We start from the raw sequence: 287608 nt of genomic DNA, 5'->3' as shown, positions 1-287608 counted from the left end.
ATGTTTGTGTCTCTTTCCAGTCCTTGAATTCACTTGCTTTCTGTGTAAAGTGCTCTTAGATGACTTTTACTGTGAAGGTCCATGTAAATAAACAAACTAATTGAAATATCATGAACTTATTTGCATATATATTCTAAACAAAAAAAAAATACATCCTTAAATGTGTACATGAGACATGGAAAAATTGTGTTTTTTCTTGATAAATACATATACTATACTTTCAAGGACAGATATATTACGGTAGGTTGCTTTCACGTGACGTCACATTGCTGCATCGCGCGAGCGGGAAATTCAGATGAAGGACAGGAAGTGAACTGAGGGGCTGGCGTCTGAAAAAATGCCAATGTTTTATTTGGTCTATGATTGCTCTAATCGTTCTAACCGACAAAAGGAAAAGGTTTTTTTAAGAGTACCGAAGACAGTTCACACAGTTGAGAAATGTAAAAAACGCCGTAAAAAGTGGATTTTAAACCGACATCTTCGGTCGGGAGGAGCAGAGAATGCTAATGCCTGTCTGGAGCGACCACTTCGTCAGAGGTATGTTTGCTCACTAACTTGGTTTTTGTGGCTGTGTTTATACTGCATTAGTTTGTCGTCAAATACTTATTTTATTAGTAATGATTATGAAGTTACTGGTAGTCTAAAAATCATAAAGAGCTGTCAGGCTAATGATGTTTGTTGACATTATAGCCACTAGCTAAAAAAATAAGAACAAACACCCAAAAATATTATATGCCTCCAGACTTTTATATGCTTTCATCTGCTGTTTGGTGTAGTAGGATGTCTGAAAGACCAGATAGTTTTTGACACATGTCAACAGGCAAATATTTAGGTCCTGTCGAAAAGGGTTACATGCTGCCATTCCGACATTCCGACACACTTATTTTTTTATCAAACGTCCCGTCATTCCGACACTTTTTTTCCTCCTATGGTCGGAATGGCGGTATGTTTTTTTGTTTGTTTGTTTTTTAACATACCGACATTCCGACAGTTCCTTTTAATAGCCTATTTTTTACCCAAAACATTTTGCACTAATGATATGCCGGCGCAAATACGCCCTAAAGTTTGGCGCACAAACTCTGCACATACAGAGGCCACAGCTTCGCAAACAAACTTTAATAATCTATTATCAAAACCCCCTGAAATTTAAAATATAAAAATACAGATATTAATGTAACTCTGGCGAGACTGAAACTGATTAAGCAGAAATACAGTGTCAGTGAGCTGTCAGCAGCCAGCTGGAGCGGAGCTCTCCACGGAGCCCATGCTTCTTTTGCTCGCTGTCATCATATGCAAAAGTAATAATTGCAATTACAGATATCACGGCTACTGCACAGGACACAGTTGCGAGCACTCTGCCTTGCCTTGCCAATAGGAGAGGAGAGAAATGACAGCATAGAACGTATAAAACACAACAAAAGGCAGTAAAAACGTTTATTCATGTTATTCACGTGATTTATGAGAACTCGCTCCAATTTTGGAAAGCGCGGATGGGCTTTGCGCATTTGGCACAAACACACCGCCGTTGCGCAAGTCTTTATACAGCCTGTTGATATCTTAAGGACTTAACTGGTCACACCTGGGAGTAAATGTCATGTAGAGATTGTTTTTACATGACATTACAGCTGAACATATAGCTTTCATCCACAAACCAACGTGGGAGAGCCCGAAGACGCATGTGCCAGACTCACATAGGAATGCGTAAAACCGATTTTAACCACTTCGTGATGTTTATTTGCTTTCTTTTAGTTAACTTTCGTTTCTTTTGGATCCTTATGCGTATTATGGAGCCGTTTCGGTCCATGTTTGTAAGCCTTTTTTTCCTGGATTAAATTTTCGGAAGTTGAAACAAGTGGCATTGGTGTGTGTGATTAAAAACAACGGTCTGCTTCTCCTTCTCCAGTTGCCAAGACTTTTTGTTTTTAATAACGCTTATCTGTAAACATGTGTTAAACATATAAATTGCATGAACAGAAAGAAGGGGCTCAACTGTTGAGTAACTCACATTTCCATATACGGAAAGCCTTGTCGGAATGGTGGGACGTTTGAATGTCGGAATAGCGGGATTTCGGAATGGGTGTAGCCACCCGTCGAAAAGTCACTCATCTTCCTGAGATACGGGTCACGTCCAACATATTTGTTGATTAATTGTTTGTGTCTTTGTCTCGAAACAACTGGCTCTAAATCTGTACTATACGGACTCTCTGCTATGGTTTCCTCCATAGAGTATTCTCCATTTTTACTTCCTGCCCTCCACCCGAACTCGCGCCGCCATCGCGCGTCATCACCATAATCACGTGACTGAAACCCAGCTGTTGTAGTGATGGAATTGGTCTGTGCGTTTTACCACATTTATAGAACAGCACGCGATCTACATGAACAAACTGGGAAACCCAGTGGTTTGTTTAAAATGCTACAAAAGCGATTAACCTCAGGGCTCCTGACCTCAAATCCCAAATCTGCAGAAATCTATCACAACCAAGAAATGTTGCTCCACTCCTGTGCTGTAGATATTTGCTCTTCTTTCCCACTCCCACTTTCTGTCTTAAGTTTATAAGCAAGTTTGAAAATGAATTTCTGAGAGAAACACATCTAATATAAAGCCAAATATACGGTTATTGTATATTTGTTTCACACTACCCCTCAAACCTCCATCTCCTCTCGCTGTTATTCAGGGTCCACGAGTCACGACTTTAACTTTGTGAATACAAAACAGCGTTGCCTACAGACTTCGTCTCTCTCTGACACTCTTAACACACACACACACACAGTTTCTGGGATCCAATTACTGAGAGACATGAAGCATCTCACCTGTTCAAATCAGGCTACATGTATGATAAACAGATTCAGTGAACAGTGACCTTCTCAACCTTGACGGGGAATAAATCTGTGGAGCAGATGGTTGGACACTGAAGTTAATTGGGGAATGTTTCCTATTAAGTATCTATTTCCGCCCAAATGTGGCATTTGGAAATGAGCAATATCTATTCTATGAGAAAGCTTTTGTGACTATTCCCCCAAATACCCTAATACTGGGAGTCTTCATTGAGCTCATTTATCTTCATATGCTTGTGACTGATCTGCTGTATCTCCATCCTCTCACAGCACTTAAATTGAATGAGAAACACACATCGTCGTCTCTCGTCAGCTACTGTCAAGCAGTCCTTTAAAAGCCAGCTGAAAAAAAGCGAGTGAAGTTGCTTTGGTGACATAAACAGACTACATGATATATATGAAGCATGTAAGCTGCTAAAAAAGGGTGTGCGCTCTCTGATTTTTGATAGGAAAGCTCAAGAAACAACACAATGACCTGCTGGCTGGGCTCCTCTGAGTCTTCAAGTAAGCAGACAACTCCTCTTGTCCAGTTTTTAAACCGTTAAGTAACATTTTGCTCACTCAGCAGGGAAGGAGAAGAAACAAGGATCAGTACCATAGTCTTAGGGATTAATTATGGGTCAAACAGTGTGCTGTGTAAAGTATCTACCAGCAGCCCTACCAAAACAAACAGATTTAGCTTGATCACCTTGACATGCTGTGTTGGAGAATGGCAGCTGTCACTCAGCTGATAGTCAGCCCAGGCCTCCCCTCTGCTGGCCCTGTGTGTCATGGACCAGCTGTGACTGCCCTCAAGTCTTAATGAACTCATCAGAGATATCCCAAATGTATTTGTACCACCACACCACTCAGCCGGAGCAAAACAAACCACACATTTAGACGCGACAGATGCTTCAGGGGCCTCTGTGTCGAATACAACTGGAGATGCTCTGTGAAATCATAGAACTGCACTGCCACCGTGTGGAAAATCAATAACCCAGACAAACCTTGCCTGTACACAACGTGTTTGTGAGCTTCTGTTAGGCACTGCAACAACAAAAAAATAACCATTAACGTTTCATATTGTGTGATGCAGCTATGACAGCTGGATCGGTGTCACTGCATGTGTTTATATACATAAACTTAACACAGGAGTCAATAAAAAGGACTTTCTGGGACTATATCGAAAAGGTGGTTTGTAAATTTTGATCCATATGTTTTATTTACTCGTCTTTATTAGGTAATTCATTAATTTCACGAGTGGTATGATTAACATCTTTATGCTCAATGTAAGCATCTCTTAAGTGTCATTATGTGACAGTGTTTCCTTTTTTCGACGATATTCAGTAAATACAAAATTAAAGCGCTACCGCCCTCTACTGGCAACGCTTAAAAGCGTTGTTAAACATAAATTACATCATGGTTTTAGATCATTTCCACTAATAGGAAATATCAGGCCATGGTGACTGGCACCAATCAAAGACTAAGAGAGTCCCTCTGTTGTTTTACTCAAACTGAGTGAGGTGGCAGTGATGCCATGAATGATTCATTAAGTGGGCTGTGAAGTGAAAAAGATGTGGGCTCACACCATATGTGAAACATTTATTATTAGCCGTGTTAAATGGGCAAAATGCCAGCAAGTGCACATAGCCTGGAAGTAGCTTGCGGCTACAACAATTACAGTCCCAATATTGCACTGAATGTGGGGCGATGTGCTGCTGGCGTCCATGAACATCAACAGGATTAATGTTGACCTTGAATTTTAGGAGTCTATTGTTATGTCAGGGAGATGTGAACGTGGTCCTTGCGACTTGAGCTCAGTTTTCCATGTGGAAGACGAGACTAAATGTTTTGCCTTCTGCTAAGTATGCCCAGTCATTTCTTTCTTTCTTTCTTTTTTTGGCACGCTGGGTATTCCAGGGGTTTTCTGGAGAATGTGACAACAGCACTGGCCTGTGACAAGTAGAGTTGCCTGCATAGACCAGACTACAGACATTTCGTCGGACTTGATAAAGCCCGAACACAGTACGACGAAGGACACATGGGCAGAACATTTAGCTGGAACTCGCGGTAAATACTTTGCGAGGGCTGATATTAGGAATTTAAGCCCTGACCCTTTTTCGTCAGGCACGAGCGACGTTACGTCGGAAGAGTAGCCGGAGCCGGTGTTGCAGCGACTTTATTAGCCAGCAACCCCACTATTATTCAGCTCGAAATAGAAAATAATAACGCGAGAGTTTGCAAGTTGCCTGAAGACTGTAGTTGCAACTGTCAAAGGTGGAGTGGATACGCGCATGACCCAACACACATTACTGTAATACTGTACACGGCCGCCGAGATAATATCCGTATAAAAAAGCGAAATAATCCCGAGGTAAGGAGCCGAGGAGTCAACCCAAACCGACCGAGGTTCGGCGTTTCTGCTGGTTTTCCTTCGCTTCGTTTTCTTTTACTCTACCCGACAGTGTCGAAGCCGTCGACATTACTGCACTAAACATATTTTTGTGCCTCCCTTTCGCTCCAGCCAGCGCAAGGATTTTTTTTCTCCTCCTTCGCAATAAAGTCGCCATTTTGCTTCACTGCCTATATAAACCATCCCGTATTCTAATATTTTTCATCAAGGAGTTGGGGACCTACCCGTCTTTCCTGGCTATTTCTGATATTTCTGGAGTGTCTAAGGAGAAGACAGAGGTTGGAGAAGAGAAGTGCCTCGTGGTATACATATTAATACAGGAAAGGAGGGGGCAAGGCATTTGGAAACTGGAAATAAGGTGAAAGTCTCCTGGACTTCGTTTAATGAACTGACAGAATTGTGATTTGTGCTCTCCTGCCTTGCTCTTTTTTTGCCGTCCACCGGGTGATCGTCAGCGGAGTGGGAGTACAGGACAACGGTGACGACTGTCCGCTTCCTTCCAGGCCCCCCAACCTCAGTCTGACCGGCCCTTGACGCACAGCAGGTGTGATTGCCATGTAACATAACATTGGTGGAAAAACGCCCACTTCGGTGCCTGTCTCCTGACCCCTTCCTCCCTCACGTGGGTGACCCGGGGCCACCGGCTCCTGGTGCTGGGTGACTGCTTCAGTTCAGGTAGGTGTGGCCGGCCAAGAAGAAAAAGAAGAAGAAAGTGGAGCACTCGTTTTTGTTTTTTTTCTGTATTCACTTAGATATGAAAATATAACCTTGTTGTAGTTGACAAACACAGCATGGCAGCGTGCCACGTGCACTGTAAAATACTTGTTTCCAGGTTTGTTTGGCAGCAGATTGTGTGGGTGTCACCGGGTTCATTGTGTCTGTGGTTAAAATTGTAGAATCCCAACTGTGAAAAACAGCGTTGGATTAGAGCAAAAAACCAAACATTTGTATCTGGATACGATCTTGTACTTTTCTCGTGATGCCACTTTCACTCTGCTACACTTTTTTTTTCATAACATCTTCTTTGATTGCTTGAATTACCAGTTACTTAAAAAGAAATAACTTCTGGGATTTGTATCATTTTGAAGATTGAGCTACTCTAAAAGCAGTCGGTTCATCAGTTGACAAGGAAATTGGCAGCTGTAGCTATGCTGATCATCCCTTTAGAGCACATGCATGTCTCTGTTCTCAGTGTATTGACAAACTGATCAATTGTTTGACAGAGAAAATACACAAAAATGCTCCCAAGCAAACTTCTGCTGTGAGGGCTTTTGCTTTTAATTGGTTCAGGTGGCTGCACCACCATTTTTCCTGACTGCGTTTGCATAGTTTTAGCAATGAAAATGCTAAGCTAAGCTGCAGGTTTTTTGTTTTTGTTAAATCTCCCCTTTTTTAACCGAAGGATGCCAAACAAACAGTTTTCTTATCAGGAAACGCACAGTGCTGTACAGAGGTGACTCGCAGAAGAGTTTAACGCAGAAACAGCGGCTCTGAAACAAGTTCCTGTGTTAGCGTGAGTTCCTGTTTGTGTTTGTCTACATTTCAACAGCCCGGATCCTCCAGCAGGTTCAACAAGTCCTTAAATTCGCACTGAGATTGATGAGCCGATAATGGCCAAAAAATAGCCAATGCACGGCGTGCAGTTGGACACTGATTGGCCCCCACTGCACGCCTTTGTGTGTTGTTGTAATTTATTGGAAGAGTGACATAAATGTGTGCTAAGAGAAAGCATGTTGGATCGTAATCACTACCACTTAGCATAATTAGCTATTGTCGGCCTCCGTTCATTAGACTGTTGCAAGGTTCAGAACAGAAAGCCTGAATTTGACATGCACGGATGATGACAACACAGACTCTATAGGTGCTTCGTGGACTTTGATATGAAATACATCTTGTAGTCAGCAAATGAGGGTAAGCTCTCCGCTTTTTTGCTGCTGAACTGCTTCAGTGGACCTGGTATCTAAAGAAAGGAGGAAAAGCTGCTTCTATTCCACGTCCTCTCTTTGACTCACCTTTTGTCTAATGGGCAGAGCATGAAGTTGGTGTGTAAGTGAGAGTATTGATTTTTAAATGAAACATGGAAGGTCACACCCTCATTACCGCTGCAGATGATGCATGTGCCTCCACTCAGATAACCTTCAGTCCAACAGCATGATGGCGGACATGAAGAAACTGCATTATAGAACAAGGAGGCAGCATTATCACAGTCTATTGATGGAATGGAGTGCTAATAATGTGTTGACCAACAACGAAGGCAGATTAATGAGCAGCAGAAAACATCCGGGCATCGCCTGTAGATATTAATGTCTCCCGTGTGTTTCAACCCTCTCGTCTACTTTTGCAGGCATGGAGATCCCAAGTGGCCCCAGACTTGGGAAGCTGTCCTCATCAGGGCTGCCAAGGGCCCGAACCACCAAGCACGGACATCCCCAGGAGTTCGTTAGGACTGCGTCAGGCCCTGAAAACAACAACAAGCATCGTGAGTGAATAATATTATCAGTGAGTTGAGCTTTTGTTGGAAAGACCCAGGTTTGTTCCTAAGTTGATTCGAAGATTTATTCCACGTAGTGAATAGCTACAACAAGATGACACACGGACACAAACGGCGTGTTATGGTTGCACGAGTGCACATAAAAACTTACGCTCTGCAGCACTGGCTGATGTGTGATCATCGCAGGTTAGCTGTTTTCCATACAATACATCGTCATCCTTTTATTTTTTAATAGGTTATATTATGTTTAGCATCAATGCTTCCAGGCTCAACGTAACTCTACCCCTCTCGCCACAGAAGGGCCTGGAAACTACAACATTTTTCCAGGGACAGCCTTACAGTTAGGAAAAGAAAAAAAAAAACAAATCAACAAGTATTGCCAAGCACTGACTTGAGTGAAACTCCAAGCCATCTGGATGGAGATGGAAGATTTTGGAGAGTGGAAGTCGGACTGGGGAATTATTTTTCAATCCAATAACCAGCGGATCATCATGACTTTGTTAATAGCATCAGGCAGCCTTGGAAACTGGGGCCTGTTCTAATATGACCCAGTTGTTTTGGTTGCTGCAAAAAGCCCGTCATGCCCAGACACACGGAGCACCAACCCTCGCCGAGGTCTTTGGGTTTGTTGTCATTCTGTGTTATTTATTTATCTTTTCAGTGGGCTCGTGCGTGCGACCTTGTTTGTGCTTAGTTCTTATGCACATTTAATATGAAGCTGATTTTGCAAGACAGAACTGAGTGTGCAGCAAAACCCAGGACGCACAGCGTTTCAAAGCCCTAATTTAAATGTGCGCTATATCAGTTTATGATTACCGGCCTCATCTGGTCTGTGGCAGTATAGCACCGGTTCAAAATCTGCTCTCTGACCTCACGCTGCATGCAGGCTGCCAGCTAATGTGCGGTTCTGCTCTTCAAGTTTTTATTTCGGTAGAAGATGGCGAGTCGATTTGAATGGCAGCTTCTTCCCTGCAGGCCCTCAAAGTCTCGTGTTTTTATAGATTTTTCTCACATTTTATTACTAAATAAACAGGATGAGTTTATAAATCAATCAGTGGATGGTTAGTGGTGTTTCTGCCCTGGTCGTTCTGAGACTAGAAGTTCAACAAATACTCTAAACTTGGCTTCTTTGGTGAGTCAAGCTGATGATTGTGACTCAGTGTATGTGTGTTAAAATAATGTTGCTGCAGGTGATGGATTTATGGGACTTTTTCAGGTAACTTCATACTTAACTGTCTCTGCGTGTGTTTCACTTTCTTTTTCCACGGTTGAGCTGCTTTAATTCACCTGTATAGCTTCTCAGAGACTCTGATGCTGTAATGATGTCCGTGTTTTTAATACTGCAAGTGGTTTATTTGTTTTAAGGACAGCCTCCAGCATGATTAGACTTCACAAGATATGAATCTGCATTCTGCTCTGTTATAGTTGAAGACTTGTCTTGTTGGGTTTGGAAAGGTTATCTTGGGTATTACCTGAGGTTTCTCTTGCCATGAAGGAGACTTAAGTTGTTAACGTTGGCAGTGGAGTCGTATGATTCTCTAAACACCTGCAGCAACCCTAAGGGCAAACGTGTGACTGCTGCTTCTCTCTCAGAATGTACATGTTGTTTTACACACAAAGTGACTCGTAGGACATGCTTATTAGATGTGTTAGAACCGGTGTGGTATATGATTCACTCATCTTCAGCTAAGGCTTAAGAAATAAGGTTATTTATTGACTGACCTGAATTTCTTGTTCAATCAGCAGAACACCAACTGTTTTACAATAAAATTATCTGTCAGTGAGCTATCTTTTTTTTTTTTTTTATCTTGCTCGCTTAAATCTCAACAGCTTTGGAGAGTTAGGAAATTGTGTATCGCTGATAGTAATGGGCTTTGTGCTAACCGGTCTACCCCTTTGAAACAAAGGCATCAATGTCTAGGCAGGCTGGAGGCTTTTCAGTTCTCAGTCTAGGTCAGTTGTGCACAGTGTGTGCTTTCAGTGCGCTCCTCATTATCTGCCCTCATCCCGCTGGTTAGTTTTCACTCTCCACCCCATGTCCAATGATACTTTAGGCTGTTACATGTTATTGTGATATCAGTTCTCGTGTTCATGTGTAAATCTTGCAGACGGGTACTTGAATCCCTGTCTGACTGGATGCATGTGGCACCAGCAGTTTCCTGAAATCCTTCCTGCGTACACATGAAAAGAAAACCTGAAAATTGAGTTGTGTGCTTTTCTAGAGTTGTGTTGTGGTTGAGTGGTAACCGTGCCGCACAATAGAAAACCATCTCTGGGGAGGATATGTGGTTTATGCAGGCGACCTGGCCTCTGAGCGTTTGTCTATTTCTCTGTGTCTCGCTATGAAAATACATATTAATATACATTTCTTTTTACTGATGACATCCTGTTTGAACTCTGTGATGTCTTCTTTTTTTAAATGGAAATAAAGTTGCTTTATTGAATGCTGTTGACAAGCCCTGAGATTGGGCCTGAGATGAGGGCTCTGCAAACATTAATGGAAATGTGAAATGCAGCCTTTGATGCTGAGTTGTGCATCTACACTCTTCATGAATACAGGCTGCTTACCACTTATTGAGTGTATTTTTTACGTGTTCGTCTGTGTGGACGGGGTGATGTTAGCTTACTGTCCTCTGCCTCTCGGTGGAAGACGCTGCAGTCAGGTCTCCCAACACGTCTGCGTGGTCAGCCTGGCTAACGCTACATTGAGTTTGCACCAATATTCTGATCCTTTCAACGCCGTGTCGTCTTTCTTTGTTCCTGCAGCACAGACGGTCACATTCAGAACTTTCTTCCTCACAGAAAAGGTGTTTTTTTCACAAGGTTGTTAGATTTTTCAGTAGGTTGCTTTTTTTTTTTTTATTAAAAAAAAGAAAGAAGCCGTAGAAGAAAATATTTGATGAATTTTTGATTCAGTATGAGCATGAGGAGGGATGGCCAATGCTGTCCGTGTGGGAGTTAAAGGAGTGGGACTGAGTCAGTGGGTCGTATGCGGCTTTACAGTGAAATGAGATTTCACCATTTCGGATTGTTTTAGAAAAAAGGAAAAAGACATATAGGGTACATATGCGTTACCAGATATATTTGGGTGCCCTTTAAAATCGCTGAGTGGCCTACCTCAGTGTAATTTATGTGTGGGAAATGACTCTTAGCTGAACTGTATTTCCTCACAGGACTTGGCTAACTGAACAGTAGCATTGAACCCAGTTGTGAACGTGTTGTGAATTGGGTAAAGATTTTCTCCAATGCTTACACATGCACTCGAAAGCAGAGTATTCTTCTGGAAATGCGTTCTCGCAACTATAAATACCGCAGAGCGGCTCCAGCATACAGCACACAGAGGGTAGGATGTAATGCAGAAGACATGCTGGGGAAATGGTGGCGTTTAGTTCACAGCACTTACAACATGTCAGATGAGCCTGTGTTGATATCAGGAACAAATGTAGTGCTGTACAGCTGCAGCATTGATGAGCATGTAGACAGCATGGTACATTACAGCAGAAGATCAAATCAGCATGTAAGTTTACTCATTGGAATATTACTGGCAAGCACACACATGGTCTAACTCGCTGGTTGAATCATGTCAGTAAGGCCACAGAAAAAGACACGAACATTCACATCCGGCCCATCCAGAACACGTCTGGAAAACTTGAGGCATGCTGTGCAAAAGTGGGAATAGCTTTGTTAGCTGCAACACATTTCTTTGTAGCTTGAGCCAGCGCTGTCACATAATCCTCTGTGAGTCTATCTTTACGCTCATGCACGGTGTATTTCATTTAACTTTTACTACCTCGCTTCAGTTAGTGAACTGTTTCTTTTTCACAGCTGTCCAGGTCCAGTCTGACCAACTTCCTTTTCTTTATTGTTACCTGGAACATATCTGCAACCTTTTTATTTGCCTCTTTGTCTCCTATCATTTTCAGTGATTAAAACCTCGGTCATGAATTTTAGGCTGTCTGATATGTTATTGGTTGATTCATTTGGCACATTTCCCAACAGATAGCAGCTTAACGTCAGTATTCTGACAGTTTGTGCTACCTGCTCAACATGAACTGTGAGTAGCTTATCACTAAGTCATCCTGTTAGGCTGCTTTAATGAACTAAGTCTCTTCCTCTTAATGACCAACCTTTGCTGTGGAAGTTAAACAGAAAAAGCACTTGAGAGGCAGATGTAATACCTCTATAACTCTATCTGATAATGGAATAGATTATTTTGTCAGGTAGGAAACATTAGTCACAGTTGAACTGACCTCTGCCTCTGGGTGTTTTTCTCTCTCTCTGTAGACGAAGCTCTTAAAAGAAGCACAATTCACAATATTTTCTCTAAAGCTATTTGCACCCAAATTATAAGGAATCTTTGTTTCTTAACTTTTCTTTAGGAAATGGTTTATCCACCATTGAAAATTCGAGGTACTTCCAAACTTTGGACGTGTCTTGTGAAATGTGTTCTTTTGACACTTAACAGTACTGCACACGTGCACATTGTGTTGACCCGAGTGTGTCTTTGCTAACGGTGACAACGAGACAACATTTTTTTTTTCCTCTTTGCCTCTCGTGTAATGTTGACCCACCGCCTCGACCCGTCACTTTGCTCAGCTCAGCCGCCGTTCCTTCAGTGCACACTGAGCCCTGGTAGCACATGGCGTGCGGTGCACTGCAGTATATCAACTCAATTATTTTTTGCTGGTATTGCAAATCATACCTTTGGGATTTCTGGATACCTTAGCCATGTGACCAAGTGTGCAAACACGTGTGTTCTCAAATGAGACTTCTGTAGGACCTTCCTTTCAAGCCCACAATTTGCTGAACCTGCATATTTGTCTATATTTTCATCAGTCGCTTGCTTTTCCACTCATATACTCACACATCCTCTCACTTATTTTCTTCATGCATAGTTATTCCTTTCTACGTGCTCCTCCTCCTGTTTTACTCTTCAAGCGTTATTATCAGCCTCAGTATTCTTCTTTCCAACGTTTACTTTCACTAGTTATAGAGTGAAGAGTTGACACTTGATTCTGGGTTCTCAGCGAGGTGCTACATGTTGTTTAGAGCAGCGTCCTTTGAGATACTTTTTTATTTGGCAGGCTTTAGGATGGCAGATGACACGGAGCACAGAGAGACTGAGTCGGTGAGTCATTGTCCATAAGGAAGACGCACAAACAGTCTCGAGCAGACAATGTCCGTCTGGCTCTCATACACGGGACTGTATGCCCTGTTGCATAAACACAGGCTGTTTTTTTCATTTGAATATGTATATTTGATATATTTGTTGCCACTTGCCGTAAACTCCAGCATAATCTGCATATGCAGTAATCTTCTCCAGTCAGCCTTGCATTTGAAAACATTTCGCTTGCTCTGCTGTCAGCTTCGCTTCCCCAACAACATCATCATCATCCTCTTGGAGCTGCACATACGTGGTCAGCCATCTGAAGATGTTGGGAAGTGTCTATAAACACTGTTGTCTGGGGGCCCAATACACAAGATTTATAATATCATGAAGCAGAGAGTTGATGTGGAAAGCTGTAAAATCAATACAGGTACTGTGAGTCACCAGATTATGTGCCAGAAATATCAGGCATGTCCTCACTTCTTTGATTTGTCTGCCTTACTTGTGGTTTAGTGGTGGTTGTAAACTAAAAGCCTACCTCGGTTCTGTGCAGTGAGCCCTGGCCTTTTATACAAAGTTAATTCCCTACACAGTGGTTTAGACCACTGAGAACTGTGAAAGTAGTTTTTCATTAGGGCGACGCTCACTGTCTGACATTAGCGACTCATTTTAAAACTTCTGTGGGGAGAAAACCTGCCAGTCTGAGTCTGTTTATGGCTTCCACACAAAGTAGTGCAAACCCAGAAATAAAGGGAAGGATGTATAGAACAGAATGGAGTAATCCTTCAGGCGTCTCTTAATGGGGAAAATTATATTGTTGCAGCAGCACAGAGAAAGACCGAATACTTAAATTAAATTATTGGAAAATTAGAAATAAGCATACAAGATAACACACAACAAGAGATAACAAAATATAAGTAAATAAGTAGCAGGTCTGAACCCAAAGTGACCGAAGAGGAAGTTTTAATATTAAGTGCAAAAAACCCGATGAAAGTCTACAGCAAAGCCATCAGATCTATTACCATTTATTACCATTTACTCATCAAACACTGCATCAGAAGAGACCCATTAGAAGGGCTAACAGCAGATCTGTGCCAGAACGCACGATATTTACACCCCCGGTTCAAAAACAGTGGGGATGCTGCGTAAAAGTGTGAATAACAGAATGCAATGATTTGAAAATCTTTGATGGCGGCACATCTCAAAAGAGTTGGAACGGCCGTTTTAACCACTATGTAGGATTTAACAGTCTGTAACCTTCTGGGAACTGAGCAGACCAGTTGCCTGACGTTAGGGAGAGGAATGTTGTCTGATACAGGGTTCTAGCTGATAGATGGATTGATCGATACTTTTTTGATCCCGAAGGAAATTCAAGCATCCAGTCGTGAAAAAGTAACATAACATACATTCAACATACATTAGGATCTATACAAAAGCTATTAAAAAAACTAAGAAGTAACTGTAGAAATAAAGTGTTTTTTACAACTATAAATTATTTACAATATAAAGTGACCGTAGAACTAGCAGAAGTACCATCACTGAGAGCCTGATGGCCAGAGGGACAAAAGAGTTCTTGAGTCTGTTGGTGGAGCAGGACTGAGACTCCTCTGCCTGATGAAGGTGTTGTGCAGAGGGTGCAGAGCTGCTCCACAGTGTAGGTTCTCGTTTTCTGATGCTTCAGATGTTCCCAGCTGGTGAAAGGTGTGGACTGCAGGCAGGCAGGCCGGCCAGGACTCTTGTACTACGAGGACGGGCTTCTGTAATAAACGCAGTGTGTAGTTTAGTATAGTCTAACTTAAATATACAAGGTCTTCTCTGGAAGCACATTGTTGCTTTGAAAGCGTTGCGTTCCTTTCAGCGTTGATGGTGCCCAGATAGGATGGCAGTGTTTCTGGAAGACGTTCCCGTGTCTTCCTCTTCATATCACAGAGCTTTAAGCTGCATTTGACGGTGACTCGGTGAACTGTGCTCACAGACAATGATCTCTGGGACTATTCCCGAGCCCGTGCAGCCTTTTAATCCAGTGCTGCCTGAGGGCCAGAAGATCATCCAATAAATCCATGAAATACAGACTTCTCTTTTTGGGCTGTGTCTAGTGCACACAGAGATGTCTCCAGGTTTTCACAATCTTTTGTTAATGCTTTATATGCTTTGCTCATTGCTGAACTGCCCATCTTTGCTACTGGAATCTGCGTTTCTGGGGTGCTCTTTTTTTTCTATCCAGTTATGTTTCTGACCCATTTCCAATGAACCTAATTAGTTGCAACATGTCCTTCCAGCTGTTCTTCTTTTCCAATCTTTCCGTCCCAACCTTCATGAGATTTATTGCTACCATCAAATTCAAGATTTTTATTCTATATGTTTTCAGTGTTCCATTGCGAATAAAGTACTGCTTTATGAGATCTGCAAATCATTGCTTTCTGATTTTACTTAGGTTTCATACACGGTCACAACTCTTTTGGAACTGAGGTTGGATCTTATTATAAGGCTGCTGTGGCAGGAGCTCCAGCACGTAGCGAGCTTTACAGCAGTGATGGAGCCAATAAATGAAGTTGGGAAGAAGATTAAAGCAGGACTTTAACTGCAATTTTGAAGCTGGCTGAGCGTCAAATCTGGACAATTTTCTCTTGTGGCGGACATGTTTTTGACATTTAATGGAAGACATGAGATGACACAAAATCAGCAGAACTATTCTGTGAACGCTCACACTGTGCAGGAGTGATCGGCAATGATCAGAAGTCCAGGGGGAGCAGGGGGTGTGGAGTTTGGGCCGGAGCGGTCCCTCAATGCTTTAACGTGTAGCTGTGACTATCTTTTGCACTGTATGTCCTATAGGGGTTCATCTCAAAGTTTGAGCCAGAGCGAGACCGATTTAAAGGAGTTAAGTCTTCTGTTTTCTTTAATAGATTCCACCTACATGTTGCATGCATCACTGCAGTATGTTTCGGTTATATTTACAAGGGAAAACGGTGGGGGTCATTGTTCATTTGAGTGATGCATTTCACAAGCTGCATAGCAACTTACACAAGCTTTGTTGTGCACACATCTGCTCTGCTGATCAAACAGAGGAATGGCACCAGATGCAAATCGCATGGAGCAACTCTTTCTGCCGTATGTTGTATAAAGAAAGTTTTTGTTTCAATTCATATCACACAACATATATGCTGATAGCATGTTCATGAGGGGCCTTTTAGCCACCGGTTGATATTTGGGTTGTGCTTTCATGGGGATGCACTGTGATAACAGCACATCCAGCAAATAAAAGAGCATTTTTAGGTTATTTTTGCAGCTGTTAGTGGGTCATCACACTTATTTGATTCCACCACAGGAAGCCTTGGATGTTTCCTGCAGTTCGGTGGAAGAAGACACGAGTTTAACAGCGATGGCAATTAGTCAAAATGAATGGAAAATATTGACGTGTCCTATATCAGCAGCAGTCGCATAACGTGGTACCTTGAAATAGCACAATTTAGCTGAAACTTGTTTGTGTTTTACACATTAGCAACAGTTGTGCAGAGGCAGAAAGAAAAGAGATGGGGAGGGCAGCAAGTTGAAGAGAAAAAAAACAAAGGCAGAGTGTGAGAGCCAGACTCACTGAGAGAGTCTGGTTTTCTTTCAGTGAGTCCGTGTCCGGCTGTAACACTCCTCTGGTGCTGCTCCACCTCATTTCTCCGTTTTACTCTCTGTCTGGAATCAGGCCTGACGGGGAGGGAATATGGGGACTTCTTCAAAAGGAGGTGTGTATATGATGGGAAAAATGGTACAGAGTGTGTGTGAAACAGAGAAAGAGGGGGAGAGGCGGGAGGAAATGGCAGTACGTGCTGAAAAATAGCATGCAGAATGATAGGAAGTACTAAAAAAACACGAGTGTATGAAAGTGGCAAAGTGCTGACATGCTGCCTCACAGTAGAGGTGAGACAGAAACAAAAATGTCTGAGCAGCAGTTACTATCTGTGTGATTGTTTTGCAAACAGTCCAGGTGTGTTACTTTCTCCAGGAAATAGTGATTCTATGTCCTTAGTCCACGAAGTCAGTGGTAAACAGTGGTTATTTTATGTTTGTTGTCCGTATAAGCTACAGTTGGTCTGAAACCTACTGTGCAGACACAGACAAAGGCTTCTGTGTGAGTATTTGTCAAGGAAAACAAATGACTGTTGTGTGTGTGTGTGCATGTTTGTGTGTTTGTGGGTAATGTGTGAACCCATGCACTCGGGGAGAGCAGTTGCAGGCGTAGCTAGGAGAACTCAGAGGTTATTTGAGATCATTAGACAGCTGCCAGCACTCCTGGGTCCTGACTCTTCTCTTCTCTTCTCTTCTCTTCTCTGACTTGGTTACCACTTTTAGTGTAAACCACTGTGGAGCAACAGTTGCAGACAGCTGGGAGCGACTCACAGTCCGACATTAGCTGAACAGCTGTTTTATCCCTATAGCCTGGACACAATGGACTTGCTTTGTTTCATACCAAGACAATGCTTGTGATTGCTGGAAGGTTTTAGCGTCGGTGTGCTGCTCATATTCATGCACGCAAAGCAAAGTAAAACCCATCTACACACAGTAATGTGTTGGCACAGTTAACCCCAGAAGAGTAAAGTCTGCTGCCTCGGCTTTGCCTGTTTGCATTGTGGTCCACTGTACTGTATGTGAGCTTAATTGTTTTGCATTCTGTAAAGTGGTAACTAAGACAAGTGGATCTTATTCCCATAGCAACAAGATCATATCTTTCCCAAGAGCAGAATTAATTAATTATGCCTTTTTTTTTTTTTACAAGACCTTTATTTTCTAAGACATGAATTATAATGCATGCTCAAATTTTATTCTCCGCACAAGAGCTTCACTGCCGACTGCATCACCTCTCCAGCTGCTACCCAGACAGCTAATAGAGAAAAGCTCTGTCGCCTGGAGAATATTAATACACTCATATACATGCACAGACATCACACTTGCACTCTGTGGTAATGGCTTTGTGAATTTGTTTGTGCAACAGTGTATGCTTTTATGTGTGTGTTTACACCCCATGTCACAAACTAACTGCCAGCAATAATGTGTTACTTCTCATTCCATCCTACTCCGTCTTGCCTAGCTTTGCTTTTTACTTTCTTTTTAGAGATTATAACCCACCAGAATGTGTTTGTGCTTCTGAGTGGGAACGAGGTCAAAAACAAATGAGGAGAGAGTGGAAAGTTGAGGTCACGGTAGGTTAGTCGTGAGCTGTTTCTTAGACACATTAACTTTTACTCACAGAAAGAGATGGGTTTTGGTTTGCCTTTTTACCAACATGATCTCTCGTCTGAGCTACACTTAAAGGAGGAAAGTGATTTTTTTAGAGTGGCTTTGATTCAGTTTTGGATGCAGCATGCTTGTGTGCGTCCTGTGTCTTCTTATCGGTACGTTTGCAGGAGAGGTGAGCGGTCGGTGGACACAGTGTCATGTTTCTCAACATGAAGCGGTGAAATAGATTTAGAGGAAAGTCTAAAGAAGAGCTGTGCTGCATTCCACCCCAGAACCAACTGTCTGAAGTAGTTTCCCTTATGATATGACTGTGTACTCTCCACAGCGTCTGCCTTGTTTCTGCTGCTGCCAGATCAATGCATGAGAGCTGAGAGCTTACTGTATGTAAAGATGTATAATTCTGCAGAGCTACCTGCAACACTGTCATTCAGCATTATGCTTGGTCAGAGTCTCCCGCCTTCGCAGTTCCCCTCTCTCCCCCCTCAACATCCTTTCCTTTCCTCCCCCTCCTTTGTCACCTTCTCCCACATGCATACACTCTCAGACACTCTCCATCTTTCTTTTCCCCTTCACTCAAGCGGCAGTGTGTAAAGGAAATGGATTGCAGAGGTCTAATTGTAGGAGAGAAACAGTAATGAGCTGGTGGAACCAATGAGAAAGATTCGGAAGGGTGAGGGCAGAGAAGTGAGAAAGCTCGTCATGGGGTGAGGAAGGAGGAAGGCAGCAACATGAAAGACAGAGGGAGGGAGAAACGGAGAGCACAGAGAGAGCTGAGGCTGTCGGTCTGCAGTCTGCTGTGTCAGAGGTTCACACAGGCTCCAGCGATTTATATCATTTGCCCACTCTGCTTTCTCTTTCACTCCTTTACACACACACACAAAACCTCAGGCTGAAAATATGGAATCAGCCCTCTTGACAAATGGGAAATTAGTTGTTTTTATTCTGTAAAACAAATCAAAGTTATGATGAATAACTGTGGTTTTCCAGCTGAATATTCTGGCTCTATAAAACACAGAAAGAAAGATGCAGTTTCTTGTCATTTTTTGCTTTTATTTTCGGGATAAAGCATCCTCCTTAAATGGTGATTCAATCCTTTTTGCCACAAACTCATAAATGAGCATGCGCACGAGTGTCTGACATCTGACCTATACACATGCAAGCGAACTAGAAGATTTCCTGTGACTTTTATTGTGGATTGCTGTGCCAAAAGCAAGCTTACAGGCTGACAAACTGCTCCTTTAGCTTTAAATTGTCAAAGTGATAGCTACCTTACTGATACATTTTCTCAAAGCAGTATTTATCTTGCTGGTGTTGAATTGATTGATGGCTGTGTGAGGAGCAGAGTGTATGCCTCATGGTTTGTGCATGATTTAGAAAACATTTCACATAAATGATGATCGAACTTTTAAGTGCATTAAAGCTCTATATCCACAGTCCATAGAAACTGACATTGATGAAATTAGCCTCGTTCTTATGACTGAAGTGAAGTTTCAGAAATCAAATCTGGAAAGTAAAGTAAAGAAATGCATTTCCTTCTGCTGAACACCGGGGGTGTAACCTGTATATTACAGACACTATACAAAGCTGTGTGGAAATCAGACATGAGCAACAGTAACTATGCGACCTATTTACTTTGGCAGTTACTGACGTGCATGTGTGGTTGGACTATGTGACCATACTCAACCAATCGATTAGCTGAAAAGACTTTACAGTTGGATATGTGAGACTTTGTTAATGTGTCAGGAGCATGTAAGTCGTTACGTTCTTAGAGCGTTAACGACCTAAATCGAACTTAATCCCAACTTCTATGAAAAGGGAAACTTTGCATGTGATGAATGTGAAGTCTTAGCAGCCGTGTCTTTCTAACTCAAACATGGTTTTGGTTCTCGTTTTGGTAGGTTTGGTGTGTGATGAGTCAGCAGAGGGGAAGAGGAAAGGTCGCCCTAAAGCCGAGGTGCAAGAACTGAGAAGCATCCCTGTGAGTATTTGTCTTCTAAATAAGCAGGCTTCATTATTCACACATTGTGGGCGGCTCCCCATGAGCATGATACAGCACGATAAAGCAGTGAAACTTGCACGTATTCAACTCTTTCTTTGTCAGGCTCACATGATAGTACAATGGAAGGAAGAGTTTAAGCGCCGCTCCAGAGTTAAGTGTCCATGTCCGGGCTGTTGGTTAGAGTTTCCCAGCATCTATGGCGTCAAGTACCACTATCAACGCTGCCAGGGGGTGAGTCACTTGCCTCTGCGATTAGTCAATTATTTAGGCTGTGTTTTAAAGAAGTGAACATGTATTTATATTTATATATACCCACTATTGTCATCAGATATTGTGTAGGGACCGTAGATCCCCTCTCATCATGTCTATATTCAGCCCACTGTAGCTGAGAAGCTGAGTCATGGATGTCCCTACTGTGAGGCAGTGTTTGCCACAAAGGTGCGCCTGCAGAAGCACAAGCTGTGGAACCACCCAGACAGAGTTAATAAAGAGGCCAAGGAAGAGCAATCTAAGCTTCAAAAGGCTCACGTCAAGTCCAACACTAAGAAAAGGTGACTGGAGTTATGGAGCTCATATCATCTGCTCTGATCCAAGTAGTGTCAGCAGTGTTATGATGGTGACATCCTTAAACTGTTGTCTCTGTGAACTCAGGCCCATGGAGAACAGTCACCACTCGTCGGTGTTCTTCAAAGTGAAAAAGACCCATGAGGTCTCCACACCATCTCAGAATGGAGAGCTGGCCCATCAGAAGGGTGAGAGGAAACAGCACAGCCACAACCAGCCTTCGCAACAGATTCACCAGTCCCAGCCAGTCCAGCCTGAGTCTCAGTCCCAAAGCACATCATCAGATGCAGGAGGGAGTGAAAGTGAGGGTGGCAGTCTCCCCCCTCCCTTCCCCGACGAAGACCCTGAGCGAATGAGGCACAGTAAGATTACAGCAAAACTTCTGCAACAGGCCTCAGAGTCTCATTATATGCTTCCACTGTAAATGATCATCGTACATCATAGAACTCATCAGCAGCTTGAAGATCGCTGCATATAATCACCAATCCCTTCCTCTGTTTTTCTCTTGAGCCAGGACGGAAGCAGAAAACTCCTAAGAAATTCACTGGAGAACAGCCCTCTATATCAGGAACATTTGGATTGAAAGGTAAGCACCTGCCAATGAGAGCAGCCCGGTTTATTTTTTCATGAAATTACGACCTTTAAAAACGACATTGTGTTTTAACCTCATGTGAAACTTTTAAAACTTCATGCTGGCTGAGTCAGCACTAATTACAGCAGGTGATTTACTTGATAATTGAATTGAAGAGTGACTAACGAACCATTGCTGGTTTCTGTGCAGTGTTGTGATTTCTGGAGCACTGTGTGATGGGTTATGTATGCATGTATGTCTTTAAAAAGTGCTAAATGTGGCAACTGCAGAGACGCTTCATGTCTGGCTTAATGAATCTGTGACTCACACACTAAATACATATCACAAGCTTTACCAAGCCCTTTATTTCTATGTCTCATTCATATGCTGATGCTCAGTGACTCATACACCATACTCAGGGCTGAGAAGTGCACACCATCACATGTCACTGCGTTCTGCTGCTCTCAGTCTGCCTGTCATCGATCCATTATAGCTTAAAGCAATTTCTTTTCTTTATTTTCTGTCTCCCTATTTTATTTGATGTATATGTTATTTCAACTATATCAACTGTCTCTTTTTATTATCTCGTTGTTCAGCATTGTCCTACATATACCCTCCGTTGCTTCCATCTCTCACTTAAACTTGAATATATTTTTGGTGTGTATTAATTTCTACAATAAATGAGTCTCTAATCATTTCTGAATGTGTTGCAGGTATGACTAAGGTGGAGGAGAAGCTGAAGGCGGGTCGTGTGAAGAGACCAGAGGGGAGTGGGTTCAGTGAGGAGCCTCAGAGAAGACCTACATCCAGTCAGGCCTTCAAGAAGGAATCAGCTGCCGCAAGCTCTGGTGAACAGTGGCTTCGTCTGAATGAATCTGTCATAGGAAGCATTTTGCTTGTGATGAACTCTGCAGATCCTTCGGTTACGAATGACGTCCTTATGCTATGAGAATTTCGCTGTTATTTGTTTTAGAAAAGAGTCTAAGTCTTCTGATTGTTGTTGTTCCTAAAGATGGAACATGAGCGCGTGGCTCTGCAGCGTCTCCTCAGTAACTTGGTCGTCAAATCAGACCAGTGGTGCTTCGTTTTAGCCACTGGACATGTTGCAGTCATTCAGAGTGATTCAAAGTGATTCTGTAGTGTCTAACTGGCTGCCCGCCCTTTACCCCCAGAGCTCCTGCAGTGCATTTCTACACCTTGTGCTTTATGGTGTTTTCCTTCATTAAAGTATCTCTGGTGTCCTAATCGTTTAATTTTCAGCTGCTAAGCCTTAAACGATCCCCATGGTGAAAATATTAATCACACTTAAGAGTGTGAACTGGGTGTTTTATTTTAGGAATTGCTCAAATTCTCTGTGCTCATTTCCGACTTCCTGTCCAGCTCGTCTGCTTCGTACAGGACAGAGCAGCCGCTTCTGAGATGTTTCTTAAACACTGAACATCTGATAAACTGACAAACATTGTCCAGCGTGGCTGTGATCAGTTCCAGCACAGTGGTCGATCACCTCTGTGGTAAAGAACCAAAGAACCAGGAAGATTAGCACGTTTTAGTCAACTGGTGATTGCCAAGAGCAACTATTCATGCTCTACTTTCACCTGATCGCCTGATCAGGGCCGGTGCCTCGCTCTCTACACTTTAGCGCTTGCTAACACAAGCACATATTTAGACAGACATAATTCAGTTAGCTGAATAACAGTTCTACTGTGTCCTGGATGTTACTCAGGTGCTGTTTCTGACACCCAGTGGCAGCGAACCATCTCAGAGCGAGGTGAAGTGGTGTGTCCAACCTGCTCCATCGTCACTAGGAAAACAATCCACGGCCTCAAGAAACATATGGAGATCTGCCAGAAGGTCAGTGAGGCGTGCAGGTGTCCGTCAGCCTGGGAGTGGGTTGGACACTGTGTTGCTTTATCTTTTCTTTCCGTCTCAGAAACCACATGAAGGCAAGCGCTGGAGTAGAGCTTTTCTTTCCCTGAATGCTCCTCAGAAGGAGTCTGCCTGCTGAAATACTGAATTTAACTCGCATGCTCTTTGTTTGATATTGTCATTTACTGCTGAATGCCGCTGAACTGTGTGCAGTTCAGATGGAGAAACATCTTAAGTCTGAGCTTTTTAAAAAATGTGTCAAAGAACAACAGCATTTCTCATTTATCAAGATGTCTTTGTGTTGTTTTCATTTAGATATGATGTTTAAATCAGCTATAAATCATTTAATTGTGTCCTTATTTTGTCCCAGTTTTGGAGATCTGGTGATAAAGTTCTTTTAACCCAAAGCTGTTGTTTCTGCGCTGGATTTGAACTGTGACTGTAGCATCTCCTGGAGTCCTTCCAGTGAATATATTGACTGGAAGGCTGTAGAGATCGCTTTGGCCTGTATCTATCACTTACAGTCATTACAACCAGTTTTTGGAGTCATATTGTCATTCATTGCTTGTGACCTGAAAGCCAATACTGATTGAAATTGATTGTGGGAAGGGACACTGGACACCTCTGAAATTGTTTCAGAAGCACTCGATTGTGGTCAGTTGTTGTTATGAATGAAGTAGTGGTTAATTATAGAAAAAGGGTATCCAACTCCATTAAGTTGAGCTTTTCCAGTGGATGAACCAGATCCAGTGGTTCAGTAGCCTGGTCCTCAGAGAAACGCCTTCCTGCTGCTAACATAATGGCTCCTTTGCCCAGTGCCTGCCTGACTCTATTAAAGTGACAGTCTGCTGTTAAGCAATTACAGAATTACCACATTGCTGCTGGGTCACTCCCCATCATAGCACCTCCTTTTCCAAATCAATACTGAGACAAGAGGTGAAGTCTGCATGAAGGAACACAGAGATAACTTGGCTTTTTCGTGCTTTTTTTGTGTTTTATTTTGACCTGAAATGTTAGCCGTTAGCTTAAGAGCATCGTTCTCCAATTAAGAGCAAAGTCAGCAGCGAGTGCTTGCTTTCTTTCATAGAGAAATGTAATTTGATGCTCTGTTTGGCTCTCTACCCTGCAGCTCCAGGATGCCCTGAAGTGCCAGCAGTGCCACAAACAGTTCAGGTCCAAGGCTGGCCTCAACTACCACACAATGGCTGAACACAGCACCAAGGTACGCCTGGAAATCTTGTCATTTCGAAAACCTGCTTAAACATTTTAAACATGTCCTCGTATATGCTGATATTTAAACAAATTTCTCACCGCCCAGCTTGACACCAGATGAGTTGTTTTTTTATTGGCTCACTACATTTACGAGCTTCCCAAACTTTCACATGCAACCCTGCATATGGAAGTTTTTCATTCTCTGCTGCTAATGCTTTCACAGAGCCTGTCGATGTGTGAGTGTCTGTCTAATCAAAGTTTTTTTTAAAAAAGCCTTTCTTCTTCGATATGAATCATCTTTTGTATGTTTGTCCTCAGCTGCTTTGGCCTTTGTCATAGTTGTGATCCACGAGTTCGTAAAAGATGATATATTTCAGATAGTGATGGTATTGTGGTTGAGGTGCTCACATTTCTTTCTGTTGCTGCATTAACTCTTGACAGCAGGGATCTTCATGAAGTTATTATCATCGCTCTCCTGCATTAGAGCAATGCTACTGCATTGAAGTTTGCTGAATAATTCAACAGTGTCTGGTTCTAAAGCTACTATAAAAGATTGATGAATCTACAGCCAGTAAACTTTGCGGCTTGTGGCATGCTTATTTGTGTTTTCCTACGAGTGCATGTGTGCAAAGCAGATGATATACAGAACAGTAAGTGCTCATGCCTGTGTATGTTAGGGATGTTGCCAGTTTAGTGGAGATGATGGATTACTGTGCCACCAGTGTCGGCATAGTTAATCTGTTTGATGCCGCCATTTGTCTTCAGATTGGACCTGTTCAGCCCTGACCCTATTGGCAGTGTTGCAGTCTAGCAGTGCCAAATACATCAGAGCGTTAAGTGTGTGTTAAAAGTAAGATGCTCAGAGGCTTAATTGGACTGTCTTCCTCAACAACTACTCAACTTTTCCACAATTTAAGATGATATAAAAACAAAAACTCAGTGTTACTGCTGGAAAGCCACTAATTCTGTGTATTTTAGGTAAAAATTTTGATTTACTGTTTCTGTGAATAGCTAAACGAGTAAAAAAGGAATAAATGTCTAGAGGAAGTTACACGTGATGTGTTCCTTTAATACTTAAGAGACATTCAGAAAAGGCTGCAGCAGAAATGATTTTGGACCTCAGAAAAGATGTCTGCTGTGTCGTCCAGCAACATTTACTTTAAAGGGAAAGTTCGGTTTGTTAAACCTGGATCTTATTTCTGGTATAAAATGCGTTCATCTACTCACCGATAACAGTTTGGTGAAAGCCGCCGTCCTTCCGACGCTGTTTAGATCACTCGAGATCTGCGTATATCCATATAAGCGGAGAAAACGGGGCATAGAGAATACAGCCTCTAAATAAGGCATCATCTGTCTTTATTTCACCAATACTTTAAGACGAATGAATGAATGAACGCGTATTATTGCTCTGTTAGTTCAGAGCAGTTGGAGTTGTGTTCTTTTATTTGCATTTCCTCTGTTTATGTTGCAACTACATCAGGTTTACTTGGATGAAACCTGACAAACCTCTGAAGCTGAATTCTGTGGTGAGGACGCAGGAAAGGTTTTCTTCAGGTGTTGCTTCATCGAATGTCATATTTATACAGGACCCAATCACCCTCGATGGTCATGCAGTAACAGAGTTCCTGAAACTTCTGTGCTCCCGTCTCGTAGCGGTCTCCTACTTCACAGACATCAGTTATTCAATGTTTGACAAAGAGTCTTTGGCAGCTTCTTAGAGGAGTCTGTGGCTGCTGATTGTTGTGAACATGTTTGACCGGTCGGAGTATTTGCAAAGCTTTGCTGTTGTAATCGCTTTTTAATGACCGTGAACAAGCTGGCAGAGGTCGTAGAGCCTGGTAGAAGTAAGCTGAGAAGTCAAGCTTTCGCGTGGTGCTCCAGTCTAATAGTCTGGTACCTCTGCTTCTGTGAAACTAGATTTTTGTAAGGTTTGGAGGTTGCTGAAACTCGATTGAGTGTGACTGTCAATGACAGTGGCTGGTCGATAGTAGTACTGTAACAGTCCTGACTCTGTCTCATAGAGGAATTATTAAATGCATGCAGATGTGGTTTCTTTCCCTGTTGGTGTAAATCACAGGCTGAGTCTGTATCTGTTATCCTGCCTGCGGGCGCGCTTTATTGTACCTTACCTTTACAGATAGCATCTCAAGGCTTGTGTGTCAATTATCTCTGCGTGCTACTCCACAGGGATCCCGCTGGAAGTCCAGACTCTCGCCAGTTCTTTGCACTTTTTTCTTTCTTCCTGGCAGCCCCACCATCTGTTGTTGTGGTCTTGTTGGGATTTGGCACCAGCTGACACCCAAGTGAAAACACGGGTTTGACAGTTGTCATAAACATGCCTGGAGTAAAAGCCACACCATGAAATCATTTAATGGTCCTGGCACAGTGTGAACACCCGAGATGGGAAACACATTTTCATCGCATTTTTTAAAGTTGCAAGGATTGTAATGTGTGGCTGTGGGACTCACTCATGTGACGGTGTGTTTGTTCCACTCAGCCCTCAGGGAGCGAAGGCCAGACGGGCAACGAGCACGAAGAGAGAGAAAGGCTGCGCCGAGTGCTCAAACAGATGGGACGAATCAAGTGTCCTAGTGAGGTATGTGCTTCTATCTTAACTTGTCCTTTTCTCTTTTCCTGTCTCTCATTCCGAACTACTCCTGCTCCCTGCATCAGCAGTTGCCATTTTCCCATCTTTCATGTCACATTCATCTCTCTCCCCATCTGCCTGTTTCCACTTGTTTTTTCCGTTTTCCTCAGGTTCTTCTTTTGTCTCTTCCTCATTTCATCTTTCTCCTTTTTTCCCTTCATGCCTTGTTCTTGACTTGTTGCCCAAAACCACATCAACACTTGTTCCCATGACTCACAGCAGAGTGCAAAAGGCAGAGACAGACAAAGAGCTGTGAAAAATGAGCATCTTCCTCCTGCTTTTCCTGTCTTGACTAAATTCACTTGTGTTGTTCTATTAGACTTTGCTCCACTTACCCAGTTACTTGCATAATGGATGTTTTCATTCTGTCCACTGATGTCACACAACCAAACTAAAACTTTCTGCACACACGCACATACATATGCAGGGTTGTTCAGCCCACTTTTGCAGTCTGATGGGCTACCAGTATCACCAGCAGCGTTGTGGAAGAGAGCTTTCCGATGACGAGAAGCCTGTGTTTCTGTGCCAGCACTGTGGAAAAACCTACCGCTCCAAGGCAGGTAGAGATTACCACGTACGCACCGAACACCCCCCGACCATCACCACCATCATTACAGCCACAACCACCAATGACACTGATACCAACAACAATACTGGCAAGGAGAGGGTAAGATCATCTTCACAAGCAATAGCAGTCATTATGAAAAGATATGCTAATAGACTGATGATATAAGATCCAGATTTTCATTGCATTTTCCTCTTTCTGTATCTCAAGGTGGTCTCTGAGGAGTTTCCACCTGGAGGCAAGAAGAAAGAGCAAATCCAGTCTGAGAGGAAAGACTGGCAGGAGAAAGCACCATCCAGCCATCCCAGGGAGAAGGTGAGGGAAAAGGAAAAGCAGGGAGGGCGAGACAAAGAAAAAGCAGCACAAATTCAAAGCCACGGGGAGGACTTTGAAAGGACCCCCAGTGGCAGAGTCAGGCGGCGGTCAGCTCAGGTGGCAGTGTTCCACCTGCAGGAGATAGCAGAGGATGAGCTGGCCAAAGACTGGGGCACCAAGCGGCGCATCAAGGATGACCTGGTGCCCGACAGCAAGAGGGTGAGGACAGAGTGGCTGCAGTAAGCGCACAACACATTTACATTTATCAGCCTGTAGAAGTAAAAACAGTAAAGTAAAAACATGAGCGACCTCCTCACATACAGGCAGAGGTACTCAGTTCTGAATCCTACAAGAACTCAGACGTACAAACAGGCTTCCGCAGTGACTCGCATCCTGGTCGAATCTGGAAAATAAGTGAAGTTGTAATGCCATCAGTCATGCTTATGAAACTGATATCTTTTGTGCAGTTAAACTACACTCGTCCTGGCCTCCCCAACTTCAGCCCGGAGCTATTAGAGGCCTGGAAGAACCAAGTCAAGGAGAAGGGATTCATCTGCTGCACAAATGCAGTAAGAGCATTCACAAGTTTAACACATCATTATGTACACAATATGAATCTCCATGTCTGGTTAAAGCAACTCAGGAATCTGGCTTTACACAGTAACTAGGTTTATGATAACATTCTGAGTTTGTTAGATCACTCGCTTTTTATTTTGCTTTGTCCCAGGCCTGTGAAGCGATCTATTCCAGTGTGTCCGGACTAAAGGCCCACCTCGCCAACTGCAGCCAGGTACAAACCCACATCTGCAGCATATCCGTTTAACTCTAATGGTATCACATGAGTTCTCTGGGCATAAACGTCATGCTCGTGAAGCTGTTTGCCTCTGCAGTCTGCATGTACTGCAGTGGAATACATCACAGCAAAACACAAAAAGAGTGAGAAAAGAGACGATTCAAAATGAAATTGTCCTGAAATAAAGAATAGATGAGGAAGAACCATTGTGCCTGTTTATATTTGTTTGTGTTTTAAAACTTATTCATATAAAAGAGTCTTTTCTCATGTGATTTGAAAGGAATATACGTGCACACCTTTTGTACCTGTCTGTGTTTGCAGGGTGGTGGTGAAATGGGAAAGTACACCTGTCTGATCTGCCAGAAGGAGTTCAGCTCAGAGAGTGGTGTCAAGTACCACATTAGTAAGACACACTCGCAGGTGGGTTACACTCCGAGAAAATGTCACAAATAGCCATCAAACAGCCCCTGATATTACCGAAGCCCCTTTCATACGTGCACTGCTCCCACTTGATCTGAGAGCAGCTGAACGTGTCATCATGCCTGAATGAGTAAAATGTGCATATCACTTCTACCACAGCTCAAGTTTGCACCACATGCAGTCACAGTCGAAGCTAACGGTGGAGACACTGAACCCTGGTGACATGAAAAAATGTCAGCACAATCATGTTTTAACCTGCCACAGCGCATGCAGTGACCCACGGCAATCCAGACATGTTCTCTGTTGGGGAAAATAATTACAAAGCAAATAACTTTGATGCAAAAAAAGCTCTGTGCAAAGTTTGAGTTATTTTAGATGTTGAAAATGAGCTTTTTTGTGGTCCCGCTCCGAGTAGCTCTGAGCTCGGTACTCCATACTGGAAGTGCTGTGGAGGAAGGCAGGACACTGAGTAATCATGAGAACAAGCCCACTTTAAAAAGTAAGTGAATAAATAAAAGCTAAGTGTGGAGAAACATGATGCCTGTGGTGTGCAAACATCATTAAGTCTGGGAACAAGTTGATAAAGATCTTGCCTGTACATTATGCTACTCTATTTCCTTCAGATGTGTGTAAAACACTCAGTTATGATTTAACACTCTGGGTTATGGGTCTTATATTGTCCCTGTAAAGATTACTATCTTCAATAACTCATCATTTTCAGGGGCTCCGTTGGACTACGCATTGGTACGATATATGCCCTAAAGTCTCCTTTCTCTGATGATTGTCATTTTTTTTCAACAAACTTTATTATCATATTTGAAACATCATACAAACATGACATTTGCAAAGATTACAGCGGGCTTGTGATCTGTCTTTTATCATCATCATTACTGCGCTGTGACTGCAGCACCGACGTGTTTGAAAGGGACGTTGATTCAAGTTTCAAAAACTTTATTGTCCGTGGCCTGGGTTCCACATTTCCTGATGACCTGGGTGCCATTTCTAAATGTTTTGAGGGAGAGTTACTGCCTTTTATTTGCACTATTTTGACTGTTTATTGGAGTTATTTATATATATGAATGTTTGAGGCAGCATTACTGCCTTCATTTGCATTACTTTGGCTGTAAATTACTAAATCTCATAGATTTATGTGAATGTTTGAGGCAGCATTACTGCCTTTATTTGCAGTATACTTGAAAAGTAATTTAAGTTAAGTTGTTGTGCCCAGTATTTGTGTCTCAAATTATCTTGGTTTGTCCTGATTAAACATGGATTTTTGATACTCAGTAAACTGTATTCAGTAAAGAAGTTACTAAATAGATCGGATCGGTGATCCTGATCATGCACAGCCTACCATGCATGCTCCTGCACCCTGTTCATATCCTGGGTTGATTGCTGTGTGTGTGTTTTGTTGTTTTTTTTCCCCCCAGAACTGGTTTCGTGCAGCAGCCAGTCAAGTGGCCTCAAGTAACAAGAGTAAAGTGCTGGAGAACAATGGGATCAAATCTGAGGTGAGGAACGGTGCCACCACCGGTAAGAAGAGGGGCCGCAAACCAAAAGAGCGCCCCTCTGCAGACGTGGCTCTTCAAGCAAAAACTGAATTACTTGTTAGCAGTCAAAACTCAGCCCCCAGCATCACCCCCCCCTCTGGCCCAGCACAGTCCCCCACCTTGATCCCCGACCGGACGGACAGTGATAATCCAGGCCAGAACAGACAGCCCATCCCCGCCGCCAGCAGACGAAACAAACCCAAGAGGCTCTCGTTTTCAGAGTAGCACTGCTTCTGTCGACCCCGGAGCAGGAGAGGAAGAAGCTAAATGACCTTTCTGACTCCAGGACGACTCGGCACTGAGAAGAAAGCCAAATCAACCATTAAGAAGTAAAAGATTGAATACGGTCTTTAAATCCCAGAGTTTATGCCTGCACTGGTGTTAACAATAATCAGAACTGTAATGCTATATTTCTCCATTCCACTTTTTCCTCCTTTTTAAGGCACACATTTCAGTTCCTGTACTCGCAGCAAAGATAAAATCCAGACCTTAACTTGGAGAACATTTTTTTAAACAGAGGTAGTATTCCAAATGAATGAGAGTGACTTTCTCTGCAAGTTTCATGTCGTGTTTGAGAGGTTTTAAAAAGGAAAATCTATTAGCATGGTGAAGTCGTTTAATGAAAGCTAATGTTTTTACATTTTTTTCACTGAAATACTGTACGGTGTACATAAACAGTATCTATATCTATCTATCTATATACTCAAAGCAATGATGCCGTCTGTCATTTTCAAGCCTGACGCGTCCAACTGGATCCTAATAAGTCAGGATCTTTTTGCAGTGTGCTGTAGTGCAATGGTGTTTTTTTTTTAATTTTAATTTGCTTTTAGTTTAACTCTTGTTTTGTTACTGTTCATGTTTTCTGTAGGCAAATGTCACATAAGCTACAATGTCGGTCAGTTGTTAGTCCCATTCCACACCATCCCACACAGAACAAGAAGAAGAAGAAGAAGAAAGGTACCTGCTTCGACGGCCATAACCCAGTGTTCAGTCAAATTCACGAGCAGAGTACCCCAAAAACCTCAATTTGAAATGGTAAAACACATATTTAATATTTAAAGTGACATTGTTTAACTGATTTTAAACAGAAGAAACCTTGAAGCGTTCTCAGATGAGTCTAAACGTTTGCCAGAAGGAAGCATTTTATTTTGTGAAGCTTGTTGCGCCATTACAGCACAATCAAATGATGCGACATGGTTTCAAAGGAGGCCACGCTTTGGCTGCCGCTTTACCTTCAGTCTAAGCTGAGGAGAGAGTCAAGCTGCAATCTTGTATAGAGAGGTTGATTTATTAAGCAGGAAAATTGCTAATTCAGATTTACAGAAAATAATTTATATGAACGAACTCCTAGAAGCTTAAAGTTATTGCCTTGCACTTTAACCCCTGACCTTCTTAATCCTCTCTTGTCTTTTTGCACTCCAGGTGTATTCAACCATACCTATGTACAGGATTTGAAATACTTTAATCTGATGAAAAGCTATTCAAAAGTAGCATCATTAACTTTATCTGTAAAGTATCTAACTCGACAGTATAATTATGATTCACCCCAGAAAGCCATAACTGGTCTTGTAGAAGTGTCCTCTGTCACTTACTGTTAGATTAGCTTCAGATTTGTAAACTGATTAAATGACTTAATTACTTAAGAGGAGAGCATATTTTCACTTTAACGTGTTTAAAGTAGATACTTGAATCCACAGTTGTATTAACAATTTGAGCCAATGAAAACTCCAGAAATATTTGATTTATGTGTGCAGTTTATGTCCTTAAAATAATGACTTGCTTGCATAGAAAAAAAACAAAAAAATAACAAAAAAAAAACCAGATCATGAATCTATTTTGTATTCTATTGTGTATTGCCTAGATAGCAATCTGATAGCTTTGTATAAAATTGTGATGTGAGATAATAAGGGTGCTTTATTTGCCACTTTACCTTAAGGACCTGATAGAGCTCACTCAAGTCTACTAATCCATCCGCCATGTTCTCCTTACTGGCAAGTTGTCCGAATTTTGCACCAAAATGTCAAAGTCATCTTTAAAAATCAAGCACTGATGTCAGCAGAACATTTTCAAGAAACATTGGATTTAAGATGCGTGCGTGTTTTCGTTCCTACGCTGTGACTTTTTATAACGTAAAGCAAAGATTCAATCTGAATTTCTTCATTACTAATCAGACGATGGAGTCTATTCAGGTGGGGATGATTATGCAGTTAGTTGGAACTTTCACCTTCAAACGAGGTTCGGCTGACAAAGGGCATAAGTTAGATGAGCACTGATTGGTCCGTGGACCTTTTCAATGAGTTGTCCAGACCTGTGTGTGTGTGTGTGTGTGTGTGTGTATGAAACAGCGAGCACCTTTGTAATGACTGGATGTTAGAAATGTTGAGTGTAATGCTGTGGCACAGAATCAGTTCATCAGCTGCTTGTTTCTTGTTTCATTGATGACGTCACATTGACTGTGTTTACCTGACAAGCTTTGGTGTTGCAATATGATAGTTTAGCACTGCTTTTAACAGTGGGTATTTTATATTTTATCACACCCTTTACTATCTGTCTTCCTATGACGGGGAAACACATATCTATCCCGCAGTGTGAGCTAACTGCAACATGTTAGAGAGTACAGCAATACACCATATTTAGCTGATTTTGTTAGCTTGCTGATATTTTGATATAGATGTGTCTTTTCACAACTGTATGGCTTTTTTCACCCCCCCCCCCTTTTTTTTTCTTTTTTTTTGTTGTTTGCTTTGAAAATGCTTTTTGCAAATTATGAATTCTACACAAAAAAGTTGAAAAAAATTTGTAGACCTCAAAGAAACCTTTTAGGCCTGTGTGTTGGCATACACTATTATTTTATCCATTATGATGATGCACATACAGTAAATTGAGCTTTTTTTTCAGTACATAATGGCAAACCAATTGAGAGAGTCCTTTATTATTATCTATTGAATATGGGGCAACAATGCATATGTATGTGTGTTTGTTTCTGTATTTAGTGCACTTACTATAACATGAAATAGGCTTGAAATAGGAGTGTTGTTGGAGCTTTCTAGTTACCTGGACTGTGTGTGGTGTGACTTTTGTACCTGGGGAAACAGGAGGCTCAAGTGTCTTCCCTTTGTCAGCAATGTTATTTCCAAAACCAAGGTTAATCCCTAGCTATCCCCTTAGACGGGCTGAAGATTTTACCCTTTTATTTTGACAACAGTGGTTTGTTTTGTATTCTACCTACTTGAAAAGGAGGATATGGCATCCAGCTGTTGGTCTGGGCCATTGTGATGAAACTATTAAGAATTTTATGAGATAATGTTGCAGCTTATGACTGTTTATGATACATAGGTAACCGATAAAAAGATTTCCATATCTGAAATGAAGCTGTGTAGTACCTATCGTCGAAGGAACCAACGCGTCCTTTGCATCTGAACTGTTACAACTTTTCTCCCAAACTTGTTGTATTACTTGTGCATTAGTATCCCTCAACTAATTAATAAAAGTTTGTTGACAAAACGTGTGTGATTCATGTCAGCTGATTATAGGTTACTGTGGATACAGTGTCTGGATGCCCTTTGATTTTGGAGTTTTGACTTGACAAACATGACAAATAATCAGAGCGACTTTTCAGACTCGCAAAGGAAAAGAAGGAAGAGGAGGACTTACCAGGAGAATAACTCTTAGATGTATCTGGGGACAAGGCTTTGAAGGAAAGAGGTAAGATTTTAAAATCGATTCAAAATCTAACGGAGACGAGAACAGGAGTGATGTGTTCATGCTTTTCAGCAGCATATGTTGCTCTAAAACCTGTAAATATCTTTCAGCATCGATGTCAGCTTCATAGGCACCAATGCCGGCCCTTATACCATCAGAGATGCAGGCTTTGGAACGAGGGATGGACCAAAGTAAACAGATGGTCCCTCTCCTCTGTGGTTGGGAGGATGTAGCGTCCACTATTTGTTTCATATAACCACGCCTTGGTCCATTTTTGAGTCCATTTTGGATGGGCTTTGGCCCAGAGAGGGTGGTGGCATTTCTTCACACGTGGCTTTTCTTTGCATGATGTGGCTTTGACCTGCGCTTGGGGATGGCAGAGAGTTCTCAGCCGATGCTTTCTGGAAGTATTCCCGAGCCCATGCAGTGATTTTGATGACACTGTCACATCTGTCATGAATGCATGCTGCATCTGAATCTTATGATGAGCAGACTCTGCTTCTCTAAGATGCTCTTTTTTTCTTTGAAAACCGATTATGTCATTAACATGTTGCCAAGTGTCCCACTGAGTTGCAACATGCTCCTTCGGCTGTATCTTCGTAGTTCTGCTAATAATAAGAAATGCCCTTGTTAATCATTAGATGTTGCATTCTCTGCACAAGTCAGTTTCTTCTTCAATAAGGTCCATATCTTCTCTTTTTCTTTCCCGTTTCCATCCTTAGCCTTCTCTACCACATCTGACCCCAAACCGAAAAGGTTATGAGCAACAAAGATGCTGGTCTGTTCCAACATTTAACATGGTACGATGTGTGATTGTGCCTGGCCTCTCATTATGGGCAACATTGTTGAAAACTTAAGCTACTCAATTGCAACTAATGACAGGGCACAGTTTTGTGGCAGTTCTGCAGCCACTGGTTAGTGTTGTGGTGTGTGAACGCGAAAGAACGGGTTTTTCAGGCTTTCATTCCCGTTATTGTTATTCTAACGTCATTAGAATTTACACTTTTAGCTACAGTGGGAACCATCAGCAGATGATGAAAATGTTTAATAATCTTAGAAGAAGAAAAAAGTAGTATATACTGTACTGATTACGTAATAACAGTCAGTTATCAGATCTGCACGTGGCCCGTTGAACGTCAGCCATAGCCAAATTTGGGGACAGGGCGTTTATGATCATCACACTGTACTTTACAAGTTATAGACTGTAAAGGGAAAGACGGAGAGCGGTGCATTCTGGGGCTTGAAGTCCATCTGTAAGCAGATGCAGGTACAGCCTTCAAACAGTGAACCGTGATACGACTACATGTCCCATGATGTCTCGGAGCCAACTTCCAGCGCAGTACCTGGTTGTCAACAGATATGATATGTCTGCTGTTAGCATAGAAGAAAGGCTTTCTAAGATGGACAGCGACGAGAGAACCTCCTCTGCTTTGAACAGGTATTACGCTTAAAGGTTGGAGTTCAATCAGAAACGATTGTGTTGTGTTAATTTTTTGCGAGTGCTTTTTGAACATTTTCTACTGGCAGTTAAGCATCTTTACGGGAACGCGAACAGTCACACTGTATGTTCAGAGGTACAGTAAGTGTGCCTGTTTTAAACTAACATATCGATATGTCCGCGGTGTAACCGTTTATCGATGACAGCTGGCACGCAAGCTTACTGATAAAGTCACCCGTCGTGTGTTCCGCTGCTCTCTCTGGGCTTTCCAGCTGTCTTTCCTACACGAGGTGGCCTCCTGACATCATTAAAGCCAGGAAATAAGACACGGCCCCGCACTTTTACGGACAAGTGGCGTCTCCTTAAATCACATGCACGAAAGCAGAATGGATGGACATTTGATTTTCGTGGCTGATACTACAGCCGAGCACACACCCGCACACACACACGTGCTATTCGGTCATATCGACCCGATGAGCCCTGCATCACACCAATCTGCAACTCGGTACCTTGGTGAACCACAAGGGGGCGTTGCTGCACTGGTCTGATGGTCTATGTGCCGAGAGAACTGCTCGTTCCCGTTCCCTGAAGTCACAGTGACAAGCACTAAGCCAAAACTCATGGCAGGGCCATTTACCGTGGGATACTCTGTCAGTATCTGAATAAACCACACATCCCTCTCACAGTCTGACCATGATTTAACACAAAAGCATCACAACATATGATGTGAAGAATGCCATCATATTTGAGGGATGTGTACTGTATGATATTCCCCAGGGAAAATAAAGTGTTTGTTATGAAGGAAACGAAGACTGCTTCGGTGGGAAATATTCCCTGCTGTCCGTAGTGTTGATGCATCATTTCCAATGGCCACTTAATAGCAGACAAATGATGACTGTCCGATCCATACTGCGCGTTTTTACTTCCATTACTGTGGACTTGCAGCTTGGTTTATGAACAACAGTTTCTTTAATCACGCCAGTCAAAAGGCGCTGCAGACAAATGCTTTTTTCTCGTCTCATTTTTCAGTTCTAGTTTGTTTGTGTTGCCCAACCTCAGGCTCTGCAGTGCCTCTCTGTAGCCAAAGCGGTGGTTGGATGCCTGGCATAGCAACGAGCTCTGGCTTCTTGTTTCGATGTGGCTTTCTTGTATTGCAGCTGTCTTCTGACCGCATTTTAAAGCTACAGCGACAGACCCCAAACTAGTTAAGATTAGAGGGATTAGCATGTTTCTTTCCTCTGTGGTTTTACAAAGGAACACAACACACTTGGGGTCATGTCACTTCCAAACTGGAAACACGTTGAAATAGGTTTAAAACAAGCAGCATTGATTAAGCTGGGGTTTGTTTTTACACTCACTTCTCTCCTCTGAACTCAAAGAATATGGATTATTTTGGTTGCATGTACAGGTTGTGGCTCAGGCGGAGTGTGAGGGTGTGTCTAAGTGTGTGTGCGCATTGCCTCGGGCTGTTTGTCAGACTTTCAGCTGATGGAGCAGTAAGTGTTGGGTTTCATCACGCTGCTTGTTCCCTTTTACTCTCTGTGGGTGAGGTCTGGGAGGGGGCATCGCTCTGTGTGTGTGTGTGTGTGTGTTTGTTTGTGTGCTTTTTGTGTGGTGCTGACGCCTTCAGACTTGATGTAAGGCACACAGAGACATAGCAAGTCCCTGCAGGGTACAAACACATCACGTCCCTCATGCCCTTCCCCTCTGCCGTCCTCTCCCTCTCTCCCCTCCCCGTTTCTCCCTCATGTCACCTCCCATCGCAGTCTGAGGCATCTCCCTGGTGAACGTCAACATCGGAGGAAAGTATTAGCTGGTCGTTTCTTTGTTCGTGGGCGTTCTTTTCTTTGGGTCTCTGTCGCTCTCTCCTGGTCCCCCTCTCACCTCCAGCCACATATTGCAACACTGGCTGTCAAAGACAGACGACCCGAGCTTGGCATGCGCGTGTGTGCCAGTAGTGGGGAGGTCTGGCTCTGAGCTGATGCTATTAATACCAGCTAATGAACATAATCTGGAGGGTAGGTTATCCTCTTACGTTTGTTGGCTGGACTACTAAGGGGAGGAGCAGGGAGCTGGTGAAAGAGGAGGGAAAAGCTGTGCTGTAGTTTCACACTGAGTTGTTTTCTCCACCAAGGTGCAGTTCTTTTACTCCCCCTCTGCTGAGAGAATGGGAGAAACAGAAAGCTAAACACTTTTTTAGGTTTCGTTTCTCGTCCCAGTTGATATCACTCCATATCTCACACTCTCTCTCACCCAGTATATCTCTGGGTGTGTTGCACCAGAGGGCAGTACAGTTAAATGCTTAACTGAGCTCAGGTGCACAATAATACAGAGCACACCTGTTGCCACAGGTGTAGCATTAAAACACAACTTGTGGAGTGCACACACTGGAAGAATCTCAGCATTTTCTCAGTTATGAACTCTCTACCAGCTTACTCCGGAGCCAGAATATCTGGCTGTTGGACTCTAAGATCTGACGGCAGGTAAGTGGCTATGATTTATTTCTGTATTCTCCTCAGGTGTAACAGATATCTGGGTTTTTGTTTTTTAACTCTGTGATGAATAAGAAGTTTAAGCCTTTAAGGTGTTTGTTGACATGCGGTGCTTTGGGACATTTAGCATCTGTCTCTCAGAAGAGACTGGGATTGGTTTTATATGTGTGTTCTTACACTGAAGAGTCTCAGTAGAATCCTATTTTTAAAAATCTGACCTAGTTTTAGAGTTATGAAATGCTAATTATAATGACAAACGGGAGTAAGTGTTTTTGCATGGTTGGCTTGCGTTTGTGTGAAGAAGTGGTGCTGCACATTTGTCCCATCACTGAGACTTGTACGTTTTTGCATAAGAAGCAACGCGTAACATAAGATATTGAACTGTATCTCTTGCTGGAACTGTGACCTTTCACACCTGCTGAGCTTTGTTTGTACCTGTGTCTGGTGCACAGGAGTTTTGCACTCTGACCTTTTGTTAGCTTTATCTACTTTCTCAACGGTACATTTACAGTGTGCGTTTAATGTTTAGGAGCTCTAGTCAATAAGGCGTAAGTGTAACCCGTGAACAAGGGCATGATTCAGCACAGTCGACTGGGCTAATCTTTTATGGCACCCTGGTTTGTTTTTTACTGATAACTCGGTGAGTGAGCTGTGTCTCGTACAGGCTCCCTGTGCTGGCCCAGCCCACTCCATAGCTCCATCCAAGCCCAGGTGACCCTGATGCGATAAGATAAATCTTCACTCTCCCTTGTTTGCTACACTTCTGTACTTTTGACTCTCCACCTGGAGAAGTATATGGCCTGTTTAAAGACCTGGGGGCCGACAGTTGGCTGGAGAGCAGAAAACATCTCTTCCACAGACTGCTGCGGCTATGGCGTCTGGCTGGATACTGTCGCCTCAGGAGGAGGTCTGGATATCTAGGATATTGCAGTAAGTGTTGCAAGCGACTGGTGAATAGTTCAACTTCTCACTCATAGATTTTGAGCTGAGTTGTACAGCAACAAAAGCAGTGTTCGTTTTGGAGAAGAGACTGGGTAGTTATATGAGCCACTGCTGATATCCACCTTCACATGATCAGAATTTCTTTACCAACGCCTATGTCGAGTCATAGGTCTGGTAAAAGCAGTCAGACTGGTTTAGTACTGACTGGTTGAATGTCTCAAGGGCTTGATTTGAGATGGGTTGATGTAATTAGTTTACTGGGGCCTTTTTTATCTTGTTCACCGTGACGACACATTGGGCCTCATGCAAGAACATTTTCCTATTTTTATTCTAAATTTCTCTCGCTTTTTTCGTAGAAAGGTCTCGTACGAACACGCCACGTCAGACTGAACAAACGCTGTTAACTTCGGAAAAAGAGTGTAAATGATGAATGCGTATTTAAGTGCAGGAAGTGTTGAGTCCTGAGAATGACACCAAGGCGCAAAAAAACCCCAACTTTACGGGCTCTGAGACTGAAGTTCTGCTTTCAGAGATCCAAACAGGAACATCTGTCATTTTTAGCAGTGGAATTATGGGTCCTGCTAAAGCGAAGAAACCAATTACAAGTGCTGTTAATTCTATGTTTATGTTTATGCATTTAGCAGACACTTTTATCCAAAGTGACTTACAGGTAGGCAGATAGGGTGGGGTCTTCCCTAAGGACCCCTACCAGAGGTAGTACCTTTCATGCGGGGGATTTAAACCCTGGTCTCCCACACGAAAGGTGGAAATCATACCACTACACTATCCAGTCCCTCTACTGGATACAGCAGTTTGCCCCCAGCTGTATCGAGACACATCCACCTGGCCCGGCTGCTCTGAATGATGCGTATATGTGTGCAGTCTGTTGCTCCGAATATGTTTGGCAGTCCAGCCGTGGCATGAAAGTCCCTCTTAATTTGTATTTGTATGGGAATTTGATGTACCATGGGTGGTAAACTGATGAGAGCTTTGATGACCAAGGGGAGCCAATCTCCCTCTGAAAGGTTCCAAAAATCCAAGGACCTGGAGGTGTGGTGGAGTTGGCTTTGATCGGCGTGTTTCTCTCTGGAGTTGTGGCTCCAACATATTTGCAGCAACACAGTCCTTGGCAATCTAAATCGCAATGTCAGCCTTTCATCCGTCTCCACAAGGATATCTAGACGGTCTCAGAACACACGCTCTCTTCCAAGAGAGCTTTAAGGCATCCAAAAGTAGCAAGTCAGCCGCTGGTTACACTTCCCATTGACAGTATTATAACCAGAGTCAAATTAACCTTCAATTAGTGCATAATTTAAGTCAAACAGAAAAATGTCAGCATAATTATGGGCTATAATGTATATATTTATTCACGATTGCTTCAAAGTAATTAAATATACAATCCATTAGTCTTAAAATACAAAAATTGGTTAATGCACAAATTCTCCTAAATCACTCATGATTGAAGTAGGATGGTTGTTGCATGAGGCCCATTGTATTCAGTGGCACAGCTGATTGCAGGACTATAGTCGTGAGACTGAGTCAGCATTTTTCCACAGAGGCAACATGAGGGTCTTTTTCACAACATGACCTGATCTGAGCGAGGGTGGCTACTTATCACATGGCTTGTTCATCAAATCTCAACCCCAACAAAACGGGACAGCGGTAGTTGTCTCGCTTCTTTGTGTATCTCGCCAAGTAAACCATAAAACTTTTAATTAGGTAGAACAATAGATGTGCATTGTGGACACATTCTGTTCTTGTGACATCCTTGTGTTAGCTTTTTAATTGCATACAGTTCTGCACAGAAGTCTTGAGCAACCCCTCACTTCCTAATGCACTGAGAAGCTGTTTATTGAAACATGTCACAACACTGGTTCATCTCTTGAGTTGGGAGCCTATTCAATGATTCAATGATTCATAGGTCAGTGTAAAGTTGCTTCACTTCACAACCCCCCCCCCCCACCAAAAAAAAGAATTTTCCTCTGGTAGAATATATATTCAGGTACAAGGACTGGACTGAAAATGAGTGAAGAAGTAGCCAGTTGAATGGAAAGAAAACAGAAGTGGCTTTGGAGTGTAGTTTGCATCATTTTGTGCTTCTGATGCCTTTTCAGGATCACGTGTCTGATCTTTTCTGTGATAGTAGTGAGCTTATGTGGCAATAACCCTCAACAGTCCAGCAGAAAAACAGCAAAAGTCTGCTGATAAAAGCCCAGTCAAGCACAATTAGATGGAGCTGTCTCTGTTACTCTGCTCACATGCTGCAAACATGGTTATTCCTGAGCCTTGCAGTTCTTTCACAGGAACAGAGGCGCTCTGCATGCATGCTTTCTTGCTGTGAACGGTGAGGGATCTTTCTTTGCTTCTTTACTTCCCAGTCACCTACGTAGGGCTGCTGGAAGCCCCCCCGAAAAACACACCAGTGCAAAGCATTCTGGTAAAGATGATCATTCGGTTCCCATTGTGTGAAAGGAGCTATAAACTGTATGTGTACTTTGTTACGTGGAGCAATTAGACTACACAAGTTTGTACAAAGTTCACCTGGTGAAGATGCGACAAAGTAAATATTAACCCAAAGCGCTTCAGTGTTGTTTGCTGTGGGTTAATTGGATCACCTTTCTTCAGTTACCTGTGTGTCTATTCCATTGTTGCACATTTAATAATGAAAGCCTGATGCCACCACGCATTGGATATAAAAAGGACCGTGTTAAAGACTTTTTATGGTCACGAGTGTTTAGTTGAGTGAGAACCGATGCTACAGAAATGAAACACGATGCAACGCATCACGTTACTGCAGCTGAGAGGATGTGACTGTGCAGAATGATGGAGAATTTGATTTAATGCTCCCAGACACTGATGCGCTGTTCTGTTGTGTGTGTTAACCAACAGTGGAGGTGGGGAGGGATCACTGGACCGGCTCCTTCCCTCGGTAAGCACAGGCCTCTCTCCCAGGAAAAGGACGACCAGCCAGTGTAAGTCTGAGCCTCCGCTGCTGCGCACCTCCAAGCGAACCATCTACACAGCCGGTCGCCCCCCCTGGTACAATGAACATGGAACACAGTCCAAAGAGGCCTTCGTCATTGGTAGGAAACTCCATCTTTTCCTTTGATTTTGCAACATAAAGAAGGTTTGAGGGCAGTGACATTTTCAAGCAAAGTTCTCTAAACTGATAAAAAAAAAGCAACCTCTAGTTTAGATTTGGCACTGAATCTGAAGCCTTTGTCTAAAGAACTGAGTTCAAAAAGCTGCATAAGCATCTCTCAAATGGTTGTCATTAATAGCCAAGCAGAGGCATCTTTTTCACAGCTTTTACCCCAAATTATGTGCCGCTTTGCTCGTTCAATGCCACTTTTAATGTTCAAACTAATTAAAGGTGGCTCTGCGGGGCCAGCTGGAAGCATTGGGCATAAAGCTTCATCTGTTCAGTGGAATGTTTACCTAGAAGACGGTTTCTATGGAAAAATACAGTAGCTTGCTTCCAAACTGACCTATTTTCTGTTTTCTCGCACATGAAGTTCAAAGTCATAAAAGCAAGTCTTTCTCGTGGTGTTCACGTCCAAAATGATTACGACTGTGTTCACATTCCTACGCAGAGCTGCCTTGAGGCCTTACGTCTGCTTCTGAGCTGCTTTTCTAAGCTAATGCAGCGGCACGAATATTTCCCAGTGGTCCAGTCTTGGGTCTGTTCACACGCTGGACACAGTGAAAATGTGATGCTTACCTGGTTTCTTTTCCTTGTCTGTTTGATTCGGGGGATCAGTAGTCGGATGATGTTTACTCGCAGTGCTCATAGAAGAAGATCGGTGTGGGGGGGCGCTGCTTCGTCCCCTTTCAGCCAGAGCTGCTCTTCCTTGTTGCTCACTAAAACATCGCTGCTGGAGCAGTTTAATTTTTCCCGATTTGATGGTGCATAGGAGCCACAGTTTCGAGTCTCTACAATCGTCAGACAGTTTTCTCCCATGACGGTTCGCGGGGGGAGAATGTTTACATGTGGATTTTTAAAATGACTGATTTTTTCAACATATATTCATATCAGAGATGTTGCTGGAAAGAAGCTACTGACTGTGCTTTTGCCTCTCTGTGTGAAAATGATTGAAACAAGCCCTCAAGCCTGATTAGATAGTAGGTAACCATTTCTGACATGTTTTTATTGAGAGATTGTATTCTGCAATGGGGCTTTTTCTAGTGTAAAGAAGCATTGCCTGATGTCTTTCTGTCCTGTTTATCCTCACAGGTCTGTGTGGTGGCAGCGCTTCAGGAAAGACGACTGTTGCCAGGAAAATCATCGAAGCTTTAGATGTTCCATGGGTTGTGTTACTCTCTATGGACTCTTTTTACAAGGTTCGTATGCTCCTGCAGTGTGTGACGTGTACTGATGGTGTGTGTGCATTTGCATTATGTGGCACATGTGCAAAATGAATCCTTGGAGGACAGAGAGAGGAGATAGAACCAGGCTCGTGTGGTGAAAGAGAGGTACAGTGAGTGAGAAAAGAGTGCTCGAGCAATCATTGTTGCCCCTCTGTACCTCCACCCACTCTGGTTGTGCAATCATGTCAAAAACTGACAGCAGCAAGGGGGTCAAATCGTGCAGAGTATGAGGGATTCATGAATGGCCAGTGCTCCTGTCGCCCTGAGCTGGAGCCAGTTTCCAGCGGTCAGCGTTCGCTTACATTTCCTTTAGATTGTGTGTTTTCACATTGATATCTGCTTTTCTGCTGTTTGAGAAGCCCACACAGAGCATGTAGCATTGCTTTATAATATTGAGTGTGTAATCAGCTCTTTTGAGACGGGGGTGTTGCTGTTCATAAACTGCCAAATACCAGGTCTGGGGCTTTAACGCTCAGCTACCCTGAGGGCACACGCACAGCACCTGGTACAGGCGTCACGGTGGCGCATGATTCTCCTAAATTTAGGTCCCCCAACTTCAACTGCTCTTCAACAGGGATCTGCGTTTTCATGCGTGCTTATAGACATCATGCTTTCGTATCTGAGGATGTATATGTGATGCATTTCAGGAACTTTGCTTGATTTGTGCATTTATTCATTGTAAGACTTTGAAGTATGTGCTCTGAGGATCCTGTTGTATTGAAAACACCGTGGTGATCTTTCAGGTCCTGACCCCAGATCAGCAGACCCGGGCGGCCAGCAATGATTATAACTTTGACCACCCTGACGCCTTTGACTTTGATTTGCTGACACACACCCTGCGCAAACTCAAACAGGGCAAGAGCGTAAAGATCCCTGTGTATGACTTCACAACACACGGGAGGCAGAAGGACTGGGTAAGGATGGACGTGCACACATGCAGCACTGCATTTGTAAGCTAATGGGTTGCACGTCAGAGTTGGTTCATGCAGCATAATCTCAGTTTCTCGATGTCTGAGAGGGTTTTAATCTCCATCTCTGGCGTTTTAGTCACAGTGCAAAGCTCCATGACTCCAGATGGTCTCTGTTAATATAGTACTGCGGTGCTATCCCTTGAACTTTTTTAATAAATTGTACCAGGTTATTTGTTCATTGATGGCACCTGTTGCCATAAACATAGATGTTTACTGATGCTTGTTAAGACATTTCTGTCTAATCTTGACTGTTTGTTCATGACAGAAAACCGTATATGGGGCCAGTGTTATCATCTTTGAGGGAATCATGTCCTTTGCAGACAAACAGCTCTTGCAGGTAAAGTGATTATCCTCTAACATGCTCTGCAGGATACTGGAGTCAGTTGAGGTCCAACTGGCAACATAAACTCGCATATGTGCACATGCGAGTTGAGTTTAGAGAAACGGAAACACAAAAATGATTTAGAAGCAGTGTCTGTATCACGAAAGTTTGTTCGAGTCTGAGTTTGAGAACAGACTTGAACAAATGGACTGTCCTTGCAAAGCACTTTTCCAGTCGAGTTGACCACTCAAAGTGCTTTCACACCACAAGCCACAGTCACTCTTTCACACACACCCTCTCATACAGCACTTCTTTGTCTAAACAGTGGCAGCACAGCTCTGTTTTCTCTGTCCCACGCCATGGCAGCATCAGCACAGCTTTATGCTACACAGTTAAAGACGACCGTGAACAGAAATGTTCTTCTGATGCTTAGGTATTGACACACAAAGATAAAAGAATAGAACGGGGTCTGTTTCACTTTCTCCTTTAGTTGCTGGACATGAAGATCTTCGTGGAAACGGACTCTGACATTCGTTTGGTGCGCCGACTGAGGAGAGACATTACAGAACGAGGCCGAGATATCGAGGGTGTCATCAAACAGTACAACAAGTTTGTGAAGCCAGCTTTCGAGCAGTACATTGAGCCGACCATGCGCCTGGCTGACATCGTGGTGCCACGGGGTGCGTGCACACTGATATATTTGCATATGCAGATGATGCAAGCTCGTGATGACATAACACCAGGAATATGAAAAAGAGTTCCACCCATCATTTCAGTTTTGTTATGCAGCAGCAGACTTAAATAAGTCACACGTCTCCAAACTCCACAGATGGAAAACTAAACATCTGTTTCTCTGATTTTCATCCTGTAAGGTGGTGGCAACATGGTAGCCATTGATTTGATTGTGCAGCATGTTCACAGTCAGCTGGAGGAGGTAAGAGAGGACACTAACATGCAAGTACAGCCACTGGTTTTAATCTAGCATGCACCTTTCAGCCCTTCGCTCTCACTTCCTTGTTTTACTGTTTTTATTAGTCTCTGCCTCAGTACATGTACTAACTACATGCACTCATAAGGGGGTTTACTGATAAGCAGCACTTCCTTTTTGGCCCAGAAGCTGCATCACTCCCTCTAGTGGATGAAAATGACATTGCACAGGTTTTGACAGGGCTGATTGGGTTTGATTGCTTTGGCCTTGTTTGTTAACCTCAATGGTTGCAATTTGGATTATTCCTGTTTGCCTCCTGGTTAATGTGAATATGAATGCATTCAGGAAAGAGTCAAGCGATTTGTATGCCTGTCGTAATGTAAAGCTCATTGATATTGATAAAGAGTTTCTGGAGTTCTAATTCGACTATACCATACCAAATAATGAAACCATGTTACAACAGTGTTAACCCCTTGTTGGGTTTTTGGTTTGCATTGTTCTTTATCAAACTAATTTTCATTTTGATTGAGTTTGCAAGTGACTTTGATTGTTGTGGAAGCATTTACATCCAAATCCACATCCAAAGACTGTATTTTAAAGACGGGGAAGCAAGTGTCCGACTCCAGAGTTGTTGGCAGATATTAGGCTCACCTGAGCTCTGATTTTTTCTGTTTTTCATTCTTAATTCATGTTGTCTATGGAGTGCTAATTGTCTCCTCACTTCTGCACAAAGCCTTTATGGCGCCTTGTAGACATTCTGTTAAGATGTGGAACCATTAAGATCAAAGCTTTATTTGTTAAAAAAATGTTGACGTCGGAGTCTGATGAGGGTCTGTTCTGCAAATGCATCAAGTACAACCACCGTTTCAGTCATATTACACAAAGAACAAGTCAGCTGTAACTGTAACTGCGTTCTTAGCTGACAACTGGCATTGTAATAGTTGTTGTAAATCAAAAGAATGCTTGGAGTGCCACGAACTCGAGTTCAGACAGTTTGTTAGTCACCCCCACGGGATACATGGTTACCTTGCCCAAAACATTCCTCTGTATGAGGCCTGTAGCCTGTTTAATGATGGGATTATTGCCAATATAACCTCCAGTGCAGCCTGCAGTTCCTCAGCTGTCTGCTACACAATTTTGGGTTTTGATCGATGTAAAACCTTTCGGCATACTGTGGTACAATCAATAGAGGCAAGCTGCTGAGAAGAGTCCCGAAAATCCAGTACAGTGACATGTTTAGCCCCCCCCAAAAAAGTTTCTTTGATTACACACCTGGAGATTGTCGTTGCATCATCATGAAGATGTAGTTTCAGAAAGGATGAGACTTATACGTCCAGTTTGTCTTGAGTTATGAGCTTGTGCCCGTTCAAGCCTTCAGAAAAAGCTGAATAAAACCTGAATGTTACGTGCTGCTGTTACTAATAAAGCCACAACTGCAGTCTGGACAGATGTTTCTGTAGGACAAAAACTACGGAAACATCTGGAACTCAGTCCCAGTAATACTGAGAGTGGTTGTGACACTTTACAAAGTTGCTTTTCAAAAGAGACCAAACTCTAGTGTACTCTCCATACTGTTCCAAACAGCTCTAAATCTCCTTTGAATTTGCCATGGACAGGCATTTTAGGCAATTTCCTCCAGGAATAGGAAGGGATTAGTAATTCATCTTTTGAATGAGAGTCTTTTTTTTTTTTGCAGCCCTCAATGGGGCTTCACTTGAAAACCACATCAAACTGGCTTCATTTTTCTGGCACAGTTGCTTCCTCTGTCTTTAATACACAGTCTCTGATCCTAATACTCAAACATCCAATTATGCATTGAGTGTTGGTTTGTGAAAACACAACACGTCAAATTCACATTTGGGTTTGTTATACCTGCAGCACTACCAACCAGTCACCGAATGCACATTTGTGTCTGTGGGGAGCACTCTGTGTGACGGTGTTGTTTGCTACATGTCCTCACCACCACACAAAAACACACATGCTTCTGACGGACTACTCTCTCACTCTCCCCCTCCCCTCCACCCCCCACCCTCCATTGCTCACAGCGCGAGCTCAGCGTCAGGTAGAGTGGCCGTTATCCTACTTATCATTCTCTCCTCTACAACTTCCCATTTCCCCAAGTGCTCCAGCTTCTTGCTGGAAGGGAGAGAAAAGAGTAAAACCAACCTCTTTCTTCCGCCTTTTGTGCTGGCTGCCGTGACACATCACCAGGCGGCACTATTGCATCTTTTAACCACATCTGGCGGCAGAACTCTGGATCCACTTAAATGCAAAAACAAGAACTGTATGAAAAGTTTGCAAGTGATGTGATGCAGCCAGTATTTAATGTAAAGGCGTTGGTTTTCCCTCTCTTAATGTTTTATAGAAATTTCATCTCACACGCTTCCTGCCTTCTGTGTCTAAAAATACACCCGTGATGCAAGTCACTGACCCCTCTTTGACTACAGCAGAAAGCACAAGAGAGGAAGCTCTTGCTAGCTATTGTTGATTATCGCGCACCTCAGCCACAGAGAAAGTTTCCAATACCCTACTACAAAGCGCTGAGTTTTTCCATTGAATGTCGGCCACAGTAACTGAGACAGACCGAGAGAGGAAGTGAGCTTGGTGTCTCTCTTTAGACACAGGATGTGCTGGGGCCTGTGAGCTGAAATACCAACCTTTACTGTTCGGCACGGTGAAAGAGTGACAGCCACACGATAGCTGGCGCGCCTCCCACGCACAAAACATGCACTTGTATCTATACCAAAATCTGATTCAAAAAGTCGTTCTATTTCTTGCTTCAGCATCTTTTAAAGCATGGTTCTTGTCAGTAGTGTGAGTGATAACCCATAAAACTTGAGATGTCAGTTTACCTCAGCAGCATCTTCTGAAGCATTTCCAAATCTCAGCTGTCACACTTTGCACTGTGTCTGATAATCCGCCATCTCTTCATCCACCTGATCTTGTGTCTCTTCTCATTTTCCCTCCTCTTATCTGTTGTCTTTTTCTGTGTCCCCTCTGTTGTGATTGTTTGTTTCGTCAAAATGTTCTCCCCGTAGAGGAAGCTTCGCTGGGATATGTGAGCAGATTTGCTATGATTTTTCTTTTCTTTGGATTGGGCTTATCTGTATCACAGTGACATTCTAGATACTGTAGTGTCAGTGCGATTGCATCACTGTGCATTTTGTATCTGTTTGTCTGGAGTCTTCGGTAGACCTACTAGATATTCAGAACTAATGTTTTTTTTGTGAAAACGCAGAGACCTATCATGGAAAAAATGGATATTGAAATTCTCCTTTAATTCCAACACGTATGATCATTTTGAGCTTGATCAGTTTTGTTTTTGATCTTCTTTTCCATCATCATGGTCTCTGTGCCATCCTAATTTTCCTCTGAGATACTCAACACTCGGCCCTGTGTGCTCTGCAGATTCCTGTTAGCTTGGTTACACTATCATACCCAACTTTGCTCTAACTGATTCTGAAAAATGAGTCTTTGTCCTCTTTTTTTTTTTTTCTGCATGTACATTCACGTTAGTGTGTGTGTGTGTGTGTGTGTGTGTGTGTGTGTGTGTGTGTGTGTGTGCTTGTTTCTCAGTGTGAATGCAGAACATATGTGCACGCCTCTGTGTTAATTGCTCTTGCATTCATGTCTCCGTCCATCTTTCTTTCTTTTCACTGCTCTCACCCTTTGCCACCCCCGCATTACTATTTGTTGCCGTGGTTACAGGGCAGCCCTGGCTTCTGCACACCAGGCCCAACCCCTCCCCCAAACCCTCAGCGTTCTGGACAGCACACCCCAGGTCAGGGGCATGCACACCATCATCAGGTAAACGCTAAGAAGCCTTCACTTCTTCCAGTGCCATCGGGATGTTTCCATGAAAGCCTTTGCAGCGTGAAGCTGCTGCCATTAAATAAATCCCGTCTCCCTCCCTCTCTTTTACTTGTCACGTAGAAACAAGGAAACCAGTCGCGATGAGTTCATCTTCTACTCCAAGAGGTTGATGCGTCTGTTGATTGAGCGAGCGCTCTCCTTCCTCCCCTCACAGGTCCTAAATACTAGAATACCCTGAAAATCAATTTGCAGCAGTGCATTAGATTCTGTGAATGTATTAAGACAATACTATTAGATAGCTGTGTGCAGATAGAGAGCGATGGAAAGATGAGGGCTTGAGATAACCGGTGCTCACAAGAGACGGCAAAAGATGGGCACACATGTGACCTCAATTTTAAACTTGGTATGGAAAGATGGAGACGAATGGAAATTTATTGCATTTTGTCAAATATACACATACTGTAATGGCTTGCAACACGAACATGGAAACTTATCAGGTCACCACAATGGAAAGTTTTCATGCCTTGTTCAAAAGCTTCAGTGTGCATTACACAAACCTACGACTGATGGGTGGTAGTTCTCTGGAGCTGGACACGGTGAATCTTCAGTCTGCAGCGAGGTGATCAGCTCTGTGCTCACACTTATGGTTTTAATGATTATCTCAGGTCCACGTGGTCCAGACCCCCCAAGGAGAGGATTATGAAGGCAGAACTTTCCACGGGAAGAGGGTGAGTGACTCCATTTACTGTTTTTTCTCTGCCTTAAATGATGCAATTAACCTCTGTTCACTTATCTTTTTTTTATTTTCTCTAGATCACAGGCGTGTCCATCCTGCGAGCTGGGGAGACCATGGAGCCGGCTCTGAGGGCCGTCTGCAAAGACGTCCGCATCGGGAAGATCCTCATCCAGACCAACCAGGACACGGGAGAACCAGAGGTACAGACCTGCACTAACCCCACGACTTGTAGAACTTAAAACTGATTATTGTTCGAAGCTTATTTTCTCTATTTTTTCAAGCATTTATCTGTAATTTATTTAGGCTCCTCTGAATGTGGTCCAGATGCAAATTTAGTGGGTTGTCAAATCAATAAGAAGTCTGTGTTTCCACACTTTCAGCTTCATTATCTTCGTCTCCCCAAAGACATCAGCGAAGATCACGTTATTCTGATGGACTGCACTGTGTCCACAGGGGCTGCCGCCATGATGGCAGTGCGAGTTCTGCTGGTGGGTGTGTCTCGCTGTTCACAAAATCCACTTTGAATGCATTCAGCATGTCGCCTGTTTTCATTGGGCTGGTTTCACTCTCAGGATCACGACGTTCAGGAAGACAAGATCCTGCTGGTTTCTTTGCTCATGGCTGAAATGGGAGTCCACTCGGTTGCCTATGCATTCCCACAGGTCAAAATCATCACCACAGCTGTGGACAAGAAGGTCAATGACCTCTTTCACATCATACCCGGCATAGGTGGGTGATGCTATGGAGACAAGTGTTTTGCTTTTTGATCTTTTCACAGTGTCAACAAAGTTGTTCTCTTTTTCTTTGGCATTACGTCCTGTTTTTGATGGCTGCAGGAAACTTTGGGGATCGATACTTTGGAACCGATGCGCCGCCTGACTGGAGCGACGAGGACATGGATGAACCCAGTTACTGATATCTCTGTGAACGATCTGAAGACGTACTCTTTGCCTCTGTTTGGCCACAGCGTGAATCCTTCGGGGGCTGAGAAATAAACTTAAAACAGGGCGACGGATGTTGATAATGTACAGTTTAAATTTTAAATTCTATTATTTAATCATTTGAAAATGATGGGAAGGAATGTTACTGGCATTTTCAAAGCTGTAATATTTTATTTGAATGTTTGAACTGTGACAATCGCCTTGAAAACACGTCAGACTTAAGCAGCCTTAAGTCATGCACTGTGGACGACACGACTGAATGTGAACCTGCACACGTCGGAAAAGAACAACAGTCGGGCTTTTAAGGTTATTTTTTCACCACATGCCTCCTTCCTCTAAACTTTTGCAAAGTAAAATCAGAACATGAACTTGAGAGGCTCGACTTCCATCGCCACGAGCACTTTTTGAAGGACCATTCAATCGGAAAATGTGTGGGTGTATCTGTCTTTTTTTTTTCTCTCTCGTTCAGCCTTTTCCTTCTCTGTGGATGCTGACCTAACCAGCTTAAAAGGATGTTGAAAACCACTTTTCATTACACAGCTTTAAGTATGTACTTGTGGTGTATGTTTACGCTGAATATTCTTCATTTACATGTTTTTTTGCCATGGAGAGACCTGACCAGTCAGCAGGCACGTCATGCATCTTCCTGCTGCTGTTAGCAAACACACAATAAGTCTTTACTTCAGTCTGTTCCGCGCAGCGCGTGGGATTGGTTGTTTAAAAAGAGCTTTTGAGCTTTGGACTCATGAAATTGAAATATCTACAGGGCAGAAAGCCTCCAGATCGTGCCTGAACTTTTACTTGGTAGCTACATTGAGAAGAATGAGGTCCATCGGTTCAAGTTGGAGGCTCATTAATATTTTCTATTACTTATCGTTGGAAGATGTCAACAGTTTGCCAGACATGAGGTTGCATTCATAGAGTTCATTATTGTGATTTTCATCTCGACAGTATTTTTTTTTTAATTCATGGACTTTTAATGTTTTACATTTTTAATAAAAGGAACTTAGTGCATCCGGTCATATTAGTGACAAATCGTCATTGCTTTTCCATTTAACCACCTGTAACTGTACTCTTCTCACTGCTGATTGCAGCTGTCTTTCTGTGCTGAGATCAGCTGATCGTGTGTCCAGCCTCAGTGTTAGATTTGTGCCGTTTTGGATTCACCCTGTTTTTGTTTTGTATTTTAAAAGAAATATATATTTAATAAAAGTGCAATACAGATTTTAATTGGTTCTAATTGTTTTATTTATGTCAATTATGAATGTTATAACCCAGTATCCAGCCATCAAAAAAAAAAAAACCCTCAAAGCACATGAAGAGAACTTCTCTTCATTTCTCCATAATGTGCACAGGTTACATTTATCAGACATTTCGACACAGACGCGTCGCCTTCACTCTGAGAATGAACAGGAAGGATATTGTGTTTGTCCTCTTCTCATGGAAAATAACCTTGATATCTTCCATCACTTTCCATAATTATCACCCTGACAGCTGTCGAGATGTCGGTCACGTGAAAGAATGATTGACACGCATCTCATGAGGCCAACAACGGACGATTACAAACCAGCGACCTGTTGGGCAGATATTGGCACAGAAAAGTCGTGTTTTTCTGGGAGAGGAGACGTGAAAAGTCATACAAGAGCTAAAAATATCAAGAAACTCCCCAGCAGCTATTTCTATACATCTTGTTGTTTTATAGATTAATAGTTGTTGTTTTTAAATTTGATTTTATTTCAGTTTTTTTGCAGAAGTTCAGATGCCTGTCTTTGAATCAGATGGCTTGAATATAATTCTACCAGCTTAACTTTGAGGTAAACTCAAAGGTTTTCCTGCAACTCGTGTGTGACATTTGCTGATGATATTTGCTTAAATACATTCTATAGATTCAATGCAGACGAGTTTCATTCTAGATGACAGCATGCATGACAACTTCAAATGAATGGAGATGTCAGTGGAAAGTTCACCAGCAGCACTGACAAACAGGAAGGTGATGTATCACGGTGTGTGTGACTTGCATCCCCATTGGTAGCACAGAGCATGATGAGGTCACAGCTTAGTGAAGACAGCAGGAGTGGCCGTTATAACCCAGAGACCTGTGCTGCTATTACATCCTCACATCACTGGCATGTGCTCGAGGTTGCTCTGCTCTCCTCCCGTCTGCTTTCTTTTGATTTTGACTTTACATGATGAAGATCGTCCCCCTGCCTGGTTTGACTGAGCATGAGGAGTCGCAGGGTCTGCCATGTGGGTAAGGAGCATGCAGAAAAGTCTCTGAAAACTTGCAGTTTCCTCCCAGTAGTGCGATGATTGCAGAGGAAACATGGAATAGAACTGTTTTTATGGCTGTTATTTAGTTTGGTTAATGTCTTATCAGGCTGTAAGTGTCTCTGGCTTGTACATGTGAAGAGATGTAGGCCATTACTGAGCAGCAAGTGAGTGCTGATAGTTGAGGATAAATTATTCAGATGATGAAGTATTTCTGAATCATGTGAAGAGGGTTTAGATTAGCCTGTTGAAGAGGGTAAAGTATTGTCTTTCCCTTCTCCTTTCATTCTGTGTGTGTGTGTGTGTCCTCGTACGCCCTCCATCTGCATAGTTTATCATGAGAGTAGAATCCCTGAGATTGGACGGTCCTCATAAAATCAGACCAGGGTGATTTAGATGTTTTTAGTAAGAGATGCAGTTTGAGCATTAAGCTCAGTTGGTTGAGTGTTTAATTGCCCTGTGAGAGGTTTCAGTGCAGGTTAGCAACAACAAAAAGCCAGATGTGGTGTTAACCCACACATGCTGTGCATGGAGTTTTATGAAAGAGAAATCCAGCTCAAATATTAGATTTTATTATGATGTTTCAGAGCTCCTTATGTAACTACTGGAGTTTGCCATTTAAACTGAAAGCTTGCTTCATTTAAATGAGATCCTCCTTTAAGCATGATTATCTGTTTAAAGGAGAGGAAATTGAGAAATGATTCAAATAAAATCAACGTTGTTCTGTTTGACTGTAACTCTTTTAAAGCACATTTTCTCAGTTTTATTCTCACTGAGTAATTGCTCTTGGCGCCAAAACCTTGAACACGCCGTCTCTGCATCATTTCTATGTGCCGAATTACCAAAAAACAACAACATCAAAAACAGTGAAAAGTAAAATAGGATTAAACAAATATGCATCTCACTCAGACAGTTTGGAACATGTGAACACATTTATGGTTTGATTTTTTGTCAGGACATTTGCCCTCAGTGTGGATACTGCGCGCTGAGGCTCATGGAGCGGCCTGAACCAGACAACCGGCAGCTCTTTATCTTTTGAGTGGTTCTTTCTAGGACTGTCCAACCTGAGAATGTTGATTTCACGCTCAATCTCAGGTTCGTCAGCCCATGAAACGCTAACTCACCTCAGCAGAGGGAGAAAGGTACAAACCCACCCGGACTGTGCAGGAGCAAGCATTGATATTCAGACTGAAACATGGAGAATTATTTGCTGATCAAATTGAAATAGCGGGTTTTATTATCATTCACTTCTTGACCAAACACTGATACGTCTTGTTGTCAAAAACTTGAAGTTGAACAGAAGTTGACTTTGCAAGTTTAGTCCAACAAACAGCAGATGCCCGTTAGCCAGTAGAGGGAGCAGTGGTTGCACCAATCAGAAAGCAAAGACTTCTGCAGCCTTTGGGAAGAACTTTTCCTCATAAAGTTCTGTTTTGATGTAGTCAAAATATGATAACTTCAAATCATTTTTGCCGTGAATGTTGTGTTCACAGGGCACCTGAATGAAATATTACTTCATTTTTTACAGTAATCATTATTTCCATGAGCTTTACAACGTTGCTCCTCTACGTATAAAAGGTAAACGGGCCTATAATCACTTATGTTCTTCTTCTTCGATGACGTCTGTAAATAACTGTGCTGTTATCACCAACTAATCACAAAGTACAGTTCGAGACAGTGAAATAATGTGCATGAATATCATTTAACCTAAAAGCGATTTTGCTAACTACATGAGATGTGCAAGCATATATAAAGGCAGGCTGCATAGATTTCTGCTCCCGTGTCTGTAACCATTTTAAGTTTGTCTCTACGGTGCATTTATGTTTAATTTGTTTTCAAGGCAAAATAGAATTATTGTTCAGTGCTTGGCAGCTTTTTAATGTGTGCAACGAGAGTTATAATCGGTAAAAAAGCTTAAAGGCAAATCGGGGGTATTGCCTGTCATGTACACTGTTGAGTAAAGCATATTGTGGCAGCAGGGGAATAAAACTACTCTGTTATCGACGAAAAATGTATTGTATTTTAAACTGAATAAAAGCCAGATAAAATCAAATAATGACGAGTGCGTGTGGTTACTCTCAGCAAAACTAACATTGTGTAAAAAAAGCCTTTTCTTCTCTGAAAATGTTCACGATTGGTGTCAAACGCAGCGCGGCGTTTCTGGCCTATTTATTCACATACAGACGCTTTAATGCATCGCCTGTTATGTCTCCTTGTTGCGTGAGCTGTTTCTAGAGCACTTCAGAAGTCATTTATGGTCAATTCTGCATGTATTTTTTCAGTAGGTTACAAGTAATATTCTGAACTGTTTCAAATGTAGTTCAATTTAAAACTCGAAGCTATAGAACGATGTTCAAAGTTTACATTTATGCAGTCAGGTCTTTCCCAACTTGTAATATCTTTTGTACGATAAGCCACAGATCCATTCTCCTCTAACTATCCCAGCAACTGCTTTTACAGAGATAGGAAAGCACTTTGCTGTTTCCAGGTTACGACTCTTCTTTGAGAGTATGACAAATCAGCTCGAATCAACGATGCCAAACCTGTGACACGTAAAACAGATTTAACTTGTCAATATGTTCCAGTATTTTCTGACAATTTCTTCTATTTGCATGAACAGACCTGATTTTTTTTTTCTTTCGCACAAAGTGGATTAGAAATAGGGCACCTCGTGATTTTTGAGAGGACTGATTAAGTTTTAAAATCTCCCTGGGTGTAATTAGTAAAACCCTCGTCAATAATTAGAGGACAATGCGAAGATAAAGTCATTGTTAGTTCTCCCGTGGCTTTAAGTGTAGTTTGTGGTAATCATATCAGGACAATTGTGTTCCAGCTAAATGTAGTCAAACCAGCTTTGTGCTGCGGATGAAAAAACAGAATTTGCAAACATCCTTTTAGAGGAAAAAGCTCGTCGACCAAATGGACCACAGGAGAGTGTTACCACGGTGACCTGTCTTTCATCTGGGTTAAGGGTCAGATTGGGCTGTAGCTCTCTGTGGACAGATTAAACCGAGTCACCACGGTAACATAATGTGCATCCACAACAAGGAATATTTCATCATGCAATGACCATCATCGTATCAAAGGGAAAACGATTATTTTCATTCTAACTTTCATCATTTTAACTATGATCATTTGAATAAACAATAAATCTTTTTTTTCGTAAGATTATATTTTTGAAGTGTGAATGCATAATTTGTGTGTGTGTGTGTGTGTGTGTGTCAACTCTCCTGGCTTTAACCTTTGCTGCCCTATAGCATTCTGTGTGTGAGTCAGTCGGCTTTTAGCCACTTTGCCTGTAGCTACTTGGTTTGGAACGAACATGTGTGGATTAAAGAGCCAGACTGTGGTGTCCAAGCGTGAGTCTGGCTGGCTGGTGAACAGCGCAGTCTGAGTGTCAAGGAAGTTTAGGGTCACAGGTGGCACAGGGTCACGGTTTATTCGAGAATGTTTAAATCTGAATGGCAGCCAACTACACGTCTTCTCATGCCATCAAGGTAGTCTTCAAAAAACTCCAGAGAACAGCATCTTCAACCTTTTCTTTATGGTGCTCTTTGATAATTGTCTTTATTGATATTTAATACACCGAAAAATTGCATCACGAATTCAAAATGGTGGATGGTGATGGAAATAAGCCCGTCAGCTATGAAAAACCTTTTTACTCTGCTTAAATGCAAGAACTCAGTTATTCTAGTAAAAAAGATGAAATAAATCTGTCTTTTAATTTGGCATTCTGTGAAAATGTTGCTGTATTCTGTATGTGCGTGTTAGTGTGTGGGTGTACAGGATGTTGCGCTGTTATGTGGGCACATGTTACATGTATATAAGTGCTTCACTTGGGAAGGTTGCTTGCTGCTAGCTAAAACTTTCACCTGAAAAGAGCTTTTGTTTCATAAAAAAAATTCTGGAATCTTTTTTCCCCAACTCGGTTGCGCCGTCATTCATCCAACTTTATAGATTTCTTTCTTTCTACATTTCGAAGGTTATTGCAAAAGGCTTTTGCTCATATGCTATTGAAAGCCTGATTCATGCAACTTTTCAATCCAAAAACATGGTGAAATTGATTTTTCTTTTCACAACTGAAATCCCATCAGTGAAAATCTTTAACTCTAATATGGCACAGCTTCATCCAGGGTAAAATTTCTCTGTAAATATATGCATATTAACACATATTTGATTAAGATAATACCAGAAAACAAATCTTGAAAAATTTCGGGGAAACTTTTTAATTCAAATTTCTTATCGTCATTATTTTCTATTGTAACTATGAAGGTATTTATCATATCGTATCATATCGGTTCATATTGTAAGGGAATATAAACCTGTGGGGTTCAATACTCTTTATGGTGTAAAGCTATGCTTCTTACTCACTACAAAAGATATAATACATTATATTGTCGTATTAGAATGAATAGAATTGAAAATTAAAATACTGAAATGTTCAGTGGACTTTTTTTTATAATACATCCCTGAAAAAGTCTAATTAAATCTATGGCAGAAACATTTGAAAATTATTGGGCTGCTATCATCAAAAGTATGACTCTAACTTACATTTAACGGCAAATAACCAAATCAGTTGCATGTACAGTGTAAGATGAACTCAGTAAGTTCTGCAAAATGGCTGACGATATTCTAAGCATGAGTTTTTTTAGCTGCAGGGTAAAAATGCAAAAACTGTCTCCATGATCCTTGTTTTAGAAATATTCCCTGAAATAGCGGAAATGAAAAAGAACTGAAAAAATACTGTGCGTGTTTTGTGACATTGTTTCAGTGGGACAGTGACCATGCATCATCTGCCTGTCTTTGTGAATGTGTGTGCTGTGTGTTAGTGGGTTTAAAGGTGTGGTGAGAGTTGTGAGCTGAGGTCAGTTAGTTCCAGCCTCGAGGAGAGTGCCGCCGTGGCCTTGAACAGTGTGGGGGTGGTTCACTTCCCCTTTCCCTGCTTCATAGCTTCCTGTGAGCACTATAACCGTTAACCACACCCTCCTTCACCATCCCAAGCCCTAAAAAACACTCATACACCAACTCTCCACTCGTTCCCCTTCAGTTCCCTGGCCAGAGAACACACACACTCCCCAAAAACAATAGGGTTTTCCCTCATGTTGCTCTTGCTCTGATTCTTTTTGTAAGCCTGTGCTGCCTCTGACAGGCTAATCATGAATATAAGTCAGCACTACTGGGCATGTGTTTGCTTGAGCCACTGTGGCTCATGCATGTAGATCCGAACTCATGTCAGGGTCACAGCAATGAGATGCACAACCACGTGCTTCTCATTGAAAGACATTCTGTAAATCCAGTCTGTGCAACAGCTGAATCACCGCTGAAAGATGTGACGTGAGTTCACGCTCATTCACTCCCTGTTATCAGAAGACTGATTTAATGACAAGACTAAAACACCCAAAACAAAGCCCTGCTGTGATCTGATATCATTGCTGTTTGTCTGTGCCATGCATCACACCTGTAGCAGTATTCCTACTCTGCTCCCATCAGTCAGTGGGCCGCAGAAGAAGAGATTTCTGAACGAAATCCTCTGTGTCGGTGTGTGTGAGTGGGCGTATAGAAGCCTGTAGACTGTGGAGGGACAGTAGAGATGTGTTGAAGAGTAACTGTGTGCATTTGTGGGGAGGTGTGTGAGCGTGCAGACCGAGAATGTGAGCACAATGGTAGTGGTGTTTTTTTTTCTTTTCTTTTTTTAAGGGGGTGTGAGGTCCACTCCTCAAAAGGGAGTTCTGTTCCCATAGGGGGAGAGGAGGAGTAGGGTGGAGTGCATGGAGTGAGTGTATGTGGGGGAGTGAGTGTGGGGGCAGCTAGGCCATCTGGACTGTGAGGAGGCTGAAGAAAGAGAGAGAGTGTGTGAGAGAGAGAGAGAAAGAGGGATGAAAAAGGAGAATGAAAGAGAGAAGGAACTGAGGGTGCAGGACAAAGAAAGGATGGAGGTACAGAAGGAGCAAGGGAAGGAGGAGCGTTGCTCATATTAAAACATTTCAGCACAGAATTCAGCAATATGTATTGATTTTACTTTAAACCACACACAATAAGTGTGTGAGAGCACATGTGAGCGTAGGCTAAGGAAAAACATTCACAGCTTCCACATTCACTCAGTCAATATTCTCTTTCTGAAGAATACTCTGTGTTCGTATACTGTGTACATAATATTAGTGTGCTACAGCAACCCCATAACTCTTACTCTTCTGGCCAAAGCTTATAATCAAATATAGGAGATATCTAAGTAAGATTTGTGTTGTTTTAAAAAAATAAAAATTACCTTAATTCATTATTTAAAGACACAGACAGCAAATTCTTGGTAATGTTGCGGTGTTACTGGAACCTGTTAGAACTTTGAGAGCATTTTACATGTTAAAGTTACAAATAGTTTATTTAAAGACTATCCTAAAGCAGCCAGTACAACAGTTCCTCTCACCTCATGGACATTCAAACTGACCCCTCCAAAGCTTCAGCTGGATTCAGATGAAGAGTAACCAAAAGTGGGCCTTTTAACATTATTATACATGAAAACAGAGGTTAAATTGGATTTGAGCTATTACATCATTTCAGTATATAAATTGCGTTGCAGGCTTGATAATTCCAGCTTGTCCTCACAGCAAAAGCATTATGTAACGGGCCTTTTTTGGTAGTTGGACAAACATTGTGGTTTGCATCACAGGCATTAAATAAGTAAATTAATAAAATCAAACAAATGGAGAAAGTTTGAAACCTTAAATCTCCAGCAAGTGAACAAGCCTGTGACAACAAAGTGCTGTAAGCAGCGTGCAGCCGTGACATCACCTCCCACTGGACTGACATGGGGAAATGGTTCTTCAATGAAAAAAAGGGGTTGGCAGGTTACAACAGGGTGAGAACCAGTCTGGTTCTCCGTTAGTTCAACGCAGAACCATTTTTCCTGGAAATCTTGGAGTCACAGTTTTTAACACATCAGGTAAACATAGTAAAATGGTGTAAATGTGCAACATTATCAGAAGTCATTGACGTGCGCCGCTGCAGCACAGCTCATTCACTCCGTGCTCTGTGACAGTCGGCTAACTTCACACAGAGTTTGCTACTGATTTTGACGACGTGGACGACAACTTTGAGTACGATGGACGTCCTTACCGGAGTAAATAAGCTGTGCTGCAGCGGCGGGCGTCGATGACGTCATCCCAGTAGCTGAGTGTGTAGAAAGCCCTCTATAAGCCCCCCGATAGCCGCCAATAACAACAACACAGCAGCTATGAGCTAACAGAGCTATAGAACACGTTCATTCATTCATTCTTCTTAAAGTATTGGTGAAATAAAGACAGATAATGCCTTATTTGGAGGCTGCATCGTCTAAGCCCCGTTCACTCCGTTATATGGATCTTGAGGAATCTAAATATCTTCCGAAGGACGCCGACTTTCACCAAACTGTTCTTGGTGAGTAGATGAACGTATTTCATGCCAGAAATAAGGTCTAGGTCCTGAGTTTGTAATAGACTGAACTAATTGTCGATATAGGGGAAGGACAGACACACAGTCTGATTTATTTGAAACATATCGATTATATTATGTCTTGATCAGCTCCACCGTGGCATACAGGCCTTCAGGGGTTCTTCTCTCTTGTTGTAATAACTACAAATATAAAATAACTATTATGGTGATAATACCACCCTTCATGATATCTCAGATGCTTCTGCAGAATGAATATCTGTTGATTTCTTCTACCTGAACCCAAATAAAACAGAAACACTACAAATTAGACCTAATAATTTTGTCAATGTGATTGATCAGGCTGCTGGTTATTTTCCCTCAAGTGGCAACTCTTAACAATGTTGGCATGAACGTTGATCAGAGCATTATCACGTTCCTACTATAGACTGTGTCTAGGATCCATTTGAGTTTTAAAACCTCATGTTCTGTATTCATCCATCATCCATCTTGAGCCAGAATCTATATTTATTCTACCTTATATCTATTCAAGAAAGAAGGTATTCTTAAAAAGATTCCACTGATCAGAAGGAATGAATCTAGCTAATGGCACCTTAATGATTTGTGTTTCAGTTTTCCACACATTTCAAATAAAACTTTACTTATTAGCACTGCGTTTGCTGAACACTGACAGGTGTTGCTCGGTACTCTGAAAATGACCTCCTGACTCCTGTATTTCATGCATGCTTTTATATGTTTGTTTGACCTCAAACTCAAGTCTTTATCAGTATTTCCTATGCATTAAATATATACAACAGTGCAGCATGCAAGTACCCAGCCAGAATGAAACGGTTACATTGAAAAGGCTCTTAAACCGGCACTCGATTTACAAGCTATTTATTTACAGTTCATGTGGAGTGCCTCTGCATGTGTCTTTTGTGGCTCCAGGGGAGATGTGCAAAAAAAAAAAAATCTGCCTGAAGTGATGCCTCTTGACTTGGGGTGACGTTTTAAAGTTAAAAAGGGAAAAAAAAAAGATCTGGGGGGAAAAGTAAGCTTACCAGACCTCTATAGTCTGCTCCTCATCTCTGCTTGAGGCTATCGGCTCGAGGTTCACTCCCAAATCAATGACTAAGCTGCTGGCAATTGAGTTGCATTGTGTGTAATGGAGAAGCCAGGTTTAGAGAGCGAAGAGGAATGTGTGGAATAAAAAATGTGCTAATTCTGGTTGAGTTGCATTGATTTTGCTCTCCACCATAGGCCCAACAGTGATACAGATTGCAGCACTAAATTTCTGGTGCACTTTTTTTTCCGTACAGTTATGACACCAGGTGTCAATACTGGAGTCATCTATCATATAAACAGTCTCTGATTGGTTGTGCACATACACCAACCAGATTTAGCTAAAAATGAACATTATCATGTGATGCAATCTAGTGCAGGATTAATGGTTTATTCAGGTTTTAATTTGGCAAAATACAGTATCATGCTTCATTTTGCTAATGCCTGTCTTTCTCTGCAAATACAGCACAGGTGTCACCAATAACATTACTGATGACTCCACTCTATTCAACTGTCCCAGTAACCAAAACCAGCATGCACAAGGGGCATGCATGGAAGCAGAGGTTAATCTGTTTTAATTCTAATAAGTACACCTTTCTTAGTAGAGAAATGTACTGTAAATGCAGCAGTTATGCCCGGTCCCTCTTCCAAAAGATAAAAATAGATTTCTGGAGGGGTAACTCCCTCAGAACAGGGTTACAGGATTATCTTATTGAGGATAAAAGTCTTTCTGCAGGGTTTTAGCATTTTAGAACAAATGTTCAGTTAACTGGGCACAAACAAGTTGTCAGTCTATATCTGGACCTTGTAGAATCTTTATGATGCCTTAAAATAAAACATTTTGATGATAACACACTCCTCATTAGTGCGTCCAGGGGAGGCTCACCACACATGTACACCTTATCTTCTGGCTATGTGCCTGTGGACTTCAGGGTCACCAAATAGTGGAAGGCTTTAACTTACCTAAGGGGAGAAGCACCCACACTGAGACAGAGATTGCAGACTTTTGGGCTTTGAAGATCCCTCCAGATTTGATGCATCATTCTGTAGTTCTGACACGGACCTGGTTGGCAATAAAAGGTTTCTGTGTTCGACCAAGTTTTCCTGTACCATCTACACATCGGCTGTTTGAAGGCAACCATCCCTCATGCACCACCCTATCCCATCTGTCACTGGGTGAGAGGTGGGCTACACCCTGCACAAGTTACCAATCTATCCCAGAGACAAACCAAACTAGCATCCATGCACACTCATACTCACACCTACAGTCAATTAAGATTCACCTCACTTGCATGTTTTTGGACTGTGGGAGGAAGCCAGAGTACCTGGAGAAAACCCACGCTGGCACAGGGAGAACATACGAAGAATGTACAAACTCCACACATTAATATTCAAATAACTGATAACATAACATATGTTAAACTGGGGGATTCTATTTCAAAAGCCACACACTGAATCGTTACAAAATTGAATCGAATGGGAAATTTTGAGGGAAATGTCACTATAACGTGGAGCTATAAACAGTTCACAGAATGTGAGGCAACAAACTGATTGCAATAAGACATTAAAAGTCTAACAGACTGGAAACGACTGGTTTAATCTGTATCATACTGTGGTGTATAAATCTACATGTTAAAAGAAACTGAACATGCAGTGGAATGAAAGATACAGTATTATGCCCCCAAGCGTGGTACAAAATAGCATAAAATGAAAATACAGTTATATATCTAAGTACCTGAAGACTGTACGTAAGTACTGCAGTTCTCTGAGTACAATGAACATACAAAGTCACCATTAACCACTGGAAAAGGAGTATAAAAGTGAATAAAATGGTATCATGTGTCCACTGTCCTCGGACTCTCTGTCCTCTGTACCCTCTTCAGCACACCACCTCCCTTCCCCCAATCTTTTTGTCACATCAATATCACCTCCTCTCTTTCCAAACCTCCCACAAGGCCTCACCCCTCCACTGGCCTGAGCTCTGCCGGTCCTGTGGGATAAGGGGTCAGCACAGGTCAGGAGCTTGTGACACTCTCATTCATGCTGTTTCCTCTCTCTGTTGACCTCTGCGTTCCGTCCATCTTTCCCTTCTTCCCTCTGCCACTTCACTTACCCTTTCGCCTCATTATTTGACCCACTTTCTCCCTCTTTGCCTTTTTCTGTCTTTCTGTTTCTCCACTCGGTCTCTGGCTCGAGCTGCTCTTGGATGGCATATTGATTGGGGTTTCTATTCACCTCCACTAACATCCTCATTCTCTCCCCCTCTATCTCCTTTGTCCCCAGAGAACCGTAACGCTCAAACGTCTTTGATCTGTGTGTTTGCGCTTGTCTCCTGCTTTCTAAAATGTCTCAATTTACTGTAAGCTCTAACTTCACGTTGAGCTCAGTTTCTCTCCATCTCTCTGTCCAATAGAACAAACATGCATGCATCTTAGGCATGTAAAAAAATGGACTGCAGTCTGAAGATCAGCATTTATACATCTTTTTTAGCGATTTGTTCATCTTTTTCATCCTTTTGTGTGCTTGTGTTTGGTGCACATGTCATAAACCCATATGTGGCATGTTAACATGTGACATTCGAGTGTTATGAGGGATTGGTTTTCCAAAAGGTCGTCTGTGTCAAATCATCATTTTGAGGAAGGACTGCACAGTTATAAACCTTGGGTACTTTAGGGGATTTACATACAAGAGAGAGCACACACACATTCATTACACATGCACAAATACAAACACAGCACATGGGAGGGGCTGTACTTTACCCCCACATAGCTGAAGGGAGAGGGGATGAGAAAAAAAAAGTGAAACCAAATTAGAGGAACTGGTCAGGCGAGGAGGAGAGGCAGAGGGGAAGGAGGACTAGGACAAACAGAGCCAGTGACCTGAGGAGGGAGTGTCTGAGAACCTACCCAGCGTGCATCAACAAAAAGGCTGCTGAGAACACAGAAACACAAGTTAAAACAGTGAGAGCAGCTTGTGGAGAAAAGGGACAGGAAAACAATGTCAAACACATTTCTTGGTGTGAGCCGTCTTTGTCCAGCCGTCGCCCTTTGACCCCACTCTTGTCTGTGCGTGTGCCGATAGAAAAAAGCTCTTCTCCCTGCCCCCATGCAAAACTCCCACTGCGTTATCATTATCCCCTCACACCTCCCTGAGACTGTCACAGGTCTGAACACACGTACACACATACAAAGCGAGACGGGATTTTTTTTAACTGGTGCAGCACACTGCGAACCCTGGCTCCTGCTGAAACCAGTTCCTGACCGGTGCATCCCAGTCAGCTTCTACTTGTTAAAGAGTGCAAAGCAGCAGGGTGTGGCTGGACAAAAACCTGATATAACTTTGCCTCTGCTCCTTTATCTTTGACTAACTGTCACACCTAGACATATACAAACTGCACTGGCATATGCTTGATGAATGTCCAATGTTGCAAAGACAGTCAAACTAGGATACTTGCACATTACAGCCTCCTACAACCGTGACCTCCGCCCCCGTCTTCTTCTGACTCTTCCCCATTCTCCCTCTCTCACGCTCACTGCAGCTTCTTCTCCCTTTCTGTCTCCCTGTCTTCGACTGCCTCATCTCTTTCTCTCGTCGGTGTAAGTAAGCTGCTTAAACACCTACAGGGTGTGACATCGGGGCCCCACGCGCCTCCGAATGCAGTCAGTGCGGGCGGGAGAAGGCAGCGCTGAAAAGGAGAGCGTTTCATCCGTCTATTCTCTCCACCCCGCTTTGCCTGGCATTCACGGTGTGAGTGTGGTTAAGGCAAAGCCAAGGCTGTCCCCTCACATTAGCCGGGGCTGAGCCAGACAAGCCGTCACCCCCACCCCCCGCAAAACTGTCCTCCACTGCTCATATTAACACTGTCTCTCCCCGTCTCTTTCTCTCTTTCTATCTATCATCCTCTTTCCTCCTCTCCTCCGCTCAGCTCAGCTCTGCCATGGGCACCGGTCCCCAATCTCCAAGGTGATTATGACAAAAACGAACGACCCCCAAGAGACGGGGCCAGCAGAGATAAGAGAGAAAGAGGAGGATGGCAGAGGGAGAGAACGAGGAGGAGGAAGGGATTGGAGATGGATGATGTAACATAGAATTTTGGCTGTGAGAGATGATCTGGGTAGAATATATCAGAACCAGCTATTCATGCCAGTCCATATCTGTATCAGTATACTATATCAGTACATATTTATGCGCTGTAACTTTAGAACCATAATCATATGCTTTTACTTTCTGTGAGTACTTTCACATAACAGCATTTCATAGAATGTGGGGCATTGGTTTGAAATTAAACTACTCATAATAGATAGATAGATAGATAGATAGATAGATAGATAGATAGATAGATAGATAGATAGATAGATAGATAGATAGATAGATACATAGACAGATAGATAGATAGACAGATAGATAGATAGATACATAGATAGATAGATAGATAAATAGATACATAGATAGATAGATAGATAGATAGACAGATAGATAGATACATACATAGATAGATAGATAGATAGATAGATACATAGATAGATAGATAGATAGATAAATAGATACATAGACAGATAGATAGATAGACAGATAGATAGATAGATACATAGATAGACAGACAGACAGATAGATAGCACAATTAGGATCATAGCTCTTCCAAAAGGGTTGCAGATAATTTGTTGTGCTGTGGAATAGGGGTCATGACCCTACATGGTCTGCAGGGTCAAATCAAGCTGCAGCACTGAGCTCAAGAAGGTCATTAAAGAGACAGAGTGTCCTGATGGGGAGAAGCCGAACGGGGGATGCTGTTGTTAACCCCTTCCCCTGACTCTCCGCTGAAATGAGAGGAAGCAGCAAGAAAGGAAATGTAGTGGAGGAGAAGAGATGAGAGGTCATATTATTGTAGCATAGCAACCCAGGTTGCAGTGTGGGTTGAAGCACGCAATAATATATAATATTGCTGAGAGGTTAGACAGCTTAGAAAAACCTTTCAAGATGGATGTGGAAAGAGAGATGCACTTCCTGCACTGAAGAGGGGGAGGGAAGGAGAGAGAGATGGGGGCGAGGGGGTGGGGGTGAGCAAAGTCAGTAGAAAAAAATAGCCCGATCCTCCGATCTCCATCCACTCCCCCTTCTCCTTCTTCTTCTTCCTTTTCTCTCTCTTCTTATCTGATACTATACTAGTTTGCCTATCTCTTCCTGCTTCTCCCTCCACTCTGCGCATCATTAAAACAAGCAGAGTAGTGTTCAGAGCGTGGGGCTGAGCTGAGACGGTGACCTCCACAATAAGAAGATGTTCTTGCTTCAGGGAAGAGAAGGTCGTTCTGTACTCCTCCTCCACTCTATTTTCTTCTGCTATTTCCAATGGAGTAAATGAGATTTGGAGGGGGTAGGTGAGTGGAGGAAGGGATCAAGAGGGTAGACATGCAGATTGAGACTGTAGCAAGATGCAGACAGGGAGTTTGTTCTTTAAAACAAAGAACAAGAAAATGATAAACAGCACAGATCTGAATTCACCTAAAGTAAAGTGGCCTGCAGGGTTGGAGTGAGCCTGAATGGAAAACTGCTTATTCCTTCTTCCCTGCCCTGAACTGGCAACATTTCATTTGTCTATATATGCCATTGAACACAGTGAGGTCAGCCAGGAGGAAGTCGTCTCCAAGAAACACCATAGTGTGAAGGGTGGTAACCACGCTGTCTGCAGCCACGTCCAGGAGCATCTTTCCATCAAATACATACAACAGACATGAAGGCCTGCGGCTGCAGGGAGGACAGGAAGTCCTATGGGTGACACAAGGACAGGCACTGGTGTGAACAGCTCCAGTCCCCCAACCACTCCTGCACATTGCCTTCACACAGGAACAAAATGTGTGGGCAGCAAGCACAAACACATTCTCTGTATCCTCCAGATGATTATACATCCTTTAAATCCAATAACCTCGATTCATTCTGCTTTTCCTGGTGTCATACTTCATTCTAGCTCATTCACTTCCACTCTCTTTGAGAAATCTGCTCATTCTTTTGATTTCTTACCTACCTCCTTCCTTTCCTCATTCCCTTCAAATCATTTCCTTTTTCTCTTCCCTCCCACCTCAAATGGACTTTGTTCCAATACTCTTAATTTGCTCTTTCTCTCTGAGGGAAGACTCTTTATATAAGCCTTGTCGTTTCCCAATACTGATTTGAGTATCACTGAGCTGCACCTTCACACATATTGTTGTCTCACACCTTGTGCCAAATATTTCTTTGTGAGGCCTTCCCCCATCCCCGGCCTGCACCTGGTGGAGATAGCGTTCTTTCAGCCGCAGGCCCTGACGTCTACACAAGCAGGGCTAGGATGGCACAAGCAGCACACAGCTGTTCTCCTTGGTAAATTGATAATGAAGGTTTGTGGATGAGGCTTTGAAAATGCCTTGTGCTATTTTTATGACAGTTGTAGATTTTTTTTTTCTTTCCTTTTTGCCGTCAAATTCAATGTTACCAATTACAATGTTGCATTCATCTGCAGAGGAGCTGGGAAAGAGAATTAATGATTGACTTCAAAAAGTTTGTCCATTTTTCAGCATTAAATTGCAAGTTTGTTTTTTTCTACTCTGTGTAGCTTCAATCATGACGATATCCAACATAAATTAGAGTTGACTAAATGGAAATAACTGAAATGAAATATGAACAATGTCAGATATGCTAAGGGTAATAAAACAACATTAATTTACGCTGTGTTCACAATTATCAGAGAAGGGAGTATATGACCTTATTATTATTTCTTTGCATATTTTCTCCCAATCATAAAACCTAGCTGGATTTAAGGTTTGTGTCTTTCTGTAATTATAGCAATGGAGAGTGTGGTGTGAATATTAAACTATCTAAATTAGGTTCACAAAATTTTTAGGTCACCTCTAATGAATAGCCTCGCAGTGTGAACTGCCGGAAAGCGGTTGGACCACATCCATGTTGCTATTCATTTTACTTTAGAAACTCCACCCACTGACCTCTACATCTGCCCAGGAACCTAAAGTCTAACCAGTGAAATGACATGTGGGCGGAGCTGGATTTCAGCAGAGTTGGATGATTTAACCTTGGGTTGCAGCCAGACTAATTTGCTTATGTCGCACACCGGAAATTAGAGACCAATGGAAGTCATTCACATCAGGCACCAGGATGGTAGAGATGGGTTGAACTGGTTGAACCTTTTCGGGCTGAGAGTGGACTGAAAATCGACTTCCACATCTGGTGCAAGTTTCTAGAAGATAATGTCCTCTGGCAGTGCTGGATCACAAGCTTTCAATGAGGTCATGCGACGTGATCTTGTAACAGAGCGTGTAATAGCTATGTTGGACCACAGCACTGAACTATACGATGACTATGCCTTCATCACTCGTTTCCTTACAGAAACTAAGCTAACATCTCACAGCGTGAGATGCCGACATACAAAGTCACTACAACTTGCTACATGATGACGTTGACATTTGACATTAAAATCTTTTTAGATGTGAACAAATGCGCCTTTGACACGTTTTCTGGTGCGACTGGGTTCAGCCAAGATGTTCCAAGTGGAGTTGTTGGATGTTTGTGATGGAGCACTGTCATCCATTTACTCCTCCGCTTAGCTAGCCAGCAAAGGCCTGAAAGACGTACTGACCAACTTCCCTCACTCTCTCTCAGCTGACTTAATCTCAGCTGAGGAATTGTGGGCCTTTCTGAATGAATCAAAGGAAGGCTATAATGGTGTATGGAATGTTTTTGAAAGGTCAACAGTGTTGTCATTAATTATTTGTGACTCTAAAAACTGATAACAAAGTAAGAGTTACAAAGTTTTCTTCTTTTTGTTGGGATTTACCTGCCAGAAAATTCTGCTTATAGTTGCTTAAAAACTGCGTGCACACTTCTGGAGAATGTGAAAACCAGTTGTTAAACATTCAGCTTTGTGCTTGCTCAAAAGCTAAATTAACACAGAGGAATTTAAATTGTCTTATAAATGGACGCGCAGTGTAGAGCGACAGCATTCTTTCTTTTAATGAGGCAAATCCACCTAAAGGTGACCCTTTTATTACGTGTTTTTATCCGTTTTATTTCCCTTTTTAGGTGAATGCATGTTTTTCATATGATATAAAGAAAGTATCTTTCATTGATTAGTTAACATTTCTTGGTGTGAGCTTTCAGAACCTGTGGAGAACATGTTCATAGCCTCCTGTTGTTGATTCTGCTCAATACAAATAACTTTAAAGAGATAACCAATGGCCCTTCTCTTCAGAACTGTTAAAGTCTGCAACACATCCAAGCAAAAGGTAGTGCAATGCAAAGCTCCTGCTTCACCCGCGCACTGCAACTCTGTGTCCTGAGTGGATCGTCATGAGTGTTCTTGGGGTTTGATACGTGTGTAATGGCCCAATGACGCATAAACACATTCAGAAGCAGGCAGAGCAGGAGAAAGCACAAGAGACAAGGAGGAGTGGTGTTGAAGAGGCCATCGTACTTGGGTCATGCTTGTCGTGTCAGGCAGATTGGAAGGCCACGCTGGCACAAGGGAACACAGCTTTGAGCAAAGCAGCTTGTTTTGGGCAGGGATTGTGTTTGCAAACCCTTCTCTGAGAGAGGAATCATGTTTGTGTGTGTGAGAGAGAGAGAGAGATGTGTTTGGACATTGCAGTGCTGCAGCCTTAATCCACATGGCCTGACATTCACTGTTATACCCAGCCTGATGGAGGCGCAGCTCAACCCCCTGCTGCGTCATGCTACACATAACTCTCGCCCCCCCACACACAAGCAAACACACACACACACACACATACATGTTCGGCAGCGCCACCCGCTCTCTTCCCCGTAAATATATCCCACTTCCTCAAACATACAACGATTCCTGGTCACAGCTTGTAGATTCTTATTTCTTAAGAAACAAGTTCCTCTTCACCACTTTTACACACAAAGTACTCGCGAAACCTCATTGCTTTTCATTTGTCGTGAGAACTTTGATAAAGTTCTGTATTTAAAAATAAATTAGTAAATGTACAAAGAGTCAACTAGGACTGTAACTGTACATTTAATTTCAAGTTGTGTGAAAACTAAGTAAGATTACTTTGAACCTTGAAATATTTTTGATAATATGAAAAAACTGTACTGTGCTCAACTGTACTTTACTTGCATTTATTTTCACTTATGTTCACCGACAGGTTCACAGCATTTCTGAGCCCATGCCATAATTTTCATTCATTGAGATTTCTCAGACAATATTTCGGAACTATTTGTCAAGCTGAGCGGTTGTTCTATCCTTATCTTTATTGCTTCTATTTTCCTTTACCATTACACGACTTTCCCAGTCGTTTTCCCCTTGTTCCAGCTTGTTTGGCGTGTCTTGCTGCTGAAATTGAACATGTGTTTTTCACAAAAGAATGCTAATAAAGTTTTACATTTGCTTTGCTGCTTTTGTGTTATATGTTTGATTAAATAAAAGATTTGAAGATCATTCTATTCTGTTTGTTCTTTTGTTTTAGGGGAAATTTTTTCGTTTGTATCTGTGAAGAATGCTGATTGTTTTGTGGAGCTTTAGGGGACCTACATCATGAGGCGCAGGTTTGGCCAATAAATGTTTGAAAAACCCGGCAAAAATCCAATCACTCGTTAGAGAAAACGTGTATGCACACCTGAGAAACTCCAGCCCATTTGATTGAGGCACAACAAGCTTGACTCCAGCGCCGTTCATTAACTGTGGTCCACCTATGAGCTCGTGGCCTCCAGGTTTAACTTGACCTCATCTCTAACTATGGGAAGCCCTGCCTCCTTCAGCTGCAACAGTCAGATTATTCACTGTTGCATCAGTATTAACAATCTGAGATCACACATAATTGCATAATAGTCATAGGGACCATTTCACATCGAGTTAAACTGAAATTTACTCTGCCGAAAATATCTGCTCTCTACTTTTCCATTCGCATCCGTTTTGCTTGTAAGCATTTCTGCAATCCTGCACTGATACTTGGAGTTTACCAAAAGGTCTGTCATGTTCTTCGATCTCTGAGCGTTTGATCAGTTACGTCCAGGATGACTCTGACATTGTGGAACGAGCCCTGTAAGGTATAATAACAGGAAGTGCAAAACATGTCACACAGAACTCTCCTACGCCTTTTTTCTCGCAAGTGTTAAACCCACATAGGCTTCAAAACAAACTATAAAGAAAATCCATTGTTTGTGAAAAGAAAAGGTCAGGCTGAAGTGGAGTTACCCCAAACTTTTGGGAAAAAAACCTTTCATGCTGCACATCACATGGCTCTCATAGGTGTTTTCCAGCCTTTGTCAAACTGTAAAAGTGTGTTTTTTTTAATGGGACTGACTGTGTTTTCTTGCTGTTGCCACAAGGGGGGGTAAATTACAGTAAACCCCTGGTCATGACTGAGTCCTATGGCAACAGACGCGCAAACCAGAAATTGCGCGAGCCTTGCAGGACTCATAATCCCACTATTTACAACACAACATAGATTATTATCATTATTATTATCATCATCATCATCGTTATTATCACTATTTTTACTGTTATGATCATAGTTATTATCTAAAATGATTTTGTTTCATAAGAGAACTACTCATCTCACATCAGATAGAAGCTACACGCGGTGTGTGCGTTAACGTTGTCTCATTTCCTGACTCTGCCCAGAAAAAGATTGCGTGCGTGTGTCTGTGTGAGTGCGTGTGTTGGGGGGAGAATGAGATAGAGAGAGACGGGGGGAGAGGAAGAGAGAGATAGACATGCACAGAAGAGGAGGAGGAGGAGAAGGAGGAGGGGGAGGCTCCTGATACCAAGACACGGAAAAACAGGGGAGGGAAAGAGAGAAAGAAAAAGGGGCTGGTGGAGGAGGAAGAGCGGGGAGTTGGAGAAATCGGGGAATAACACTCAACAGAAAGCACACAGAAGAGAGGAGGGACTGAACCTAGCGCTTTGGACATCCCCTCCTTTCTTCTCTCAGGCTGTCACATCAGATTGGACTCCGAAGGACCGACACCGCGTCCACGACCAGACCCCATGGGGTAACAGGTATGTCTGACTTCCTCCTACCACTCTCGGTCCTTCTGACAGCAGTCAGCCTCGCTTCCCTACATGCGAACAGGTTGGAGATTTCATTCAGACGCGGCATGTTTCGCTAGATATCCACGGCTTCATATCATGTCAACAATTAGTTTCTCTGCCTCACGGAGCCATCGCGTCTACAGCTGATAGTTGTTGGGCGCACAGGTTGGACACATCACATTAGAACTCTTCGCGATTGTGGCTACTATATGGAGGCCTGACTGTTTGTCCCACCGCTTTATCATCCCTGTCCGTTGGCATCATGTTAACCAAGAGCATGAGTGTATTTTGACAGCGACGTACCCGACCGATTGAGCAGGCTGCTGTCTCAAAGTACGCCTACCTGTTCCATACGTGACATTCAGCTGCCTATTGCGCCTTGATATTTGGAGAAGCTGTCATCCCTCAAAATGGGCACACACATTGTACGCTTCGCACATTATGTGTCTGAAAACGTGTTTCAATTAGCGAAGTAATTAATTCTTTGCGGATTAAATTGAACATTTTGAAAACACTTCGTGATGTCTAAAGCGCGCATTTTGAGTTTGCACCCCATCTTTAAATGAGTGTCATACACTTTCAACTAATTCATCCTCTATAATTTAGTCATATAACATCCCACACTGTGATCGGCTCTATTACTCATGCGTTCATGTTGGGTTTTCCATCAGCTGAACGAGTTTGATGGAACCAGTGGATCCTTGCAAAGTTTTGAAAAGCATGACAACCCACTGTCAGACTGGCTGAGGGGGGACATTGTCACGCACACATGGTCGTGCCACAGAAAAAATACAGGAGATGCTCGCTACAGACGAGTGGGGGGTGATTCAGAACGAAAGCGCTCAACGGTTGGCAGACAGGGGCTTAAACCCTCTTCCTTCTCCCCTCGATTAACCTCCGAAAGGGGGATTTCGCCAGCTGGAAATTTCTGCTGCGTCAACACCCAACCCCGCAGAGTGTCAGATAAGACAGATAGAGCCGTTGTGCAGCTGATCAACATCTGATCCGTGTTGACAGTTGAAAAGAGTGGCGTCAAGTGTTTTCTGTTTATCGGCCACCGACGCTCCCTCGCCGCTTTTCAGCCTGACTCCTGCGCTGTCTGCCCTTTCATGCCGGTCAGTTCCGTCTTCCTCCATTTTCTACCATGTGAGAGGGGAGCAACCCCACTTCTCTCGTGCTCTTTATGTGCCTGGCTGTGGCGCACCTTCAGAAGCCACAGCCAGGTGAGTGCTCTCCTAAGCTGCATGTAGAAAAGACATGTCCTGTGTCACATTCTGCTGCCTGAGTTCCCCCAAAACTTTTCTTTCATTTTAACTAAACTTAGATTATCACTTGTTTTTTTTTACTGGACAGGTTCTTCAAATCAACACTTTATGAAGAACCCTATCAGATAGCAGCCAATGAAAAGTCAGCTGAGAATACTTATTTAGAACATTTATTACATATTTAGTAGATTCTCCTTCTATTTCAGATCTGCTATGTGTAGATTTTTAGTTATTTGTGAAATAACCTTTGCAGCTCCCCCACACCATTTTTTACTCTTGTTTAAAGCACACATTGCTTATTACACATTGGCATTACAGTCTTAACTAAGACTACAGCTGCAAGATTTAGACCTTTTCCTCAATTTGAAATCTACTAACAGGATCTCTGAGATTAAGAGACCATCAAGCCATTTTTCCAAATTGTCTTAGGCCTCTCTGGATTTGTCTGGTTGTTTTCCTCCTTCCAACTACAGAGTTAAGGGTTGGCACTTGATATGATAAACCCTCCCAAGTCCTTTATACAGTTATTCAATTACCATAGTCTTGTTTTTTGGTGTGTGTCTGTGTGTTGGTGTGCATGAGTGCATGTTGTCATGAGCTGGAGAAAGCTCATTTATCTGCTTTTAATGCTTATAATCCTCGACTACCAAGGCATTAGAACAAATGTACTTGCAGCGCACACCATCACCTCTCAGACTATCTTCCAGAGAGCCTTGTATCTGTGGGTCTGCCCCCTTGCTGCACCACTGAGGTGGGGCTGTGTAGTACTATGATTACAAGAACAGTAGTGTGTGTGAGTGTTTGTGCGCCTGCACCTCCATCTGTGTGTTCCACGGGGAAAATATAATACAGACCAAGACAACAGCTTCAAGGATGAGTGGAGGAGGAGTGTAGGCGAGATCGGCCGAAAGATGGAAAAAATATTAGCTGCGCGTGTGCTTGTGGGATTGCAGAGCAGGATTTGAAGCACTCTCCTCTTGCGTCATCTCTCATGAATGGACTTTTGAAGTTGATTAAATGAGATTATCGAGTTTAATTCACTCTCCTCTCTTTTGCACGGTTGAGGCCAAAGTGTGTGGCCGTTTGTCGAAGGTGGTGGAGACTGTTGCACTGGATGTTATCCACACACTTGGTGTGGACTTAGTTTTGTGAGGTGTGAAGAGAGACTGAGAAAATGCAATGGAGGGGCTTGGTTTTGGTGGGAGGCAGGTTTGAAGCTCCACACTTGCCTCCTTGCTGTGAGTGTGTAAGCCTGCTGTTGTGTGTAGGTGGTACTCTGTGCTCCCATGCAGGTTGTGGGCTGAACTGTGTGGTAGAAGGTTAGTCTTGAGCTTTAGCCTTCAGCCACACAAGCCTTGGGGATGCAGCGCCCTCGCAACAGTACGTGTGTTCATGCAGACGTCATAACAACACTGTGCAGTGTTTCATTTACTGCACGAAAGAGACGAAAGCTTCACGAACACATTTGTTCCCTGTAAGCAAGCTCCATTCATCTGTCTCTGTCTGTTTTCTCATCTTGACCACCCCTCAGTGCTCACTTGTTAATGAGAACACCTGCTTGGCCAACTTTCTGCGGAATGAATCATTTACACTCATATACACAATCTTACATGGCACACCGTATCTCTCCTGAGCTTTCTAACAGCTCTATCTATCTGCTGCATCCCAAAAATGTTCGTTCTATTTTGTTTTGAGACACACGTTAACCCCGGATCTAAAGCAACTCCATCCCCCATCCCTCTAATAACTCCCAAGGCCCTTTAGCTTAACTGTTTCTATGGCTCATTGTGCAGTGCTGAATACAGGTGTTCCTAATCCCCATGGGGTTACACAGATGCTGTGGGGGATGTGTGTGTATGTGTGTAGCAGCTGGCTTCCCTATCCACCTATCTGACATGCTCATCTCACCCCCCCAGCAGAGAGAGCAGGTGAGTTTTTTAAGCCACCCCCTCTCCAGACCACACATAAGGAAATGCTCCCCAGCACCCCATTTGTCTTCTCACTTAGGTATGAATATTTTATAGCTACGTGTGTGTATGTGTGCACTCGTTACAATGCAATATGAGGTCATTGAAAACGATAATTCCACTCACTTCTATAGCTTTTCTCTTTTGCCCCTACTTAATGAGTTGGAGGTGTAACTTTCAGATTTTCAGAGAAGTAATCAAAAGTCCTGAAACCGAAGTGTCGTGTCAGCGTAGCTAAAGATAAATGATGAGAAAGATTTATTTTTTTGTGGCTGTTTCGAGGAAACGTTTGATATTGCAAAACACCTTTTGGATCACACATTCCTGAGAAAACAGATGAGGGATTTCACTCTGTGTGCTTTCACCAGGGTGTGTTTTTCTTATTTAGGAATGCGGGGCAGAGAGGCTCTTTCCAACTGATACCTCATCATCATGCTGTACTTATTAGCAATATGAGTCATTTTCTGGATTTTCACAGCATATTCTGATGGTTTAATTTTATCTTTTGTTTTCACTTGTTCAGACGATGTGAAGACAAAAATGTAACAAGTGAACCGATGACTGTAGTTTTTGTACACTGCAGGTAATTGTGTTACAAACACACACAAATGCACACCTTATGCGGTGGCTTGTTATACATAAGACTTGAGCATGATGCCTGTACGTATAAGTTGCATTTTCCTTTTGCAGCTTGTTTCAATTGGATGACCTGTTGGTAAAGCAAAAGAAAAACTCAATTAAACTTGGATAAAAATTCCTATACAACATGTTGTATCCTGGGTGAAAATGTAAACCTCTTTGCTGCCCAAAAAGACCAAACTTTGCATGAAAATAGCTAATATAAAATAAAAGTAAAAACAACAAGTCTGCTCAGTGGAAAGTTCAGTAGCTCACAAATGCTGCTACTATCTCCTCCACCTCCAAATGCAGATTTAGTCATCACACTTGTAAGTAATAACAGCTTATGGAGCCTCCTGGGAGGTGGAGGAGGGCACCTCCCAGTATTTGAATCAGCTGGCGTTAAGCTAAGAAGCAACAGTAATATCATTTTAAATTTACATTTTCTTCCATGCAGGTTGTGGGCTTCCAAAGATGACGCATTGTTTTGCAAAACAATGATTCATGTAGGAGCACCATCTGAAACTTTAACCACTGATATCATGATTCTTTCATAATGAGCTGACGTGGGACTGATTATTGTTTTTCACACGATTTCCATTATTTTATGACAATATTTAATCTCACCTTTTTGTTTTTCCACATTTGCACATTACTAACAAACTTCAACTTGCCCTTGAACAGTTAAAGCTGCCACTTTATTGGACTCAGTGTTGTAGATGGGCTGGTTGGGTGCAGAATAATTAGCTGGCAGGACAGGTAAACTAGTGGCAACAGAGAGTCTTCACAAGCACACACACACAATAATGTTCCTTCCACAAAATGGTTAGAATCCGATTCTGTCTACTATGCAAACAGGTCGTCAGCCCTTTAGTCAACTTTATATAATCTATTAAGAACTTGAAGGTTTAGACTTGTTGAGGTCTCGGGTTTGCAAACTGCTGAGCGCTTTGTAAATACGTGGTAGTTGGTTGTTATTTTCCCAGTGAAAGAGTTTTTTCATACACAGAGTGTGAACATTTGATGAGAAATTGAGCATCTTTGGGCAAATACATCTTTAGAAACAGTCAACTAGCCTCCGGGTCTGGCTGGCGAGAGATTTCCATATCAAAGCTCAGGTGAGAGAACGAGACTGGGGAGGCAGAGGGAGGGAGGGAAAGACGGAACGTTAAGGAGGGAGAAAAGGGAGGAGGTGGGGGGGTTGATGAAACAGGCATCCACTCCAAAAGAGCTGTAGCCCTTGTTATTCTGTCGCTCCTTTGTGCAGCACAGTTTAGTCTGTGTGGGTCAGTGCAGTCTGTCTCAATCTAAACTCGTGCATTTAAAATAACACACAGAGGGAAGGTTTGGAAAGACTCAGATACAAACCAGCACCTTTCTCCAGTCAAATTCCCCACAAATATCATCTCTACAACCTTGAGTCAGCTGGCGCTGACCGCAGAGGCAGTGTGTGGAACAGGGAATAGCTTTCTCCCACTAACACGCCATAACATCTGACCTGTTAGCTTCTGCCAATATTTGGATCCCTGTTTGATATTATAACTAAAGCATAAAACCGCCATTTTCCCTGGCACTGTTTCTCTTCTTTAGCCATAAGTATCAGAGCTGACCCCATGGAATTGATGGCGACACTCTAATTAATGGAGTTTTCAAAGATGTGCGTGTGTATGTGTGTGTTTCTGATGAACATTATTCTACTTTGTAGAGTTTTGTAATCCAGCCATGGACTCTGGGCTAGAGTGCTAAAGTGCTGCTAACAAGGCCTGTTTAACATTCTCTCCCCTGCTCAACATACAATTATTCCACTTCGCTGCCATTAACATGTACAGTAGGACTGGGCTTTTAATTGGCCTGATATGACTAATGCCAGATCAACTTGGATTTGCTAATTAGTTTTTGCTTTAAAAGTGCCATCAGGACATGAAATATTCATTGATGTGAGGTGGAGCGAGGACTGTGGGTGGTATTAGTGGGATATTAGTGGTATAGGCAGGCTGCTCGACTGTGCTGGGGAGATGAGATTGAACCTACATTGGCCTGTTGTGGTCTGTTATTCATTCTTTGGGTGAGGTGTTAGTTTTTCGTCATAATTTTAGACACCTACACAGACACATACACAAAGAGACACGCATTCACTCTATTCACGCACACACCACCTCCTTTCTCAGCATCACAAGGCCACCTCTTCTTCTCCAGCCCCCCGCTCTTTTCTCTGTCTCTCCTGCTTTCACCTCCTCCTCTGCCCTTTTCATAATTTCATCTGTTTTTTACTTGCCTTTTCATCTCACATCCTTTTCTCCCCTCACCCTTTCCATCACTTCACCTTACACTCCTTCATTCCATTGTCCATGTGCCCTCTGCTCTGTCCCTTGCTTTTCCCCCCTCATCCTTTCCCTCTGCTACTTTTCTCCTCTGTCTCCTCTTCTTCCTTCTCTTTTTCCCTCCCACTCCTTAATCTTCTACCTCTCCTCCTCCACCACCCCCTCCTCTACTGTAAGTGGGCCAGGTGCCTCCTGTGGCCTCCCCTACTCCATTTCTCATTTTTACCCTTCCTCTACTCCTCTTTCTCATTTTTACCCTCTCCCTGTTCCCTTTCTCATTTTTATCCTTCCCCTTGACCCTACAGCTTGTATTTATACATCCTGTTAATACAGCAGCTAACAACAGATGCAGGGTCCATTTTTCTTCCAAAGGCACAAAAAGGTATTGCTCATGCAGCCTAGTCTGTCAAGATAAGCTGTGCAAGTTAGACAAAGTTTTCTGTCAGGTCAGAAAGGGCTGTGAGGTGAGCAAAAATAAATAAAATATTTTCTGTGTAATATTATATGGGCTTTAAGATATATATTTGTCATTGTTACTGGAGGGTTTATGAGCTCCTCTGTGTCAGTGTGGTTCCCTTTATGAACCAGCGAGGTGATCCACACACCAACAGAAGTGAGTAGGTTCACATCCCTTTTTCGGTTTCTCTCCAATGCTGCTCCTGCACCCGCACACATGCATTCACATGGAAGTGTCATTGTTACTACCTTTTTGTTCTCCTCCCGCTCCACAAATGTGCACAGTAAGCTGGCAGTGTGCTTTTCACCTCACCTCGTCCTCTCTTTTTCTTCCTCCCCACTCTTCCTCTTTTCACTCATTGTCACTCTGCCGGCTTTTGTCCCTGGCTGGCTATCTCCCGTGCCCTCCTCTGTTTTACTCTGTTTTTCACCCCTGCTCCTCTAACTCCCTCCTGCACTCCACCCTGTCTTCTGTCTCACCCCTTCTTCTCCCCTGGTTGTAGCGGTGTGTGTACTGGTGTGTGTCACAAAGGGGGGTGGGGAGTTTGATTGGTGGTTTTGGACAGACACCTGATACCGGCACTGCCTCACGATGTGGGAATGTGTGACTTCTGCAAAATTAGGTGTAGTTTGTAGCAATGGTGAGCACCATCGTGAGAGGTCCTTTTGTCTCTCCCTCTCTGATTGTGTTTCTCCTACTACTTTCATAGGTGGATTTGCAGGAAAAAACAGCAGCAATAGTTCGTAAAGCCTGCGAGCCACAGCAGGTGCTGATGCTAGTCAACAGGTGACAGTCATGTGTCAAAGCACGTTCAGGTAAATCCTCTCAGATATGGAGAGGTAGGGGGTGTTGGGGTGACATAAAGAGAAGTCACAACTGAGACTTGAGGATCCAGGAGAGGCATTTGTCTGATCAAACCTCGCTGTTCGTCAGTCACAGTCAACGTGGCAGCCTCGAGCAAACCTGCCGAGATGCCCATGCAAATGTGCTCTAAGCAGGTCAGCACAAGAAACTTTACTTGAAACTTGACGTTAAAGCGGGTTGTTTTTTCTTCTGGTCTTTTGCTTTAGAGGTGTGATCATTAAATCACTGAAATTCCCCCGTGCACAGTCAATCGCAACAAGGTACAGAAACAAAGAAGACAAAGACCTTTAATGATTTTGCATCTGCGCTGATTACTGTTAGAATTCAGTCAGCTGAAGGGCCGCAGCCAGTTTGTTGAAACTGCTGAAAAGATCACTGAAGGGGAGACCCTCAGTATTGACATTAAGTATTGATGAACACCTGTAGTGATACACTGTGCAGTTTATTGAACTCGGTCATGCCTCCATGTCCAGTTCTCCAGAAGTCCACTAAACAACATCTCTTTTCTGATTCTCTTCTCTTGCAGCCTCTGGGCTAATTTTTTTCTTCCATCTTCCTCTCTTTCCCTATTTGCTTCTTATTTCTCTTCCTCTCCTTCTTTTGCCTTGGCATCTCCTGTCTCCCTCTCTTTATTACCCTTCAATGTCTCTTTTCTGACTCCAAAATGCGAGCCTTTCTATATTTAGTAGCTTTTTCTCCTATCCCCTTGATTTCTCTCCCTTTATCTCACCTCCTTTTTTCTTCCGCTGAAGGACAGATTTGTAGAAGCGCTCCAATATTCTTCAGTGTTGAATCGTAGCTGTTTTTTGATCAGCTTGATGAGTGACAACATAGCCTTGGGCTATTATATCCAAGTGTACTTTTCTAAATGCCTTTCTATCTATATGCAAATCTCTGTGCTGCTCAGTTGTTGTGCTGTAGATTGGGGGAAGATTTGTTCAAAGTGAGTCTTATTTATTGAATAAGTTGATAAAGTAAAATAAGGTTTTACGTGTTTTGTCTGCCCTCTCGAGTGTTTGTGAATTAGATTAGCTGGGAGTAAAGTCTCTCTTAATATTTGCTCAGGGGGGGACGCAGGGTGTGCCTGTTGAACTTGTGAGTACACACTTAAGCTGCGGCTTTTTCGCTCCCCTCCGCGCATGAGTTCATTGTAAGCTGCTGCCCAGTGTGGATTTGAGAAAGATGCCTCTGTTTGCTGTCTGACAGAGCAACAGTCACACTGAGTTACCCTTGCACACACAAAGACACACTCTCTGGACACCCGCCTCGGCACCAGATAGCGACTGGCCACCAGCAGTGACTCACCATCACTCAGTCATTCACTTCACATTCAGAAACCACACATTTTAACAAACAACAATTAGCTTTCAGTCCGCAGACAGTTCAGACATTTATTCCCTAGGGACTGGTATTTTTGTACTATATCATTTTTTTTTTAACATCTTCTTCCCTCTGCAACCCTTTGTTTCGTTTCCTCCATACTGTTCACTTGGTCTGTGTGTGTATGTGTGTAAGTTCTTGTCTGAGACCTTTGGAGCTGGTGACTGTTTTAACAGCTCGGGAACAGGCTGCTTGTGTTCTTTGTGGTACAGTCATGTACAGTCGTGTCTTGCTGAGTCGTGACAGGTTGCTTTTTTTGCTGTGACAGGTTTTGTGACGAGACCTATGAGAAGGTCTGGACAACCAAACGTGCACACACACGCACACACGCTTACAGTGGGAGAAAGGACAGTAAAGGCGATAAAGTTCTGTGCCAGTCCACAGCCTTGTATTGTCGTTGTCAGTTAAGCCACGAAACCCTTTTGTGCTTTTCAAAACAGAACAGAGATTTCTCAAATGACACAAAACAAGAAAAATACAGCCTCAGGCATAAGAGCGGAGTTAAAGGAAATTGAAATGCTCGTATTTATCATTCTTTGAGTAATGTGGAAAAAATATATAGTCAAAGGTTTAAATGAAGGTGGAAATCAAGCTCGTCTTTGTGATTTTTCCTCAAAAAGTATGTCAGCTAAAATGGTTACGTGACCAACAGCGTGATACAAGTACAAGCAACCAAGCAGCGGAGCTTCCAAGCTTATGTATACATTGCTCTACAGCTACTTGGGTAGAATTTATCTTACACTTAACAGAGGCTACTTTAGCCCGATACAAACTTTTTGCTCAAGAGGAGCTGTTTGTATGAGAGTCTGATGCAGTGTTTTACTAAAATAGATTTCCCCTCAATGACAAGCACACGGGCTAGCAAATAATAATGTGTCAGATTTTTTCAATTGAGCTTTTATAAGTCATAGCCATTTGATCTGTTTTTCAGAGAGTCGGAATTTCAGACATATGAAGAAGCTCATAAGAAATAGCTATATATTTACACAATTTAGTCATCATCGTCATGAGAGCTGTCAGAGAAAGGATTGCCAAAGCACAATGACAGATAATCTTTCTGTGGAGAAAGCAGGGGGTTGGTTTTACCCACTAAAGACATGTGATGTGTTATAGATCAATAAGTAGACCTAATTAAGAAAGCTACGACACAGTTTGATACAAACAAGTCTTTGTCCTGCATTCTATCTTGACTCTTGTACAATTTGGCTAATGCGATAGTGAAACAACCATCAGGAGCTGCGTTGCTTGCTCTCAGGTTTGGGATGAAAAAATGCATTGATAAAAAAGTATCTGTGACCTACATGTAACCAGAACAAAACTCCTACACAACACACTGAGTTCCCAGAAGTCAGGAACTTACCCACTACAAGACCGTGTCACACCTTAAAACTCCACCTCCCATGAATTCCCTCATGATATCAGGGGTTTGCACATCAGCGGATGGGACTGTTGGAGTGATGAAACCCGGGGTTTTGAACAGGCCACCACACAAGGTGATGTGGTCATTCCTTACATGAAACTCCCCTCTCCATCGCCATCCGTCTCCCCCCACCTGCAGAAGCAAATGCAGACACTTCCTTTTGCTGATTTCACTTCCATGTATGTCAGAGATGGTGTTTGAGAAGCAGCCTTTTTAGACACATTGCACTTATGTAATTATGAGTAATTATGAGAGAACGCCACCCTGCGTTTTTGATTAGCAGGCGTTATTTTGATGTTATCAATGATAAAGCAGTTAAAACCAAATAAAATAGAGTAACTTATGATCCCTTTATACATTAGCATGTCATTCAGCAAAGCTAATGGTCTGTTTTGAAATAAAGTATGAAAGAGATTACACCTACTGCTATCAGGGCTCCACCTCCCTTTCTGCATAGGTGGCTAGTCCTAGCCACTCTCTATGTTAATGACAACATGCATCAAACAAAAGATTCTCTGTTGCCATCCTTTCACCCCCCTCACATCCTCCCTTCCCCTTTTGTCTCCCATTCTTTCCTCTCCTGGTTCCACTCCTTTATTTCCAGCTCTGGCTCATTTCTCCCTGTCCTCTCACCTTCCCTCCCTCCCGTACAGCTCTCTTTCGTTGTTTTACAGTCACCCCCCCACCCTTCCCCTCCTTTCATTTTGGGTTCTCCGACAGTGGTAATGAGATGTTTCATTATTTGCATTTCACAGCTTTTAATAGAGAGAGAATTTAGGCTAAGCCCCGGGTTAGTCAGTCAGGGAGTTACCATGGGAGACATAGCAGGCTTAGGGGCCTAGAGAGAAAGATAGCCCAGAAACTACACATTCACATATGTGCCCACACACATAGACACACACACACACACTGAGATACATGAGTGCAAAGAAGGAAGAAAGAGACAAAGGAGAGATGGTCAGATGCATCTTTGATGTTAAAAAGTAAACTTGGTCACTGGCGTTCAGGCTGAAGGACATCAACAGGAATCACGTCAAGTCACACCTCTTTTACGGTCATTCCTGGATGATCCCAGTCCATCCTTACTATGGCTGGATTTCCATAAGATCACTATAAGCTTAACACCTGTGGCTAAAGGTGACAGGACAGGGTGCTGCCGAACTGACACGTTGGTGTCATAAGCTGTATACGGGTGATTAAAGTGGCAGAGCTTTTGGCAGGTGCTCCGAACGTGTGCAAAAAGTAGCTGTATGGACCTCTTCAGGTGTTAATGAGGAGGATCCAGGTTTTATTTTTGGGTGGTGGATGCAGGTTGGGACCCGAGGAGGACAGAGCAAAGGATGAAGGGAGTAGCGCTAAGTCCCTCTAAGCCTCCTGGATCCTCTTTGGTCCCTCTCCACATGACATGGCTATCCTTCTTTGAGTCAATCTCTTCCTCCACCTTGGCTCCTTGGATGCTTGCCAGACAAACAGAGAGCGGACAGAGAAAAGGGAGAGTGAGGTGGAGGTGCAAAATGTGGCGTGATTAGAGCTGGTGGGGAAAGGTGGACAGATGGAGGGTGTGTGATAAAAGAAACAAGGGAAACACAAATACATACAGGGAGATGTAAAGAAGTCGGAGACAGACATGAACAATAGTTTAATCTCAACAGAAAATGAAACAACAAAGAATTTAAGAACAACCCATTTACACTGAATTGCTTTGTTGTGTTATTTTGCTTTAATTGCAGCCTGCCTGCCTTCCTGTGTCTGTCATGTGCATGCGGTTGAGTATGTGTGTGTTATTTTTGTATGTGCCTGCTTTGTTGATGGACTGCCACCCTGGCTTGTCCCGGAAGGCTGCCAGCTCCGTCGGATTGGGGATTAACCCCGGGATAATGGCCTTGATGCCCAGTTGAGTGGAAGCAAAGCTGTTTAAAAAATATTGGCTGCCTGAGTCACTCTCCCCTCTCTTCCTGTCTCCCCCTCTTTCTGTCTTCCGTCTCTATCATTCTAGCTCTGCTGCATTTGATTCTCCGCTCTTCTCTCTCTGTTTTTTTCGCTTTCTTTCTCGTGTATGACTCTTCACCTTGCTCTGTCTCTGCATATCCTTTTTCCCCGTTCATAAAAGCCTTTCATGGGCTTCATATGTGCAAGTGTTCAGTGCACATCAGCAACATTTATCACTCATTCAGGTTTAGATTGAAAATAATAGAGGTAAACCTTGAAATCTAATAGAACTATTTTGTTGTTGTTGAAGTAGAGGGAGTAGTCAGTTTTACTTAGGAAAGTAATGGCTGTCCTCTATCGCGCTGCCAGGTTTTTAAAGACCACAATTTCAGCATATTTTCCTCTCACTTTGCTCAAAGAAGTTGTACTTGCAGATAAAGACAGCCCTTTGTCTGCTTATAGATATTAGCATAAAATGTCAGGGATTCTTTTAATTGTAAACAATACTTTTAATATGAAATATGTTTATTTCTACTGCATCCTACCTTGATGTCCCCTCATTTAGCTCTTTAAACTGTCCAGTTTGTCCTAGACTTCAGCGCTAACACGTTGATTTTTATGTTGAAATTAGCTGAACTGATTAAGCGAGGGAACATAAGGATTATAGATTTAACACAGCTTTATCCCATTGTTTAGACAACTGAAGCTCTTAAGGTAAGCACAGTCAGATGGCAAGCCTATATGTCATCTGTTATGAATGGAGAATATGTGACAATACATACATGCACTCTTTCCATTCAACGATATATCACAGAAAAGAGCGTAATAGATCGGCCAGTTCACTACAGGAGAACACGTGGGTGTCAGTGGTTTGGTATGAAATTTACACACCATCCTATATGAGACTGTTTCCTGAAACAGTAACAATGATCCTTATTAGGATGGCAAAAACCTGGTGCCTTTCTTTTACACAGGCGGTTGAGTTTGACCAATATTCTTTTTATTTTGAGTCTGTCTCAGCTAGTCTTGCAACTTTCATTTAACGGCATGTGACAGATTTAGGATGCAAGTTACTTGGTTAGGTTTATGACGAGGTTGAATGATTTTTGGGAGTACAACTCAAAGTTGTATTAAACCTGTTTAGTTGTATTAAACAGTCTATTGGTATTATCCCCTCCCCTCAGTGCAGATTTAGCAACAGGGTGTTTCCATGCATAGGCGAGACAATACATGACACTGACACAATATCCTGTCGTGAATCGCTGTGCCTGTTATAGGCTTTTGATTGATATACTTTTATATTAAGGAAAAACATGCTCAAAACTCAAGATATGCTAAAATCATTGTATATAAGCAGCTCGCTACTTCTGGAACTTTTTATGTGTTTATGTTGTTGACATGGCGCGCTAAATGGTTATGGTTAGGGTAAAAGTTAGTGGCATGTCAGCGCGACACCTTTTCACAGCACATAGTGTGCAACAACACTCAAAAATAGAAGAAATACCCAATGCATAGAGATGACACGTTACATGTCTTGGCCCTTCACAACGAGTCGCGTCTCTCTTTAAATGTGCCTCTTCATAAAGCTGCTCTTTGTTAACAGGATCTGTCTTCAGCTTGGCGCCACAATGATGTTTTACCATCAGTTTGTCAGAGTTGTTGTATTAGCAGCACTGTCGACTGTGATGTGATCAAACCAGAACTTAAAAACTACACTTCTGAGTTGAACTATGTGTCTATTATAATGTTGTTATGGCTGACTGAGAAAAACTGTGGTCAGCAATGAAACTGTGAGTGATCCCTTCTTACATTGACTATTGTCCTTGTAAAGAAAAACAAAATATTCTAGACATGCAAGCAACAATAATCTTGCATTTAGACATTAACAAATGCATTTTTGCTTTGCAAACTTTAACTTTTTTTTATCTGATTTTTAAATGTTGTAAATCTAGAGTTATACCTCATATCTATTAATGGATGTGATATTTATCAAATGACTCAAATGAGGGGTTTTGTGGCCTCTGTGATCACCATGTCAGGCCAAACTCATTTTCATCAAATAATGTTACATTTGTTGAGCGGAGGTTCATCATTTAAATGTAGAGTGATTAGCTGAGCGTGGCAGTTTTGCAACCAGCAGACCAGCCTCTTAATGATAATTTGAGCGGATCAGCTAAAATCCCTTATTTCAGAATAAATGTATAAGTGTATGGAACTGTCTGATAGTGCTAACATTCACCTAAAGGATTTAAAGGCGGTTAAACCTTGTATCTATTAACAAGAATATTAATGAAGAGTGAATCAACAGACACAGAAGTGCCAGAGCACTACAAGCGAGTTTTATCTGCTAAAATGTGTTGTGTAATCACAAACTGTGTGAAAATGCTTCACATGTTCTAACATTCTCATCCGGCACAGTGTGAGAATACCTTGTGAAATCTTGGCATTAGGCTGCTCTGAAAGCTCTGTATTAAGCAAAATATCGCTCTGCATTTGGTCCTGAAGGACCTTGCGCTCCATCTCTCCTCGGCCCTGTGCGGTCAAGGAGGCAGAGAAGTGGCTCGGAGGGACAGGCTGCATTAAGAGAAACACAGGAAGGATGAAGCCCCATTCTCTCACTCCATCACACGTCTCATCTCTTTAGTTGTCTGGCCGGGGCCTAAAGTGACTTTGCTGTGATGTGACCAGGACAAACCGGGTGTGATGCCACGACGGCTCTGCTAAGCGCGTGAATATGGGCGTTCTTAGTTATAGTGTTTGTTTGTGTATTTATGGGCAGGGACTGGATGTGCGTGCGTGTTTCGAGGTGAACAGGGCTCTTCATTGTGTGTGTGTGAATGTGAAGAAAGGAGGGGTTAAGGAGGACAGTCACTTTTGATTTGGCCTCAGAAGGGTGACAGGGTCTAGGAGCTCCGGTGGCATGCTTTACTGAAACAATCGTTTCTGACCACAGATAAGCGCTCAGACTGTCAGCATGTCTCCTGATGACTTTTTCCGTCCTTTTCTTTCTTTCTTTTTGCAGTAGGATCTTTATAAAAGCTTTTTTTGTTCTGTGTGACATTCTTAAAGCAGACTTTAGTTCCTGTAGCCTTGGTGAGACTGCTAATGCTTTAGACACAAACGTCTCTCGCTCTCTGCTTCTATAGCCGATTGTTTGACAAGTTCATTTTTCCTTACTTTCCAGTCTTGTGTCAAGTGTACATTTCAGGACAAAAGCATGCTTGAAATCAAGGCAGTACACACACGGAGAAAGCAATGGGCTTTGGACCTGCTGATGGCCTTAACTCATGGGGTAAAATGGAGTAGCTCTCAGAAGAGAAGAAAAGGCTGGAATGGTGTTCATGTGGTAGGGGTAGCTTGGGATTGCTTCCTCTGCAAAAGGGGTCTCTGACTGGAGGGAATTGGACATGCCAAAATTAAACAAACCAATTAGGCAAGCAAAGAGTTTGGAGGTCAAAGCGCACTCCATTAAAGTCTCTGAGTCTGTTGAAGCAATAAATCTGATTAGACCCTTTTCTCTTTTTCTCTCGGTCCCTGCTGTTGTTTTACCCTCCACTGATCATTGCTTTTGTTAAATTTGAGGCATCATTTAACTTGGGTGCAATCACTTTCACATTTAAGTTTGCCTGCATAGCTGATGAGAATGATTTCATACCCATTCAGAAACCAGCTTCAGAGTGTAGTGCTGTGCTTTATCACCATGTTGAAATAATAATGGCTACAATAAATTAAATAAAAATTAATTTAATTTGCCTCTCTGTCACAGTGGGAAGCTTCGGAGCTAAGCCAGTATTTAGCAAGAATACTACAACTGACATGTTTGGATTGTTGTTACAAGTGTTTACAACATTATGGAGAGTACTCCTACAGATATGGATATTTAACATGTAAATGAAGTTTTCTCTGAAACGACATTCACTCAAACAAGGGGACTGACTATTCTTCAACTGCCAGAAGAGGCATTATTGATTTCAGAGCTCTGTTATCAGACATTAATGTGCTGCTCTCAGTGACACCCCCAGCAGGTCACTTAGAAGGGGGGGGGGGTTGTATATCCTGCACACTGCTACAGAATATGATTTCTGATAAGGATAACTTTAAGAGGATTATTATTATTAACCGAGTGAATCTAACTTTATTAACTATGTTAATATTTCTTAGATTATTTGATGACATGTCTTTGCTACTCTTAACAATGAAGATCTCGCTGACTAGTGTCACAACACTGGTTATCAACTCAGTAATGCGACTCTGACTTTAAGCATGCTCATGTGAAAGTATCGTCATCACCAGATGACCACTTACAAACATGGATCTTGAGCTGCATATTTCTCACAACAAACTCAACTGGAGCCTCTCCGTGTGCTGTTTGCATGCTCCGCCGTGGCTTCATGGGTTTTCTCTGGATGCTCCAGCTCTGTCCGACAGTTCAAAATGACCAGAGCTATGAATATCACTGCCTTATAATCATATATATCATATATAATCATTATAACGCAAGTGAATCTGACTACATTTGCAATATTTTATTGTATTCAGTGACAGTGTTGCATGTGTTTTAAAATCTCTCTCCACCAAATAAAGAAAAAAAACTAAAAACTTTCAAGCAGGTAATTGCAATTGTCTGATTTTGCTTTGTATGACATTTCGACTTTATGTTCTACAGTAACTGTGTTAGTTTTTTTGATGATTAAAGAAGAGCATTTAAGCTATCATTGCATATATATAATATGCCTAGGAAATATGTGAATATTAATGGGTATAGTGGAAAAAATGTATAGGAAACTAGCTACAAAGAGACAGTAGGAGACTCTCATTAATCATGCATAGATGCCATAGAATTGATTGGTCTGGAGCTTTTTGCCTGTATTGATCTCTTAATTTCAAGATAAGGCTGCACTGGAGTTAAGATTCCACCATAAGCTGCCTTGGTGCAGTAATAACTAAACTACCTTCAAGAAAATTTAAACCAAGGGTTGAGCCTGAAGTTGCTTCGCTTAGCCACAAATCCTACTTGGTAGTGCAGGCCTTAGGTGTTAGTGCACACAAAAATATAGAAGTGTGGCAGAAAAAGCAAGCTGTTCTACTTTTGATATGAACAACAACCCCCTTGATTACATTGCAGCTGGTTTTAGTGTTCTACCTTGTTACTGGAGTGAATCCAAATGTTTAGTCCCTATTAATCATATAGACCTTGAAAGATGGGAAATTAGGACTCAGGTTAAAAAATACCGTCATTGTATTTTTACCCCCAATTATATACAAAAAAAGGTTGGAGACTGGATTGTGAGTTCAACAAAATTCACTCAGAATTGAAAGAAATGTTCTCTTTCTGTGCTCTATTGGAGTATTTTTAATCAGAACTTTTCTCTGCTAATCTGAATTTACTTTCAGTTAACAGCTCAGCCCTCTTGTTAATAGAATTGATAAATAATTAAAAAGCCTTTACTTTCAATGTCCTAAAATGTCTTTTGTCCAATCAAAATTCCGAAACTGGAAGGGCAGAAATCATTTTTGAAATTCACTTTTAAGAAGCTGCAACCAGGGTTTGGTGCGGTCTAATTCTTTTAATATGAATGTTTTTCTGCTAAAATTCCATTCTTTTAAATGGCATTGGTGCAGAAACAAAAAATTCAGAGATGAATTTCTTGCCAGATAACACGGGAGGTCTTTGAGGGTTTTTTTGTTATCTTGGTAAGGAGATTCATCATTTCTGTTGCAGAATGAATTCCTCTGGTTGTGATTAGCATTTTACTTCCTCATTTGAGAGCTTGTCATCTTGATTTTGGGATTTTGAAAATGGCAGGTGGAGAAACAGAGAGCTGGACCCTAAATGCAGCACTTGAGAGATGATGGTCTTCATACATGTCTTTCTCATCTCCTGAGCTACCAATAGATACATGTCTCCAATGGAGGCTGCTGACCTGCATGTGCTGTACAGTGGCCCTTATTTCACCATCCACATTGACTTGAAGAAAACGAAGAATAGGAGTAATATGCCTCTGAATACATGACTGCTTTTGTGTTTTATGTGGCTCTGAGAGTGAGCCTATCTTATACAGCGGCCTTTATAACTGAATGTGTGAGTGGCCCTGAGAGAAGAGGAGCAGAAAGAGGAGGAGTGCAATGGCGGTGCCTTTAAAACAGCTCGATTTGTTTCCAAGGTGAGAGGTGAAAACTCTCAATACCTCTATCAGAGCAATGCAGAAAAGAAATGATAGCTCAAGGTTAGACTGCCAATGGATTTTTCTCAGAAAAGTGTGAGCTGGAGGATAAAAAACATTTGCATCAAAAGTTGCCTTTTGAGTCTCTGAGGGACACTGTTATTCTGCAGTCATATCCAACTTTCTTTCCCTTTCAGAGAGTTCTTTGACTTAAAGAAACACCAATCAAAGTGAAAGATTTTGAGCTAGCTATGCATTGATAGGTTCTTTTTTTCTTGAACAAGTGAGGCTTCAGCAGTTGTCACAATCATTTGATCGGCTTGTCCACTGCTGTTCGTAGGGGGTGTGTTTGTCCAAGTGGACGTGGGAGACACTGTGGATTTATCTGATCTTACAAGCCATCAGGTTGAGCAGAGCTTTGCTAAACATGACCTGAAGTGTGCCGGCCCCCGAGCAAACGCTGCTGTCACCTTGGCCAACCCGAGCTGTCATCTCTCAGAGTGGCCCACGAGAGCTGACAGCTGTGGCGTTCCCAAAACAAATCACTGCTGCGTTTGGTAACACTCTGCGTCCCTGCGATTTAGTCCTCACCGAGACAAGAGCGGGAGCGGCGGCTGCTAATGCTCTGGCTAATGTACTGTCTGAGTGTGTGTGTCTTCTTCTGCATCTGAGAATGTGCGTGCTTGTTTGTGTTTCCACTGTGTTTTTCTGCCACCTCCGTGCATGAGTTAACATAGCGATGTTCCCGTCTTCCTTTGTCTCCCTCCGCTCTCCTTTAGCTGTGGCCTTTAACTTGCAGTCCTCCTCTAATGTGAGAGCCCACAGTGCGTAATGTATTAAAAACACATGTTTGATCTGCACTCATGCAAAGCCCCACTTGAATCTGGAATCAGTATGTGTATATATCCAAAATAAGTGGTAAAAAAGTAACTCCGTCTGATATCAAATTGTGAGCGTTGATTTTGTAAGAGTGCTTATAACATTTGATATTATCCTTCTCCCACCGCCGTGACTCATGTCAGTGATTACAGCAAGTTTGGTCTTCATTTTCTGACAGTTGAGCTGCTCCTCAATTGCCATTAAGGTTCCTTTCTTTGTGGTTTGCACAAAAATCTTAGGTTCACAACCTCGACTGACGTGTGCAAGATAAGAAACGCTGAGGTGAAGGTTTAAGAACGAACTCGCTTCTGAACTAGACGAATGGATGTATTCATAGTCAAAAAAAAGAAAAGAATACAAGGCTTTTTTTATCTATAAAGGTAAAGTGGTCCTTACTAAATGAAGTGTTTAGCGACAGTGTTACACTTTTTAACTGCCATTTTTAATGAGCACGCACGCTCTCTGTCTCACACACACACACATGCACCTGTCAGACATGGTTTAAAAGCAGAGATTTTTTATTATTTGTTACTGGGCTTTTTTTAGACATCAAACTACAGTGGCTGAGATGTGCCTTCTATTGATGTCTTTGTTTTTCTGACATAGTCATTGCTGACATCCATACCCTGGCTCATCTTTAGAGTGGTTCAGTTAAATCAACTTATTTTTCCCATCTTACATTAAAATGAAATCATTCAGGGTTTGCGGTGAGACATCAGCTACATAAACTGACTTCTTGTTTTCAAACATTTACAGAAAGACTTCAGTTTAATAGCTGCCATACTTTACATTTCCGCTGATGCGCACAGTTGAAAACTTGCAGTAATCAAACGTCCATCTTGAATATGGTATTGACAATATTTTGATACGTGCTTCATCCATCGCTGATTGCCTGGTTGTCTTCTTTCATTTGCCAGCAGATGTTTGGAGGAGAGGCTTTTGTTCAGCAACACAGATGAACAACAGGAAGGAGGACATGGAGATCTCATCTCACTACCGTCAGCTCCTCAGAGAGCTCAATGAGCAGAGGCAGCATGGCATCCTTTGTGACGCCTGTGTCATTGTGGACGGAAAAATCTTCAAGGCCCATAAGAACGTCCTTCTGGGCTCCTCACGCTATTTCAAAACTCTATACTGCCAGGTAAGTGACCTTGCTTATAAAGACAGCTCAGGTGATTTGTCTGTACTCTTGTTTTTGTAAAATATACAAGTTGTTTTTTAAAAAAGGAACAAATATAGAAGAAAACCCTGCTCTTAATGCTCTTTCTCCACATCCTGCAGGTTAAAAAAGGAGCAGAACCTCACCATCAGACTACTGTCACTCACCTGGACATCGTTACAGCAACAGGCTTCAAAGCCATCCTGGACTTCATGTACTCGGCACACCTCGCCCTAACCAGTAAGAACGTGATCGAGGTCATGTCAGCTGCCAGCTATCTGCAGATGACAGATATTGTCCAGGCCTGCCATAGCTTCATCAAGGCTGCACTGGACATCAGCATCCGCTCTGAGATGGCTGACGAGTTGGCAGACTTTGAAATGGGAGCTGTTGCTGCAGGTTTAGGAGGAGGTGGAGGAGTTGGAGGGGGTGGAGGAGGAGTGGGCATCACAGGAGCAGGGGTTGTTCCAGGAGCAAGTTTAGGAGGAGGAGGTGGGATAGTGGGCATGGCTTCTGAAGCCTTGGCCTCCATCATGTCTGGTCGCAGCACCTCCCCATGGCTGGCACGCCGCACCAGCCCAGCCAACTCTTCTGGGGACTCAGCCATCGCCAGCTGCCATGAGGGAGGCAGCACGTATGGAAAGGAGGACCAAGAACCCCCCAAGAGCCATGAGAGCCAGGAGGAAGCCTGCCATGACTCTCAGCCTGCCTGGCCACATGACTATAGGCCTGTCAGCGTCAAAGAGGAGCAGGTCTCCCCTGCTTCCTCTTCTCATCCAAGGGACACTCCCAAGGGGCCAGCCCAAAGCCAGGTAGAGCTAGGGGCCAGGGGAGCTGGTGGAGCAGGTGGAGAAGGGCACTGGCAACCCCTGTCAGGGTCAGGCCGGAGGAAGAACAGGAAGAACAAGGACACAGTCAGACATATTACCCAGCAAGCCGAGAGGAACTGGGACCGGGAGCGGGACAGGGACAGGGAGAGGGACAGTCGGCCTGGATCTCCTCTGCCCTCCATGTTGGGTGTCACTGGATGGAACTACAATGGGCAGGACATCCCAGGTAAGGCTAATATAGCTCCTAACACTGTGAAGAAGGAAACTACATGTATTCTTGTGTTTGTTGCAAATTGGATTATTATATAATCGGTTATATTATATTATTATCAGATGTCACAATAGCAGGGGGAGTATACTTGGAAAGAGGGAGGCAGGTTGAAATAAAAGATTTCTATCTTGGGATGCAGTGCTGATTTGATGACTTTGAGCTTTCAGAGTTTCCTGGAGTTGCTACAGTTTTGTAATGCTTGACCCCTATTAGTTAGTTATCCAGTCGTGTAATTACTGACTGGTGAGATAATAAGATTAGGTTAGATAATTGGGTGAGACTGTCGTCTCAACACCTAACTGTGGCAAAGTCTAATTTATCTTTTGAAAGGTCAGCAGATGGAAGCAGTCAAACTGCTTTCCTGACTTCTTTGAACTCACATGCCCTAGACTTACCTGTATTCAGTAGTACCGAATACTATGAGGTTAGATGAGTAACTCAGTACCCGCCAGCCGTCCACACAGTTTACTTCTCGAAATTGACCTCTTTTCCTCCTTAGGGGTTGAGATTAGTGAGCTTATACACTAACGTGTTAGGCCTAAGATGATTATCTCAAATCTTGAAGGTGTGAGGTGGAGCCTGGGTAAATGCGGATGGATAATACGATCCTCTCAAGCTGTACTCCCACATAAACAAGCAAATGCATATGCTCATAAAAACATATTTGTTTTGACATTTCTCTCTTGATCCTCAGGTTTGCAGAAATGCTTGGTGAAATCCTTTAGACTATAAGTCATATTTGATAAACTTACCTGTGTGTGTTTGCTTGTGTGAGCGTTGTGGATCCCAAGGCGTCGATAGGTAGATCATTAAAAGTAAGAGAAGCTAATCCTGGGCGCATTAAGGGAGTTGGCTGTGAAATGGGCACACGCGTCGTGCAGCGAAAGAAAACAGGATAATTGAATTGACCTGGGTCACTGCACGGATTACCAGCGCGTCCTCACCATCCCAGGCTCCTCCCCTTCTCTCTGGGGTTTAGGGAAGGACCTTCTGGAAAGGGTGAGGGGAAGAAAAAAAGAAGAGTGTTAGATTAGAGGGGAAATGAGAGAGAACAGAAAAACAGAGGAACATGAAGGAAAAGAAGCTGGAGAGAGCATCCTTTTGGGCTTATGATGGTTTGTCTTCTCCACATGTCCTCAGTCCCAGATTTTCTGACCTGCTGTCAGACCTTATTACTGTGTCTAAGTACATCTTGTCTTGAGCTTCAGAGTCACACACACTCATACATATTCACATACACCTATTAAGTAAATGGTATTAAGCCTATTGGCCAGTTCCGTGGTGCTGGTGGAGTTTAAGTCTTGCTGTTGCCTTGAATAACAGAAGTGTTTTCTCACCAAAAAGGTTAGAGGAAGTCTCGTGTTGCTACTGATGTTAGCCAAAAGGCAGCCATTGGTTTTCTACTGGGTTTTGGGACTGAGCTCAAAATGGGAGAGAATGGGAAAAGCAGGTCTCCTTCAGAGGGAAGGCCTTGATATTTAGCTGTAAAACATCATGTTACCATTCAGGCTTTAAGAGTTGTAATGTATATGAGGATTGGTTTCAGTACTGAGCCAGTTTGTAGTCGTGGTGTCTTGTTACTTTATAAAGGTTTAGGGGATTGTTAAACAGGCTTAATGAAGTCATTATTGGTCTATACAGGAAGTGCTGTGATATTTTGTTAAATCTCTTTTACTTGTACAATGTGAAGTCTATTAGATCCATCATTTTGTCTAACTCAGGGTAAAAAATACACACAATTCTTTTAGTGAGCTTATGAGAGTTAGTGTCCTTAACCCTTAAGTCTCTTTAAGTCCAGGATTTGTCACCTGCAGTCAAGGATCTGAACCAGGCATGCTGTCGAAGACTTAGAAAGTGATCAAATTTCCAAGTATAATACTGTTAGGAGAGTTAATAAGACTACTCAGGACTATTGTCTCAAACTGACAAGCACAGGACATCAGAAATGCAAGTTATATTTGGCAAGTAAGTCATGAGTGCTGCATGCACAGTGTTGGTGTGGTTAGCACTGCCGTCTCACAGTAAGAAGGTTTCTGGTTCAAATCCTGGCTGGGGCCTTTCTGTGGAGTTTGCACACTGCGTGGGCTCTTTCTAGCTTCCTTCCGCCGTCCAACAGCAACAAAAAAAATGCATGTTAGGTTGATTGGTGATTCTAAATTGTCCCTAGAAGTGAGTGTGAGCATGCATGGTTGTTTGTCTCTGTGTAGCCCTGTGATGGAGTTGTGAATTGGATTGAGCAGGTGTAGAACATGGATGGATGAAGTTAGGCATGAAAAATCTGCTCATTAGCTATGACAGTTTGGACCAACAAATAGTCCACTCTGCATAATTCTGATGATATGATTGTGGCATGTCTGTTGCTGCGTTCTTGACGTTGTGAGCGATCACATTTGAATACACAGCAGTAATGAATGCCAAAGCAGTAGGCAAGCAGCCACTATATTCAACCTGATCTCGTTCCAAGGACATCAAATCCTGCCCTTCTGTAAGATATCTGAAACACCCACAAGGTGTTCTTTGGCGTATCAATCCAACTGCAGCAGTATCTGACACCGAGCGAAAGCCCTGCCTCGTAAACGATTTACAAAAAGCTATATCAGGAGGCAGGGGGGCTAGAAGTGGAAAAAGTTGCAATACTTCTGTTTTGGAGACTCAAGTTCGACTCCCACGTGAGGCTGCTGTTTTTGTGACTCAAAATACACCCTGTCACAGCATTTACTCTGCACATTGAAAAGATGTACGTAGCTAAATGTACTGCAGCCATGATGGAACTGCAAGTTTGTGGTGCAGCTGGCGTTCCACGGAGTCCAGTTGTTAGTTTCCACGAAGGGCTCTGGTAGGTATTAAGGAGAAAGGGCACCTTCAGTCTGAGATTAGCTTAATTGCTTCATTCTTTATTGATGAGAATTGCCTACACTCTGTCTTTCTCCCTCCCTCTCATTCATCTGTAATCAGTGTCCATGCTTTGCTATTAGAAACACTTATAATTTATACGACACAGGGACTGCTTGTCAAAGAATTTCATTGGATTTTTCTGTAATGTAAGGATAACATAGGGTGTGTAAAGACTCAGCGTATTAGCACACAGTCATTAAAGTATCTGTATGAATGCGCCACGTTGAGGGGAAAAAAAACGCAGCAGGAATTAGGATTTGTTTTTTTTTCAGATCCCCTTCTCTTGCAAACATCTGCTGTGTTCCCTGGATGTCATTATTTAGGCCACTAAGCTCTGTCTTTTCTCTTGTTTGCGAATGCTTGATCTTATTTCTGAGGCTCATCTTGTCTGCTGACACAAATGTTTGAGATCTTACATGTGAAGCGGGAAAGATCTCAGTTCTACTTGCATTCCAACAAACGGCTCATGTATGTATTTTTCTCCACAAAAAATATTGGCGGTGACACATTTTTGAGGAAGAGTTTAAAAAAGCCTATACTTCACGTTAAATAATTACCCAAAGTTATTTTTAGTTTGACCCCTGCTGCTTTGGTTACTTCTAAAAGAAATAAATAGTTTTTGCTTTGTGGATGCTGACTGTGACCAAACAGCTTCAGAACTGTAAGATGTGTACTTTATGCTGACTTTGATATGTTATGCATTTAATTCCCTAATACTCTTCTAATCAGTCTTAAAAGTAAATTAACCTCAAACCCAAACTTATGAGAAGACAGTTTTGTCAGTACATGAAAACATAGCTATTAAAAATGATGAAATAAAGAGGAATTCATACAATAATTATAATATATATAAATATATAAGTGGAAATAAAGAATAGATGAAAAGGATATTGAGTCCATTTTGATTTGTTATTTATCAATATTAATGTTATTCTTTCCCACATTGCTTTTTCTATTTCTTTATAGCTTTTCCCTTAGTTATTTTTCTGCAGCTTTTGCTATTTTCATTTTCTAAAATTCCACAAAATTTCACATTTGAAAGGAGTTTCAAAAGTTCTCAACAGGATTTAAGTCAGGCAAGGAAGTGGTCTGTTCATTATTAGTCCAATTTTTAGGCCTTTGCCAGCTAACAGAAGAAGAAGACAATATGTTACGGACTCTGACAGCGTGTCCAGGAGTTGATTCTCAGTGGAACTTCAATGTGAAAAGGGTTTTGTTAGCTCACCCTTAAGATAGCAGCTAACACTTATAGCCCTCCTTCATCCTGCATATGCTGATGTCTCAGTAACTTTTGTGCATAAGCGATGCCCCTCTTTCAGCCATTTCTTGGCCCAATCTTGATACTTGTCACTATTTATTAATTAGCCTTCTTTGCTTTGGTCATGTCTCCGAGCACTTAACACTGGACACTGGTTAGCATGTTATGCAATACACTGCTTGATTGTCTGTTGCTCCCATATTAAAATTTAAGCAACAGTTAATCGAGCTAAGCATTAGGAATTTTTCTGTCTGAAAGGTATATCAATTATTTTTACTGTCCTACGTCGATTAAAACTCTTTTGGGGCCCATTCTACATGAGGAAATGAAGCTCACCAAATTATTATGGTAACCCCTTCATGTCAGATGTTCCCTTAAATGCTTTTACTCTACACCTTTCCTCTTTAGACTAGAGCATATCATCTGAGAATGATTGAAAGTTTGTGCACATATTGTTTACACCGTAAAGTGCAAGTCTGTATGCAAATACCATATATTTATGATCTATTTCAAGGCACAGTGAAAAAGTTGAAGCATTATATGAGGAAATTATTATATTTTTGCTTTTAGCCTTATTTTCTAATTTGCCTTCCCTTCATTTGAAAACATCACTATCACTCTGTATGTTCTTAACAGTTTTATCAACTTCTTATTGACTTTGACTTCTTCAAAAGATGGGCATGTCATTTAGGAGGCAGAGCTCATTCTTCCCTCTCAAACTGAGAGCATGGTAAAGCACAAGTTAATGATTGATTTCTTTCCTACCACCATTAGTCTTGGGGCAAGCACCAGCTTGATCTTTGTTTCCAAATAATAACAGCACTGGAAATAACTTTTGTTTGTGTTTTCTTGCTGGTATTAAAGCACACACACACACACGGTGACCTTTAGTGGCAGCTTGGGGGATTTTGGCAATCCGGTACATGGCCGGTGTGATACACACACTCACACGCACAAAGCTTAGAGCATCTGATTATGTAGACGTGAACAGTTCAATCACACGTGGGCTGTTCTTTCCATTTCCCTCTAGCTGTTGCACATTGATTACATCGAGAATCTTTTTTGAAATCCAACGTCTTTATCTGACTCTCTTCCTCTCCGCTCTGTGGCCTTAGAGTTCCCCTCCTCAACCACTGCATACACACTCGCGTACACAAATACACGCATGCCCACAGACACATATTGAAAAAAAAGATATCATTTTTCTGTAGAACCATGTCCTGTTAGTTCCTGCATGCATGCTCAACAGCGCTGCAGCTAACAGTGCATGTTATGACATGTTTGACTGTAGGTCTCCACCTTCTCAAGCACTGGAGCCTCACCTGGGGCCCACAGACAGGTGCTCTGCCCTCTATATTCTGCATGAACTTTTTCTGGTTTTCTCGCTGTGCTCCCCTCCCTAAGTCCCTGCAGTCTAAAGGTGAACACTTGAAATAATGAATCAGATCCCCCTTTCGCCCCGTTTCACTCTGTATTCCAGTTAAGACTCTCCCCACAGTATTTGCACTTCATTAAACTTGAAATAGGTTTAATATTTAAAACACCGTGAACAGATTTCAACCCCCTCACACCGCACACACCTCTCCACATTTTCTCTCTTCCCTCCTTGCTTTTGGTTTAATAATCTACTCTCATATTTCCTCCTTAATTCACTTCTTCTCCTTCATTAAAAACCGAAATAGATTTAATATTTCAGCGTGTGGACTTAATTTTTAACCCCTGTCCTCATGGCTTGGTTTTTGACATGCAATGGGTTAAATTACTACATTATATTGAGGCCTCTCCTCCTGTATTCTATCCTCTCGGATTGTGTCATTCTCTGGGTTTTTCTAAGGCTGATGGTTCATCTTTCTCACTTTGCACCGTCACTCTATTATCAGCTCCTTCTTTCACTGTCTTTGTACTCCAGGCGTCTCTCTGTGCCTCATTCTGTGTCCCCCACCCCCTATTTGCTGTGCCTCTTTGTCCTCTGACTGCCTAGATGATTTCTGCCCTTTCCTATTGACTTTCGTAGCCGTCTCACCCCACCTCCTGCAGTTTCCCCTTCTACCTCCATCATCTGCTTCCCCTTTTTGTCCCCTGCTACCACACATACATAAACTCATTTATCCCCCTCACTTTTTTATGCTTTTTAGTCCTTTGGGGAAGTGTGACAGAAGACTGCAGTACTGTTCTTCCCCCTTTTTTTGCTCTCACATGTGAGCCTCCTCTTCTGCCCCGTTTCAAAAATCAGAAAAGAAGAGAAAGAAAGTTCCATTATCTCTGTGGTAACCAATCATTTCTCACCGCCCACCAACCATCTTTGTCATATGACCTCACATCCTGTTGGACATTATGGGCAGTCCACCAGCAGAAAAAAACCCTTCTCCCTCACCACCATGGCTCACACTACATCACACAGACATTCACACAATTTTTCACACTCTTGCTGTCTGTCTTTTTCTCTCGCAGCAGTTCTCAATAATGACACCTGCTCTATTTATAATTCCTTGGCTTTGAGAGAACTATTGTGGACCGGAAGCTGCCCCCTCCCCACTCTTGACCATGGCTGTTTTCCAAAACGTCAGCACCCCCCATCTCCCTACCTCCTGCCCCTGGAACAGGCTGGAGAAGGATTGCTGGGTGTACAAGTGGAGGAGGAAAAGGATTGTGTGTGTGTTGGGGGGGTTAAAGATTAGCCACCCCACCCTGAGTGCACCTGGGTTGGGCCCATGTGTGTGCTTAAGTCAGCCATGGCCCACACACATACTGCATGTTCTCACCCACTAACTGAGAGGCAAGTATTTAGACACATACCTGCAAATATTGAATAAGAATAAATGTTTTACGGTGTGATCTCATCGTTTCAGTTTTAGCTGTATGTGGCTAACTCTGCACACACAAACACACTTCTTGGCATTGATCACTCAGCGTAAGACTCAAATTTTGCAGAATGCTTTCTGACAGGATGTCCTGTTGGCACGTTGCATCGGTGGCTAGGTCAGGAGGTTTTTGTGGTTGAACACTCGCAGCAGTACCCCCACAGTGAAAATCCACTTAGACATCAACACACAAGTCAATTTGGTTGCATACCAGAAATGTCCATGTACAAATGTATTAATGGGTTTGATTGACTTCTTTATTAAACAACTTCAAGCATGAGATAACAGTCATGATCCTCCTCGATCACCTTCGGTTATTCATGTTAATGCTCATCGTTTAGAGAAGATGACGATTTCCTTTCACGTTAAGGTTGGAACACATTCAGGTTATTTTCTTTTAAGTAATAAAACTTTTGTTTGCAAACATGCTCCAATTAAATGTTTTTCAGCAGGATATCTGGACTATGGAGCCCGGCAAGTGCCACTGGGGGAAAAAAAAGGTGGAAAACTGTGCGCACAGATTATTAAACTGTGTTCTCAGTTTTGGAATAACAATCCATGCGCAAAGATTGCAAAACTGTGTGCACAGTTTGATAATCAATAACTGAGTCTGACATGAAGCCAATGACAAAATACCTCTAAATGCAACAAACGCTCGTCCACAAACCTCAATTCAAACAGAATCCCCTTTAGTTGTCAAACACTAAGGCCGTCACTATCATCAACAAGCACTTATGATGTCATTAGCTGCATTGAATCCCACTGATCAATGGGCTGTTTGTTTTGTAATATTCCTTAATAAAGTAGAGATTTGGCCATAAAGAGAGGTATCTTTGTCTATTCATATTCAAAGTATCAATCTCAAACTAGATGGTAATTTCTGGTTCCCAAGAACTGAGAGAGCCGTCCAATATACAACTCAAGATTTTTAACCAGTGCAAACCAATGGCTATGTGGGCACTCTTCTGCTATAGTTTACTCATTTCTATGTCTGTTTAGATTCTGGCAGGTTGATCAATGCTGTGCACAACACAACACAGCACAACAACAGCTTGCATTAATAATATAGTCAAACACAGTGATTTCTCAGTAGATTTAAGGACTTTTATTCGTTATCAGTGATGTGCAAGTTGGTCTGAATGAATTTTGACACAAGCTTCAGCTCGTGTATCTTTGCATCATGTGATGTCTCTCCCTCTGGGCATGGTAAATCTGAATAGTTCCAAGTTGATTCAGCAGAAAGGATACATAAATTATGTTAAGCTGAAATTCAATTTTTGGATCCTCTCAGGTTCTCTCTAGAGAAACCCGCATTCTGTGGTGATCATTGTCCTCATAAACCTGGAATCATGACAAGTTTTGAATGCCTGGGAATCTAAAACTCTTACTTAAAAGGCATTTTAACAAGGTGCCTTTCAAAAATGAAAACAGCTGCTTCCCCTCTTCAGTAGTGAATCAATGACTGGGCTCCTCTTTTTGAGATATGAGATGTGATGTGATGTGAACTACGATGCCTTTCTCCCACTCCTGTAGTGATCTGATAGCCTGTAATGGGCCCAGTAGCTGTGAGCCTGACAGCACTGGTAGCTCAGGCTTATGTGTCACACTGTAGCCCGTGTTCACTTAGAGTAAGTCGAGTGCAAGCAGGTGAGATATCGAAACTAGGTAAATGTGTTTGTGAGAGAAAGGTAGGTAGACATACACAGTGGTATAGTGAAGGACAGGAAGCAGCAGAAACACTAACTTTGGAGAGGAGTTTGACCGTGTTATAAAGTAGCCCTGAGTTGCATCTCTGCTCTTGTTCTCTCTCATTTTCAGTCATCCTGAAGTTCCTCTTCCCCAGGCTGTTTATTTTAGAAAGGTGGCTTTGTTCTATTTACTGTACCCACTCCCTCGCCCGCCTCTACCCCCGTCAGACCAGTTAGAAAAGGGGAGCGACAAGGAAGTGGAGGGGGGGTGCATGATGTTTGGACAAACGGACAACCCGAACAGGATATAGAGGTCTACAGCCTGTGGGTGTGTCGGTTTGGCCGTGATACAGCACACACACAAACACCACACGTGCACACACGTGCACACACACACACACACACACATGCACCCGGTCGTGGGAGTGTTCCCGCTGGAGGGCAAAGTCTCCCTTCCTCTTACACATTCATTCTCTCTTCTCCCTTCATTCCCCCTTTCCGCTGTCACACCCCTCCACACCTCCTTCCTTTAGACCTTTCTCTCTCCTTCATCCCTCATTCCTTCCTTTGTGACAGCCCCCACCCCTCCTTCTCTCTGTCCAAAGAGGAAAAAAAGAAAGTGTTAAAGATACAGAAGAGTTGGCCAACAGCAATGAGAAACTAGGAGGGAGAGGCCAAAATCACCACAGGGGACAATTATGGCTTGGGCTGTGTACGTGTGTGTGTGTTCGCGTGCGGTTCTTTTTTGGGTTTGATAGTTACAGAGATGCTGAAGACGGTCCTGGAAGCCACTATCTGTCCTTCACAACTATTTGTCCCCTCCTTCTCTCCTCTATCCCTCCTTCCCTCAGTCTGTTTGGACCTTCTTTACCATCCTGTCAGTTCAGACTGTCACTTCTGTTTTCGCTCATCTCGTACGCTGGAGCTACAGCCACTTCTTGTATACACTGTGTGTGTGTGTGGTTTCACATTGACTGCATGGGCTTCAAATAAAGGCAAGACTGTGGGTGGGTTGAACTTCCTCCCCATCAGTAGGGTTTGTGTGTTTATTTGCTTGTTAAAAAGCGGAACTCGCAGCTATGGGTTTAAAAAGCGCAAAAAATACTCCATAGCCACAATTCTTTTCAATTAGTTTAGATTAAGATACCTTTTAAACTTCAGTTTCAAGTCTTTATATATTGAGTTGGAAAAAAACCCATCATAATGATATTAAATATTTACTTTAATAATTATATTTGGTCATTTATCACATTACAAGCGATATTTTCCAATATATATTAAAGAAAACCACAACCAGCCCCACAGTCTTCTCTTCTCCTATCTTCCCCGTCCCCACCCTCGTCCACACCTCTTTCTGCAGTTAAGATTCTGTCTCTTGTTTGATAAATTGGATTCTCTTGCGGTGAAGTGTGCCCACCACTCCTGTGTTCCACAGTTTCACTGTTTGGACATCTTGCTTCACAATGATTTTTTGCCGTGATAATAGCAAAGGCCAGTAAGTATCGTCGTGCCAGTTTTAGACTCCAGACATCTTTTGATAGAATTGTTAAAATAGGGTCTGCATCTCTGACTATTCGGTGTCTTTGACAAAAGAAGTCATTTTGAATCTCGAAGCGCTGCGTTTTGACACAAAAGCATTGCAACCACTGAAAAAAATACAAGATGTTTTCTATGGAATTATATACTCTTTGAATGGTCTTAAACCACTTTAAACAGTGAGATGCATGTGGTGTGGTGGTTAACACAGTCACCTCAAAGCAAAGTTTGGTGATCAAGGTTCTTGGTTTGAATCCCAGCTGGGGCCTTTCTGTGTGGAGTTTGCATGTTCTTCCTTGCATGCGTGGGTTCTCTCCAGGTACTCCGGCTTCCTCCCACTGTCCAAAGCATGCATGCTAAGTTAATTGGAGATTTTAAATTGACCTTAAGAGTAATTGTGAGCATGCATGGTTGTTTGTCTCTGAGTGGCCCTGTGATGGACTGGTGACTTGTCCAGGGTGCACTGAGCTTCTTGTCCAATGACAGCTGGGATAGGCTCCAGCCCCCATGAATTGTATTAAGCAGGTATAGAAAATATGGATGGATGTATTTCACAGTGAAGTGCATTTATGGAATATTTGTGTCTTTGCATATTTAGACCCCAAACATTCAGTTTTATGTTGGCTGTTGTTTGGAGATCTGACCCTATAAATCCATTTGGAAACCCTGAACTGAATTTATCTAAAAGATAAAGAAAGATAGCTTTGAATTTAGAGCTAATTTAGTAAAAGCAAAAAAAAAGAGTCAGTAGTTCATAATCATCATCTTTTATTGGCTTCAATTTGCTTTACCCCTGTAACGTTGTAAAAAAAGAATCATTAATGTTCAAATTGAGTGATTCGAGGTTAGCATACACAAAATAACACATGAAAGGACACCTTATCATTCCTATTGTTGAATGCAGACATGCATATCAGAATAACACTGAATATCTTCTGCAAGTGACTCCAGAGCTAAAGTAAACAGTAAAATGTCTTCACAAGTGCCCTGTAAGTTCCTCTGCAAAACATAAAATGGGCATAAAGTTTTTGATTTAGTAACTTTTACAGTAACGACAAGAGATGATGTCGTCACCCATCTGAAACTTCATCGAGACACAAAGTGTGGACATTTAACTTGATCAAAGGACTTTTGAGCATCTCGACGCAGTAAGACAAAATCTTTGAAACTTTAGAGGAGTGCATGACATGTAAAAGGTGTCTGTAGCAAAGGAAAAGGATATCCTACCGAAACAAAACTCCTCAGATGTGTATGCACAAGTCCAGCCACAATTGTTCAGTGGAGAGTTAGATCTGCAGCAATGTAAATCGAAATCTTTCAGTTTCTTTAGAATTAATCCAATATCATCCCAATTCACCATTTATGGCCATAAACGGTCTGTTTGTACATTTCAAGATGATTTTAAGTCGATAGGAGCTACTACTAGAGTGCTGGGAGCACTTTTTCCACTTATCAGTAAATCAGTTGAATCTATTATTTCTGCACGTCAGCTCAGCAGTTAGGGTACTGGGATCACTCTCATGAAGTGCAGGTACTTTAAATGTGCGTGTATTCATGTACTTAGACAAAGCAACAAAAAAACTCATGCTAAAAAAACCTTTGTTGATCATCTCCTGTGGTGTGTGGTGGTGTATCCCCACACACACCCCTCGATGTGTTTGCACTGCATTTTTAGGTACGGGGTGGATGGAAGCATGTGGTTGTGAGGACCATAAAAAGGTAGTGATCAGCACATCGGTGCCACACACACCTTCATTCTCTGCTGACAGAAAAGGAACAATCCCATAAATTCAGCTGATGCAGTTCATTGTTATTTGCAGCTAATAAGTTCACATACATTTTAAGATCTGCTTTGTTCGATTTTAATTCATGTGCCTGCAGTAACAGGCGTGTTGCCTTTTCTCCATTGTCGCGGAGGAGGGTGGCATCACAAATAACACAAATACAGCACCTTAAATATGACATAATCTGTGAGGTTTAACAACAGCAATGGTTTAGGCCAGACTCAAGCAGCCAGATCCTGCGAGATTACTGTCGTGAGAACATTTGACTTTTACCAAAATATGATGACTGGTCATCTAAATTAGTTCACCAAGTTTAAAATACAACTCTAATTCCATTAATTCGTGTGAAAAGTGTTCCGATTTCATGAAAAACATTTGCTCGTCTTTAATTTTGTAATATTTGTCACGAAGTAGTAAAATGTCTCACTTTATTTTATATTTACATTTTACTTGGCTGTCCAACTTTTTGGGAATTTAGATAAAACAAACAAACGATCGTAAAGATAAAAATACAGATCCTCATAACTGGCTACCGAACAACTTGTTTCACGTGTAAACACTAATGATCGCTGCGGAGATGAATTAAGAGTTTATCATTGCTACTGAATACACAGAGAGGCCAGTTTTGCTGCTTCTAAGCATCTATACTCAAAGTATAGATGTATTTGCAATGAATCAAGTAACCGATTAATGCAAAATTCTGTCCCACTATGTCCTCAGCTCATTGTCTTCTCAGATATAAAAAGAGGCAGAACTTTCCATTGTTCCCTTGTCTCCTTTTCCTCCCCAACCCCCTTTTCCCCAGATCACCTGCCTGCCCACACTCCTCATTGTTTCCATCGTTGCACCTCTTTCCACTTTAATACCCTTGTACTCCAGCAGCACACAAAGAATAACCTCATCTGATCCATTTAATCTCATCTCCACCCTCTCTACGTTGCTTCAGCCCACACGTTTCTTCCTTATACATCAGCATCTCTGAATGTGAAGTGGGTGATGGGCTCATGTCAGGTGACAGCAGGAGAAGAGGGGATCTTACTCCCCAGCTAAGATTACATGTGACCTGAGAGAGGAAAAACATCTTATGTGGCCCTAATGAATTCAGAGTGAAATGGAAATAAGATCTGTGAAATGTGGGCGTAAAACAGTTATTCTGTTGTTTGTTTCAAGTGTTCTAAGTTTTAAATGAATGCATAAAAATGTGTTTGTTTGAGGCGGGTACAAAGAGATAGAGAGTATTGTGTAACTGTGTCCCTGGCAGTTTTTTGTGGCTGTTTGGCCTTCCCATAGTTCATATGGCCTCCGACACATCCAGGCTCAAGGCTTTGTGTGTTCCTGTGTGTGAAAATGCGTGCGTGCGTGTGTGCCATACAAGAAAGTAGAAAGTGCATGAGGTTAAAGGTGGATTTGATAGCACAGGACACCCAGACCCCTCTCCCCTCTCTCCCCCTCCATACCCCTCTGTTTGGGCCTTGATAAGTGGAGCCGGAGTCTGTGGGGGTTAGGGATTCCTGTCTGGCACAAGTACACATAGAAACACACACACATTGGGATCCGCCCGCTCTACATTCCTGTGTCCGACTAAGGAAGCAGCCTAGCCGTCTTCCCCTCCACTCCCAAATTATCCCCTTCTCCTTAAGTCACTGCATACTTATCACACGCCTCTCTACCTCTCTCTTCCATTCAGACTCCTACGGACCTTCTCTAGCGATTGCTTTCTCATCTGTATCCTTCCTCTGAAAACATCACGAAGGCCTTAAGGAGTTAGTTGTGAAATATTTCCGTACAGCAGGTGAAAAAGATCGGCCATTGTGTTGATATAATGTAACTTTTTACAGGCGCAAATACAAATTTGAAACGTGACGTGAATCATCCTTTTGTGCAACCCGGCATGTCACAAAAACTGCATTGGAAAAGATGACCCGATTCTTTCTCTGGAAATTTTATGTTCAGGGAAAATATGTTTGTGTAATTTCAGATGTTTCTGCTGCTCGTCTGCACCTCTGAACCTGTGGTGTTTTTTTTCATTGGCTTTTTTAAAAATCTTTCCCCCTCTAACCCTCTTTACTCTATCTCTGTTTTATTTTCCCCTTTCTCCCCATTCCTCCCTCCCTCTCAGGGAGGTATTACGGGGCCAGGAAGGGGTCATGCGGTCTCTCGCTGCCCATCTTTCTAATGCCTTCTTAATAAGAGAGTCAGAGAGTGAGAGGGAGGCAGGGAGAGGAGCAGTTTTCAGAAGCTGGGTGAGATATCAGCAGCTCTGCTCAGGGCACTGACTCTGTGTGTGTGTGTGTGTGTGTGTGCGTGCGTGCGTGCGTGCGTGCAATGGTGATACTGTGTGTCCTCTGTCAATACGCCTGCACTATTTGACCGACCCCTTGCTCCATTTTGAGCCCTTTCTGCGCTCTGCATTCGTCTCTGGGGAAAGAGGAAATGACACATTTGTAGGCTTGAATAAGCGTTGCGGCTCGTCTCACACACTGTCCACTGAGTCTGGCTCGGGGGAGGGTGGGAGATGTTGTGGAGGTGAGGAGGGGGGTGGAGGGAGGTTAGGGTGGCCCACTCTTTAATTTGCACAGCTTCTGCTGATTTGATCATAAGCAATTAATCTCAATGGCTCAGCTCGGCTGCAGTGGGGGGAGAATAAATGAACACAGTCCTCTATATACAGGCTGTCCTTGCTCTCGTCTCCAATCTGTCCACTCGATGTTCTCTGCTGTTCTTACCTCTTATATATATTCAGATTATCATAGGAAGAACGTGCTCTGTTAATTCTGCACTAGGAAGCGGTTTCACATAGTCCACAAGACCTTCAAATGCAGAACAACCCTGGCAAGTTTTGGTTTTACTGTGCAAAATCTCTTTATCAGTTTCAGTGTGTTATGAGCCATGAGGTAGTAAAACACAAGAATCACTTTCGTGGGTTTGTAAAGTTTTAAATCATGTGGGAACATAAACAAAAACTACACAATTAGTGCCTGTTTGCAGCACCAAATTTCTGATTACGGGATAAGAACTGCATGTTGTGGGATTTTCAGTTTTATTCACTGTTGGCTTTGAACCTCTGAAAGCCTTGTGGACTTGTCTGAGGGTCAAACTCTGTACTTTCCTGTTTGATCTTCAGATAAATTCTACTTTTACAATCTCAAGATTAACACAGATCTCCACTGATCCATACACTCCGAGCTTGCAGCTAACGCTGGTTCGTCATGCTCATCTACGTCTCGTATCTCTGGGTTCCTTCTCCTGTTTAACCCTCTGTTCCTTGATTTTGACCTACGCGTCTGTGCATGACAAACACTGTGTCCTGTCCCCTCACTCTGCCTTTTTACTCAGCTGCTCTGCCAGTTTTCCATCTCGCTCGCCCCTGCTTTTCCTCTCCATGGCACCATACTCCTCCCATGCTGAGGCCAGAGCTCGCTCCATTGTTGGAGGCAGGTTGCCAAGGATACAAGCACAGAGAGGCACAGTCTTAATGTTAAGAGATGGAAGAGATGAGCAAAGAGATGGAAGAGGGGCAAAAGCCTTTCTGGCCACCAGGCACCCCAACAGCACGCTCATGCTCTCCAGAGAACACGTAACACCCCCTGCTTCCCACTTTGTGTCCCTGTGTGGATGGAGCACAGTAACAGTGGCTGTTTGTGGAGGAACCTTTTGTACTGGTCGCCTACTTTCTGCTCGCCTGTTGTGAATCTAGTGTATGATTGCAGTAAAAGTATTAGTGTGTTGTGTTTTTGTACATTTGTCTGGAAACCCAATAGGTGGTGGTAGTGTACGTGTGTGTGTGTGTGTGTGTGGGGGGGGGGGGGTTATTCAGTGATATGTGAGGTCTGTTTGAGGTCCTGCTTTTTGCTGTGATCAATTAAATTAAATTCAAACCAATTTCATGTGAAAATATAAATCAAATCTGAATTTTTACGTGGTATATTCTGCTTTTCTGGCACAAATTTTGCTGCCATCACTGCAATGATGAAATGAGGTTAAAATATCAAATATTTCCAGAACAAGCAATAATTTTTTCAAGATTTTATTCATATCACTGCTTAAAAAACTATGTAAGTGTTCTGTTTCTGTTATACACAAACACACACAGACGAACACATGGTGGAAAGTACATTAAAGCCCTGTACATATGAACACCGGTATTTAGATAACTTTAGATTGATTTGCGTCTACATGCCCAAACTTTTTAAAAAATTCCTTCCAGTGTGAAGATTTTCACTTACTTTGAAGTGTGGACAGGAAAAATAAGGGTTTAGTCTTACTATGTCAGACTGTGGGCCGTTACCTCCTTGGCCTGATGTCAAATTATGGGCTATACTTCTCTTTGGTGACATGGCTAGACGCCAGCAAGATAATTCTGGTGCTGTTAACACCTCTTTATACATGTTTGCACATAAATATACAGTAACTCTCGACTATGTTAAACGAAAGAGACGTCAGAATGTGCTGTGGAGTTCACAGCGACTGGACCTCTAGCAGGTGAAACAACTCTGAGAATGAAGTGGTGGCTGTGAGCAGCTTTGTCTGCATATTGAGGGGAAGAGAACTATGATGAGTTGCACACTGAGCTATTGAGCAGGCGAGGGAGATAATGCAAGGCAGCGAACACCTTTGGTTTGTCAGTAAAACTTTTTTTAAGCCACCGCCTAGCAGCTGTTAGTGGTATTACACCTACAGGAACATCATAGCTGGCCTCATGTCTCAAGCTTGTTGATGAAGTCGACTTTTATCTACAGTCTTTAAAGACAGCATCATGTGAAGATGTAGATTGGCATCAACAGAAAGATGTTTCTGACAACCCTTACATTAATGCACTCAAGTGTTGACACTCCAGTAAAAGGAGGCCTTGTGCAGCCTGTATCTGACATACTCTACAGTAGTTGTTGAGCAAATTGAGTGGTTGCCTCAAGCGGGATCTAGCTGCAGCTGTTTAGGTTAACCGGTTCCAGGACAACAGTTATGGAGTGTTGTACACTGTGTTAGTTGCCTCAGGAGTGGAAAGAAAGGCCAGGGGTGATACATTTTTTTCAGCCAAGCAGCGTAAAGCCTGCTCTGTTGCATAATACCGGGGAACACTCCTTCCTCATTTCCATCAGTTGGAAACTGTATAACACACGTATACACATATAGCCTTCCAAGTTTGTTCTGTTGCGTTAATACAAATCACTTTATCTGATTTAAAGTTCCACGATCTGATCCAGAATATCTGATCACACTGGAAAAATTTTGACATTTGCTCACTTTGTTTGCTCATTAAACAGTTAATTTACTTTCCAGAGAGTAGTAAAGAAGCCATTCCAGCTAGGTATTAGCCTTAAGCTTTGTAGATGGTCAGTGTGAATTGAAGAGTGTGTTCACACACACACTATTAACCCACAGGCTCAGTGCAGCATCCCCACCCAGAGCCTTTGTCGTTTTCCACCTCTACTTTCCATTTTCCCTTCTCTCTTCCTGTCTCTGTCCAACCTCACCCTCAAAATGACCCTGGAGAAGGCTGGACGGGACTTTCGGGCTCGTTCACCAGGTCCTCCCTCTGCGCACAAAGCCAAGACATAACTTCTCTTTTTCTCTCTCAATCTCGCGATCTGTCTCTCTTTGCTCGAAGCACAAAGCGCTGCGTGTCTGCCTTCCTTCCCCACCCAGCATTCTTTCCCCACACAGACCTCTCCCCCGCTTGCTGTCGTTTTTTTCTTTTTTGACTTTCCTCCTACCCGCCGACTCGCTCAGCCTCACCCTACCTTTCATTAGCCCACTCTTTATCTCACACACTCACTCCACCGCCTCTTCTCCCCCTCCACGCTCCTATCTCTCTAGCTTTTACGCTCCCCTCTCTCTTCTCCTCCCTCCCTTGGTTGCTTTGGCTTTTGTTTCTGATACATCTTCATTTATTCCTCTCTCCCTCTCTTTCCCTGCTGACCCTATTATTTTTATATTCTTTTCCTCTAACTGCCATCACTCCCCCTCTCTGCCTCTCTCTGCCTCCCTCCCACTCCTCTCAGTCCCTCTAAGCTGCATTAACTCCCCAGATTACCTTGAGCCCTGCAATCCTCCATCCCCCACGCACTCACCCGCTCTTCTTCCCCTCCCTTGCTTCCCTCATTCACTTGCTCACTTCGTTCTACGTCCACAGAAAGGTGGCTAATTTTGAAAATGTGCATCAACATTTTCATCGACAAAACTGTAGATCACCACGAGCATCTGTGAAGGTGCCGAGTTATCGCCTCCTGCTCTCTGTAACACACTAGCAGAAAATACAATAAGTTTCTTTAATTCATATATATTTTTTGTCTAAGTTTTCACACTACTGAACAAATACGAAAATCAAATTATGGGCCACGAAAAACCAGGTAAACAGCAGTGTTTTCTCTTCTGCACTGAGAGACTACTTAAGTCAGTATTTTATGAAGGTAAAACAGACTCAAACACTAACGATGACACTTCTACAATTCTTCATTTAATATTAATGAAATGAAACAACGCAGAGAGGGTGCAAGACAACAGAAATTTGCTATCTGCATCACAGCTTCCAACCATAATAGCATCATTATTTTCCTAAAGCTTAGAGGTTCCTGTCCACACTAATAAGGGTTTGTTTTAAGACACATTAGTTTTGCTTTATTTATGCCTGTGTCCACATTAGTCCAACATTTTACAATCCCTAAGACATACACTTTTAAAGCAGCTGCTGAGTCCTGACTTCTATTGGAAAATTTCAGCATCATATGCTAGCATGAACAGACAGGACTTGCACGCACTTTTTGTGAAATAGTTAACCAAAATATTGCATCTAGGCCTACATATCTATTGTAATTTAATCCCACTTAATGCGTTTAGCTCCTCTTTTTTTCCTTCTGCAGTTCCAGAGCTCCTGGTATGGCTGTAAAATGTTATCACGTCTGTTATTTCAACCCTCATGAATGCCTCATATGTGGCACTTTTAGTAACAGTTCATTGTCTGCAACAAGGCAACCAACCCTCCTATTCCCTCTTATTGCATTCATGCACATTCAGAGTGTAAACGGTCATGTCGTTTGTGTTTTCAAGCTCAAGAGTAAGCACAGGGATTTTATTTAAAGTTGCTAAAACACCTGGTTGTATTAAGATTGCTTTTGTTTCAAAGCACTGCTTTAAGAGGGAAAATGTTGTTATCATGGAAGCAGCTTAAGGCTCCATTTTCTTTTAAACACTTTTATTCTTCGAGAAATGTGCAGTGGTTGGACGTTCACATATTCGGGCACTTTGTATGTTTGTTGTGCACAAAATAGCCGGTCACACTCGTATTTAAAAGGAGAATAGGTTAATTTGAAATGAATCATGTCAAAAAATTAAACTGAACAGGTGACTCTTGTGGCTCTTTTGCTGTGCAGTCCTCTTTTAACCACCTCTGTCAGAATGAAAATCACTCTACCAAAGAGTAGTGGTTTGAAACAGGGGTCAGGGGTTCAAATCCATTTATATGAACTTACATCTTTGCTTTAAGACCAATCAACAATTAGAGTTTTTTCTTTAGTCACTCAATATCAAATGAAATGTTGTACAATCCTCAAATCAACCTGACCTTAAAGTTGTATTGTTGATGTTCTTTCAAGGCACAGCCTCTCTCCTTCCGTTTGCCTCGTATTTTCCTTAGTTTACTCTGGTGCAATTACCACACATGCATCCATGCACGTGCAAGTTTCTAGCGTTTCCCCCGCTGAATAGTTTCTTAGGATAAATAGACTCCAAGAGGGATGCAATCCGATCAGTTTTTACAGAGATATAGGTGCTATGTTTCTGGGCCCCGAGGTTGGTTTCACTTTTGGTTTGGGCTCAGTTTGTTTAGGAGTTAGAGGTTGGGGTTCTGGTGTGACAACCAGAAAACATTTATATTCTGAATATAAACTGCCAAGAAGGACGTGAACAGGCTAAGACAGTAATGATGTCTAATTAGAAACAGATAGAATGGCATGTTAATTGTGAGCGTGACACCTACAGAAGGCCTAAAGACGTGTCAGTGAATTTAGCTGTGCCACTTTGACTTGGGGTACGATAGTCAGAGTGATGATGTATTCCTGATTGTTTCACTTGGTTGTTTCTCTGTCAGGCACTAAAGGTTAAATAGTCTCAGGAGGTCTTTGGGCCCATTTAAAAGTAATGTGGTTTGAATGTTTTTAAACTTAGCACAAAATGACACCAAACTATAGAAAATTCCGCATTTAAGTTAAACTTTAAATACCATTTAATCAATAATAAATCCTTGCTCTGTATCTTTTAAACTCCTCCTGCTATTTGTATATAAATCATGATCAGGAAATAAACTTGTAGCTAAAAATTATGTAAAAATATGGTGAAATATAAGCATTTCCCTGTAAATATGTAGTAAAGTAAAATCCCTACGAAATAAAAGACTGGAAAATTCACTCGCCTTTCTTTTTACTCTGCTGTCAGGTACAATTAACGATCAATCACAGCAGAGCAGTTCTCAAGCTGATCCAATCTAAGAGCAACCTTTTAAAAAACGAGAGGATAAATTATATGAGTTATGGAGACGTATCACTGAGCAACATGATGTGGTAACTACAGCCTGTTACTTTCTCACTGTGAGATTATGTTCTGTGACACCCTTTAGCACTGCTGTTTTAATGTGAAAGAGGATTTGAATGCAGAGCAAAGGAAGCATCTTCAAATTTAGCAGCGTAACAGTAGAAGTCCTCTCTTATATACCCTGCTCATTCACCCCCACCATAACTATCCTCCCACAGCCTCTGTAACCTCCCCCTCACCTCTCCTTGCCTCCTTTTCACTCACCCACCCACCCACACTCCATCACCCCACCTTCCACCTCTCACCCCACCACTCATGCAATCCTCTCCTCTCCTCCCCTCCACCCACACTCTTTTCTTCCAAGCCCCCAGCAGTACCACCATCACTACCAGCACCATCATCTCCCTCTCCCCTGTCCTTTACCACTCTCTTCCCTCTGTCCCTCCCTCCTCTAAAGCCTTCAGGCTCTGCTTGATTTATGCTTGCCCTCTCTATCCACACACCCCACCACCACCACCCACCCTTCCTATCTCTCCAGGAGGTTGTGGCCCGGCTAGTCCCTAAAAAACAACAGAGGGAGAGAGAATAACAGCCTCTTTTACTTTCCTTCCTCCCTCCTTTTTAACCCAGCATTTTTTTCATTCCCCTCTCCCACACTGCTTTTTAAATTGCCTCTGAATTCTTGAGCTGTTTTAGTGCCTCACTCCCCCTTCTCAGCTGAAATTACTTTTTTACCCTCTCAAACTCTGGCATGCTGAGGAAGCAAGTTTCACCTCCCCTCTTTGTCCACTCGAGGACAAACACGCACCAATCACACGTTCATTGTATGGAGCTGTTTGTGTTAAAAGGTGAAGACTTCTCGTTCTGAAGCATGTTGCCGTAAAGCTGCATATACAACACAGCAAGTGGAGGAGTTTTATAACAACATGGCTCTTGTAATGCCTCGTCCTTTTCAACCTCGGGCTGACCGAGCCATTAACCGGGCCGACTTGAGGCAAGGCTTCTTTCTATGTCTATCACTGTCACACACAAACACACACAGTTTGAGTCTTCCTCCTTTGTTTGCACTCTGCCACACTCAAACATGCACACTCGCTCCACTCTCTTCCCTGACAGCTCTCTTGTGGTCGACAAGCCTCAGTAACTCATTGCTTAACCACCCTGGACTTTTTCTCTTCATTGTGTTTGGCTACTGTCTCTGTTGATTTGAAGGCGCGGTGAGCTGTTTGAGATTGTGTATGTGTGTGTGTGTGTGAGTGTGTGACTCGAGGTGTTGGAGGAGTGCGTCCATAATCAGCCAGGTCATGGTTTTGAGAAAGAAGTGGATGTGTATCTTTTTTTTTTCCGGTGTTTATCCGTCAAAACCTGTGTTTTCGTTAAAATCTCACTCACACAACAGCATTTGGTTTCATTTGTACAAAGAGATATACACACAGTCGCACAACTCGCTACACGCAAACAGAACAGAGGATCAGAGGTCAAACTGGGTCAGCTGACCCTTCCCTCCCTTTTCAGGCCTTCTCTCGCCTCCTTTTTACTGCGTCAAAGTGCGCACTCTAATAACATGACTCCCCTCTTGAAATACATACACACGTGCACACGCACGTGCACGTCACTGAGGTATACAATGCAGCTCTCCAACCACAGCATATAAAACTGTATCGCCCATCCATTGGCTGTAACTCTGGAAGATAAACGCAGTGTTCCTCACAACGCATTTAGAGTACGGCTCAACACGCGTCCTTTATTCCAAGTCTTATTCCATCTTTTTCACACTCAAGCTCCTACATAGCTTCCAGCATCGCTCACACACACAAACTCACATAAACACACATGAACAAAGAGAACCACCATTTCCACATATTTGTCTCTCCTTTTAAAAGGGGGTTTTATTTAGCATAAATGTTGAAGCCAAGGGTGCCTGGCTACCATGGCAACCAAATTAAACGGAGGATCTCTTCAGAAAGCAGAAATCTAAATTATTCGGACTCTTTTATGAAGGGGAAAATGAAAATTCCCTTCACTGTAAAGGAAGAAGAAAGGAGGGGGAAAAAATATGAGGAAAATGCCATTGTTTTTCTGGATCTGACCGTGCAGTTCAAAGGAATATTCTTTGCTATTGAAATTCATAGGTTGTCTCATGACAACCGGTATGTTAACACTGAGCATATGCGCACAAAGGAATGATGTAACCACTGTGTGTCTAAAACTCGGGATAAACCTATTGCCTTTGAAAGACATCACAATGTGTGTGTCTATAAATCCTCAACCAAACCAAGCGAACGTATGATGAAATCTATAAGCTGCATGTTTTGGATTAGGTGCGACTGTTTCTGGTGTGGTAAATGATTTTATCTGTCAGAACAGGCTGAGGTTTAAGGAAAAAACATCCTCTACGCACGCCCGATAAAGCTTACATAAGTGAAGGGGGATTATGTAGTTTATTCTGATTATGTGGTGCGAAAGCCTGTTTGCGGTCAGCTGAATACTAATTTCTAATATCTCACGCTTAGCCTTGGATATGTGGATGTGTCCTCAGAAAACAGGAACCGTTTATCGCACATCAGAGGGGCGCAGGCAGTCATTTGCTAACATGTAAAACACACAAATCTTTGCACCACACTGAAGTTTGACCGACCACTTCTCCCTGCTCTGCTATTCAATCTGCGGAGCACAGTGTGACTGAAGTATTGTTACTCTACGACTGCAAGGAGGGTGGACATGCTCCATCTGTAGATGTGTACATGTCCTGAAGATGCTGGGAAAAATGGTCAGAGGTCATTCACTCATCCAATGAACAGATGAGTGGAGGGAGATGGGGGTCAGAGATGCTGTTCTTTTCTCTCCCCCCTTTCCGTCCTCTCCTTTCATTTGTCTCTCTCTTTTCACTCCATATACGTATTTGTGTGTGTGTGTGTGTTGTTGTTGGCCAACAGCAGATCTATGTTATTGATTGACTCCTGTGGCTGCTGGGCTGCCCACTGAAGGAGGGGGCAGAGCTCTAATGAATTCCTGCACCTCATGCCCCTTACGCCAACCCCTACACCCCCTCCTTAATTAACTTTGTGTGTGTTTGTGTGTACGTGTGTGTGTGTGTGTGTGAGAGAAAGAGAGAATCGAGCTGGTTGTGTGTGGATGCACGAATGTGTGTTTTTTGTGTCTATCTTCTGTCCTTCCTCCACTTCTCCACACCCCCGCTTCTTTACTCCCCTGCCTTTTTTCTTTATCTTTCGTCCTCTTTCTGCCCTGTTCTTCTCCAACATAATCTCCCTTTTTCTGACATTTGACGTGTCTAGTTGTTGGGTGACGGCTGACTACTTCTTATGTGTCTCATTCTCATCTGTCACACTCGATCTCCTTCTCCAGGCCTCAACGTCTCATTCATTTCTCCACACAGTTCAGATCCATGTATGTACATGCAACAGCACACACAGAACGTGTATCCATGTGATCTCTGTGATTATTATCTATACTCAGCATGAGAAATGACTGACAGTGTGTGAGATAACAGGCTGTGAGAAGCCTGTATATCCATCGGTGTTCCAGACCTGGAGGCAATCTAGCGTTTCTGTTCTGTCACCTTGACTCCCTCTGCAGCATAGTGCACAGGACGCACTTCGCCCCACCTGACTGTTGTCAAAATGGCCAACTTTGTTTTCTTGCTCCCATTTTATGCTTTTAACTTTGTGTCTCTTCTTTACTTCCCCGTCCTTTTCTGCTCTGCATGCCCCTGAATCAACCTGGTATCTTTCTTCACTTTGTTTCCCCCCTTAAGCTTAAAGTGTGATTTCAGTCGTCACTGCAGTGGTAACTGTGAAATGGCACTTACTGTATATATTAGGGTATCAGAAGGTTTCTGTCTAGAATAGTCACACATAATTATATACACTCCCCCTTTAAGACAAGACTGTGCCGATGTTCAGAAGTCTGTGTGTGTTTGCTTTCGTTGTAGACAAGCTATTCTTTCAAAGACTTTAATCCAGAGATGCCTGGTGTGTGTTTTTTTTTCTGAGTCTTTGTTAGAGAAAGCAACCTGTCATCAGTTAAATGTCAATTAAGAGGCAATGGAAGTGTGCTTGTGGATGTGTGTGTGTGTGTGTGAGTTCTAGTTCTGAGCGGAGCTGTCGTCAGCAGTGTGGTCTGACAGTCTCGTAGATCTACGGTGGAACCTCCAGCAACATGTCTACTGCTGACAGTTTCTCTGTGCTTTCCGCGACTCTGACGGCTAAACACACACACACACACCACGTCGGTGTCTGCATTTGCTCTCTCTCTCACTGTCTCTTTATGATCTCCCTGTATTTTTGTTGACTGGTAATGATGAGGTATGTTAGGGAGTCAAGGAAGGAGGGAGATGAATCAGAGCCATGACGTGTTGCTAGCCGCTGCTGAGAATGCTGCGTGTAAATGATGACTTGGCTGAGAGGTCTGAAGAAAACGGGCTTAATATGCTGGGTTACTTGTTATTACTGTCAGGTGAAAACCCTCAAATGTGAAAAAGTAACAACTTTACAAACACATTGTCAATGCTTCGTGTTGTTTGATCACCCCTTTCAATCCCTTTTGTGTGGAGTGACAAGCATGTCGTACCTCAAATTAAGTACAGTTGTTAGAAGATTTGAGACATGAAACCAGAGAATGCTTTAAGATAATATTTGATATTGAATTTCTCTTCAGGGGCAGACGTGACCGAACCCAACAGCTCAGACAGCCGCGGTGAACGTCTCGACTTCTTCCTCAAACAGGAAGAGGCTCTCACCACAGAGCCCGGTTTCCTGGGCACCAACGAATCGGATGAGGCTGGCGGAGGAGCTGGAGGTATCTCGTCTGTGGCCAACCTGAAGGCAGCACTGATGAGTAAGAACAGCCTGCTGTCACTGCGGGCTGAGATGATGGGAGAAGATAACCCCTTGCTGTACGAGTACCTGCCCAAAGGAGGACACTCCCTGTCTTGTAAGTAGCCATTTACTGAAATAGTGCTCAGACTGGTTGTTACACACAACTGAGTCCTAATCTATCTCATGACTCAGATTAACACAAATTCAAATCTTCTCATGTATCTTTGAGTATCTGCATATGTGGTCTCATGTGATGCAGCGCACAGTTGTGAGAGCCTACTGCAGCAGTGTTTGCGCTCATCAGCCAGCGTACTGCGTTTGTGTGCGTAACTCGAGTGTGTAACCAGTTTGTGAGGCAATGCAAGTGATGACTGCTCAGCAGTGACTCAGTGAGAGAACATTTTGCTGGGATAACTCTTGCTGTCTTGCGAAAATTTGTTTGGTTTTATGTGACAGTTTCTTTGTGCACATCAGTGAGTCTACAGCTGTATTTCAGAGCATCAAAATAACACAGCAGAACAGCGGTTTAGACATTTACTTATTAAAATTGCTCTACTAAGTCATAAAATAAACATTCTATAAAGATGTCATTGAAAGCTCCTTCAGATGTTTCAATTGTTCTGAATAAATGCTGAAGATAAACCATATTAGAGCAACAAAAAGTGGAGTTAAAGGTATTACTACCACCTTTTGTTTATATGTTTGTGATGCATTTAAAATCATTATTTTCCTCGGTAAAAACGCATTTTTTCTGCATATCAGTGATAAAAGAAACTATCAGCAAAAATGTTCCACTTAAATCATAATAAACCATTTTTGATCCACTGATATTAATAATGAATTAATAAACTGCTGAATTTGTGCTTGATTTGCCTGTAACAAGAGATTTTAGATTTCTTTTTTTTTTTTTGCCTCTGAGTGAGGGTGTTAAACTGTCAGTGTGTGTACATGTGTGCAGCCTTGTGTGTGAGCATATATTTGCTCGAGTCCAGGTCCGCGTGGGCACATTTTCTGTGTTCAACTTGTGGGTTTGTTTCTTTTGCTTTTACTGGCAAGTAATTGGATCTTTTGTCCCGAGTTCTGCCTGTATTTGTGAGCAGAAGAAAAGCAGTGGAAGGGTACAACTCCGAGCCCAGTCATGTCTATTGAGTTGAGCCCCACTCACCTACAATATAAAAGCCTGAATAGACCAAAACACACGTTTGCAATCACACGCACTTGCACACACACACACACACACACACACACACACACACACACACATCACATCGCATCACCCCTTTTGTGTAAGTGTTAAGTGTGTGGGATTGAGATGTTTCTGTTGGCTTAAAGAGGAGAATTAGATGCTGTCACAGCACGGATCGACAGCATCAGAAAAGAGAAGAGGCTTTTTGATAAACACTCAGACTCAACAGATACAGTCAGCCTTGACTATATGAATAAGAGAATTCAGAGAATGTTAATCATTTGCTCTCTCTATAAAGAATCGTGTTGAATGAGCCCTATGTCAGTATTTCAGTTGTCACCAAAGAAACCTCAGGGAGGGTTTTTTGGTTAGCCAAACCCTATTTTGTATTCTCTGCACAATAGGGGTTGGGGAAATGGGCTTGTCGAGATGGCCAACAACCTCCCCTCCCACCCCAGGTCTGTCCCTGTGTCTAAATGAGGACAGAGAGTAAACAAACACTGTACCTCAGATTACTGGGCGGGGGAGAAGTCTGCCTGGCTTGACAGATCACTGTTCCATCCCTCCTTTCCTCCCTTAGTTCAGCCCATTTTCCCCTTCTCCTGTTCTCCCTGCTTCTCCTTCACCCCTGCTTAACATCCTGCCTGTCCATGTTCCCTCCTGACCATCCCTCCCTCCTTCCCTCTATCTATTTCTCCTTCACCCCTCCTTAACACTCATCCCTCACACTCTCCCTCCCCTCCTGGACGGCTTTTGCAGTTCCTCCTTATTTGTCTCACTCTTGGCTCTTTCCCCCTCTTTTACTTCTGCTGGGGAGCATCAAAGCATGTTGCTTTAAAATCCTGGGAAAGTATTGATCTAGGCAGAGAGGAGGTAGAGCAAGGTCACCTGGCCCAATTCAAGAGGGACCACTGAACATGAGCAAAAGGCCCTGACACAGAGCCTGTGTCTCTCAGTTCATCTCCTCTTCCTGTCTCTCTTACTTTTTTACATTAAAAAAAACATATTTTTAGAGTAAACAGAGTATTAATGTTCTACACTTTAACCGCTTTACGGCCCTGTATCTCTTACATTTTCCACCTTGTTGACACGGCATGCAGTTCAAATGCACCACCTGTCTGTTTGCATGGGTCACAAAGTTCATCCCCCTGGAGAATGCCAAAAATACAGTGAAACCAGTCTGTATGCCAATCAGTCTCCAAAATCCAATTAAAATCAATGGGATTTAGCCCCACTACTCTTCTGTGTCTCATACAGTTAATGTCTAACAATGGGTTTTGTCGGACCATCACCTGCCCACGCTGCCACAGTGTATGGCTGTACAGGAACATCCAATTAACTATACAGATCATACTGATATTATTGACCTTTTCTCCCCACAGTCAGCTCTCATCACTTCCTGTCTACTTTTGAAAATTGACTCACCCTTTACAATAGCACCTGATGGATCCATAGCTGTTTATCTGAATGTATTTATTTCAGTGACCCAAATGTTTTTTCCAAATTCTGAATCCTGCATAGCAACGATGTAGCCCCAGCTCAGCTTTTTAAATGCAAGAGGACTGGAAGAGCAGGGAACGTTACTGTAAAGGCATCAAAGATCATCTAATGCAATTGATACGTTAACTTTTTTGTTACTGCTGGGACTTTTCCAGAAATCCCATCGGCAGAGGGAATGTAAAGCACCAAAAAAAGCTGAATTTTCAACTTATTTTGTCAAATGTAGAACATCAAAAACACTTAATCTAAAGATAAGCTAATTTGGGAGAAAAAAATTATACTTGCAAATATATAAGAATACAAAAGAATTTGTAGTAAAATGCAATTAAAGAATTGGAGAACTCCATTGGCCAATCAGCAGGATTTTTTATCATGTAACATGTTAAATTACATCATCCGATTATTAACACTGAAGCAAGAGTGTGCAAGACGTGTATTTCTGTTGTAGTAGATGGAGGTGGTAGTTTGAAGCGCTTGATGTTGTATAAAGGGACACCAGATGAATAGGGATTAATTGGAGGGGAGAGAAGAGAAACAAAGTCTGATACACAAATCTGTTGGTCTGCAACATTTTCTCTTTTTTCTAATGACACTGAGTAAGATGTTTAGAGGGAAAGATCAATTTTGGTTCATCTTTTGACTTTTAATCTAAAATGTTATCCCAGCTACACTCATCTTTTTGTAAGATGTCAGAGGCCGACGTGGCTTGAATCAGACCGGTTCAATTTATTATATGATGTAGTGTTCGAGACTTATTTTCTAAGTATGTAACGTAGCACTGTATGCAAGCTCTGTCATATGAATATAGTGGAGTATATTCCCTCTGGAATTTAGTGGAGATAAAACCAATATATTCAGATAAAACACATGAATCTTAAAAATGTACAGTTCTACAGGTAAATTTACTTTGCACTACTGTTTAAGACCATTGCAGGAGAATAAAACTGTCCAGAGCTCTTTGCTAAAAAAGATGTCAACACACCTTTTTTCCATGGAGAACCTCAGTCTGATCCAATTTATTCTTCTTATAAAGTTTAAGGTCATTAGCTGAAAGTAACTGATAAGTCACCATTAGGTAATATCCCTCTGAGTCTTGACCACATAATGACTCCCTTTTGGTCGCAGCTGAAGGGATGAAAACCATTTCTTTTACAGTAAGTCTTTTCTGAGTCAAAAACGTTTTCATTACTCTTTTCGTTCCTTCTCGTTTCTAAGCTGTGATTTATTTCTATTCTTTACAGATTGCTAGACACGACTTCAGTATTAAAATCAGTGAGGCATAATTACAAAATATATATTTAATGCTGCACTTCTGCGAGAGATTGGAACAGAAACTGTTTAAACCCAGCTAACATAGTTATCCTGTGAAGATCCTTTCCTGACAGGTGTCTACAGCCAGAGCACCATTAGTTAATGAGCTGCTCCCCCTCACCTGTTGCACATGTCTTTACTCTTTGTCTCCACTTCTTCCTCGCCCTTAATGTTGTTCGTCTTGTCGCTATTGGGCTGTGGAAGAAGAGATAGGGAGTTCAACATTCGTGTGTGTTCTCAGTAAGTGGGAGTGGGGAGCGTTGGGCGTGGTAGTTTAACATTCCAGGAATCCGTCCACGGTCAAGCCTCACGGATGTGTGATTCTGTCCGTTATGCAGAGGAGGGCAATGAATGGCTAACCCACTGCATTACTCTGGAGACATTCCCCAAAGTGCTGCCCACACTCACACACTGTCATAGACAAATTGCAATAAACTATACTCTCATGGGTGCACTCTTTGAATCAAAGTAATAAGAAACAGATCATTTCAATCTCAGTATCGGCTAATAGTGATATTAAAGTAGCAGAGAAGCTTCTGTGTAAGTAACAATGGGAAGGTAAACGATCTGTCAGAAATCCAGAATTCGTCATTCAGCGTGCCTTAACTTGTTGCTGGTAAACATCTTACATGGTACATGTAGTCGTCCTTTCCCCTGCGTGAACAAAAAAACACAAAACAAAACAAAAAAAATCCTAACTTGAGCTGCAAGATGGCTCCTCTCCAAAACTATTTCCCTCCACGCTACAGAGGATCCTCAAGCCCTCTACTTATATGCATTTTACTGCTCACACAACTTTGTACATTTTCTCACTAAACACACACACACTGCCATCCTTGGTGCACGCATGTGGGTGGAAGGAGAAGGAGAGCAGAGGAGCGAAAGGAAAAAAATAAAGAGAGAGAAATAGAGAAGAGAAGCCCTAACCCTTTCCCCTTGGCTGGTGGAAAGTGAAACTTCAGAGTTTTTCTTCCTCCCCCTCTCCACAGCGTTTGATAGCGTAGCACTGGCAGCCTCTGCTTGCCCCCCTGCCCACTCTCTCCCGTTGTGTTCTGGTGGCCAGCTGCTAGCAGAGTTGCAGTTGTACGTGAGTGGGTGGGTGAGACTCGTTTCCTGTGCTCCTCAGGGCTCCGCTCCAACTACTGCAGCACACTTCGGCCAGGGGCCACAGGGGCCACTATTCATAACAAACAGGGCGCTGGCTCCTCTTCTCCTCTTCCTCTTCTTCCTCCTCATCTTCCACCATCACCACCACTCCTGTCAACGTCAGCATACTGCCCACCCACTCCACCCACGCCACAGCACCCTTCCGAGCCCCGGCCCCTGGAGGCCCACGGTCTGCGGGCTGGGGCACCCCTACTGCACTCAAAAGAACTGGACATGGAAGTGGAAGAGGCCCCTGAGGGCCCGGAGCCCTCCACATTCCCTGAGGTAAGCTCACTGGGCCTGGCTCAGCTCCAGGGCGGAGGCTGCTCTCTGGGTACCGCTCCTTTCGTCACATTTTGTAACAGGGAGTGGAGATAAGCATCCAGGGGGCAGCTTCCTCCTGCCTCTACACACACACACACACACGGACACACACTAAGAGGGGTTGAGTGGTGAAGGAAAGTAAAAAGTAACCACTGATGTGGTGTGGGAGATACTGGCTAGTACTTTTTGCTAGAAAAGTGAGGGTTAATGGGGTTATTTTTCATCATTCCAGTGCTTTTTTTTTACACACAAGCACATCATTGCTCAACCCCTCTCTGTATCTCATTCTCTTTGTGGAATCTGGCACATTTCCTGCTGCACTGGAGAAGCAATGCTATCTGTTTTTTTGTTTGCCTTTCTTTTCTTTATGCTTTATTTGTTTTCCTTTTCTTTCAGTTTGCCGTCACTCTGCACTCTTGCCTCCCTTCTCAGACAATCTTTTAATATAGCTAGACCCGAATTCGCCCTAAAGTCAGGAGTCTTTGCGTGGCATTAGCAGTAATGCAGTTTATAGTGGTTACATCAGAGATAGCACATCTAGTCACAATGGCAGCGTGTGCTTAGAGATGGCAGATAACGGCCAAGGTAGTGTGATGAGACTGAGTAGAATCAATACTAGTAGACAACGAGAGGTTTGCTCTTGCAGCTCAGGAAATTGTTTGTTCTGCCCCGTGTTTGTGTTTGTGAAAGCATGTGTAGATGTGAATTGTCTGCCAGTCTCTGTGTGTATGCTGCGAGCATTTAGGAGCAGCATTTGATTTCAGTGGACCTGCCTCCCAACAAGCCTCCCCATCTCTACGGACAAGCCATCTGTTTGCCCAGTGCAGGGTGTTCTGTTCTTAGAGAGGAGGAGGAGGACTGGAGGGGCTGAGAAAGTGGGTGAGGGTGAAGGAATGGCAGGAGCACAGGATGTATAGAGAAGGAGTAGAGCTTAGCTGGGGTGTAGAGGGGAGGTAAGAGTGCGAACAGGTGTTTGATGCACCTTCCTGGCAGGGGTTGTGCGAGCATCTTGCAGCAAAGATTATTAACATTGTAGATCAACCTAACTGCTCATTCTGTGTCCCATGTGAGAGCTGTAGCATCCTCAACTGTCATCTATCTACTCTGTCTTGTGTTTGCTCTCTAATCTCAAACTTGTCTTTGACTAATTATGATCTTGTTTGTCCTCTTTTTTTTTGCTTTTCTGTTGTCATGTATTTGCATCTTGCATGTAAAGAAGTTGCCTTCACAGCTTGTCCCACCTTCCTGTCTCTTGCATGCCAAAACAGCATTCCATACAGACTGTATAAGTACGTGTGTGACATAACGGGATGTTTTGTGCTTCCAGGAAGACATAAAAGACAAAGAAGATATAAAAGAGGGCAGCACAGGTATGTTCTCAAAGTTAATGTAATTTCTTGGTAACTTAAAGAGTTTGTTCTTCACTGTTTCTCACACTTTTGCCCTCTCCCTCCTTAGCATTGGAAGGTGACCAGTCTCCTGTTGAGAGGGATCAGATGGGCGAGGGGAGCTGTACTGGTGGCTTGACAGTGCCTGCGTCAGTGTCCATGGCTGGCAGAGGAACTAAAGGGCTGCTGCTGGTGGGTGACGAGGCTGGATCAGGGGAGAGAGGTCTGCCAGAGCACGGTGCCTGGCCCTCACAGGGGTTCGCCTGCTCCCTGTGCAAACGGCTGTTCAGCAGCCTGGAGCATCTTAGGGAACATGAGTACCACCACACCCTGTCTCTGATGGCCTTGTCCCTGGACTGGTCAAGCATGCAGGGTCCACACAACCAACCTATCCAGCCTCGTCACCAGCCACAGTCCCAGCCTCCCCACTTCAACCAGTCGCTCTACCGCTCCGCCATGGGTGAACCTATGTCGGCACGCTACTTCTGCTCTCAGTGCCCGGCCAGCTTCACGCTCAAATCCAACGCAGATCGACACGAGAAGACCATCCACTACAAGAAGAAGCTGATGCAGTGTGTTTACTGCCTGAAACACTTCAGAGACCGCACAGACCTGCACAGGCACTTGTCATCCGTGCACTCCAAAGAGAGGGGGCACACCTGCCCGGCCTGTGCCAAGGCTTTTAGCACCCAGAAAAACCTGGCAACACATGTTAAAGTGTGCTGCCAGGTGGGGTTGGTGCCAGGAGCTATACTGGGTGGCAGCAGTGGATTGGAAATGTCTCAGGGTGGGCTTACAGACCCACTGTGGCGGCTGACTCAACACATGAAAGCTGACAATCATAATGGCAGTATTGACGTCGAAGGCCTGTAAATTCACTCAAACCCATACATTTTACCCATCAGTGAACAGTTTACCTTCATTTGTGTTTAACATACATGCCAAACATACATGCATTGTGGTGTTATTGCACTCACGATGGACTAACTTATTTTAAGAACAAAACTGTGGTACACTTTTTATACAGTTTGTTAAATTACATGTCATTATTATTGTGTAAAGAGATGACTTATTTCATACTGACACCATGTGGGTCACAAGTGCACAAATGCTATGCAAAAAAGAATCTGTCTTGACTGAAATTATATGTGATGTTTTACAACCTGTGAATAGTTTTAGTAAGCAATGACTGGCACCATAACCAGCTGAATTATTTTACACTGTAGTGCCGAATGGAGAGACAAGAGGTGTCTTTCCACCCCCTCAAACTAAACCACTTGTCTGGCTCTCTGTCGCCAGTCACCCGTTTGACTAAACTTTTTTCTCCTTTTTTGGCAGAGAGATCTTAATCTTTTTGTCCACTCCTGCATTACATGCACAAAGCCATTCAAAGAGAGTTCATACCTGTCAGGCATTTCTGTGCCTCACAGCCCACACAACCACACCACCTGCAGGAACTCTGCAGCATTGCATTGTGAGAACGGCATAAAGTCAAGGACTGCTGCGCCTCAGCAAATATTTAGAATTGTCTTAAGAGAACTTTAAATAGCTTATGAAAAAAGGAGAAAGGAATTCTGTGCCAGATCCACATCCATTGGACACACAGAAGCTTGTCTTCAGTCAACAGTCTGACTTGACTTCTTTCAATCAGAGCTGTCAGATCAGTACAGATGGAAGGGATGTGCCCAACGAGACAAAGCCTGCTAAAACAATAGGCCAGAAGCAGCTCGGGCGGGGGTTGGGTGGTGTCATATTTTCTCTTTTCTTTGACCATCTCCTCTGTCACAGATCTGTAAGTCTTATAGTGGCTGAGAGAGGCAGTAGCTGGGCAGTAATTGGTCCTTCATGGCTCCGGCCCCTCTTAACCTCTGACCTCACATCTGAAGAGGAAGTGGGGACAGAGGGGCAGATGCCCTTTAAACCAGATGAGCTTGGTGATGTCACAGCTGCAGAGCAATAATGGTGTGGTTGTGAGCTCAGGGCAGAAATTAGGGGATCGAGCAAGACGAGTGGGAAAACGCAGGAGAATAATACGGGAGATGGTGAGGACTGTGTCAAGAGGAGGATGTCGAAAAGCAAGAGCAGGGCTGAACAGGCTTGAAAATCCCTGCTAATGCAAATTCACACCAGTTTCTGCCAAAATTTCTGCTCGGGGTTTACAGCAGGCGTAAACCCAACAAGATATCGTCTCGGTCCAATTAATTTAGAAAGCTTTATTGTGTTCACCCATACTGTGAACACTATACGCAGAGAAGGCAGCCACTTGTGTTTACCTCCAAATTCGCTCCAGCACATTGAACTGTAATTTCCATGCACCTCATGAAAGCAAAACTTGTGTCCATTGGGAATCTGTTCCCTTGCTGGTGTGTGTGAACAACATACAGACGGGAAGCTCCCAAATGCCAAAAGCTTCACAAGATCCCATTGTCAGGTAGCACACTCTGTCCCAGCCAGAAGCTGAAACAGACTGGCAGGCTCAGGGAAGTCAGGAACTAATCAGGAACTCTGTAGAGGTAGTCAGTGAAGAGAAATGGAAAGTAACTGTCTGTCTGTCGTGTGGTATTTTCAAGTCTGATTAAGTGTTGTAAGTACTGAAAGAAATGAATAGTTTATCATTGAAACCCATGTACTGTTTAGAGATCTGTACTTTTTTAAGAAACAGAATGGAACTCTGCTTGTAGATTTTATGCTGTGATTAAACTAGAATTGAAGATGTAAAAAACAACCTGGCTGCAGCTCTTTTTTTCTGATGTGATATGTGCACACATACGAGAATTTTATAAAATCTGGATGTCAGACTCTGTTGTGCAGTTCATCTGTACTTGCACTTTTTTCTTTTGCTGTGCTGTCAAACGTTTAATCAAAGCAGAAGTCGATTAGCAGATGGAGGTAATTATTTTGTATCACCCTGTAACCCTTTTGTGTGTTTAACCCCTCCTTTATGTGCTGCACTTGTGTGCAGTGTTTTTCTGCTCAGAAACCAACTTCAGATCTTTCAGTCATATGCAGTGTGCCCTGCTTTGTGTGGTTTTATTTCCCTCCCTTTGTGCAAGTCTTTTTTTTCTTGTCATGTCCGTGTTTGCCGTTCTGTCTGTGTTTTTTGCCGTCCACGGTAGAGACCTTCCAGAGTAACTAAGGCAGACTGACTGTTGTGTCATGTGTTTACAGTATCTCTATGCCTTTATTGCTTTAGTATGGAGGAAGAGCTGTTGCCAGGGCAACTGTAGCTTTGACTGGGATTGGGATGACCCTGGGAATTGATGGTACATTTCTAGCCCGTGTTGCTAATTAAATGCAATAACTGAAAAGCAACGTCTTGGTTTATCTAAATGAGTGTCAGTCAACACTAATCATTTTCCTTCTCTGTTCCTTTTCTCCTCCCCTCCTTTCTGTCCTTGCAGTAAATGACTTCACAGTGATCCGTAAAAAGTTCAAGTGCCCCTACTGCAGTTTCTCTGCTATGCACCAGTGTATCCTTAAGAGGCACATGCGCTCCCACACCGGTGAGAGGCCCTACCCCTGTGAAATCTGTGGTAAGAAGTTCACCAGAAGGGAGCACATGAAGAGGCACACACTGGTGAGTGCAGCCAAGCAGTCCCCTCTAGAGGGCAGTGAACAACGCCTTATTTAAAAAGAGAGCATACATTTGAATTGTGAAATGATGTGTTTTTCATCCCACAGGTCCACAGCAAAGACAAGAAATATGTGTGTAAAGTGTGCAGCCGCGTCTTTATGTCAGCAGCCAGTGTCGGAATAAAACACGGCTCCCGTCGTCATGGCGTCTGTGCTGACTGCTCTGGCCGGGGAATGGCCGCACTGCTGGACCACAACGGTGAGGTGGGTGGAGACATCTCTCCTGAGGAGGAGCTGTATCCCGGGGATCGTTTCCACGATGACCAGGCGGAGTGTGACGGTGATGGAGAAGGGGAGGAGGAGATGATGGTCGAAGGGGACGGGGAAATCTTAGCAGAAGGCGAGGAAGAAGGGGGGAAGTGGAAGGACTCAGGGATGGCCACTGAGGCACATGGAGCACTGGACAATGAGAAAGAGGAGAGCGACTCCTCGGCTCAGGAGGGGGAGCAGCAGAATGGGAGTGAGAGGGACTTTGCCTGGATCTCCTAGAACCTGTCAGGCTCCTGTTAGTGGCTTGCCAACCAATCTCTGAAGATCTCTTGCGATCTCTCTGGCAGATTCGTCTGCTCTCTTTACCCATTCGTCCCACAGTGGACAGGCCTTCTCCTTTGAATGGAAATGCTGTAGGGTGATGCGCGACAATGATCTAACAATATTCTGAGTAACATTCATCACACAGACACACACTTTTCTCAACCTTGATTGCCATAGAAGAAGAGTGATGAAGAGATGGCTCGAGTGCAAGGCTTTTTCTGCTTACCTCCTTTACTTCAGATGCAGTGTTTTTGTGTTTCTTTTTCTTGAGGGTTCAGGCCATAGTCCTGCAGTTTTCTACTCTGTTGCAATGAGAACCAACGAGGATGCTGCCAAGGATTCGGTCGACGCTAGACTGCAACTTTGTATGTTTGCCATCACAATCACCATGGAAACCGAGGATCGCAGACAGAGTAGGGAAACAGCCTGGAAGACGAGTGTCTTGGTCCCTCTTCGGCTGTTGTGTTTTCTGGGGAAAGTATCTCCATAAGTGAAGGGAGATTCTAAATCTATTGCAAAGATATGAGTGTCAGGGGACTGGGAAGCCCAATGGCACATTGATGATGCAGAGTCCTACTGCCACAGACTTGCACTTTAATTACAACTGACTTCTATCAAAAGCCCTGAACCGGTGGTTTACATTTTTGATCTGATCTTTACTTATCTAAACAACTCGGTGACCGCACCTACCTTTAAGGATATACTTTATGTCCTCTTGACTGTTATCAGAACATACAGAAATCACTGAATCGTTGTGCAGATTGCTGTTTATATAGCCTATGCCTTTCAGTGGGGTCCTTAATCTTTTCTTCACTTAAGTTCACCACCTGGTTTCTATCAATCCATTCCAACAGATACCAGAGATTTGACAGATGTACATATGTGATTCTTGGAATTTAAAAGAGAGACAACGGCTGTAAGCCCAGAGAGAGACAGAGAGACTGAACATCCTTTTACAATTCATTACTTTTAAATGTACTAACACACAAAGTAGACATCAGTGTCTGCTTTTCTGTTTTAGGAATCAAACACACAGTGGACCTATCCTACACTAATTGTGCTGTCTGTCTCTCTTGCTGTCTCTGGTTCAGTGTCTCTCACACTGGAAGTTGCGATGAAAGGACCTGAGAGCCAAGTCTCTCACACCTGAGAAGGAGCTGCCTTTGTTCATTTTTTTCCCCTTAGTTATTCATGTAATTCCAGTTCCTGGATACAGAATATGCAGACTCTCTCCACGGTTAATCTTTCTTTTGGTGTTATACCTTTTTTCCGCATTTGTAAGGTTAAAAAAGAAAAAAAGAAGAAAAAAAAAGGGATCAGAGTTGTGCTTGAAATTCACAGTTTCAGTATTTGTAGAGAGTGTAATATCAATTTGTTATTTATTGAAAAACTTGTTTGTGGATTCCCGATTTTTGAAAAGTCATTCCCTCCTCTTTCTGTGTGTGCCGCTTGGAACAGGATGGGTGTTTGTATGCAAGAATGAGTGTCCAGAGTCCAAAAAAGTTTGACATTGATTTTAAAGATTATTTCCATGTTTTTTGGCAAAGTTGTTGACAATTCAAAAGAGGCCAATGACATGCGTTTATTATTATGAATATCAGAACTATGATTACTGTTGTTGATGTTACTATTCTGAATTATTATTAAGTGCTGGATGCTAAGCTTTATGGTGTGTTTCTTTTTTCCTTTTTTTTTAATGTTTCATATCTTGTATAAGACAAAAAGCTTTTATACTTTGCCTTGTTGTGGACAGCAAGCCATGGGGCTTTTATCGACCTTTTATTGTGCCAGTTTACGCTTTTTCTGTCGTATTAGCTTTTTTACCAACGGGGAAAACACACTCACCGTCCCACTTCTCTGTTAGATATTGATTGAAACATATATCGCACATGCTTTTGCATCACTAATGTACACTAATTGATTAATATGGAACCAAAAACAATCTAGTACGTTGTATACATGAAGTGATTTTGTTTCACAGTCTATGTGTGCAGGTGCTTTTAGATTTCTTGTTGTGGTAAACTGTTTTGTTGTTGGGTTGTTTTTATTTTTGAGCCTGTCACTATTTGTCACAGTTTGATGAAGTGCACATGTTATTTTTATTATTGTGATTATGAAGGGCTGCGTGAGAGGACCAGCTAGATATTGAAGACTGCATCTTAAAAAGCAAGCATATTATTTTCACCTTTGGTTTTCTACTGGCTCGCAGCTCGACTGACACACAATCAAGAAGCGAGGCAGTGTGAACACAAAACGCTTCTCTCAGATAGTAGAGCGTTGAGCCTACATTCTGTATATCTCCTGCCTGGTGTTTTACTGGCCGGAATTCATTTTAAAGGGAAAACAGAAAAAAGGGAAGCGAGTGCTGCAGTAGTAACTCTGGGAAACAAGTTGTTGCCAGTGCTGGTCGCACACGTGAAGCCTCTCTGCTGCAGGTGCCATTAACTGCACTTCCCATCAACCCCTGCCGAAATAACTCTCAGTACAGCTTGTGATGCTGTCTTCGTGTCCGGCATCTTTATTTGTTATTTATTGTGTTTTTGTTTGACCCATTATTCAAATAGTTGTACTTTTGGAAAAAAAAAAAGAAAGAAAAAAGAAAGACAATGGGGTAGAATTTTTTTATGAATGTCAATAGTGGGTGTGGAAGGAGCCCATGATCAGTGACAAATCTCTGTCTTGTGGTGGTCTTATGGCCACTGAGAGACATCTGGATGTATGTGCGAGTCCCCGGCCCTGCGCTCTTCTCACAACCTGTACTGTATGTCCACTTCCTCATTCTGGGTTGTACTTCAGGAAAACGTCTGCCATCAACCCCTCGATATGTGCCTCAATGACATTTCACCCGCGTGCTTGTAAGAGTGTGTTTCTGAGAGATGAGTGGATATTTGTGTCAGTGGATAGAGATAACAGAGATGCGACTGATCAGATTGGAGGTGCAAAATGTTTTTGAAGACAATGCTTCAATGAGACAAATCAAGATGGGCGACCAGATTCTCCTTCCCCACAGTGTGTTGATGACCTTTTGTGCCCTGATTCTGTGGTCTTAACTGCATGCCTGTGTTCATTTTGTCATACCAAAGCGACATCTTCGGCATCTGCACACAACTGTCTCATTCCACACAATGCAAAACTGGAACTGTTTGCTCTACTGCAGATGAATATGGGTATTCTTAGACGTGTACAAATTGCAATCCTCATTTTAGCCTGTATAGCTTGATACTCACGTGCAAATCATGAAGCCATAGATATGGGTATATCTATATTATACTATATTTCAAATTTGGCGCTTTTTACTTTAGATTTTGTTCTTCTACTAAGAGTGTGGTGTGTATACCTTCATATATATGACTTTATATTACTATTATATATTATTTATTTTCTCTCTCAAGTTTCGGAGGGTCTTTAATTTGTAAAAGGTCTTACTTGAAGCTTGAGGTTTGATTATTTTCATTGGGAATATTGTTCAATATGATACTGACTTTATATTGATTATTATCATAATCCTGTGTTTGTAACAAAATGTGCTAAATAATCAAAAAAAAAAAAACCTGTCCTGTTTTTACACCTCTTTTGTTTCGGGCAGATTTAAGTGCTCTTGTGCAGATTTTCTTTTGTTTTTTTTGGTTGATAGTACTGATCACAAAACATTTTTACAGTCAACCATGAGCCTCCTGTTTTGATGTTGGGTCAGGCCCACCAGCCGTCCAAGCCTCTTTCTGACTTCATGTTTAGTGGAAGAATTAGCTTAACTATTATTTGCAAAAACCAATCAGTCTCAATAAATTTCGAAATTGCTGCTGTAAAGAAGTGACCAGTGTGTGCCGTGCCTTTTTATTTTCCTGTGCCCGCTGGAAAGAGGTTGGGGCTGTCAAAGCTCCTGATGTCCACAAGAGGGCGCAACAGACAAGTCAAAGAAAGCTATTTCCTTATTTCGTGCTTTGGAAGTTTGTCAGTAAAAGCATATTTCATCCCCACCACCCACGTTTATTTTAAAGATAAAGAATTCGATAGCAGACTTCTTCCATTCAGGTTTATTTTCTTTCTGTCACATTACGTCACATAGATCACATTATCAGCATCATACATGGTCATCCATCTTTTCAAGCACTAGTCAAAGGCGTGACATTCACACAAATACTCCTCGAGTGCACCACCCCTCAGAAAGTGCTTCCTCCATGTCTGTGGAACTGCTGATGAAGACCAGCGGCTGAACCCACACACGAGAGGAACGTTGCCCTCCAGAAATGACCCGAGACTGACGTCACATTTCCCACAGCACTGGGTGAGTGTGTCAGGCTGCGCTGAGTATTTTTACACTAAGAGGAAAACAATGGACATCAGCCTTGAGTTGCTGGGGGGGGAATCTAACACATAAAACCCTTCAGTGTTGTATCTCCTTTATATATTCATATATATTTATAAAAAAAAAGAAGAATAGGAAAACAATGAGCGATGCCAGACATGCAAAACAACCTCAAACTCAACCAGACAATCAATCAATGGGAGAAAAAAAAAAAGCAAAGGTTGGTTTTCACACCAGCCAGTGTCAGGCTCAGTAAAAACACAACAGCAGAGGAAATGGTCATCAGATGAGAGAAGTGACAGACCGTGTAAATGGCTGGACAGACGATACAAGAACAGGAGAAGAAGAGTGGAGCTGCCATTGCAATGCAATACATTGATTTGGAAGGAGATCTATTGGCTTTGCTGCTGCTGTTTTACGCACCAATGAACACTTGACATTCAATAAAACAGCACATCAATTTTGACATATTTGGAGAAAAAAATAAAAGGTTTTTTTGATGCACATTTCAAGGGTTTAGTTTAGCTTAATATGCTGGGTAAAGGCTTGGGTGGGACCACAGTAAAGCTGGATAACAAGAACAGGAAATGGCGCTGTGACTGGAGGCGATTTGCTGCGGTGACAGGGAAATGGTAAGCAAGTGTTAGAAACTAAAAGCATGCTGTCTGTTGGAATGTGCAGGGCAGGATAAAGATTTTCACAAGGTAACAATTTCCAAGGTAGTCAAAGGCTGAAAGTTATCCTGCCAAACAGAAACCTAATGTCACAACCACAAACAACATCCATGACAACAACCACACGTACTCAAAAGAAATTAGCGTCTGGCAGGTGAAAGACAAACAGCTACAGGATGAGCGGATAGCCCAGGTGTCACCAAAAAGCAAGTTCTTGTTCCACTGTAAAGCATCTCATTGCACAAAGTAAGATAGTAAAGCAATACTGCAAAGTTGTATTATTCTGGCTGATTCAGCAGAGCGGCGACAGCTGAGAAGTTTGATACCAAAATCAGGACGCACAACAAGTTCACAACATGCCTTTCAAACTAGCCGGCAACCGCCACAAAACAAAAGACTTTTTTTTTTCTTTTGTAAGAGTTACATTCAACAGGTTGTCTTTTTCTCCCCTTTGCCTCTAATATACATCGAAGTAAGTTCACTATAGCTTCTCAACTTTAAAAATGAAAGAAAGATATTTTGAGCAATTGTAATGTTAAAAAAAAACAAAATAAAAAATTCCTTTTCATATAACAGAGATACACCAAACAAAACATGTGAAAAAGCCTCACGGATCTCTAGATCTTGCTTTATGTACAAGAAAGCCCTGAAAAAGCAAATAAATCTATATCGTCACTGCTTTCCGTCTACGGTTTCCCTGCACACCCACCAACGGTTAACGTCAATCTCCATCCATCATTAATTTACAGGTAAAAGCTGTAATTGCTAGTATTTAGTTGCAAAGCAATCAAAAAGTTCTCCCGATCTGTGCACAAGAGATGTTTTACACCCACGTTTTCTTTTCTTTTCCTAACCACGGTCCAGGCAGCACTCCTAGAACAAGGCTCTTAGCGACACAGCCTGAGGTTCATGATTGTCACAGGCCAGAAAAAAGATGGAACAGGAACCTTTTTTTGGAACAATGGCTGGAGAATATAGGGCCCGTCTGCTTTCCATGGGCCCTGTATGGCCTCTAACCCTGCTGGTGCTTACAATGAAAGGAAAGAGACCCGACGGGTGGCAATTTGACACTTTATCAACGGTCAAACCAAATGTAACATACTTCAAAGTGGTATCCAGCACTAATAACAGTATGTACACATGTAATACCTTAAAAAAGCAGGAAACTTTTTTTTTTCTTTTTTAATCAAAGGAGGCACAAAGCTGAGCTTTATGGATTAAAAAGTGTGTGAGCAATGTGAAAAAGAAACCCCAGGCAATGAAACACTGTAAAGCATCTTCTGTTATCCAAGTGATAACGTGTAGCTTTTTCCCCATCACTGCGTTAATGCTGGCTCTGCCTTCAGCCCCTGGCACTCATCCAAGGAAAAGGCAAAGTGACTGAATACCACCGAGTACCACACTGTACTTCCTGTACCACATGCCTTAAACTGCCAACACCGCTGTGTTTAGTACAGCTTCTGACAGAGAGCGAGACATTAACTGTGAACATCACCTGCCAATAATGGGGAACCCGAGGCTCTTGACCCCTGTCCCTGACACCCCATGTTTTCCAACGGGCAGTGACGATAACCCCCCCTCCCACCCCCGAAACAAAACACCCTTTCACTTAAAAATTGGTGTATATAAAACGTCCATGTATAAAAACATGTCTTTGCGCAGTGCAGCGTAGTGCAATTTCATAAGGTTAGTAAACCTTTTCCGTTTTCTTTTCATTGGCACTTTGTGAAGTTTCGGACTGGAAGCGGCCTGCTGACATAGCTTATCTGGGATGCCGCTAAAATAAACAGGGAGGATCACGAAGGAACTCAATGAAATACCATCTGCTTGTTACGAGCCACTGTCTTCATGCACCGACCCTGCGACGCTGGCGGATGGCGCAGGTGGCGACAAAGTTCTGAGGTTGCACCGTACTATCAGCTCAAGGATGGCCCACTCACAAGGGAGAGGACAGGCACTCTGTGTTTGTCATACGCTGCTACCGATGTCAGGTCAGTGTCTGGAACACGTGAGAGAGCAGAGGGATGAAAAGCGGCTAACATACAACACGAGTATGGATCTCTGAGGACAGCGGTTACATGGAAATGCTTTTCCCCCCATTTTGCTACGTCTCAATCGAGGCTCAACATGTTGGGGGTGTCATCATTTCTACACATTAAAGCCCTTTGAGGCCAATTTGATATTTTGGGGCGACAGAAATAAATATTTTCGACTTGATGGTTTCCAGGAATCTGCTTATAATTCTTTGAAAAAAACTAATATAAAGTTCAAAATAACACATTAATATTCAGGGTAAAATACAGTTAAAACTGCTCTGGGGATCTCTGAATGACTACTAACTTCTTTAGGTTTATTAATAATATGAATAAGAGCTAATCACACCATAATCTATACATGTCAGTACGCCAATAATAGGTGCTTTTCCTTTTGGATACATACGGTTTCAGAATGGAAACCATGTTTTATGTCTCTTTCAATATAAAGAAACGGGTAATAAAAGGGCTTTAAAATTAAATCTATCTATAATCTACTACCAATTGTTTTCATCTACAGCTTGGAAATGCTGGCCTCCTTTTTCCACCACAACCTTTTCTAAAAAAGTAAGACTCCATTTTGGTAAAACATGTTAAATCCACGCACATAAATCAGCATGCAGCTGACCAACAAAGACCAAGTGGCTCTGCACGGAGTGAAAAAACGCTCTGAAGGACTCGCTTTGTGCTTTGGTGGACTTGGGCCTGTGTAACGTACATGCCTTTGAGCTGGCTGCACCCACTTCACATGCACCTCGACGTCAGCACCGGGTGGTTCAGACACTAATGGGGCACGTGAACTGGGCTTAGACTGTTGACTACTGATGATGTGTTGTTCAAACAGCACTCATGCTCCATTCAGTTAAAAACCCAACAAACCATGAGGAGCAGAGGAAAAATAGTTATTTTTAAGAAGAAACGGCTTTATCCACACCTCTAAAATGTATTGTAGACTGATCACATGACCCACAGTGCATGTGAGGAGCTGGCACAGCCGACCCAAAAGGTAGTACGTTGAGGACCGCATTAGTAACTGCAGAGTCCCAAGTGGTTTGCACACCTGGTCACGGAAAACATGAATTCCCAACGAAACACTTCTTTTAAAAAATAGGGCGACCTTGGGCCCCGTTAAGTCTGATCTCTATGAGTAATACAAAGCTGGTTAATGGTAATTATTCCAAAGACTACAGAGCGACCTCTGCATTTAAAAGTGTAAGAGATTCATTAAAATGCCTGACTTATCGCCAGGTAATGATTGCTGGGCCACAATCTCTATGTTATTTCCCCACATACACAATTAAGTTCAGTCAGACTGTTAAGTTAAAATTTCTAAGGGCTGTTTTCATTCATATATCGTTGTGGTAAACAATCTCTTTAAGAAAATCAGCTGTCAAAAGGGGAAAAAAAAAAAGAAAAAATAGCCTCAAGGCTCAATGACAACCTCAAAGCGAGAAAGAAATATTAAATGCCATCTTTGCTCTGATTGCACAATGCAACTGCGAGCTGCTTCAGCAACTCAATGCAGAAAATAAACTATAGAAGAAATAGTTATCCACTCTCTCAGGCATACTGGGGCTACAGTGATACTCTAAAAGATGACTTTTTTTCTTTTTTCAAGGTGCATATCTCTAGTGAAAAGGTAGAGTGAAGAAGAGCGGAAACGTTATTTCAGATGTCGTGTTCACATCGCAAAAATGTTCTGGAACGCCAACGGAAAACTCTTTGTACCACTTGGTGTGAGGGTTTTTGTGCAGCTAGTATAGCACGCTGCTCTGAGTTAGCTTAAGTACTAGTTGACTGATATTGTACAATATGTATTCAAACATGCAGTTGATATCCAGTAAGACTGCAGAAGACGATGATGTTAAACCAAAACTGAACAGGGCTGTTTGCATTTGGTATGTTTGATGTCCCTTAAACAGTGACAATGAGACGCAGATATGCAACTTACTGAGCACATCCGTTTTTAACCCTTGAGCCTCCAAAGAGAGTCGCGACCCACATCATAAACAGTAGCTTACATGATGCTCTTACAATGAACAGATGAAATCAAAAAGCCGATCTGTAGTCTTCAAACATGGCCTCGAGCCGAGGCCGGTGAGAAAAAAACAGAATCTAATCATCGGGTTCAGATTCTAATTTGAACGTTTCTTTTATCCTTATTTTACTGAGTGTGAAAATGTCTCAGTCTTAGAAAAAAGTCTCAAAACCTGCAAAAATGTTATGTTGTGTTTTGTTTTGACCCACAAGTTTTTAATCCTCTTATTGTGTTTGGAAAAAGAAAAAAGAGACGATGAAGCCCCGCCCCCCCTGCAGGCCCGGAGGAAACAGCACTGAGAACCTCTGCGGTTAAGAAATCTGCCCTCATCTCCTCAGTGGAAAAGTCCACCTGGCTGTTGCTCCGAGTAAGGAGGAGCTCATCTCTAAGACCAGGGAAGGGAACTGGATTAGTCGGTGAATCTCTGACAGGCTTTTTTCCAGCGACAGGCTGTGCACCACATGTCTCTCTTCTCCATGCCGTACACCTTTCGGCACTTCTTAGCCTCCCCACGGGGTTTCCTTGGAAACAGCAGATGTGACAATGTAAGGGCAGGCACACAGACGCCCACACGGACAAAAGCACACAGATATGTACAACTCAATCAAAGGTGACTATATGAAGACGGTATATTTGTGATTCAGTACAGAAGAAATCTTTGTCACATCTGATCTGGTGAGTCATCCCGACGCAGAGCGATGCAAACATTTACGCAAACAGCTGTTTCAAATCATCAGCCAGCTATTCATAATGTCAGGATTTCTAAAACCGCCCCCACCCCCGTGTCTTTATTCAAAGCCCATCATCAGTACACTGTTACCTATAATACACTGTTCCAAAGATAATTATGTCAACCATCTTATAATGGATGACGATGCAAACAATCGGGCTCGCGGTCAACTTCATTTGATTTTACCAAATTTACAGGAAAACTCTGCCTACTCAAAGGGAAAAGGGACTGAGAAAGAAACTAAATCCTGGAAATAAATGAATGACTAAATAAAAACACATTTTAGCATCAGGAATATTTGATTGCTTGAGATAACATGAGCTCTACAGACCCCACTATCAGCCTTGACACAACCCCGGCGACACGGCTCACAAAGCAAACGACTGTTTCCTGGTGTTACCTGGTTCCTGGTGTTGATTTAGTTGCCGGCGTTATCAAAGTGTGGTTCTTAACAGTGGTGTGTGTGCTGGCCGCCGGCTGGCGCTTTTCACCGATGCTCACAGTGCGAACATGAGTCACGGGGCCCTGCAAAGATGTGAAAACAGTTCTGTGTCAATAATATACTGAGAAGGGAAGCCTCACAGAGTCGGCCTGCTCTGAAACACAGCCGAACAGAGAGAAATGATGGCTTATGATGCAGTTCGCTGCTCATAAAGACACAACCTTCATTCTGTCTCCATAAGGAAAGCCTTCACTGTTACTAATGTAACTTCTAAACTATCGGTGGCTCAAATGAAAGCCTCTGCTCAGCATTGACTTGTTGCACATCATGTAAAGACGCTTCACGTGTTGGAATACGTTTCTCGCTTCTTCCCCAGCTGTTGTTGATGTGCCTGTGCTATATTACTGGCAGTAAAGAGTCCCCACGTGGAGCTCTAAACTGTGCAACTTCAAGAAGCTTCCTCTGCCGTCAGCAAGCAGGCACACATTTACAGAAATTACATCCAGCTTTGCTTTGCTGCAGCTCAGACATCAGCACATGTGTGCCCTGCAGCTCCCTGCGTCACAACAGTGAGGAAACTAGTCTTTGGGAGCAAGACTCCAGGTGAAATGACGTCTAAATACATGAATAAAGGCCAACAGATATATTTTTTTTCTGTCCATGATGTGGTTGAATAGTTGCTGTTTTATTGATTTTGAATTAGTTTGATTGGGGTGTAAATCTTTAAATTGTTCCGTGCCTACGGGTGTTACAGCATCCGCAGGACTATTTTCTGCTCCATGAGCTCATGCTCTTATTCGAGCCAAGGCCTCCTTCACTTCATTTCAGTCACTGACTTTTTAGGCATATTATATATTAATCTAGAAAGCCATTTTAATCTAAATGTTTTACTTCTGTTATGATACAAGAACAACATGCAACACAGCACAAAAATACCAGTGGGAACAGATATCTACTGTAGTGCATGCAAATATAGCTAGTTTTCTTGTTTTAGTTACAGGTTAACTACTTTGGATCAGTTGTACTGCAGATAGATGAACTGGGGCCTCTACGTTTTAAATAACTGTGGTTTCGAAGAAGCAAGGAGAGGGGAAAAAAAAGAGTGGCAAAAAGCTCAAATGGCTGCAAGTGAAAACAGCATGAGAGGTGAGACGACTGAGATAAGAAGCCGTGAGACAAAGCCTCACTCACCGGGATGCCTTTAAAAATGACAGGAGGAGACTGCCACGACACACTGATGTCATTTCCAGTCCCAGTTCCAGGCCCGATCCCATTACCACTGCCTATCCCAGCCAGCTCAGGACCCACTGGGATACTCACTGGAGCGGTGGCCTGGAACATGGACAACCACCCCACACAGCCAGGAGAGGACACAACAGATACAAAAAGGGACAGGAAATGTGCAGAGAGAAACAGACAAGAGGAGAATACAGTAGAAATGGATTGGACAGTTAGTATGGAGGGCATTTCTCCAGCTTTGAACCTGTAATGTGTCTTTAAATGAATGCTGATCATGCATCTGCTTTAATAATAATGGAGGGACTTTATTAAAACAAGCAGGCACTCGCAGAATACGACATCATTTATAAAACTACATAAAGAACAGCAGCAACAGAAAACTAAGCATACGTCATAATGCAAAAGGAAATGATCCTAAGAAGTAGTTATTGTGGGTTATAGAAGGATCTATTTCTATTTGTATTCCTTGTTGTCAGGGCAACTGAGAGTTCAGTACCACCTGAGACCACTGCAAAGGACAAAATTCAATTCATAATATTTCAAAGATTCATACTGTCACCAAAGGTGTTCTCCCGGGCTGAGACCATTCAAATTTACCACCAAGCCCAAGTAAATGAGGCGTATGCATGAACTGATGCAGTGAGGAGAAGAGGGATGAAAGGAGGAAGGATGAGGTGGGGACGAGGGAGGAAGCATGGAAACCCAGATAGCACAAAACCGTTCAAATAAGGTTTTGGAAGCAGGAATTTAAGCAGAACTGAATCTCATTTTTTACTTCAAATGTAAAGAAAAAAACAAACTACGAAACATTTTTCTGGCCTCACTTTTCATGTGTTAATATTTGTGAGAAAGTTTAGCTGTTTCTCTCCCATACTGCACAGATCTCTGCATGATAAGTGAGTCCTGGATGAGTAACATTCAGGCTCTTTAGTGTTTTATCTTCCGTTCAGTGGCTCTGCAGCAGCATCTCAAACCGTGACCTGTGCAGTGTGTGAATTACCTGGTAGGCATGGTCAGTGCGGATGTGGCAGAGTGTGGAGGGAGCTGATTGACTGAGCAATGAAGGGGCATGGTTCTGCGAACCATCCATGCTGATGTGCTCCGAGTGAGGGACATCGCTGAGCATGGGAGGGAAGATGGGCGGAGGACCGGCTGTGGTGGGGGAGGTAGGTGTGAGACTGGACAAGCCCTCTGTTAGGCTATCCATGTTGACTTCAATCTCTGAGTAGTAAAAGTCCTCCTCGCCATCACTGTAGTCTGAATCACTGTTTCGCCTGCAGGGACACACCCAATTAACAGCATTCAGAGGTAATGAAAACAATTACAAGCCACCGTTTAAAATAAGCCACAGCAATATTACTGTACAACACCGAAAGAACACCGGTTTGCTTTTCCAACAGCAGGGGGCAGTAAAAGCCTTTGTGTGTCTGGGTTCCATCACAAAGCCAAGGGACTAACTGACAGAAACTGTGCACCTGGTCCTTTACTGTGATAATAAACTTAACCCTGGATGCCTCCTAACGTTCAGTTAGAGATTAACAAATCATCAACACAGTTAGGAAAGCACAGAAACACAAACAAAGACCATTTATGATATCGATTCAACGAAACGTACTTTTCCCTGCGTGTCACCACATGGATTGATGCTGTGTCAGCAGAATCAATCGAGCCTAAAGTTTGCTACAAATAAGTGTGTGTGTTCCTGTTTATGGGGGGTTAGGTGCGTTTGTCTTTCATGAACAACACAGTGACACACAACCCCCGTCGCCTGCAGATAACAGAAAGGAAGAAACTAAAAAACACCCCCGAAGTCTAACAATATTCTTTGTCTGGTATTTTCTAACAAGCTTCTGACACCTCTTTTTGAACTTTCTGAACAAGTGAAAAAAGCCTCAAGCTTTCTGACATTATTACATTTTTGTGGGGACTGAGATGGTCCCTCAAAGTGACTCCAGGAACTATTCGTTTGCTCATAGACAGCATCTATGATGAATCAGCTTCAAAAAGAGGATTTCAGTGAATCCAAGTCACAGCGGTACGTTAGCAATGGAAAAGACAGATTCAACATAGTCAAAAAACTGATAAAACCCAGCAACTCAGCAGGATTATGTCACCGCACAGGCTTTCCACACTAATGTCACGTTGTCACTCAAAATAAAAGAACCAGAAATCTTCCGACAATTAGAAAAGACTCTTTTTGAAGTATGAAGATTATTGGTGTGACTCATAGATATTATATTACTGGCTGGTGGTGGTTCATGTGTGTGTGGGTATGTGTAGGAATTCACCAAGAAGACACTGAACATGCAAAAATGAACTAAAGTGGTGTATTTCTAACATTTTACGGTGTAAATATAAGATGGGATCATATTTTCTCAGAAATGGTCAAACAGGAGAGCTGAAGAGCTGCTGGAGGCAGCTGAAACAGTGTGTGTGTGTGTGTGTGTGTGGGTGTGTGTGTGTGTGTGTGTGTGGGTGTGTGTGTGTGTGATGCTACGCTGTTAACAACTCACCCCAGGTGGACGGTGCGAATGTGTCGCTGGATCCCTGAGGAAGTGCTGAGGACCTTTTCACAGTTCTTCCACAAGCACTTAAACATCACCTTCATAGAGTTCTGGAAGAAAGCGTTTCCCAAAACCAAGTTAAAAGACTGCTGAACTAACAACAGGCGAGTGTCACAGAAACCAACAAACAAGGCCAGAGCATGAACATAAAGCATAAACGACATGTTCTCAATGATCCTGTGACACATTATTAACTCATCAGCAGCCAAAGATCAGTGGTCAGCCCTGAGAGACGGAAAAAAATGGAAATAAAACCAAAAGAAGGGGCTCTGTGAGACACTGAGAGTAACTGCACTCACACTCCTCATTAAGGAGTAATTAGAGCTGCGAGAACACAAAAACAGAAACTCATTATGAGACAATACAGACAAACAAAGTAAAGGAAAAGAAAAAGAAAGAAAACATGAGTGGCAGAGAGGAGACAATGAAGCCAGTGTGGGGATGAAAAACAAATGCACTATTTTGGTCTCTCCTTTCTATTTTCACATGCTGAGGGTTGGCGTGAGGATCTATTGCACTGGGAACATTTCAGTGATGTGGGGGTGGAAAGGCCAAAAGTGCCTATATTGTCAAACACATGAGACGAGGCCTTGAATCATGTCCAGTCCTGCTGAGATCCGCTTTAACATAAAAACACAGGATAACCTGCTCGATTCCTAAGCAAGCGGTGAGGAGATGGATGGATAGAGTGCATGTGGTTTTATTTCATTTCATTTTTCACATGTCAGGGGCTGGCAGCTGTCCCTTGAGCAGGCAGCGACCTGCACCGCTGCTAATGAAAGACAGTGGGTGTGTACTTTCATTATCCTTCAACAGGCCAAGAAAAAGGAAGGAAGAGCAGCAGAGAGCCTGAGGACGGCAGAGCAGCACAAGTGTTTTTATCACTTTCTCTCATTATACTTAACTGCAACATGCTATTAACTCCTCACGTAGTGCTGGATAATCCCTGTTTGCATATATGCTGTTTAAAACAACAATAAAAAGTCCACTGCAAAGCTAGTTTTTAATTCCACTAACAATCACAAATCACTTAATTCTCTAAGCCTTTTTCTTGCATCTTAACATATTTACAGTAAGACTGCTGATTGCCTCGTCTAATAATCCTCTTAACTCGCCGCCTGCAGAAAAATCAGACTGCCTACAATTGAGTGGACAGCTGCACATAAACGGTTTAAAAAGCTGTAGTTAAGCCACTGTTTTTGTTGACACACGGATCATTGTGCCCACAAACCATAATGTCCACAAGGCAGCGTAACTTTTGCACTTTCTGCTAAAGAGAGGTATCATCCCCTCAAAGTGGCAATAAATGAGGTAATGTACAGTAACTACATCACTCAAACACAACGCTGCTTCTGCTGGTTTTCTAAGGGACATCTTATCTTCTTCAACTGTCGCAGCGGTCTTTCTTCATAATTTATGGGTTAACTAGGATTTCCTGCTGCTGCACTGATGGATCGTATAGAAATAGATGCCGGTGGAAATGAACCGGCTCCCAGTAAATCCATTCTGCACATGTGTCATCCACACCGCGAAAACTTCAGCCAAAATAACAGCAAAATACACAGTCAAACAGCACTAATAACACACAAGCATGTATGTATGTCTTTCCACACACACTCCAGGGACATTGATTTGAAAACTCCCACATGTAGTAGTATATGAGCACATGGCTGGAGGATATATTGAGATTCATTTCTTCTCCTGCTGTTGCCTCGAGCATCAGTTTTCCTTTCCTTTCCTTCCACACACACTCTGCCCTCATTTTTATGCATCCCTTCAACCCCATACCTCATCCCTCCCCCATCTGACTCCTCTCCTTCATTCTTCACAGACCTTCCCACCTCTTCCCCTGACACCACTGAAAAGTGTGGAAAGCTTCCCGACATTGAAAACAGTACAGAAGCAAAATGAGAGACAGGAAAGAGAAAGACAAAACTTCCTCCACACAAGCAGAGAGCGACTGCCTTTATGTTTATGGCAGGCCGTGTTTTTACAAAGTCACGAACAGAAAAACTACGACAGCACATCAGATTTGTATGTCCACATACGGATTTGGTACAATCCTCATGATGTCTATCTAATACGATGTTTGGTCTAAAAAGGTTAGAAAAACTTTATTCACGTTTCCCCGGTAACAGCGTTCGTTTTTACCTTTCGCTTCCGGGGAATGGGGTCCTCAAACATGAAGTGCGTGCTCTCTGTTACGTCCTCGCTGACATCATCACCCTGGGATGAGAGCGGAAAGTTCTTGTTGGCATCGTTGGAAAGTGGCGGGGACGGCGTGGAGGGCACTGACTGGTCGCTGGCATCCCAGCTCCAGTTGCCACTGGTTGAGCTGCTGTAGCTGGCAGACAGAACCTCTTTCCAAGTCTTGCTGACTGGCTCCGGGACTGCAGTTTGAAAGTTACAGATACAGTTAGTTTTATATGGATGCTTTACATTTGAACACAGTCTACAATAAAGAAAAGAACAAATCCTGAACAGGATTTTAAGTATGCATCATCTAAAAAATCCTTACTGGCCCAGTTGGGACAGTTCTGACCTAATTCCAGGCTATTAAATCATACATTTTATGGATTTTAGTAAATACTATCCCAAGTGACATTGAATCCAAACATAAAAATGTATTTGACAAGGTACTATATTATGTTGTTGAATATTGCATCACAAACCTATTCTGTACAATTTAGCCTTTTGACACGTCCAATAAACCTTAATCTGACTTGAACCTCAGACACGATAATCATGCCGGCTTGATCTGACCTTCCCTGTGGGAAATGAAAAATAAAAACCACAAAATGGAGCAAAGCTTCATGTAAGTTATGTTGACGAGCAATCGATTTAAACTACTACCTCCAGAAAAAGATGGAGCTTAATCCCAAGTCATATGAATATGTATGTGAATATTAGTTTGCATCTAAAGATTTTGTGTAATTTGTTGGAGTTAAAAGGACACTGGAGTGGACTGTGTCCTAACCCAAGTGCCATCTAAGCTCCAAATACGGGGATAATGTGTGGCATACTAATCCCAAAACGTAACTTTTAATGTAAACCTACAGCAATCATACATGAAGACCTTTGATTCTTTTTTTTTATGCAGGATTTAAAAGGAGAGCGTTGAGATTTGTGTTATACAGAACACGTCCGAACTCTCAAAGTCTGTCTGCGGGCACTGATTAAATGTCAGATGTTTTGGGGAAAAAAAGATCACCAGAATTTTGAAAAGGTGCGGTGAAAAACGTCGGTCAGTGCTTGTTTCGTCCGTTCTGGGCTGCTGGAGTAACGGGGTGATGCCACGCGGCGGGGGGGCGAGGCTGCAGCAGCTCTGATTAAGAGACTTTATAAGATACTTCATTGTCATTGCACAGTTGCACACAAGCACAGTGAAATTGGAGCACAGTTCCCCCCCGGTGCAAACATGTCAGATAAATAATAAAATAACTAAATAAGGCATGCGCTTATCAAAAGAAGAGACATATATGCAAATGAAGGGACGACAGGCAGGGCTATAAATAAAGATGTGTGGCATATTGGATATGTCAGTGCTGCACATATTGTGAGGAATTAGAAAAGTACTGCACATATGTTTATTGCACCTGGCCTGAGGCTGAAACAACACATGATAGTGTCACACATTTGCATTTAACAGGGCTACGGCCTGTTGTAAAAACTGTCTCTCAGTCTATTTGTCACCTGAAACACCCGGTGTCCTGGGTGAACTCAAATAGCTAATTTCAACGTAATAAAAATCCCACAGATCCATGTTTCTATGCATCTCTGACTGTGGCTCTGCTCTGCTCTGTTATACATGTGTAATCATTTCAATTCGGCTCAATGTGAGAGTCTGTGCTGTCGTTCTTATCTCCGCTCGATGCGCATGCCTCTCTGCAGACCACGAGTCTGCCGTCGCTCTGCGCTATCACCAAGCAGCTTCATCATCACAATTTTGCATGCCATGATGAAAAGCTTGTGCAACTAAGAAGAGCAGACACATAGCGAGGTAAGGATGCAGCCAGCTGTGACACGAACACATCAGAAGCGAGAGGGGAGAACGAAACACAAATACCACGAGCCTCTGGAGCGACAATGTTATCGCACGGCTTATAATGTGGAAATGAGAGCTAAAGTTAGATAAACCTTCCTCCAGATTGTCCTGCTGCAGTTTGACTGGATTTCTTAGCTTTTATTGTTATGTTAAAATTATATTAATTAGTATGCATAAAACTAGGTTAAAAACTGTTGGGGAAAAAAAGGAAGCCTAGACACATGTTCACAGACATGTTGATAAAGCTCCACCAAGCTGCGAGACATCAAACATCTTTCTGCAATATTTTGTGTCATGTAAGCATTCAATAAAGCCTAGCCCCTCAGAAAGTTCCAGCATCCTCTGATAAGCTGTAATCAATGCTGAATTCTACAACAAAAGCTGCCAAAGATTGATTTTCTTCTACTTTGTCCCAATTAATACAGCTCTGTCAAACAGTTCGTTCCTGGGAAACAAACTTCTTTGTGCTGCCTCTCTTTGAAACTCTGAAAAGAAATATCAAAAGCGAGAAGAGTTGGCATGGTAATAGCAACCACAGCAATACTGGAAACAACAAGAAGAGCTGTGGTGATAGTCAGGTCTCAACAGCTAGCAACAACGTCAGGGGCTTGGCTAAACATGCGCGTATCTGGAGATAAGAGAATGGTGTGAATAACACTGCAAGACTCCTCCGCTGTGTAACACAGGTTAGCACATCTACTCCACAGTTCAGTCTGTGTCAAGGTAAACTAACAGCATGTGATTTGCTGTGTGTACTCTCCTCAGCTTCACGGAGCTGACAGTGAGTAAGCCTCGGCATGATTCAGAGTGAGTGTCCACAGTGGATGAGTCAGTGCTGGAGCAGCTCCCACTAAGAGTGCCGCGGGTGCCTTTCTGAAAGGAGCAGAGGGGGCAGCGGTGTTACCTGTGGATGCAGAGGAAGGGTGGAGCACCAAAGGGGATGTGGACAGTGAGGTAAGGACAGTGGCAGCCATCACCTCCTTATCAGCATGTCCTGAAGGCTTCCTGAAAAAAACAGAAAAGCACACATACAGATTGACAGCATTAAGAAACTTCACTTCAGCTCCAACCCCGACATGGTAGATTTGAACAAATCAGTTTTACACAGCTGTTCGTTTAACTGTGCATCAGAGTGTTTCAGACGTTTAAAGCCACTTTTAAAGTCTGCAACCTCACAAATTATCTAAAGGGATGATTTAAGTGGAAAAATGAAACACACCAACCAAATAAGTTGCAAAAGCAGAGAGAGATAAACAATTCTATGAGAGCAACTTGCTGTTTGCACTTATGTGCCTGTGTATGTATACGAGGATGTAATGAAACGCCACCAGGGTGAAAGTGCTTTGTGGTGCTTCTGCTTCTGCACGGTTCATGAAACTTTGCTTCTTCTCCTCCCTTCCTGCTCAGTATGCCCCATGCTGAGCTGTCCACTCCCATCTTAAATCTTATTTATACTGCTCACCTGAGGTGACAGCCCACACATACGCGCATTTACAAACAAAAGCACATAGACTGCGAGCTCCAGGAGCATTGCTCCTGCATCCTGCCATCAAACCGTCACAGAACCACCTGAATCCTCCTGCAAATGCGAACAACTTATCTGCCTCGCACACACTCACGCTTTCAATTGCTTCTACTTGGCAATCTTCACCACTGTCCTTGAAAGGGAAATGTGGGGGAAATGATTTAAGGCAGGGCCAAAAAGTCACCCACACACACACATGTGCTCATTTGTGCACACATGAAATGATTTAAACTTTCATGTTAAGTCATGAAAACAGAGAGCTGTCAAACTTAATGCAGTGAAGTGGGTGCGTATGAGCCACGTATGTAATATATACAAATCCTAATGCACAAAAATCAGTTAGAGACTAAGAAAAACAGAGCCTGGAGCTTTAAGAGGTCCTTGTCCCGCCCCCACTACACAACCAGAGTAAACTGGTTTGAGGCATTCTCTCAGCCAAGCCCTAAGCCCTGGCAGAGTTCCACAGTGAGCCTCAATGCGTGCACGCACGCACACGCACGCACTCAACTCAAAACTTCACTCTGGAGTCCATCAACACGAACAAAAGTGCGCTTTAAAGCAGCAAGCCGACGTGTACCTGCACACACGAGCACGAACAAAAGTTACTTCTTTCTGAAAAAAAGCGGCCGAGTCTCCACACTGATGAGAATGTGGTGGATGGGGAGCAAACAGATCACAACGGAATGTACCAGATATGGAAAATTCTCTCAGAGACATACAGCCTCTGCACTCCACAGCAATCTTCCAAAAAAAAAAGAGAGATTTAGGTGTTACGCTCCAAGATCTCAAAACACGGGTCAAGTGCTTGTCTGTGTGTTTATGAGCAGCGAAGGCAACGCGGCCACTTGGCAGAACATTTATGCATAATTAGAAAATACCAACAAGGAGAAAATCAGGGCAAGCAAATAATAATATCCACACTGCAGCAAAAACGGCCGGAAGAGGGGGGTAACACACATATGCATACACATGAACACACACAAACAGTCTGGACATGAGATAAAGAGATAACAAGATTAGTCGTGTCCTGTTTCAGTCATTAGCCTCGTTTCCAGCACTCAGCAGGGCCAACCAGGGACGTGCTTCTGATTTATGGACCTCTGTCTGTTTCTTAATAACATTTCTGCGCCGTTTGTTTTCATCTTATTGCCAGCTTAGACCACATGTTATCAGCTTGACTGAGGAGGTAAAGAAATGGCGTTTTCATTCCTATTAAATAGGTGTTAGGAGTCCTGCTCCTCTGCTCTAGTTATGGAGTGTTACACTAACAGTGTATCACCAAGAGTCATGCGTAGTGACACAGATATGAGGAAAAAACAGACTGGGGGGCCTGTTAGCTGAAGTCAGGGATAATTCAACCTTTCATATCCCTCTCTAACATGCACATGCATGTAAACACACGTGCACACACCCCAGTGATACTCCATCCAATCCAGCCTCATTTCCTCACATTGAGCATTTTCCTTCCTCAGCTTCCCAGAACAATTGTGATACGCCACACTCCATCGTTTTTACTACATCTGGTGCAGCCTTTTGTGGGTGCATGAGAGTGCGCATGTGATGAGCAAAACACCACAGGCGTGTTTTAGACGTCTTTTCACAAAGGGCCAACTTTCACACTGACAGCAGTGAAACTTATCAGTGTTTACACCAGATGGCTGCCACATTCTGCCATCATAAAACCTGCCCAGATTGATAACAGCCCGACCATTGTTGTACATCACTGTACACCAATGAGCGCATAAGCGCGTGCAGACAGGCTAAACGACACAGCCCACCGCTCTCTCTATCGCCTCCCGTCTGCCTGTGAAACAGATATGATGTCTTTAAACTTTGTGGGAGTGGAGGACAGGCAAAAAGGGGAGAACAGCACTGATGCTCGGTTAATCTATCTTCATTTTACTTTAAGAGGCTTTATTTTGCAAGAGGTTGAACTGGGCATGCCTTTACTTGGTGCCCACAGAGAAGTAAATGAAGAGCAGAGATTGCCATCAACAGGGCAGCCTGTGTGCGGTGCACGCATGTGTGTGTGTGTGGGAGGGAGGGTAGCGGGGTTGGGTTTTGGCTTTTGACTCCCCCTTTTACTCGAGCAGTACATCCGTAGTACATGTATGGCAAGCAGTAAATTTAATGATGACACTATAAATATGTCAGTCACTTTAGCATGTGCCATAACATGTGCTAAACATGTGCTAAAAATGGTATTTTATGAGGTGTAGGGACACCATTCATACTTAAAGCTGTTAAATTTACAAGCACCGTCACTGACAAATGCCTTTTATGAGACAGGTACTATACCTAAAGTGGGAAGCCTGCCCCCTGTTTAACTGTATCACATATGTGTGTGTGTTTGTGCAGAATTCAACACGTTTAAGTAGACAAACAGAACCATACACTTAGTCTCTCACAGCCACACACTCAACAGACACACTTACCTTCCTTCCCTCCCTCAGTTTGCGTTGGCCTTGGCTGGGCCAAGAACACTCCTCTCTGGCACAGCACAGCACAGCACACGGGCCAGCTTAAGTCAACAAGCCAGGCCCAGGCCCATACAAAGCGTATTGCTTTGAGCCAAGCCAAGAAGCAAGTAGCAACAACAAGCTCAGAGTGGGAAAAGCAATGTGTGCCCCCCCCACGTATGTGTCTATTTATTGTCTGCAGTGACCAGGTAAGGCTTGGAGATGACCCCCACTTCACCCGAGACTTACCGAGTTCTCATGAGTCAAGTCACACAGATCAATGGAAAACTTTCAAGGCTGAATTTTTTACCAGGTACAGTTGGATACAGATAGCAGCAAACTTGCACCACAGTAGTTTTGTACAACAGGTCCTGTGAGGACATTTGGACTTTGATACTGCAAACGGTGTTGTGATGCTGGCCAGTTACTGCTTGGCACTGCCACCCATGATAGTGAGCTCTTTGCTGTTGCTGGGAAGGCAACAGGGTCTTCCCTCTATATTTAACACACCACCTCTGCTCTAGTTACCGGCTTAACAGAAACCCCCAGGATCTGCCGGTTTACAGCACACACACTGCACTCTGAACAAGCCCACTTAACATTTGGGCCGACTGCCACAAAATGAATAAAACCTGAAAACAACTTGAAATCTAACACCGTGTGAAATGTGCTGTGCCCTCTGTTTTTCTGCTTTTATCTACAAACAAGTGTCCAAAAAAGTCGGGATGGACTGCAGATTGGGATGAGAAGCGGAACGCAGCAATCTGCAAATGCTTTAAAGTTCAGTGCGAACATTTCAAACGACATATTCACTTAAGAAGGATTGTGTTCATTCATCTTAGAGCGATTCATACCTGAAACACACCGCAGGCTGCCCTCCTAGTCTGACCGCCATATTACAACAAGGATGACACAGCGATGGAAGACTTGGACGATGCTTAGATGAAACGTCTCTCACCTGATTAGATTAACTGGCAACACGTCACTAACATGTTTGGGTGTGAAAGAATTTCTCAAGTGTGGCAGGAGATGCATTTCTTAATGGAATATTAGGAAAAATGCAAAGTCTGTGGTACCTAAGGAGAAATCTCTGTAAGTTGGAACGATTCAAACACCGGTACAGTTTGGCTGATATGTTGCTAAGTGAAAGCACAGGACACAGGTCAACTGTCTTATCGATCTTTGCTGCTCTGGGTGCTGTGAGCTCCCTCTAGCGCCTCAATTTGATTACACCACTGCGTGTTTTAGAGCTTTTTTGACTCATTGTTTCGTTGTTAGCTTCAGCATTTTAGATTAAATTTGGATGAATGAACGTGTGCTATAGCTCTGTTAGCTCATAGCTGCTGCTGTGGTTACTTGCGGATATAGGAGAGCTAACGGAGGGAATTCTACACAGGCACTCTACTGGGACCACTTCATCCATGTTCATTCATTCATTCTTCTTAAAGTATTGGTGAGATAAAGACAGATAATGCCTTATTTAGAGACTGCATCCTCTAAGCCCCGTTCACTCCGTTATATGGATCTCGAGTTATCTAAATATCTTCCGAAGGACGCCGACTTTCACCAAACTGTTCTCGGTGAGTAGATGAACGTATTTCATGCCAGAAATAAGGTCCAGGTTTAAAAATACCGGAGTTCCCCTTTAAATGACAAGCAAATTGTTGCCTTGATTTAGATTAAACATTTTTTTTGTACACCCTCTTTTTGGCAAAGCCGACGCTCAGTTTTTAAGAACTTCTCACACTCCCTCTCCAACAAACAGCTTCTTGTGGAAGCTTTGAACATTAGCAACAATCTTCCAACCCAAACAGTAACATTGTGAGAATAATTCTGAGAAAAGACAAGATTTCGGAACAATATTGTTTGAAGCCATAGACTACACACTAGATGTGTATCTTATTTTTCCAGGAAATTAAGCTGCATCACATTGGCTGCCCGGATGAAAATAGTTTAAGGTTACTATGAAAAAGGAAAGGCAGAGAGGATGGGGCTGGGCAGCACTAAGATTTCATTGTTTTGAGTATCAGTTCAAAACAACTGGTTCTAGATTTGTTCCGGAGTGTTGTCGTGAGCGGACGCAAATGTCCGCAACACTGGCTTCGGACGTGTTGCCGAGATTTTCCATCCTGCCCCCTGAAAAAACCTGAGACAATGTATGAACGTCCCTGCAAATACTTGCTGCCATTGTGTGAGAGAGCATGTGTACAAGTGAGATTTTGTCCTTTCTGCTGATGCTACGTTTTGCTCGCTAAACTATTGTAAATCCTGCATCAAAAGCTGCCTCCTCCAGACAAGCATCTCCTGCTGTACAAGGCCCGGACCAAATTATCTGCAGGTTCTCCTGAACATCTCCGGTGTTCATGTGTGAAAACAGCTCTGGCTTCCACTGGGACTGAACACCACCAACTGTAATCCCTCATCATCTTCTTGGCTCAGTGGCAGTTGCTATAAATAGCCCGTTTTCGTCCAAAGTAATTATGTGATAAGCACGATCCCCAAAACAGGCATCAGGGTGTTTCTTTATATCCAAAGCAGCTGCATGTGCCCAAGACTCGCGAGGCATCAAACAACTGGTCTTGATGATTAAAGTTTATGAACCCTGTCACACAAACACCAGTACGTAAAATCAATCATAAAACACACACTCGTGTTTTCACGATGAAGCGTTTTCTGTTTCCTTCTTTATCTCTAATGAACACAAACAAATGCAAAATGCCCACAGATGGAGAGAGGGAAACATAAAAAAGGTTCAATGTTTCCAGAATTATGTAATGTCCTCTGCTCCTCCTTCCATCTCCCTGCCTCGCTGCCAGCAGATGGTAATGATTGACAGGAAACTATCTACTCCTGACCCAACAACAGCAACCATGTCTGTAGCTCCTGCTTCTCCTTTTAGGAAGCATTATAAAAGTGACCACACATTTCATTTTGACATGGACATGTGGGCTGCCATCAAATGGCGTTGTCACTTCACATGAATGCCTGTGCATGCATCTTTACTCATCAGTCTGTGCACATGTTGCCCCTTACGCAAGTCCCCAGGCTCTGCCCCCCACGGGGAGGGAGAGGCTGTTAGGCCAGATCTGTGTCTTTTTAATGTGGGTTGTGACTGTAATGGCTATTCAGTCCCAGTACAAAAAGCCCTCTCTTTCGCTCTCTTGATCCTAGAATGCAGTCCGTGGCCTTAGGGACAAGGACAAAAATCAGCTTTGTTTTGGGCAAATAATAGGGGATACACATGGAGCAAGAGGCACGATTCCCTCTGTGGTGTCATATTTAGTATGTCATAAACTACTTATTTACATACTCTTTTTTTTTTTTTTTTAACTGTAGCGGAGGACTCACATGTCTGTGAGAAAAATGTCGACACAGCAAAACCAATGAAATGCCTGCTGACACACTACCCGACTTCATCCCATACACATACCTTGTGAAAACAGGTAGATACGAGGTTAAGTGCAGGTTACTGCGTCTGCAGTGTGAGACCCACAAATTACACCGGCTATTGGTTTAGGGAATTAAAGACAGGTGGCACATCTAGCTCTGCCCAACTTTAACCCTTTAAAGGACCGCTCTACCCTTTATTTTCAGTGCAGTACTGTACTTTATTCCAAATGTGTGGAAGTAAACCTGCCTGAGCCATCTCTTCTACTAAAAAACATTTTTCTCAGTGAGGACGTTAAAGGGCAGAAATGTCTTTTGGATAGGTTATGGCCCCACTTTAGGACATGACATCCAAAAATCAAAGCGGTTTACACATCTGACATTATTGAAATAAATTACACTTAGTGAGAGATGAAGAATTAAGACATTTCTAATTGATGTGTTTCCAGGCTGACTTTTTGACCGGTCTGTCATAACATGCAACAAGTTCAACTGGTAACTATAGCAACTTCCCTTATAACTTTTGCCACGATGCTCTAGTAGCAATGCTGTTGCTATAGGAATGCAGGGTAGGCTTTTCTAACTAGTGGCCTTAATTACATTTTTTTTCTACAAGGGAATAAAAAAGAGAACATTTCTCTGAAAACTTACCTTCTTTATCAAAATGCATGTCAGTCTTCACTAGTGTTGGGACACAGAAGTCAACCAAATGGCTGTTCTCCTTTCCTTTTTTTACATTCTCCTTCTTGATAATCATTCAAAGTGTCTAAATACTGATTTTTTAAGTCTTAAAAATCACCTCCAGTTTGATATATTGATGTTCCAGTAAAGCAGCACAATTCGTATAAGTCGTCTCAGCTTAAGTCAACTCAACTTTAACTAGAAAAAGGAGAAGAGAGATTACACGGTGGTGTGGTGGTTAGCGCCGTCGCCTCACAGCAAGACGGTTCCAGGTTTGATTCCCAGCTGTGTGGAACCCCCAAAAACATGCATGTTAGGAGAAGGGATGCAAAATTGTCCCGAGGTGTGAGTGCCCAGCTGGTCCCAAGCCCAGATAAATGGTGAGGGTTGTGTCAGGAAGGGCACCTGGCGTGTGCCAAATTGATTATGCAAGATTGATTTTCTGTGGGGACCCCTGATAAAAGCAGAAGAACCCAGAAATACATTGCGACTGATTCTCTCTGCAGCACCCGCGCTCATATTTTGTTCCTCATTCTTTATTTCTTATTCCCACTCTCAAATGCTACCGAACCACAAGCCAGAGCAGGCCTTTGCCTGGTTTCCTGTGTTTTGTGAAAGCAAACCAATGCTGTTCCAAAGCCGGTCTGCTCTGCTCTGCTTACTCTCATGAAGCCAAATATCCGTAGGGCACCATGAAACAGACAAAGACTCCAGCCGTTAAAATAAACCACAAACTGTCTTTTTTTTTTTTTTCTAGAAAGAAAAAGTGAGGAAACTTGAGCTTGGAAAAAAGGAAGTGCAAAAGCCACGAGTTAATCATTACAAAGCTTTGAAATCTTTGCTCTTCATTCTTTGAAGGCTGCTTTGTTTAAAGTGTTACTAATAGTAAAGCGTTTTACAGCAGTACACTCGATTCTTACACAGCTTTAGCAGACAATGGGTCATTAACATTATAATAATTAGCCCTGAAAATAATTTACTCTATTTCTCAAATGAGCATTAGTAACGTTAAACTAATAATAATTGCAAATCACTTATTTGCCTTTAAAAGTGTCTTGATTAAAATATACTAACAGATGAGGCGGAAGAAGCTGTGGAGGCCACAGCGACCTGGAGCCTCTTATTGTTTCAGATACTCGAGTTACAGGTAAATCTGCCCATAACAGTAGCATAAATAGGAGCTACACGAGCCCTGCAGCAGAAATATCTAACAGATTTCAAATTCCTGATGCAACCGACTCACGCTGCAGTGAACTTGTGGCCCTCGTGCTTCAAAAATCAGTTTCATTAGAACATGGAAATCGTTCGCTGTAGTAAATCAATCTGAACTATTAATCAGTCATGGTAAATCCTATGCTTACAAGAAACAATTGATAACTTTCTCACAGGCTTTTGGTATTTGTGCAGTAAATCACCTCTTTGTGAGTTTAACAAAGGGTTTAAGGGCATTTTTTAATCCTATAATGAGTAGTTCAGAGGTGAGTGCACCTTTAATCTTATGATGTTGCTCCAGTTCTTAATTAACAAAGCATCATCGCAGCCTTAACCCCTCACAGGACCTGCCGTGCTGCACGAGGCAGCAACAAGAATAAAAAAAGTCTTTTGACCTTGTGTTTAAAAATCTCTCCAAACCATAATGCCTTCACATAAAAGAGAAGGCAGTGACACTACTGGGAATAAGGAAAGGAATATTCTAACTATTTCAATGCACAGTGCCAGTGAAGAAATACTAAGAAGACAAATGGAAGCAATAAGAGCACATCATGGAGCTAAAACTGAGTGTCTGCCTACAGACAACAGCTGAGATGCAGAAACCTGGGACTGACTGAGGCTTTTACACCCCAACTCCGGGTCAATGTATGGTTTTCTATTATTTGATCAAACTAAATTGGACCAGAATGACTGCTAAATTGATGCAAATGGTCGGTCCCCTGGAGAGGGCTGCTCATTTTCAAACAAGGCCAGATCCAAACAAATACGGAGAGGGGAGCGCTTGCCAGACAAAGCTCTGACCCAGAAAAAGTCACGTCTTGTGGGGCTGAAGTGTCTGGTCTGTCGAACAGTCAGGTCTCTTCCAGCCAAGGCTCTTCACGCTTAGACTCGAGACTCACAACCAAACACACTCTGATCCAGTATAAGCAAAATGTCCGTGTATCAAATCCACACAAGCAAGCTCTGGGCCAGTAAGTGGACCCTTCTTTAAGATTGTTTTAGCAACCCCTGCTCAAAGACCAGATTATAAATTAACTGTCAGACTTAATCTAAGGGTCTGTCTAAATGTTGTGAGAAATAGTTGAACGATTCTGTTCAGTTCTAATAAATAATTACATCTATCGGTCTTACTGGGAACATGCGTATTATGGAAATAAAATCTCTTTGTCTGTGCTCCAGGGCATATATTTGGATATCTAAAGTGACCATCGACTCAAAGACATGAAAGACCAACTTTAATTTGGACCTGGCAAGGTCTGAAATGATGTCATTCGGTGAGTTGTTCAGATGTCCAGCTGCTCTGTAAAACCGTTAAGCTTCACATGCAAACTGCTCCGCTGTCAGCTCCACAGAGAAGAACCCGTCATTACATCGACCCCAGGCTTCAGAGGATATAAAAGCCCAGTGAATCGACGATATTCTTTAAGGACAATGATTCCGTAACAGGCAATAACTAGTTGGTGTGTAACTGGGCTAGTTCAAGGTCTGACTCATTCCACAATCCACGTCTGTGGCTGAGCTGATAACAAAACTAATAAAAGTGCATTTTTCTTTCAATCCGGTGTCTGGTAGTGTGAGCTTGGTCACTGTGAGGCTTCTCATATGATTCTCAGTGTGCTTTGGTAGGTACTGAGTGTGATTTTTGTCAAAATTTACATCTGCGTGGAAGCACAAAGCTGTACCACCTGGTGCTGTGTGATATGATATATGTCGTAGTGCGATATAAAAATGTCTACCATATGATACAGCCCTCTATTGTTTATATCTTTTTTTAAATTAAAATGACACGTTGTTGCACGCTGTATGAACAATGAATTAAGGCTAACTGTAACTGCAGCAACGCTGCTACTTTGCGGTAGCATTTTTACGTCACCAGCAAAGACTCATTTACGGCAGTGCCAGGGGAGCGTGCATGGATACAAACATGGCAGAGGCGATGGAAAACACAACGGCAACAGAACCCAGACAGGTTAGTGCCGAAAAGAGGGAACCGGAATTTCATAGTGTGGTTTTGGTTTGGATTTAAAAAGTCAGACACCGACCAGACGAAACATGCCGCTAACAAGTCGTTGCTAGCGACTAGCACGTCCAATCTGTTCCATCTCTTAAAGACACGACATGAAGAACAGCACAGAGACAGCGTGAAGATGCGACAAACTACCTCAAAACCACAAACGAAGAAAACAAAAAAACACATCAAATGAGTCTGAATCCTGTATGACAAGAAGTCCCGCAGACACCGCGAAATCACAGACGCCATCTCTAAATTCAATGTCAAGACATGGCCCCGGATTATACTTTTGAAAAGAAGGGCTTCATGGCACTGGGATATATATCGTTATCGGGATATAAAATGACTTATATCGGGATATAAAATTTGTCCATATTGCACAGCTCTAGTACCTCTGTACCGGCGTCTCTGAACATGACTGCAAAGACGGCTGTGGTACTTAATCCTTGTAGAAAAGTATTCTTCATTAAAACATCAGGAAATCAACTTGGGATATAGGGCATAAGTGATCAGATGTGACTAGACGTCCCCGTTTTGGGTGACCTGTCCCCGGTCAAAGCTGTCCCCGAAAATGTTCCCGATTTTGACACTGAAAAGAGGAAAATGCGCAGACTCAAAGTAACACCAGTTATTACGGTAGCCATTTAAGGCATCGCCAGAGACGACGTCATATGACGTACAGACGCAGTAGCGTCAACAACAACAATCTCGAGGCGGCAAGAAGGAAAGAAAAGAGACCAGCGGCCGCGACAAATGGTATGTTGTGTATTAACTTATTTATTCTGTGTGAACTGGCAGTAGACTTGGCTGTGAGTGTGTGTGAAGTGATGTAACATTAAAGTATGTATGATTGTTTTTCTGAATTGAAAATGTAATGTTATAAAAGTCAGTGAACGTCAACATTATGACACTGTTTTCATATCCGTCATTACTGAAGCTGTAACGTTAATATTAGCATGAGATTACCAGGTGTTTTTCTCATGTTCTCTTATTCTACCCAGGCTCCTGAGGTGGATGAATGAGGAGATAACTGTAATGTCACAAATTTTTTTTTATTGCCACCTTTTGTGTAATAAAAGCTGGTTAAGATACATGGAAAAAGTACTTGTCCCTGTTTTTTTTTTATTTCATAATGATTTTTCACCACTGCAATGAAAATGTCCCCGATTTTTAATTTCAGAAATCTGGTCATCTTAGTCTTAAGAGCAGGGTAATGCTGTCTGGACAGCAGATTGGAGCCTTCTGATAAGCTAAAGAGACTTGAATCTGACCAAACTTTGACCTTTTAGAAAGATCAAAGTATCCCATCATTCAGTCTTACACGGAGGGAATGCATACTCTGACATACGTGGTACCTCAAGTAGTTTCTTCTGAGGTTTAAGTCTACCAACATCTTATTTCTATTTCTTGTCATCTCAATGTGCGATACGATATTAAAGCTTTTAAGGGGTAAAACCCGACATATTTCTAATGTGTTAAACGTGCGAGGAAGGCCCCAAATAAAAGAAAAAGAAACATTGATGCGATTCTTAAGGCCGTAAGGCAACATATCTATTAAATCTTCATGTACTTTAGAGTTTTTCTGTGACTATCGGGTGTATGAGAGGGAAGTAAAGTGATAAACTAATGTAAAGGAAAAACAGAAAAAGTAAAAAAAAAAAAAAAAGACTGCATTTTTAATGAAGTGAAACTACATTTTTGGTTTTCTTCCCCTCTCTTCATGTCTCTTTGCATTTCTTCTGGACTGCTTCTGTTCCTCATGGTGTAATTACAGCATGGTGAACAAAACGCAGTGTAAATACAACCTACTGAGACCAAGGATGTTGATTCTTGGTTCAGACTGGATTGGAGCAGATCAGATCTTGTCGGCAAAAGCTGTCGGACACCAGGCTGCTGGAGATAATCTCAGCGCTCGCTTTGCAACTCACAAACAAGGCAAATTTCATTAAATACGCCATGCTTGGAAAGACTACACTACCGTCCATTGTATCGGAGCAAAACAACAAGGAAAAAAATGTGACCATTCGGATCTTTGGATGAAAATCCAGTGTGGGCGGAAATGCAGATGATCAGTGGACAGTGAGAGTAAACAGCGTATGAAAACCTCTAAGTACTCCCATGCTCCGGAAAAGCTATGAGCGTTCTTGAGGTAATTTGGACGGCGATCAGTTCTCTGCTCTGCACCTGAGTGAACAGCTTCCCACACACTCAGTGCTTTGTGCAGTGGCATGTTGGTGCTGGAAGCCGCCACCACTAAGGTTAAGCAGGGATACTTTGCAACCCTCCCTTTGACGGAAATCTCCACCTTATCTTGGCAGCAGTCAGCGGAGTCCAGGGTGTATACAAAGAATAACGAGCTTAAAATCATATTTATCAAATAAAAAGGTCATACTTTTTATTTATTTTATTATTTTTAAAAAGGTCATACTTTTTATTTTTAAATGGAGGGGACCTTATTTAGTTTGGTCAGACAGCGGCAGTCTTTTGGACTTCAAATGAAAGAGTCATGATGTGAGTTAAAGTATGGACATTTAACTGGAATTCATGAGGTTTAATGGAACTATTTCAATAACCATGTTACATTTTCCCAGACTAAAATGTAGTTGAAACAAATAACCTGTTTTGAAATGAAGAACTAGATGCAAATGCTTTATAGTCCGAGTGCCTGAAACCTGGAATCCAAAAGCATCATGAAATGCTGAGTTTCACTCATTATGACGACAAAGTCATTGGCCTGACAAGGTAGTCTGCAGTTTCCTGTGAACCGGGGTTTATTGTTGTTGTACGTGCAAAAGGTTTAAGGCGACACACGCATTCTCCCAAAAACAGATGTCGAATGTAACAGTGTATTTTTGTATGTAGACTCCAATCAGTGCAGTCAAAGCAGGCCTGTAATTCCAGCTTTTGCTCATTGCCCCGTGTCTTTAAAGTCTTGACCAAAGGCTTAGTAGATTTCAGTTCCTGTAACTTGGGAGCACTTGATCCCGACAGCGATCAGAGTCCAAAAGCTGTACGGTACGGTTAGGGAAGAGAGGCACGAGTAATTTAAGCCCTTTTCAGACATGTGTTGCTTCCCATTAATTGGACGGCAGCTGAATTTGTCCGTCTCATGAGTGAATTAGCCCCCTGTTGCATTTTTGCAATGGCAATCTGAACAGTCTGACATTTACGTACCAGTTTCGACATGGAATAAGTGTGAACTACAGTCGAGCATTTTCATCCTCGATGGGTTAACCTTAGATAAGTAGCTGCAGGACCCAGAGAAAAAAAAGAGAGAAAACTCTGATTAAAGGTGTATGAGCTGCTGCTGGAGCTTAAAAACCAAGCAGTGAGCACGGCCAAGGTGTAAAGATCACAAACCAATCAAACCCTCCTGATTTTAACCCTCCTGTTCAATAGACTGAAAAAAAAGATATTTAAGCTGCTTTCATCTTGCGCCACTGTTTTTCACACAACCACCACGGCACACTTGATTTATTGTCCAATCTCATGCGAACGTTTAACACCACGTGCACACTGTGGCTCTTCTGTCACTTTCATAGCAATGTCTGAACGAAGTGCGAGAAACACTGACGCAAAAGTGACTGAATAACTGAATGCCATCGCTGTGACAGATGAGTGTATTACATGCCTGAAAAGGCCACTAATGCCTGGTGAGTGCTCACTGGGCCCAGGGAAAAAGGCAGTTGTTATAGTCCATATTCATTCTGTCGAGGAGAAGCAGTTTATCCATCTTGTTGGCTAAGGAGAGGACATGTGTCAGATGGACTGAGCTCAGCGTCAAAACCCCTCGTTAACAGGGGCTCAACTCACTTCACTTGTTGGTGTCACCTGAATCGGAGTGTGTTCTAAACGCACAGACGTGCACTGTACGCCAGACAAATCCCTTCTTTTTAAATCTGCCTTCAGACTCTAATACCCAATAGGCAAAAGCAATAGTTTTGTTTAACCCCTTCAAATAAAACAGGAATAAACATTTCAATTGAATCTCAACCGCTTTCATTCAAAGGTAAAAATCATAGAAAATGCATCGGGGTCTTCTGTGTTGCCGACTGGCTCACCAGGGCATAGCAGACATCTTCACACGATGCAATGACCAGAAGGTGAGAGGACTACGGCGGTACTGGCAGATCTGTGTCAAGAGAAACCATTTCATGTGAGCACACTTATTTGTTTCTTATTAGGAAACCTTTTCCTGTGCAATCCCAAACCTTGTTGGAACCAGTAGTCCTCATGGAGACCAAAGCCTGGTCCTAATGCTGCAAATGATCATTTCTGGAGTCCTGGTTAGGGCAAAGTGTGACCTGAGGCTGGGTTAAGGTTAGGCTCCGGCATGAATGGATGATTGTTGAGGTTAGAGGTAAAGTTTGGGTTAGACAATGCAATGTCCTAATAAGGACTGTTGTGGAAATTTGTGTGTGTGTTTGAGTTCTAGAGCGAGAGAGAGAAAAAAAGAAATTGGATTAAGAATAAAAGGGAGACACACAAGCCTGTTCACTTGTAGAGATACTTGATTGCTCATCTTTTGTTCAATCTCACGAGAATAATGAATTATCCTGAATTACCACAAAGCCTTATTTTAAGGACATTCGTGTCTCAGCACACACTGAAGGACACACACACACAAACAAAGTGTAGGGGGTTTCTAGGAGCTGATGAGGAACTGGACCCACTGGTTTTTGCAGTTTGGGTGTGGCATGCTTTTTTTTCTTGTAATTTTGTTTATTCAAGTCTTTGAAATGTATTTTAAGTTAATCTAAGTTGTTTCTAGTTATAGGGAAGATGTTTAATCTATGCAATTTCAGGCTTTTACTTCATACTTTGATTTTTACTGAAGGGATTCAGTAAAAAGAGTAATAAGACTCTGGCATTCTGAAGTCAATTACTTAACTGTATTAACATAAAATTAGTTGGACTGAAAGAAGTTCGGTTCAGCTTTTCCACAACTAAACCAAATGTTTGGGATGTCAGTAATCCTTTAATTACAAGTGAGATCACAGACAGCTGAAGTTTCTCAGGCTGCAGTAAGAGAGCTCCACGGTATGCTTGTCCATGTCCGACACTGCCACAGGAGCAGGTGACCATGACATTTCATCGGTTACTGGGTGACAAAGCAGGAGGATAAAGAACAGGAAATGGTGGAGCAGAAGAGGCTGTCGACAAAACTGAATCATACATATAGAAAACTAAATAAAAACAGCCAAGAGAATATGTAAAAGCAATAAACACTAAACTTTAATACAAAAACTACTGACAGGCTGTGGCTTCGTCGTCTTTCTGTTTGCACTCTGGACTGAATTCCACCCCTTGTCATCAGGCTCGGATGACTTATGATCACTTATGATGGGTTGTGAAAAACAGTTTTTTTTCACATGTGAGGATATCTAGAAATGTAGTAATTGAGAGCATGAGGAAGCAAAACCCATGAAACTAAGAGCTTACTGGGAATTTTGAAAACAGTCACAAGATGGATTTTCATCCAGTTCCAAAGCGAATTTCAAGCAAACCTGAATGCATATCGGACTCGTTGCCATTGCCTGGTTTGGAAAAAAATGACCTAAACTAGGCTTAATGGTGTCATCAGCAGGAGATCCGCTCAGAACGTAATTTTCGGCAGTTGTCTTTCTTCTTTTTTAAAGTTGTTTTGGATCAGTAAACAATGGACCTCAACATTTGCAATATAAGCATTTCTTGTTCAATATTGATGAGCTCCAACTGCAAATACAGCCGCTCCACCTCGGTTGCCGTCGTTTACCGCCGTTAACTGTGACCGGAAGACAAAGCAAGGATTCGGCTATAACCCCTGAAGCCACACAAACACACAGCCACACCCCGCTGGCTGCATGGCGGTGAACTGCACAGCAATGTGTTCCCTCGACGCACAACTTCGAATGCTCAATGGAAGACGTCACGTCGATGCTGGCAACGTTCTGGACGACTATAAATCATGGGTAAAAGCGTGTGCTAAATGCATAAACAGAAGATAAACTGAGCATTCAGAAAATGCCCCCGTTGTGTTACGCTGATCAACCATCTACAGCTAAATCAAAGAATTTGCAAACTAAATAGGTAGGTGAGCTTAAGCAACGTCGCTGTACATTTAAATCCCACATTACTTTATCTTAATAGTCTATGATTTTAAGATAAATAAACTTCTGAACTGAAAATAAAAACTGAATCCATGCGTGTGTTAGTGTCATGGTTTGAAGTTTCTGTAAAAAAGAAACTGAAAATGGCAGAGATGGACATACCATCATTTTCTTTGTGTGGAAACTGAACAAGAACCCATGAATTGTGTGATAAAGGTGTTAAAGGTGATAAAAAACTACAATGATTCCTTCTAAGAATATGAAATAATCTTTCTGTCGAGAGATGCAATATTGCACGATGAGGGCTTCATTTTCTGTGGATCTAAGGAGGATTCGGTCCTCCTTCAGACTAAAGGAAAGAGGGCAAAAGGCCAAGAGAAACAGAAAGTAGGATATATGGAAGAGATAAAACACATGAAGGAGGAAAAACAAAGACCCCAAGAAGAACAAACTTCACTGTAATTTTTGTTGCGGTGCGTTTACGGACACGCCACTAACTCAAGAACCAGCGGATACGGATATTAAGGGAGTGATAACAATTGTGTGAAAGAAAAACAAAAGCTGAGGGATGGATGGATGGAAGAAAGGCGGCAGAAGCTGGGCTGGGGAGGAAATGGTGCACGCAGCTGCTGGTTGGCATGAGGAGTTAGTTGGGTAGTGGGATAGAAAGAGTGACTCAAGAGAAGGAATGACAGTTGACTCTGGTGTCTCTAAATGCTGCTGAGGCAGAACAGGAGGCCTTATGTAAGTAAAGATCAGTGTGGGTGAATGGACAATAAAGCATGATAGTGCTTCAGTGCCTGAGCTGCGCAGCAGGAGTTTCCTTCCCCTGTGATAAGAGTTGCTTTTCTTTCTTATTCCTGAAGGCGTCCTGCTCTAGGGACAGATATAAACAGTATGCAGCGTAAACTGGTGCACGTAAAATCTACTTTAGCAACAACCTCCTCCCCTCCTCCTCCCTTATGAAACTGAAGATTTGGCTCTCTCCTTCGCTGCTTCCCGCAGTATTATCTGGACTTCTGGACACACATGCACATAAAAACACGAAAACAGAGCACGTTTTCGCCCATCCGCTGCTCTCCTTCAAGGGCTCATAATTAGTGTAAAATAACTATTGATTTAGAGCTCGCCACAAAGCTGATCCAGAAAAAACATTCAATTAAAAAAAAAAAATGTATACGATACCCGCTGCTCACTCCTACGCGACACCTCTTAGTCAGGAGATAATGAAGCGGCAGTGTTCAAATACGAGCCGTCTGCTGCGGTTAGAAATGGTCTGTGCAGCTCATAACCCAGATCCTGCGGTTGACCTACCAGACGTGCCAGATGCCTGTTTGCATCCTGATCTGACCCTCTCCCCCTCCCGCATAACTCCATTCACTGGGGATGACCCTTCACCCCTGCCTGTCAGTGCAAAAGCTTTAACCTCTCTCTGAAAAGACGAAGAGAACGGAAGAAAACGTAGCACCGAACTCGTTCATCAAATAATAATCGTACTGACGTGCTGAATGATTACGGAAGGCTGAAAGCAGCTCTACACTCAGGGGGCAATGTCAGCAGTCTGGATGTGGGTTAGACAACCCAGACCTGAGCAGAGTGGGGGGTGGGTAGCTGCTCCTTTGACTCTGACCTTCAACAACCGACTGTAATGTCTCCTTTGGGAGAACAGGACAGGCGGGGAAGGGGTCGGGCGGCGGGTTTGAAAGGTGCTGGACTTGACTACATCCTGGCTGCTTGTTTGGTCTTTTGCAAACGGAGTCAAATGCTGGTCAGTTATTATGTTAAAAAAACAAAGCCCCCCCCCCCTTCTTGTTTATGCCGACTCAGTGTTTTCCATTCAGCTGGCCAACCATGGTGACAGTGTATCTGACCAAGAGCAGATAAGAGAAAAGCTTCTCACATCAAAACAAAATGTCCCCTCCTTTCTTTATTTCGTCAGACCTCTTTTTTTTTTTTTCTTCCTTCGACTCGCTCCAACTGATCTTTGTTCCGTTATCAGTCTACTGGATCCCACGCTGATAAGTATTGATCAGTCGAATGCTTTAGGGTGTGGGTGAAAGACAGAGCTAATCAAACAAAATAAGGAGAAGCGACAGAGGTGCAGTTGACAAAGCGAGTGTTTAATTATGTTCTCCAGCTTTTACTGTCTTTCAGTGAATGCACACATATGTGAGTGAGTGGGTGTATTGGCTCCTCTTCTTTCATCCTGAGGGATCTTTGCCCAGGCTTGCCTAAGGGATAGTGACCTACTTTGCAGCATTTGCAAACTAACAAAACAAGGTGTGAAAGTACTAAGTTGTACAAAAGAAGCAAAATGCAACAGACGAAGCCCCTCATGTAAAACACACAGAGAGCTGAGCAGCATCTGCAGAAATAAGGTCTCTTTCAACACATTTCATCCAGTGACACGGTGATGGTATCAACTAAGCTGCTGGGGTGCAAAAGAAAATAAAGGGTTTTGCTGTCATTATCCAACGGAGGCACAGAATGCACTGCTGGACACATCCACATGCACAGATTTCAAGCTCAATCCCCTCAGTGTTTCCACTGCTTGAAAAATAAGAGTCCCACATTGTAGCACAAGTCTGTTACTCAATAAAAACACTCCAACCAACTTTGTGCTAAATGCATCTATGTGGCAACTCCAGTCTCTTTACAAGCCGCTCTCATAATTTGTGAATAATACCACATTGCACACATCTGGTAAACAGACAGAGCTGGACTGAGCCCAAGAGAATTTAGCAAGCATTATTAGAATGAAGTAATACAAGAGCTGAAACAATAGGTCGAATAATTAACTTATCAAATAGAAAAACAGTCCGCAACTGTTGGGAATTCATTTTTAACCAGTTTGGTTTCTTTACAAAGCATTAACTGGTTCCAGTTTGTCCAGTTGGGGTTGCCGCCGCCGTGTTTCCATCTTGGGTTTCTGACTTTTGGCCAACAACAAACATCTACTTGAAAACATCTTTTTGGCAAGTTTTTCTGATTGTTTTTCATTCTGTGTTACAGACAACCAAAGAGTTTGGAACATTCCTACACTTGGAGGGTGCTTCAGGTGTCAATGCAATAAACCAGAATGGGGAATAACTGCAAAGAAAACTGTTTTGTTGTTAGAGACGAAAGCTTCTTTCACCATTTGCAAAAGAAAAGCAAATGTGTGCAAGGTAAAAGCAGGGAGCCTATCTGAAAGGTCACTGCAGCTACAAAGAGGTGTCACTAATATGAGCACATGGCTATATAATGTTATGCAATCTCCTTCAGTCGGTGTCGTGTCATCTCAGACTTCTTTACTGTGGCATCAGCGTGGAAAGATAGCCATCGACGTGCAGAAGAAACTCTCACATCTGAGTAACTAAGTAAGTAAACTCTCACAAACGCACCCTCGCAGAGAAGCAGATAGGAGACCCTTCTGGTTTCAGATTATCATCAGCCCTGCATCCCTCCTGGGACTTTCACTCACAACCTTCATGACCAGCAGCACGTGAAATTCACGTGCTGAGCGGAGGAAGTGGAGGCGTGTGGTGTTTAAACCCCACCCACTGTCGAGCTCACTCTGCAGCTGGAACTTCTTTTGTTATTTAACTCACAATCTGTCGAAAACAATCATATCCCATAATTCATTGTTTTTAAATTAAGGTTTCAATTAAAGGAATCATAACAGTGACTTACTGTGTTTTTACTCTGTACTGTACTGCCACCAGGCATCTTGCTTAGATGTGCCTGACAGCCAGATGGTAACCGATAACTGCGTAAAAAGCAGTTAATGGTTCTTTGGCACCATGTCCAGCCTCTCCCAGTCCTCTTTATTGTTACATAATCACTTATATCAGTGCACTAGGCTTGGCTCTGGATGCACGCTCTGCTCACTCTGTGGGAAACAGCTTGTATATTCATGGAGTTTACCCTCAGATCATCTACGCTACCGTGCCGGAAAATGATGTGAAACTGTCGAAGCAAAAGCAAACTGCACCGCTAACAAAACACTCAAGTTCATCTTCCTGCCTGACATACAGCCAGCACATAATACATCAACTAGCCTCATCTGTCAAAAGTAGGTCAACAAAGATAGCGTTAGGTTTCAAACAGTCAGCACACTGAGACATCTGACTTGTAAAAACTTTCCCAAATGTAGTTAACCGACTTATCTGTAAAAAATATTCCATCCTCCTCTTTTTCCTTTGGTCAAGTTATTGAGCAATCCTGGCCCTCTTTGCAAGCTCTGGCTCTCTTAAGGCACAGTGTTTCGAAACTGTTCTGGATAGAACACCAAACATGCGGTCAGTTAACCAGTACGCCCCCACACCATTCATGCACAAACCACTGTACAGCTGTAGCCAGATGGTGAGCTCCTCTTCTAGTCAGGACTTTAAGGAAGACAAGTCAGAGCCGAGCAGAAAAACTGCCGGCACTGATTGCTTTCATGACCACAATTTCAGTGCCAAATGATCCTCTGGCTCAGGCTTGATAGACACAAGATCTGTGCACATGAAAATGGGTCGGACAGTTAGTGTGCTCCAGAATCACATGGACTGATTACACATGCGCCCAAACTTTGTGTTTTCTCAATCACTAAATTACAAAGAGTGGATGCGTCTTTCGCTTCAACACAGCACCCAAGCAATAGAACTGAAGAGCCACCGGCCTCTCCATACCTGTTTCTGGGGACAGGGATGTGGTTGGAGGGGTGGGGTTGTCTCTCTGCCTGTGGTACATTCTGCCCTTGAGCTGCTCTGAAGTTGCTGGCCAGCTCTGCCTGTTTTCCTGGGTTTCTGATGTCCAAATGCATGTAGCTGCCTGGCAACTGCCCATTTACGCCTGGACAGGGAGTTGGACTGGCCCTCTTCAGGATCCCAGTGGAACCACTGTCCCTTTGGTCCCCAAGGACAGTCTAGAGAATGAAGCAAAAAGCCCACGTAAGTCAGTTTATCATTACATGGCCTGTTAGGAGTACGACTGCATTAGGAATAATACGTTTAGTAACACATCATTTTAATAAGAAGATTTATTTTAGCACAAAATTATTTCCTCTCAAAGAAAGTCTCTTGGAACCAACTTGAAAAAAAGCTAAAATCCTTGAATTAAAAGTAATTGCTTCAAGCAGTGTTCATCTGAGCTAAACAAAGTTTATCTGTTGTCACATAAAGTATAGCAAAGAGGAAGAGCACTTCACATCTGACAGTTAAATCAGGGAAAAACGGACATTTCTGTGAGAGAAACTATATGCATCAAACTTCTCTGCCAACTGGCAACTAGTCCTTCTAAAAAAACTTTCTTTTTTTTTTTTTTTTAAGAAAAAATGGGATCCAAACCGAATTTTACTGGAGGAAAAGCACAATTCATGAAGCATTTTAATTTAACATAGTTTCCCCTGATAGTCCATGCCTCTCTCCATGCTCCAGAGGAGGCACCTGGCAACTTTAGAGAAAATTAACTAAATCTAAATAAACTGTTGATTCAGCCCATATGTGTGTATATATATATATATATATATATATATAAATAAAAGAAAGCGTGTGGAGATCCGCCATATATGCGTATTCAATGCTGCAGGGACAAATGTGACATGATTTCATTAAACGCTCCACCGAGATATCAATACTTGCTGAAAATGACACAGGAAAACACATGTGTACCGTAAGGTAAAAGTGTGATGGGACCAAAAGCTGCTGCGAGACAAACAGCTGAAACATACATCATCACATCCGTATGACCGAGTACAGTTATTAATTCTGTTGCGTCTGAGCCGGGCCCTGTTTGCAGCCAGGAAGCCCACGTTGTAGCTCCACCCTGAAGTCGTGGGGGGAGGGTAGAGCTTGTAGTTTAGAGTCCCTGCCCCCCTTTTTCTGTAAACTTTGCACATAAAATGAGCCGCCATTTAAAGCGGTTATGACGGACGCAAATACTTAGGACGACACATTTCAACATTTGGTGAAATTATTGACGCTTTTAATAAGTCAGCTGTACTGTCATGACCAAATAAACTATTTAAAACAAAATTAGGCCTGCAGCAGTAGTTCTCCTGTCAGCATCACAGTTGCTACCATTAAAACGCACTAACGGCGCAGGCAAGCGGCGTAAACTGTCAAACTTAAACGTATGCAGCAACATGACAGCTTAACCCTTCTTGCTCGACATTGTCTGTGTAGTAACTTGGTTGTACAGATGACTTTGACGGCTAACAGAGTCGTGCGCACACCCTCTAAACAGCACTTACTTTTTCCACGTCCTGCAATATTCGAGCACCCGGCGGTACCCCGTTTCCCTTGGACGGGGTTCTCTCGTTTTTAACCTCCGCCGTTAAGCCACCGTCCATTACAAATGTGTAGAGGACAGGCCCCTGTGTGTACGCCGGCATGGAGCTGCTTTTTTCCACCATGGGGACCCGGGTGTCGCGCAGCACAGAGCGGCCTACCCGGCAGTTAAAATCCGCACCGCCGACCCTTGTCCCAACCGACGACTTCTCGAAAATATATTTAGACTCCATATTCAGACAGTGCGAGTGGAGACTAAAGAAAGAAAACCGGCTTTTTGTAGATTTTAGTGCAAATTAGATACATTTATCAAGATTGTCGCGAGTTGATAGGAACTGTCTGTTTTTTTTTTTTTTACTTCTATTCTAGACTATATGTAAAGTTTTCTACCACCACCGCCACCGCAGCTACCCAGCATATCCAAAAAGCCGCCCGGTTAGGAGGATAAAAGATTGTTTTGCCTCTTTCCTCCAAACCAATGCCACGCCCCCTCTGCTGCAATCCTATTGGTCCGATGAGTACATAAACATTACACTTTGGCACGCATCCACGGTGAGACAGCTCCTGATTGGTCCGTTTGACCGCGTCAATCATGTTTTTTTCCTTATCCAAGTAATGTGGGAGGAAGAGAGGAGGGGGCGTGCCCGACAGTTTACCGGCCGGTGTCTGTCGACGACGAGCCGGGTCTGCCAGCCAGGCGAGGGCGAGAGCGCAGGAAAAATAACATGCAGGCCTCAGAAGCAAACTGCGCATTTACGTTTCTGCAAATCAAACGATGATTTAGAGGACCACGAAGTATGACGTATGCAATACACTTTCAAAGCGGGTTATTATAGATCGGATGAACGCGTTGTTTTTACCCTCTAACAGTTAAAATCCCCTTTTATTTGGGCAGGCAAGCTACAGTTATAACGCAATACAGATGTACAAAGTGTATATAATAATGGCATAGATTATTGTCCAAAACAATGCAATTCGAGAAAATGGGCTGGAGTGGAGTCATTATTATGGTGCTTGATTTCTGTCATTTTGATGGTTTATGATCTTGACTTCATTCAATTGTGCGGTTTTGTTTCCCCCAAATGACTACATTATACGGGTTAACTGCATAAAGTTTCACCCACTTTACAGAATCCTGAATATTCTTCATATGCTTACCTCCCGTGGATAGCACGTTCAGCGAAAATAGAGCTAAGTATCCCAAGCAGGATCTCTGTTCAACATCCTTCTTTAGACATAATTGATGGAGAGGTTGAATTCATAAACATTACTGAATAACACCTGTTGATGAAAGATACAGAACACATAGCAGTTTCTACTTTCTTGCTTAACACCTTTTATCGCAAGCTGCATTATTGGAGGCTGGGAATATTAATGTGATGGTGCGGCAAAGCAGGAACTAAACTGTGGTGCTGCTCAGTTCGAGAGCCTTTACAAAGCACTAAGACTACGGGCAAAGCAAACATGTTATAATGTGCAACTTTATTAGAAAAGTAAAAACTCACTTTAATATTTTATGAAGGGTAATATAAAACATTACAATCTTTTGCATATCTGCACCTTCACACTATATTTAATTATATTCATCATTTTTAAACTAAACCCTGTGCTTTAAGAACATACAACATTGGCTACAGCTGTCACAGCAGTATTGGCCCGTAATTATATCTTAAGACAATTAACCAACAGCATCTGTATCTGCATGGAAAGCATGAAACATTTTGCATCCACAAAGTACAATGTGTCTGTGATAACCATCTTTTTTTGTCAACAAATATACTGTATACTTTATGTTACAATGGAACAACATCAGAAAAGCAACAGAGTATATTACACATTTACATCGTCATACTATTTGTGCAGTGAACATCTGTCTCAGTCAGTGTGTAACAGCGTTCAAAAAAGCATATCAGACCAGTGCTTTCTCTCAGGATAAAGAAAACGTGAAACTTTAGGTGACAGCCACAGAAAAAGGATAGAGTGTGATAGCAATTCCCAGTACACACTGTTCAAGTGAAGCCTCAAAGCTTAGCATCTCAGCTGTTGCCCATTTTTCATATCAGACAGTAGTTGAGTCGTTGGTGCACTGCTGATATGAGGCTGGGGTTGGCCTGACCCACAGCCCCTGCCCCCTCCTCAACCCACATATCACTCCCTGAGTCCCTCAGAACTGGACATCAAAGGGCCCTCTGCTGTACAGTGCAGGAGAAAGGTGAAGCAAAGAAAAGAAAGGGCTGTGTTGGTTACTGGAAGATGGATACAGCTGAGGGTGGGAGTACATGCACAGGCTGACCAAGTGGAAGCAAAATGTGCTTTTTGCTTCTGTGTCCACTTGCAGTGATCCTATTCCAACATTAAAGTAGCTGTGCACCTTCCACCAAAACTCTAACACTTTCTGTTGCTCCCCAGAGTTGACAAAAAAACAACAACAATGCTCTGCCATATTCTCGCAGCAGTTCCTCTCTATTACTCTCTGTTCCCCAATCCTCAGAGTGGTTGCTTTGGAAAAACTGAATGCCTTTGCATCACATGGCAAAAAGTACAACAGAAAGGAGTAACTAGAGATAAATTAAGTACCACAAAATCTGTTTTCATCGCCACATATTAAAGCATGCACTTAATTGATCAAGCAGGAAAAATTGCATCAACAACATAAACATACTGTTTTTATGGCAGTGGTGTGAGCTATTTAACCATTAGGCAAGATAAAAAATAAACAGTGCATTAAAGTACAGTGTGCATTTGTTTTTACATACTTTCTGACACAGTAGCACTTCTAAAGTTATGTTACTAACCTTTCTAATCCCGTCTTTTCTATGCAAGTTTGTTTCACAGTAAGTGAGCACTTTGTATCCCTGCTCAACTCTTGCCTTTATGCTCATATATTAAGTCCCAAATGTTTGTTCTTCCTGTGTTCTTTCTTTTTTTAAGGTCCCCCAAAGCTACATGGGAAAGATGTTGTTTATAATGGAAAAGAACTCAGTACAGAGGCTGGAGACGAGGTTGGGGAAAAGGAGAGGGGCAACTTTCCAAAGGACACTCAATGGTAATTTTTATGCAAAGCTCTTTATTTTCTTTGGAGTCAAAAACTTCTGTTACTATTTCAACCACCAGACCTAAGTCTGGTGAGCTATGAGGAGCTCTGGCTTTGACTTGAATCCAGAAACTGAATCAGAACTGAGCTCGAATACACTCTTTAGAGCACACTAACGCACAATTAAGCTCTGCAGCTGTCCAGTGCAAAATTACAATGGCCATAAAAAGAGATTTTTGCAGCCTCCAGAGGACATGAGATATTAACAGCACAGAATGGTGATCCTGTATTGTTTCGGACAATTTTTCGGTTCCTAATTTTTGGAAAGTATCTCTCATTTATCCTTTTAATACAGTTAAGATCTCATATTGTGAAACATCACTCTGGGGAAATTCTTGCACAAGCCACTCACTGCCCCTGACCTTATCACTTCACCTTGTATGACTCTGCCAAAAATGTGTGCGTGTGTGTGTGTGTGTGTGAGTGGGGGGGTGTTGGGGTGTGTCAACATGCCTTTTGCTACAGATGTTTTTTGTCAAATTTGAGTGTGGATTTTTAACTTTATCTTGATCTTGGAATACTTTCTCTTAATTCAAATGAAGGTTACATTTTTGAGCCAAAGTCATGTTTTGCAGGTATTGTGACTCCTGTTACTAATAACTGCTGCTGAGCTTGGGGCACGCTGGTGAAGATTTGTGGAATGAAGGCAATCATCTTCATTTACTTCTGTGTTTGAGCAGGTTGCAAATTATAGACCTATGTTTGAACAAAGCACCACAATGCTGTCTGCCAGGCAACAGGTCAGCGCGCACTGCAAACCTGTTTCATGTTTGTTTAGCGAGAGCAAAGCGCCACAAATATCTGTGACATATATATGTGCTTATGTTACCCAAGTCCCTCAAAGATGGGGCGTGTGTTTGTTTGGATATCTCAGACTCCTTAAATATCCCTTTTCATTGCTACTTCTGTCTATTTTCATGTGTATTTTTGCGTGAGTTTGCACAATGCATGCACATTTCTTTTTTTATATATATTCAAAGTGTGTTTTTCTCAGTTTGTGAGTTACACCACATACTCATAAGAGTACAGTGTTCTTATAAAAATAAAGATATTATGGAAAACGATGCACAAACGGGTGAATATGGCCAGTCACACAGAACATTGATGTATATTCCAGTATTTTTTCTTTTCTTTTTTTGCCATTTTTGTTAAAATGTATTTGGTCCATATTTGGGCTGGACTAGGCTTAGGCTGGTTCTGAAGTACAGACCATTCAAAGAAAGTCTGAACCTGGATTAAGACCCTGTTTGTACCTGATGTCAACACAAAATGGATCCTCACGTTGATTGAATACAGTGAGCCTGCCTTTTGTCTATGTACAGCAAACTGAAGGCCGGTGAACAGGAAGACTCCTGGAATCTGTACCGGTGGATTCTGGGCCCTCTCTGCCTACCAGTGTGCTACAGGCCAGTGACATACATCTCCATCCCATCATTGAATGTGAAAATGGTGGTAGTGCTGGAGCTGTTTCCCCCTTGTTTTACATCACTGATGGTCTCATAGAAGTTTTCCCCACCAGGGAGGCTTCGGGCAGGAGGGGCGGTGGGTCCTGAGCCTTGAGGTGCCGCCGGTGCTGCCTGCTGCTGCTGTGGCATCTGCTTCTTTTTCTTCAGAGTGGCACTGCCTCCACCTGAGCTGTTATTGGTTCCCCCCTGCTCACGTTTCCGGTGCGGGTCGATACTAGCGTATGCCGGGTCAGACTCAGCGACTGCAGAGGACCATGACCTGTCTCCTACCGGCTCATAGCAGGGCTCCTCCTGGGACCGTGCCTGGCCTTGGACACCTCTGCCGCGGCCTCGAGAACTCTGGTTTCCCCTCTCCCCACCAAACGAGCGCGGGAGGGTCTTTGCTCCGTTGTGCTCGATAGGAGGTTTCTTTTTCTGGGTATGACATACGATGGAGTAAGTGTCTGCAATCTGAGAACACACACAGGAGAAGAGCAGAGTATGGTGTTATTTAATGAGTTTACAACACTGAAGTACAGCCCCACTCTATCTTCTCATTTATTGGTGGGAGGTCCGGTTACCTCATTTCACTGCCTTGTTTATATGGGAGAATTTTTATTACCACAACCAATACATAGCCTGTACATGCTGCACTGCATTTAGACCTAAATCTCATCATCTCACGTCTTCCTGTTTTAAAGTAATACAATTACAATATATGACCATTAGAATAAATATAAAATACTGTTAGTTTGTTGTGTAAAAATGACGGGATGAGCATAGTTTGTGTGTTTGCACATGTGCTAACAGAGCATGCTCTGTGCTGTAAACTGACCTATTTTGACCAGGATGGATAAGAGAGTGTAAACTGTGTTATCAGTTCGCTGAGTTCTAGGCTGGGACAGAGTTAGTTTTGCAGTGGATGAACCTGTTAAAATTTCACCACAACTGGTGTATGGTGTGAAAGATCTGGGTGACAGCCAACTTGTTGAGCTAGAAAAAAAGTGCAGCATTCACAAATGTATTCTGCACACCTCCATGTATTTAGAGCAGCATGCAGCCGAGGTGTATGAATGCATCTTATTCATACTTCTGTATGTGCATACTTACAGTGATATCTAGGACTCACAACTGAAATGCATGTGTGAAGTCTTGTGAGGAATTTTGATAAACCAGGGCTGTGACCTCTGGTATTTCTGTGTCAAAATTCCTCAAGAGGAGCACAAGAGCAGAGGATTGTGGGACATGGTCTTGTTTACCTTCCATGTTCACACCCAGACCAGCAGCTCTGCTCTACGGGCCTTGAGAAACACTGGCTATGCAAACTCTCTCTGTCCCACACAAACACACACTGATTAACCTGATTTTCGTCATTCTCCCAAAAAACTGAAGCTCGGGAGCATAGAGACCGTCGACAAGACTCTTCCTGTTTGTGAGTGCTCGCCTCGCATTATATGTAATAAGCACACTGCTGGGGAAAAAACTTGGTCAGTGAAAATCTCTTACCCTTTCTTTCTCTGCTTCTGTCAAAGAGTGATCTGATGCGCCACACATACCCTGCCCCCACAAATCTCTTGTGTGACCTTTTTGGATAAACAAAGATCCTGGCGTATGCTGTAAGTGTGTGCAGACAATGCGCAGTGTGAGTGTGCACACAGAGTGTGTAGCTTTGTGCAACAGAGGAAGGAAGTCACAAGATGATGGGGATTTCAAAACTGAGCTACAGCTGTTTAGGAAGCCTGCCATTGAATGTTTACCCCCCCCCACACACACATCATGTACTTCTCTCTGTTATGTTTTTAGGTCTCAGCTTAGGCCGAGGCTTCAATAAGTAACACTTTCTGCATACACTATCAGTGGGAAACAGAGCAATGTGCACAACTGACGTATCTGTTTATAATCTACGTTTTGAATAGCAAATACTGCACTATTTTCTAAATAGTTTTCTAGTTGTTGACATTCATCTGGTAAGACATGCTTTGTGCAATGTGATTGGTTGGGGAAGGCACGCCTCTTAATAGCCACAAAGGGAGTGGAGCAGAGGGAGAGGGAGCCAGTTGGGAGTGGAAATTCAACACCTTTTGACGGCTGCAACTGACAAACTGCAGAGTACTGGGGCATGTTAGGGCAACAACAAACTCTTGAACGGAAAAACACAACAACTATTGAGGAGAAGAAAGTTAATAAAAGACAAAAAAAGGAAAAGAGAGGACAGAAAGAAGGAGAGAAAAGTCAAATGAGAGATTGAGGAATAGAGTAAAAGCCAATTGCTCTGTGTACCACTTGGATCTGCAGAGGAGGAGTTTACCTGGCTCTGAACCGCAGAGACTTAACCCCTTAATCTCCATGTACAGCAACCAAATTCTTTTACTCAACATTGGCTTAGACAAGAAACTCCCAGCAGCTTAAAACTTGTCAGAACTGCTGCACTGCTACTTTTATACGTTTCCAAGAACATAAAAAAAATACTTTCATGTTCTGGTATGTTTTCATGTCTTATGTGAGCAACACGATAATAGTAAATCGTGTGTCAGATTTTGTGTCAGACTTAGATACTAGATGAGGTGGATAAAGAAAAAGAGAAGTGAACACGAATATTAGACAGTGGTCTATTTCAGGGACAACTGCACCACTCAGACTGACTGACCCTGACCCCCAGGCATGACAAAAGTTCCTACACTGTTTATAGCCCTCTCCGTACGTTACTCTGGGTAGAGCAGAGTGCAAATACAGAGAGGTTGTGAGTGGAGAAGTGGGGGTGAAATCGCTCCATGTGGAAGCACATATGAGATGCATGTGAGTATGAGTATGTGACATGATCGGCAAACAGACTTCCCCTTCTCACCACCGGGCCATATATATATTTATATATGTATATATAGGTCAGTTGTGTTTCCATCTGCTTGGGCTGATCAGGCAAAAACAGCAAACCTGTAACAAACAGCCCCACCAGTGCTGAGCGATGATTAACATTAAGCAGCAGGTGATACCGATGTTTGATCTGTCTGGATGTATGTTGAAGACAGACAGATGGGTGGGGGCGGAGAGATTGGGGTCAAGGTTCAGGCAAGCGGTGGGGGTGCTGGATCCATGTAACGTAACCTCTTTCTGTAAGCAGAAACCTCGTATGACAGGCAGGTCACAGAGCAGCGGTTTTACGAAGGCGTGACCAATCAAACTGTTGCCCCCATCGGTAAACACAGCAGTCAACCGAGACCTGTCAGTGTATCCGTCTCCTTGGCGTCTTGCGAGGCACCCCCACTTTAATTTGTCCTACCCCCAGCTACCACCACACAAACATGCACACACATACTACCTCTTTTGCAGTTGGGGGCAATGGGTGCCCCTGTCCGTTATCTGCACGGAGTGGAGGTGGGTGCAAGGTGATGATGTCATCATCCTCCGGAGGCTTCCAGATATACTGCTCCCCATTGCCGATGAACACCGCCTCCTGATGAAGAAAAATCACACAGGGAGCTCAGGAAAGTTTTGCAGTTAGGGTGTGATCCGTGAACCTCAGTGCAAAAGCAAATCACATCATTAAAAAGGGATCGTTCAGCAACTTTTTAACACTCAGTTTTTACTTGTCCTTGTTTGTCTTGTCGAAGATGTGACAATGTTACACAGCGTGGGTGAATAAGTGTGAGTCATAGCAAGAAACGGAGAGAACAGTCTTGAAAGTCAGTCACCTGTGCTGTGGGATTAATGTTAACTGCTTTCATTAAATTCAATCAGTGCTGTTGAAGCCACCATTATTTTCATCTACAGATGGTAAATGAAGTGGCTTTTTTTTTGCTTTCATGTAGCTTTCATGTCGACATCAAAACAAATAAATCACCAAGTGGCTCCTTTGAAAATGAACTTTTCAAAACAACATCATATTACACGAAGACTTGTGCTCTACTCATGTAAAAAAAAAAAAGAAAAAACGCAGCTCGTTCTTTAGTTCCTCCTTGCTCTGTGACCAACTGTTCCACAGGGTTTTATGCAAATCTGCTCACTCAAAGATATCCTGCTGACAGACGAGCAGACCCAGTCAATGCTTAATTTAACTCTGCCGGTAGAAATCATTTCAGCAAGATAGGAAGCAGAGAGGAATCTGTGTATTCAATAAAACAGATAGGGCCTTACTGCAAATGTTGAATGACATGGTAAATGGATTTTTACATGAAATTATGTGAACGGCATAACTGATCACACATGGAAGTAATAGAAAGAACTGCTCTTGCAAATACTTTTTATAACTTCTGGTGAGCAAGACCAATTAGTTACCAATTAAAACACACAAAGTGGCGTGTGCATATGCGACCAAACATGATTAAACTTTTATACGTTCCTCCTGTTCACTGAGTGTGAGTAATAATAGCTGGGGCAGAGTAAATGGCTTCAATATGTGCACAATATTTATCCTGACACTGGCTTCTGGCTACCTGTTAGCTTTTTCTAGGCAGACTTGCTGATAGATTCAACAGGAACTCACACACACACATATAAAAAAAACACACACAGGCAGCTGGGCAACCTGCCAAGTTCTTACATAATCCATCCTTCGACTCTTTACTCTAATATTGCGCTGCGCTGCACAGTGCAAAGGGGCGGAAAAGACACCTGCATGCACACACACACACACACACACACACACATACTATCAAGCATACACAGATTAAAAGTGCAGGTCAGCAACTTAGTTTGGCTTCAGCAGCAAAGATGAAACTAAGTAAACAGCCTTCTCAGTCTCCTCGAAAGACAAAGCCCTCTGTTTTATGCTACATGAACATGTTTGAAAGATCAGATATCACAGCCACAGGAAAAGGGCTGATCATCTTCCTGTCCCTCTATTTCACACTATAGATATCTTTTTGTGTTTTTTCACAAATTCCACCTCAGTTGGCATGTTCAATTCTTTTATGTCAATAAAAAATTCAAGTATAAGAAAAAAAATATATACTAAAAAGAGTCATTAAGATTGGACAATTAGTGTGGTAACAAGTAAAATGATGAGGCATTAAGTGAGTAAAAATGAATGTTTTAGGCCAATCATAAATACTTGTTTGTTAGTGGACAGCTCCCTCTAGTGGTATGCAGGCAGGCTTACAGTTGGGAAATGCGACTGGCTTGGAATTATATGACAGATTAGGTTAGTATAGAGCATATGATGCTTGTACCTTTGGGAAGGAGTGCAGGTGAAATGGCTCCAGCGGTTTGCGTGGAAACTCCTGACTGCGATGGAGCGGAGGAGGACCAGCAGAGGGTGAATCACTCACGCTCGACTGGCTGTCTGACTGGCTGTCAGCGCCGTTATTCTCCTTCCTGTTTAACTTGTCAACCTGGAGGTTATACATCATGATTGAAGATGTTTTACTCAAAGCTTTCCGAAAAGATCACAGCAAACAAAAGACCTTGGAATTTAATTTTTATTTTATTTTTGATGCATATCAGAGGAGCTTTAGTGCTGTAATTAGAATTGTTAAAGTTCATATTAGCAATGTGTTTGACACATTAACATTTTGCACACTTCAGCAGTTGCTCTTAAGACTTATAGTTTTATACAGACTTATGTTTATTGTCAGATCTATTAACCCAGATGAACTGCTGCATATTGGAGCAATCCCAATCCCCTGCTCTTTTCCAGACTTCTAACATCACTTCTTCCATTTCAAGACAGCGTTTAAATAACTTTGATAAGAAAATGGATGTCTATGAATACCTTTTTAAACTTCCGTATGGAAGCATATTCCGCAGCAGATGGATCTTGAATAACCAGGGAGTTGGCAGAGGACAGAGGGGACCTGTTTACGCCACTTGTCCCATTACCTCTTCCTGTCATGGTTCCATTAATGGTGCCATTCCCTCTGCCGTTCAATCTGCCACCCTGAGAGGAAAAACAAACACACACAACACATGACAACACAAGATTTTTTAACTGGCTTTCTAGCCGGACACCTCCTCCTCGTAGTTTTCTGACTGATACCGTGTGGTTCTGTGTATTTAACATGAGTACGTACGTTCCCATTTCCATCACGAGCTCCGTTAGCATGAGCTGACGGGCTCTGAGCTGCTCTGACTGAGGCTGGAGTGTTGGCAGATGTGGTTGCAGGAGCAGAGGGAACTTGTGGGCCTGCATCACCTTCTCGGACACCTACACTTTCGTACAGGCCATCGTCCAGGTAGTGGGTGGGAGTGGGGTTTTTGCGCAAGCCCACCTCGGTGTAGGTGTGGTCTCTAGCATCCCCTCCTCCACCTCCTCCTCCATTGCCAGCTGTGTCCCCTCCTCCCCCTTGGCCAGATTCTTCTGGACTGGTGGGGATCTGAGGGAGTTGGCGTCCATGCGAGGGCCTGAGGTCTGTTTGGGAACGCCGACTGTGTAGAAGTAGGAGGTCCATACTGGCTGGACGGCTCTTACTAACAGCTGCACAGAGACAGGTGGGAGGAGGAGGAGGGAAAGTAAGAAAGCGTTGGAGGGGACATGCCTGATAAAGTGTAACAGCTCAGAGGAGTCCATAATTTATCATCACATAGAAGCCGTTAGTCACCACTTACAGTTTCCATTGCAGGGAAAGCGATTGATCTCATCCAGTCTGGTGTCAGATTTACTCATGGAGTTCAGTTTCGGATGCCGAAGCGTACCCTGCTGTCGCACACATACAGACAGTCAATGGAGGCATAAAACATGCAAACACATGCATGTGCATCTGTGAACACAAACAGCTCGGAAGGAAAAGGGCAGAAGTAGCTGGAGACAGGGAGGGAGGCAGAGAGAACAGCGGAATGAGGGACTCAAATGAAAGCACGTCTCACCATATTTACAGATGTCCCTTTCTCTCCAGCTGGGGGATGCTTGCTCTTGCTTTTTCTAACACGACATCAAAGCGAGGAAGGTCAACAGGAGCCGGTGGACAGAAAGAGAAAATACACAGACTCAGAGCAGATAGATTCTATCAGCATCCAACTCTGGTTAGGGCACAAATGTCCTTGGTTGATAACAAAAGCCCAGTCACACAGTGAATAGAGCGTGACTCAGGATTTTGTCGAAGCGAAGATGACCTTCAGTGGATTTCTTTCATTTTTTAAGATAAATTCAATAAAACTTACAAGAATTCTTTTGTAGTTTGCGATATGTTGGTTTGCTCTGGTTTGAACCTTGTGAAACGAATGTATCTGGATAAATGTTATGCATCACTGTGGATCCCTGGAGGTGGCTGTAGCCACAGGAAACAGTTGATATGGTGCAAGAGCAACGAGATGAAGTAAGAAGACAAAAGCTGTTCGGCAATGTGAGAACTGCTCTACCCCCTCGTCTCTTTTCTCTCGCTTTGGAGGGTGAGGATCTGCAACGCGTGAGATCTTAGTGCAGCGCTGCAAAACACAATGTGGCAATAAATAGCATCTCTGGTTTGCAAACAGGTGCAGGAGGCGTGTGCCATCTTATTATGCAAGAAGCTTGAAATATTGTGTCAGATCCATGTTAGTGGAGCAAGATATTGTCTCCTCTAGCAAGATGGAGCTCCCCTGTAGATTTTTATAATGATATGATACAGGCGGGGGGTTCATATAAAAGTGACAATAGGGCACAAAGTCAGAGAATTGTTACAATTATTTTACAACTCTTAGGCTTAAAATATATGTACTGTAATCCCTGGAATTTGGACAAAATAAATAGAGGGAAAATAAATAATGGTAGGATTGGTATTTGTACATGAAAAAGTGGATTTGGACTGGCAAATGATTGAACATTTCGGCAACGTCCCGCAGGGAGCTTAAACTCTATATTATTCTTTAGATTGGAACAGCAGTGTGGTTTTATTTCTATGACATAAGCTGGTTTGACATTTCTCTACATCCTTATCTCTGTATCCCATGGCAACAAAGCCACAGCACGGCCTGTGATTGGTCCCTGAGGGTTCTGGGGGTAAAAAAAAACAGATACATAGGCTGTTCCATTGCTCTCCCCTGGCTCAGAGTGTGATCCTCTTTAAACCGTGGGGTGTCCAACTGCTTTTGTCTGCTGAGGAGTTTGCTTGAGAGTCGTGACGTGAGGCTGCTCTGATTCTGGCCTGCCTCCTCCTCAGTACCCTGTAAGCATCATTTCATCTGATCTGACACTTGCAGCCATTAACATTCATTACTGCCACTCTGCTTAGAGCAGGGGATGAAAGAGATGGAGAGGATGGAAGGAGGGAAGAGAAAGAAGGGAGGAGAAGAGTTCAGAAGAAGTGGAGACATAAAAGAGGGAGTGGATGATGAGAGGGATAAGGGAGGGCAGGGAGAGCTTTTGGCAGAGAAGATACAACTGGCTGTTGTCTCTCTCCCTTAATTCTTTATAAAATTCAGTCCAAATCCCAATTTTTGATCACTGCAAATCACATGACAGTCTTACCTTTGGCAGCCTACGCAGACAAGGACAATGAGGATTGTGACCACAAAGGCAGAGGCTGCTGCGATGGCTCCCAGGAGCAGCAGGTTTTTGTAGGTAGCCTCTGAAGTTTGCTCTTCGTCTGCCATGACACCAACCCCGTTTTTCTCACTCCTTTACGTTCACTCAAGCTCCAACACAGCAACTCAGACTGTCTGATCAGGGAAACCTGTGAAGACAGGGGACAATAAAAGAAGGAATGAAAGAGGCATAACATGTGAGTGACATGAGACATAAGAAGAAGCTGAAATAAATGCTGCTTGCATGTAGCTTGCTGAGACAATCATGTGTGCGCGCTTGGTTTGCCTCATGCTTTTTGTCACTGTCTCTTTTTGACATATCAGTTTCTATTTCTGACTCACTCGAACAATGCACAGAAAATAGAACACTTTACAAGGCAGAAGGTATCAGCATGCCAAAAACTGTTCATCATCACACGTATCCTCTTTGCTGTTAAAAAAAGATCAAATGATACCGCAATATATCTTTGAAAAGCCAGAGGGGTTCTTGTGTTAGTTTAAAAGGAAAAAACCGACTGAGCTCCCAAGAGCATGGATGGTAGAACCAGACTCGCTATCGCTATACTTCAGTGGTGGCCAAAACACTCTCCATTCATAAGAAGATTCAACACTGACAACAAGATTTAAAATGTTTCTAACAGTGGTGCATAACAGGGTAAATGCACTTGTAGTAGTTAGTAGTAGTTGTACTACATAGAGGACAGAATTGCACTACCAGTCCTTTCTGACACATAAGGATATACAACCCTTCCACAGCCACCTATCCCACAAACACACATAATTCTCATCCGTGTCAGATAGGTTTAACTGTGAGGAGATTTCCCTGCCTTTCCTACACTACTGGATTAGTGGAGATAGATGTGACTACATCATCACAAACTTTGTAGGTTTCTATACGTGGTGTGTTAGGATGCATCAGTGCCAGAATATTCATAAATCAGGTTTGCTCAACCTGCCTCCTATTCCAGCGTTTCCTCAGACATAGTACAGCTCCTTACATTTGCCCAGCTGGCCTAACAAGTCGTCACTAATCCAGCGATCCACTGTGCTCACGGTGTCTGAGCCTCACTAATCACACATGAAGGCAAATGAAACAGAAGCTGAGCAACCAAAGCGTGGACACAACAGAGCAAACAGCAACGGACTGCGACACGACATGCAGAACATTTCAGCATCCACAGGTTTTGTTGCAAAGCTGGAGCTTCACACCAGCGCCTGCAGACTACTGCAAACAGACTACTGCACGACAAACAGAGGTCGGCTCGTCGTCGGTTAACCTTCTTTCATTGGCATAGAGTGGGTGTGTGCCTGGTGTGTTAACTGATAACATTAACAGTTAATTAACAACCAAGAGATGAATGTCACATACAGTAAGACACTTGCTGTTTTAAAGACACACAACGATTTATTACAGTTAACTTTACTACGGGGTTATAATTGATATTTTAGTGATATAGCAAACATTCTTTAGTAAATACCGAAATACTAAACAAAATATTAAATGATTAATGATATGATAGAAACTATGAAATGAAGATTCTCTACTTTCAGCTAGTCATATTCTATCAACGGTATATTTTAAATGGAGATATTCTATTCTCCGCAGCCTGGCCATGGTATAGTTGATCTATGAATTGCCTCTGGGACGGTAAAAGGAAGGTTGGTGGTTTGATCAGTTACCATCAATAACAACGTCAGTGTCCTTGGGAGTATATTTAACCCGGCATCACTGTTATGTGTAGTTAGAGATATTAAGAAGAATGGTGTTTTAAGTATAAGGTGCAGTAAAAAAAAATACTATAATTTCTACATTTTTAGCTTCCAACTAGAACAAGAAAACTTTCTGTGCAGTTGTGGGTCACATTAAAGTTAAATGTGGTTTAGAATTAGTGAGAAAAGTTACTAATGTTAACCTAACAGAGGCTACTTGGTCATTCAGACAAGCATTACAGACATAACTGTATTTTTCCAATTCTGTATTTATTTGATTGATCGATAAATCTCATCTTGTGCAGATATTTTAGCCCTTCTTGGCACTTCTTATACTCATCAGTCTAAACTGGTCATATCTTATCTGTCTTGTAAAAGTTTTGCCAGCAAGCTAAAGTCACACCGACTTTGCCATGATCTTAATACAAACCTAGACAATAAAATACTTACAAAATCTGGTGCAGCCAGCTCCTGGAGTACAGCATCCAAAATGCCTCTTGACATTAATATCAATGTTCAAGTTTAGTGAAACTGACTTTGCTCTTTATTCCAGGCTTAGCTGCTAAGATGCATGTAGCAGGAATAAATACTGCCCCTTTCTGCCCCATTCAGAGGCACAACAACACACACAAGTGTCTGCTACATATGCTGTGCATTCCATCAGAAACAGAGACAATGGCAGCAATGTGATTTAAGTATTAGATTAGAGAAAAAGTGCACTGACAAAGCAAGCAGTGCCCAGAAGCAGGTCACGGCCCGCCGTATACAGCTTTATATGTTGTGTTTGTTGGGGAGAGATTGTGGAATATACCACCACAGGATCTGGCTCTCGCTCTCTGTTTCTTGGAGATAAAACCGCATCTTTTTTTTTTCATGTCCTCATTTTTTTGTCCCTCTCTCTTCCTCTTGATCTCCTCTCCTTCTCTCCCTCTATGTCTGTCTGCCTGACCCTGCAGATATGTGAGGCGATGCACGGCGAATGAATTAGCAGAGCAGAGGCCTCAGACAGCCCTGTATGGAAGAGACAGACAGGCAGGCAGAGTACATCACAGAGGAGTGATGGAAAATGAGAGGAAGGCAGTGAATGAAAGCAAAGGGTAAGGGAAAGGTGATCAGACATTGGAGCAAGTGAGTGCATGAAAGGAGAGAAAGGCGGGAGAGGATGCAAGAAAACGGAGGACAGAGAGAGATGGGGGCAAACTTAAAGTATGAGGAGGAATGAGAAAGAAATAAACCAAAAACAGTGAGGAAGGAAAGAGAGGAAATATATGGATGAGACTTCGAAGACAGGGGGAGAAAAAGCAGGGAGATGAGCCCAGGCGAAAGGAAAAAAAAACAGACGAGGCAAGGAGAAGGAGGTCATCAGCGTTCAGTTTCTGCCTGCATTTTGTCAGCCCCATTCTGAAATATTCAGGGGTGAAATACATACATGGGGTACGTTTCTGAAGTGGCAGCAAACACGATGCAAGATGGGAGCACATGTCTGGCAGCATGCCTAACAGTATATGAAGTGGTGAACAAGACTGAGGGCGAGGAAAGGTGGTGTCTGTGCGAAGCACTGCGCCCCTGCAGCACAGTGACATACAGTTAGGGTGAAACAGTGTTTATTTCAGCATCTGTCTTCATTTCAGAACATTACGGGTAAAATGACGATGGCGATAATAACAGCATATTAAGAATGATGACAACGGTGGTGATAGCACAAGTGATGTCTGCTGCTGCTGGCGATTGTGATAAAGATGCCAGTGATGATGAAGATGAAGAGCACAATTGCTAATACTGATGGTAATGGTGGTGATAATGAGGTCAAAGTGAGTGTTGCACAGAGACACCGAGGGGCGGATGCACGCAGCTGAAGAGAGCAGGATGCAGCAGTGCAGCATAACCACAAGGTGGAAGGTTTCCTCAGCGATAACAACACAAGCCAAAACACACTGACACACACACACACACCTTAACATTTTTTGATTTTTTGTGTTACAAATCTAACAGCAAACTTTCAGCTTTGCAAAGCAGACCTCAAATGTACGAGTGGAGTGATAGCTGCAGGCAGACTCCACAGTCTTGGCTTTTTTGTTCTTGTTTTTTTTCAGTATCTGCCCAACTAAAGCTAATTATAGACTCTACTTTCACTTGCTTAAAATAGACTGTTGACAAGAAAATCTAGTTTTCGTGTGCAAGAAAACTGGTTTTGAGGCAAACAGAGGCCTAACGTATGTCCTTCCTGTTCAGATCTGGGTTTGAACAGCACCGGTTTCATTATATTCTGACAAACGTGTCATATTTTTAAAAAAAACAACAGTTTTTCTGGTATCATTATTCAACTTAATGTTGGTTTTCCTGTGCAAATGGAGGCACACTACACTGTTTCATTGCATCTCTTCAGTTAGTTATGGATATGAACAATTATTACCAAGCAGCTTTTTTATGAGCAATTCTTTTAACTATGAAACATCTCACGGAGATCTAGCAGCACTATTACAAAAGTAGGACATTTTTTGTGCTTAAAAATAGACCTAACCTGATTAAATTACATTTTTGGGATGACATTAACATTTGTATTTACATTGTGATGCAATCTGTGATCTCAGCAGTCATGAGATTTTGGCTCACTGACGTTGTAGCTTAGCTTTTACTGGACGGGCAGAGCAGCCGAACAACACTGACCTCAGTTCGAAAGAAGCCAAACGCTGTACAAAGCATAAACTAGATAGCTTTGAGAAGGCTGAGCACACAGTATATTAAGGTTAATCTGAGCATTTCACAGGTGATTCCCTACAGTCATGCTCGTATGCACAGTAGAGCTCTCTCGTGAAATTCAAAAGGTTGACTTTCTAAGACACACTCTTTTAAATATTAAGAGCAATATCATTATCACACTGATGCAGATCAAAGTAAAAGCTTTTTCAGCTGAGATAACCTATGGATTACCAAGAAAAAGGCTTAGATTCAGGACTCTAACAGAATGGCATTGTATGGTTTACAGCCGAAAAAAGAAAAACATTTGATGTTGTGCATGCTGCTTAGGCAGCATCTCGGGTTATGTTCCTTGACGTTTTCTATAAATGTACTACAGTTGACTTTTCTAATGATGCCAACTTTATTTTGACAGAAATGCCAACAGTGCACAGAGTAAAGTTGACCTTATCCAGTAATGGACCTTAAATATGACAGAGGTGGTCAAGAAATGTCTAACAGAGAACAATATCACCAATTTGGAGCAGCCCAGAGGCTAAACATGAAGCCAACTGAGTAGCTGGACAGAAAATAAAAGACCACATTAGGTTTTTCCTTATTTTAAGATGCAGTAAATGCCTTTAGTGCCATTCTAGGCCAACTAACGACAAACAGAACAGGTCCTAATGGCAGTTAAATGAATGAAAAACTGCAGTCATTAGACACATCAGATTCAGAACTCTGAACTCTTAGTGACTTTTCTCCTATTTATTAAGCCAATTACTATTTATTAAGGTATCACGATTAACCACGATCAAAAAAATTAATTTTGAAATGAATCGCATCGTGATTAACATGTTAACTATGACAGCCCTTTTTATTACCATAATCTGCTGTGTCAGATAGTGATGCAGCAATATACCATTTCACTAAGTTTATCTGCTGCACTGAAAAGTGATGCTGTGGTCTACTTGATGCTTTGATTAGTCCGGACAAAACAGCAGAATATGACCCAGCTGATTATTTACACAATGGTATTGGTTGAAAACAAGCACTTGTTCAAACTCTCTTGCTAATTTCCCAGAAATACAAATAAAATTGGATCTACATTTAGATTTTAACCTGAATGAGATAGTCTCAAGGTTCAATTGTCAGTACTCACTTACAGAGCACCATTTTATTTAGAGTACAATGAAATAGTCATGGTAACAGGTGTGGACGTTTTTTTAGTTTTTTTTAAGAGATTGATATCTCAAAACCTTAACCATTTGCACAGCAGAATAGCACTCCAGCTTAGTGAGAAAATCTGTTCTTGGTTATTTGTGTGACACCTTTTCAATATGTGCTGTTACTACATAAAGCACCACTGCATCAAAGAGCTATAAACATACAAACCATACAAATTCAATTTTAAGCATTCGCAGTTATGGGAAAAATAAAGTACACTTTCATCAGCCATTCTGCCATTCTGTTGTAGATTTTCTGCTGTGTTTGGGATCATTGTCCTGTTGCGTGACCCAGTTTCAACCAAGCTGTGGCTGTCGGACAGATGGCCTCACATTTGACTCTGGAATACTTTAAAATAAAGAGGATTTAATGGTCAACTCAGTGACTGCAAGGTGTCCAGGTACTGTGGCTACAAAACAAGGACAAATCGTCACCCCTCCACCACCGTGCTTGACAGCTGGTATGAGGCGTGTGTGCTGACATCGTTTCAAAAGTCTTGTGGTTTGTTCAGATGCAGCATTGCAAACCTAAGATATGTTGCCATGTTCTTCTCTGGAAAGAAGAGGCTTTTTCTTACGACCCGTTCAATCAGGCGGCCATGGCTCAGTGGTGAGTGTGGTCGTCCAATAACCTGAAGGTTGGTGGTTCCATTCCCGCTCAAACATTGGTGAAACTGTTTTGTCATTAACTTTAACATTTAACATGCTAACTGAGGCCTGTAAAGTCTGACATGTAGCTCTTTTGTAGGTTTTTGCAGTTTCCCTGAGGTTTGCACATAGTCCGACTTCAGGGTGAATTTACTAGGACGCCACCTTCTGGGATAAAAAACAAAATTGCCTTATAAGCCTTCCCAGTTCAAAGGGCAGCAACAACTGCTCTTCTAAGATCATTGCTGACGTGTTTCCTTCTTTCCAATACAGTGTTGATACTCATCTGTGTGATCCAGACCGACAAACTGCTAAAACACGCTTTCATAGAGGTGCTCACGCTTCAGTTAATCAAGTGGATTTGATTAACAACATCTGGCTGCTACTTAGCCTCTTAATTCCTGGAAACAGTAAGGGTTAACCTGTTCTTTAACACAATGCTTCTGCATTTTGTTCTAGTTTTTGTTAAACAGATTATGACATGATGGAATATATAATGTGTTGATGTATTTACCTGTTTTTAAGACCTGTGAGGACCACAGGATTTTTTTTTATCATGTCTTGATTCATAAAACCTTGGAGGGCTAAGATGATGCACATTATTTTTCCCAGGACCATACTTATGTGCAGCAATGCTTATTTTTTCTCGAGTCATCGTATCACATGTCAGACTTGTCTTTTCTGGTAGCGCGGTGTGCATATTTTTCCACTGTCACAACACAAGTCTTGATCACTGTACCTTGCATCTTTTAGTCAAAGCTGCATGCACTCACTATATAAAGTTTACCCCTGCACTGGATTAACAAAGCCACCATCAAAGCAATCTTCCTAATTGTAGCCAGACTTTTTGCCACCATCCTCAGCACAGCTTTCAGTCTCAGTCATCACATTAGGACAATCCATCTAACTGATTATTATCAACAGCTATGGAGTTTTGAGGTGTGAGGATCGCTGTGTATAAGTGTGTCTGTGCACCACTTGTGATCAATCAGTAAAGCCATTAGTTCTAGGCTAACAGTCCTGAACGATGAAATATTTTCACTTACATCACCTCCCCACCACTGATCTGTAAGTAATATCAACCTGTTAAACAGCCGCGCCCCCTTTACCCCTCACTTCAAAATCAATCAGTCACGCTATCTGAAGACAGGTCATCGATGTACACATAATCTGTGATGGATAGAAACGGCAGTAATAGAAGGACAGGGGAGAGCATAGAGGACAACATCTCCTCCAAAAATGGCAAGTTAATCAGGGCCACATAGTGCAGCACACATGAGGAGACAAGAAATCACATCATATCCGTGGTGATCTGCGGCCCCGTGGGACACCGCTGCACCGTGAATAACAACACGCAGCGATGGAGAGACGGAGAGGAAAAATGGGATAGGGAGTGAGGCAAAGGGGCTGCAGCTTAACCTGATGACATTTCAGTCATCAACTGCACATCCTCTCTCTAAGCCCCACACACCCACACACTCTGGGGGAAAAGACTTTGCACGGGCACTTGAAAATTCAGTTTGCAATTTAATGCCTTTCCCAAAGTGACCTGTTACAAGCAGTCACATCAACTGAGCATAACCTGCTGAGCTATTTGTCCCGGACAAATGCTTAATCTCATTAGCAGAACAAATATGATTTGGAGTCTGCTAAAAGCTCTTGGCAACATCCCTCTCTTAATGGGAGGTAATAATTTATATCCACCTTATCTACAGAACACCTGAGCTATAAGTGACTATTCAACTATGCAAATTTCTCCAAAAAATCAAAAAAACTTTAACATCAACACCTTTTCCAAAAAGCTAAACCAATGCAGAGCGCCATTAAGTGAAATTCCACTGATGGTTGCATAAAAATGTCTCCGAAACATTTCTGGCTCCAACAGACCAAAAAGCATCAATTTCTTCATGAAATTATAAATCAAATAGTTTTATTCCCTAAATCAGAATCTTATCATTAGCTTAATCATTCAAAGGTTTAAAGTATTTCTACCCGGTTCAACCCACTTGTCCAAATTACGTCACTTCTGACTAAGAGGGCAAAAGCTAAATGTCAAACTCATAGAGACTTTCCATCTTTCATATAATCTTATCTGTAATCTTATCTACCACCATTCAGCTCTTATCTATCATTTCATAGATCTTTTTGAGTAGCTTCAGTCTTTTTGAGCAGTAAATAAGCGACCTATTTCTCATTTACTGTTGTGTGTGTTTCAATCACAGTTATTTTTAAGGAAAACTACAAAAAAGAGAAAATGTGTTGCCTGGTCATCAAAAGAAATGAATGTAAAACCCTTTATGAAGCAATCTGCTTTGTCTGATGGAGGAAAATGCTGTAATGTCAGCCCCTGGTATGTGGAAAACCGTTTGGTTTGTCATGTAACTGTTGCAATCTTGTTTTTTTTTTGGCACCAGAAATGACACATATAACTGAGAAACCAAATACTTTGCCTGCAAGGGTTCCTGCAGCACATACAGCAAATATTTAAGTGGATGATGTATAAAAGTCATGAGGAGGCGCTGGTTTTTGTACCAGGCAGAAAATACATTTATTTCTGTTATAAACTTTAACAACTCAATTCAAGGAGCTTCATTGTTTTTTGGTACTTGTGCTGTAAAATTTTCTAAGGTTATCACTTGCTTGGGACTAGTGCTGCAGTTAACTGGCTCACCACAGGCCTCTGAACAGAACTGGTGTTGGAACAAGAACCAAACTGGTTCTGTTGGATAAGACACACCAATGCTACCGCTGGGCGATGAGTTTCTTCATTACAAACCCTGTAGTTTAGGCTGAGTCAAACGGACACTGCTGTAAATGCTCACTTGAGTAAAAAATCTGTATTACTCTATGGCTGAAAACAATCCCTGACAAACATTTTTATTGATGTTTCACTTTAGCTTTTATTTTAGAATAAAGAATTAGAATAAACTAATCCCTTTAACCTGACAGTTGTCCATCCATCGCTCTCCTACCTGCTTTGTCCAGGTGCGTGTTGTGGCTGACTGGAGCTTATCTCAGCTGACATTGGGCAAGAGGAGAAAAACATCCAGGACTTGTCAACATTAGGTTAACACTAACTATTGCTAATTCAGAATCACCATGGAACCCAACATGCATGTTTTTGGACTTTACAGGGAATCTGGAGCACATAAACCATGCTGGCACAGGGAGATTGTGCAAACTCCAAACAGAGAGACCCTCCTTGAGGTTATGGCGGCACTCAATACCAGTTAAGTGTGTCACAGAATAAAACTTTTGGAGATTACCATCTGCAAAATTTTCATTTTTATCATCTCCACAAACAGAGTGGAATAGATATGTAAATAAGTTGCATATAATGACTATAGTTGCACACATTCTGATGCTATTTTGGTCATTTATACTCTACTTGTTTGTCTGCCACATTTATTAGTCATAATGATGGGTTAGAAAAATATCTATAATCTTAAGCACTTTAATATTTAATCAATGTTTATAGAATCCACCCTTCTATTCTCAGAAGACGACGGTTTGCAGCTCTACTTCGGCAGCTGTGGCGTACAGAGAACAATTTGTTTTATCAGTTCCACACACAACAGAGTGCCTGACATGTTCTCAAAGGGCAACCTTTTTGTTGTCTTATTTTTAGTTTCACAAGATTTTGACATTTCAATTGTTTGCCTCATCCTTTTGTCACATGGCGAAATCTTTCCACCATAAAACAACAAAGAAAATCCCAAAGGTTGCTCAACAGATTTCTTTCTTTCTCTGAGTTTTGGGGTGGATGTGTGGCTGTGTGTGTGTAGGTGTATGTCTGCTGAGTGCCGGATGTGTAGTGCAAACAACATCTACCATAAATGGGGGCTAAATGATCAAGTGTGATAAATGAAACTGTTAGCGTGCACAGCCTGAAACTCAATGCTGAACAGGGGCACGTACACAATGTGTGTGAGGTGTGTGTGAAATTTCCTGCATATAAAAAAGCTGTGCAGGTCAAGCTAATAAAAACAGGTGGAACAGACTGGATACAGTTTGTTCTACCTCTGCTTTCTGAGCGCACAGAGGACAGTTCCAGTGAGAGACCTCACAAGCCACAAATACAGTATACTGCTGATCCTACACGCTCAGTGAAGGCAAGACCCCATTTTCCTCTCACTTGACTCGACTTAATTAACCAGAATGAGTCAGAAGCGCCATTCAGGATTAAGATTTATCCTTATGGGATTGAGGATCTCTCTTTCTCTCTTTCCAGCTCTTTCTCTCTGTTTATGGTTGACTTCAGTCCTAACTTCCTGCTCATTACTTTAATGATGCTTCTTCCGTGAGTTTATGCTCGCGAGTGCAGTTTGCTTTTTTACCACTGCAGTTTGGATATAGCAAGAAAAAAAGACACAAAATCATGCATACAGTGACAGAGAATCAAATGAAATCAGAACCCCACACATGCATTATGTATGTGTGTTGTATAGCGAAAACTAGGAGCCTTGTTGAGAAAAGTCCCAGAATCCAAAAAATCTTTTGCACCATGTGTCACTGTGCAAGCTGCATGATACCCACAGTGCTCTGTGACTCCGCATGCTCACATTTATTTGGGAGAGATGAGTTAATTACTGACTTAAAAGTGAATGGGAAGCAGGGCGGAGAGCGACACACATTTTTTTCTCCTCTGAAGTATCAGATGAACCACCTACGTAACTGTTATACAAAGAGAGAGTCTGACAGACAGATATATCCAACCCCAGCTCTCCGCTTTTGCCTTAGATGCATTATTCATCTGTGTGCCAATTTGGAGGAGCCCTCCCAATCCCCCAGCTGGCACCAAAAAGACAAGAAGCGAGAGAGAGACGGGCAGACTCGAGAAAAAGAAGTCGAAGCGAGAATGTCAGAAAAAAGGAGAGAAGAGAGGGAGAGTGGAATCACTGAAACAAAAGAAGGAGTGAGACAGATGCAGAAAAGAGGGAGCAGCTAAGTCTCTCAGCTGCAATGTGGTGAAACATCCAAACAGGATATTAGATGATCTGGCGAGACCCCTCCCTGCATGTTATAATATTTTCAGCTTTGAATTTGTCTGCAAAAAGCAGATTAATTAAAAGACGATTTCAAAACTAAAGACTCTTAACTCTGTAGTAAACACAGAGGGAGCAAAGACCCGGGGCACGAGGCTTGGCTCTTTTAGCTGGACTGCACACTTTGGCTAAGTCTTCGTCTTACATGCTGCAGCACAAATGCCAGCAAAAGCACAGAACACACATTTTTGTTTCCTGCATGCTCTGCCACCATCTCCTGCTATCTCAATGTAAGGATCATCCCAGCATCTCTGCCAGTCAACCCCTTCTGCGCCGGCAGCTGCTGAGGCTCGGGCAGCCTGCCCCAGATTTAACCCCGCGAGCTTGCGTCTGTCTCACCCTGCCCCCATGCACGGGCCGTCCAGGTTTGGGACCCATTATAGCGGGCGGCTGTCACTTGCAAAGACCAGATCGCTTCAACATTACAGCCCAGCTGAAAATAAAGTGGTCACTCGTAGTGACACCTCCTGGCCGTAATAAATGTGGGTGTGTGTGAGAGGGGGGGTAAGTGTGTGGGCTGGATCAGAGGGATTGCTGTTTAATCTGCTGCTGCCTCCTCATAACAGACCTGTGAGCTTCCAGTCCGAACAGCTGGTTGGTTACCCCTCAGGTTACCCCAGTTACTGCAGCACACTCAGAACCAACAGGCCATTTTTTGATGAGCACTAAACCCCACTTTACATTAATACTGTACTTTGACATCCGCCTGCATCATCTCTAATTTGTGATGTAATCCTCATTGTTCCACACTTCTTTCAACAATGTGAGAATTTTTACTGTAATTACTTACGAAACAGTATTAAGAAGGGTGCTGCTGTGAGGGGTGTTGGCTCGTGCTCCTCTGCTGACAGATCTGTCAGACTGTGGAGCTGCTCTGAGGATTCGCCTGTCAGATTTAGCCTTATTTTTCAGTTTCCTGTGATTCTGCTCCCTCAGCTTGGTCGCGTCACCAGTGGATCACATCAGAGGACTCCTGGGGGGGTCGGTCAAATGAAGAGTGTATGCTTGGTCTCGCAGCTGACGGAAAGCTTAAGCTCTACCAGTGACACTAGTTATGAGGATTTAAATGACTAAGATAATCTGCAGAGATGCTGTTGAAACAATCAAAATGTAAAAATAGGTTTCACCCTATATGACACATTGAAAATGTTATATTATGCCTAAGCACACTGTAGGACATGTAGGGATTAGTCTAATTTTACATTAATGGAGATACAAGTCATTTTCTAATCACTTTTCTGTGGAGCTACATTGTGTTCCCACTGCAACTTTTAGATTTAAACTGTGTCATCAAAGTAAATAAGTCCAACAAAGGTTAAAATCATTGCAGACCTACTATGCTGGATTCGATTAAAGTGTACAACTGTAACAAACAAATTGAATCAATTAAAATCAATTATTGCATCCAGTTAATCACAATTCAATAAATGGATGTTGTTGGGGCGGACAGGTGGAACACATTTAGATGTGTTAAACTGTCAGTATGTGGCTTAGATCTGCAAATGTCACAAACTCATTGCAACATCCGAGGACCTCAAGATTACGTCTTAAATGACGTCTTTTTTGAAAAAAGAGAAAAAAAAAATCCCACAAATGTCACACAAGTATGACTGCAAACAGAAGCGCACACACAGTACATGTGTAGACCCACATGGAAGCACCAGCTCCCAGGTCTCTGGTGGCAAGTGATGTTTTCACACTTATGTGGAGAGATTGCTATTTCTGCATGGAGCCAGATAACTCAATTATTCATCGCGGATGCTGGTGCACTCACTTTACCTCTGTAAAGATGGAGGCGGGTGTGTCTTGCTCTGAATGTGTGTGTGAGCGCGCGAGTTCCACTTGCATGTCTGCGTTCGAGCCTGGGTGTGTGCACATGTGTGAGAACACCTTCAACAGAAGATGAACTGCTGACACGCCACACCACATGGTGAAAGAGAAAAGAGGCAAGAAGAGAAAAGGGAAAGAAGCTGTCATAAACATGGCAATCAAAGCGATATGAAGCGGGAGGTGAGGATCAAAGAGTAGAGGGAGAAGAGGCAGGGAATTAGTTCCCTTATCTTCTCTCTAAGCCAACCGCGCACCTTCCAAGCCTCTTGAGCTAAATCAACGGTTACAAAGAGAAAGACTTTCTGAATTACCAGCAAAACTCAGCTGTGCTCAACCCTTTCTGCACAGGAAGCTTTTTAAGCACCTTGTTCAATCTTGACGCAAGGCCTTCTTAATCTGTTTTCTGAGACCTCTAGAGCATGGCCCCTGTCGCAGCCATGTTATCTGAACTGTTGCATCATCTGTAACATCACAGAGGTCATATTTAATCTCAGCATTTGCAACGTTGCCATTTTATGTTTCTTGAAATTTTGAGTGCATTCCTTCTGTGTCTTTCTGTGATAATCTGTTATGTGTGCAATGCTGCTCATATCTCTAATCTGCTTGAGCATGGATTTATAACTACCATTCTGAGCCATGTGGTGTCTTAATAATCACAGTAAAAATATTTAAAAGTTACAGTATGAAGTTCCTCTGCTGTACAAGTGAATAATTACACTGCAAATGAGACGATAATTTTATTGGCCTGATGATTAAACACATGACACTGATAATGGAACTTATTCCACCAATAAACCACATCAAGTCAGAAACCCTCTGCCTGCCACATTATTTCCAATCAGAAAACCTCATCTTAACCAAATCCCATGTCCTAAAACGTTCACTAGTTGAGTAAATGTTATCAGTCTAAATATCATAGCGTAGCATATTCGCCTCTTCGTGTTCTTAAAAAATACTGCAGTAACAACAAATGGTCAAACGTACAGTTGATTTGTGGTGAGCACAGGTCTGATTATACACATGTCATTATTTGTTTATAAATTGTTGGCGAACCCATCGTGTTTCCCTTCAAACAGAACATACAGTTTAAACACTAAACATTTTAGAAAGTGGTCTAAATGGACTTTATAACCTAAAAAATCAATAAAACTAAGCCTGTGGCTTATTCAAATCTAACCTCGGATACAGTGACCTCTGCAGGACACAGCAAATGGTTTCAGCCTCAACCAGAGGCAGTTATAACTGCATGTTTGAGCCATACAACACATTTATGCACAACTCCATGGCAGACCTAATGAAAGAGAAACAGCTCTGATCTCATTTGTGTTTTGGCAAAGAGTATAGAAAACACAACATAGCGCTTGTATTTTACGTTAAATATTGAGTTTATTGTCACACTCCCACTCAGCCACAGAGCTGCTGCTGTAAGTCCACAAACAGCTGCTGAGTGCTGCCCCTAGAGTCCATTTATCACCCCTGACACCATGTGGAGCCCTGGAAAGTCCTGAGCAAACACACTACATAAACATGGCCTATACCACAGACATCCGTTAACACAGACATTATGTCCACATATGCACATGAATATTGTACTTTTAAAAGATCAAAGACAACGCTGTCATAGCTACAGTCACAGTTTTACATCACTCACACACAAAAACAAGTTAATCATTTTCCTTATCTGCACATTTTGCCCGTTGTTTGCATTTCCTTCCATCAATTCTTGCTAAAAACCATGCAATAATGTCCACATATAGGACAGGCACGTAACTCTTTATCAGCGGCTGTCTATCTCTGTCGCTGCCTTTATTTCCCTGAGGACAACTCCGCTGAGCCAATTGGAACAGTTGCACATGTCAACACTTCCATGCAACAATTTACCACGGCGCACCCATCCAGCAGCTCTTTTCAACACCTTTACAGTCTGTAACACTCATAGACAGGCAGCTTGCACAAACAAAGAGATGCACATATGCAGACAAACGTCATTTGGAGAGATCCCTCGTACGCACTCCCCCAGTTTAATCTTTAGGGTCAGCAGAATCTATGAGTGATTTATTTTAAACCATTCCCTGTGGGGGTGTTGCAGGATTGAGCCAGTACTCAGACTGATCATACCACTCCCTTTCTGTGTCAGCAATTTATGAATCCATCCCTTTAGCCTGAGTTTATCTGGGTGCACATGTGTGTTTACAAGCAAGATAAGGAGGGACAGAGGGAGTCAGAGACATGGATTTAGGGAGAAAGAAGGGGAGATACAGTGTGTATACTGTAAGTTAGCATACTGTCGCACACAGCCCTGCGGTTTGGGGTGAGTCACTCTATGCACTTGCAAGTGTGCATCAAATCTTAAAGGCTTCAGTGTGCAACACAACTTCAGTTAGCGTGTTTTTGGGTGTGCACATTTGATAAGGCCCTGATGAAAGCGAAACGCAAACCTCAAATGTTCTGCAAAACGAAGCTCTGACACAACAAAGTCAAAGCGTGACACACCGTCAACGGTTGTGTTACCATCTTCCATTCACTGAACTCTTCTGAGTATCATCCAGATGGCTGTGTCTAATTTCACTGGATGCTCCATTTCCATTTGAAAGGTGGTTAGTGCCCATTGAGCAGTGTTATCATTGCAGTGCAGACACAGAGAGCCTCCCCTGCTCCTCCCAGTCTAAGACGCGGAAGCCATCGATTGGATTCAGTTTTAAAAGCCAGGTCAGCCTCAACAATGGCAGCTTATGGAAAAACCATTACCTCAGGTGTATTCTGAAATGTTAACCTACATACATGCTTCCCGTCACTCTCCTGCTCTCTCTGACTATCCTACACAGCGCCGCAGATGGAGAGGACACAGCAGAGAGAGCTCTGTGGGTTGCTAGTCAATGGAGTATGCAGGCTCCTCTCTTGGTGAGTCATGCTGCCTTTCTTTACACTTCTTGTCCAAGGCCACCTACCATACACCTCCACTCTCGCACAGCTGCTGCCAAGCTACTACGCCTGCTCATCCGTTACACTACTCACAGCCCCCGATACTGTAGAAAAGTCACAGATGACTAATTTTATCCAGCTGAAACGCCTGCTGCTAGACTGAAAACGATATGAGGTGAGATTCATAACTTTCAGGATGGATATATACTTAAATCATGTCATTTTCCCGGATGAGTGATGTTACCAACAACATATCATTCACCATGCTGGCCAACATATTGTGCTATTCATTCAGCAACTCTGCTCTTTGCAGCGCTCTGTTTCTGACTGACAACCTGAAAGATCACACCAGAGCTGCTGAGGCGCAGTTTTATAGTCTCTGGTTCACTGATTAAAATCAACAGGAAAACATTAGCAGACAAAATAATATCTAATTACTGAAATAACTAAAGACAGAGTGCTAAAATATAATCGCTGCAGAAGATTTCAAAATATGGCCCCTCTTTTGTTTGGTAACATAAATTAATGTATAATACTATGCAGGCAAAAGAGAAGTACTTCAGCTGCATAAGAAGAACACATGGTTATTCTAAATCCACTCTCCATGCAAAATACATTTTTTTACTTTGTACATATAGTCATATCATGAGCGAGATGACCCATAAGCGGCATGGCTGGAGATCTGCTTTGAATCGCCAGTCCACAGTCTCAGAAAGGCAGTCACACAGCCTGTGTGTACTACGTAGATGATCAAAGTAACCCATCCTGACTACTTCCAGCTCACATTACGGGGACAAGTTAACCAGCAGCTTGCAAGGATTAATGGGCTGGGGTCATAGTTACAGCCAAGCCATTTTAAGGAAATCAGAGGTGTTTTCATGGCAATGAAATGATGCAATCAGCAGGTCAGCTTAGCTAGCTTTCTTTAGCTAGGATTTTTTAAAATAGGCATCATATGAATTGGACTGATTCAGGGTCTAATTATTTTCATTTCATTGGAGTATTACTGGCTTGAATTGAACTGAATCTTTCAAGTGCACTGACATGACATCTGTTGTGATTTGGAGCTATAAATAAAGCTGAAGTGAGTACTTTGGGTTTTTTGCTGAAAATGAGTCAGTGAAAATAAAAACACAACATAAATACTTTCACAGTGAGAGAAAAGTCCACACTTCTGCCTGGAAGTTACTTCACAAGTAAGCCTGCCAAGTGAATTGTTGCTTGTTCAAAGTGTTTTGGAATGACCTCTTGCTCTGAGCCTGCGTGCCAAATGTGGGACAGTGTTCCCTTTGCACACACACACACACACACACACACACAGACATACGGATATATCCATCTGAAAGTGTTTGAAAGTGTGTTTCCAGTACATCTGCAACAGCAGGTCTGACAGAGCTCAAATGTAATGAAATTTCCTTTGTCCCCTCAAAGTTGCTGTAGATGGTGGACTGAAAGAAGGAGTCTGTAGCTATAAATGACCTGTTGTCATGTGAAGTGTAAAATCATTTGTAAAATTACATTTTTAATCACAATTATCTCTGAGATTGTAGACTGTAAACTAGTATTTTTGATGGCGATAGCCCCATCATCCCTAATCATAACGAAGATCCTGAAACACTGAACCAAACACAGCCCGCAATGTCCTCCTCACTGGGTGTGATTTGAAGTATCGACGGAAAACTAGACGGTAAACCCGAGTGATGCGACCCGATCCCCGGACAAGCGGCAGATGATGGATGGATAGACAGTAAACATCCTTTTAGATTTCACATGACGGACACCGACTTTCCCTGACCATGCATACATCAGTTTTAACCAAGTCGTGTTTCTAAGTGACTTTAACAAGATATTCCAAAGAGTTGTTTTGTCTTGATAGTTACTGAATGATGCATCAGAACTAAATGCATTTGCGGACAAATACTTCTTTGAACAACCCAAATCCACAGCACACCGACTTTCAAGAGGATCAAACATAATATTAAAAAAGAAAAAACCCAGAGTAATCCTGTTTTTTAATTCACTGCACAAAATTTAGAAGGAGGATCACCATAATTACAGATCAGTGTGGAGGAACTTAATGAAATGAATGGTGACGTCACTGATGTCCGACCTGCTGGCCTCGCATGTTTAATGCCAGCGAAATATAAGTGTGAGCCAGAGTCAGTCGGGTTTACACAGCGCAGGCGTTCTGCTAATTTAGTTTGGTTAACTGGGTTAACAGAGATTTCATGACAGCCACCATGCTGACAAAAACAACTTGTTATTGATCAGATGTCTGCTTCACTGTGTGTGTGTTTGGGGGGTGCTTCAGCGAGCAAGTGCAAACAAAAATGAACTGCACCGTCACACAAATGCGTTGACTCACACTGAAGTTAGTGCATTAGCTCAATAGACAAAGAAGCGTGAAGATCACCCATCAATTGAAAAAAAGTGATGATGCCTATTACAAAACTGGTGGCCAGACAACTAAATAAATATGGATTTGTGTGCACGTGTGTGTGCACATGAAAAAGAAGCTAGAAAAAGACAGAGACCACTTGGGACCTGAGCTCCCTTTCATGTGGAGGTGAATACATAAATAATGAAATTAAATCATCAAAAAACGGCCTAAAATAGTCCCGGCCCTTTTATCAATAACATACACGCACAAAGTAGTGTGTGTTCCACTTTCTTCAAAGTTTCATTTGCTCCTAACAGTCTTCAGATTGAATAATCTATATATTAAGATGTCAGCGGGATGACATAAATATGTATATTTTTGTGCAAGTTCCACAAAATCTAAGATGACCCAAGTATACAGAAAGCAATCTTCCTGATTAAAAATGTAATTTTAGAATAAAATCTTCAGTAAAGTGGGTGTTCATCTTCAGGCTTTCATGTGCAGTTTACTTCTGCAGCTCCCCCATTATCTGATGATGGCTCTGTGCAATCTGCAAGGTGTCGGGGGAGCACAGCACTAAATAAAGATATTTTCTAGCTTTTCAGACACCAAGAAAACTCAACCTCAGTTGTGTCACTTCACTTCCTCGCTTATCCACAATCTGCTGCCTCCTGAAATAGCTCAGTGCTTCTCTGAAGCCAGACCTAACCCCGAGATGAACGGATACGGCCTGCAAAGCAAAAAACTATGCTGGTTTAACGAAAACCACACTTCAGAAGACATGCACACGAACCAACTGCAAGGTGTGAAGATTCCCTCTGTGTGATGCTGTTACGGTTGTGTACTGCAATGATTGAGAGAGAGCACATGTGATAGCGTGTTGAACACCGAACAACTGAGCAGTGCAGTATGAATGACTTTACAGAGAAATGTTAATGCATTTAATATTCCTTCATGTGTAAATAGATATTTCTAACTCCAGAGAGAAAGAAACCATAATTCAAACAGGCTGATTACGTTTTGATTTAGCTGTGAACTGTTCTATAAATGAGATAATATTATGAGAAAAAATCCCTTAGACCTTTGAGGACTGCCCTCCTCTGCTTGTGTTTAACCCACAACAACCATGAAACCAGCTGTGTACCAACATGTTCTGTAGTCAGCTGTGCTGAGCAGCATGCATCTTACATCAGCTTCATAACAACTTCATATGTGAGGCTAATGTTCCAGCAAGAGTTAGCAAAGACTGTATGTTTAGCAACAGCTTTCCATTGGACTGGTTTACTAACTTGGGCCAACACAGCCCTGGACTGTTGAATAAAATGTGCCTAATGGAGTTATCAGTTCCCGCTCTGTGCTCAAACTTTAGATTTGAGAAATCATTTGTTTTTTTTTTTTTTAATTTTTTGCCACTTAGCACTAGCTAAGCAATCAAGTTGATGTGTAACTTCCAGGCAGTTATCATTGTCACTATCTGAAATATTAACATTATTATTATTATGTTACTTTGTTAATTGAAAGCTCTCTCGCTGAAAAGTTATGTTCAGACAACTTGCAAATGTGTGGATAAGGTGCTTCACGAAGCTTTCAACATTGCAAGAACTCTAACCAGGACACAGGTAATGCCTCACCTGCATGGTGCACCATCTCTCAGTGCATATTGGCATGTTTTTAATAAGGACTTTGGCCTCCAAGTACAATGATTTCTTAACGTCAATATAATTTGTAGTGCAAACGCAATACTTACTTACTCCACCCTCCATCAAGAGAGGGGTGGAGTGAATAGCTGCTCACTTCCCCATCCCTAAAATGGCCTGGTCTGAGGAGGGTTGGGGGTGAGAAGTCAGCTGAGTGATATTTTAATCAAAGCATGCCCCATACATTTTAACAAGGCCTCGGGAAATTGTGTCAACTCGTTAGAAAAAAGAGGATAATATGTCTCTTTTAAAGCTGAAGGAAGCCTCTGGAGTGGAGTTCAGATGATGTGATCTCTCTTTCTACAAGCCGCTCTTATTAAGCAGCACCACTAAAAGCTTGAGGATTCTCTTACTAAACCAATCAATAAGGGATCTGTCTTGCCGTAGTCCCTTGAGCACTCGACTACACCCTTCATTCTTCCTCCAGCACTCACTGTCCCTAGTCTCTTTCATTCATGGTAAGCACAGGGTGAGGCAGATGCTACCGTGCCAGCATTTCGTGATCATGCACACTCAGGACAGATCCGAAACCAAACATGCCGCTATCTTAAACCTCCGGAGGTGAAACAGGTGAGACCGATCCTCTGGTGGAGCAGAGCTGAGGAGCAACCTGCCTAATAATGAATAAATAAGCAGAGCAGTCAGCATGACTGCCCCCCTGTCATCTTTTTGAGTGCAGAAGCTGATCTTCCATCGGCAACACCTGTGCAACTGTCAGAGGAATCAATGAACAGCTACTGCAAAGGCTGCAAAGGTGAACTCGCCCACCAGCCCACGCTGGGCTTCTACAATCTGTATCTCTAACAAGCTGGGGCATTTATAGCTTTGAGATGGGTTACCACTTGGAGCCAGACATACAACTGCATGCAAACTATATACATAAAAATACAGAGACACATAAACACCAAGACAGGTGGCTTAGAAAGGTGCAGAAACATACAAACGCCGTCAAAGTGTATGCATTAAATCCTGCAAGTTATCCTCGCTTACATCCTAATGTACAGTATGACCGGCTTGATGATCACTACATCACCAACTGATAACACACATTCAGTCCCACACTCTGATTTGAAGTGTGAAGAACACATTTTGTTAAATATCTGTGCAGTCATAGTTACTTCTTACTATTTCTTTCTGAGATATTTGTTCACAAAAGGCTTGGAATACCCCAACATAATCAATGTAAGCCCATGTGCTGATTCAAGAAGCTCCTGACCAACAGACACCGGCAGTGAAGTGTGAAGTAAAATCTGCAGAAATACATCTGCAGCCAGCATGCGACTGGTTTGGCCCCCTAATTTAGAGCATTAATAGTGGCTATGTGACCATTTTCTTTTTTTTTTCTGTACAAAATGCAGAAGTAGCATAAAACACAAAGCAAAGTGACAGATTAGGACAACCCTGCTAATGAGATCCTGAAGCTTTGCTCTGATTGTGTAGATTAAACTGTTTTTGGTAGAAACAATTCTCTTCCCACAGTGAGTGACATGCTCATAGTATGAAAAACAAAACAGTCTCCTGTCCTTGAGCTGAGCTGTAGCTGGGAGGCTTCTTCAAGGATACCTTGAACATTGAGTGGAGCAATTCAGCAACAGACAGCAGAAAACTTGACGAGAACACAGTGTCGTGTATTCAAAGTGATGAAAAAGGTCAAGGCAAGTCAGATTTCCTCAAGCCAATAAATATACAAAAAGTTTAGTTTTTGTATTTTACAACAGTCAATTTGCACTCTGCAGAAGTGCATAATGTCAGAAACGATAACTTAGTTAAAGCACAATAAGAGAGAAAATGTGCTTGTTAGCATGAAAGCTACTGACTTTTCAGGGATGTTGGACACATACATACATAGAGTTTCAAACAAAATCTGATGTAACCGCACGGCTGTACAGTTATTATACAGTTGATTTTTTAAATATGACGAACTTGGTAATCTTTACTAAAGCAAAGGACAGACAGTATTTATGAACACTTGGTTTCACCATTTTCACAAGCTAAAATACTCTTCCAGCCATCTGCTATAAGCATCCCATCGCGTGCCCAGTAAGACATTTGTTTATCCTGCTTTGCAAGTTAAATCTGAAATTGATAATAAAGTTTGGGATTTTCATTCGGTAGCAAAAAGTGGAGCATGTTTTGTAAATGGGTTTATTTTACTTGTCAATCTCCTTTTCAGTTTTACAGAGTTATCAGTATTTTTCTTTCAGAGCATCAGAAACGTTCAAACTTTCGAAAAGTAAAGCAAAATGCTCTGATGACTAGAACTTACAGAGATATAGGCCCAGGCTGCAGCAGTCTACATGGGCTCCGTCCTCCTTTAACTGATGAGCACCTGTGGGGTCAGCATGCAGACTAAAGTTCGAGTTAATAAAGCACCAACAGCTGGCTAATGGCTCAGTACAGGAGGACTTAATACCTCAGACCATCCTTTGAAATGGAAGCAGAGGATGTAGATTTTTTTTTACCTCATGAACATGAAATAACGAAGCTGCAACATTCTCAGAAAGCAAATTATCTCGTGTTCTTGTACTATGAGTACATTGCAAGTAGACAAACGGGAGGATAACGACATATCTATGTAAATCACTGCCTTTATTTATTGTGTTTGCTACTGTATGTAGTTGTGTTTAGGGAAATTACGCTGAACTGCTGCAGAGACATGAATCAATAATTATGAATTACATGGCTCCTGTCCTAATGGCAGGCAATTGCCACAGTGAGCATGAAGTGTATTGAGTGCATAGTGAGACAACAGATACCAAACTTCTAGGGCACTCAACAATTTGTGATTCAAATGTGGGCATGCGACACATTTGCTTGTGAGAGTCTTTATAGGCAGTGTTTACTAGAAGAGAAGCAACGCCTACTATGACTGAAAGGCCTTCTTTCTTTGAATGTACATTCTGTTTTATTGCCCAATACAAGGGAATGAATAATTGAGAGCATTTTATGCGCACAGTGGGTTTTGCTGTCTTGAGTCCTTTGGTCACAGATCCATGGCACTGATGCTGGGTGGCAGGCCAGTTTGAAGCCCCACACTCCAAGTCCTGGCTAGGGCACATCTGTCTAGCTGACTGGCCAATCTACAGCCACCCAATCCTGAGCTATTATGCACACAGCTGACATTCACGTGCACATACACACTTTAAGCATTCACGGACCATTTACTTTGTGATCTGTGATCTCATCTCATCTCACTTTTGCACATTTTACAAACAACCTAAGGCCATGGACAATGACTGACATGTTCAAACCCCTAAATAACTCTGAGCTGCTCTGTTCTGCTATAAAATTAAAGCTGGCATGACACGGAACTACATTTTTTGACGAGAGAATTATAGCATGTGTGAGTGAGTCAGATTGGCAATATAAAGCCTAAGCATATGCGGACCACAGTAGTGTGAGGGGAAGGCAATAATCGCGTTTCTGTGGGTATTGGGACTGAGTATGAGGGAATGATTATGTGAGTAAAGATGACTGTGCATGGGGTGGGAATTATGAGTGTTTATTTAGTTTAACCGAGCAGAAAAGCAGTTGTATTCTCAGTTTATGATTGGCTCACAGTCTGTTTAAAAAAGCCAGAGGAATTTTCAGAAGAAGTTTATGGCAAAAATAACATTTGAGAACAACTTAAAAACAATAAAGTTCCATTGGAACACTAGCAAGACACTTTGGCTGAATATTTAAAGAAACCTTCATCACTTCCCATATTTAGGGCTGTAAAACGGAGTGCTACAGTTTTTATACTTTAATCCCACTCTCATATTTAATCTGACATGTACAGTCATTATCTGTCATGATCATGACATTTTAGGTGGCAACTGTCAAACAGCTAACTGTGGTTAATGACTGAATTCTAATTGTCTGGGGTTTTTTTCGGCTCATTTAACTGTTATTTTTTATTTTTTATTTTTTTTGCTCCAGATCTGACAAAAGGCCTCGTCTGACTGGGCTGTGCTCTTTCATTTGGCTTTAAACCTCTGCACCATGTGAGGCAATCCATTTCAAATAGACACTCACTGAAATGTAGTCAGTTAAGCAACTTGAGATGAGCTGTAATTAAAACATGGCAGAAGAAGCGACTCCAAAAAGGGGTGGAAATGGTGATAGGAAAACACTTCTGTTAGTTTCATCCGTTTCATCAGGGTCTAAGCGAGGAAAATCTATCTATCTATCTATCTATCTATCTATCTATCTATCTATCTATCTATCTATCTATCTATCTATCTATCTATCTATCTATCTATCTATCTATCTATCTATCTATCTATCTATCTATCTATCTATCTATCAGCAGGAACACATTGGTATCTTGTTAAGCCTTTAGTGAGTCAATGAGTGCACTTGTGTGACAGCTCACATTCATCTCAGACTGAGCAGTAACCCCAGTTCTAACTCATCGCCTTTTAACTTTGCCTCAGTTTCAGTCTGAATATGTTTAAAGTCTTATATGAGCTGCACAGGAGTGCAACGATGCAGTTTCGTGCAGCTCAATGCAGCAGACACGCTTTAAACTCTATCTGTACATTTTGATTACATAGCTTCATGTTTTTATCATTGTTGAAGGTGTTGCAGTTGACTTTGTTTCACATACAAGGGGGTCAAATGTCAGCAAACACCTTTAAATTGAATGTAATCCAATGAAAGAAATGAAAGTCAACAGCACAAATTCAATGTTAAAACATACATGCAGGAGAGTCTTTTTTTAAGAGGCAAACGTAAAGTCTATTACGTGAAAAGCTTTAATGCGAGCAATACATTCTCTCCCTCTGTGTTTTGATGCAGGTGGTGGAGACCACTGTCAAACTTTAGATTAGGTGACTGTGAAGAACACATCTTATGATTCAGATGATTTTCATCAGCATCAAACCACTCAGTGAGCCTTTGGGCTCAGTGCATGGAGATAGACCACTCCCATCAGGCCCATTTTATGGCAGATGAACTGTATTGATCTGTTAGATTGTGCTGTATAAGTGGACCTAATAAAGCACCTGCACAATGTGTTCATGTTGTAGAGAAGTGTAGTGTGTGTAATTGAGGTAATGAGTATCAGAAATCCTGGCTGTAGATGTAAAGAGGTAGTATGAATAGCATCTATTTGAAAAAAATGAGGCTGTGTGTGAGAAGCAGGTTTGATTTATGACTGAAACAGCCACTCATAAATTTCTCTCCTCAGGCACATGTCTGCATGCGTGTTTATGAAAGAGTGCATGTGCCTCATATGTGTAAGCATGCATGCAAGGGAGACGAAAGGAAGCTAGAAAGAGCCCAGTGCAGGTGTGCAACTGAACCAGAGGAGAATGTGTTTCTCATTTCTGTGAGATAAAGGTGGGAAGCGATGATGGGATGGAGGGTGGATGGGATGGGGAATAAGAAGCGCTCCAGTCCTGTCGCCTTGGGTGCATCAGCAGCAGGAATTGTTCTCTGCCCCGTGGGGGCCATCTGACTGTTCTGTCACCCTCAACAGAAAGCTGACTCTGCCTTAAAGTGCTCGGCTCCGCACTCTCAGTTCGACATGCAAGATGTTTAATACATACAAAGGGTGAATATTGAAAACCCCTACGGTGAAATGCAGCACACGGGCTCTAAGGGAGAGAGTCTTTTTGCCTGTTTGTAGAAAGAACGTGTGAAAGAGGCTCTTGTACAAAGCGTACGTTGATGGGCAGCAAACTTGCCCATGATTTGAATCAGAGGCAGAGCTCCTTTGCAAATTTGAAACAGACGAGATCCAAGAGTTAAGCACCTCTCAATAAAACGGACATGTGGTGAGTGGGGAGCAGCCTCACACTGGTGATTGTGTAATGCTCTGACTTATCTGCGTGAGGAAATATACAGCGCAGCACATTCATACATGATGCTTCAGTCAGAATAACAACCATGAACTTGACAACGAGAGCCGAAATGCATCTCCCACCTCTGAGTCTGGTGTAATTCAGGGCATCACTCCTCAGTGAGGCAGGAGAACAGGCCTCAGGAGTGACCCTCCTGCTTAAGTCAACACAATGAGTTTAATGAGGTGAACCACACACACACATTCACGCTGGAGATGGGAACCCTAGCAGCATAGTAAGTGGATTTCATTCATCTGCATGCACTGGACCTAATGTAGAAGTTCTACTCACACCCACACATGTAGCAGCACAGCATGACCTCCAATCTGTAGTTTATTCCAAGTGAGAAAATCATTAAAGACTGAATCAGATAAGTAGGTGCAGCACTGTGTCGCCTATGGTCACATCATACCAACAGTGACAGCCTGAACTGAAGTGAAATGTATGTTAAGGTGAAGAATATGTGGTTTTTAAAGAATTCAATCTCACCAAGGAATGGTGGAAAATAATCTCATATTAAAAGACATTTTCTGTATGTACATTCTCTTGTGCTCATAAAAGTCTGAGTAAATTTGTTCTGATTCCATAATTAATAAACCCAAGTGTGTAAGCAGGACTGGTGCCTCCCTCCTATCATCAGTACAGCAACCCACGCCCTCCGGGCCACCATTGGATTAATGATGAGTTCCTGTGATAGGAGAGCCCCTCACAAAGGCTTTTTTTAATTAGCCGCTGTGACCGCTGTGTGCAACACATGTTCACTCTAATCAAAACTTTAAAGAGACATGATCGATCCCGCAAATCATCCACCGGAATGCCCTGCTAGGCATCCAACCCTGATGCGTGCATGCTTTACTGTAATTCACTGGTGAGTGCAGGCTGAAAATACACTATTTGTCAAATTAACAAGGCCACTTTCACACATCGTTGACCCACTGGTTATGTGCTCTTTTCTAAGAAGCCTATGAATGATTGATCAGACAGGTGGGATCAATGTAGCGCGGCTTAATTCGAGGGCGATTTAGAGGAACAAGCAATCTCAGCTGTCAAAAACTGTCCAGATGTCGCCAAAGTGTGGATAAAGGAGGCAGAGATCGGGTGCAGTGTACTCACTCGCCCCCGGGGTGTTAGAGGAGCATCCCGGTGTCTCACGGCCAGCTCTTCAGATGAGTTCTCCTGGGACAGCGCGCCTTGAACCTCACTATCATTCTTCGTTACGCTCCAGCCTCCTCACAGCCTCCCCTTACTCTTCTTCTTTAGCATCACGTGAACAAAAATCGGATTTGCTTTTAATTGTTGTTTCGGGGTTGCAGTCGTTCGTCTCCCAGTGTGCGGTGCAGAAGTGACAGAAGATTTCTATTTGAGGGGATGCTGACGCGCAACCGGAGGGGCTCGCCTCCTGCCTTTTTCATCTGGCTCCATCAGCTCTTGGTAAGGCAGCACCATGTGACTAAAACGATGTCGAGGCAGACGTAATAGACCCTTTGATTTCCGGCAACCTCTTTCAAAATGAAATACAATTCTACCAGCCTACTGGGAGAATTACTCATGATTAGTCCCATAAGGCAGGTTTATAAAATAAGCACATAAAAAGATGAATTAAGAAAAAAAAAATCAGGCCTTAGTTTCACAGTTTAAAATTAAAGATTTGGACATGGATTCATTTTGAGGTGCTAAGTCAACATTTAGAAATGCTCATTCAAATTTTTGAGTTAACAGCCTTCATTTTGGCAATTTATACTTTGCCAGTGACTACTTACACATATGTGCACATTGGGCTTGCATGCTCAAATGGGAATTACACGGACATTGATCAGTCTGATCTGTGTGTCATTTAGATGTGCACAAAGGATTGACCTATATATGTTTTAAGAAGGACAAGCATGCACAGACGCATCATTAACATTTTACAAAACAAAGAAATAAAGTCCTTTGAACCCGTTCACTGAGAATAGAGAAGTGCTTTGGATAGATTAAGGATCCTTCTTGACATGAAGCACAGAGATACTAAGACAGAATTTAAATATGTCTAAATGCCTTTAAAAGGCAGGTTAATTAAATAAGCAGAAGAAAAAAATCCTTGAAGTCAAACTTCAAGAAACAAGAAAAAAAGAAGATGAATTTGTTAAAACTGGATCAGATCTCGTAATTCTTTTTGTCCCTTTTAGACAAGTCACAGTATAGCTAAAAGAAGGGAAAAAACAGAAAAGGGATTCTGGATCTTTACTCATCTGTTAATGTCAAAGCAACTCACACTGCAAAAGTGGACAGCGATACTGTCAGCATACACACAACTTGATTTGAATTCATTTCTAGCCATGTTGACAGGTTGTGACAGCAACTGGTAATAAGACTATGCCTCAATTTGTTGAGGCAAACTGAAATACATGTGAAAATTTTGGAAACTGGGAAGTGGCTCCAGTAGGGCACAGCAGGGAAAAAGCACAGTTGATAACAGCCGACAAAGGCTCGTTATCTTAAGTGTCTCAGTCAGCCATGGCCATGCAGCAGCATGTACAACATGGAGGAATAATCCAGTCATGAACAAACCTGGACATTTCCTGCCATAACCTCTCAAACACGCCGATCGGCCTCCTGTATCATTTTTATTCTGAAATACATGCACCTGATTTCCCGTGGTCTCCGTCGTGCGTTTGCCTTGACGCACCTGTGACGGCGCCGTTCAGCCAAAGCCGACCTCACAGAGAGTGCCTCCAAGCGGTCACACTTAGAGTAACACAAACTGCTAAAAAATGATTCTGGGGACCGATATTTATTCACTAAAGCATAATCCCATTATGAATAATTGACATGCTTCTCATAATAGCCTATGTACTTATTATTTTGTCGAGGCTAAAACTTTTTCAAAGCAAAATACAGGAAAAAATCAGACGAGACTCTGCTTCAAAAGGCACATGTGCACTGTTAAAGTTTCATGAGCATGGGCCTAAATAAAGAAAGCATTCGTGTGCTTGTTGAACGACCAGCGGTGACTGCAATTTCCAGCAATGTCGGCAAGTTGGTGTTGATAAATGTCCAGAAGAGCTGAACGGAGCAGCTGATTTTGGTTGTGATTTATTATGTACCACAGTGGGCTTTAGTTGCACCAATGCAAAACGCCCAGTGTTGTTTCTGTTACCCCCGAGACAAGCTCCAGCCTGAATAATGCCATCATTTACTTTGGCCCAAGGAAAATGCAGCTGGGCCACGATGCTTTTGGGATACTGAGTCATTTGAGCTCCTGTGGATGTGTGAAGGGGTAGAATATGTTTTGCTGTCATAACTCAGGCTCAGGAATGACAAACTGGCTGTTTGATTATCATAAAACGGAGTTCTCTTGAATGTGTCAGCACGAGGAGTTTTCACTGGTGTGTTTAAGCGCTGAAATGTGTGAAAAGAAAAATCGAGAGAAAGACGACGAGCGTGGGGACCAGAAGTGACAGCCGAAGACTCTTTCAAAGAGAGAAAAGCCCTGTCCTTTTCAGTTTCTTTTTTTCTATTGTTGTCCACTATGAGCTAGACTCTTGGGTCTCCTCCACAATGCGGGTCCTCTCCGAGCTGCGCACCACTGGCTGGCCTGTCACTTCACATTAGTGTCTGCGTGGAGAACAGCATCCCCGAAGGGCCACCCTTGTCATGAAAGAAGTGGTCGACACACACGTACACATACATGCACTACCACACACGCACACACACAGTAAGGAGATAAAGAAGTGTTAAAGAAGTGGGAAAAATGAGAAACATAGCAGATCCTCCATCAAGCCTTCTAATAGAACTATAACAGTGACCTTATTTCAGCTTTGGCTCACACATCTCAGTCTCACCAACCCACATACAAGCAGACGGTCCTTTGGCACACATTCAGACGTTCTCATAAGAAATGCAGCTGTGAACGAGTGAGCTTCACGCACGCGATAAGCGTGGGTCGGCCACTAATGGGTTTGTCGGTGTCTATCCTCACTAGTTTCGCATGTTACGTTTAAACGCGACAAACACATGACGTCATGCAGTCAAATACAGTTTTTAGTAAGTCAAGTGGATGGCCAGGCTTTGCGTAAAGCCACACAATCCAATGACAGGCAGCTAAGAAGAATGGCTTTCTAAAAAAGAGCACGTTTGTAAAACGATTTTTGTCATAAAATGCTGCGTTATCTTATCAATGGAGATTCTTCAAGTTAATGAGACACGAGCTGGAATCATTTGGCCAATAAGAGGATCCACTTGAAAGGCTGAACTAAAACATGTTGATCCAATATCTAAATGGAAACAGTGAAAATGTGCAAATTAAATCCTCTGCTCGGTGCAACTATGCTCATATGATGTAACACTGTGGCTGTCTTTTATGTTCCAAACAATGATTACTGCGTATAATACATTTCGACAAGCATGCACAGGTTCACGATGGCATTGCTCATGACGCGATGCTTTTTTTTCAGATTGTTAACTCTCCATATGAAAGACAGGCTTATTTTGTTTATTTATTTGTATTTATTTATTTTTTCAGTATATCCAGCGCGTGCCAGCTTTTCGTAAAAACCCAGCGGTTATTTTTGGCGATGGGGGAGGAGCTCCTCAGGTGGGCAGGGCGGCGTATGTTACGGCGGAGGAGGAAGAGAAGCGGTACTTTAAAACAGAGAAAGAACGGAGGAGTATGTGATGAAATGAGATGTGAAGTGTTCCCCCACTCAGTCCGCCGAGGCTTAAAAGATTTATCAAGCTGGTGAGGTGGAGAGGTTGGACCGGCCTCCGCGTGTTCCCAAAGAGGAGGAGGAGGGGAGGCTTGCTTTTAACGTCTTTTCCATTTTAAATCACGTCGAGTAGCTTAAATTGGAAGTTGTCTTTGAGGAAACTCGTTGCAAAATTGAGTAACGCTAAAAAGAAGAAGAAGAAAATAAATTAAACATTAGGGCTATTTAAGTGGATAACTGCCTCAATAAGATTAAAGACCTATTTTAAATGTGTTTTCCTAATTATAGGAAGTTATTTGAATCATTAGCTTTAATTGCAATAGAGCACATTGTGAAACCTTCTTAAACGAATTGAGTAGATAGAAATTCGCTCACATTTTAGAATAATGTATCAGGGTGAGGTAAAACGTGTCAGTGTGCAGATCATCTCACGGCCACCAGATGGCGCCTTTTCTCCATCAGCCGCAGCATCCTTAAACGCAGAATTGAACCCGGAGTCTCTCTTCCAGTTCTCATACGCACCCGAGCTAAAGACAGTCATTAAATGGCGACTTTTATCTTAAAATGTTTTTAACCAATCATAAACCATCTTTTGCAGACACGTGTCCAATTTGTTTCAATCCATTTAGGCCTACCTGTAAATGAAATGTAACTTATATCTACAGGTTTTCCAACAACATGGTTATTAATGAATCACCTCGCTTTAAAGCATCTCTTATCAAAAAACACTTTCTCTAGAAACCCCAGTCAGAGTCATCTCAGCTCCGCTTGAGTAGGCTACCCCACCACCATCACCGCGACCACCTCCCTCCCACTACTCCTCCCCCTTCTCCTCCCTTTTACACACCGGATTGCACCCATCCTCCCAGCCAGTCACCTCAAGTGCGACCGGTTGGCTCGAGCGGAGGTAAACAAACACATCCAGGCAGCGAAGGACCCTGGTAGCTGTTTTGGAGGCTCGGTGGAGAGACGACGGACTGACGAAGAGCAGGAGAATGGGACGAAGCCGGTGCTTGGATCAGGACTGAGTCTGTCCGGCATATCCAGAGCTCTCCAGACTCGATTCAAAGTCCTTTAGAGTCGCCGTGTTTTCACTGCTGACACAATGGGCTGCTGCAGCGGACGATGCACACTCATCTTTATTTGCACTTTACAGTTGGTGAGTTGATCCATACTTGTTTTGAAAGTTTCAGCCCGGAGAATGCAGTTATAATGTGAAATACTTTACAAATCAATGTAAATCTAACGCTGGCGGCTGATAAGAACATAGAGAAGAAGTATCAGTAGTCTACATCCTACAAGTTTACTCATAAAGCACCTTTTCAAATTCTCATCTTACACCCCTTTTCTTTCTGAATTCCTGCATGAATAGAAATCCTAATCCTGGATTTGGGGATTTTTTTTGGGGAGGGGGTTAGAAAGAATGGGGCAGTGATATTTGAAATTCACTGCTTCCATAGAAATATGCTGGTCTGCAAAAACAGAGAACCTTAACTCAGAGCCAGCAGCCTGAAGTTGTGCACAGTGACAGGCAGTATTGGGTTAACGGTGAGATGCTGGATGAAAGTGCAGCTGGAAATATGTGGATCTTCTCCTCCGAGTCCTGTGTTCAGATACAGAGCATGAGCTGAAGCTATCAACACACACCTTAATGTCTGCTGCGGCACAGTTGATGTGAGACCTCTGAGACATCTGCTCATACATGATTTAATTATATGTTTTAAGCTCGGAGATATTTCTTCATCAACAACTTAAACCAGCTGTATCGCAGGGCATGCTGGTCCAGCGAAAACAAAACTCCCCTCAGGTTCACGGGTTCTTGGAGCACTTCTAGTTCTGATCCGTGACGTGTAGCCTGTGACATTTTACAGATGGTAACCATGCAGTCTGAGATGATGCTTTCCACTTACTCACAGGCCAGCTCGCCTTTTCCACTATCCCTGAGTTAAGCTTTCTTGACAGACTGTGACAGTGTTATTTATGATGGTATTAAAACTGAGCTTGCCCACACCATAATCCCTCAAGTAAATGCCACTTTTTACAATTAAGGGAGCATTGAAACAATTGTGATCGAAATAAATATAAAACAAGCATTTTATATCAGTTCTTCACTGGCATTTAAATGTATTTCAACCGTTGTTGAAAGTGACTTGAATGACCTTCCATTGTCCTTCCCCTTAAATTTTAAGATCGATGTCCTCCTGGGTTTATCTTTCAGCTTGATATTTCCATGCTAAAGCTCCGAGGCCGTGGTTTCTTCTTTTTAGAATTAAGACTTGTTAAAAAAGAAAAGTTTTGCAAAGGATAAGCTACAGAAATAGTTTGTGAAGTTCTCGCAAATACCTTTTCTTTTACAGGATCCTGTATAAATGTGTTGAATATCAACAACACCTTCCACATGCAAGTGAACAGTTTCTGCTACATAAACGTTCATGAATGAATATCACAGCTAAAAATGTTTGCTGTGACATAACATGTCAAAATTCCCAGTGGTTTTAATTCATACATTAACTGAATGCTTTTTAGGCTTAGTCATACCTGCGCTCACCAAACCTACAAATCAATAAATTCTACAACAAAATTCTATTGCTACAGTTTAAATTATACATGTCAGGTCAGGTGACAAAACCTTTGAAAATTTCACAGATTTAACAGTATTTTCACCTGATCCAGTATCCTGAACCAGTTGTGAGACGTATGGACTGATTTGACCTGAAAATGCCTCAGATGGTGAAGTATGGGGGGCTCAAACATGATTAAAAGCACATTTGTGTCTGTATGGATCAGGCCAACATGATGTACTGCTAAAATTTTGTGTAACTCTCAGGTGAAACACAATTTCTAATACAGAGGGCTGTGAACCCACTTGAGCCACACACCTGCTTTTCTCTTTTGCAGGCTTCAGACCTTTCTGCCTCATTAGAGAGGAAGGGGCCGACCGTTTGTTATGAGGTTTATAAAGCTGTCAGCTCGTTGCCTAAAAAGTCCCCGAAGACTTCTGCAAACAGCTTCATTTTCCCTCGGCACTTTTCCCTGATGACCTGACACTTCCTGTCTGGAGCCACACACACTCACAAGCGCACACACACTTCCCCGCTGATGAGTTTAACCTGCAAAGAGAGGTTGTGTTTAACCTTGTGTGACCTTTTGAAGGGTCATCTGTGTGTATGTGTGTTCATGTCGATATAAATATACATGCACGCGTGTGTAGAGGCGCAGAAGGGAACCCAGCTCTCTCCTGGCGTAAACCTATGCATTGACAATGAGCCAGGTTATTCCCAGTCCATTACAGGATAAAACTACCATTAACAAAACAACACCCTTTCCTCCTCAGATGTAAAAATAGCCCTTGTGAACCGCTGTGTGTGCTAATTAGCCAGACAGAGTGCTTTGATCAAACCTCCTTTGGCATCTCGGCCATTCCCTAATTGAATCGTGGTGCGCTCTCCTCATCAACAGCCCGAGCGGTGGGACTCATCTCTCTGGGACAGAAGGCAACAGATAATGAGCCTGTATTGATCGAAATGCCTCTGTTGCCTCTTCCCTTTACAGCCTAACTATTGCAGACAGTAGGGCTGGATGGCTGTCAGAACCTTGATCAGCCCCAGAGAGGAGCAAGCCTTGGCTGGAAGCCCTGTCTGTGTAATGATTTGTTTGTGCTTGGAGACACAGGGAAGCTCATTTTTTGTCTCAACGGGTTGGACGTTTGAGGTGTTGACCTAGAGCTGACCTGGAGCTGGAGCCTGTCCATTGGTCAAATACGGAAGTTTTGTGAATGTCAGCAACTGGCCATGACAAGGACGTTGTCCTTAATGGAGCCGATGGTTGGTGTGGCAGCATGAACAGAAGCTGAAAGATGAGGGGGGTCTCTTCAGTGGTCATGGCGGATTTTTGGGAAAGGGCAGACAGACGCACACGCCTGCAGACATAATTGCGCTGAGCAAGGGTAATGTGCTCAGAACTTAGTGCTGACCCTGAAAATGCATTGCCTTAACTATACTGGCCGCACAGATGGATGTAACCTCATGGACACACATGCACTATTTCAGGCACCCTTCGCACTCTGCGACACACCCACAGTCACAGCTGCGCATTCTGCTCTGTGAGTTATAGGTTAGTAGATCTGATGCTGGGTAGAGATTATAGGGTTTGTGTAAAGGGAACAAGTGGGGCTCTGATAACATGAGCGAAACAAAAAGGAGCTTAAAGGAGTTTTGTGTGGTCATAAGCGAGAAGAAACAGATTCCCATGTTGCTGCAGTAATCGTGGTCCCTTCAAGTATTGTTTTATGTGTATTTTGAAGTATTGCATTGGAAAATTTTGCAAGTTACTTGTTATTTAGCAAAAGTGTAACTCCCATGACTGAAAACATTGACGTTTCTACTTCTAGAGAAGAAACATAGCCAATGGAAATGGTCCAAGAAACATGGCCAAAGCAAGCTGACATAAAAGTAGAATTACAGCATAATGGAAAGAAACTCGAACACCTCCCTGGATTATTCTCTGTCATATGTCTGAGGCATTTGTTTGGGTCTTCATCTTATAGGTGTGGTTAGTGATCTCCACTTATTTGAGAAATAACTAATCTACATTTCTAAGTTTAAAAAGCACAGAGTGCTTCCAATGAGACGAGTCACTTTGGAGTCTTAACTCATCTCCAGCCTTAAAAACTTAGAATTGCATTGTATGTTTTAGTAATTTCACAGATATTTTCATCCAAAGCGCTCACAGGTGAAGAAAGACATTAAAGCTTTGGTGCACTGGGAAACTCTGGTATTAGGTATTAAACATTATTAAAGGACAGAGTGCAAGAGGATTATGTAAATAAGTGCAAAGTAATTGCGAGTTATCTCTGACTACTGTCTACACTTCTTTATTCTCCTCATAATGTAGGTGGACAATATTTTGTGGTAAATAATTCATTGAAGAAGACCTGGTTCAACCAAAGTGCTTTCAGGAAAGTTTGAGCACAGAGGCGCAGCACTGTCCCTTGGTGGGCATCACATCATGTCTGTTTTCTCTACAAACTCATTTGCTTTATGGAGGCACAAACATGCAAATTCCCTGCTGCATATTCATGAGCCTGGAGATGCTTGACGTATATCAACATGCGTTTTTCTCCCCCCTCACCAATCTATCTGTGTGCTTGCGCTCTCAGAGGTGCAGATGCTACAGGTTTTGGTCCATAGCTTTGATGTTAATGCATCACTCGGCTGTTATTAAGAGTAATTACTACAGCTGGAACAAACTGCAGTGTGTGTGCTACTGCTACTGTATAATCCTGTTGTTCCTCGCCACTTCCCAGTAGAGGTGATACATCATAACATGGTGACTAGATAAATATCAAAGCTGCTCTTGGCAAGAGCCACAGTATTTCAATTTTACTCATCACAGATGCTGCAGACATCTGTTCAGGGTAACCTGTTTGGTGGGTGTTTTGTGGAGGGTGTGTGTAACTTCTTCAGACCGCCTGAGTGTACCTGGAGTGTGGTGTGATCAATGATAATGAGCCGTATTTCCTTGGCACTGCCAGGTTGATGGAAGAGATAGGCCAGCAGGAATAGAGTGGATGGTCACAGCTCTTTTATCTCCTCCTTTTGTTCTTTGTCTTTGCCTCTATGGGCCTGCTCCTAAGTTTTCATAAAGCCTGTTCATAATGTGATTCATATCACTGTGGGCAAGAACACATTTATTTTTTACTTCTTGCATTGGCTTGGCAGGCAAAGATAGCATACCTATTGTAATTATCCAAGTGGAAGCAGAGTTTGGTGTCTGTCTGTGTTAGACAAAGACTTACTATGTAAGACTTATTCCTCCCCATAAGGTAGAAGTGTTCTCTGAATACCAATGATGATTTGGGTTGTGCTTTTTAAGCTTTTCTGGGATAAGTGGATTTTATTGAAGCAGTTCTGGTATGTTATTTTTTTAAGAGTTATGATTGTGAACAGATGTGTGTGTGTATATATATATGTATGCTTGTGTTTCTGTCTGTGTGTGTAGTGTAACTATGTGCCATATGCTTTGTGCAAAGATAAAGCTTTCATGAAGCAAAAATGTACTGATGCTCATCAACATGACAATAACTGCTCTGCCTGTGTAGCCATATGCTGTTTTGATTTCAAAGCTCTGCAGTAATTGAAAAAAAGCAAAGACTAGTTTCCATTATTTCCAATATGCACTGGGGTTAAAATGAGCAACTACTGTTTTGTTTTCATTGGTTGAAGGAAAATCAGAAAGTCAGCACGATGGGCTTCAACGATGTGATCTGTCCATGACAAGTTAAGTATGACTCCTGTAAACCAAAGTACATTTTGAGCCATCTCAGAGGTATTCTGTGGTCAAAGAGGAAGTAAAAAATGGTAAAATGGTATGAGTTATTTTTTTCTTTTCCACATCCTTTTATGAGTGAAATATTATGTATGTGTGGAATTGTTTTTTGTCCTTCCTAATCTAGTTTGAACACTTAGTGATGTTTACCTGCTCGAAATAAAGAAAATAAACCAACTCTAATCAAGCCTCGATGATGTTCATAATATAACTTCATCATATTACTGCCTGAATTTGCAGTATAACCAGAATGTATTGCTTTAGCTTTCTTGCTTTTTCGAATCACTGGCACGAAGCATGTCGTACTCCAGTACAATAGGTGGCACTGTACCCATTTTAACTATCGCTAACTTCCGGTTGACGTCTTCACCACAAACAACAAAACTAAGGCATTCGAGAAAAATGGCGAAAGAAGAGCAAGATGAAGCTGCGTCCCTCTACATTTGTGATGAGCATGGACGCGATGCACAACGGCACATTCTCCATCGCGTTGTTTATTTCCTTCTGAAGGCGGCGACAACAACAGTAATATCGTCTCCTCCGACTTCCGGGTGACGATAGCGGGGAAAAACTCTCGAGCATGCGCAGAACGCTCGATCCTATTCACTGTCGTGTCCAGGCACGTTAAATGGGCGATCGGGTCGAGTTATCTCGGGGTCTTAATTCGATCGCAAATAACCCGATCCGATCCGACTTCTTGACGATTAAGCTTGTTACATAAACTGAATAACTCAATCTTATTGTAATTTAGCCTTTAATCCGATCCGATGGTATGCTTCAGGCTTTTGGTCAAACTATGAAAAACTCAACAGTTTTAGTATCACTTAAACCTCAAACAGATGTTTATTATTATCCAAGCACAAGGTTAGGGTCGATATAAAAATTTAAACTTTTTACAGTAAAAGCTGATCGAAGACGCCTCTGATCAAAAATGTGAAACAGACCACTTTTAATCTAGAATTTTAACACTAGAATTACACTTTGAACTGTAAATTTGCCTCTAAGACATAAAGTACCAGTCAAGTTCCATTGGCTGAAATCAGGGCCGAAGTCTGTCTCACGCTTTGCCCGCGGGAATAAAAACTGATGAAGGAGCTGAGGAAGGGAGGGTAGGAAAAAGGAGATTTTTGAAGGAGAAGATTTAGAAATGAAACCGTAACAGAGATTTTTGTCTTTTTCGTCTTATTCATTTGGCACCTCTCTTTTGTTTCTTGTGTTCCATGTTCTCTGTTTTATTTGCACATTTTAACCTTTGCTGCTGTTATTTAATGTTACACAGTAAACCAAGTATCAATCAAATTCAAGTCACTGATGTTAGCCGACAAAGTGCTAAATGGAACAGCTCCCATCTACTTGAATGCTCTCTGAAAAGCTTACTCACAACTGGGTCCCTCCGGTCGTCAAAGGATTGTCGTCGAGCGGTCTCTACACCAAGCTTAAGACAATCCAGACTCTTTTCATGTGTCGTTCCACGATGATGGAATGACCTACGAAGTGCTACCAGAACAGGGGCGTCCCTGTCTATCTTCAAGAAACTCTTGAAGACCCAGCTCTTCAGAGGGCATCTCCTCCCCTTTACTTCTCTCTATGCCTGCACTCTTTATCTCTACACTGTCACCTCTGACAGAGGCTGTCTAGTGGTTTCCTTCTACGTAGCTTCTTGTTAACTTTGATGTTAGCTGTAATGTTTGAATTGAAGTTCATCTCACAAGAGTTGGCTTACTTTAAATGGGAAATGAAGCCTCTGGGGTGTGCAGTCTTACGGGTCTCCCAGAGATTAAGCATCAGTTATTCCACACTGAGTTCGCTACATCAAGATAAAACAAATTCAAAGGCTGGATATCTTCTTTCGCTGTACCTCCAAAATGCTTCCTCTGTGACTGCCTGGGAGTGTTTGCTGAGCACTGCAGGCACATGATTGCACAGATTTAAATTCCCACAACCACGTAAGCTATTTGTTTATTCTTTGGCTGAAGTCCAAATCAGACTTCAGCCAAAGGCAACTCTTAATGGTTTGATAATCAATAATCGATATCTGTTATACAGCGGGCTCTGATGAACATTATGAGGCTATAAAGCCACGTTTCACCATATGAAGCCTTTTATCTAACAAATCAAAGTCAGAAGTCAAAAATAACTTTCTAAATAAATAGATTTTATGTGGAGGATGAATATTTTCCATCATTAATTGCATTGCTTGGCTTTCATTTACGAGAAATGAGAGAGATAAAACCAGAAGTAAAGCTGTAGATTGGAGTATTTTACTCCACGTCCCAAGGCACTGTCGCAGCCGTTTATACAGACATGGTGGAAAGCATGCTGACATCTTCAAGGGCATCATAATGGATAGAAATTTGGCCACTACTTATGAGTACCCATTAAGATTAATTCACTTTAAATTGCTGTTGGGACAATTTTATGTTAACAGTGATTAAAAGCCAACCTAACTTGCCAAATGGTGTGTTGCAGAGAACACTTGTCTGGAGAGTCACTGTTGGAAGGCAAAAAAGTGCTCCAGGTATGAACCATCTATTCATCGCAGCCGTTTATTTCCTTTTCTGGTAAAATCAAACTACAACTGAAACCAGCAAACTGAAAAATAAGACATTTTTGCCACAGACATTACCTTTATTGCTATTCTTTTATGAGTCGTCTGAAGCTGTCAGTGTGGGATGCTGATTGGTTTTACTCAGTTTGCCTCAGAAAGCTGGTGACATGGATTCTCTCATTGATATGAGCTTCAAAAGTCCAGCTCCTTCACCATTCAATCTACGCTAAAAAGGTATCTCTCTTTTGGGAAAATATATCAAATTAAATATTAGTCTTGCAATCCCTTAAACACGAGGCTTGAGATAGTGGCCTGTTTATTGAATATCCTGAGATGGTATGTGGGAGATGGAGGGCAGAAGTCAAGAGATTGCGATTGTTGTTGGCCCAGAAAGCTTAGATTATCTCAGAAATGACCTTGTCTTACACTGTCTGCAGGTTCCTATTCTTTTCTTTTTGAAGGTCATGCAGGTTACCGTAATTAGCCAGCGCTTTGCTTCAGCTGTCAAATGGACCCCTGGTGTTCGCTGCTGATTGTGTTCTCAGTCCAGCCTGCGTTGATTGCCTCGCCTGAACGACCCTCATCCACGGAAGAGCAGATTCTGACAGGTCATGTCTGGCCTTAGCTGCCCCATCAAAAGAAGATGATTAAACAGCTTACTTTGAGCCACAGGGCAAGGTGACTCTTTAATAAATTCACACTCACATCTCCTACTTTTGGAGCTCCAGTGTGTCATCAACTCACCTGTGTGCTCAATATAACTTGGATATTCAGGTTTTCAGGGCATGGGGGGCAACACATGAACGTGTGATGAATGTGCAAATACAACAAAGCTGTGCGGTGTCCCCTTCCTCCCATTTGGTTTTAGTCCACCCTTCCACCCGCCTTCTTCCTCATTTTCTCCCCCTGCTGAGATTGCAGGTTGGAACATGTTTGAATTATTGATTGCCATTTGATTTTAAAGACCCACTGTAGGTTTGGGTGAGGTACAGACAGAAAGGTGGGTGGAAGTGGGGAGAAAAAGTGGGGGTTGGGTGGTAGCTGATGCTCTCCTTCTGGACTAATTATGAATGTGACTCTGGAGACCTGAGATCTTCATGTTTCACTTCCTTTTGCTCCTCTTTTCCATTTATTTTCCTTGCCCCTCAGTCTTTCTGGTGCTTTGTTACCGCGGTAACGTTAACATACAGAAGATGCTGAATACAAACCTGCAGGTAAAAGAAAAAAACATCTTGTCAGGAGGAGACTCGGGAATGCGTGATGCAAATGTGAGCTGGCATGCTCAGAAGAGAGACAAGTGCTGGTAGGTGACCTCTTGGGGTTAGATTGCGACAAGCATTGGGCTCAGTATGCATCATGCTCTCAGGGCAACTGTCAGACTAAGAATACGTCTTCATGTGGCATCAACTGCATCAGAACAGATGCATTTAACAGATTAAAGCCACCATGCAAGCTTTCTTTCTTTCAACCTATTTTGACATGCGTGTCGGTTTATAATAATATGTGTGCTTCCCGAAAGGCCCCTTTAACAACTGTTCACCATTTCAGTGTCTTCAATTTAACACCTCATTAATATTGTGGTTCTAGTGAAAACCTTGGGCTGGCAAACGTGAGCCTGTGCATGTTCCCATCCAGGCACAGGCTCGTGTTAGCGTGCCTCCGTGTGTTCCACATCAGTGACATCGCCATATTAAACCATAATGGAGATAAAACTAGAACTATTTGCAAGGCCATTTCTCTCTTTCCATTTCAATGGTTCCAGTGGTGTCATTTGTTATAGTGTGGCATTGAATAAATTGCTTTGGGAGCTCCACAGCTGGGATGAATATCTTGACAGATCACACTCAGCTGAAAGGATGCAATGCATATTCTCCTCAAACAAATTTTCCTCCTCAACTTTTGGCGCACAGTTTTTGTCTTACAAGCGACTGACGTGTTTTTGCTCTAAACATGTTGAGGGATGGTTGGACATCTGGAATGCACTCAGCACAACTTCCTCTATGGAGGATAAAAGATTAAGAGTGATAGCATTATGATGAAAAGAGCAACATTAGTGACTTAATTATGGAGAGTAGAGCAGAATGATGCAAACTGCTGACAGCTGTTTGCTGTTCTTTGCAGCGTAGACCTGATGAGAATTTTTTCTTGTTGCAGCTAAATTGCCTACTTCTTAATTGAGGTGAAACCTTCACAGCACTTTGTTTAATCTGGGACAAAGGGGGGGGTTGATTTGAGCTGCTCTCGTTTCGGCGTAATACCTTCATCCTCTCCATTGTTGCAGTGTTTGGGTTTTACTGGTTCTTGTCCTGCTTTTCTTTTTGTAGCTAATTCTGTGTTAATTTCATTAGTTTCTTTATTTGTGGATTACCATTTTATTAATGTTAACTGATATGCTTTTGTTTATATGTATCTGGATGTAATGGAGCCTGCCGCTGGTCCCCATTTTCCATCACAAAATGCCTTTCATGTGGGTGACTGGGGTTCGAATCCTGACCCCCACCCCCTGCATGAAAGCCCCCCTCACGCTACCTGGAATATGAGTATAAGCCGCTTTGGATAAAAGCATCTGCCAAACACGTAAACGTGCCACTTTTGCAGATAAATGTTAAAGAAATGTATTTGCTGACTGAAAAGTCAGATAAGATAACCAATCTGTTTGAAACCTTGATTTATCATCTTGTTGAAGAACATTCTTTAGATGCTGCCAAGCCCATTTTGTCCTGAAGGTAAATCAGAAAAATGGGAAAATGAAGCAGTCAGAACCAGGTAGATGTGGACAGGTTAACTGTCAAAATATTACTTGAAGCCACAGAATGGCTGTGGAGCACAAATGTTACTTGTGTTTTCCTGAAAGAATGACTCGAGGTACGTCAAAGCAAATCCTGAATTCTTTCTGAATCCATTTATTTAGTCCATCTTGAAGCGTTTTCTGTGTTTTCCAGCTGGTCAGCTGTCTTTTTGCCATGTGCATTCCCACTATAGACTCATAGAAAAGTGTGTCTGGACAGTGATCTCTTATGATACTCCACAAGTGTATGACGGTGTGTTTCCCCACATGTGCAGAGGCATTGCCTATATTTCACTTATTGCGTCTTATTTTGTGAAAATACTTGTCAACCAGTGCAGGTCTGAGAAGTAGAGAAAGGTGGCAGTAAGTTGAAATTCTGTCTCCTACCTCTCTGTTTCTGTTTGCACATGTGGTGCACACATATTTGAGCACACTCAGAAGAATAGCAATTTTTGTATCAAACCTTTTGTTGCAGCAGTTTCCCATAGGACTGTGTAGGAGTATGCAGAGGTGTGGTTCTGTTATTTGTGCTGTATAACTGCTGTGAAAGAATTGGTCATTATGTTGATTTCTCTGATTTACTGCTGTGTACAATGAGTGGTTGTTAACTTTCACCCACTCGAGCCCGGCTGTTGTTCCATCTTGTGTAGGGGACGAGGGGCCGAGTTTAGATGCTGTGTTTGCAAACTGTAACCAGAATCGGTGGATTAGTCTACCTTGAATAAGAACCGCACAGAAAGGGGTAGAAAAGGACCTCTCCACAAAGCCTCGCTTTCATTTCTACCCAATTTCTTGTTTGTTGCTTATTTTTTGCATATGAACTGTGCTTGCAACAAAGTGTGGCACAGACACAAAAAAAGGGGTGGCACATGGACAGTTCTCTAGGCATTAAAGCCACGACACGTGGACCTTAGTGGACCTTCACCTACTCTTTGATGCAAACATTGCACTGAGAAAAGGGAGCTTCATTCAGCCAGACTTATTAGGCTCAAATGAACTAAAGCTGTATCATCTATGATAAACTGTGCTGAAAATTGTAACTGACTACAGTGTAGAGGATAGTTAAAGCTTTTAAAGCAGCTGTAACCAAGAGAAATTTACAACACAAGACAGACCATAAATGAGACAGTGTTCCATAGGTAGAGTTAGTTAAAAGTTCTTGCTTTTTGTGTGTGCAGAAAGCAGTGACGGGTTGGTTTGCTACAAGCATTAAGATCAGTGGAAGTTTAATATATGTTCTCTTAAATAAAGAGCTGTTTTATTAATTTGCTTTAGATAGTAACTTCACCAGAAAAAAACAGTCAGCTCTTCTTTCAGTGTCAGTTTAGCATCTCCATTCACAGCAAGAGGTCCTTTAAGGGGACTATAGCTGATGTGTGTTTCACTATGAAGACCATATTTCAGTGAAGAAGAAAGTGGCTTTTAAAAGCACCCTGCCTCTTAATCCTTGTGTCAGCTCTGCTTGGCCAAGCACTACCAAGCAACACCAAGGGCTATATATCTATCCAACTCCCCATGTGCCCTGTAAAAGCCCCACACACACCCCATCGCACACAAACTGAGATTGGCACCATTAGTTACACAATTTCACGAGAACCAGGCATTCACCAGGGTGTAATAACTTCACCCTAGCTAGAGGTGAAAAACTAGGATTATGGAAAGTTTTTAAGAAATGCTTTACTATCTGTTGGGAGTCACAGAGTACGGACAAGCCAGAGCAAAGTGTGGGACTAAAAAGCTGAGGTTTACTAGCCATTTAGCTACTGTTTCATGGCTTGTATCTATTACTCTATTACTATTGCATCACACAAGAAACACCCAAATTACTGGACTTTTGAAATACATGTAAACATGTTTGTCCAACAAAAATTATATAAAATCAAGCTTCTCAAAACTGGATTAACACACTGAGATAATGCAGATGTAGCTTGATTTACGCCTGCATGTGTACACTCAGACTCAAATAGGCTCAGACGCGCTTTACCTGCTCCAAAGTTCCATCTTTTGGCATCTTTTTGCTAAAGCATTAAAGCATGAGTGTACATCAAAACTGCCCTCGCTCACATCTTTTTCTTTTTCTTTTTCTCAGAAGGCTAAATGTGTTAGCGATTGTGGCTGAAAAGCAGCCTGTTGTTGTGTGTCAACTTGCATTTAATACTTGCAGCCTCATCAGACAAAATTGCCATTAAGTTTGACTCAACTGTGCATGTAACCGTGCTGACTGTCTCTTCCTCTTTATTTGAACCCAAGCAGAGATTGGTAAAAATGCCCTTTTACAAATGGCTTTTAACAATGCTCTAAAACGTGTACATGTTCTGACATTTTTAGATTTTAAGTGTCCCCTTCCACCTACATCAATTGTCATCTATGCATCTGTCTGCAGAGATCCATAACATCTAAATTGTAATGGATAATGTCTCCTCTGCACTCCAGGCATGTGTGAACTGGAAACAGAAAACGCCACTACCTAATTCTCCGGACATTTTCCAGTGTATGAAAAAGGCTGTAGGGCTGTATGGTGGTCGTGTCGCAGCAAGAAGGTTCCTGCTTTGAATCCTGTCTGGGCCCTTTCTGTGCTTCCTTCCACTGCCCAAAAGCATGCATGTAAGGGTAACGGGTGATTCAAAATCAACCTTAAGAGGCCGTGTGCATGCTTGTTTGTATCGTTTGTCTCTGAGTTGACCCTGTGACGGGCTTCCGATCTGTCCATGCGTGTACCTCTCCTCTCGCCCGCTGGCAGCTAGGAGAGGCTCCAGCCTCCCTCAACCCTGAAATAGATTAAGCAGGCTTAGAAATTGGATGGATGGCTTAAAAAAAGGCTATATGTATGAAGATTCTCATCTTCCCAGCAGCAGAAGTGTTCCTTCTTGGATAAATTTGTAAAAGTATTTTACAAAAAGAAACAAAACATTCAAAAAAGAAAGTCAGAGAAAATAATCATAGCTTGTGCAGTTTAAGGTTTTTTAAAAATGTAATTTCTTCTTGTTAAATGGGTCTGACTCTTCAGCCTTTTGTTACAATCCCTGGAGGAATTTCACCTCCTAAATTGGGAGGCTCTGAGTTATGTGGCCATGGAAGCACACAAAGACTCAATACAAGTTTAATTTCTTGTGAAATAAAGAAAAGACAATAAGATGAGGCAGTAAAAGAGACAAGGATGAATCAGTGATCCCCTCCCAAGTAACTACCAACAGGCAGCAAAATACCAGCTACAGGCCAAGACAGGCAGTAACAGCAGTGATCATTTGGATTTCGCTAAAAAAAATCGCCTCAAAGTCTTGTTCAGTCGCTTGGTCTTATTGGCTGATATGTTTTATATAAGGGAAAGTAAATAAAACCCTTTGGTGAAGCCATAGAAAGCCAAAAAATTCATTCAAAAAATTTTCAATTCATCCTTTATATGTCTTGCTGCTCGTCTTTGTCCTCTTTTTGCTTGACTCATCGTTAAAGACCTTAACTTAGTTGAAACTGACTCATGCAGCCTAAAGTCAAATAGAACTGACATACACACGCACACACACACACACTCGCACACATCCTGATGACACATCCAGTAATGTGTAACTAGCAGACATCTCACAGAAGACACACAGAGAAAGTGAAGCGCTGATGTGATTTATAATATCTGGAGGCTAAGGTGACGAGGTGCGGAAATGAGAGGGTCACCTCTAGTCTCTCGCTCCAGGGAAGAATCACACACTAACATCTCATCAAAAACCTCTCCTAACTCTGCACATCACGAACTCCTGGCAACACAGTCTGCAGCATTTTTTGGTCTCTGCGTGAAATCTAGGTTGGATGCTTGGGCAAAGTGAACGATTTTTCCTGGATTTCAGCTTCTTATCTTGTGCACGCATGCATGTCTTAATTAGCTCTCAAACGATGCAGATCTTTTTCTCAAGACACGTGCGCTCTGATCATCTCATCCCTTATTCTCTTTTGCCTCATGGCGTGTTCAAGAAGCTGGAGATGTTTTTTTTTTTGATAAAATCATTATTCTTTGATATTTTCATATAAAAAGTGTCCTCGTGCGTATTCTTCAGTTCTTTCATACACACCTGAGTACATACACCAGCTAACATCAGAAGAGGCAGAATGGAGCTTTGTCATCCTAATCTTGGATCACATGACTGAAGGACAAAGCAGATGACGGTATAAAAAAAAGAATAAAGAATAAAACATCTAGAGTGAGTGAAGAGAGAATGAAGGATGGGAAAAAGTAAGGGACAAACAGGGCTTGTTGCATCCTGCTGCCATACTTCTCCCTTAATTGCTCAGTATTTATGGTGGGAGGAGTCATATTTGTGGGCAGCATACTTGCCCACACATACACTACACAACACACACTAAGAGATTCCGTCACTCTAGAGGGAGTCATTTGTGCTTGCCGGAGGTCAGTTGGAAGCTTTTACGGGCCGTTATGTAGCCAGCTCACTATTCCTGGAAGAGCATTGGTATCTTTTGATCAAATTCCGCCCCACTCTCCAGTAACTTGCTTCCTATGAGTTGTGGGCTAATTGTGCCATGTGGGTGATGGTGTGTGCCTGCATGTGTGTCTGGGTGGGCAGAAGCCTTTCTATCTTTGATTGATTGTTGTCATCTTGGTGGATTATTGAGTTAGCAGCGTACGTGATGGGCTTACTGCAGCATCTCAGAGGAGAGAACACACATTTATGCCCACACATGCTCACATTTCTCATACCTATACATATCTTTAACTCAATGATTGGGGGAAATATTTCAGAGGAAGGAATAGATGTATTTACTGAGTTCAGCATGGGATTTGAGGTGTGCATGTGTTGGATAGATGAGACAATATGCATTTTTTATGTTATTTTGCTGATAAAGTTCAGGCAATGTCTCCACACTTCCAGGCTTTTTGTCACTGTAATGTTGAAATTTAACCAAGTAAACCCAGATAAAACTCAGAGCTATTTATATTCCTTTTACCAAATAGAATAAAAGTTGTTTAATAGCTGTTTTTCTTTCTCAGCCTCATTGTCCACAACATGATACTAACATGATGCTAATTCATTTTGTCATGTTTGCTCCCTCCCCAGCTCTTTAATTGAGGATGTCTGGGAGTTTTACACAACCAGTCTACATGTAGTTTATTAGAGAGAAAGCTCACAGTTGTGTCTCTCATAGTGTCTTGTGGGCCGTGCTTTGGGGCTACGGTGTAATAGATCCTTTGCTATGTGCCATTCAGTCTCTTTGCAGCCTGAGTCAGAGCTTGGTTTGCATCACTAGAAGCAAAGCTGACTTATTTCCAGAGACTGTTGGACTCCGTGAAGGCTGTCCTTTGTCACCAATTCTGTTCATAACCTTTCAGAAAGAATTTCTAGGGACAGCCTGGAGACGAAGGGTTTCTATTACAGTCAGTTTAGGATTACATCTTCAGCCTCTTTCACATATCCGTTGCTCCTTATAGGTGAGGAATGGACAGCCTTGATATTTGAAGTATTTTGTAATAATCTTAAACTACATTAATATAGTTTGTTTTTGAAGACAAATTGGTCATACTGCATACCACATGGGGTGCAAACACTGCCAGGAGTAAGTTCCCGGTTCAGTCCCTGGGTTGCTTATTACCATACTCTGTCTTCTCACAGAAAAGAAATACCAAATAAAGAATTAAATTGAGTAAGAAATGTATTATTTTCTCTGCATCTGGATGATCTAAACTCCACAAATGTTATCAGTTTAAAGGGATCAGACCTTTAGCCACCCCAATCCCAAAATAAAACAATTAACTCTTCCCCGTAGCTCCATCTCATCTTTGTTGATGTCCTCCTACATAGATTTTATTGAACTCTCTCTAACTGTGACCTGCACATGACCAGAAGATGTATAACTCTTCCAACTTAATTCATTTACTTAAAGCTTTTCTCTATCCAGGGGATAGACGGAGGTTATTAAAACAGAGGGAGGAGGGGTATTCTTTTTAATCTAAGGATGTGTCATTGGTGTGCTTCCTTTCAGGCTTTTTTTGCACAGATTTACCTATGATGTTTCATTTAAATCTCCATCCATCTCTTGTTTTGCTTCTTGTCACTTCTCCTTGTTTTCGTCTTTCACAGCAAAGACATTTTTTGACATTGAATTGATAAAGCTTAGTGGGTGTCGTAGCTCACAGACCTTATCCTTTCTGGCTTCACACGCCTCCTGTGGAGTTACTACCTTTGCCCCCACGTAATGAAGGGTTCATTTTTAATTATCGCTCACCATTTGATCATCTCCCTCCCCTGCCTGCCACTACTTCAGGTTGCTGGTAACATTTCCATTACGTTAGGGTGAGCAGCCTCCGCGGTGAGTGATGTGTGTGTGTTTGTGTGAATGTGCTCAGTGGTGTGTTCCTTTCATAGCAGCAGTGACATCCCTTCCTCATCCATCTTCAAACGTTTGGCTGTAAATGACATGTCAATACCTCCCCGAAACGCTTGTTTCTTGAAACACATGCGAACACACTCACACACACGCGCGCTCACACTGGAACGAAATGGAATTGGATCGGCCATTGAATTTTAATTAAATGTTTCACACCGTGTATTCTCTCCAAATGGAATGCTAATTGAGCCAATGCAAATTTGGACTCAAAGTGTTAGAAGTTTAAATTGCTTTGTTGTGTTTTCTGCTGGTACACAAAACGTTGTTCACAAATATCTAGGATGGAAGAGATGGAGATAGAAATTGAATTTATGTATTGCTAAATAGAAGATTACATCAATCTTCATTATGTAAAAAGACATCTGTCTCTAATCATTATTGATGATTGGAAAGGGTGAGTGAGCAGTGGGAAGTGAGATTTTACTGTTCGCTGCAGGGTGTTTACCTCTACTCATGCATGCGTACGTGTGTGTGTCAACATGTTGTTGGTGTGCACATATTTTATAAGTACCTAAGCCCGCTGCAGTGGTATTAATAAGGACGGCCCCTACCTCTCATAAAGTTCCCAGAGCATTCTCATTCCTGGTAGCCGTTGGCAGGAGGATTGGAAATAGTGAGCTCCTCTTAAGCTCAGCAGGGGTTGAATCGATAAATCTGTCATTGCTTGTTTTATAAAACTTCGAGTCCTCCCCTGCAGGTGCTCCCACTGTCAAGAAGCTAAACAATCACGCAACTCATGTGGAGTGCCTCAATATCGTCTCAGTAGCCAGTTGTGACGTGCACACGAATCTTCAACTATCTTCATCAGTGCATCTATAGAAATGCGTTTTTAACACGTCCCTCAATGACATGACAGAAGATGCATTGGTTTTAGACTGCAATGCACATTACTTTTAGTGTCATGTTAAGATTCATGTTATGAAAGAGTAAAAAGGGAATTTTAAAGGTTTTTGTTAAACCTGGACCTTATTTCTGTTATAAAATATGTTCATCTACTCACCGATAAGTTTGGTGAAAGAGAAAACAGGGCATTGACAATACAGCCTCTAAATAAGGCATTATCTGTATTTATTTCACCAATACTTTAAGCCGAATGAACGCGTACTATTGCTCTGTTAGTTCAGAGCTGCTGTGTTGTTGTTATTGTGGGTTATTGGGGGTCTTATCGGGGACTTTCTACACACTCGTCTACTGGGATGACGTCATCGACGCGCGCCGCTGCTGCAGCACAGCTTATTTACTCCTTGCTCTGTGACAGTCGGCTATCTTCACACAGAGTTTGCTACTGATAGTTTTGTGCAACATGGCAGGATATTTATCAGATTTTGACGACATGAAAGACAACTTTGAGTAAGAGGGACGTCCTTACAGGAGTGAATGAGCTGTGCTTCAGCGGCACGCGTTGATGACGTCATTGCAGTAGACGCGTGTGTAGAAAGCCCTCGATAAGACCCCGATAGCCGCCAATAACAATAACACGGTCAGCTCTGAGCTAACAGAGCAATTGTGTCTTTCAGGACTCAAGGTGAGATGCTTTGTCTTGGCAAAACATAATGAAAAAGCTTCTGTTTCATATTGGTATCTACTCTGTGTTTCTTGAACAACTTGTCTTTATCTTATCCTACCTGTCTAATATGGACCTTGGAGCTTGTTCAGAAAGCAGAATTTGCTTCAGCTATTAATATTTCATACGTTGACGCTAACCTTGTGATGGATGGTGGACCCTGCCTTTCACCCAATGGTAGCTGGGATATGCTCCAGCCCTCAGCGACCCTGAATCGGATTAAGCGGGTATAGAAAATGGATTGATGGATGTCGACGCCATCGTCTTTCACAGGATGGCAGAATTATATCACGTGAGAATGAGAAGAGGTTGGATGTGACCATGTAAGTAATGGTTGATAGATGCATGTTTTTCAGTGGCCAATGCTTTAGACAAGGATTTAGGCAGCAGCACATCCCATTTCTGGTGTACACGTCTAATACGATATTTGTATTTTCTTTTTGTTTTTGCATCATAGAAAATCTAATTACATCAATAAATGTTGGTTCACTTAAATGACAACTTGTTTAACCCTGTTATGTCTGAATTATGTAATTCAGTGTGTACTTGTGTTGCTTAAGCAGATCTATTCCGATCTCTGTCTGCATTGTAGTTTATCACCTACCTAACATGTCCACACAAAAGACGCCTGCTGTGCAGCTGCGTCTGCTTTCATTTTTCGTTTACCAGAGCCAACACCAATTATTTCAATGGCAAATAATCGTCTTTAGTGTCAAAATGTTGCTATTTGTCCTCTGCCAAGCGGGTGTAAAGGTGGAGCTACAGTATATTTCAGCTACTTGCATTTGAGTCAGATAATACAAAAACTAACTCTAACATCAGAAATTTGTGAAATTTGGTGGAGAATGACCAAAGGAAGAACCCATTAAGTTGTGGTGAAGATGTGAGTCACTTCTGTTCTGCTCTGTGGTTCTCGCTTGACTTGTGAAGCACTTGTAACATTCTTGCAGTTCACCACTGCAGCTGGAGAAGCTGCTTGGTTACAGATTATGTTAACCTCTCTCTCTTTTTTTTTCTTTAGGTGTTTGCTTTAGAAAGACAGGTGTTTGACTTCCTCGGTTACCAATGGGCTCCAATTCTTGCTAACTTCGTCCACATCATCATTGTAATCCTCGGCCTCTTTGGCACCATCCAGTACCGGCCACGCTACATTATAGTGGTGAGTACACATATCTTAAACCATATTTGAACCTGTTTCTCGAACTGATTTTGTCAGGCCTGTATGTATGAGTGCATACAGCACTGCAAATCGGACACGTTGTTTTTCCTCTCTAATTGAAAACTGTGCCGCACTCTTTTGTTCATTGTGCGACACCCTTAAATCACTCTGATCCCTTGGTAATTAGAGCTAATTAAAGGGGGTGGGGTCTTGGAGGGGCTTAAGGAGCTCATCAGATTTATACTTGGCTTGAAGTTTCTGGACAGAGAAGGTCATTCTTTAAAGTAGAAAGAAAAGCACATGCTGCCTGCTGTGCACATGAAACTTTAGAAATATGCTATTATGCATCTCAGTTTTTATTTGACACCATAACATTTATCTGAGACATTAAAAGCCTATTTTGGTGCTGCGTAGATGGTGATGTTAATGGCAGGAAAAGATTGTGGGGGCGAGAATGAAATTGGAGGGAAGGAAAAACAGTAAATAAAGAGAGACTAGGGACATAAAGAATCATAAAAGGAAGCCACACAGGATAAGATGAAAAAACAGAGGAAGCAGGAGTTGAATAGAAGAGAGGAAGGAGGTGAAGTTAAAGCTATTGTCTTGTGTCAAGTGGAAAATGGGAGAGTGCAAGCTGAAGGGTTTCATGATTCAACATGTATGTTTTTATGGAGCTGCTGCTTTGCCCTCCGCTCTTCCTCTGACATTTTAAACACACATGTCAGTGTAAGTGAGAAGATTTCACAACCTTCACTCTGATGACTCTGTCAGTGAATACCACCCAGTACCACTCTGTCTGTCAGCAGCTGGCTGTCTGACTGTACAATTTTCTAAATGATTGAGTCATGAACTTCATTCAGCCTCAGCAGTTTAAAAACCCGCAGCCCCCGCAGGGCTCAAACAGACCTGCTGAACTTACTGGAATCTTTGTGAAAATCACTTCTTCATATTTAAACATTAGTGTGGGGTTTCCATGTAATCCACGTACACTGGCCTCTGGCTTTACTTTGTTTAAGAGCTTATTCATTAAACTTTCAATTTATGAGGCAGCTGTTATTGTCTGTTCTGTTCAGTTCATGCACAGTAGCTTCCCTTGAGCTAATCTGCTGTATGTTTGTCTTGAAGTACACGGTATGGGCCGCACTCTGGGTAGCCTGGAATGTTTTCGTCATCTGTTTCTACCTGGATGTCGGAGGCCTGTCCAAGGTAAGAGTTTCAAAATGTCTGTGTTCTTTTGTCTGAAACTTACGTCATGCATGTGCCAGCTGAGTCTGTACAGTTTGTCTGTACTGAAGAATGAAAACACTCTTTTTCTTTCTAAGGTCACAGATGTAAGCTGTTTGGGGAGTAAAGTCTGATTTATATTCCTGTGTCCAAGAGCCTTGTTAGCGACACCACAGTTGTATTAAGAACCCTGTCATGACAGGTGAAGACCAAAAATATAGCCTCAGAAAGTATCCTAATCCTTATCCTAACTTCCAAGTGTCCACTGAAGTTGCAGAGCAGAGCATTTTTTCACAGTTCTGGTGAAGAGTCCTGTCCAACATATATGCACAAACTATGCAAGTGTGGTGCTACTGCTAACCAGCAGCTGAGCAAACTTTGCCTGATGATGACCTGTACAGTTGAAAAACAAACGTGTGAGCTGGACGCTACCGTTTCCCATGGAAAAATACAGGAATTCTTCTGTATTTTCTAAATGAGAATGGGTCCAATTTTCAGCAGAACCTGGAAAAATGCCTCAAATCACAGTTTATGTTGTCCTGGAAAGTATTCTGCTTAATCCTGGCTTTGGGACAGATTTTTATTTTTCCTTCACACACAGCTGTGCCAGTAAAAACGTACATAAACAAGTTTCATTCAGCTTTGTCACTACTTAACATCTATGATCGCCGTAATCAGTCAGTCATCAGGTTTTTTCACTGTGCATCAAACAGAGATGTCAACTATTTGCAGTCTAATGAATTTGTGACATGAGCACATAGTACAAACCAAACGCTGGACTCTAAATCACTCACTGGCTTTGGGAACCTGTGCAGCACACACAAACACTCTGCAAGTGCAACAGGCCAGAAGAGATTTATAATTTGGCCTTGAAGAATAGTTTTTTCTGCTGACCTGTGGAGGACAGTCACCCCCCCTGTTTAGTTCCAACAACAAGCTTAAAAGGTATTGGGTAATAATCAGGAACAATCCCCCTCAGCTCTATGTGTTGCACGCACATTAACACTTTTAATTCTCTTTGGCTCTCCTGCTGTTCCAGACAAGGGCAAGTGTTACGACTGTCACCTCTCAATAACTACGAATATTATCCACCTTCTTCCCTCTTTCCGACCTTCAGTGACTCTTTTCACTGCTCCTTTGATAGTATTCAGTTTCTCACTGTTTTAGTCCATGACTTTTTATTGATGACTGCCTTGTCTAGCTCCATGCTGACCACTGAGAATAATAAATGACACCTGCTCACTCGACCAAAATGAGTTTCAGAAACACCTTTCCAGGCTATAGCAACTTTGTCATTTTGTGATAGTCCGTGGCTCCATCAAGCGTGTCTGTCTTTCACTGCATAATTCAATGTGCATTGAGTGTGTGTGTGTATGATATATGTGTGTGGTTGTGTGTTCCTGCATGGTTCCTGCTAGAATAATGAGGCTTGTAGGGGCCAGCTGCTTGGGGCTGAGGCTGGGCATTAACCCGACAGATGGACCCAGCTTGGCCTCCGAGCTCTGCATATGGAGGCCAGGAGGAAAGCTGGCTGATGGAGCGTACACACATTCACAGGCCAAACTTGACACATAGTCTTATGTGAGGACCCCCAACACATTATGTCATAAAACAAAGTCAAGTCATTCTTTCTGGCTCACCTTGATAGATGCTGACAGGAACGTACTGTAGGGTGAGTGTGAGCCAGGCCCTCAGATTGAGGGGGCAGGTTGTCAGGGAGTCAGATGCCACATGCTCTGTCACCTCCAATTGATCCTTTATCCCCTCCCCCACAGTGCAAGACAGATAGACGCCAGCTATTCCACCCACACCTCTTTTCTGTTTTAAACAGTTTGATACATTGCCCCTCTTTTTATTCATTCTCTCGCACACTGTGCACGCAGTGACTGCATCGGGAAGACTTTTAGCTTGTGTGATATGCGATATTGCTTCTTTTTTTTAATACCATTTTGGTACTTGAGCATGCTTTTTGTTTTCCAAAAACAATTCTAACAAATCTTCTGAAAGTTTAATTTTCTCTTATCTCTGTTGGTGGAAGCAGAGAGCAGCGTATGAAATGTTGCACAAAGCAGATACGTTTTTATCTAGACTGCAGACATTATTCGTATTGCCACAATTTTTATCTTTTGTCCTGGACTTTTTGAATATGCATTCTAATTTTAGATAAAGCTTGTTATCTAAAACTATATAAGTAATGATACCTGAAATTGCCTAAACATATCTGGTTTAATTTGAAAGGACTGAATTTATTCAGTCAATCCAAACACTGTTGCGGAGTGGAACTGGATTTACTTTTAGAGAGTTGATGACATGAATCTGCACTGATCTTTTATTTCAACTGAAACTGAATATTTGATCATGAAAAGCAGGTTTTGTCACTGATCTGTATTTGTCTTCACTTGAGATCACACAAACATATTTTTTAACCCTGTGTGTGTCAGAAATAAGAAGTTGATGCTAAAAAAGAGATGTCATGACTCCTAAGATAGGATTTTTCTCCAAACATGCACTGATTCAATTAAAATAAAATATTATCAGTAAATTCAGCTTGAATCTATGATGTGATGAGATTGATTTATGCTTTGGGGTGTGAGTGAGTATAACAATACCACTGCTGACATTAAGTTGCCTCAAGCCTCTTCAGTATCGACTCCTGACGTACCGCAGTCACAAGTGCAGCTACAGCTCGGATTGAGATGGTTTCCCTGGCCCGCAGCATCAATCAAAGGCTTCTGTCAAGTCATTAGTCCTGGCAGTCCGACACTGACCCTCAACTGTCCTTGTTTTTATGACTTTGTATGACAAATGTGGCGAAGAAAGAAAGAGACGGAGAGTGATTATAGGTCATCAGCAAGAAGAGAAAGGGGATAATATGATTATTTTGTCTCCTGTTGTATACTTTTATGTTGATGGCAAAGATATGTTATTGAAAGTAGTTGCTATCTTTGTCATTGTGGATGTGTTGTTGATCCGTTTTTGTGAGTGGGGGTTGTTAGGAATCAGATGTTTCCTGACAGCACTCGGTTTTGTTAATAATGCATGTCGTGTCACTGAGGGGCAGATGCAGGGTTAGATTGCTGTATTGTGGTATTGATTGGCATGAGTTTCAGTGCAGCTGTACGCAGGGCCCAGAAGTCTGTGCCCAACATAAATCTCAATACGGTGTGCGGGACCTGGCTCCAAAATTAGCATCTGTGGGGCATCTTTTAGCTTTGAGGCATTAAACATCACAACAAAAGTGTCGGGTGAGACTAATGCATGTGTTGTCACTCTTATCCAAAATGTTTTGAATTTCACTTTTCCAGCTGTGTAGTTTCTATACAGATATCTGTCTACTGAGACTTTTGTCCTGAAATCCCTATTATAGTGTCTGCAGCTATGAAAAACATATTTAGCATATCAGCAACAATCTCATTGAAAAGTTTTAAGTTGTTATGAAAAGTTTTCATAAGTGGCATTTGTAATGTGCCCTAATGCAACTTTCCACTGTGCATTGATACCTACTACTTGTGTTATTAGTAGAAAATTGTGTTTTTATCCTTCCAACACTTTGAGCAGCTGACTGTCTCAACAAGTATAACTTTTTGATGGTCTGCACTGAAATTTTACAGTAAAAAAGGGTTGAATTTCAAGGTTAATTAGAGAAATGCTTTGCTCAAATGTGCATGGCCACAGCTGGATTAATCAAAATAAACTTTCTTTAAGGGTCAAAATTGTGACCAAATACAAAAAAGGAAAATAAAAGATACCACAAATTACAGCCAGGGACATTACAAGTTCAACAGACATATTGCTTAAAATGTCCAAAATCATATTAAAAACTTAATCAGGATATACAAATTATTCGTTGTTCACATGCACTCCAGTTAGAGAAATATAAATTACTCTACAGCTACATTCCATAACACTGTTAGTAATCACCTTCCTATCATTTCGTTGTCCTCTCTGTCTTTTCCACTAATGTTGACGATTCCATTACATTTTCTAGCCTCTGGCTGAGTTTTTCTCTGCAATTTTCTTTACAGCTGGGATGAGTGGAGTAGGTAGTTTAGGTGTCACCAGAAGGCTCCTCCGCCCAGTCTTTCTAATGGCCTGGTCATAGGGTCTGGGAACATCTCCAGTTGGGGACAGGCCACTGAATAAGGGGATTGTTGCTGCAAAGCGAGAGCATCTGGTCGCACTAAACGCCTCCAAACACAATTTCCATCAATTTCAGCTGCAGTGGCTGATTACTGCAAATTGATGTTAACATGCTAACAAACAAAGGAAAGATAATGAGAGCGGTGTACATTCTGTCGCTCTGACGTGAGATATGAGAATGCTGGTGTTTGCACTGTTTCAAACAAAATGTTAATGAAAGCAAAGCCATGCAAACATTGTCTGAAAATAGATGAACCAACTCTTTGAGCAAAGCAGCGCAGCCCTGAGAAAAACATCCGGTATCTTTCGAGTTTCTGGAGTAAAGACCCTTACATCTTAAAAAACCTGCGTTGTGATGCAACATTTGGTTCCAATCCGTGTTCTGAATATTCTTCATGAGGAATGAATGAATATGGATGAAAGTCAATGTTTTTTGTTCTTTTTTTCTGTTCCAGGACAGCGACCTGCTGACATTTAACATCTCAGCCCATCACTCCTGGTGGAGCGAACACGGTCCAGGTTGTGTGAGGAGAGAGATGCCGCAGGCTCCAGGGGTTCACACCACAGAGAGCCAATCCTACATCACTGTCATGGGCTGCCTCGTGGACTACCAGTACATTGAGGTCATGCATAGCAGCACGCAGATTCTCGTTGCTGTGAGTACAAGTTTCCAGTATCCATGCAAGAAAAGCACTGACACATTCACATGAGGATGCTGCACAGAAAGAATATGTGATGCTGTGGGGTTTATGTACATGAGAGGTGATGGAAAGGAAGGTGGTGTTTTCCCTAAAAGTTCTCCTCACAGAATAGTTCCATGCTCCTCCTGTTTCGTCTAATTCTGCCTCCCTTCCTTCGCCCCTGGAGGTTGAAAAAAATCGATCTGTTGTTTTGTCTGACTTACGCTAAGACATTCCAGGTGCTAACAGGTTCCTTAAACATAGGAAGGGCTGTTATTATCCTGTTTAGACTCACTATCAATACATCAGAGACTTGCATCCTGTCAGCATGCATATTTGCACACTCACACATAAGAGCAACAAGACCCATACTTGTTGGGTGCCAAAGCATGAGATTCATGTGTTCAGATGTGTACAATGGCACATGTGTATTCATGGTTACATTCACTTACAGTTTGACTCAATTTCAAGGCACATTCCACCTATTTTACACTGTCAGTGTCAACATGCAGAGCAGGGGGCAATACGTGAAAAAGAAAAAGAGACACCAGTCGGTTTATTCTTGGAATAGTTCAAACCTGGGAAAGCCCTATGAATTTCAGATGGACCCGGTGGTGAGAATCACTGCATTGTATTATTCATCCCGTCACCCCCCTGGAGAAAGGTAATAAAATGACTGACCTCACTTTACAGCTTCAATACTCATTAGCCCCTTTCACTATTGGCAATGCATTGGTTTATGGTTTGGCCATGCTTGGACTTCTACTCCTCCATTTGAGCACCCGTTTACCTACATTTGACACGGTATTGTTCAGCCAAGCATTGGGATGTAACTCCATGAGAGCAGCTCCCATGAGCAGAAAGGAAACTGGTGCTGCACTTCCAGAGTCAGTTGTGACATAATTTCCCTTGTATGCTAACTTCCTCTCAGGCTTTGTTGTGTTCGTAAATGTTTTGGTTTGTCTTTTTCCTTTTCTGGTTGAAAAGATGAAGACCGCCTGCTTTGTCAGGCCACAAGTGGCCTTTACCAGTGATGATATAAATGTATTTAATTATGTTTATTCGTATGATATAATAATGTAAAATATTTTTAATTTCGTTCATTTTCCTTTGATGTCATAGCTGTGACCAGTAGATGCCAGATTTCCATTGCTGTGCATGAGGGCATTGAAATGAGCGCTTTCCTAAATTTTGTGTGGAACAAGGCTGCGTTTATCTGAGTAATGTGAAGTGAGTGCAGCTCTTTCTCTTGGCATTGAACGATGTTCTTGTCAGCAGTGAAAGCGTCATGCTAATTTGTGTCTGCGCTCCAGTGGAAGCCACCAACCTTGAAGTGATATCTGCTCCAATCACAGGCAAAAATACCGCAGATAAAGAACTATCGCAACTGCATTAGGTCACTTACAGACTCGTGCACTTCTAGACATGTGTGGAACAGTGCAGCAGGCACACCTAAACGGAAGGAGGTTTCAGAAGTAAACTATGTGAAAAGAGAAAGAGGCCTGCCTGCTAAACCTGATCTGTTCTCACCTGTGTCATGCACTGTCACTAAGTCTGATTTCATCTGTTGTGGAGCTCCCTCACCAGGTTTAGTCACACAGCTGCTGGTGTTCTTTTAGGCGCGTACATGTTGGTTTTTTATGTTAAGTGTGAAGCTGAAATGTTTGTCACTTGGCCTTTGCTGACTAATATGCTTTGATGGGTTTCACCACTGGCTATGCTCTGAAAACATGTTTTTATCATGGTTAGATTTTGAGTATCTTGGTGGTTATTAATAAACTAGTTAAATGCAAAGATTTGCGTGACTCCAGTCAAAGTCAAATAAGGTGGAAAACTTATTTATACATCTTTAGTTCAGGTCAGTTTTATTTATCTACCACCAGATCACAACAATGTCATCTCACAGCTCTTCAAAGATACAACCCAATTTATTGTAATACAGTCATAACCCAATCAAATCAAATTAAATACATTTAAAATTTGTTCGATTCATACAAAGCCAATTTAAAAAGAAATTGCCTTGCAAAGGAAACAGAAAGAGTGCATTGAAACTTCTCTTATATCCGATCCCCCATCCTGACCATGCACGTGGTGATGGTGGAAAGAAGAAATTCCCTTTTAACAGGAAGAAACCTCTGGCAGAACCAGACTCAGGAAGGGCGGGCATCTGGGTCAACAAGCACCATAACACCAGGCCAAGGACACCTGCTGAGAAAGAGAAACACGAGTTAAAGACAACAATAATGTCATGTGTACATGGAGAGTAAAGAGAGCAGAGGTGCATCATGGGAGCTCCCCCAGCAGTCTGGGCCTATAGCAGCTTAACTATGGGATGTTTCAGGGTCACCTGATCCATCCCTAACTGTAAGCTTTATCAGAAAGGAAGGTACTTAGAAGATATACCCAGATATAACTGGGTTATTTTTTTTATGTCAGAGGTGATGAGCAAGTAGCTGTCTGGCCAGTTTGATGCATAATTAGGAAAGGGTTAACAACTTAAGACTGACATTTAATGAGGGAAATGGACAGACAGGAGAGACGTTAAAGTATAAATGTCCAGAAACTGTCTCATTGTCTTTTTGAAGGTTACAGAAAGATGCCGTTAAATATTGAGTTTGGGCTCCAAGGCCCATGTTTCGTTGAGATGAAAAATGTGTACCCATCCGCCAGTAATGGAGACATTTCTGTCATCCATCTCCTCAGATTTGTTACAGCCTAGAAGGAAATGACTCAGAAATGAAGCTTTAGATGCACTAAAGCCAGACCTGTGTTGTTGCTTCACCCTGCCGCCGGCAGCTTTCATGCAAAAAGTAAGCTTAAAATTTAAAGGATTTCAAACTGGAATACTGTATTATTAATTTATCTCTGAGGCACTGAGGGAAATAGTTTTGATCTTCCCCCTCTATTTTTTTCTTTCCTTCGCTGAATCCGCACATCTGAATAGCTGTTTTTTTTTTTTTTATTGACCCATGTACTAATAAATTAATATCCCATCAATATAGAAAGCAGAACATGTAGCCGTCTTTTCCTCTTCCCTTCATCCTCTTATCATCATCCTCTCTTCCTCTAGGTGCTGCTTTCACTGTTGAATAAAACAGTCGAAACAAAGGAAACATCTCTGGTGAGATGGAGGCTTGTCAGACAGAATAGTATGTGAGAGGAAGAAAACTGAGTTTACATCTGTAGAAGTAACTCTTACATGCTAAAAGGAGCAGTGGAACATGTCAGGCGCTTGTCAGACCCACTGAGCTTGTAAGCCAGCAGCCAAAGAAGGTGCTCTCACACACACACGTGTATTGTTTGATTTAGGAATTGCTGCCACAGGGATTACTTTCTTCTTTTGCACATCTGTTCCCTGAAAACCTGCTTTGGGTGGAAGCTGATAATGGGATAAAAGGCAGTTTGCATCACTCTCTCATTCCATTGCTCATTTTTTCTGTTTTTCCGCTGTCACAGTCTCTCAGCTCGATCCGTCTTCCGGTCTTTTTTTCATACCCAGATTAGACTCTTTTTCACCTTCATCTTTGTCAAATTGGCATTAAGGGATGATGTTTATTTTGTTTCTCTCTGCCATTCTCACTCACTGTCGCTGTGCCTCCTTTTTTCTTTCATATCAGTCTGTGTTAAAGTGGGACTTGTTTAGCACCAGTGGCTGGAGCGTGTAAGAGATTAAAAACGCCCTCTGGGTTAATTACAGAGAGTATCTGCTCAGTGCGAGCTGACCCCTGTGATTACTGCTCGAGGGTGTGATTGCCTACAGGGTTGGTTCTCGTTTTGAAGTTGTTGAGGTTTACTGAGTTCAGCAGCATGAAAACAACACGACCCCTCACCCAAACTGCCTTCCACTCAAGAGGTCAGAGTTCTCTCCTTGATGAGTCCATTAGTCCATGCTGCATTTTCAAAATGATCACTGGTGCAGATGAATTTATGTTTGTGGATGAATATCTGTTTTTCTGTATGCTGCAGGATGAGCCACCTGGAGGAGAACTGTGCAATAATTTGTTTCGAATCGGTAAATAGCTGCATTGTCTTGTGTAATCACAGCACCGCTATAATATGTCAGCATTGACACTACACTGTGATTTTAAGATTTTAGGATTTGGAGACTTTTGATGCACTTGTGAGCAGCTATTAGGGCTGCTTTCCAAAACAGAGAGCTTAAGTGAAAGACCTCAAGACCAGAGGGGGAGAATTAGTCTCCAGGGGACTGGAGTTTGGTGTCAGGCTTTGCAGTATCACGAAAACATGACTGCCTGCTATTGTGCTTCAAAGACTGTCTTTTCAGACAGCTTTAATTGTTTTGCTAAGGATTTTTTCAGCACTAGCGGCCTTTATTCAAATGTTACTTCACAGGAAATGGGGCAGAGAGCGAGGGGAAGGACATGCAGCAAAGGCCCCTCGCCGGGACTCAAGACGGGGACGGCAGCATCAAGGAGCTTAAGCCTCTGTATATGGGATGCCTGCTCAACCCATTGAGCTAACCGGCGCCCCATTGACAGCTTCAAATCTGATAAGAAGTAAATGGATGTTTGTAAGATTATTTTGATACGATGTTTGGCTTTTTTAAAACATCTGTGAGGCAGCAAGAAGAAGGAACTAAATAGAGTGTTGAATTTTCGGGGGTGGCCCTTCACTGGAGCGTGCTGTTTTTCTTTTTGAATGTGCACCGGTTGTTTCATTGTTGTTTCACCGGTTGTCTAACAGTTTATTGAGTTTTTCTCCACTTCACTCACTCACTTAAACCTCATGTAAAATCCCCTGTGGTAGTGCATAAGAAATTAGATGAATTATGTCTTTGCGCAGCTTGTGAGTGATATTAGTGTGCTATTTTTTTGGCATGATAGATGCAAATTGCCACAAATGATACCTAAAAAACCCATGTGGTGTGTATCGCTCTATTTTGTGTGGGCCTAATATTTGGATGGGGGGGGGGTTAGAGAATAACAGGTGGATGCGGTCTCAGCAGTCTCTATCTCATCATGATTTGTCATTAAACAGGCAGCTGCCTACGCACAAACACACACATCTCATTTTCTGTAGTGATGCACGCACCTTTATTGCCTGGTGGAAAAGTCCCGTGTAATTAACCTACAGGACACCTACACCACCCCTCTCTATCTGAGCCCCTCCCTCCTCCTTTCGTCCACATTTTACCTACAAGATCAGTTTGTAGGTTTCATTATAGTGCATCCAGTGAGTGTTCTCCTGACGCTGAGCCACAATCAATAGTGTGTTAATTAGCTTGTAGATCGACTCAGATATCCGTCGTTACACGCTAATGCAGAGGCCAGTTGGCTGCAGACAGACGACATCTCCAGAATCCTGAAAAGACAGACAGATATAACACTAAAAATGATTTGTCTAAGACTGCAAGTAACGATTAGTGTCTTAAAAAAAATCGATGGTTTTAGTCTTCTTCTTCTCATATAATCTCATGAAGTGGTTTAATGTGAAATTAATTGATTTTAATATCGATCAGATCTAACCCTACAAATATGTTAATCCAAAAAGCTGCTGCTTGCATCTCTTCACAGTGAGATACTGCCATGACAAGATATTGTGCCATGCTGGTGGCAAAGAGGGATGGTGGTATTGTTCAGTCATTCGCAGAATCTAAAGCTTTAAAGATCCGGCTTTTCACTGTCTCCCTTGCTTCCAGTTTTTATCTATGATGACAGCACACAATCCGTGATCATAAGACAGTCACATATCCAGCGGATTGATGGTTATTAATGAGGGTGCATTGTCAAAGGTGGTAATGTGTCTTTTTCAGCAGGCACACTCAGCATAAACCTGACCTTCATTAGCCTATGCAAATACACGTAACCCTTTTTTCTAGCTCAGCAGCCAACCCTCCTCTCACTCACACACACATGCCGGAGACTTCAACTTCTTTTTGGCCTCATTATCTTAGGGCAGAAGCACAAATTAAGCTGAACTATTGCAAATATCTTGTACAGTTTCCCTTCAGCATGATAAATTATAACTGAAGTTTCAGACTTGTAGATAACTTTTAGTTTTTCCTGTATTCTGGCTTCCTCCCACCGTCCAAAAACATGCATGTTAGGTTAATTGGTGACTCTGAATTGTCCCTAGGAGTAAGCATAAGCGTGGATGGTGGTGTGTTGTTTGTCCCTGTATGGCCCTGTGATGGAGTGATGACCTGTACAGCATGTACTCTGCCTCCTGACAGCTGGGATAGGCTCCAGCTTCCCCGCGACCCTGAGTTGGATTAAGCGGAAATAGAAAATGAATGGATGGGTTTTGTTTATTCCTACTGGCCCATAATTCAGAAAACAAAGAGCAGAGTGGTGCACCCAGGAGAAAACAGAATCTAACCTGGAAAGCACAAAATGTTGGAGAGAGAGACATTTGAGGAGCTTTGCAGATTGCAGAGTGAAGTAAAGTTGTGACCTGTGTTGATAAAGTGACTAATACAAAGATTTCTGATTGGCAGCTAAATGAGTTGGCCTTACTGTGACTGGGCTGCGTATAAGTCACAGAGGACATGCGGGGGCTTTATGAGCTTAATTAATATGACATTCATTTCTACAATGATCCATGAACTCTTCCAGTGACGGGGGGACGCCAGTGAATAAAGCATGGAGGGATGTGTGCAAGTGTGTGTGTGTCTTCAAGAGAGAGGGAGTGTTAAAGAAAGTCATTTCATTATCTTCAGTTCAGGACACTTACTATGCAGCCATAGATTATTGGAATTGTCACTTGTTATTGAGGACATTGACCTATATTGGCTGCCCCCTCCGGCAAAATGCCACCAAGTAGAGACTTTTCTGATCTTATTAGCTCCCCGAGCATGACGATAAATTTCTATCTGTCAGCATTTATAAGCAGGGGAATGAGAGATGGAAGTGATTTCCTGTGGCTGACCTTTGACAGGCACACTTCAAGAGATCAGTAAAGCGGTTCCTAAATACTGTCACATTTACTAAGAATTTCTCTGCAGCATTTGTGTTTTCTTTGTGTTGGAAAAGGGTCACGGTGGCGGAAATACTTTATTACAGTTCAATTTAAGGTAACAAGTGCATATTGGCTTAAAAAAAGAGCAGTGTGTAGTTGCCTTTAGACAGACAAGACCGAAGTGGAAATGTTTGGTCACAATGTGCAGCATCACAGTGGATACCAGCAAAAACGCCTCATACCATGTTAGGTCAAATGGTGATTGGTGCATGGTTGTTTGTCCTGTTTGTTTCTGTGTTGGCCCTTTGATGGACTGGCCAACTGTCCAGGGTGCATGCTGCCTCTCGCCTAATGACAGCTACGATAGGCTTCAGCCCCCATGCAACCCTGAATAGGATGAAGAGGGTATGGAAAATGGATGTTTCTATTCACAGGACAGTTGTTAAACTGATGATGGTGTTCCTGCTTTTTCTTTCATGGCATAAAATAATGGTCAACATTTGATGATACCGTTAGAGACAGCCTTAAAAAGGGTTAAAACTACCATTAAAAACACATTACAATGGCATCTACCAGGAAACTGCTCATTTCTGTATTAGATTGGCCAAATTATTTTCAGCTTATAGGGTTTCTGCAACAACCTGGCTACTGTCAGCTTAGTTTTTTCTTCCTGGCAATGCTGCATCGTTGTTATTTTCAAGATGACCTACAGTGTTTTCTTCTGTCATAATAAAGTAAAGAGGGATGGAAGGATCGTGGCTAATGGGGAGTACATACATTTACTACAGCAGTGTGTTCACCCGTGTTTCCAGACACTCCAGACACCTGCAAAAGCAATGAAATGGCATAATAAACCTATCTGGCAGCTAGGTGTGGCCCAATGCCTGACTTAAAATGGTTGACTTCTGTTAAATTTCCCTTTCTGTGCTGTATATATGCGACACAAACGCTCAAGCTGCCTCCTCCTATCTATGCAATGTTTGACTCAACCTCAGGCTTCCCCATGAAAATTTAACAAAAGTGGGCTCAAGCATTAATGTTAACACATAGAAAATACAGGCATGAACACACACACGGGCACAATACAGTGGAAAAACAGGGTGTGCCCCTGCTGTTAACACCATCTTGTGCTTGACACTGGCTTTATACATATGCTAATTCACCTCCATCTAACTGCCGCTGTAATGGATGGGTTGAGAGCAGCAATTAGATATTGGAGAAGAAAAATCCAGTGTGAGAGGTAGACAGAAGACCCGTGTATCTTATCTGACCCACACAGAGGCAGAACCGCTCTCTTTTTACCAGATATGACAACTGTGTTCCATTCATAGATAAAGTATTTTATCTACATCAGATTAACTTTTTTTAAGGAAATTGTGCACATGAAAAATGGAGTAAAAACCAAATGTCTCAGTAATGTACATTGTCTTTGTTCCCTTCTCTGTATGATTACATGGAACAAGCAGAGTTTAAATTCAGTGAATGTTACATAAATTGTCATCATCAGACAGTTATTACCTCTTTGGGCTCTGTGTTTGTGAGCCCAGTGTTTGAGGAGGGCAGTGTGTTTGACGCTGCTTTAATTGGCATGGCACAGGGCCAGATGATGGATGGATGGGTGGAGAGACTCACTGTGTCTGTTTCTGAGTCGATGGCAGCCATCTGCCATTGCCACGGGCTATTCTCAGTGCTGTGTGTTTGCCCACATGTATGTCCTCATGCTTATGAGCTGGACTTGTCACTTTCCTGGGTGTTTCTTCATATAAGCATCTACTGTATGAACACTCCATGCTTTATCCTACGCTGAAGCACACAGAGACTCTTTAACACTGCTGTCAGCTTAATAAAGCCTGGATCTTACTGTCACCAATTTTCTGTGCTTTGCTCCACTTTAAAGGCTAGCAATAAGAGCTGTTGTTTAAACAACTAATGCTTTACCAGTTTCTAAATGAGTTTTTAAATGGTGCTGCATCCATATGTCAGGATGAACTTTAGTCAGATTGTGTTCACTGGAGTTAATTTTATAGTTGAACAAATATAATCCTCTGTGTCAATCCTGATTTTTATTAAACCACATCAACTTTTAGTCTCTCTCCACTGTTTCCTTGTAAACTTTAGAGAAGAATTCAACATCCGTCTCATTACATACAAAGCCCTTACTGGCCGAATTTCAGCCTATCTGAAATATCTCATAATTACCTACTGTCCCAAAAGAACATTTCACTTTTAATATGCAGGCCTGCTTCTTCTTCCCAGAATTTCAAGGACTCGAATGGGAGACAGTTTCTTAAGCTTTCAGGCTCCTCTGCTTTGCAACCGTTGGGCTGCGGGACACACACACCCTCTCTGCTTTTAAAACAAACTTCAGTTTTCACTTTCTGCTTTTATTGCCTACAGTCTTCTTTTTGCCTTGGCTGCTGTTTGAGTTTTGCTCTGTAAAGCACTTTGGGTTACACTAGAGTTGAATTAACGAAACATTTGCTCTTGAGTTCACACCTTAGAGCACGGCGTCCGTCCCAAAGGCAGTTTTGATTCCCCGTTGTCAGTTAAATTTCTCTTTTGACTTATTCTACATGTGGAATTGAGGCAGCCTGATAATTGTTCTCAGCTGAACACGATGTGTTGACGACTACATCTACTGGAAATGAACACATTCTATAAGCAATCAGTCTGTATTGTTTTAAGTTGTAAAATGTGCATAGAAGTAATTGTAAGCTTAGAATACCCATGTGGCTAATGATTGTTCATGCCTCACACTAAATCACTCATGGCTCCTTGTGTGCAGGGAGTGTACCTACTTGACAAAGGACATAAAAAAAAAAGTTCAATAAAACAAACGTTCGAAGAGCTGTGATTGTTTTCACTTCCTGCAGTTTGGGCACAGAAATGGTGGTACCTCCTTCAGCAGTTAGGAGAAATATGAAAATGTTCCTCTGGTCCCAAAGTGCAGTGAAAGTGACTGTAAAACAGAGCTGTGGAGAGGTGTAGTGTCTCTCTGGGTGCATCGTATAAATGACCCATTTGGCAAGATACAAATTTGATTTGTTGATGTACGGGATGACTAATTCCTTTTTGGAGAAAATGGGATTTCATTAAAATTTTTCATAACAAATGATGACGTCTTGATTAGAAAATCGAAAATGGCAGTGAATCAAATGAATGTCTTTGAGTCATTACTTGGGTTATTAAACATGTTGGAAGGTTTTTTTTTAATCAGTTATTCGCTGAATTGCCTCAACTGAAGTCCTGTGCGTTGCATCATCCACCCAGCGGAAGAGAACACACACATTTTCCTCTCAGGTTGTCTTTTTGTCCAGCAGAGAAAGCGCGCAGCTGTTTAACTGCACATTGTCAGCTCTGTGGAGTCTAACCTCTCTTGTCTGTTTGTGTTTACAGCTCCTCGGCTTCGTGTACGCCTGCTATGTTGTCAGCGCTATCACTGAGGAGGAGGACAGCTGTGAGTGACTTAAAACACACACAAACACACACTTATTCTTGAAAAGGAGCTTTGCAACAAAGCACGAATCACACCCAGATACACTGACTGAGGTGAAAAAGGCTATTGAGGAGAATAGAGCTGCATCTTTCTTCATCTCCCTCTTTTCCTGTCACACCCCACACGCTTACCGCTTCATCTGTCCCCCGACTCCCTCGTCTTTCCTCCCCCACACCAGCTGAGTCCTCTCACTCCTTTTCCCCACCATCACCAAAGGGTCCATGTGTTCCTTCTCCACACCTCCTTCAGCTCATTCTCATTTTTTTCTTTCACATTAACACTTGTAAAGCAATGCACCTCCACCTGTGTGTCTATGTGATCCCTATTGTTGCTGTGAAACACCTTTTATGTACTTTGGCTTTTACTTTTCTCACTTTTCTGCATGTTCCCCATGTTTTGCTCCTACAGCGTTCTGTTGCCAGAGTTGGGTGGGTGCTGTGCTTTTATACTCCAGGGCTACACCTCCATCGCTCTCTTGTTCACAGACACGTGCACATCTCCTTTGCGCAGCTTCTAAAACATGTAGATCGTCTCTGAAGTGCCTCTCCCGTGTGTCACCAGCTCTTTTTGCACTCTGCACTCTGGTCGGTGTTAGTCCTTTAATATAAAGTCAGATGATCGCGATTAGACTTTCTCTCATTCTCACCCCGTCATGCATTGATAGGCAAAGTCTAAGGGAAGGGTGTGGGAAAAAGCAGGGGTGACTATAGAATGAGTCATGGGAGAAGATGAGGAAACCAGAGCTGGAGACTTGTGATAAATGACTGAGCTGCTGTGACCTCATAGACAGCAGGGCAGAGGTCCTGCTGGAGGTTAGCCAATCAGAGGTCAGGAAACAGCTGATCTCAAGGGTCAGTGGTAGTCATAAATATCTGATTTGTGCAGCAGTGACTCTCCAGGTTGCATTGGTATGCCCACAAGCACATGAATCTTCCTTTACCCTGGATTTTAGACATGGACATGGAGGCCAAGGCTTTGGCTTGAGGTAATTAAATAAATGCTGAACGGACAGGCACTCAGTAAGGATTAGTTAGGATGATATGTGGCTCCCCAGTGTACCAGCATATTCATACACCCTGTAAAATAGTAGTTATCAAGTGTCATGAGTCTGGCTGTTTTCCTGTGACAGCCAAGCTTTATTTTGATCTGAAAATAGAGTTTTGAACAACACATTACATACACTAATTGCATCTTAACCAGCAGACTCTTGTAATTTGAGAGAAATGGGATGTGGTTTCCCTGTATGTTTTCTGCAGACCAGTATTACAGAGGTCCTGGCAGTTCTTAGGTGGTCACATACCAGAGACGCACTGGTTGTGAGTGCTTAGCATCACCACCCAGCTGCCCCACCCCCTCAGCTTTGGAGGGTACCATTTAATCACTCTGCAGTAGTTCTTGAAGGCAACTAGAAAAAAATATTTTCTCTGAAAGAACTTTTCCGTGTGCTCTGTTTTGTTGTGATCTCTGAGCTCCACACATTCCCAGAGAGATGTTTTTGGACTGCACTTCTCTAAAATGACTGACTGTGATCCACTCTCAATGGCAACGATGAAAACAACGAAAGCTTCGGGTGAAAGCAGAACGTGGTGTGATTTTTATTGGTTTTAATTATCCAGCAGCCCTTCTCTGATCCAGGCTGCTACACTGCACCCAAGTGCTAGCTCTTTGTTATTGTAATTAGCCCTTTTCTTTTACACATATTTGTTCAGACACAGGTGCACGGACACATACACCCCATACAAAACCAGCCATGGCACATATCTGCTCTCATTTTCTCCTCTCATTTGATGTGTACATTAAAGCAAAATTCTGCATTGAACTGCCTGGCTGCCTCAGAATCTCTCCTCCTACTTTTCTCTACATCTTTCCCTTATTTGCCACAATTCAACTGTAGATTTCCTAACAAGTAGATGGAATTTTCATGTATCTAAACCCAATTCTCATTTGTTTAAGAAATCCTTTCTGTCTGTTTTCCTATCTGTGGCTTCCAAGCCTTAATGAAGTGTGCTTGTAAAAAGTTACAGGTCTCTGGTCACTCGTTTTATCAGTCTCATTAAGCATCTTGCTGGTCAATAACTTCCACAGCTGATTGCACCTCACTAAGAGGAGAAAGGTAGAAGGAATTCTCAGGAGAGACAGAAAGATGGGAAGGAGAAAGGGAAAGATGAGAGGAAGAGCACACGAGGGGAGCAGAGGAGGGGTTTATTGGGAGCAAGTAGAGAAAGAGGAGATGAGCCAATGTTCAGGAGCAAACAACTCGAGACACGACAAGCTTCTCACGAATAAGGAGATGAAACAGGAATTCCTCTCACGCTGTGCACGGTCTCAGTCTCCAGGGAGAAGATGGAGTCAGACACAAGTGCTCAAGCTTGTGTAAAGAATAACAAAATGAATCACACACACACATTCACTCACACTCGCAAGAGGCCAGGACACAATGTGAAGAATAACAAGCATCATATACCAGCAGCTCAGGGTCTGACAAGGCTTTCAGGCCTTATTACTTATACTGGGAGTAAGTTGGTGTGTGTGTGCATCTCCCTTTTGATGCCACTCTGTCTTCCTCCGTCAGTGAGTGAGTGCTGAGTCTTCGTACATGCACTTGCTCGTACATATGTTCTGCATGTAGCCTCTTTGTGTGTTTGGCTGGCTGTGACTGACTGTTGGAGCGTAGGTGTTGTGTTTACGTGTGTATATGAATTTTTATACAGTTATCAGTGGTGAGCAGGCACAGACAGAGTGAGTGGTGGGGAAAATCCTCTTTGCAAAGTAGGTCATGGAGTTAGCTGCCTAGCACTGGGATAAGCTCTCTTTAGCGTGTCGGCTAATTATATTGTCGCCCTCCGTGCTGAGTCACATCTGCAGAAAATCCTCTAGAGCAGACAGAGCAACTGTATTTATGGATAAATTGATGGATGAACGGTATGTCTACCAAGAGGAGGCCAAGACACAACATGAAATGGCCCATCTTCCCCAGGTCTCAAGCAGCAACAAAGACAAAGACATCATTACAATATGATCATGAGACCTAACTGGGTTGGTTAGCCTAAGGGAAACTTAAAGGCCAAAATCCCAAACAAAGCAAAACTGTTTAATAATGATTACATATCAAGACTTTCCTCCATAATTACCATAAAACTCCTTTCCATCAGCAAAAGAGTTACATGAACTCATCAACTTAAGTTTTTGTGTGGCAAATGACCATCATGGTGTTAGAGAGTGAAAAAAACTTAACCAACAATCCTAAGGGCAAATATAGTATGTGTTGGCCGTACTGAAAAGTTGCCGTGTATCAGCTGAATTTAAAAAGAAAACCTGAATTGGATTAAGTGAGTATAAAAAATGGTTGGATGGTTAGACACTGTGCCAAATGTGAGCAGAGCACCAAGGTAAAAGCTGGTCATTCTCCTTGACCCAGATCAGAAAATGTACAGTGGATTGGTGTTTCTTTATGTGCTGTCCAAGCTGCAGAGGCACAGAGAAACAGTGTTGGTTGGCCAAGAAAACAGTGAAACCAATAAAAAGCAAGTGCAGGTGTTCTGGACTGAATTCCAATAGTTGGCTCTAACTAAGGGCTGGGAAAAGATGCAGGGATAAGTGTCTTTAAGTGTTTTCCCCAGTTTGAAATATGGGTCATTCATAAATTATAAAGAATATGATGCAAGTTACTGTTAGACAAAGAGCATGTTGGCAACATCCATCCATTTTCTACACTCACTTAGTCCATCAGTTGGGTTGTGGGGGTGCTGGAGCCTATCCCAACAGTCATTGGGTGAGAGGCGGGGTACACCCTGGACAGGTTGCCAGTCCATGGCAGGGCCACACAGTGACAAAGAACCACATGCTCACTCCTAAGGACAGTTTAGAGACACCAGTTAACCTAACATGCATGTTTTTGGCTGGTGGGAGAAAGCTGGAGTACCTGGATGCATACATGGGGAGAACATGCAAACTCCACACAGAGAGGCCCCAGCTGGGAGTTGAACCAGGAACCCTCTTGTTGTGAGGCAACAGTGCTAACCACCACACCAACAAACAACTTTTCTGAAGATTCTCTTGATGTAGCTTTTCCTGGAGTTTCTCTCATGCCCGCATGCATAATTAACTTTAAATAGACTCTCAGAGTTTTCATATGCAAAATAACAAAGCATAAAACAGCTCAACCGGTCTTTAAAGTAAATGAGTAGTCCCTGTTGCAATGATGGCTGCACAACGGTGCAGAGCCAGCATAACAGACAGGCTGTAAAGTCTTGAACTATCTGTCTGCCCTTATCTTGCTTGCTGTCTTTATCTCACCGAGCTGTGCTCTTTACTCATCAGCCCCACTTTACCCTCCCACTTTTTTTCCCCTTTATCTTGTGGACTGTGTTTCATTTCAGTGTCAGCACTCCAAACCTTATGGTGAGAGTTGCAGCAGAGTAATGCACACCAAATCAGAACAGGTCCTCTGATTTTAACCAGTTTCACTTGAACTGAAGCACAAGCATCTTACATTACTCCCTGCAACATATAGATGCCTTAACAACTGACCTGCACGCTCTTCATTTGTTGCATGTGTCCTCACCTCAGACCTCTTGATCTTGCAACTTTCTTTTTCTAACTGTTGCATGATAGTCTTAACATCTCCCAAACAGTAAAGCACATAATTGTGCGATCTTTAACATCACTTGACATGTCTGTAGTTTTCAAAAGGCTCTGTTTTTACTGTTAAATACACAGTCTCATGCTTATTTTCACCTTTTTCTCAACCATTCAGCCATTCGGGTTCATTGACCTCCTCCTTAACAGGACAACCTCAGGGGCCAGGGTCAAAGCAATGCATGTTGTAATTGATAGATAAAGGGTTCAACAAGGCACTGGCTGCTCTGCTTTGGGAATGGCGATCAGAGCTGCAGCATTTAATAAGGTGCTAAATAATGTTTTGACACTCAAGAAACAGCTGGTGGCACTTGAGCATCAGTGGCTCAGACATTTAAACCTGAAGACTGATGGTTCTGTGAAGTATGCACAAGATGCATGACAATAATTAGCCCATGAGTGGAAAAGTTTACCTGTTTTTAGCACATGATAATAAGTCAGGGGATTCCCCCGTCGGCAAGCCTTTTAATATCTGTTTAAAGATTTAATGCATCCAGCAGTTGTCATGATATGACACTCTGAACTAAAGTCTTTGATTGTCAGACTGATGGATGGATCAGCTTGAGCTGTCAGTGCATCTAAAAATGGCAACTATCATCATCATCTGCCTGTATTCCTCACCATAGTTTGTCATAGCGGGGTACGCACCCCCACCTGCTCATAATGAGTGTAAAATGTTTTTTACAGTTACGGAACGGGAGAGGCCTTGTGTGTGTGTGGGTGGTGTGTGTTATGGAAAACGGTGAATCCCAGGAAAGCAGGACAGGGTCAGAGGAAAAGGGCAGCACAGCATAACCCCTGCTGGCTCGCTGCACTCATCCTGCGCCTATCAGTATTCAGCAGACCACCCCTGCCTCTTCTTATCAGGATGGAGCCGATTTACAGTAGTTTCCACGGATGGCTTGGGTATATTTTTCCCCACAGCTGTTGCCTCCCAGCAAGTAACAGATCTTCCGCTTTTTTCTTTTTTTTGGGTGTTTGTGTGTCTTTTGCCACTGAATCAGGTTTGGTCTCAGTTTTTCCTTTTCCTCCCCTTATGATGTTTACAGGATACTTGCAGGTCCTGGACATGCTGTCCTCTTTCTCATGCACTCCTTCAACTTAATCTGCTCAGCCCCAGTCAGTCAGACCGACAAGCGTGACGCACCCTATCCTCCCCTTTCTTTCTCGCCTCTCTCCAGCTCTCCCATTGTGTCCCGTCAAAGGCTGCTAGCCTTTTCTTCCATCTTAGAAATATCACTACCAGCGTGTCCTTCTCTGTCTCTCGCATCACATGACATTTGTGGGCACATCTGCACCCTGCCAAGAGTCTGAGTTCTTAAGTGAGAAAATAAACAGAAAGGGCTGGGCATTTGTTTGGTTGCTGAAGGTCGCCTCTGTTCCTGAGCGATAAAAAGGCTTAGGCTATTTTGACAGCTGGCAAGCTTTAACCTGTTCCCAAGCTTTCCCATTGGCTCTGGGCAGATGCACAGATGAATACAGCTTATCAAGCAGGGATGTTTTTTTTTCCTTTTCTTTTATGCACTTTGTCAAACTTAAAAAAGTTCAAACTAAGAAAAGACTTGAAGCGTGAACTGTTCTTGGCAAGCTGCCTTCCTTTCAAAATCTGTGCATCACATCTGCTGCCACTCTTTCATTCCCATTTCATTCCCCATTCATGTTTTCTTTCCCTTTTTAAAATATCATTCACATTCCCTTTCAATTACTTCAATGTCTTCTTGTGTTTCATCCATCTTTTGATTTCCTCCATAAATCATGTCTTTAATTTTTTGTTTTCAGTTGATTTTATTGGTGGATTTGATCCATTCCCACTCTACCATGTCAATGAGAAACCATCTCATCTCCCCCTAAAGCCCATGTACCTGTAAGTATTGCATCCAGTCCCAGTATGTGTTTGTCCCATCTGCATTTAAAGTGTTTGTGAGAGCAGGTTTGTGTGAACATTTGTATTTCTGTCAAACTATTTATTAAAACATTCATTTTCTTTAGAAGCTCTTGCATATTCACCCCAGTGTGTTTGTCCAGGATATGAATCCAGCAAATTATAACACACGATTGGTTAGTAAAGTTAGTGGAGTTGCTTTGTTGCTGTCTGGATAGCTTGAATACATTTGGGAAATGAAGTGCTAAAACATGCTATCAGGATTTTTGCAGCACTGAAGGGACTATTTGTGCATTATTTGTGTGTCCAAGCCACAAGCATTTACCAGAAGAAACACATTTAAAAAAGGAAAAAATACAAAATTGTGTCTAAAATTGGATTATTCAATTAACTTATGCAGAATAACAATGAGCCAGAGATTTCATGTAATAATTCTCAGCCAACATGAAATGAATATTTTATTAGCTTCATGACAGTTTAATCAGCTCTGTCTCTAATAGGATGGAGGAAGTTTTTGTCTCGATGTACAGAGAGTTATGTCCTAAATACTATTTGTCAGGAACGAAGAGTTGCTAATCCTCTGCCCTTTCTTTTCATTTTTCTGTCCTCTTCAGGTCTACGTAAATAGAAAACCATCCAGCGAAGGAGGTGATGCAGCAAATTCCCACGGAGCCAAAATAGCTGTTTACACACAAACATACCACCACATATCAGCACGCCAGACGTTGCTCCCCTTTTTGATTTCACTGCTTTCAACATGTCATTTTCTGGTTTGCTGCCGAGAAAACCCAACATTGCTCAGTAAGAGTCCATTGTGACAGGATTTGGTAACGGGGGGAAATACAGCGTAACAAAATGTGTATTTTTGTTTTTACAGAAAAAAACGTTCATTTTCTCGCTGTGACTTTTGACCATGGGCTGATACTGTGTAATAACTGTGTAGAACATGTATAGTTAATATATACATTGCGTATGTAATCACGGAGTGCCCAACATTCCCAGTCTGTGGTACTTTCTTTTAGATGACTCTGATTTAGCATATTATTACTGGTTTGGTTCAGATCTTGGCCGTGGGGCTGAATTACAGTGGAGTCTGTGGAATGAGCTATTGTGTGCTGCCTGTTTACTTTAGGATCTGTGTGCAAAAATACAGAAGCTAAGCAGGAAGAAGCAGGGGAGTGTAGAGGTAGAGGGTGGGGAGGAAACAAAAGCACCAAACCCACAGGGGCATCTGCCAAAAATAGAAAATGTAAATAATGAAATGCAGAGTTTGAAATGTGAATGATCGAGAATGCAAAAGAGCGTTAGTCTGCAAGAGGTGTTCAAAAACAAGGAATGGCATGCAAGTGTTACGTTTTATGTTTGAAGTCCTGTTTTTGTGATTATTTTTACCAGCAGCAAAGTCAGTGTTTCTGAAGTGTCAGGCGTTTGTGTTAGCAGATGAGCTAAAAGCTTTGGTTTCACTTCAAGTTTTCTCCCCCACCAGCTGACAGATCTGGCAAGAGCAATCATTTAACAAAAGGTCACACAGCATATTTTTAACTCGAAAACAATGAAAGTTATTGTACCTTTCCAGTTGCACACAGTGTGCAGACGCAGCACACCTGTACCTGAATAGATCAGAGCTTTGTCTGCCGCCAGATCATCAGTTCCAATTGATTTCTTTAAATGGTGATAGCCTCAGCTGTGTTTGATTGTAGCATGTTTTTAACAAGGTTTCTATTGTAATTATATGTATAGCATTAGATGATTTAAAAAAAAAAAAAAAAAAAAACTGGTGTCTTTAACTGGCTGTGTGTAAGCCGGCCGAACTGTAACGGAAAGCTTCTGGTGACTTGTGTCATACTCTGATGTCTTTTATTCCGACCCAGCTTCATTATAACCTTTTCTCTGCAAAGGTGTATACACATGGGTCATATATCTTATACAGATAGGTAGCACTTTTTTTTTGTTCATGTCGGAACTATCAGGACTAAGTCAGATATTGTCAGATCCTCTGTTGCCTTACTGCTTATGTGAATTACTACTGCCCTCTCTTGTTCAGAGTGTTCATGTACAATGTGCAAAGCTTCTACCAATCCCTACAGAAAGCTCCATGAATTTTTGTGACTTGAAGTAATTTTTGTTTGCAGACAGTAAATCTAAAACGAGTGTTCCTACGGAGAAGTCATTCGGTCAGTTTTATTCCACATGAATCCAGAGAACTGTTGCTACACCATTATCATTATATCATTTTATGGAAAGAATCGTGAACACAGGAGCTGCTTTTTGTTTGTTTGGTTTTTTAGTTCTTTTTGTGAGTTGTCATCACCCACACATACAGGGGGTGAAATTCAGTGGACGTCACTGCCAGACAGTTTTTAAACTGTGATGATATTGAAATCCATCTGACCACTTCAGCCGGCTTGCTTCAGTGTGATGAAGTGAACTGTTTGGATTTCATTGCTTACATATTTGCAGAAGAGATGCAATACTTTAGATGTCATTATCACAATTTAAACTTCTTCCTAGCTAGTTAACTGGACTAAAAAAGAAAACCGCCTCATATTGTTGCATCATCAGTATTGGTAGTAACATGCTACTAAAATGTGTAAACTAGTCTTCCTCTCAGTGCAATACAGGCTTTTCCTAAACCCTGGTGAGCGGTATTAGTTAACCTGTTATGACTGTGTGTGTGCTAAACGATCTTACCTCTTTGGAGATAATTCTTTTCTCTGTATTGGAAGTGGAAAGGATGTTTTTTTCTGTCCCCTGTTGCTCCAATCCCACGTGATCTGATGGTGTAACCTTATTTATCCAGAACTGTGCTTTGTGTTCATGTAAATATGTGTTTGTTAATAAAATAACATGCTCTTTTAATTATCTTGTGTGTTAATGTAACAACAAATACCAAAGTCTAATGACGACAGTGCACAAATGGAACTTAAACTAGTTTATTATAGAAAAAAAACCTCAGCAAGATAAGACAAACAAGCAGTCGGCACTCTTTATTTTCTTCAGTTTAGGGGAAATTGAGGTAAGTGGGAACTAACACCTGCATGGGGGTGTAGTTTCACTACAACCTTAAGACATAAAGGCACGAACGCTGCCTCTGATGACAGCTCTGCAGATCGGGCAGTGACGCAGGCTGGCAGCACAGTCACCACAAACCACCAGGTGACCACAGGGGATGAAGACGATGGACACCATCTTGTCCATGCACACTTTACAGGTCCTCTCTTCCTGCAGCTGCCTCAGCAGCTCCTCAGAACTGGGGTCCTTCACTGTTAAAAGAAAACAAGCTCAAAGAATATCTTATTTGTTCAAGCTAAATGCTCTTTCTGAATCTTGGTTTCTGCAGAATAGAGCAACACTGACCTTTCTGTCTGACGGGTGTCTGTTGCCTCACATTTCCTGCACTGGAGCCCTGCCTCATCTCTGGCTCTGAAGCACACAAACGATAAATATCAGACTTATGAACTCAGACAAACGTGTGGGTGAATAATTGTTATCTCACAGAAACAAGAGAAACAACTCTTCCCAAAGCATAACTGTACTTAAAATCATGAATGAATACTAAGCTAGTCTTTTGGCAGTTTGAACTTAAATAGATCTCTTGTGAAAAAATATAGGTTTAGTTGTTATTGGTGTAGAAAGAAATATATTAAGATGCTTTATTGAGTAAAAGTACAGAAACAACAGTCCAATAATAAAAAATTGCCCCAAGTTTTACAAAAATTATTTTTCAAGTCCTGAAACTGGCTCTGACTGGTATGACATCATTTATTTTCATAATCGATTCATTTCCAGTGGTCAATCTGAGCCTAACATTCACTACTTTAGTCTGAGCCTCACTGGCCAAAACATCTGCTGATCTGAAACTTGGCGAGAACAAGATCTCCAAGAACATTGCTTCTATATTTTACACGCGGTTACTTTATTTCCATCCTTAAATGTTTCAAAATAACAAAAAATAGATGAATAAAAGGCACAAAGTTTTAGAATCTCTGCATGGTCAGTGATTTTAACACACCATGCTGCAGCTTTTTAAAGCCAGCTAAGAGTTTTGTCAGTTGATGCTCTTTAACTTTCTATATAGAACTCATGGACGTCTTCACATTAGATTAAACATACTTTTTTCTTCCAACATACCTTTGCTTAATGTAACCTGAACGTTCTATTGATGGTCTATTATTAAGACTCTTTCCCGAACTGCATCAAGCTTGGTTAGGTTTTCATTTGCAATCTACTGACACTACTGCTGAGTTTTGTGGTGAGAGCTCAAAAACATGTTTTCCCCTGATTAGTCATCCATAAAGGCAGTATATGTGCAGATCACTAAGGGCCTAAAGAACGTTTTCTTCCAGAACTCCACTTACCCTCCACGATTTCTGTTCACTGCCATTTCTGTGTCAACATAATGCCTTTCTATTATGTTTTCTTCAGTTTCCTCACTAAAGTATTCACAGTAACAGACAATAGACTGGGGGTGTCCAATCTTTTTAATGCCAGCATATGAGGGTTAGGCCTCCTCTGATGGTAGCAAATTAAATCTGATGGGTTTTGGGATGGTTCAAGGAGTAAGAAAGAAAGGAATCTCTAAAACTATAGAACAATATGTTCATATTCCCTGTAAGTAATACCAACTCGCATCTAAGACAAGTCAAGGTACATTTAGACATTTTTTGTAGAGGCTCACATTGTAAAGTGGTGTGATACGTGTTTTAATCTTTAGCATAGTTAATTTTATGTTAACTGTAGCAGAAAAGTTAGGGCCTATTCAATAGTTGAATGTTTTCTCATCTGAACAGAAGTGAAGTAGAAGCAGAAATATATAACTTAGCACATGTACAATACAAATACCTAACAACAATACTACAACACAGTTCCCTTCCAACACATGTTGTTACCTCTGCTGTTTGGTCCCCTATGTCTGTCCTCCTCCTCAGCTTGCAGCACATCAGTTACCAGGTCAGATACAGATGTGTAGTACTGGCCAGTCAGGAGGTACTTGGACTGGACCAGACTCTCCACCAGGCTGGCCTCAAAGCCCATCTGGAGCACAGTTTGTACCACTGGAGAAAGCATGGCCGATGAAACTCCCAGACCTCCGACCACATCTGGAGGATAAGAAGAGACAGTAGTCTTGAAGATTACTTTTGTATGTCAATATATTAGAAATGTCAAACCACAGTTGTATGTCTGCTGAAACTGAAAACAACTGTGCTTCCTTTACTATACAGGATAATTGCCAGCTTCCATAGTGTTTGCTGTGAAGAAACTCAGGTAATTGAACATGAAATTATTTCATTTTCAGCAGCCTCTCAAACCAAAGGAATAGACCTGCTATCTTCCAAATAGGATCTGCCCACTGGCTAATTTGAGGTTTTAACTCGAGCTCATGCCAGGTATGCTTTCATCCATCAAATCTTTAATTTGTACTCCCTGACTGAGCTGAAAGAGTAATTCAGTCAGGGGTTTGCAAATTTATTTCTCTCCATTTGTGCAACCCACAGCAGAATTCGACATATTTGTTCATCCATTTTCCCAGCAAGAAGCCATGTGCACTCTTTTATTCTAAGTACAGGATATACAATGAAAATGACTTGCATCAAAGAAAAAAAACCCTATTGTTAGTCACGGCTGCCTGGTAGGAATAATGCTTGTTGTCACTCGTTGTATTTTCTGTTATGTTCGTATCTGACGTACCATTTCTGGACCCAATATCTCTGCCCGTGGAAGTCTGTGATCCTCCCTAGGAAAACAAGTTCTTGGTTTCATTTGCCTTCAAAGTCATAAATGATTAAAGTGCAGAATTTAAAAAATGACATCCAATAATGTGTGGTTATAATGCCTTCAATATTCCAAATAGATTTTATCCTAAGCAGATATTAGGGATAAGGGTCTTACCATGGTGTCACCCATCTGGAAATGAGCATCTTGTATGTTGCTGATATACTCCTGCCCTCTCGACTGGATTAAAAACTCACATCTGACAAATACAAAGAGGCGGCTTTATAGAGCTACAGTGCATGAGCAGTACACGTGCACGGATGCTGAATTGTGCCAACTTTTAACTCCAAAATCAAAAAGTAAAAACATGCTGAGAGAAGTAATGTCAGTTGAGTTTTTGTTTATGAGATGAGGTGATAGAAATCACTGTAATATTGGCTGTGAGCACTATTTATCCTTCGGACAACATCGGTTCTCACAGCTAAACCTGTTAAGAGTGTTTTAAGTATTTAGCTGGTAGAGTTTGCATTTAGGCTGTCGTATTTGCTTGTGCCTCCTCGTCTGAGCCCAAAGTAACTCTGTGGTACTAAGAGCAAGGCTCACTGTTGAGATTCCGGCTCTTACTCAGAAGTACTTTGAAATTTCTCAGATTTCTGGTGGATTTGATTACATTTGCACCATAATCTATATAAGGAAATTTAAATTTTGCAATGCAGTGGTGATCTTCCTGTGAAAGTCCTAATGTTACCGTGGAAACCATTTGGCATGTTCCTGCCAGGGGTCATCACCTGGCTCCCAGTTCCTCAGCCCTCCATCACAGAAGAAGCATTTGACGTTGTCACCATGACCTGAGATAGAATAAATGATCTATTAAAAAAAGGCTGCAACGACACAGACCCAATGAATCTTAGCAGCTTTACAAGCAAACACAGGGAAACTTTTTAAGCTGCAATTTTGTCCAATTTTCAGAAAAAAAAGAAGTTATACGAGCTAGGCAGTAAAAAGAATAACAACAAAGATTAACTAACCTTTCTCTGACACTGTCTCATCACAAAAAACTGGTAAGAATATGCCATTTTGAATTGGTTTGCATAATGTTTTATAATAGAGAGCCCACACTGTGTATTGCCTGAAGCTATACTCCTTTAGCAGCCCCAGCTTTGTCCAGGTTTTTCTGTCCACAACATCATGACTCAGCTGGACAATTGTAGCATGAACTCTCTCACATAGAGTAGACCACTCTAGCTGTGACTGGGTCCATGCTGAATATTTCCCTGAAACATGGGCACTCAGATATTGCTGAAAACGGTTAAAGAACGGAGCTGATTAGCGTGAAAACAAGTTTTCATTTTTATAGTAAGACATTGAGAACCTGTGTAGAAAAATCCTGCTCTGGTGAGGGCGTCTGGCTGGACCGAGGCATCAGTGGGCCAGTTGTGGAAAGTAGTGAGCCGAGAATCCTCCGCCTCCATCTCAGGGTAGACTGCTTGTCCAGCTGTTCCCTGGTCATCCATAGTCATCCTCTGAAGCTGGCTTACAAGCTGCCCATCCACGGAGTCCGAGGAGCCTGCTTGGAGTGGAATATTCCCAACCGCTTGACCCAGTATGAAACTGCAAGTCGGGAAATGTCGCTTATGCTCAGCAGCTGGGTTGTCCCCGTGTACCCAGTATCTTAGAATTCCTCCACAGCAGAAACACTGAACTTTGTCGCCAGGGCCTAAAAAGAAAAAGCCTGCCTTGGCCAGGTCTCCACATGTGACAGGAGCGTCTCCCTGCCAGTGCTGAAAAGTTCGAAGTCTCTCCCCTTCTACTCTCATCTGAGGCTCCTCAAGGATGTGCAGCGTGGTTCTCCTGTCATCCATCATTTTGCAGCATGTAGACTTTCCTCTCCCTTTGTGTCCTGTGGCAGTCATTCCTTTTGCGGTCCATAGTGGAGCGCACACTGAAGGTGAGTGCAGAACAACAGCTGAAATAATATGATCAGGTGTGGGGGCCTGCACAGCAGCCTACAAGAGATTGCTTTCCAGAAAATCCAACAACTGCCAGAATGTTTGCTCATTGATCCTTGAATGAATGACAGCCTGAAAATGCCATGTTGCTCCACCTCTTAGAAAAAAGAAGGTAAATCATTTCTGAAGCACACAATAGCCTACTAAAGAATGTGACTCTTAAATGGATATTACAGAATAGTCAAAAATCAAATCAGGCACAAGAAGAATATTTAAAACCAACAGCCTTGAAACAGCTGGTTCACAATAGATGTTCACAGAGTACATGAGAGGAAGTTTTATCCAGTAGATTTCACACTTGAACTTTAGGATGAAAATGCCTTAAAAACTTAATAATAATAAATTGTGTGGTCTTATCATATAAAATAGTAAGAAAATATACCCTTCTTAAGTTTGAGTTTGGTCTAAATTTATATAGTAGCTGAAATACTGCCGAGGTTGACCAAGTTTAGGATGTTAAAATCATAAATAGCCAGCATAAAAAGCTAAAAACTGCCAAATGATAGGAAATTACATCTGTTGGTGCTATAGATAAAATAATCAAATCTGCCAATAACTGTCCGTGTTAATGGTATGTATAGATACTTATGTATGCCATGTACAGAAAGAAGGTCGATATTTAGTTGAGTTTGTTGAGTTATTTTTTATATTTTTTTGTATCCTTGCTACCACCTAGTGGTGAAAATGGAGCAATATCTACCACTTTACTGTTTAGTGTGAGAAGATTCAGGGAAGGCTTGGTGAATAAAAGAGCAGAACTATATTATTATCTAACAAAAAGAGACCACGTATAATAGTTTTGATGTGTGTGATTTGTTTTTTAAGTTTTGGGATATGGCCACATATTTAGCTATTTTTCGCAATTTTCCATAGTCAAAATCTATTTTGTTGAGAAGTAAACAGACAATCTTTGCTCTATTGTTGAGTATCTATGGGATTCTGAACATAACAATAATCCTATAAACACCCTGCAATTGAGCAAAATTAACTAAAGTAAGCTAACAACCTGGAGGAAGCTCATAATCTCATAATCTTAATCTAAAACTAACATTTGAAGGTGTATTCAAAGGCATTCTGAAATGACAAATCTGCATTTAATTTTAATCCAATGTGTGCCACAGACACAGCACAAAAAGACTTACAAGACAAGATACAGGTGTCAGAGCCTGTATTTCCTGTATCTGTCATTATTGCCTCCCATAAAACAGTTGGAATAAGGCCAGATACTGGGCACACGAGGGATCTCATTGATGTGTACTGTGGATTTATTGTACCCCGGGTCATCTTTTAGATTCCAGCAAGTCTCACATGAGCAGTAAGCTGAACTAAACTATCAGATCTAGGTGGCCCCGCGGATACATCATGCAGTCTACTGACACCCCCTTGCCTCATTTACACCCACAGATACAACAGAAAATAGCACTGATTTACAGCAAGAATACATCAAAAAGCAAAAAAACAACTTTCTCTAAACAAATTCCTCTACATGGAAAATGCAGCTCTTCAAAAAACGCATTAGCAATAAAAACTAACACACAACCTTTCAGAAAACGTGACCAGAGAATAGAAGGTTTGAGAAAACACAACACTGAAGAGCATTTCAGGAAAAGTGTTCATCTTATTCCACAAATGCTGTTTCCTGTTTTCATGCGTTGTCTAACACGTTATGTTCTTCTGAAATGCTGTTTTTGCTGAAATGTTGTGTTTGGGGGCTTGTGAACTGTAGTATTTCCTGATTTTTGCTGTGCGTTGTCTTTGTGTGAATGTTTTTAATTCAATTTCATGACTTTTGGTTCAGTTGCCATTTCTGAGCTGTTGTTTTCTGATACACTGTAATTTTTCTATTACTTTCTTGTTTGTCGTTAAGTTTTATCCTGTTACATTTGTCCAACTCGGGTTATGTGTATTTGGTTTTGTAGTTTTGTCCAACTCTGTGTGTTTTGCACCTCAGTCTAATCACGCTGATGTAGTAGAGGTTGAAAGATGAAGTTATTTAGCTTTACCAGTCTTTGTGAGTTAGCCTTATCCTATCTGTGCTTTAAAAAAATCTGCCCTTTCCTATATATTCACTTGAAGAGGCTAAAACTTTTGCCACCCTGCGGGGAACGACGGGAACTACAGCAGCGGCTCAGAGCCCGGATGGAGCAGCCATTGGGGAAGTGTACAGGGCTTTAACGTAACCGAGGAGGGCTCTCTCTGTGGAATAAAAAAGGACTTACTAAGAGGCGACTGAAGACAGAAATATTCGAGATCCCACGGGTACCACTCGGTGACACATATCGTAGCCCTGAAAACCTTAACAAGGACTTTGCTGCTTTGGGACACAGTATCGGAGGCGACTGACTTGAACTGTGGAAGTTGGGATACGTCCACACAGCGGAAAATACTCAGCTGAGCCTGCGCTACAACTGTTAGCCACATAGCTAACTGCAACTGAGCTGTGAACTTGCTTTCAAATCACGGGGGGTGAAATTCAGTCTCAAGCTCAGGCTCCGTGAGAATCCAGGGACTTGCTTAATGAATTATGTCTGCCACAAGCATTGACCCTCAGGTATGAAGGACGACTTATCTCGAAAATGTAGAACCTGCTAGCTACTAGCTAACGTTAACGATTTATTGGGCTAAGGCTATTCCTCGGAAGTGCTAGCTAGCCACTAGCCGGTGAATGTAGCTAGCAAGTTGGCTACATTCCGTGAAATTGATAAAAGGTTTTTGTGGAGCTGTAAGAAAGATGGCATTAATTCCTCAGAATGCATCGCGTTGTCACACGCATATGTTACAGAAATGATGTGTTTTATAATGTTCGTCACAGGAAAATAAAGTCCAATCCTATGGCTGAGTACGTGAAACCTGAAGCTAGTTAACGTAAACAGATTTACATAAGGGCTCAAGCTAACTTAGATTGTGGATAGTAACTTCTACTAAAATGTCTTGTAATGTGATTGCCGATAAAAGTATTTGGACTTTGTGGTGAGGAACTTGGATACAAGCTGCATAAACACTACTAGCGTTTGGAAGGCCATTTTAAGGTAGCTACGTTAGATAGCAAAGTTGTGCGTGAAATAATGCGAGAAGTGGCTGGTTAATTGACATTAATTTTGAAATTATTGCGTAATTGAGAAAATAACCTGCAGCACCACCAGCCAACTGTAAGCATGTATACCTTCCACTGTACAGTAAAGTTTTGCATTGCCTCCTTTCAATAAGTAGTCTTTACGTACAACTTCTGGGCAATAAATGGGTAACATTATGGGCTTAACTTAATCCGCAATCTGCATGTGAAATGAGTGATTATAACCATGTCTTTTCTTTTTTTCTGATACAACATGGATGCAGAGATCAAAGGGACAAGCATCTAAAGGTGGGTGTTGGACGAGTCATTAAATCTGTTGCACATACCGTGAGAAAAGGGGGATGGGGGAGGAACATAATTTAAGAAATCTGTTGGATTCATTGTGGCACAGATTTATGAATCAACACTAGTATTTAGAATGATGGTATCCATTATGGCAAGTTGTTAAACATGTTGCTGCTCAAGACTTAGTTTTTCCTCTGCAGGTTATACACATTATTTTTAAGGAAATTAAGGAATCACAAATGTTCAGTCTCAGTAATTCTCAAGCTGTTTCTTCACAGTTGTGAGTTGCAGTGTCCCTTTAAAAAAAAATAAAAAATTGAAGAGCATGTCTTATTTTTGTTACTGAATAATTCTGTGTCAGAATTTAAGTTCCAATAACATCTGTATATTGTGTGGAAGTGTATCTGCTGTGAGTTAATGAGTCTGACAGGCAGTCAAGGAGGAAAATGGGATGCTGTTGAGATTCTCAATTTGATGGCATATTTTCTCTTCCAACAATTTATAAAGACACATATGTTAGTCATCACTTTACATGCAGTGTTACAAAGCGAAACTGGACTATTACTGCAACCCAAACTGTGATGTTGCATCAAAATCTCTCTTTTAAGCATGACTCTCTCAATTAGGTAACCTTCAAATCTGTGTATAAGGTGCGCTTCAACAGGAACACATTGTGCAACACTTTGATTTAGTTAAAATCTGATTCCACAGAGTCTTGTAACGATCATAATTCTTTGTAGCTCTGGTGTATTAAAACAAAACCACAGCCTCTGTTAATCTCAAAGAGAAAACTGCACTGATAGCCACTCACTGTGTCTCGGATCTTGAGTATTTCTCAGTCCAGTCACCACCTTAGTTACACAGAATGATTTACTGGTAATTCATCTTTCCATGTCAACATTAGCATTTGTCGGGATGTTAGAGCCTTGTGTCATCCCTGATGTACTGCGGTTGTAGGGGGAGGTGGAGTGACAGACAGGTTATCAGTCATTCTTCTCCCTCAGGTCTGTCAGCAGGCTACAGGCTGATTTTTCCTCCAGAATAACGACAGTCTGCAGCACCAAATTGCTGTCTAACATGACTTACAAATGTTTTTTGGTCTTTTTGGGAATGTTATAATCCTTCAGTCAGTATGTCTTAATCTACATTTATGTAATGGTGACACAAACCATTTTATTGTATTGTGAAATAATGACTGAAATAGTTCAGTGGCTTTAAATAACTACATAGTTATCCTTACAAATGCAGTTTTCTTTATTTGCATCATACCACAACTAAATATTTAAACAACTATTACTGCTTCTCCTTTGAAATATAACTTTGTCACTCAAGCTGGGAATTAAAATGTTCTTATTTGTGTCTTTTTGTTATCTTTCCAGTGCAAAATGGTTCACTGCATCAGAAGGAGACTGTCCATGACAATGACTTTGAGCCATACCTCACTGGTCAATCAACTCAGGTAAAGTCTACTCTCAGTCATTTCCAACATTGTTCATTTTCCACAGAAGGGAAACTGTGAACAGTTACCTATGAAACCATCACACTTATGTTCTAAACAGTAGACTGTGTCCCACTATTGAGCATAATCTGAAACGATAATCCTGATGTACATAACACAAAGTACAATCGGAATACTTTAATTTGTATTTACTGTTTAGTTTTTAATCAAGTCACTTGCAACTTTTGTGTCTCCATCTTCATCCAGAACAACAGCTACCAGTCCATCACCGATCCTTACCTGTCAAGCTACTATGCTCCTTCCATTGGATTTCCATACCCCCTAAGTGAAGCTCCCTGGTCCACAGGTGGGGACCCTCCTATTCCATACCTCACACCCTATGGACCTTTGAGTAACGGAGACCATCACTTCATGCCCGACACCGTGTTCGGCCAACCAGGGGGCCTGGGAAGCAGTATCTACCCGCACAGGTTTAACTTTTTCCCTGAAAACCCTGCCTTCTCTGCTTGGGGCACAAGTGGCTCCCAGGGCCAGCAGACTCAAAGTTCAGCTTATGGTGGCAGCTATAGCTATCCTCCCAGCTCTCTGGGAGGCACCCTGGTGCCTGATGGTCAGACAGGCTTTCACAATGACACCCTTAACAAAGCCCCTGGTATGAACAGCCTGGAGCAAGGCATGGTTGGGCTGAAGATCGGAGGAGATGTCCCTGGTCAGGGTTCGGGAGTCAAAGCTGTGGGGTCTGTGATTGGTGGACCGGCAGTGGCAGCCACAGGAAATGGAGCTACACCTATAGGAATGCCTCCACCTAAACCCACCTCCTGGGCAGCCATTGCCAGCAAGCCTGCCAAACCACAGCAGCTGAAAGCTAAGGTGAAGCCAGGGATGCCCAATCCAGGGGGAGCGCTTCCCCCGCCCCCCATCAAACACAACATGAACATTGGGACCTGGGACAAGGGCCCAGTGACTAAAGTAGCCACAGCCCCACTGCAGCAACAGCAGCAGCCTCTTGGCCTGCCTCATGGCATGCCACCTCAAGGCCCCATGCAACCCCCTCCTCCCCAGTCCCTAGTGCAACCCCAGATGCAACCTATGGCCTTACAGCCCCAGCCCCCCCATCACCAGCATCATCAGCCACCACCTCAGCCCTACCAAAACCACACCCAGCCCCCACAACCCCAGGCCCGTTGGGTTGCACCACGCAACCGCAACCAAGGTTATGGGCAGGGTGGCCCTGGCCATGATGGGAGTGGAGTGATGGGTGTGGTTTGTGGTGGGAACAATGGGCCCCAAATGTCTGCTAATCAGGGGCCTGGTGGGGAGTCCCACCCAGTGCTGGAAAAGCTGCGTGCCTCCCATAGCTACAACCCCAAGGACTTTGAATGGAACCTCAAGAATGGTCGTGTTTTCATCATTAAGAGCTACTCTGAGGATGATATTCATCGCTCCATCAAGTACTCCATCTGGTGCAGCACGGAACATGGCAACAAGCGGCTGGACTCAGCCTTCCGGGCTATGAATGGGAAAGGTCCTGTGTACCTGCTTTTCAGTGTCAATGGCAGTGGTCACTTCTGCGGCGTGGCAGAAATGCGTTCGCCAGTGGACTATGGGACCAGTGCTGGTGTTTGGGCACAGGACAAGTGGAAGGGCAAATTTGATGTGGACTGGTTGTTTGTTAAGGACGTGCCTAATAGCCAGCTGCGCCACATCCGCCTGGAGAACAACGACAACAAGCCAGTGACCAACTCCCGCGACACACAGGAGGTTCCTCTGGAGAAGGCCAAACAAGTGCTCAAGATCATTGCCACCTACAAACATACCACCTCCATCTTTGATGATTTCTCTCATTATGAGAAGAGGCAGGAAGAGGAGGAGGAGGTGCGCAAGGTGTGTCCAATCATCTCATCGTAAATTTCCTTGTGTACACAGGTTCAATGCCCACTATTTCAGTTTCTGTTTGTATCTGAGTCTAACAGATTGTGTTTCTTATTCGTTCCTTTGACAGACCTTTGAACCTGCTCAGATACAGAGCCGCTCACGGTTGGATCAGGTAATTCCACTTTCATATTTTCTTGAGAGTGCGTTGACCTTCCAAAGAGTATTAAATATTTTATATGTATCGATGTTTGCTTTTGCTTGTGCTGTTTAAAGAAGACCTCTCCCCTTATCTAGTATCTTATCACTGTTATAAATAGACCTCAAGAAGTCTCGCACTCTACTGTGATGACTTATAAAAAAAATCTAATTCAATTTTTTGTTTTTTTTCTTTTCCAACAGGAGCGCCAAAACAGGAATAAACAATAGAAGACATTAATCCTTGGCTTGATCAACAGTTACACTAGGACTTGATTCAAAGACAGAAGAATATGAAAATGCAACGAAGCCCTTCATTTTTGTTTTCTATTTAATCCTGGTGAATCTCTGCCATTGTGACTTGTGCTTTTTTGCCCCATCCGCCACCAATTCTTGTGCAGGGATAACAAGCTGATTAAATGTATTACCTAGTGGCCACCACACTCTGTATTTCAGGTTTTTTTTTTGTTTGTTTGTTTTGTTTTTGTTTTTTAACATACTTTTCTTCCCGTTCCATCACATACTCTTCTCTCACCAGACTGGTTTTCTCTCTCTTGCCCCCATCCCCCCCTCTTTCCAATTGAATCAGGGTTTGACTGCAAGATGGAGGGGAAAAAAAAGAAAAATCTGCCACTTTATATTTCAGTACAATCGGGAACAGATGTGTCCTGCCCCTTTTTGTCCATTCGGGGGCAACATTGCCATGTTTCATAGATTTAACCGTGCCAACAGGGTTGGAGGATCCTAAAGGCAATTGTCAGACTTGGAACTGTGTGATACTAAAACTTCAGTGGTTTATCTATTTTTCATTCAAATCGACAAAATCTCTATTTTTTGGCTTACTACTGACAATGTTCATTTCAGAAACCTGTTTTCTGGAGCCTTAATGTTTTAGTTTTTGTTTTTTTTTCCTAATTATTGATGACTTCTTAAAAGAACTGCTCAAACAGTGACACTGCTGGAGAAATCAGGGATAGTGTGAAGTCGCACACGGGACTCGAGACATTTCAGGGGAGGATTTGCTAAGGCTTCTGGGAAAGAGATAACGGATGTATCAACCAGAACTCGCACCATTTAAATCAAAAATTGTACTATTGACACCTTTCACACCCCCCCACCACTTTTTTTTCTTTTTAAATGTTTTTCCTGAAGGGGTCTTTTGTACGTTTCATCAGGAGATTCTGCTTGTGTACACAACCCAGTCTGAGAGAATTGTCGCATCCATCATTTTAAATTGCTTTGTCACAATTATGTAATGATGTGTCACTGCTAAGTTGAACGATTTGTTGTTGTTGCTTTTTCTGTTCCACACAAAAAAAAAGGGGGAGGTTTCACATATTTGTCCATTCACCGTCATTCTGTCTTAATCCTCTGTTTTGTTTTTCTTTAATTTGATTTTGCTAAGTCTGTCATGTTGGTCGTAATGCTAAGCTTTAACGTAGGAGCCTATATATTCATGGAGAAAGCCTAAAATGTATAACCTAAAAATTAATGTAACTGATTTACTATCAAGTAAGAAAATAATAAGAATGAAATGTGGTTTCTGTGTGTTTTTTGGTTGTTGCACCTATAGTTTGTTTTTGCCTGAAACTGTTGATTATGACACAGTAAGTTCTGAAGTCTGTTAAAAGGAGTTTAAGGAGGAAAAAAAAAGATGATAAACTATCATCAGTAAGTGATGTTTTGCTCATTCGGGGGAATCTGCTGGAGATGATAAAAGTGCTCTCCTTGCAGCTCTTCTTTAAGGTGACATTGCTTTTGTTTACCAGTGAACAAGTAGGGTGTCCCTGTTTGTGTCTCACCATTTAGGAACATTTGAAGCCAGAATGCAGCATCTCGGATCAGTGGCGTCTCTCCCCTTGTTTATTTTGAGGTTGTTACCTAGGTGATTTGTGTATTGTTTAGCAGAGAGAAATACTGCTAATAGTCATGGCTGCCTTTTGTTTCAAGGGTGTCTCATTTGTGTCTTTGAGTAAGAGTTAAAAATTTGTCGTAGCCTCACATGAACTAAATTCAGTTTTCATATTCCAATTCACAATTTTCTGTTTGAAATATATGAACTGAAACCTGTTTAGGTGATGTGGCCTGGACTAGATGTTAGTGTTTTCAGGTTATGTTAGACCATGTATATTCTATGATCTGTCTTTACCCCATTGTAATGGTGAAATGGCATAAATGATGCACTTTGCTGAGGGTACTCGAGTATGAACTTCATGCCTCACAGAAGTATTTCCAGATGTGCGAAGCTGCATTGTATTCTTACCTGGCCAGTGTGAGCCCTGTAATGAAGAGAGCTGACCTCTAACAGTAGCCTCGCTTCTTCATCTCCTGTTTTTACCTGCACTAACCAATAGCCAGGCTGATCCAAGCAATACGGTGGACGCCCCGGACGTTTGCCTTCACCAACTCCACCCGCTCTACATGCAGCGTAGAGTCAGGCGGAGGTGAGAAGCTAAAAGATGTCACTGAAGACTGTGTCGCAGCCACAGCCGTTGTTTGCCTCAGGAAGCATGAACTGGTTGTGATTTTAGCACAGGGCTTATCTGCACGTTAATGATAACTGTAAAGAGAGAGAGAGAAAAAACAAATGCTTGCTGCAAGAGGGACTTCAGGTCAGCCATGAAAGTCAACACCACAAAAGGATCAATGACATGAAATACTAAACTGATTATCTTATAGGCCACAGTTGTAGTGGACGTACCTTGTTCAAAGTATCTATATTGGTTTTTCTTTATAGAAGAAATCAAGCCTTAATAAACTCTCCGTTCAGAAATTACTTTGTCTTGATTTCATGAATTCTCTCTCGAGTACCTTACAAACACCAATGTAACCCCGCAAAAAGAGAGGAGGCTCTGCAGGGCGTCACTCTGTCTTTTAAATGTTTCCTTTTTTTTCAGCTCTTTAAACTGTCTGTAAATACTGTACTTATTAGGAAAACATCTGTTTCCAATGACAAGTGGTCAAGAGTGCATGGATGTGAGTGCTTGCGGTTGTCCGGACTAACGATTTATAAAATTAAGAATTTTAGTTGTCATTGTAACTTTAAATAAAAAATAATCAAAACCTTAGACCTAAGCTCAAAACCATTTGAGTCCGTTTGCTGGTCAGGAGAAGTTTGATTTAGGCACCGGAAATGAAGAACTGTTTTGGTGTTCAACACAGATTGATAGAACTCATAATTCATCCACAATAGATTGTCTTTACTTTCCTTGGCAGGAGCTCTCCGTGGTGCTGATTTCCTGACTGGGAGAAACTGCTGTTTGGATGATCCGGTCACAAAATGAGGTAAAGAAAACTTTCCGGAGTGAAAATGTGCAAAGGGATCTTTTATTGAAAGAAAAAAGGAGATTGACATTTTCTTGCATTTATTTTTTTTATGCCGCACAAGGATTTTTGAGCGGGTTAAGTTGATACACATGAACGTTTTATGGCACAGATGTATGTCACAGGACTGCTGATTACACGATTCACATCGGTTCACGCACTGCTGCGTGCATGGTGCACAATTGGCAGAGCCCGAAACACATATTTTGAAAAATAATCACAAATACAAGAAGACACTTTATTGCAGCTGAGACTTTATTCTAATTCTCACATGATTACAAAGCAGGTAAAACAGAAAATAGCCAAACATGTAGGTTCTCTGTGGACTCTTCTTGATTTGGTGCTCTGTGCAGCATAGACTAATCTAAACCAATTGCTCGCATATGTGCAGAAATGAGATACATAATTTTACCTGATAACTTCATCACAAAATAATTTAAAATATTTATGTTAAGTTAAAATAGCGCGTCGTTTTCAAGGACGTATGTTATCGAGATATGGATACAGATGTTAGATGAACTAACGATGTATCTGTGGTTCATTTTGTTGTTCCTTTGGTTCGAAACTAATAAACCTGGACCTGGAGTTTCTTGTTAAACCCAACTTCCTGATCTATAGTCCCCTCCGGTATATCATGATTTAAGCGCACGGCTCCAAACAGGAGTCCTTTTTTCTTTTTTCTTCAAAGAGTTGAATTCGAGCAAGTCTAAAAAGGAATATTTTCTCTAGCATATTTATATAATGTCATTTATTATTAATCGATATGGCCTTCAGTGGTCTGCAGCTTCAACGCTGCGCTTTCAGAAGGACGCCTGTAGGTGGCATTAAATCACTTATAGTTCTATATGTCCACTCCAACAGAATAAACACTGCGGCCGTTGTCAGTTTGTATCCCATCATGGCTGTTCAGCTTCTTCTGTGGGCCTGAGGTTTGAGCCACACAGTGAGGATGTGGCGAACAGGAACTGCTGGCTTACTTAAAGAGATGAGAAAGTGTCAAACCCAGCACCTTAACGGTGGCCTTACATTTGGTAAAACCTTTCAAATTGTCAACAAAAAAAAAAGGAAAAAAGGACGGGAACAGATCACAGAAACTACCGTACAGGCTCCAAAAGATATAGGTTTGCCACCATTTTTGTCTGATAAGGGAAACATTGTAGTTACCATAGCTGGTTTTGGGTTAAATTGAAGGTGGATCGAAGCCGTTAATCGTCTCTTTCAGTTGGGTCCTACATTTGTCATTTAGTCTGTATATTTTATTTTTTTCTCTATATATTTCTTATTATTTTACTCCATATTTTCCATATTTATTACGTTTTGTGTTACACCTGCCAAAAAACTGATTGTAGCTTAAGTCTTACACAGTAAAGAACGCCATACATTGAAATTATTCCCGAGGGTGTTCTTGTAAAGCCTCGAGATGAACCACCAGTCCCGGTGGGCAGGAGTCTAGTTTTCTAAACCTTTCTTGTCACCTCTCCGCTTACACATTCAGTGACAAAACCGAAATTAAAAATCAAGATTTCTGACTACAGATGTGAAATTAACGTTCACTGGACTTGAGTAATTGCACACTACAATAGCCTGTTACACTTACGCATTGCGTCCATCCAGTCCAAGAAACGCACACACACACACACAAATAGGTACATTTGCAGGCATAAGCTGCACTTGCTTCCGCGTGCGCGCACACAAGCGGACTTGAGTGACAGAACAACAGTGAGCTTTATGCTGATGCTGGGATTGGCAGCCAGGGCCTTGTTTCCCTGGCATTAAGGGTCACCCAAAGCCTGCGGCCTGATGAAATTACGAGGGAATAAAGTGCGAAGCATGATGCTGTGTAGATTCCTCTCTTGGCATTCACCGCGTGCCTTAATTGTATGGACATTAAATCAAGGTCCGCTGTGAACACGCAGAGTGACAACCTTTTTGGAAGTCGCCTTCTCACCCTGCTGATGGAGCAGGATGAAGCCCAGCGAGCAGCTCCTAACCCTGTCTGACGTCCACACGCTCGAACCCCCAGCATCTTCCGCCAAGGAGGATGTCAAGACTGCATGCCTGCGATTTAAGTACAGCTCCCGTTTCCGTGCGCGCTCTCGGGCGTGCATACACACACGCACATAAAACCAAAGCCGATTTGCAATACAATCACGCGCGCACGCACACAAACACTCATTCGGACACTCCAATCTAAAGCCGATTTATAGCCTACATCAGCAATAATGCGAGACGCCAAAATCGTCTCCCGCGCCTCAACGGAACCCACGCAAAGAAATACTGATATCACTGCGCCAACGACATCGAACCCCGTCAGAATACGGATAAATAAAGGAACAAAGCTTGTACCTACAAAACCCGAACATGCCACCTGCAAACACCCTCTAATCTTTGATTCGGTGGTTGTGCGCCTTTACGCATCTCTTGGCAGGTTACCTCGCACAGAGGGGGACAGCTCAAACTACGCATCCTCTCGCATTGTCCTTCCCCCAAAAGCGCTCAGTTTACTACAAGAGCCTGATCCAAAACACAAAGACAAGAATGCACGGGCAAAGAAAGCAACGATGACACAGCGTCACCAGGCTATGTCTGAAGTCATACATCCCATGCGAAGAGCACTGTATGTTCCATTTAACATGTCTTGAATGCAGTTCCTCGACTTGTCCACGATCAACGCCCTCAGACAAAACGCGCGATGCCTCCTCTCTCCTCATGCAGCTGACACTACAGAAGGCTAGTTTTACGTTAGGCTAGTGTATATCTTCAAAACCCGAGCCATTCTCCTACAGCACTCTTGCATGTCCCTACAGCTGGTGCAGTCCGGAGGTTGATTTTTCTCCGTAAAATGGGGAAATAACGTCTTCGTCTTCATTAAGGTCCTTTCTCCGACGAGAGTCAGTCGGTTCCTTTCGGTTTCAGGTCTTTAATCTGACCCATTTCAAGCAGAATCCAGCTCAGGATGCATACCCCCCTCTCTCGCTCTCCTCTTTTGCGGGCTGTGTGATCCTCTGTCTCCCAGATTAGAGCGCCCCTCTCTTCCCATCCTAGACAATTGCGAGTCTCTGCTGATTGGACTTCAGTGCAAGAGGATTACATGGGCGCACAATGACGTCATGGCCCAGGGCCCAAGCCACCCTCCCAACACAACCACCACATCCCCCCCATTAAAACCAAATCCTCATCAGCCCCAAACGTCCTTGAAACCACCGACCCGACTTTCTGCAACGCGTCATGCAGGCATGCTTCGGTGCAGCCTGCAGTTCAAGCTTACATGTAATAGCTTTGTAGTAGCCGAGGGTTGGAATTGACGAGTTACCACAATGTAGGGAAAGAAGAAGAAGAAAAAATACATAGGAGTTGCAACCTGGCTTGTGTATACCTGGACTTCTTGAAGGTTTTGCCTGCCGAACGCATTTTACCCGCTTCAAGTGGGGGCTCGTAATAAATAAAAAGGTGAACAGGCTCAGCTGTGACCTGCGCTTTTATCATTATGAGACGTAATTATCGAACACGCAGAACAAAGTTTTACTAGCCTCCAAAGCCAAAAGCACACTACACTGGCATCTACGCTTAGATTAGACAAAAGGTGGTGAATTAGTATTTTGGAAATTAAGCATCAGTTTCTGATGAGCGTGTTGCAAACCTGTCAATTATACGACATTCATCGTTCAGGATACGCATCAGCATAGGGCTCCTTTCCTTTTGGGACTAAATCTACAGTATATATGTATGTCAAAGTGTACACACACACACTCATATATATCACAGTTGCGATATATCTGCTGCATGTTTGCCAATTTGCTAAACAGAACTGTGACTACGTTCACGGTTATTTCTCTAAGATACGTGGCCTATGATCCCAGAGGGTCAAGACCACCATTGTAGGGTGCTGCATACTATATCAAGCTACTTGCTACTGAGCATAACTGGCACATGCAATAGATTAGAGTACATATATGTGCTCCAGTTATACAACCTACCTGAATATAAAGGCATATGAAGGGCTGTGCACAAACTGATTGTGTGATAAATGGTTGTCGGTATATGTAGCCTCCTCCTATTATCACTGGAAGGTGTTTGATAGAGAGGTGTTGACATAATAGGTTGTTTGCCATTTTGATGTGTATTTGTCATCTGCCTTAGATGCACTATATTAGTTCTCTTTCAAACCCTGAAAGTGGATATTATTCCTGTTTGTGACTTGTCTGTTATCGTGATTCCAGTTTTTATTTTAAGATCGTTAATTTTAGGTGTAACTTTTTGCATAAGATGCTTGGTCACCTTTTTTGTAGACTATGTATTCAACAAGATTTTTGCCGGCACTTTGGTTCTATAACAATTTGCTTGTTTAAACCTTTCTAATTGTCTTCATGAGGTACTTCTTAAACAGATAAGACCTCTTTAAACAACATTGTATCTTATTGTTTTTAATGTTGCGAATGTCGACATCGTTCCAATTAAATCCTATTGATTTCTATCCCGGAAGAAAATGTAATTGGATTTTACAAATGTTTTCCTCTTTTTGGCTTGTGCCTACCTCCCACTGTTAGCTGAACAAAGACATGGAGAGGAGGAACTGTCGGCGGTGTTTAGGATGAAAACCGCTGCTCTTTGCTCTCAATACCTGAGTCCATACAATCACAAATACCTTTTTAACCCCCCAAACAAATGCAATTATTAACTATTTCAGCAGGCATGCATACTGGCTCGTTTCAGCCCCCGTAGCAATCTGCATCTCAATACGGCTTTATACTGCATTTACATTGATGCAAGTCAGTTCACTTATTCAAGTCATTTGTTAGGCCTGGAAGTCTGTTGGCTCCTGCTGCCAAAGTGGAGAAGCATGCAATAACCCATGCTGCACCGCGACCAGCTGCTACAGGAGATGCGTCCTCTTTCCAAATATAGCCTGTACTGATAAATCCACACCGGCTTGGATTCGAAATCCTTTGTTCAGTGTCTTACTCTCGTCGTTGCTGGCATCCTCCATTATGCACCACACTGTGGCTCCATCATATCTTCTCTCCATTTTGTCCAACCGGAGGCTTTCATCTGTGCTAAAAACAACAACAACAAAAAACAAAACAACTATGCGTATGCGGCAGCTAAACACTCAACCTTAAGCAAAGATATCCTCCGCGTCTCTCCACATACACGATGAGCCAGAGAGAAAGAGAGATTGTGAGTTGGATTGCAGTTGTTTTTTCTCTCCTCGTCTCTCCCTCTGCCGAGCAGAGCGGCCTCCACATCTTAAGCTGAATGAAGGGGGAGTTGTCCCTGTGCATTACAATGACATTCAGGCCCCATTCATTCAGCCACTGTCTAACGGTCTTTGGACAGCAAATGCACCCCCATCGGGGGGTCGCAGCCCCCTCATTACACCCCCAATCCGAACACGCAGCCCCCCACAAAAGCCCCAACAAAAGAGAGAGGAGAGTCGGCCCCAGTTGTGCGAGCTGCGGCCCCTGGACTTATGAGGAATGCTGGGAAATTTCTTCCCTGTGCATTTGAAATACATAAAGAAACATTGAGTGTTAAGTTACCAAAATTTAGAAAAAAGAAGAAAAAAAAGATGTTTTCTATTGGTAATTTTCCCGTCTTTATGAGATCCAGACCCTTTCTGCAGCAGGTGCAGCAAGATATCCCAACAAGGTTGGAATCAGGTGAGGTGTAAGGTGCAAAGCATTGTTTCCGCTAACCGCGCTGTGCATGCCAAGGTAACAAATATGCGCACTTTTCATCAAGTTCGTGCAAACAGCTAAATATTGTATATGACGATGCGCACAAAGAGGCAGAGAACCAAACACAAGTTATTCTCACGCGCAAATTCACAACATGGGTATAGATTATACGATTTATTTCGGGCAGTGCATTTCCAAGCTTTGCTAAACACGTTCTTGTGAAATAAAACTTTACATAAAATGTACAAACAGTGGACACTGACTCAATTAAAAAAAGAGAGTCATTCAAATATTTCTTTCGAAAATTGTGAATGTTTTTTTACGTAGTTCTGTTGTGTTTTAATGTCGTGTAAACACTGCATCCAAACTATTTTAAAAATAATAATTTAATGCAATGTCTTAGTGAAATAAGTACGATAATGAAAATAATGACGATAATAATAATCGTCCATCAGTTTCCAGGTTGTCACGATCCGAAGAGACAAGTTTCCCAGGAAAATCATACTGATTTCCGAAATGCTGTTGAAGGCCCGAATAGGCACAGCTGGGCATCTGCTTATGGGCCCATTCATTAGGAGGAGCGAGAGGTCAGAGCTGGAGCCCGATGGGCAGCTCTGCACTATGAGCTACGCGCACACACAGCTCATATTTATAAGCGAACTGTCGTCTAACTCAGCAAAGAGAGACACAAAGTCAAGATTAACCACCACTCTGATCAGGTAGACAGGAAGCTCGTAAGAATTAGTATCAGTAGAAAAAGTATCTTTTATGGTAGTTTTGTATTTTAATTCCACGTATTGCGTTAAAGTTACTGTTTTTTTACTTTAAAAATTTCTCTAAACCAAATTGCAATAATATTTATATTCACGTTGCTTTTGTGTTTCTGCTGTTTAAAATCAATTTGGCAAACTTTTTTTTATCTTTTTTTGCTTTTGCTCAAGCAATTGCAAAATAAATGAAAGCAATAAAAAATAATTGATGCAAAGCCATCCCTAAATGCAGGAAATATCAAGTAAAACAGTGGCTGAACTTTATCAAAGAGAAAATAAACGAATGTCCGATGCATTTCCCCCCAAAACCTCCCAGACTTTTATATTCGCACTGCTACTTGTTTTGAGAGCCATATAAAGAGGTGTAACTTTGCAAACATTTCTTAAGTGCAGAGAGCCAGAAGGACCCTCCAGTATTGTCCACCGAGAGAAAGAGAAACACGTTGACAAAGGAATCCATTGTTCCTGGTGAACAATTCAAGGGGCCTAGTAAGCTGTCCTCTGCGATCAGGCAGTCGGCCGCTGATTTGAATGCAAGGGGCCACTCCAAGGAGAAATGGTAATATATGGCAAGATACCGCAAACACTGGCCAATATTAAGCCATGCAAGTCGGCTATTGCCAACTCCTGTAAACACACGCTAAGACCGCAGACAGGTGAGTTTAGCTGCAGCTGAAAGAATCTTTGATGTGTTTTATATGCAGCATGTTGCACCTGCTCTCGGGATAAAGCACTTTTATGTTGTGGGCCCCAGTAATGCTGCTGTGGTCCACGTGGTATGGATGCATGAAGTGTAACCCCCGTTTCAACAAGTCGTCCGACTGAAGTGGTGATATTAGTCGTTAATTTATACCCCTCAGTATGGCCAGTCACGTTAATTGTGCTCCTATACAATTGAGTCCATTATGTGCCAATATACATTGTAAACGTTTCTATTTATTGTACTTTTGATTGTGTCCCCAACGTTACACGAAATATCATGAATCGTAATGATAATGTTGGACTGAATCTTGAAGTACCACGAGATCTCATTTGTTGTGATTTGGCGCTAAATAAATTAAATGTAATTTAATTAAATAATAAAATATAATCCCTAATTAAATTAAGGTGTGGCAATCTATTTTAGCAATTATGTAAAATAAATCAGTTTCACACAGTTTATAACTTACCAATAATTTTTGAGTTAGAAATGTTATTGTCTTAATTTGTATAAATTTTAATCTTATTGATTTTATTTTATATTTATATATATAAATTATATTTGTTAATATTTACACACCAGCTAAAGGTTTATGTTTCCATGAAAAGCTGTCTCTATGCATATTGTCTTTGTTTTAATTGTCTCCACACAACGCTGACACACTCACAATCCCACATGTCGCTGTTTATCATTTTATCATTACTCTGCACATTTGTTGAGAGATGGGCTGATGGTCTGTCACTTCAGTGTCACAAAGCCAGAACAACGTCTAACACAAACACGCTTTTGGCATGTTTTGAAAGTTCAGTTCCTCAACTGATCATTTCATAAACACTGACCATTCCTCATTTGGATGTTTTGTCGATTAATAAATTGCATTTGTCTCTTTCTTCGTGGACTCCTTATCAATAATGCCGGGTCACTTGACTAGCGAGGTGAACGTCAGCACTAATGCACAGGTCCTTGACTCTATCTGATAAATGTCATGAGCTGTTTGCATTGATCTGCTTGTCACACAGCCAGTGGAAAAGAGTCATTATCCCATACAATTATTGTACATTTGAAAAGCTGTTGAATCTTAAAGAAAGGAGTGTGAGCGTATGCGTACATCTTTATATCTTCAGCCAAATGTGGTTCCACCAAAAAAGGTAGAAGTATTGGATTGTTATTTCTTTTAAAAAAGTGTGAATAATGTATTTAATGTTTCATACTGTGGGGTAAAGACTGATATAGTGCTGCAATATTGTGTTGAGTGGATATCATTGTGTCCATATGGCTATAAGACTTTAGAATGCACATATTTACTATCCATTTATAAATCTTTCCACTGGCCTTCAGCTGTTCTTAGTCTCCTACTCCAGCCTGAACAGATAGGTAACTGCAAACAAAATGGATTACTGGACAGGACACATACAGGTAACATTAACTGCTGTTCATTATTAGCCCAAGGCTAATTCCATTTAATGTTACTCTGTGGCAGCAGACATTTTTTTCTGCTTCCATCTGACACAGAGGGCAGAGGTGACAACAGTGCTGAGGTGAGTTGCACTCAAATCTTCTGTGTCAGCCGTTCATATGAAAACAAAGGCACACGCTTACCCTCCCTTCAAAGCATTGCTCTTACTGATGCCCATTCATAGGCAGCGGATGACACTCACAGCATGCAAACCTGCAACAATTCAGTGAACTCATACACAGCCTTCCCTTGCAAATACTGTGACTAAACCTCACTTTCGTCTCATATTCACAGCACACTGCTCCTCAACGCTGTCAGTTAACCCTGCAATTAACCCGCACCGCTGCCAAACATCATTAGGGAGAGAAAGAGGGGGAACAGAGATGGAGATTGAGAAAAATGAAGAAAAGATAAATGGACAGAGTGAGACATAGTGACATGCATATGTGGCCGATTTAAGCTTGAAACACTAGAAATCGTTCAAGGAAGTTTTTTGTTTTGTTTCTGTGGAAATGTGCTGGATTCATATTGTTCCTGCAATTCTTTATTTTATTTTGCCTTTGTCAGTGCACCATATTTATCTTAAATATCTTATAACCACTTACAAAGTTGAAATATTCCCCATGAATGTTTGGGTGGGAATGATTAATGTACAGTAACCATACAGCATCGCCCTATGACCTCTCCCATCCCCCCACCTTTTTTTCTTTTTATTCCAGATTGGGTAGTTCACAGTAGAGAGGTTTGGGCGTTGGAGCATCAGAGAGGTTTTGCATACAGCTGTATTCAAGTGTGGGGAATCTCTGACAGGCTGATGTAGGAGTTTTTTTTTAGAAATTAAACTAAACATAACCTCACAACATTTTGTATGATTTTATCTCTCAAAGTATGGAATTTATAGTCAAAGTAACCAAAATAGTAGAATTACTGTCGGGCTAAACATCAGAAGGGAAGTTTTGTAAATTGTGTAGGCTTAATGCTAAAATCTGCTGACATTTAATCATATCTTTTTATGTGTTGCAGTAGCTGCTTTCAAACAAACAGCAGAACGGAGTCCAGGGGATGTAGATGTTTCTGTACATCATTCGTCATAACGAGAAT

At 42.3% G+C, this 287608-nt stretch overlaps 8 protein-coding genes across 25 annotated transcripts; 5 read left to right on the top strand and 3 right to left on the bottom strand.

Annotated features, from left to right (window-relative positions):
* The first annotated feature begins 4745 nt into the window (after positions 1-4745).
* Positions 4746-34059, top strand: znf512b (zinc finger protein 512B). 7 transcript variants are annotated; one of them, XM_072366591.1, is made up of 18 exons: positions 4747-5187; positions 5436-5901; positions 7571-7705; positions 19952-20031; positions 20155-20283; positions 20428-20603; positions 20704-20978; positions 21131-21202; positions 21901-22035; positions 22911-23038; positions 24183-24275; positions 26763-26861; positions 27340-27579; positions 27688-28011; positions 28260-28361; positions 28520-28582; positions 28907-29005; positions 30436-34059. In XM_072366591.1, the coding sequence occupies exons 3-18, from the start codon at positions 7573-7575 to the stop codon at positions 30778-30780; spliced, it is 2493 nt and encodes an 830-aa protein (XP_072222692.1). In that variant the 5' UTR covers positions 4747-5187; positions 5436-5901; positions 7571-7572; the 3' UTR covers positions 30781-34059. The 7 variants fall into 7 exon arrangements, with proteins under 7 accessions (XP_072222694.1, XP_072222692.1, XP_072222693.1 ...); XM_072366592.1 differs by having other exon boundaries at positions 4747-5528; positions 5682-5901; XM_072366593.1 differs by having other exon boundaries at positions 4746-5770.
* Positions 34060-35567: 1508 nt separating this feature from the next.
* On the top strand, positions 35568-52416 carry uckl1b (uridine-cytidine kinase 1-like 1b). Of its 6 annotated transcripts, none has more exons than XM_072366541.1 (15): positions 35568-35695; positions 42019-42212; positions 43364-43470; positions 44241-44411; positions 44734-44805; positions 45281-45470; positions 45663-45724; positions 48757-48776; positions 49427-49525; positions 49652-49745; positions 50197-50259; positions 50345-50467; positions 50648-50755; positions 50840-50996; positions 51104-52416. In XM_072366541.1, exons 1-15 carry the CDS (start codon positions 35568-35570, stop codon positions 51181-51183), a joined length of 1668 nt encoding a protein of 555 aa, XP_072222642.1. In that variant the 3' UTR covers positions 51184-52416. The 6 variants fall into 6 exon arrangements, with proteins under 6 accessions (XP_072222642.1, XP_072222643.1, XP_072222647.1 ...); XM_072366542.1 differs by lacking the exon at positions 48757-48776 and adding an exon at positions 47764-47780 and having other exon boundaries at positions 35581-35695; positions 51104-52415; XM_072366543.1 differs by lacking the exon at positions 35568-35695 and adding an exon at positions 37595-38178 and having other exon boundaries at positions 51104-52415.
* A 20170-nt stretch (positions 52417-72586) lies between these two features.
* On the top strand, positions 72587-134723 carry zbtb46 (zinc finger and BTB domain containing 46). 3 transcript variants are annotated; one of them, XM_072366802.1, is made up of 7 exons: positions 72587-72944; positions 93159-93382; positions 93523-94456; positions 119727-120002; positions 125011-125315; positions 126682-126724; positions 126813-129460. In XM_072366802.1, the coding sequence occupies exons 2-7, from the start codon at positions 93197-93199 to the stop codon at positions 127613-127615; spliced, it is 2547 nt and encodes an 848-aa protein (XP_072222903.1). In that variant the 5' UTR covers positions 72587-72944; positions 93159-93196; the 3' UTR covers positions 127616-129460. The 3 variants fall into 3 exon arrangements, with proteins under 3 accessions (XP_072222903.1, XP_072222902.1, XP_072222904.1); XM_072366801.1 differs by having other exon boundaries at positions 72588-72944; positions 93162-93382; XM_072366803.1 differs by lacking the exons at positions 125011-125315; positions 126682-126724; positions 126813-129460 and adding exons at positions 130144-130319; positions 130424-134723 and having other exon boundaries at positions 72598-72944; positions 93162-93382.
* A 205-nt stretch (positions 134724-134928) lies between these two features.
* Positions 134929-173061, bottom strand: slc2a4rg (SLC2A4 regulator). 2 transcript variants are annotated; one of them, XM_072366597.1, is made up of 9 exons: positions 172562-173061; positions 171000-171235; positions 149885-149985; positions 147087-147325; positions 144885-144985; positions 143372-143645; positions 142324-142464; positions 141091-141215; positions 134929-140481 (listed from the first exon to the last, which is right to left on the bottom strand). In XM_072366597.1, the coding sequence occupies exons 1-9, from the start codon at positions 172829-172831 to the stop codon at positions 140370-140372; spliced, it is 1599 nt and encodes a 532-aa protein (XP_072222698.1). In that variant the 5' UTR covers positions 172832-173061; the 3' UTR covers positions 134929-140369. The 2 variants fall into 2 exon arrangements, with proteins under 2 accessions (XP_072222698.1, XP_072222699.1); XM_072366598.1 differs by lacking the exon at positions 142324-142464 and having other exon boundaries at positions 172562-173060.
* Positions 173062-174061: 1000 nt separating this feature from the next.
* On the bottom strand, positions 174062-212959 carry LOC140271560 (uncharacterized). Of its 2 annotated transcripts, none has more exons than XM_072366823.1 (9): positions 212646-212959; positions 185515-185719; positions 183936-183990; positions 183678-183768; positions 183143-183546; positions 182845-183009; positions 182303-182464; positions 180454-180588; positions 174062-177608 (listed from the first exon to the last, which is right to left on the bottom strand). In XM_072366823.1, the coding sequence occupies exons 2-9, from the start codon at positions 185637-185639 to the stop codon at positions 177093-177095; spliced, it is 1653 nt and encodes a 550-aa protein (XP_072222924.1). In that variant the 5' UTR covers positions 185640-185719; positions 212646-212959; the 3' UTR covers positions 174062-177092. The 2 variants fall into 2 exon arrangements, with proteins under 2 accessions (XP_072222924.1, XP_072222925.1); XM_072366824.1 differs by having other exon boundaries at positions 183678-183765.
* Positions 212960-217018: 4059 nt separating this feature from the next.
* On the top strand, positions 217019-262830 carry nkain4 (sodium/potassium transporting ATPase interacting 4). 3 transcript variants are annotated; one of them, XM_072367737.1, is made up of 7 exons: positions 217019-217379; positions 236856-236993; positions 238119-238199; positions 242813-243013; positions 253352-253412; positions 259869-259953; positions 260586-262830. In XM_072367737.1, the coding sequence occupies exons 1-7, from the start codon at positions 217326-217328 to the stop codon at positions 260593-260595; spliced, it is 630 nt and encodes a 209-aa protein (XP_072223838.1). In that variant the 5' UTR covers positions 217019-217325; the 3' UTR covers positions 260596-262830. The 3 variants fall into 3 exon arrangements, with proteins under 3 accessions (XP_072223838.1, XP_072223840.1, XP_072223839.1); XM_072367739.1 differs by lacking the exon at positions 259869-259953; XM_072367738.1 differs by lacking the exon at positions 260586-262830 and having other exon boundaries at positions 259869-259957.
* Positions 262831-263034: 204 nt separating this feature from the next.
* Positions 263035-267638, bottom strand: birc7 (baculoviral IAP repeat containing 7). Its single transcript, XM_072366276.1, has 7 exons — positions 267056-267638; positions 266432-266531; positions 265861-265942; positions 265660-265705; positions 264861-265070; positions 263329-263394; positions 263035-263234 (listed from the first exon to the last, which is right to left on the bottom strand). The coding sequence occupies exons 1-7, from the start codon at positions 267594-267596 to the stop codon at positions 263035-263037; spliced, it is 1245 nt and encodes a 414-aa protein (XP_072222377.1). The 5' UTR covers positions 267597-267638.
* Positions 267639-269828: 2190 nt separating this feature from the next.
* Positions 269829-277355, top strand: LOC140271170 (YTH domain-containing family protein 1-like). Its single transcript, XM_072366275.1, has 6 exons — positions 269829-270243; positions 271029-271053; positions 272430-272509; positions 272756-274393; positions 274512-274556; positions 274784-277355. Exons 1-6 carry the CDS (start codon positions 270217-270219, stop codon positions 274808-274810), a joined length of 1842 nt encoding a protein of 613 aa, XP_072222376.1. The 5' UTR covers positions 269829-270216; the 3' UTR covers positions 274811-277355.
* The last annotated feature ends 10253 nt before the right edge of the window (positions 277356-287608 follow it).

The sequence above is a fragment of the Leuresthes tenuis genome, unplaced genomic scaffold, assembly GCF_036924035.1.
Source record: "Leuresthes tenuis unplaced genomic scaffold, fLeuTen1.0.hap1 SCAF_16, whole genome shotgun sequence".
NCBI lineage: Eukaryota > Metazoa > Chordata > Actinopteri > Atheriniformes > Atherinopsidae > Leuresthes > Leuresthes tenuis.
The sequence above is the reverse complement of the archived record's forward strand: the minus strand, read 5'-3'. Positions and strand labels throughout refer to the sequence as shown.

Coding starts and splice junctions, on each gene's coding strand:
- zbtb46 (XM_072366802.1), top strand. CDS start 93,197: ATGAACAACAGGAAGGAGGACATGGAGATCTCATCTCACTACCGTCAG. Junction 94,457..119,726: donor CAATGGGCAGGACATCCCAG/GTAAGGCTAATA, acceptor ATTTCTCTTCAG/GGGCAGACGTGACCGAACCC. Junction 120,003..125,010: donor AGGAGGACACTCCCTGTCTT/GTAAGTAGCCAT, acceptor TGTGCTCCTCAG/GGCTCCGCTCCAACTACTGC.
- nkain4 (XM_072367737.1), top strand. CDS start 217,326: ATGGGCTGCTGCAGCGGACGATGCACACTCATCTTTATTTGCACTTTA. Junction 217,380..236,855: donor TTATTTGCACTTTACAGTTG/GTGAGTTGATCC, acceptor TTTTTTCTTTAG/GTGTTTGCTTTAGAAAGACA. Junction 243,014..253,351: donor GCACGCAGATTCTCGTTGCT/GTGAGTACAAGT, acceptor TTGTGTTTACAG/CTCCTCGGCTTCGTGTACGC.
- LOC140271170 (XM_072366275.1), top strand. CDS start 270,217: ATGTCTGCCACAAGCATTGACCCTCAG. Junction 270,244..271,028: donor CCACAAGCATTGACCCTCAG/GTATGAAGGACG, acceptor ACATGGATGCAG/AGATCAAAGGGACAAGCATC. Junction 274,394..274,511: donor AGGAGGAGGAGGTGCGCAAG/GTGTGTCCAATC, acceptor TTCCTTTGACAG/ACCTTTGAACCTGCTCAGAT.
- uckl1b (XM_072366541.1), top strand. CDS start 35,568: ATGATGTCTCGGAGCCAACTTCCAGCGCAGTACCTGGTTGTCAACAGA. Junction 42,213..43,363: donor CAAAGAGGCCTTCGTCATTG/GTAGGAAACTCC, acceptor TTATCCTCACAG/GTCTGTGTGGTGGCAGCGCT. Junction 45,471..45,662: donor TGACATCGTGGTGCCACGGG/GTGCGTGCACAC, acceptor TCATCCTGTAAG/GTGGTGGCAACATGGTAGCC.
- slc2a4rg (XM_072366597.1), bottom strand. CDS start 172,831: ATGGAGTCTAAATATATTTTCGAGAAGTCGTCGGTTGGGACAAGGGTC. Junction 171,236..172,561: donor TATTGCAGGACGTGGAAAAA/GTAAGTGCTGTT, acceptor TTCATTCTCTAG/ACTGTCCTTGGGGACCAAAG. Junction 143,646..144,884: donor ATTCGCACCGTCCACCTGGG/GTGAGTTGTTAA, acceptor GTGTCCCTGCAG/GCGAAACAGTGATTCAGACT.
- znf512b (XM_072366593.1), top strand. CDS start 7,573: ATGGAGATCCCAAGTGGCCCCAGACTTGGGAAGCTGTCCTCATCAGGG. Junction 24,276..26,762: donor TGGCTGAACACAGCACCAAG/GTACGCCTGGAA, acceptor TGTTCCACTCAG/CCCTCAGGGAGCGAAGGCCA. Junction 29,006..30,435: donor TTAGTAAGACACACTCGCAG/GTGGGTTACACT, acceptor TTTTCCCCCCAG/AACTGGTTTCGTGCAGCAGC.
- birc7 (XM_072366276.1), bottom strand. CDS start 267,596: ATGACTGCCACAGGACACAAAGGGAGAGGAAAGTCTACATGCTGCAAA. Junction 266,532..267,055: donor AGCAGGATTTTTCTACACAG/GTTCTCAATGTC, acceptor ATTCTATCTCAG/GTCATGGTGACAACGTCAAA. Junction 265,706..265,860: donor TCCAGATGGGTGACACCATG/GTAAGACCCTTA, acceptor TTGTTTTCCTAG/GGAGGATCACAGACTTCCAC.
- LOC140271560 (XM_072366823.1), bottom strand. CDS start 185,639: ATGGCAGACGAAGAGCAAACTTCAGAGGCTACCTACAAAAACCTGCTG. Junction 183,547..183,677: donor CTTTCCCTGCAATGGAAACT/GTAAGTGGTGAC, acceptor GTCTCTGTGCAG/CTGTTAGTAAGAGCCGTCCA. Junction 182,465..182,844: donor CCATACGGAAGTTTAAAAAG/GTATTCATAGAC, acceptor TATAACCTCCAG/GTTGACAAGTTAAACAGGAA.